Source organism: Platalea leucorodia, assembly GCF_965183815.1.
Source record: "Platalea leucorodia genome assembly, chromosome: 6".
NCBI classification, from domain to species: domain Eukaryota; kingdom Metazoa; phylum Chordata; class Aves; order Pelecaniformes; family Threskiornithidae; genus Platalea; species Platalea leucorodia.
In genome coordinates, this window is record NC_138828.1 from 36,759,992 (window position 1) to 37,048,349 (window position 288,358).

The window sequence follows — 288,358 nt, forward strand, 5'->3', positions numbered from 1 at the left end:
GCTTTCAGCGTGAGCTCGAAACTCTTCTTTTAGGCAGGGTGTATGTGCTCTTGAAGCTAAACTAATAATTACCTTAAAGGCTTAAAGTGCTGGTCTTCTTTCTGCAGATGGGGCCACACGTGTGTACAGAGGCAGTCAGGAGTGTTGGCAGGAACAGAGACCAGAGGCCAGGAGAAGCAGTGGGATCGCTCACAGCAGCAGATCTCTCCCTCAGAAATTTAGATCCAGATCCAGCAATGTCCTCAACTGTGAGTTTAAGCATTTGGGTCAATTAAAGGCAAGCCCATGTCCTAATGAGCTGCAAGACATGATCCAGCAGAGCTTGGAGTGGCATGTCACACTGCTCTCTGCTTTCCAGAGAAAGCAGCATATAGGGCAAGAAAAACCTCAGCATCCCCATTTCTTGGCTTAATTTGGCTGAGGAAATATCAGTAAAGAGGTGAGAAACTGTCGGACGTGGAGTCCAGAGCCTTTGCATGTCCAGCGCTTTCTGACTCTGTGGAGTTCTGCTCCTTCCCCCATCTTCGGTGTGGCTGCTATCATGGCAACTGAGAAAGAAAGCAAGTGCTACTCCTGTCTTCACGAAGATCAAGAAGGAAGATATGGAGAACTACAGGCCAGCCAGCCTCAACTCAACTAGCCCTGGAAATAATTTCCAGACCCATGAAGGACAATAAGATGGGCCTTCCTGCTGTCCTGGGAGACTGTCAAATCCTGCAGTGTGCATGAAGAGTTCAGAGGAAATTTCATCTCTGCTTTGCCTCCCTGACACCTTACTCCTGGGGCTGGGGCACGGCCGCTGCTCTGCCGTGTGCTCTGGCAGATGGCAGCAGGTCATCACGGGAAGAGGGGCAGTGCTTGGGGGTGCTTCCAGCCAGCTGGACATCAGGAGGGCAGCCTGGTAAGCACCTTCTCAGAGGACTTCCAAGATGCCTAACAAACTCATCGGTCAGCTCACAACAGCTGTTTGTCCGCATGTCATGTATGAAACACTAGCCAGCTGCCATATCTCAGTGGTTTTGGTGCTTCTGTTTCAGTCTTCTTTTTTCTTCAAACATCTCTCCATCCAGTGGCTTTCCTGAAAAGATGACAGGTTTTCCAGCACCGAGTGGGGAGAGATAGAGCAAGAAACCGAACCTGGGTTTCCTCTGCCAGCCCATTCCCAGGCTCCATGGGGAACCCGAAACATGCACACAGTGCAGTCTCTGATGCCAGCTTGTCCTCTCCTGTTTGGTGAAAAGGAGGTGAAACAACACACCAGGCTGGGGTTTAGCCTTCTTGCTGGGCACAGAAGAACCACTCCTGCAGGTGGAGGAGTGATTTTCTCTCTGTCCATTTGCATCACTCAAAACCTAGAAGCCTTCCTATTATCCCACATTAAGCAATCATCTTCTGGTTTTGTTTTGGAAGGTCCTTTCTTCTCAGGTACTCTGTCCTTACAGGGCCATTAGCTGGGCACCCTGCACTTTTGCTGATTTACTAGACAACGTTTTGGAGTTGGATTACTGGCTCTGTGCTGCCCTGCCAGCAGCATGGTGGCACCGAGCAGTGCTTGCCTGCAGATGCAAGGGACATGGATGGCACATATTTTTTTTTTTTATTTTTCTGGCTTTCAGTTGCCTGAATCTAGTCAGAACAAGGATGCTGTTACCCGTCCTGAATGCTGCACTGGCAGAGCGAGCTGGCTGCACAGACCTGGTACCTCGCTGCTTCCTCTAGGGAATGTGATCTGGCAGCGGTGGTGCTCACAGAGCACCAGCCACAGAAAAGACGAGAGACGGCTTTTGTAAAACAGCCTGTGACCCACATTGCAGCCTGCTACAGAGATGGAAGGCGTCCAGCATCACCACGGTTAGGATCATGTTTCTGTCTTTTCTTTCATAGACGCACTAGTGCACACACAGAAACTTGTTACACGGGAAACAATGTCCCTGGCGTTTTCAGACCTGCCTCCATCACCAACTGACAACGCACATGACCCCCACACATGATGCCATGCGTGCAATTCCAAAAAAGCCCTGAACATTTTTCAGTGGGAAGAAAATGTTGATGCTTCAGCTGAAATGCCAGAGATATTTCAGACAGAAAAAGGGGCGTTTCAGAGCTGGGTAGAATTATCCCATGGAAAAGTCATCAATTTTGACACCCCCCCCCCCCACCCCCCCCACTTATTTTGACAGTAAAAAAGATAATGCAGGGCATGTTGAACAATGCAGTCAGCTAGTACCACATTTCTCAGCAGACATCATTATTTCCAGTCCTGGGCTTCATTTTGGAGAGCTCAGCCAGGTGAGAGCATGCTGCAACTGACGTCCCTGGATAAAACAAAGAGGTGGCTGTACACCCCAGCGTAGACAGCCACTCCAGAGATTAGTCACCTGAAAAAAGGCAGTGGAAAGGAAGGAGCACTTCTAATGCTGTGTGGTGGATACTCCCTCTGCAAGGAGGCTAGTCTAGCTCAACAGTGGGCATAGAGGTAAAATCTACTGATGCATCCAAAGACAGTGCTGGACTTGGAAACGATCTTCAAGTAAATTGGCCCTGACTTCTTTTAATTTGCTTGTACCCGGAACGGGGACAGCCACTGCAGGTGTAGTCTCCTACGGATTCATGATGTGCAAATCTTTCCACGACTAGCTTCTCAGCTGCATTCAACCAAGCAAAAATAAAGATGCAGAGCTGAGCCAGGAGCCCTTTAAAAATACCTTGTCCCCCTTCAGTTAAAAACCTGTTCCCCCTGGTTGTTGCACACTGCTGAGCATTCACCCATCTCCCTGCTCCAGCACTTATTTGATCTGCGTTGACCAAATTCCGTTCAAAATTTTGAGTTAAATTTGTCTTTTGGTTGGACTTGATGATCTGAAAGGTCTTTTCCAACCTAACCAACTCTATGATTCTATGATTTTGTTTCTCAGCTCCTCCCACCCCCTGACTGCTTTTGAGCTGAACCCTGGTTTTGAGCACGTGTTGTTTGTGAGACAACCCAGCTGTTGTCCAGGTGCCTCAATGAACCGAAATGTCTTAACCAAAATGAAAAACAACTTGTTTATTAAGAAGACATGCCATATTTTAGTTAAGACTTTCATGTAGCACCAAGATTTACTGCTGGAAATCACCAGCCCACCATATCCATCTTCTTTGTCTCATTTCGCATGTGAGGATCTTGAATCTTATCAGGAGAGCAATTTGTGACAAAAATGTCAAGAGAAGGGTGACAGAGCATGTCACTGGAGTCTTACTGAAAAAAAAAAAACCAGCAGGGCTTCATGTTCAGGGGAAACATCATTCTTCTGGCAGTTAATTTTAAAGGTATGATTCAGAGCAAACCATTTTAATTTTTTTTAATTTTTTTTTAATTTTCTGAGTTTTTCTTTTAACTGTCCCTTGCCTTCCTTGCAGGATTTCTTCTGTGCATGTTTCCCTCAAAGGCAGAGATCTGGCAGTGACTGCCAAGGATTGCAATCATGTGCTAACCCAGTTTTGGATTTGCTGAAACTTTTGTGAACCAAAACTATTTCAGATTTCTCAGTGAATATATATTTCTCAAAGAAGCTGAGTAGCCCTCTACATATACCTGAGGTGTCATCAGCACACACAAACACACCCATGCACACAGATAATGCACGGGTACTCATACAGTACTCATTAGAGAGAGCTATTTTCAGATGCACAGAGGTTTATTACGAACAGTGGAAAATAAAATAAACATCTATTAAGAGCAACCAGTAGAGCTCTATTAACTCTGCAGGAAATATTTGTCCTTTCTGACAGAATGATAGGTTTATACAAATGCTCAAGCCAGTCTGCTAATACAATCATTTTGTTTCCACAACTCATTTCCATGATAATTTTAGGGCCAAAGTTTTGCTGCTTAGATTTCATTTTCTGGCACATTCAATCCCATCCTTTGGGGTAGATGTGGGCAGCTCACAGGTTTGTAAATTTGCGGAAGGGTTTAGGTGGGAAGGGAGGTCTAGGGGTCTCTGGGCCCCTCCTCTCCTCCACACCCTCACAGCCAGGTCAGGTCTGATGGTGGATGGTCCCCAAGGATGGAGATGCCACCATGCCTCCGGGCCCTGATCCAGGGCTGCCTTGCTGTTCTGGGGCAGATTTATTTCCTCCTACCCTGTCAGTGTTTGCCGTGCTTCATGTCTTTGCCCTGATCTCAGCTGGCCTCTCAAACATGGGCTGTTCCCTTCTCTCCTAGATCAAACTCTGGCTGGGCTGTCTTTCACCTCCTTTCTCTTGAGTTTGGGGAGAGAAACTATGGGGTTGTGCTAGCACAAGGTAGATTGCAGTCCACATTTATTGGGAAAAGGAGAAGCAAGGAATGGCAGAGAGACCACCACTGAAATCTGGTCAGTAGTGTGAAGATCTGAACCCAAGATGCACTAAATCTTCCACTTGTATCTGGGCATGCTATATTTTCCCATTTGGACAGCTCTGTATATAGCCTGATTTTTCTAATATGTGAATCATCTAGGTACGCTCGTTAAAAATGAGGTCATTTAATTTAAATGCTAAATATGGCCTAGGATTCAATTTCTATTTTTACCATATCTGTGCTTAGGACAAATAAAATTTTTCTCTCCCTTCATGGTGAGCAGAAGGCTGCTCAGGACCTATTGCATAGGAGTTTTCCTATCACTGGACAGAGTGAGCACTGATAGAAAATTCACCACCTCGGTTTTGTGTAAGCTCTCCACTACTACGCTCTGTTTTTTTTAACACTTCAAGCCCAGGTTTCACTTTTGACTGTAAAAGAAACCAAATTGTATTTAAAAAAAACCAGAAGAGCACCTCAAATTGCATACAGCTGTGTGCACTCAGACCTGCCTGTTTGACTGGACAGACCATATCTGGCAAATGGTGACCGAGGAGTATGTGAAACCTGTGTCAGGAAAGGAATTTGGGTGACTGTTTTTATATGACTCCTTTATTGCTCACTCACTGAAAACACAATGTCCTCTTGACGCAGAAAAGCTTCCTTGCCGTCAGAAATGGGTGTGCGTTGCTCACATTGTACGGATGGGCTCTGCTCCCAGGGAGGGGTGGATATCAGCTAGGTCAATGTCAGACACGCGTCTTGGCTGGGTGGGACAGGTGCCTGTTGACTCTCGAGAAAGAACAAACAAGAGGTTGATAAAGGGGACAGACATCTAACCTAGCGCACGAGATGAATGGGGAGAGAAGGGTACCATCAAATTCGACATTTCCAGCCCAGATCCTCAGCGCTTTACTGAGACCTTTGGGATCTCTCTAGATCACTGGCAGGACCAAGACTGTGCCATAGCAGCTGCCAAGCAGGAATTACCAAAATTACCCTCCAGGAAGAGATGGTCAACAGGATCTTGATGTCTCCAGATATAGACAGATTTTTGCATTCAACAGCAGGAGGGTCTTAAATTCAGTGAAGGCCAAACCCAGACAGCTCACCTGGACAATGGTATTAGAGGAATCACAGGCCAAATGTTGAAGAGAGGCTTGCATAAAACTCAGTGTCTGGAGCATGCACGACTTGCTCCCGCAGCTGAATATTCTGAAATCAAACCAAGCTCTGTTACTCAGGTAAAGCCTGAGCATCTCATTTACTTGCTTCTGTGTGTCAGAGTGCAGATGGACAATGGAGGGGGATGGAGAACATGGACTTCTCTCCTGCCTAGGTCTGCAGGGTTGCTTCCCTTTAACCAGGCTAGTTCCCTCTGATCCTCTCAACAGGGATGTCTCAGATAAAGGTAATTAAGAGAAGATGCTAAGTAAAGAAACCGCTTGAATGGGTAAAAAGACCAAAAAACCAAAGTGTTGGAGATGTCTTCCCAGCTTCTAGAAGTGATGCATGGACACCTAAGCTCATCATGATAAACCTGATCTCTTGCGCAGGAGCCATGATGAGCCCTCTTTCTTGGAAAGAAGAGCGACTAAAACTTTGAATCATGATGCATTTCTTCTCATTCTCTTCTGCTCTGTGCATATTTACCCCATATCTATATAGCCTGTATGTAGCTCCTGCTGCTGTGATCACAGGCATCTGCAAATGTGCCGATGCAGATGAACAGCAAATCCAGCCCTGCTGCAGGTAACAGGAATTTCCACCCCAGCAACAGCAACTTTATTAATTCACCGAATCACATTGGCTCAGGATTAATTACACAAACCATGATAGCATGCACGGGCTCTATGAGCTTGTTAATGATTCATGTGCATTTTAGCCTCTGGGAAGAAAAAATCAACAGAAGGCAGGGATGGTGCCTTCGAATCAGAGGGGCAGTTGGCGCAAAATGGCGTAGCTTTCTTCTCTGCCTCCTCACATTAGCAATAGATCTTGCTCCTGGGGACTTTTCCATACGGCTCACATATACACTGCAAGATAAAAAGAAAAGTTTTTTTTTCTTCTTGGCAGTTTTGTTTGTAGTCTTACGTCATTGCTACTTGGAGTTGGAGGGTCATAGGCAGGAAGTCCTGTGTAGGTCTGTGATATTCCCAGGTCAACATCCCATGGCCACACGTTGACATGAGACCAGCACTACTCAGCCTATACATTTTCTCTCTACTAAGAGACAGGAAAAAGATGCCTAGCAAGAAGTAAAAGCATGGGGCTAGCATGTTCTGATACTATCCCAGGGTACTGTCCTGGCCTCCAGGTGTGTGCGACTGAGGGAATTCCTGAAGCAGAGACTCCATCTTTGCAATTAATACCCCTTGATGGATTTTTCTGTCATGAATTTGTCTAACTGCTCTTTGAACTTGTGTGAGCTTTTAGCATGCACAATATCCTGTCGTTCAGTGTGTCATGCTTTAACTACGCACCGTGCAAAGATGTCCTTTCTTTGGAAACTGTCACCTAGTTTCCTTTGCTTCTCCCAGCCCCTGTGCCATCTTGGCTCATCAACATCTGAGCCAAGCAGCACAGGCCTGGGTGCGCTTCCCTCCGTGACTCTCCTCCTGCCTACTCTCCTTTAAGAAGTTAGCCACAAGCACACACAAAAGATGCTCTGCTGGATCTAAGCTTAATTTTTACATGGCAGGGAAAGTCAACATATTTTTAAGACAATTGATCAGTTTTGCCAGCTTGGAGCTGGACATGACTGTGGATGTGATTCAGCCAAGTGCTAAGAGTATGCATAGGTCTAAGTCTAATTTTTTTCCTTTCATGGTCCTACTGTCTAAGTCAGCTTTTGCAACAGCAATCAGCTTCTGGAATGAGCATGTCCAGGATAGGATCACCAGAATATTTATAGATGCTAGAGGAGACAGTCTTTGAGCTGTGAAGGCAATTGAATAGCAATGAAACATTTTATTAGGAACAATCTCTTCTGAAGGAAGCCCAACTCCTGGACCACGTGTCTGGGACCATACAGAGAGTTTTGGTAGGTCATTGCACTTACAACCTCCATAATGATAGCCATAACATCAGTCAGAGTCCTCACATCCATGGTTTGCTGATGGCAGATTGAAAAGGTGCATGGTAGGTGGTTTGAAATCATTGATAAGGATAATGATTGTGGCTTAATCCTCTTTTTGCAGGCTAAGCCTCACACCTTATTGGTGCCATCAGCTACAGGCAATCCCTGGACACTAGCTGCAATGCACTGTGTGGTAGTAATGTGCCAAGTGCAAAGCTGAGCTGTTGCAATACTCTGTCCTGTCTTCATCAGGTTAGGAGTAGGATCAGGCAAAGAGCAAGATCTACCTTAGAAGGAGATTTGTCAACAAGCCTAAATGTCCATCCTCTTTGGAAAGGCGATTTTCTGGTGTAGTTAGAACTATCAGCCTGGCTGAAGGTGGGATTTTTTTTCTGTTTCACAGGTAGCCTTCATTAAATACATTGATGTCCTCCATGTCCCTGGCTTCCTCTCCACCCAGTTTCTCTGTCCTTTCATTATCTTATAAGCTGTTGCATGGTTTTGGAGAAAACTTGTTGTAAGTCCTAATCCATTTGCACAGTTCAGGAGGCTTTACCATGTCACCAAAGGTGATTCATCCATCAAATGAGTTTTTGGGGCTTTCTGGGGGCACCTTCCAGGATCATGCCCAGTTGACCTGCATTTTTTAATTTCTCTTAGTTGTAGAGGAAAGAATGGACCATTACTGCTGAATGTGTCCATAGTAGCTCCCAAGATTAATGTCTTGAAGCGGCAAGAAACTTCTGTGATGTTTTCTAACTGCCTGCATTATGTATGTAGCAGCTGCTCTGCATTTTCTCCACATCCTGCATGGCTGATCTGACCTGCCTGTTAAATGTGATGCACCCAAAGCCCTTCACCAGAGTCTGAGTGAGCTATGCAAGGATAACTGCATTTTGTGGGCTTGGGTTTTAGGGGGTTTAGGTTCTGGTTTTAATGATTCAGTTGTTTTTCCAATGGGTTTGCAAATGCTGTGCTGACTAAGCAGTGTCACAAGTGGGATGAGCTATGCCAGGGAGAACAGGAGAGGTTCAATTTTGGGATTTCCTCTTCCTGTCCCCTGGCCAGGCTGGTGTGCCCACCTCACCCTGAGCTCCTGCCCAACTCCCACAGAAGTTTAAAAGCAGGGTTTTGAAAAGTGTTCTCAGTAAGGACGGGGCAAAGGACAATCCTCATGTGAGAACAACCGTCAGCCTCTGTGCACTTCTTGACGTTGGAGCAGTTACCCTAACTGCACAGATGGGGAAAGTCAGGTAAAGAGTCAGGGTCTGACTTACCTGAAATCAGCCAACAAGCCAGAGTGCTGTCCTCAAACAAGCCAAGACTTCTCATTTCAGCAAGCTCTGGTTATTTATATTGGTGTCTGACCCAAAGCAACATAGGCCAGTGGTAGAGATACCCCAGCTGTAGCCAGGGAAGCTGGTTTAATTGCACTAATAATAAACCTTCAAAGAACACTTGCAGGGAAAGCAAAGTGTTGGTTAATTGGGTGAGTTTTCTACTGGTCTGAAGAATGCTAAATTAGCCATCTCTTCCTGGCTTGTCTTTCCTGGCAGGTCAATGTGGCTTGTAACTTGAGTAACACCTCCAGCCTGGTCCTGTCCACATGCAAACCTCTGTGACTGAAGTGTGGTGGTGCTTAACTGTGATATGCTAAAGCCTCCAGCTAGGCTGTTTTGACACCACAAAGCCACTGTCCCAGCCCAGGGTTCAACCGCCTTATGCTGGTGCGAAGGCCTGTGTGGAAGGTCAAGTCCCAGTAGCTCCTCAGATGCTTAGTAAATTTAGACCTAATCTTGCTAAAGGTCTCACATGAGATGGGTAATACTAAATAGCCAATGTCTCAAAGCAGGACAGCTGAACTGTTGTGGCTGATGCAGAGGAGTAGATATCTACATCAGATGATTCATCGGAACTGTCTTGGGAAGGATGAATCACTGGCTGGCAGTGGCTGGGTCTCTCCCTGTGAGATGAGAGGTGGCAATCACAGCCTGGGCCTACAACGTCCCTCATTTCCACAGATGGTCTCCTGGGACACAGGCTGAACTACCTGTGCTTTGTTGCCCTGGGAGAGAGCAGCAGCCTACAGGTCCCAGCCATGCCTTATTTCTGGGTACTGCCTTGAGGAGATCTCTGCCCATGCTGGGTTCTCCATCGTAGGGTACAGAGAAATAGCACATCCCAGGGTTTGAAGGGGAGGAAAGATAAAATCAGGGAGGAATTGACCCCCAACCAACAGCTCATAGGATTGAGTGGGGTCTCTATCTTGCAGAACCTTTACGAGAGCCTGAACATCTCTAGACATGGCCAGCAGTCTCACCATCACATGCCAAGGACTTCCCTGCTTCACTGGGGGAACAGGAGGGGTCCTGAGTGCTCTGAACAGAGGATGTCCTTCCTAAAGTACTGGTTATTTGCCAGGAATGGGTATTGTCTAGCAACAGTTGACATTTAACATCAAGGCTGAGCCATTGCCTGCCTGGGAAGCACGGAGCTGAGCTCCTGCCAGGTTGTGTTGGCTCTTTCAATTTTATTTTCTTTAATTAAGTGAGCAATAAGTCTCCAGTGTCTTTTTCCTGATGTCTGAATTAATTACCTGCATGTGTGTAAAAAGTGTGTCCTGCCTGAGTTTGATGAGTGGCTGGATGCAAGGGAGCATTTGTAGGAGCCCTGTCCCTTCACTCGTTCAGCTTTGAGTCAATGCCGTGGCAGGGACTGACTCTGCCTGTGCATGGCCCGACTCTGCCTGTGCATGGCCCTAAGATGAATCAGCTGATTCTGTTTTTCTTCATCACCTCCTCTTTCTTCTCTCTTCTTCCATCTTTCTTCTTAGCTTCACAGCTCCTCTGTGAGGAGCCATGCATCCCTGTGTGGCTCCATGCTGCATAAGGAGCTGACAGATGCAATCCTGGTTCTTTTGCCCCATTATCTCGTTACAGGTTTCTTTTATGGTCCTCATCATCCAGCCTAGAGAGAAGCACTCCCATCATCTCAATGAGACAATATTCTAGTGACTGGCATACCAACGCCGTCTGTCATTACTCTTCAATTATTTTCCCTTGGGCAGGAATGGCTGTGGCAGGGAAGACCTCTGAAAGCTCAGTTTCCTCTCTGTGCGTGCATTTCTGTGCACATCTTACCTAGTCATACAGGCGCACCAGAGCCTAGTCTTCTCCATACAGGCCTGGCACTGGCATGTTCAAGAAAGTTGTGAAGGCATGCCTGCAGCCAACGACTCTGGTGGCTTAGACAACTTGTGCTGTGAGGTCTCAGTGCTTGTTGAAGGCCAGGATGAGGCAAAGTCAAAGGAAAATTAAACTTTGATATCATCCAGAGGAGCAGGGAGATGGAGCACGTGGAAAAAGAGGGCATCGTAACGCACTTCGGACTGCAGCCCAGAGCAGTGATAGAAAACAAGCTAAATACTATGGCACTGGGAAAAGGGTGCTTATTTCATATTTTAAGTGACTCTTGAATAACATTACCAACACATCAGTGCAAAGGAAACTAGAAGCCACATCCAAGGACTGGTGATATGTTTGTACCGTCTCATGACAGCAGTGCAGAGCAGAGAGATGCAGCACCCTGTAAACCCAGGTTCCCTCCAACTTTCTCTCGGTTCACCTCCATCTCTCTGCTCCAGTGCCTTGAAGTGGATTGTTTTGAAGGACGATTTGACTCACAGTGTTTTTCTGCATGCGAAAAGCACATCTGTCTCCTTGGGTCAGAACAGCCCCTTGCATGTTGATGGTCAAGGTGTCAAGGTTACAAAGACATCCTGTGTGTCAAGACAGGACAGGGCAGGATGTCTCTGTCTGACTTCAAAATGGGGTTTACTGTGAAGTGGTGGCATGGGACACTTCATCCTTTGGAGGGTGCAGTACAAAAGGACACGGCATTGTGCAGGAGCATGAGTGCCACTTAGTTCCTCTCGATTCTCCCCTATTCCCAGAACCTTTAAGTCGGTTGCACATATCAATTAAGTACAGCTCACACACCCTGTGAGGCAACTAAGTGCTATTTTACTTATTTTATTACGGATGGGGAAACAAGCGTGTAGAAAGGCCTAATGACACGTGGCTTCAAAGCCTCTGGCAGAACACAGAGTTTGTCCATCTCTGCCGCGTCCCCTGGATCGTCCTCCTCCCCTGTTGCTCCTCTGGGTGAGATGGGCTCACTCCAGCACCTTCCCACTGCAAAACTGCCTGTCTCCAGAGAGTGCTCTAGGTCCTTCTTACATGGCCCTGGCTGAGCTAAGGGCAAGCCCCGTGGGGTCTCAGTCACCCACACACAGTCTGCTTTTCTCGGGCAGAAAAGCAGCACCCACTGGCCAAGTAGCCTGTGTTAAGGTCTGTGCCCGACCATGAGGGGGCCTGGTGAGCACCCGTGTTATTGGTAGGGGCAGAATAATTGGTTGTACTGATCAATTCTGGGCCTAGTGGGGGTCGCATCTTAATGATAAACTGGAAATACCAACTAGGCTGCATTCATGCTTCATTGATGCAGCATGATTTAATTAACCCAGGCTTACATTTGAGCATTGCCCATTAGCATCTGGTATTAAAAACTCGCTGAACTGTCAGCTTAGCAGCTACCTTAAGGAAGTCATTTGACATCTATTCAGGAGATTTAATTGTGCCATTATGTGCCTATGTATGGTACTGAGTGCCGTTTAACCATTGCCCTTGCTAGTTGATTAATTACTAGGCCCGAGTGAATAAGTGTGGGAGCTCACTACATGGTTCTCCGTGACTGAAGCAGAGACAATACCCCGTTCAAGACGAACACCAACCTGGTTATGGCATGCAATGGATAAGTTGGGATCTGCAGGCAAAACCTGTTTGTTTTACTGGAGAGGCAGAAAGTATTAGGAACTGGCATGAACCAGAGAGGAGCAGTGCATGAGGTAACCCAAGAAGATTTCCAGCTCCAGGGCTTTTTGGAGAAAGAGGCCAGCACTTAAAATAGCTAATGCAAATTAATTTCAACACCAGCAGACTGTCCCCAGGGAGGGGGAACATTTTAAACGACGTATTCTGGATGCCCGTGAGCCTAGACAGCCAGGATGTCTCTTCCCCCTTTGCTTTCTAGTCTTGGGCTCCCAGGGCAAATGAGATGGGTTCATTCAGTGGCCACTGCTCAGACTGAAGATGCTGTGATGGAGAGCCCACTTGGGGAGTCAGGCGGAGACTCAGCGAGCACAGGCACAGCAGAAGAGCCCTCCAGCCTGCAAGCTGGGTGCTTTCTTGCCGAGGCTGTTATTTCTGCAGGCAGTCCCGCTCTCTGTGTTTCACCCTTAAGCAATGCACCTGTAGGAGTCTGTCGAGGCGGCGGCCTCGGCAGGTCTCCAGGCTTTACCAGCTGACGCCCACCGCGGGGCAGAACCGGCTCCAAAGCATCTCTGCTAAACGTGAGCGGGTCCTGCCCCGGGCACGTGGAGGAGCCCAGGTGGCTGCATGGGCTGTGGGCGACGGGTGGGAGTGGGGTGCAGTGCCTCGGGGCTGGGGCCAGCCGTGGAGGTGCTGGAGGGCGCTGGCAGCCTCCCACTTTGGGGATCTGACCCAGCACCTAATGAAGAAGCACAGGCTGGAGTTAGCATGTGTATGAGAGAGGGCTGAAATTTAGCAGGCTCCTGCAAAAGTGGGTACACACGCACGTGGCTTTGCTGGGCTGGACACCTCCTCCCCATGTTCATTCAACTTTCCTCCTTAGATAACATTAACCCTCTTTTAATTCTGCTGGAAGGAAGCAGATAGCAATTTGGCAGGTCACAAGAGAGCCCAGCATCTCTCAGAGCCTTCAGCAGCCCGTTTCCGGCTGCGGTTTGATCAGGTTTCTATATTCATCACTGCATTTCCTGCGGGGGCATTTCTGATAAGCTTTGCACTTCGCATCCTGTGGTCCCCCCCTCGCCTCTGGCACTCACAGGATGTTCGCTGCACTACGAGCAACTCGGGGCTGCTAAATCGCTTGCCAAAAATGAGTAATTGCTGGGTGTTGCGGGCATTGTCCCAAGGATGGGGTGAGCGGAGTGAGCTGAGACACTGGCAGGCAGGGAGGGCTCCAGGGGCTGGGGGCTGGAGGCTGTGCCAAGGAAGTGCTGGGTATTTAACAACTATGCCCTATGGGCTCAGGAGAGCCCCAGGAGATGGTGAATTCAGCCCAGATTTTGCTCAGTCCCTCTTGGGCATCCCTTTGGCTTGTCACTGTGGAGGCACCCCACTCCTGCTGCAATTGAGGACACACTGAGCTGAGGGTTTAAGCCTGGACTGGTAATGTACAAAGGGAGAGGCAGAGAAGTGCAGGAAGCGGGGAAATAATGCAAAGAGAAGAATTATGACCACATTTTTGGATGAACCCCATTCTCTCCTGGCAGGTCTATATATCAGTGAATACCACTGATTTCCTCTCATTGCAATTCCAGCAGTGATATTTAACAGCGGAGCTAAAAGTCATCTCCAAAGGGAGATTTAGGGAATTGATGTGATTCCTAAATTGAAGACCGGGGAAAAGTGTACTACTTGCTCACTTAATTGACTTTCAGTACAAATTTTTATTCCTCACCAGGGAAAAACCATCATCTTCCTTTGACACCTATTACATTTACGTGGGATTTCCTTGACTACTTTCTTTTTTAATCAAAGCCTGAATTTTGTTTTGCTGTGCCAGTGTAAATCCAAGCCACCTTCATTAATGCTCCCAGACTTGGCTGAGTGCAGCAGCTTGTATGTCAGTGACTCTAGGCATGTCTGCACCTTCCTGCAAATACTCTGCTATGTGCTCTCAGGGTCTGAAATGAGGAGTGGGTTTTATCTTTGCAAGTCACCTGGGAAGGAGTTTCCCAGATGGGGACCTCAGCAAAGGGGCACAGTGTTAGGCTGTGGCTGGGAAAGAAACCCAGTTTTTGGGTGCCCTGCTCTGGAGCGAGAAGGAGCTTAATAAGATGGATGTGACCAGACTCTGCCACAGGCTTCTCTCCGGGGTAGAGGAAAGACATGAAAAGGGCCTGGCACTTTTTGTTTTATGAGGCTACAAGTAGCTGCAGTTCATCGTACGTACTACGATTATGGCCTCATATGAGAAAAGTCATGTCAGAAGTTGTAGTTCCCATTAAAAAAGGAAGAAAATCCTCATTAAACAGCTTCTCATTTGTCAGAGGAGATCATGGGAAGAGTCAAATAAACAACCCCCGATTTCCAAACAAATGCAGTCTCCCACTTTTGCAGGGTGTAACGAATAGCTGTCACACCACCCAAAACCTTGGCGCAGAGAGCCAGGGACTTAGCAAGTGCCAAATATTGTAAGCATTTGTGGAGGAGTGCACCTTGGCCAAGGGAGCCACCTCTTCGGATGGGAGCCAGGGTGCGGCTGACTCCAGCACGGCTGCGGCTGGGAGGGCTTAGCCACAGCTCTGTCTTGATCAGCATGTTTCCAGCCCAGGCAAACTCCTTGCACCCCAAAACTGCCCAAAATCCGGGAGACGGGGCCTGGCATGGCCCTCAGGCTGGCTCTGGGTGGGTTCCTGCTGGGCAGCACGGCCCCGGTACGTGGGGTGGTGGACACGACCGGGCACAGGCAGAGGCTGGGTGGGTCACACACGTGGGGCATGGGCACCTCACCATTCTGCCAGACCCTGCCAGCGCCCCGGGCTGGGTCCCACACGCTGGGCAGGTGTGCCCAGCCTCGCCTCCTGGCTTGCCCGCAGAGCATGGATTAGTGCACGGGCACCGGTAATTAGGGCCATGTGCACTGAAAACATAAACAGGCCGTTTCATCAGCACCCGGCCCCCAGCCCTCACTGTGGTCAGATGCCCGGGAAGCTGTTCACTGAGATGCGTGGCCTCCTTTTCCTACATTTTTACAGCCTGTGGGCAGGAACTGTGTTATTTGTTTGCTGGCTTAACTGCTCACAGGGTTTGCTGGGCACTGCGGAGAGCCGAAAGGAGGTGCCACTTTACGACTGCCCTGCTGCAGGGGGCTGTGAGCATCTTTGGGGTACACAGCGGGCAGTGCATGGACATGGACCATGTACAGCTGTCAGCAGCTGGCTAGGGGAGGTTTTTAAGGCTAACACTAAATGACCTCCATTTAGCATCAGTGGCGCTGGAGTTGGGTCTGGGGTAACCTGGACGTTGCCCTGTGTGGGACAGGTACCGAGCCAAAGTGGACTTTCGCAGCCCTCAATAGTCCTCATACCTTTAGTAGCCAAATAAGCGCAACCTTCTCCTTCGCTGCCCCTCTTCAGTGAGTTTGTCCTGAAAGTCCCGCCATGCCCTGTGGGTAGGCTCGGGCTTTTTTGCTGCCCTGCACCCGAGCCACAAGGGCCATAGCCATTGGCTTGAGGTGTTGAGACGCTCATCTGAATTTGGGATCCTAAGCGAGAGACTGCAACAAAGCATGGTGAGAGGCAAGCAAGCCAGGGACTGGCTGCAGGTGACAGAGGCCAGGCAGGGGCTCTTTCAGGCAGCCACAGAGATACTGCACCAGGAGCCAGAGAGAGAGAGACGGGCATGCAGTTGTAGCTGGGGACAGAGGAACAAGCCCTGCCTTACTGGCCAGCAAAGGGAGGTGAAAGCAAGGCAAGAGCTCATTGCAAGGCAAGTCCCCTGCAACATCCTTCGAGATGTGATGGCTGAGCAAATAAGAAGTACAATGAGTTGGACATGGAAAATACAATTGGGATGGACATTTTACCGCTAGGAATTTCCCTTGGGCGGTGGAAAAAAAATCATGACACCACCATGCACAAAGCGGAGCAAGCGTGTGTCTATTTATACTGCCGCCCAAGGCTGTTCCTGTGCCTGGGATGCCATTTCTGCTTTCTGCCGCTAATCTGTGTTTCTCAGCTAACCATTTCAACTGTGGTTCAAAACAGTGCTCCTCCTGGTTTTGGAAAAGGAGAGGTCCATGCCAGACGTAGCACTGAGGAGGCGAACAGGCACCTGGTGGGTACAGTCATCTGAGCACCTCTGAGAGATGCTTTTCCTTCGGGCTGTGCAAGCGTCCTGACTCGTGACAGTACCTTTCTACAGACAGGAGCAATGCAAATTAGGAGCAGCCTGCTGAAACCCATTAGCAGGCGAGCAGAAAGAGCTGTCCCATCTGCTGTTTATTCTTTTCAGCTTCCCCAGGGGAAAACCTAACCACGGGATAACGGCTTCACAGCCCCGGACCCCCAGGCTCAGCTTGGAGCTGCCGGGGGTCAAACATCCCTGCAGCAGCTGCACAGAGCTCAGCCAAGGCTCCCAGGACCTTCCCACTGGAGCCTGGATGATGGTGGCCTGGACAGTCATCATTTTATGCCTTCAAGGGAAGCCCAGGACTCAAAAGCTTTCCTGCTTCCAGGTTATTTCACACAGGAGAAGCCCAAAGCATCGCAGCTCCATGGCTGTGTGTATGTGCATCCTAGAAACAAAGGCTCTGCAGTCAGCCCTGACAAGCCAAAAGTGGGTCAGGTGGAAATGCGGGAGACCAGTGACTCATCTTGTGGTTGACTGGGCAATTTGGGAGGAGGAAAAAGCGGCTGCCTCTAGGAAATGGAGCACATTTCCAACCCGTTCTTGCCTTTGCCCCTAATCCTAACATCTCTTCCGCCAACAAAATGATAATGCTAGAGAGTCAGCCCTTAACCCCAAAGAGCACTGGCCCTCAGAGGGAGCATCTAAGGGGCCAAATATGCCAGCAATGCTGAATATCTGTTTTGAGTTGAAGGGTCTGGGCCCCCCTCGCCCCACACTTGAGTGAGATGGATATTAAATTGGGCTGGGTGGGTGGGTGTCTGGGCTTAAGCACATGCATCCCCACACCATCACGTGCTGGGGGGATTTGAGAAGCCATGCAGTAGGTATAATAGCTGCTCTGGCCCTCACGTGCTGGGGGGATTTGAGAAGCCATGCAGTAGGTATAATAGCTGCTCTGGCCCAGAGGTTGCAGGGCCAAGGAAAGGGGGAAAGGGGCCACGCTGGCCGGCGCAGCTCTGGAGAGCATCTCTGCTGGTCCCGGGATGCGAGCACACAGGGTGTCAAGGAGGGAGACGCCTGCCCTGACACCCTGACATTGCCTCTGTGTGCGGAGGGGGGGAGGGCGCAAAGCCAGAAGATTACAGCTGCTTGTTAACGATATTTGCTCATTACATCGAGCAAGCAGTGGCCATTCATGAGCCTGGCCAGCCTTCCCTGCTGGGACTTTGTGTCTCATGGCCAGTGGCCACAGCAGCTACCCAACCTCCCTGCCGGCACCTGCAGTCACGCCAGAAAACTTCCTGCTGAGCGATGGACAATGCAGGATGGCATAGCTTCTGGGCAAAAGAGGAACAAAGAGGACGTTTTGCCTGCCAGGGATTTCAAACTAAGGAAGGGATGCTGTGGGAAGGCAGGTCTGCAGCCAGCATTGCTGGGCAGCGAGGAGCCGTCTGTGCTGCTGTGGCGGTTAGATGAGGATGAAGAGGGTGTGCTGCAGACAGGTCTGACCCTTGGCTGTGTGATGGCAGGTTAAAAGCCATGCTTTTAAAAAAAAAAAAGCCATGCTTTTAAAGTCTGACATGCTTTGAGCGGATGCCGTGGTGAAACGGGCCCCCTCTGCTCCCTCCCCTCCGGCCCCGGGGCCCCCTTCACCAGGGACGGCCTTCAGAGAAGGGGATGTGGCCACCACCCACTTCTTCCTTTCCAAGTGGGTAGGAAACAACACTAATGCAAGACAAATTTCTCCCATGTCAGGGAAAAGGAAATGGGCTAATACAAAACCAATCCATGCCGGCTAAGCATGTCTTTGTTCCTCGTGCAACAGGCACTGGCAATGCTTAGGCATGTGTGTGCCCCAAAATACTCAGCACTGAATTGGTAAGACTGTGGCAAAAATTCACGTGTACAATTAAAACCACTGGTTCATCCCAGTCCCTTTCCCCATGAGACTCTGACACCATGGGCACATGTACATCAGTGCTTGCTGTATGCCCTGGTTGCACTTTCCTGGGGAGGAAGGATGCTCTGCCCTCACAGTTTTGGTGTTTCCAGGCTCTTTACAGTCTCTAGTGCTTTGGCATAGCTATTTTTTTCCAACAGGCTCAACCAAGGAAGTTCAGAAGAAAAGAAAGCGTGGTATAAGAAATGGACTCTTTCCCCATTGCCCTTTCCTGATGGACAGGACAGGGTAGGATGAGAGGGGACATCTCAGTGATGTAGGGTGGGTTTCCTCAGCTGTTCAGCAGCAAAGCTGACAGGGACATGTGTAACACAGGGAGGGAAGGGTGAAAATTATCACAACAGATTTGATGAGAATTAGAAATCTCAGCTTTGTCCTGAGACCTTTGCAGTTTTTCCCACAGAAAGACAAAGCGCACAGGAAGAGGGAGGCCAGCCCTTGTGTAAGGAAGCAAAAGCACATCCCTGCCAATTTGCTCTCCAAATACAGGGAGGGAAAGTCAGGCAGGTTTTCCATTGGCCCAGGAGGTCTGCAGGAGAGATACCATTGTGGTCCTCAAAATTTTTCTGCAAAGCAGTTGTGTGGCCACATTTACAGAAATTTTCCTTGCAGATGAAGTGAGCTTTTACAAGGCCAAACAAACGCAATGGACAGCTCTGAAAAACCCTTCTGTTGGAAACTTTCCTTTCCTCTTCTGTCTTATACCACATGCTTAAGCCCAGGAGGAGTTTTGGGTGGAACTGAAACCAGCGCATGGTGCAAGGGGGGTGCAGGGACTGCCATGGGTTGCAATTGCACCTCTGGCTTTGACCTGGGTGGGAGATCCCAGGCCTAATCCTGATTAATGAGGTTCCCTTAATGTGGTGGTAACCCCATTGATGTCCTTGCTTCTGAGTAAATTGTCTTAGTTTCCCTTCTTCAGACAAAGCCTCCTGGTGGCATCACTGATGCTGGCACACGGGCCCATCCCTCCCCCCTGAAAATTCCTGTGAGCCCCTATTTCTGCTGGGATAGTCTCAAGCCTACTTCTGTTAAAAAGTGTCTGGCCATCTTTTTAAGGCAATATTTGAAATCATAGTTCAGATTACCTTCTCTGAGCAGTGCATTCAGACCTGGGTCAGGTCCACCAGTTGGGTATTCCTCTATTCAGGAGAGCTCCAAGGATGCTGAGAAGTTGTAGGATGTTCCAAAGACAGCGGCTGGGGCTGGCTTTCCCAGAAGGGGTGCTGGGTCCCTTTTCTTCAAGAGGAAGCCTAGCAAATATGGGGAAGGAGGTGGCCATCCCCAGGGGACCCCTGTGATTACAGACAACTCCTCTCCCCTTGCAGCAAGGTGCGTGGGATCAGCACCAGGCAGATAGGGTTCAGGTTTGTGGTTCTAGCAAGGGCAGTGACTCCCAAAAAGGCTCCCGGAGGTGGCACAGAAGGGCTGGAGCAGGCAGCTGTGAGGTCCCCAGTCACCAGCTGGCCACGCATTGCTGGATAACGTGCTCTGGGGACTTGGTCTTGCACACCTTCCCCAGGGGGACACCCAACAGAGGGCTGGCAGTTCCCCATTTTCTTTTGCTTCCTCTTTTGCGCACTGTGTCACCATTGCTCTGCCCTTTGGAGAGCCTGCGGGGCCACACTGTCTGCGCCCCTTCCTCCTCCTCGCTGCATTTTCCTATGTCAATCTTTCCTCACGCCCAGCACCATTACTCACCACGCTCTCCCTCAGCCACTGAGTAATGGTCACACCAAGGATACTGAAAGAGAGAGAGAGGAAAATCCTTTATTTTTCAGAAGAAAATGAAAAAAAACCCCAAAAACCAAACCAGGGAAAGTCCACCGAGGGAGAACAACCCTACTGTAGCTTCTCCCAGTAAAATGCAGGGGTGAAAAGAGATGTCGCTGGGGACTTCCCTTGCCCTGGGACCTTGCTGCCTTGCAGCTCAACAGGGATGTGGTGTGAGGCTGGGAGAGCCCAGTGCCGCAGTGCCCACACGTCCCGTGCCTCCAGCCGGGACAGCAGGTGGCCTTCATCTGGCATGGCGGAAATTGCTTTTCTTAGCAAGTTTGGCGGTACACTGGCTCCAAAGGAGGCAGACTATTCATGCCGGCCTCTGCTAGCTGCCAGCTGTCATGGCAAAACAGATGGCCTTGTCACTGGAGCTGTGTATTGTGGACTTACGTCAGTGATGCTGAAAACAGGCAAGAACAACCCCCAGACCTGACATACCTATTTGCGTGCATACATGACTTGTCCCAACCATACATTTTGACTCCTATGCAAAGCTCGCTAGAGACTATCTACTCATTCCTCTTTGCCTTCAGAAGTGCTCGTTTGACCACTTCTCCCTTTGTTATCAGCCACTGCCGAGCGCGTGCTGGCAGCACAGAGCAGCACAAATGCGCGCGGGCTCCCACGCCGTGACAAACTCTGCAAAAACACAACTTCCTCTCTGCTAATCGTGTTACCCTCCATGAGCTCACTGAGCTGGAGCTCGGAGCCCAGAATGACAGGGCTTGAATGACCAGCAACCTGGGGAGCCCTCGCCTCATAGAAAGACTTTCATAAATCTTTTCCATCCCCTGAGAAGAGCATGGTGCTATATGGTGGCATTCTCAGAAGATGATGTCCTGACAAAATTATTTAGCGAGTCTTGATGGTGAAGAGCAGTCTACAGATCCTGAGTAGAAACCTGTCTATGCATTCTTCATGTGACAAAGCAAGCGAGCTGCAAAAAGTTCAATATTTTCCTGAATTAGTTGGGCAGAATTACACTTTCCTCTTATTAGTTAATTCAGGGCAACACTGTTAGGTCCCCAAATAAAGCAGCAAGTAAGATGCCATTTCTTCTGCTCCGATAGCTGGAGGAAGATGGGTTTGAAATGACTGTCTCTTCCAGGACAGAAATGGGAGAAGCAGTGAAACAAGGAGGTGGCAGGTTCAAAGCAAGCCCAAGGAAGTGGCTCTGGCATAATGAAGCAGTGGAACTCTGCGCTGCAGGATGCTGTGGATGCTGAACATTTGCATGCGTTCAAAAAGCACTTGGGCCTATTCATGGAGGAAAAATCTACTGGGGTTATTAGGGGCAGAGATCCCAGCGCTGGCTCAGGAAGGCCCCCGGGCACATTGCATGAGACGGGAAGAGTCGCCTGGGAAGCGCTAGCTTGCTCGCCTGGGTTCATGCTGTTTCCGAGGTGCCTGAAGCAGGTTAGCTGCACTTGCAGCCAGGTCATTGATCTGGCTTTTTACATCTCCATATTATGGCTGGACTACAAACATCCTGCGAGTGCTCCCAGTGTTGCTGGACTGGCTGGGACATCTACTAAACGCATCTATTTAGCATATAGTTTTACTGTTTCTGCTGCTCCTGCTGTTCTGCTGCTTACTGTCTCTACAGGTTTTTTTCCCGATTTCTGTTGAGCCAGCGCTGCCGGTGCTCGACACCACTCCTGGGGTTAAGCCCTCCGGTTTGGGGGTGGCTTCTCAGAGACTCACCAGGTCAGTGATGGGCTCTGGCTGGCCTGGATATCAAGAAGTCTGTGGGAGTGTTTCCTATTCTGCTAGGCGTTTTCTTTTCCCTTCGATGAACTCACTGGGCATAGCAACGTGCAGAAAGAGTGAGCTCCTGGGAGAGATTTTCAAGGGCATAAACTCTTGCCAGCCAGGCTGTGGCATGTGCCTGTCTGTCTGCATGCCAACTGCTGCAGAAGTTGATTTCAGCTGCGAGAGCATCTGTTTGGCAGCGGCCTGAAAGCCTGAGCTCTCTGCTTCTTCCCTCTGTCCCTGCTGGAGCTACCAAGGGCTTTGTCATGACTGCAAAGGCAGCAGGATCAGGGCTTTCTCAGATCAGGTCTTTTTGTTGCGAGAGAGACCGCACGCTGGCACAGGAAATCACTGAGAAGCGAATTGCAGGAGGCTGGGAGGATCGTCCAGCCTGGTTTCGTGGTCCTGCGGAGGCCCAGACCATCGCCGGCAAAGGTCTCTCATCCGTCTCCCCCTCCGAAAGAAGGCCCAGCTTTGAAGTTCAGTGGGGATGTGTGGGGCAAAGTCCATGGAGCCCTTCACAGATACAACTATCTATCATCTGACGCATTTTGGGTGTGAGTCAATGCCTGATGCACCAAGACAGGAGGTGAATCAGTCACAGGGCTCTGCTGGGGGTGTCTCAGAAAACATCACGGCAGCTGCAGTCTCTTCTGACCCCCTGGGCCATCCACACTTGACCCTATGGCTGCTTCATCTCCGGCAGGGGACAGCAGGGCATGACAAGCTAGGGCCATGCGTCCCCGCCGGATTTGTGTGATCAGGCCGCAGCGGGAGCTGAGATCATCCGTGAAGCAGGGAAGGAAGATTAGTCGGAGGCACAAAGGAGCCCCACAGGGATTTCAGACTTTCTCCTCTTGCCACAGCCTCCCGTGGACGGCTGCGATGCTCAGGTGGCCGCCTGGACAGCTGCTGGCACCCGGGCCATGAGAGGGACCCTGGGAGAAGCAGTGATGTGCAATTGCCATGCTGAGACAGTGCTCAAGGCAGAGCCTGGACTGCGAGGCGGTGGAGAAGGAAAAAGCCTGGCTTTAAACTTGAACTTGATTTTGTTCAAACCACTCTGCTCAGCAGCTTTACACCAAGCAGCACCAATATTAGGGACAAATATATGGAAACAGGGCGAGTGTATGCCATAAGGACTCCAGCGACACTTCTAGCTGTGAACATTTCTGGCTCAGCAATCTCCCTGTGTTTAGTAACCCCTGATGAGATTTGCTGCCAGGAGTTATCCTTTTGGCTTTGAATCCCTGTAAACTCTGAGCACACACAGGGCCCTGCAGAGAGGCGTTCCTCTGGTTAACACTGCGTGTGAGCCGCTGCTCCTTATGTTGGTTTGACCTTGCTAGCTGACACTTTCGGTTCCCGTGCCCTGACACCTGGGTGAACACCCAGCGTCTCCATGCCTCATAACAGGGTGCAGTCCTGTTGAAAGAGCCTCCGAGGAGTCCAGCTCCCACCTGGCCCACGGCTTGAGGGACAAGAGCCCAGGAAAGGCAGCAAGTTTCCATTCCCCTGGTGCCTGCCATTTAGGCCTTGGGATCAAGGATGGGGGCAAGGCAGCTGCCTGAACCCAACTGCACCCGCTGTGCCTGTGTAAGACAAAGTGCCAGACACAAGTCGCCCTTCCCTCGGTGTAATTTGGAGTGGAGTCCCAGTTACTGCTTACACAGAACAACATGCATTTCCACTGCTGTTTCAAAACTCAGAGAGGTACCACTGTTATATTCATAGAAATTAGTGGGAGATTTGTCATTCACAGCCTGATTGTATGAGTCTGACACTATGTATAAATAGGTTATAGTCACACTTACATAACACTGTCTTATTTATGATCTTAAGCCCAAGGGAGAAATGTCTCTTCCCCTTCCTAGCAAAAAACATCATTCAGAGCTCAGCTTCAATCCTATCACTGAGGCCGGATGCTTAACCAAACACTGGGAAATTCAAGTGAGGCATTTCTCTTTCAACTTGCAAACAGCGATGTCCCCAAAGAAGGCAGCTGCTAGGATCTGCATGCCTGCGATTACATACTGCACCAGGGCTAAAGAGCTCTCAGGAGTGATCTCTGGCTTCACAGCCATGTGGGATCCAGTGTGTCTTAAAGGCAAAATGACACAGGTTATGTTAAAGGTTAAAATGCTGCATCCCTTACTGGCTTCGATCTAGTTTCCAAAGCTGATCCCTTACACCGAGTCTGTCTTACAGCAAACTGAGAGGAGGGGATCAGCTTGCTTCCACAGATTTACTTCTCTGGCTCTGCTGCATCCCCAAATCCTGCAGCCAAAGATATTAGTCTAATCCCCACGGCACTTGAAATTTTGGGATTAAGGGACCCATGTGCTTGTTTTATCCACCTCGCTTATACATCTGCTTTATAATCCATGGTTGTAATAACACGATCACAGACCATGTGTGTCTCAACACCTGGAATGGGGAAAGCTTTAGGGTTTTTGGGGAAGGCAGGAGACCGAAGGGGATGGGCACAGGGTACTGATGGGGTCTGACAGCCGGCACAGCACCACAGATGTATCAAAAATGACAAAATGTCAAGGACAGCTTGTGCAGATTCTTATGTCAGGAAGCAGCTTACCACTGTGGCTTGCCCCTGTCTGACAAGGCTGTAGAAATGTTGAGCAATGACCCCGCATCCAACCAGCCGCCACTCAAATTGAACCACGGGCTGGAAGATGCTCTGCCCAGGGGACAGCCAGACTGGCTCTGCACCTGCTGGGCCCCGGATCAGGGCTGGCCTCTGGGTCCTGGTGATACTGAGGGGCAAGTCTGCCACATCTGTGGGACAAATGGGCTCCTCAGTCCTTCTCAGTTGGAGGGATGCATCAGATCCGTGGGCCCTTACCAACCATCCAGTCCTCAGGAATGCTGCCAGCAGCTAACCTCCAAACCCTGCAGTTTGTTTCCCCCCACACCTCCCCCCAAAACCAACCGGGTCAAAAAGAAACAGCACGGGGATTTTGGGGAGGGAGCCTCTCTGCTTCCACAGGCAGCACTTAGGCCTGTTGTAGACACACACACACCCCCCAACACCAGCCCTAATTAACCACCTGAGCTAACCATCTAGCAGAAGCCATATATCCTCTTAAAACCCCGCTCCTGTTCACTGACCATCCTGGATCAGACCTCACGTTTCTCACCCAGTGTTGTTGGAGCCACATTGACTTTTACAGGCAGAGATGAGGCAGTGGCAAAAGGTAGGGGGGAGAGAGAAGGAGAGGAAACCAAACCTGCAGCAGAAAATGGCTTGGGCCACTTTGCATCCTGCTAATTTGAGTGGGTCCTGCCCTGATCACATTTGCATGGGCACAAACCAGCTGCAGCTGTTGGGGTACGTGGAGTGCCCCATTGCTGTTCTGAAGAAGGGCTGCTTTGCTTTCAGGAATAAAGGCTGCTTTTTCCATCTCCTAATCGAGATCAGATCAAGGGCCCAGTGATTAGTCTCCTACCTAGTGATTTATAGCTGATTTCCTCATGTCTATAAACCCTCATTCTATCTGCTATTGCGTGGCAAAAGCAACAGATTATTTCTCCTTCTTGAGATGAAATCTGTAGGGCAGTTCACTGGCGTGGGGATTATAAATGGAGGCTTCAGCAGAGAGCGGAGAAAGCAGACCTGGCAAAGCTCCTGGCATTTTTCATATGCTGTCAGAGGCTTTTGGGCTGGCGTGCGAGGCTTTGGGGTTTGAGGCAACAAAGATTGTGGCAGGGTTCAAGCATGTCCTGCAGCTGCTTGCAGCCTGGTGTGAAGGAGCAGGGATGGGAAAGGAGGCACGCTTCAGCCCAGCCTGGGTCAACTCCCCTTCCCTGGCTCCATCACCCCTGCACCAAGCACCGCGCTGCTGAAAAGCCCTGAGATCCTCTGATGAAAACGAGTTGTGGATGAGCTGCTCTGTTGACAGCCCACCAAGAGCTGCATTTTATCCGGATGCCTTGGAGGACAGGGCGATGATCTGGGACATGCTTGCTGAAATCTGCTATTGTGGCCCTGGGTTTAAAATAAAAGCATGTCTGGGGCAATGTGAAGCTTAGCCATGAGAAGGCAGCCCAGGAGGGATGCAGGTGGGTCCAAATAGCTACCTGCACTCAGGTACTCCCTTCACTCCCAGGGTGTCCCATGCTTGCTCGCTCGCTCGGCAAGGCGCTGCCCTGGAGCTCAGGTTGCTCCCATGCTTTTGCAGCTGAGGGGTTGGAAAGCACTGGAAATGAACATTTTCCCCTCCTCCACCTTCTCAGCCAACCTTGCATAATTTTCCCTTTAGCCTCCCTAGACAGGTTCGTTACAATTCCCCTCCATTAATATGCAAATATGCCCTAGAGGAAAAGAGAGCCTGAATTTATTAACATGAATCTATTAACTCTTTCACTGCTGTACTGGCCTTTGCAGATGGGAGGATGCTTTCCCCAGCTTCGAAAGCTGTGAAAAAGAGAGGTGCCGTTGAAAGGAGCACCGAAAGGTGCTGTGTGAGGATAAAACGGAGCAACAACCTCGCAGCACTCCGGGCGGGCTGGGTTTTGTGGGTAAGTGCAGACTTGCAAGTTGTTAAAAGATCTTGATTCTGCCTTTCATTTCTGCCAAAGGCTTCCCGCGCATGCCAGGGCAAATCACTCAACCCTTCGGCTAACTGCGGGGAGCTGCTGGGGGAAGGCGGCAGCATCCTTATGCTGCAGCCCCTGCCACGTGCTGAGAGTAGCGGGGATGCAGCTCTCTGCTTCGTCCATCTGCAGCCGTACAGCTGGCTGACCAGGAGGACGGAGGGAATCAAGCTCTTGGGAAAACTCCAGTGTAACAAAATTCTGGCCCGTGTTCTAGCCCCGGTGACACAGAGGCAGGCACGTCTGCCAGGTAGCCGAGACCTGCAGCGTGACGCAGCACGCCAGGACCCCCGTGTGTGTGCTGGGGCCAGGAGCCGGGGGGAGCAGAGCCAGGAAAGCCTGGAGGAGCCCCGAGGGCTCGCTGAGCTCAGCAGCTTACCAGCTCCCCACAGCAGCCATTGCCCACCCAGGGGGACTCACGCTTCAGCATTCCTCTGGGCAGGAAAAGCTTTTAGATAGCCAAACAAATTGGTGTCTATTGGCTGGCAAATTTACAGCCTGGCTCTAATTTGGTTTTCGCTGCCACAATGAGATGAGGTGTAAAATCCTTTCCCTTAATTCAAGGTACATATTGACATTTAATCATCCAAATATGCGCCTCCTTTGACAATTCATTTCCCTCCAGCCTCCTTCAACAATTGCCTCTTCTGGCCAGGGCCCTATAAAACACGATTCTTTGACTCTGTTGCGAAGGAAATGAATGTTTCTTACTCTCTCTCTCTCTTTTCTTTTGGTTGTTTGTTTTCCAGCAGGATATATTTCAGTTTGCGCCATACGGGTGCTGTTTGACAGGAGTATTAGCTTTCACGTGTCTCCAGGTTTGCAAAGTCAGGACATGAAGCTGTATGGCCTTCTCCCATCCCCGTCCCTCCCCCTTTCCCCAGTCCTTTCTGCACCCCCTGCCCCTCCACCCCAGGTTGCTTCTTTTGCCTTGTGGCTTTTGCCTTGCAAGCATTTCTGGTGGCTCTTGGTTGTCCCACCGTAACACCTCCACGGACAAACTACATTTCCTTTTGAGCTAACTGCAGTGAGGGAGATCCCTCTTTTCCTCCAGAGGTGGACCCTGGCTGGATGGCATTGACTCAGTCTGGTTTGGGCACTCTCATCTTCAGGTTCAATTTCTCCACTGCCAGCTGTCTGTGAGCCACCATCCCCGCCACAGCATCAGCTCCAGACGTGACCAGCCAGGAGCACAGCCGTGAGAATGACTGATGTGGGTGCGCAATGGCATTTCCAGCAGCCTGCCTGGGTGCAGTTTATTTTCCAGAAAGAAAGAGCCAAGAACCTTCCACCTCCGCACAGACAGCAGGAAGGGATGCACAACAGGGAGAGGAGGGTTCAGGTACGTGGAAACACTTGGAAATCTCCATCAGATGCACACGCACACACATCCATCCATGCTCCATCCTGAAATAACGTCCTCCATCAATGCTCATGCAAACATCCAGGGACAGCAGCCCAAATCCCCCCTCCTCTACCCATGCCAATGTTGCCTTCCTCTCCCACCTCAGACCAGTTTGGCCCAGTCATATGCTGGACCAGAAAGGGAAAAATTAGGATGTCAGGCTCTGCCTCCAAGGACATATGCTCTGTGCCCTTGGTCATCCAATTTTAGTGTAAAAGCTGGAGCGAATAGTGCAGAAGGTGTTGAAGACAGCAGGCTAGCTCATCACATGGTAGTGGCCAACATCTCCTGCCCAAGAGCAGCAGAGAAAACAGCATAATTTGGCATCAGCTCTTGAGTAAAACTTCCTAAGCTATTTTTGATGGGCCAACTTGAGTTCAAGTCATACTGCTACGAGAGCATAATTTTTAATTAGTTCGAAATCACATTCTCAGTTTGAGTTTTTTGGTCTCTGACAGCATTCTTTAAAGGAAGAAAGCATGTCTCTGGCATGTCGCTGGCCAGCCAGAGTCTGCTTTACCTCAGTAGAAACAGGTTTCTTCTTTCCTTGTGTCTGATGCAGGTTGGAAGGGGAGAAAATTAACCTTCCACCCCTGTTGTGTTGGGCAACAGGCTCAAATACATTAATGGAGTGGAGTGTATTGCACAAATGGCAGCTCTGTTTCCCACATGGCTACTCTGATTCGGCTTGGCTAGCCAAGGGTTGGCACAGCACGCAACAGCCAGGGGTACAAAGATCAGGCTGACGCAGATGGAGGGGAGAATCCGGCAGCGGTCGGGGAGCAGGGCGTAAGGGAGAGGCAGCAGCGGGACGCAGGGGCGTCACCAGCTGTAGGCCTCCAACGTGCACAGCAGGGTGGATTCCTCCCGGGCGGGCACGCACAGCGAGGTGTCACCCTGCCTTGCCCGGCTAAACAGCTACTGGGCATGCGGGGCAGGGGAAGTCAAGCTGCCTGTCCAAATGCTGCCCTCTGTGGAAAGCAGTGACCGGGGCAGATGGGCTTGGATGAACATTGGGCCCTTAACCTTACACCACGTCCAGGTGCACGCTGGGGTAGCTGAGCGCCTTCAGGTCTCTGAAGCAGGCTCACCTGGGACTGCCCAGCGCCTGCTTGCAGGAAACGACCTGAGCACCGTTGCTGGTGTTGGGGTTTGCCGCATTGCTTTTGTTTGAAAGCAGCCCTCAAGGAGACTCCTGGATGGAACGGCTGCTTGGTGTTCAGGGGGTGGTTACGGGGAGGCCCTCCTGGGGTCACGTCGGGGCTGTGAATTTGCCCCTTTGGCTTTTAGCTGAAGACACGAGTAATCAAGCGGGAGAGCCTCCCGCGGGGCTGCTCCCCAGCCACGGCGCTGCGCCGTCTGTAAGCCTCCGCAGCGAACGAGCTGCCGCCCTCCCGCAGGGAGAAGGCGGCGGTGGCAGAGGCGCGGCCGGAGGGGCCCCGCCGAGCAGCCCCCGGCCGGGCGGGCCCCGGCGGCGCAGGCGGCAGGAGGCGGCAGCCCGCGTGCTCCCCGCGGGGGGCGCGTACGCGGGTGCGCGCGGCGAGCGTGCGTCTACCCGCGCGCGCCTGTGCCCCGCGGTGCGCGCACCCCCACGTGCGCACACAGGTGTGACCCGGGCCGGGGGCGGGGGGGGCGGCGGGGGGACCCCGAGCCCGGGCAGGGCGCCCGAGGGCTGCCCCGCGCCCCGCCGCGGCGGAGCCGCTCTCCCCATGCACAAGCCGGGGCGAAGATGGCCGGCCGGCCGCCGGGCGGGCGGCTTTTCTTTTCTTTCTTTCTTTCTTTTTTTTTTTTTTTTGTTTTTTTTTTTTTTTTTTTGTGAATGGAGGCGGTGACGTCGCCCGCGCCCGCCCGCCGCCTTCCGTCCATTCATGCGGCCCCGGCGCGGGATGAATGGGCGGGGCGGGGCGGGGCGGGGGCGCGCGCGCCGGCCGCCGCCGGGTAGTAAAGGCTCCGCCGGCGCGCGCGGGGGTGCGCGAGCGGCACCGGCACCGGCACCGGCACCGGCACCGGGCCCCGCCGCCATGGTGGCCACCGAGGGGCTGCGGGAGATGGAGGGCAGCGCGCTGCGGCGCCTGGTGTGCCGCGACGAGTCGGGCCCCGGCGGCCCCGGGCGCTGCCTGCTGCTGGACTGCCGCCCCTTCCTGGCGCACAGCGCCGGCCACATCCGCGGGGCGCTCAACGTGCGCTGCAACACCATCGTGCGGCGGCGGGCCAAGGGCGCCGTCAGCCTGGAGCAGATCCTGCCGGCCGAGGGCGAGGTGCGGGCGCGGCTGCGCGCCGGGCTCTACGCCGCCGTGGTGGTGTACGACGAGCGCAGCCCGCGCGCCGAGGCCCTGCGCGAGGACAGCACCGTGGCGCTGGTGGTGCGCGCGCTCCGTCGCGACACGGCGCGCGCCGACATCCGCCTCCTGGCAGGTACCGGCGGGGCGGGGCGGGGAGGGGGGCGTGTGTCCGTGCGTGGTGTGTTTGTGGGTGCCGCGTTTCGGGGAGCGCACCCGGCGAGGCGGCGGGGCCCCGGCGGCGGGGTCCCGGGCCGGGCGGCAGCGGGGTCGGGGTGGCCCGGGCGGAAGGCGGCGGAGCGGGGCCCGAGCCCCCGCCCGGCGCCGGCCCTGGGCTGGGCTGGGCTGGCGGGCAGACCCCGGGGGCGAGGTGCAAGCCCAGTGGCACAAGGCACCGCAGGTGGAAGCGGGGCGAATCCCCCCTCGTTGTTTGGGTGCCCCCCCCCCAGCCCCACGGGGCAGGGAGGGCTTTCGTGCCAGAGCAAATGCCTGGTGTCACGCCGATGTCCCCTTGCGGTGGGCAGAGGCCCCGGGATGCCTCTGTGCTGCTTTTGCGACGACGGCAGCGATCGGGGCTTTCCCCCGCCGTGGTGTCAGCACCGGCGTGTGTGACATGAGATGCTGCGAGCAGTTGGGGCTGCCAGTCCTGAGAATTGTCTGAGATGATTTAGGGGGTGGGGATGCTCAGCTGGGGTTCCTGGATGAGCTCGGTGGGGTTTTTTCTTTTTTTGTTTACAGCCTGAGAGTTAATTTATTCCTTGGTTTACTTACAGCAGGGGTGAGGATGTGTATGCAGGGTAGCAAATCCATTAAGAGGCTTGATAGATGGAGGAGCTAGCACTTCTGTTGTACTAGATACAGTAAAAACAGCAGGAGCTGTTCCAAGGATGCGATACGACGCGCTGCTGTGGGAGCGCCTGCACAGCAGGGGCTCGCTCGGGAACACGCTTTCGGGTCCTTCGCCGTGAGCCGTCGTGGTGCTGGGAGCCAAGCATGTGGCAGGAAATGCTGCTGTGCTTCAAGGGTGGCTTTTGTCAGCTGAGGGCTTCTGGTGCCCCTGTGGCTCTCATGGGAGGTTGTTTGGGGTTTCCAGTCTTTTCTTTTTAAGGAACGGGCTCCTAGAGACTCAGTCTTGGCACTAGAGACCTCTTCCTCACTTATCACAGAGCTACTAAGATCATTGAGCTCACTTTGATTTCACAAGAGCCGTGCTAACCTAGCACTGTGCCTGTCCAAATGCAAAGTTGGTGGGTGCAGGTCACGATGAAGGCCGGGATCTGTTTTGTGCAGATCAGACTGCTGCCAGGTTCCCTGTGAAACAGCCCGGCTGGGTGTTGCTGGGCAATGGGCGCCTGCACCGTGTGGTTCCTGTGCCAGGTAAGAACAGCCAGGATCTGCACGCCGCTGAATGGAGCTGCTGGATGTGGCGCTTGATTGAACAGGCATTAGGTCTGATGAGATACGTTGAAGAGAAACACCTTTGACCGCTTGAAAGGGTCGCTTTGCCTTTCCAAGGAGGAAGCCCATTTCCACACATCACCCCAGGCAGCTTCTCCCCCCGCAGGGTGGTGTGGTGGCTGCCAGAGTGGGATGTGGTAGATCCTGGGATTTTAGGATCGGGCCTCCTGAAGATGTCTAACAGGGGCACTTGATTTTGGGTGCTCCGCCAAATCAAACCAGTAGGACTGCAAAGGGATGTCAGGCCTTGGAAACGCAGCCCCTGCAAACTGTCCTGCTCACGTGGGAGGGACAATGCAAATTTAGCGATGCATATGTGTGTTTCTGCTTTAAGGTACCAGAGCCCTTCCTTGTGTAGGGAGAGGAAACCATAAAGGACACTGGGATGCTTGTGATACTGGTCTCCAGCTGCCTAGGGATTCCTGGGCTGCTTTGCTGGAGGCCCTTGCATCCACCGGTCTCTTGAACATCCAGCCTTGTTCAGGGCAGTCTCAGAGCTAAGGCTGGCTAAGGAGCATAAGTCCTGCTGTGTGTGCTCTGGCAAGCCCAAATCTGCAGGCACAGGTCCTGCAGTTGGGGTGAGTCTTCAGAAGCTATCCTGGGAGTCAGGGCTTGGTCTAGCTAGATTCCTGTGGTGATAGCAAAATACCTGATTTCTGTTGGTTTTAAGGCTCAAGGTCAGACTACAAGGATATCAGGGTTGTTGATTTGATTTGAATGAGAGAAGGAAATGTCACGAGAAGTGTTTATTTGCAGCCAACACTGCAGTTTCCCTGTCCTGGGAAGTCGATGGGGTTTGCTCTTGTTTTGCCTGCCATTAGAAAGATCTGACATCACCTTTGCTTATCCCCCTGGCAGCAGGTCAAAGGAGCAAGCCGCTCTTTCACAGGGCGCTCACCTCCACGTTCAGGTCGCATGCGTGTCCTCGAGAGGCAGTGGAGGTCTCTCTCTGGAGAGTGGCTTTGCTGTTGGGTTAGCTTCACTGTACCTGGCCAGTGCTGGGGCTTCCCTGGCCTCTTGTTTCGGGAGCCCTGAGCTGGAGGGTCAGGCTGGGAAAGCGGGAGACCTCCCTGTGCTTTGTGGCAGGATGATGTTGTCTGGGAAGGCTGGGAACGGAAAAGTCTTTGGCCTGGGAGCAGCTTTTCCCATTAAAGTCAGAGGATGCTGGCAACAAATCCTCTCTCTATCATCTTGGAGAGCAACCTTGGCCTCGGTCTGGGGTTTTGGCTGATGGCATGTAGGGGGCTAAACCCTGGACCAGAGACTCTGGGCAGCCAAGAGTGTTACAGAGCTCTTGGAGCCCTTGCTCTAAGGGAGTGGTGGGGCCTCAGGGATTCTCCCCTTGCTGCCAGGAGCCTGGCTGCTCATCCTGGGGCAGGAGACCACTCTCCATCACTGTAGCATCATCTAGTGGTGAAGGGCACGGTGAGATGCGTCAGCTCTGGCTATGCTGTTCTGCAGTTCCTGGGATAATGCTTCGTGCCTCTCTTCTTGCAGGGGGTTATGAGCGCTTCTCCTCGGAGTACCCCGAGTTCTGTGCAAAAACCAAGTCCCTGAGCAATGTGTCACCCCCCACCAGCGCTGAGCCCCTGGATTTGGGCTGCAGTTCCTGTGGGACCCCCCTTCATGACCAGGTATGTCTAGAAGTCCAGTGCTCAGCTACTTTGACTGCTCCTTCCAGCATTGCAGCCTGGTCCTGCTGGAGTCCCTCTGCTCTCCCTCAGCTGAGGCCTGCAGAGCCAGAGCCCTGCTCCCTTTCCTCTCATGGGAGAGCGTGGTGGTCCTCCTGACTCCAGGGTGTTTGTGCTCCGTGGAGAGCGGACAGGCCCAAATCCCATTAACCACACCTGCTCATTCCTGAATGGGATGAAGAGAGGGAGGGCTGAAATGGGTTTAAGAGCTCAGAAAGGCAGCTTCTGCCCCCTCTTTTGAGGGCCCTGGATCAGGTGCCAGGTTCCTGCACTGCTCGGGGCCTCCAAGCCTTCTGGATGCGTGTCGTGTCCACTGCTGTCCCCTGGTCACCCCCATATCTGTTGTTTTTCTCTGTAACAGGGTGGCCCTGTGGAAATCCTTCCCTTCCTCTACCTTGGCAGCGCCTACCACGCCGCCCGGCGGGACATGCTTGATGCTCTGGGCATCACAGCCCTGCTGAACGTCTCCTCAGACTGCCCCAACCACTTCGAGGGGCACTACCAGTACAAGTGTATCCCTGTGGAGGACAACCACAAAGCTGACATCAGCTCCTGGTTCATGGAGGCAATCGAGTACATCGGTGAGTGCCTGTGCAGAGGAGCTGTGTCCGTGTGTGTTTCACTGGGGATGAGGTTCCTGCCTCAAAGACCCGGAGCCTTTGGCTCAGAGGGGACTGGGGTCCAGCAGAGTCCAGGCCATTTGTCGCGCTGGTGGGAGGGAGGCCAGCCACCACCTGCAGCTTTGGCGCGGGGCTGCGCTTTGTTGGAAGGGCGTTGGTCTCACGTCTCATCCCCTGTTGCCCTCCAGACTCGGTGAAGGAGTGTTGTGGCCGGGTCCTAGTCCACTGCCAGGCTGGTATCTCCCGCTCCGCCACCATCTGCTTGGCTTACCTGATGATGAAGAAGCGTGTCAAACTGGAGGAGGCCTTTGAGTTCGTCAAGCAGCGCCGGAGCATCATCTCCCCCAACTTCAGCTTCATGGGGCAGCTGCTGCAGTTTGAGTCGCAGGTGTTGGCCACCTCGTGCGCAGTGGAAGCTGTCAGCCCCTCGGGGACACTGCGGGAGCGGGGCAAGGCCACCTCCACCCCCACCTCCCAGTTTGTCTTCAGCTTCCCAGTCTCTGTCGGTGTCCATGCCACTCCCAGCAGCCTCCCGTACCTGCACAGCCCCATCACCATGTCGCCCAGCTGTTAGCTCAGGGGCTGAGGCCAGCCAAGCAGATAGTGCCAGGCGTGGAGGGGGCAGGTGGGCATGGAGCCCCGTGATGTTAAGCAATAGTGCCGGACACTGCCGTTCACCCTGGACTCAACGTCTTTTTCGTAGAGAAATTTCTTACCTCATCTTGGTTTTTTTGCTTTTCAATTTTATGTTTTGAAAGCACGAAAGTTGTAAAAGCCACAAACCCTGACACTGTCCAGGCTCTTTGGGGGAGGAAAAAAATAGTATACTGGGTTTCCTCAAGTGCCTGGTCTTCATCTCTTTCTGTCCCTATTTTATTGTCTTGTTTTTTAAAAAAAAGATACACCTCCCTTTCTCCCTGTATTTCTGCCCCTAGCTCATCTGGGTTGAAAAGGGAGCATGCCCTCTTTTTACTGTGCAGCAGCCTTCCCCCCTTGCACAGAGAGACAGGGGTGGGTGCTGCTGACCTGAGCCAGTTCCACTGGGTGACAGGCAGAGCTGCAGGCAGGGCCCTGGGCAAGCGGGAGTGGTGGCACAGGGCTGCCTGCAGCCACCCTCACCCCTGCCAGTGCCTGGGGAGGCGATGGAGGAGCTGGCAGGCAGCTGCCCAGTCACCAGCTGAGCCCATTCCTGGGGGGGGGGAGCAATCTCTGTGGCTGGGACGTGGTTTGGAGGGGGAGATGCAGTCTTAAATGCCTCTTTTCTTGCCTCTGTGGATCTCTGGTTCCTGCAAGACTGAGGTTTAATCTCCTGTGGCTTAGAGAAAGAAGGGGTGGTGGAAGCAGTCTGGGCTGCTTTTGATTACTCTGTTCAGTATCCTCCCCACCCATCCCACCGCTGCCCTTCTTCCACAAGGAGCAGGATGGGACGTGGTTGGGCTGTAATGGAAGAGAGAAGCAGCCAGGTGGAGGAGAGGCTGGCCCAGAGATGTCGTCCATCCAGCAGTTTCAAACTTCCTCCGCCCCGTGACTGGTCCTTCTCCAGCTGAGCTGGGTTTCGCTTACCTGTGCAACACCACCGCAGCTTTTGGTCCAGGCTTAGAAAATGCCTCATCTTCAACCCACCCGGAGCCTTATTTCCCACCCTACCTCTCTTCTTCCCTCCAGCCCAATCCAACACACAAGATGCCTGTGTGGCTGATGTACATATGTATGGTTTTGTTCCTTTTTTTTTTTTTTTTTTTTTTAGAACTTTTTATTTATTGCCTGAGGGAGGGAGAAAACAAATCGTTTGGAGAAAATAAAAATAAAACTGTTTTCAACAGTTGTGGCTGCAGCAGGTTTGTCCTAAGACCAAGACAAAATAGCAGGTTGTGCAAACACTCCGCTTTCACAGAGCAACTGTTAAAAATGTATTTATTGAATTTTAAACTATTACAAGTATTGCAGATCAGACATTAAGCCAAGCACATTTATAGATCAAACTCGGTTGTTACAGAGATGTTACCCAAAGTCCACCATGTAGGTAGGCTGAGAACCTGCCCATCGTTGTCTTTGAGAGAGAGGGTAAAGGAGGAAATAAATAAATGATATCCCAGCTCCAGGTAATTGGCAACCAAGAGAGGAAACATACAGGGCTAGTTATGAAAACAAGTTATACAAAAAAAGGTCTAAAAACTCAGCCCCCAGGTACACTGCCATCTGGGCTGGCAGAGAAAGCAATTAGGAATGAAGATGCACAAGCTCATGGGACTGTGGCACAGAAAAATCCTCAGTTCAATTGCCAAAGCTGAAGCAAGTTCTGCAGATGTTAAAAAGAAAGTGTCAAAATTACCTTGTAATACAGAGACTCTAATCATCTCCATCGGTAATTAACGGAACCAACACTAAAACTTGCCATCAACAAGTTCAGTAAGACAAAAATAGACACATCAAAACCAGTCAGGTAATATGACCTGACAGGCATATGCATTAGTGTAATGGGAAATGCATCTCTTTTTCGCGTTTCCTACTGATTTATGGGCTCTTTCACTTTGCTTCATAAGTTTTAACACGCATATGCTGTCCCCTGACCCTCTAGGTTTCACGTCCATTATGTGTTCAGATAGGTGGGAACGCTGCCCCTCCACTGCTGCGCACGTGTCCTGCCGCTCTCGAAGATCAGGAGAGCCCTGCTCTGGGCTGCCCCAAAGCCACCACCTCTGACCATCAGTGGATTCAAGGCCAAGAGGTTCACAAGCCACTCGCTACCTGAGGCTAGAACTGAATCTGTACTTTCCAATGTCTTCCCCAGCAGGGCTGCAACATAGCTTAAAATGACTGAAGCATGCATTAGATGCATCTCTTAGATTCCTGAGCTAGATTTGCTGTGGCAAAGTAGCAGGGACAGGGAGAAACCTCACTAAAAATAAATTTGCACATTTCCTGACCTTCAGCTTCTGAGAATGGTTAGCAACGTTCAAGCTAATCTGTTTTGTGGCTGGACCCTTCCTTTTACCCATCTTTTGAAAAAATCTGTTCTGGGTAATTTCTGTTAACAGTCCCATGTGGAAATTCTAGGTAGTGTGTGTACTGCGCAGGAGCTCTGACTGCACTGCAGGGATGCAGGAGCCTTTTTTGAGAAGATTTGCTGCTGTCTTAAGTAGTTCCTGCAGGCCACGCAGTGGCACAACACGTTCACATCCCCCAGCGCTTCACACATTCACGGGGAGCGGACATCTCCTCTAACCTACCACAAACAGTAGGATCAGCTGGTTTCCACAGCCAAGGAAGCGCCCTTCTCCAGAAGCCGCTCCATCCCATACACCACATGCCTCTTCCGTGGCTGCGGCCCACCAAAGCCAGCAGTGCAGAACATTTTGCAGGGCTTTCTTTTTGCGTCAGTGTAGAATTTTGTTTTGGGGTACTCCTGTTATCAACAAGCAAAGTGTAACAGTTTGCAGGCAAAATAAATTCCTGCTGCCTAATGCAGTGGGATTCAATTGCATCACACGCAAACGTTTAAAACAGAGGTTAGAGAAACACATTGCTCGTTCCTTGGACTACAGACCAATAGTGACTGCAAAATGGCGGAACTAGTACAAGAGGTTTGTAACAGTCTCTGTGGAGCTGGGATGAAAACAGATTGGCAGATAAAAGTAAGGACAAGAAAATAAGATACACCTTATTAAGGTACTGTACTCTCTGCTTTTAATCCTACCAGAAGTTTTGCTGACAGCATTCAGACTGCAATGTCACTCTACACCAGGTACCTAATGCATCTGTCTCATGGAAACAATTTCAGCAACGGAGAGCAGAACCCTCCCTGCTTTGCTACGTGGTGAAGTTTCTTTCTCTTTTGCCTATTAAGGTCCTGTCACAAACTGCACAGCCGTTTCAAAATGCTGCCTCAGAGGGACACGGACAAAAATCAACAGGCGTGAAAGATAACTGTCCCTTTCCCCAGCAGACGCCACGTTCTGTCCCAGTGGGAATAGCTCTTTCTGGAGCCAGTGAGGGTGCCCAGGCTCCCAAGCCTATGAGCCGGCTTAGCCCCGTGTGTTCCTGCATCCTCGGTTCCTACCGTGCCTCCATTGGTGACCCAATGCTGCAAACGAGCATCCCACTATCAGGGGGCTGCCCTTCTCAGCAAGTCGAAAATCTTCATTTCTCAGAAGGCAGCAGCTGCCTAGTTATGGGGTGTGCTATTTTTAAGGTCCCATTTTCTAGAATTAGGAGGCATCAAGCTAACTCCCTCAGCTAAAGCAGCAGCATCTGTACCATAACGACCTGCCAGCTGCAGCTCTACCACCAAAACTGTGACCAGCTTTTTCATGGGTAACTTCAAAATTGAAGGGAAGATCCTCACTTTGTTTTAAACTGTAAGAGGGGCTACAACAACATACGCCAGGAGAGGAGGATGCTACTCCTGCACAGGTTTCTACGTCACACGGACGCATTATCAGGCCTGGGTATTCCTCTGTGTCTGGCCACAAACGGATAGGAGATCATGTCATTACAAGACAAAAACCACTGCAAAATGATTTCCTCACACAGCACCTTTACTCTGCACAGAACATCAGATACATTAACACTGGCAGTTCAAAGATACTGGACAGTATTTTTATCCTCTAGAAGTTCAAGGCTGCAGAAGAAATCCAGACTAGCCATTAGTTCAATCAGCACACAGGAAACAAGCAGCAAGAACAGAATCCGGTGTGGGCTTGGTGGGGTTTTTGTTTTTAGGTTTGTTCTTGTTTTTGAAAGATGTAAAGCTTTTATCTTCCACCTCCACATTAACCATTTTGCTCACCTAAGCAGCACAACTGTTTTACCATTTAAAACTATGTCTAACTGGGGATGGTGAGCAACACACTCTCACGGCTATCTGAAACCCTAGTGTAGATAGGCACATCCCCCCACTCCATTATTAACTACGTTAAAAACAAACCCCAAACTTAAATGATGAATACAAAGCTTCAAAGCCTAGTGGTGATCTCTGCAATCCTAACACTATTAAACAAGTAGCCAAAATACAAGCACCCAATTTTATCAATGAAATTTGATTAAAAGGACAACTAGGCTAGAGTCTGGCTTGGACTTTGAAGCTACATATTTAATCAGGTCACACAATGAAGCGAGAACCGTATGTCCACTGCCAGCTCAAGAAAAATAAACCCCAAAGTTCAAGATCTGTTGGAGTATTGCTATTTCTAAGGTTTTCTTTAGAGATATTACAAACAGATGATGTGCAGGTAGCCAGATGGCATCAAATGACTGATTTTACAGGGGGTGAAGTTCCTCTGCGAGGATAACTTGCTTCAACATTAATGTCTTAACGTTAAAAATGAAAATTGTGTGTCTTAACACTGAAACTGAAAAGCTCTTCAGGTTTAAGTTTGTTTTATCCAAACACATCAGCAAAATCCCACTTAGGGGGAGCACATATATTTTTGTAAACTAAAAGCACACTATTCTGTCGTTTCCTTGCTTTAAGGGGGATAAAACCTGAATGCGTGACCTGGATCATCAGATGCTAAATAGCGCTGGTTGATAGGGAAGCGTACAGCGTGTTGTGTTCAAGGAACATTTTTTTTTCTCCAGTCGTTACATGCTCAACACTGAAGCATATCTCCTGGTATTGGTTGTTAAGCAAAATATTAACATGGCTCGATTTTCAGCCTTCTCTGAAATTGTAAAAACAACGCAAAAAAGAAATCAGTTTCTACTTTTGTTAAATGCATATCTGCCATGAGGAGGGACTTCTGAAATTGTTTGATGCTGTGCTATGCAATGCTTAAAAACAACTTTCTCCTACCCAGTGAAATAGACCTGGGAACTTGTGGGGAAGGGGATTAGAGCGAATAAATCCTAGCTTTGTTCTGTGGTACACCTACAAACAAATCCACTTGCCAACTGATGCTTTAAAAGTTCGTTCTCATAAAAATGTAAAAATTGGTATTTAAAAAAACCTATTATTTTTGTAAATCCCTTAAGCTCTTCAACTGTGATGTCACACACAAAGATGTGACATGAAACTGCTATAATGCGCTCTCCCTTACCAGTCTGAAACCCATTTACTGGCTCTCATATTACAGAGGGACATGAACCAGATATGCCCTCGTGTATGCAATCTTCTGACTCTTCACCTGCTATCTCCCAGCAAAACCATACGCCACTGTAACTGGAGACCATTTCACAAACTGCATGTACTTAATAGGAGCCTTATAAAACGTTCTTTTAGAGATGCCAGCAGAGGGCATTGACCTGCTTTATGAAGTTCTTCGAAGCACAAGAGCTGGTTTTACCCTTGTGAACACTTCCTAGGGCTTCCGCCAGAAAACTCAGACAAAGCAGTGAACTGACACAATTTGTTTCCACTCTAAAGTTACACTCACTCATATCATCGTTTGCTCAGAGGTGTGCAAAAAAAAACCAACCCTATATTGAAGAACTGGACCTAGCCCCTTCTCAGATGAAATTCATATTGCATTGTTAATGATTTTAGTCAAATCGACTTTGTGCAAAATATCTTTAAGAAGGTTCTGGCTCAACTTCAGAATACAAAAGGAAAATAAATAGTTGACTAGGATCTCTTGAAAACATAAAATGAATGGTGTATGCTGAAAAGAAAATTACGGGCTTAATGCAATTTATCTGCAAATAAAATAACTAGAATAGTAGTGTCTGAAATTTTAACATGTGAGATGGCATTGATAAGATTTCCATTTGCACAATAATGTTCCCAAAGTCTAGATCAAAACAACATTATTTTACACATGGTAACTGCAGAGACTAGGAGCCTGAGATATGTTATTAAAAGGCAGTCCCTTGTAAACTTTCCTCAAAAGGAACAGTAGCAGTTGAGTATGCGAGAGTTACTCATATCGTATTCATCAAGACACCAATGCTTTATAAAAGACATACAGCTTATTTCCAGGTTCTTAAGGATTTTATATGATACTGATTTTCTGAAACATGTATCCATCCAGTCCAAGATTGAAGTCACATCCTTCTTCACTGCTCTGTAGCTACTAGGTCTTTTGCTCTGCTGCTGTTGCTGTCTGTGAGGGAGCTTCTGGTTTCACAATCTGGTATGTAATGAGATATTCTGGGTATGCCTGAAAGTTAAGTCAAGAAAAACAACCAACCAAATAACATTGCTTTATGCAAGGGTATGCTCAGCAAGTTCACATTTTGGATTTCACTAAACAGCAATCAGGAAGGACAGTGCAAGGATCAGCTCTATGTTTGCAGAGTGCAAAAGAAAAAGCAGATTTCAAACCTGGCCAGCACTAAATGGGAACTGCTCAATGTAGTTAATATCTTTGTTAATACGCTACTAAAAAGGAAGATGTTTCTTCCATGCAGACACTGCCAGAAAATGTGTGTGCAACAGGAATTCACAGTTACTCTCCTTGTTAGCTAATCCTACAGATCAGTCAGTGCCTGTAAGCTATGAAAAAATCTCAGATGATCAATGTAGTCTGACCCTGAAATGCTCACTGACTTGCCACGTGACCTGCAAATGCCTTTACTGGCAGTAAAATATTTGGCACACCCAAAGCACGTAACCCAGGTGTCTGTCCAGCGTTTTCTCAAGACAGCTGGTAGGAGGTTCAGTCCTAGAACAAAGCTGAAGTTGCAGGAGGGCAGGGCCCCATTCAGAGGAACCTAGACAGATGAGAGGAGACTGGGCCAACAGAAGCCTCATGAAATCCAGCAAGGGCAGATGCACTTGGGATGTACTAATTTCTTGTAGCATTGCAGGACGGGAAGCAGCTCTGCTGAAAGGTGCTGGGGGCCCTTGGGTGACAGCAAGCTAAAGCAGAATCAACACTGTGTCCTGGCAGTAATAAAGACTATCAGCATCCTGTGGTACATCAACAGCAGTGTAGCCAGTCAACTGAGTGTAGCAATGGTTGCCATTTATTCAGTAGTCACTAGATCACATCTAGACAACTGCATACAACTCTTGGGCTCTCCAATACAAGAAAAATGGCAACAAGCTGGAGCTAAGTTTCACGAAGGACCAATAAGATGGTCAGCGGGAGAGAGCACAGGATAAACAAGAAGAGGCTGAGGGAGATGGGCTTGTTCAGTTCAGAAAAGGGAAGGCTTTGTGGGACCTCATAGCAATCTTCCATCACGTATGGAAGGCTACCGACAAAACAGAGCCAGATTCTTTCCTGAGCTGTGCAGCAGGAGAATGAAATTCATAAAACAGGGGAGGTTCCTATTGGATAGAAAGAACGTATTTTTTGCTCTAAGGATAATTAAACAAAGGAACAAGCTGCTGAGAGAGGCTGTGAAACACCATTCTCCGAGGCCTTCAAGACCTGCCTTGTCAAAGAAAGCCCTCAGCAATCTGCTCTCAATTCAGCATGAAAAAGAGGCTGGTCTACGTGACCTCCCCAAGGTTCCTTCCAACATGAATTTATTATATAATCTTGGAGCCATCCAGAGTAGTAAGCAAACTACTTTTCTAGAGTAAGGGTCTAGCTGAGTTACTCAGATTAAAAATCACCTCCTGAAGATTGTTATGCTACTTCAGCTGCCATTTAAGGGTAGTCTCTGGCAGACAGGGACACTGTCATTGCTGGGAATCTGCAAGTTAAAAGCCCAGAATTCTCATTATCTACAAGAGCCCCAGAAATGCATGTGTTCTTGTTACTGCAGCAATGCCAGTAAAATGCAATGGGAGAACCAGTGCCTCCTGAGAGAAACAACTCTTAACAGACTCTAGCAGTGCTGCACCGGGGGAATCAGGCAATTCTGCATCATGTAAATCAGGGCAGCTCAGTGGAAAGGAGGAGCATTTGGTGGCTTGATACAGTTCACTGTTTATTTCTACATTAAATGAAAAAAATCTAACCAACCAGGCTATCACAGCACACCTGGTATGGAAACCAGTCACATCCCCTCTCCAGCTCCAAGATTTGCCCTTCCATAAACCCAGTCCTTGCTAATCCACATACCTGTTCTCCTCTATAGATAACATATTCAGCGTATGCAAGTCCATTCACGCTTGGCCGGCCAATAACAGAATGGTGCCCTGGAGGGGCATGAGCCATTTTCATTGTGCTGAACTGAAGAAAGGACTTTCCAAGGGTCACTCTACAGAAGAGCATTTGTCTAAAAGCAAAAAAAGAAAAACATAATTTTAAAATATCTTACTAGGAGTTGTATTCTTCCAGAATTATTTCAGACTTTTGAGTTTATTTTGTCACAATTAATTTCTCAAGGCTTTTTGGAGAAACACTTTTAGAAACCAGTTCTAAGGCTGTATAAAACCTGTCACCAAAAAAAAAAAAAAAAAAAAAAAAATCTTTCTTGACACGCAGAAGGGAAAACACACACTTTGTTTAGCCCTCACATGGAGGCCTGTTCTAGTTCATTTTATATAAAGCTGTTGAAAGAAGCTGATCTCTCTCTGTGTTCCTACCAGCAGGGTACGGACAAGTGTCAAAGCGCAAAAATCACATTGATCTACTCCAGTACAAAACAAAGGTGTGATTAAGTCCTGTTCACTACCTCCAAAATTATCTGATCCATAGTACAACACTGTACTGCTGACCACCACTTTGCACTGCAGTTTTGTTCTGAGAGTGCCTGGAGTTTAATTGCTATTTTCCTCTGACTCTTCATTTTCAAACTTGCTGTTTCAAGCCTCTTTCCTGAGCCACAATTCACTTTGATTTATACTCACTGTATGCTTAGATGTAATTTTTGACCTTTCTGTGGGACTCGCTGCATTTATATCCTTTCCTGTTCAGCCTTGACAAATGGAAAACAGCATTTTTCCTGCCATGACCAAGCTCAAGTGCCTATTCTTTCCCTGCAATTCATCCTGTGCCAGGATCGTAAAAACCAGGACAGCCAGAATTACGCATAGGGAACTCTGCTGGACTCATACCTGTGGCAGATGTAACAGGACCTGTCTTTGTGCGTGGGACAGCCTGTTCCTCCCCCTATCCCATACACATATTGGTTGCTTTTTGAGGAGTTCTCGGCAAAGTAAATTCCAGCTCCAAACATTCCTCCAATGTATGCATGCCTTTCATCAAATCCTTTGTGAATGATAGCATTAATAAAAGGAGACCCTAGAACAGAACGACATGAAACGATGTGTTATCATACATACTTGTTAAGCTCTATAGTAATACAGGATTCTATGTCAAGAGGAGCTTGTTTGCCTCAAATAGACCATTAAATACCAGAAAGCGTGCTCAGTCAGCTGGAAGGGGGCGATACCCAGCAGGATGCAGTGATGTGTGGGATTTATCGTTATATACCAAGATCCCACATGTGACTCATATTTCTTACTCATTTCACAGATCTCATTAAATGGCTTTCCCCCCACTCACATTTCAGAGCAATTTATCTTGTCAATGCACACCTTCTCCAGCAGTCAGTACTGGTTAAGATGGGGCAAGATGTCAGGACAATCATACCCCAAACCAATTTCCTACACAGAATCATAGAAGGATCTAGGGCAGGAGGACCCTCAGGCAACTGTCATTTGTAGGCACTTCTGGACGCTTCTAGAGAACATCTTGCTGAAACTCATGGTTGCTTTTGATTCCTTTCCCTGATGGTTGCCTGAAGTGCCAGGGTAAAATGCTTTTACTGTGTGCTGCTCCCCTCTTTTAGAAGATAGTCTGTCTTTCTCACAGAAACGCAACATCCTCCCAGCAGCTTTACTGGAAATGACTAAGATATGGCTTAGCAAAAAACTTTTTTTTTTTCTTTTTTTTTTTTAAATATATTTTTATCTAGTGTAGCTTTTCAGATTGCAGTAACCACACAGACTAACTCCACCACCCCCACACCCCTGCATTTCTAGTGTAGAAATACAATTACTGTACAGGATGGTGACACAGTAACATTAACATTGCCTGGGGTCCTTGTAAGCTTTTTTTTTTTAAAATACCAGTACATACATATATAGATCATTTCCTTACCATGAAACAACATGCGTTCATTGTGATGATTATGATTCTCCTCTGAGACCTCCTTCTGTCTGTGACAGAATCTTTCCCGCAACTTCTTGTTCACGACCTTTTGAATCTGCAGTAGTACAACAGGTCCAACCATACTTCAGTTGGAATTGAAATGGAACACAGTTTCACAGAGTTTGCATAAATTTGACAGGGAAACTAAGAGTAAAACACACGAATGGCACAAAGAAACCCCATGGCTGTTCTGCACGCAAGGCTGAAGCCTTTCAAACAAGTTGGTAGGACACGTTATAGATGGTTAAAACTAGTGTGAAATTGCAGCCTAAATTCTCAGGTTTAAGCAAGACTTTCAGGCTGCTTCCCTCAGAGCCTGTAATACCACCAAGAACTACAAACTGTCTGAAACTCCTTCCTTCTCTGCCTTGACCTCTGTTGAACCATCTGGGCTAGCTTTTGAAGCTTGCTGTCTGGTTTAGGTTGAATTTTTATGAAAAGAAACAACTTCTGAGGAACGAAATTAGGAGATGTGCTGTTCAATCTGTCTTGAGATATCGTTCCAGACACATGCTCTAATACCACTGTGGCTTGTGTAAAGGACTTCACCTTTGGTTGAGAGTAGGTTGGAAGCAAAGTTTGCTTCAGGACGTATGATCTACTGGGCCAAGTTGCAAAGGCTCTGCACAGGCTCACTTTTCAAACAGATTACAGCAGGGGTTTGCTAGAGCTCAGGAACTGAGTTCTGTTCTGATTTCCTTCATTTCCTCCTCCCCCCAAAAAAGGAACCAGAAAGCGTACTTTCCCTCAGAAAGACAACATTCCATTTTCTGATATGCCAGGGCTTGTAAAAGGTGTTTTTCTAGTTGGCAGGGGCAAAGAAGAAGGTGTCAAGATCCAAAGTAGCATAGGGAGATAGACACTTTTAATAAAAAGTCATGCTCATCCTTTCCGCCTCCCCAAAAATCTCCTTTAAAAAGGCAAAGGACTACACTGAGAAAAAAAATCTGTGCTGCAAAGTCAAATACAGAAGTTACAGATCTCTGAAATTAAATCAGGCTGTGAAACATAAGTCAGGCTCTTCACTAATTCTGTCTTCAATATCAGTTCTTCAGACTCCTTTAAGAGTACAAATGGATACTTCTCCCTCATTCCATGTGCAGAGCACACTATCAGTCCAATTTTAGTATATAGCACTTGCTTTAACTTGGCTCCTGAGTATTATTTCAAAAAAGAACTTTAAATATAAAAAAAGTGATCCATTAAACCAATTCTGGCTGCTTGCTTAAGTACCAACTTATTTTACAACACAGAATTAAGAGGTTTTGAAACTTACCCTGATGACATTGTACCTGTTGAAGATTCCGCCAGCATTTCCACCATCCCGATGCTCCCGGATTGTACTTTGCATCTACATACATGAACACAACTGAATGTTCAGCACAGAAAGCTTGCTAGCAAGGCAAGTATTCATGCACTATCTCAGTATATCCCTGCCAACAACAGACAATCTTGATTGAAAGTTAATTAAAAGGTGTAAAAAAAAACCCCAAACCCACAACTCAATTTTAAACTGAGGTACACCCTTATTTCTCAGGCACCCAACGCACTATGCTGTTCCACAATAGAGAAGTTGGATTATGCAATTATCCAATCTTGTAATAAAAATCTACATAGGAAAAGAGAGAATAGCTGTGCTTGCTATCAAAATTATACACAACTAGAAAACCTACTTTAGATTAGAAAAAAAAAATCTTTGAAAATGAATATACAAAAAGATCATTTTCCAAGGAATAACAAATGTTCCTAGTGAGTACAGTTTGTATTTCTTAGTGATAGGAAAATACTTGCACTGTAAATTTTCCTATGTCATTAGCAGCCCCTGAAAATTTCAACAGTTTCATCGTGTCTTTTCCAGAGGTATTTATAGCTACAGCAACAACATTTAATAACAGCTCAAATAAATACCCCGATTTACTACAGCAGACAAGTGACCTTTTCTGTCAGAAAAGTTTATACAAAAGATCTGCACAAACTCCAGTTTACAGTTACTAATCAATAATATTCCAGGCTAAACTGGCAGCAATCCTGAATATCTAGACTTTTAAAAAGACTCCAAATGCTTTTGTCCTACAGTGTAGAAACACTACACAAATAGCAAATGCACAGTAAAATGGAGTTTCTTCCAAAAACAACTCTTCAGAAAGTCTCTTTTCTGTTATGATTTTTCTTTCCAAATGGTATCTGCTTGTAGTTTACTTAAATAAAAGAGCATGTGTGTGTGGGAGGCAAAATTACAGTCAACTATCAATTATCCAAGAGCTGTTTATCTGGGTTACAGATTAACTAAGCCACTGAGACAAGAGAAAACAAGCTGGTTCACATGCAGAAACAGCTTGAGTACAGGGAATGCCTACAGACTTGCAAGGCCTTGATCCCTTGGTCTTCACTCATGGCTTTTGATTTTCACAGGTCCACCTATCTCCAGAAAGCTGTGGAAACCCTTGCTATGAGATGACATCCAAAACACAACAACAAAAAGCAAAAATTGGGATAACACTAAGTGAGCAAACAGACCACTTATTAAAAAAAATTGGCAGGACACAGCAAAATAATTTCCATCATTGCTCTATATAAAAAGACAAATGAAGAGCCCTAAACTTCATGTCAGATCTATGCAATTATTCACCTAAGCATAATTTATCACTTTCAACATGCATTGCTTGCTTTAGCTCTGAGGGATTATAAATGAAAAGAGAAATACACTGCCACTGGAGCATTAAGAAAGGTACTTGCAATACCTCCTCTTCTACAGACTGATACTCCTTATCATCAGGAGCAAGGTCAAGGAGAATGGTCCCCTGACTCACACAGTGGAAAGTCAAATAAGGATTGGTGCCTGCAAAGAGAAGGAAATAAAGGAATGAAAATCAACAGGAGAAAACAATACCAGCTCTATTTGTATCCAGCATCATCATTATTCTTCTTAAATAACCCCAGTACAGCAGGAAATGCAAAATAAACACAAGGCAGAAGCAAAACCTTGAAAAAATGAAGTGCTTTCGTTAGCAGCAGAGGTTTTAAAAGAGAGAAGGAAAATGCATGTGGGACATAACTGCGTTTTATTGTTTCCGCTTTCAAGAGAAGCATCTGAGAAGTGTGGGGCAGCAAAAAACTCCATCAGGTCCACACTTCAGGATACAACTGGCCTGTGGGTAGGTACGTCTGGGTGAAACAGAGTCCCTGGAAAAGGGCACAGCCTCCACAGCTGCCTCAGGGATGTCCATTCTCTGGAAAGGCAAGTGATTACTTGGTCCTGTGTCTTCTCAATATATTCTTTACCTGTCGCAAGCCACCCAGCCACCAGGTCTGCCAGTAAGTGCATTTTCCCGACATCTGGATTCTTTCATGTCCTGGTGACAATGCCTACATTTACAGAAAGTGACTGCTGGGAGCCTGTTGTATGCTACACTTAGACTAAGCAGTAAAAGTGTCATATTTACCTTGCTGCCCTCCTAGAAGTCTCTCCACACCTTTTATTAATTTGTGGCGGTGTCCGTAAGCATTGATCCCAATTTCTTTAAGCTCCTCATGCCCCATGTCTGCCAACACATCCAGGGTTATCTGGAGAGGTGAAAGACCACAAAAATCACTTGCCAAACCTGGCCTGATTCCCAAGGCTGAAGACCCATCAGTTCAGAAAATGGAAAGTATTCATGGTGCAACCAAGAGAGTGTATATATTTTATGTTTTCCGGCACTTCTAATTGCTGCCACCTTCTGGCAAGCCTCTCCCTACCACAGGGCCATATCCAGCTGCTACAGCCTGAAGCTGTGCAAAACTTTTACTTCTCTTACAGCAGTTAACAAGAGGTGGTTCTCACAGGAGGTTGTCAAAAATTTTTATTTATGTAGAAGGAGGATGCATGCAAATGCTGGGACAAATCTGGGAATATTTTTGAAGCAAAGTTTCACATTGTTGTGCAATTCATTATTTTCACTACACAAACAGAAATGAATATTCTATAAGCTTACTAATAAATGTTAAGTGTGCTTCACATCAACATTATTATGGTGCACGCTATTACTGTGTGTATATATCCATGTGTGCACTTGCATGTGTATCAAACCAGTGTGTCAGCTATGCTAAGTCATGCTCAACTATTCCACTATTTTTGGAAATAATTGACATTGGAGGACACATATAACTCATCATTTGGTTGCAATATATGAATACATCTACAATCACTTGATAAGGTTTTTAAATTTCAAGGTCATGGAGATCATTGGTGGAAGCAGAAAGGTAATAAAACATGATGTCAAATAAACATTTTTTTAAAGAACAGGAGATAAAGGCTAAATAAAGGTACATATTTTTATCACTATAAAGCAATTGTACACTGAGGTGATTCTGAGCAAAACAGAAATATTTCATCTGGAAGAGATAATTATATAAAATCTACTTCCAAATTTACATATTAAATTAGAATGGGAAGCTCAGCAAATAATGGGAAATTGTGCAACTTGATTCAAAAGAAGCTGTATTGTTAGCACAACTGGACTTGCAGGTATGAACTCAGTCCACTACAAACTGAATATCATTAATTCAAAAGAAAGCAACTCAAGCAAGGAATTAATAGCTACACTGAACATCTGTCCAATTGAGCAGAAAACAACCCTACTGGGATTGCTGTGGAAAAGCCACTGAAGACATTCATCATGTGCATCAGAACATTAAAAAAAATACAGAAGAAACCCAGATATTAGAAAGCATCAGGAGGAGGCTAGAGTCAAGGTGAGAAAGTGCATATGGAGGCACTGCAGTGCTTGGAAAAAGCAGCTTAAAACAATAAGCTTAAGGAAGATGAGCTTGTTTTTACTAGAAAGAAACTTAAAAGAGGGGCTAAACAGTTTCAAAATAAAAATGAATACAGTGAATCCAATTTACATTATTAAATCTTATTAGCAGGGGAAGATCTTAAAAACAGGTTAGAAGTTAAGGAAGCAAAAGTAAAAAAGAAATGTGAGTAGAATATAGGTTGGTTTGAGGTTGGTTTGCTTCTTAATAGCACTTCCAAATTAAAGAAAAGAGCTTATGCTTCGTACATAAGAAGGGAAAAAAGATTATATGGCATTTTAACTTTGGGGAGATACCTCCTGTAATGTTTCATGGAAACAGTTGGAACTTTTTTGTAAGCAACACATTACATTTCAAACATTTGTTGCCTGACCCTTCATAAAAGATTAGCAGCAGAAGCCTGGGGAAAAAAATAACCATTAAATCCAGCCTCTTGCACTTGTACCTTTCATTTCCACCACTGTGTCCATCTCGCTCATATGAACAAATAATCTATTTAACTGTAACACGTTAAATTTAAGAAACGGTACATAAAAAGAGTCTACAAATGCATTAGAGGTACTTCTGCTCTAAAAAGTAACGTAAGTTTGAGAAACTGTTACATTAGTTATATTCTTTTCATATATTGTGAATTATTGATAAAACCGCAGGGTTTTTTTCCCCATCCCTCAATTCCATTTGAAATTTGCTAGCCCTGCAAAACCCAGTTAATACTATAGTCCTAACCTGTTAGGAAATGCAGTTTCTGCATTCTCTAGTGTGACTACACCCTGGTAAACTGGATTTTTATTTCAGCTTATAGTCAAACTGGAGGGTTTCCTAGGTCTAACCCAAGTGTCACATGCAGCACTACAGGTGGCAAAAGGCTTGTTTGGATATCAAGACTGCTGAAGGACAAGTGCAGGTAGCATTCCAACCTAACTTTGTTATAGCCATCATGTTCAAAGTTCACAAGGTCCAGTGTAACTCTCAGAATACAAGCCAAATTGGCAGTCATCTAGTATGTACAGAAGTGAAAGACACTGGATATCTGAATTAAACAACAAAAGAGATTTTCACAGGTTTCTCAAGTTCACCATAAAGTATCTGGCGACCCATTTGCAGTTTTGTTGGACATACTTGTCTTTCTATAGATGTGAAATTGGGTTTTTTTGTTTCTCTTTTTCAATTAAAGAATGAAAATGTCACTCAAATTTATTAGATTATTAGATTAAACATACAAACAGAGATGAGACTTGCCATTTACCTGTTCTGTCTCAAAGATGTCCCGAAGGTGTTCAAGACCCAAGCTTTTTAGGAACTGGGTAATGTTCATGTCAAGACCAGAAACTATAAAAGAAGAAACAAGTCATTATATGCTATGCAACTGAATTTAAAAAAAAAAATACAAACAACCAAAAAACAAAAACCCAACAAAACCTAAGCAATACCACTGATTCTCTCAAAAATTCAAACTCTGATTATTTTTACAATCAATTTGTCTATGTCTCTAGTAAACAATCCACTTCCACTGTTCCCTCCTCAGAATCAACTATTAAAAAGCATAAACGATCTGTGGCAAATACAGGCTCGTATTGCAAAGAGAAGGAAAGGAAGGGTGGGTGTATTTTTGCTATGTAATCACCTAGATGCTGTTTAAAAAGCCTTAGCAAAATCCCCCGGCCATCACAATCATAATTCCTTCATCAAAATAATTCTCATTGGATTTTCTGTATAAAATCAACAACGAACACCTGGGCACCTAATCAGATCTGCCTTTGTAGTCAGACCTAATTGCTGACAGCAAACATAGATGAACAGCCAACAATGCTCCTAGCAGAGCATAAGAAAAGAGAGCAAGCATCAGAGACTTTAAAACAGATAACAGTTCAAGCTGTACAGTATTTTCTGGCTAGTCAGAAATCCTTTTCAGATAAAGCAAGGCCTATTGTGATACTAAGCTACTGTACTTCTGGCAATGTAAACTTGTCCAGCAGCAAATGCACCTTCTCCTTCCTTCCTTTCAGTTCCTGCTGCTCCATCACCAGCATTTGATGCCCCTCCTACGGCTAGTTCTGCCAGCGGCCCAGTGAGGTTATCTATACTGCTGGCAGCGGAGAGGCAGGACGGCGTAGATGCTGGTGAGATCAGGGAGGCACTAACAACAGTAGCTTGAGGCTTAAAGCATGTAGGCAAAGCTTCTGGAGGCATCGCATCTATCAGCAAAGCTCGGATGTCATCAGCCTGAAAAACAGAAGGAACATTCACCATGAGGTTCTATTATCACAAGTCACCAATCTCTGGAAAGAATTTTTCTTTGAATTTGTTTTAATTGATTGCTCTCTTCCCCCATTAAAAAGAATACTGCCAACTTTTGTAACACGGAATTCATGGTTGCAAGAACATTCTGATTCACTGCTCAGACATAGGTGAATCGGGTTCTCCCCATTTCTAAAGGTATGTAAGAAGGCACATCTAATTTCCTTTCTGGCAGAATGACTTTATAGGTGTTAAAGCCAGGAAGAGCAATGCAGCAACTTTATCTGAAATCCTTCACAACCTAAGCCAGGCAATGTCACCTCGTAATTCCTCTGTCAGGCTCAACTCCTGGTGAAGTATTGTGCTCTGGATCAAGGTTTCAATGGAAAGACTACCACTGCCTTTGCTATAATCACATCTTATAGTGTTATAATAGAAAAAAAAAAAAGACAGGAGCTACAGGAGAAGTATGAACTTAGCTAACAATTGGATTTAGCCTTTGTTGACTAAATTAAGTAGGACTCTCACGTTCAAGAATTTCCTCCTTGCATGTTCTGGTAGAACATCATTAAGACATCCTTATTTTCCCCCAGAGAAATCAAATAGTTTTCATATCCCTCACCAGAAAGCAAGTTTTCTAGAGCTCAGATTATTCTGGAGGATATTTCTTGAACTCTCCATAAATCAATGGCCTTCAAAGATACTCGCACTATAACCAGACACAGCATTCAATTTGGTCGCATTATCTATTCCACCAAGAGTGGTTAACCTGAGACATACATGTTCATGTAACCTTATTAGGTGTTTAACCAGCCGCCACTGCCACCACTAACAAGAAAGTTTCTGGATGCCAGTTATAGAAAAAGTTTGATAGCTACCTGCAAATCTTAGAATGTTGTTTTGGAGTTAGACAAAAAAAAGAACTGAGGTAATATGCAGGCACTGAGCATAATCATCCTCTAAATGATCCCATTCCTCTAAAGGCCCATCTGATTTTCATCCTAGGTTCAAAGAAATCATCACCAACAGTACACAGATTGACCATCATCGGGGACATTTCAGAGAGGTTTATTTCTGGCAATGAGGAGATTGATCCCAGGAGTGAATCCTTAAAAGCAGAAGCAAACCTTAAATCACAAGCCACGTTAAGGTCTCAGACAAAGGAAAAAGCCTGGACCCACGGGTAAAAAGTCACAAACAGGCACCCTGGAGATGCTCATCTACCTCTACCTCAGCACAGCGAAAGCTGAGGACTGCTGATGCCATGAAGCCATAGAAAGCCATTTAATATGCAGAGCGAATCCTCCAGAGCAGCCTCTGGCTGGCACGCTAACATGAACTTACTGTTGCCAGGTCCAGTGGTGTCTGACCCTCTTGATTCTTCATGGTTGGATCTGCTCCATGAGCTAACAGCAGAGCACAGAGCTGTGTCCTTCCTTTTTGTGCAGCTTCGTGCAATGGTGTGAATGCCCATTTATCTGTTGCATTTACGCATGTGTTGTACTTGATCAACAGCGCTGCTATATCCACATGCTGGAAAACACAAGAACATCTTAATCAACATGACACTGGTAAAACACGTTATTTCTTTTTTCGTGCTGGAGGCAACGGTGCTTAGAGGCCCCTGTAATTTCTCTTTCCTTTAACTCACTTCTCTGCTTCCTGTGTCTACGTAGCAGCACACCTCTTCAGGTACCGCTTTACACTGCAGCTCCATGGTCATCTCTATCTGTGCACTACCAGATGATCCACCAGCATATGTATAATTGGCATCAGGCACAGAATTGTGTTTCTGCCAAATCACCCCAAGTACATAGCATGAAGTTTGTGTCAGCTGCAGGAGCAGACATGATACTTGATACAGCATAAAACTGGTAAGAGTTAACTGTCAAAATATTTGTAGAAAAATTTGAACTGGCAACACAAATTTACAGGCTGCAACATTTGTGATATGATACTAGAAGCTCTAAAGATCAATGTCTTGTACTGCTGAGCCACCACTTAAATGTCTGTACACAGAAGTCTTCCCTGCACTTTATTTTTTTTCTTGCCATTTCTTGCAAGACTTTGAACCCATCTGTGGCAGCACAAATTTATTCTTTCTCCAATCATATTTTACGAGAGAACTGTAACTGATAAAATGCATTACGAGTGTCATAAGGGACAACTGTTTTACATGGGCTATAAAAGTAATGATCTTATAAGCCCACGCTTCAATAAATATCCCATCCTCGAAGTCTCCCAAGTTGAAATAAGAAAACTGGCAAACAAAATTTTTGGCTGCCTCTGACCAGCAAAATTACTTGTGCAATACAGCTAAGAAATAAAAAAAGTAGGTAGTCAAAATGAGTAGGTAGGAGCGTGAAACACTGAAATTGTAAGCAGAAGTGCAAAGACTTGCCAATGGATTTCATTTTTCCTCTCAAGGGCAATTAAGTGACTCTCAGTAGCTCTCATAATAGGGCCCTGCTCTCTGAATAAGTGTGGTTTGAAAAGACTGCCGACCTTATTTTTTATCTCTGCCAAACTTTTAAAGCATTTGCTGTTCCTGTGACTTTTCTGCCCCATGAAATCCTACTGAGGGACATGCAGCATGAAATGCTGGGTGGGAGAACTGAAGATACTTTGTGAGGAAAAGGTTGAGCCTGTGAAACCTGCTAGCTATGAACTTGTGAAACCAGTACTCATATCTACCTCCTATCACAGAGATCTGAACAGGCTGATGACAGCTCAGAGATAAGTGCAGCCTGCCACAGGAAAGGTATACGGCAACTCTTAACTAAATAAATTGATGGAAAAGCACCAAATTCTGCCTCATTAACTTCTCCCAGAGAAAGTAAGGCAACCAGACTAGATTGGCATTATAATTTTTAAAAGTGATAACCAGCTTGAACCAATCTCTACCATTTCCCCGTGCCAGTAACGAATATTTTGCCTTCACGTAAAATGTGTGTTTTGGTTTCCCGTGCTTGAAAAGAATGAACACAATCATTGCAACAGAATATATCTCTAGATCTAAGCAATGTCCTGGGAATTTAATACTTATGGCAGATGCTGATGAACAATATTGCTTGGTATTGGGACCCAGTATCATAAAAGAATTCTGCGTTGCATTTCTAAACCTTAAGCAGGATTTGAAGCTTTTTTCTCTTTAGGACACCGGGATCCCAGACTGACATAGAGAACCAACGCAAATGATGCAGGCTGAGTTTCATTGATACACTCTCCTTAAAAACAAGGTGAACATTGTACTTTTTTATTTTATTTGGCTCTCAAATGAAAGCAATTGTGGTTCTATTACGATCATCTCTCCCAGATTTTGCTCTTCTTGTGCCAGGGCCACGTAATAACAGACAAAGCATATCATGAGACCATCAAAAACACTACTTCTTGAGCTACATGTCCTCTGTCTGACCATAAGCTCACTGCCAGGAGCTTCTCAAGCACTGTCTCTGTACAGTTATTTGCAAGAGATTTCTTTCTTACCTCATCCACAATTAACAGCTGCTTATAAGCAATCTATCAGGCATCTGTGCAACTGGCATGCACACAGATGCTTCCTCCTACATGGAGGAAGGAGGGCCTGCCTCATCCAAAATGGTTTGAATCAGCCACTGCAACCTCACTGCAGCAGACAGCTTGCCCAGGAGGACACCCATACTACAAACTAAGTAGCCCTTCAATACTTTAGCTTTAGCAATAGCTCCCCACCAGAGATCACTTGTAACAGACCTCCACTTCCCTGTCATCACCTAGACATGATCCCCTAGTATTTTTCTCTTCTTTCCATCCGAGTCTTTCAGTGACAACTTGAGGTCTTTTCTGTTTCAGTAGTCACCCCAAATTTAACACTGTTCAATGCTGTGCATCTGCTTGCCTACATAAAAGCTATGTTCTAGTGATCTTTCCAAACTGCAGCCTTTAACTGCTACAGCACACCTGAATCTGTGTCTTATTTAGATCTGTAGGACTGCAAAGAGGACTCACAACAGCAACTTAACCCAACAAGTATTTCATGCCATCAAAACCTGAATTATGTTCACAGCAAGACAGCTGCAAAATAACTGGCTTTGGATATGACTTTAAGGAGTTCCTTGTTGGTCTACTCATGGCAAGAATGCTTGCACCTACCCCATAGGATGCTGCATTGTGTAGGGGGATTAATCCTCCTTTGTCCTGGGCATTAACATCAGCACCATGCTCAAGAAGGTATTCAGCTACTTCCAAATTGTTGTAACCAGCTGTAGAAAAGGCATGGAAGAGAAATCAGGTATTAGGAGAGCTAAACTAAAGAAAAATTATTTGACAGAAAAGCTAAAGCAATTTTTTGACTGCAAAAGCTCCTCTTTCCTAGTAACCATATTACCTCCTGAAATACAGCTGCCATAGTTAACAACTCTCTGTACAGGACAATCCTCTGTGAAACTCTTACTATACCAGTCCTGGTTTTGGTGATTAACTGGTGTAGCCCTATCATAAATATACAAGCCTTCAAAACCTGGTGAGTCACCCACCTGCAAGATGTAGCGGTGTTGAATTTCTTCCCTGGGTGTCTCTGCAATTTATATTCTCTTGAGTGCATAGCTTCTGCACTCGTGCCAGGCACCCCTTCTTCGCAGCATCTAGCAAGGCAGCGTCTCCTCGCAGTAAGTCCTGGATATCTGTGTCTCCTTCTTTCACCAAATCTAGAGGAGTGTTCCCATCTCGATTCTTTTTTGTTGGATCAGCTCCATGCTGCAAAGAGCAAAGTGGAATGCTACTGTCATAACCACGAGCAGAGCAGTGCACATAAGTGTGTCACTATTTTGTGGCACAAGATAGGAGGCAGGGGATTTTGCCGACCTGCCATCATGAAGTAACAACTATATAGATTAGTAGGCACATGAGAATAAATCCAGGAGGCCAAGGCCTAAAGCACTAGTCTGCAACACAGCTGTGTCAATCTCAACCCCACAGGCAAGAATGGCAGCCCTCTGCAAGAGCTGCCGCTGCTCTACTTGCAACTGACGTAGGTTCAGGAGCATATCCTGCATATAGCTATACCCTGCTGTCACAGCAGGTGCTAAAGAAAAGCCAACTGCAAATACCTTGCTGGCCAATCCTTCCCTTCTCCTGCAAACCGGCTGGCAGAGGTGTTTCCTCAGCACACCTTTCTGAGCTAGTGAAGCCAGGCCCCAAGTTTCACTAAATGCCACCCTGCTATTGAAAGGCACTTGTTTCAGAAGGGAACTAGAAAAATACTCATTTCTACACTTTCCAATAGATAACAGCACCATCTTAAGCAGTTTACAGGTCCTAGAAAGCAGTGAAGAAAACATTTTGGTGGGAAAGTGGATTTGGATGACTACTGGAATATATCTATGCTGGTAAAGCGCGCAGATCAGCCAGTGATAAGAACACAGTACTGGAGCACGGGACAAGGAGGGGAACATACATCTACATACAGCATATGGCGAGAGTCATGCCCACACACAATTTTGTGGGAGGACAGCTCCTTCCCTGTTCACTCTCAGCAGCAGCAGGAAAACCCAAAGATAGATAAGGCAGAGGCAGCTGCTGGCACCATAGTTCTCTGGCTGGCCCCTTCAGAATAATCAAACACAGTGGTCCCTGCCAGCAAGTCTACCCTGCCATTTCTCACTGGGGATGCCAGCAAAGCTGTGTTAGTGTGAGCCACAGGGAATGAGCTGGGGATGGGGAGAGCAGAAGGAATTAACTGCCTGTATTTGGAAGCCGTACAGCTACGCTCAGGGTGTAAAGGGTAAACAGCAAGGGACAGAAAGGGACAGAGTATTGATTACACAGAACCAGTTCCACATCTGCGGTGCTTTTGGGAAGACAGCATTCTTTGCACAAAGCCTTTTAAACTGTAATGACTTCTTCAAGATACATCCTTAGATCCCTTAATTTAAAACTCATCAAAATCGGAACTATTCAAATACTCCCCAGAATAAATACCTAAATGAAGATGCAGTCTTGAGACTCCTTCAAAGGCACAGAAACAAATGAAGGTGGTAATTTTAAAGAAAGGTGATGAAAAAAGAAAGTCTCTCTAAAATGCCTGTACATTTTTGTTTCCTTCTTCAAGCAGATCAGGACAGAAAGAGCGCAAGTCAGGAGGAGTCAGGCTCAACATCCATGGCTCAGCAGAGCTGACAGCACTGCCAGCTGGCATAAGAGACACAGCAGGAGAAGCCCTGAGCAAAGTGCAGCGTGAGCACATATCCACGGACACCCAGAGCCTTTACAAAACTGTGTCACCTTAAGGGCATACTTAGCTCTTGTGCAAGAGTGATTTCAAAAAGAAAAATTTCAGCACTTTTCTATTTCCTGTTGTACATCCGTTCAGGATCCTTTGAACACAAAAATGGCTACATTCCCAGTGGAATGATCAGAAAACTCCAGAGACCTCCAGTGCCTATAAAGTAATACTATGCTTGAGAGATTATGAGTGCTCCTACAGCTTGAGCTAACATCTGTATTCAGGGGTTACTAGTGGGGCCATCATGCCTACTCCACAGACACCTCTGAATATCTTCTGGTTTCTACTGCAGATGTGTTTCAAACTGATGTGCCACCCCCTCTGAATGCTTTTTTGGTAATCAAGTGAAACAATTAATGAGATAGGAGGGAAATATAGGGGCTTTGCAGCAGCAAATGAAAAGAGAAGTGGACGGGGAAGAGCCTCATCATTTTAAGACTATCCATATTCTGAATTACTCCTGTTTTAAATGTTGTGCTTTAGAGGGACATGAAGCAGGTAAGGCTAAAACAGGAAACAGGACTGGCAAGAAATTCTACTCTAGCACCCTCTTTTACCCTCTCACAGCAGGATATGACCTTATATTAAGAAGTCTCTCAAACTCATGCTTCTCATTGGAAATATGTTGGCATTACCTCATGCTTTTTACAGGTTCTTCCACTAATTGTAATGAATACTCATTCCACAGTGTATCAACATGCATTTCCTCCAGGAGCTTGATAAATTATACACTAACATAACAGTATTAAATTTCTCACATGCCAGACACCATTTAGGACCCACCTTCAGTTATTGCTCTGTAACATACTGTCCTGGTTTCAGCTGGGATGGAGTTAATTTTCTTCTTACTTAGTAGCTGGTATACTGCTGTGTTTTGGATTTACACACTCTTGCATAAGTATTTACAAAGGTTTACTTAACTGCAGTAGCTGTTCCAGAAAGGGATGAACAGGATAAGGTGCGTTTTTTTGTATTTTTACATAAATTCAGCTACTTTTTCCAGTTTGAGAGTCTTGTCCTACTTGGCTAATAGTATTAATACATGTACTGGAAAAAGTAACTGTACTGATGATTCTAAGTGAACTGACAGTACACAAGAAACCATCTGACTGTTGTAAGATGAAAATAGATTCAAAGACACCATAAAGAACTGACTGAATGCCATTAATTTTGCATTAATTAATTAATCTTCAGCAAAAATAAACATATACACATTTAAAGACACATCTGAGAACTCCAGCACATACTTTTAAAAGTAGCTTGCAGATTTCATATTTTCCTTTTGCTGCTGCTTCATGTAGAGGAGTGAATTTCCACAGGTCTGCCACGTTGACAGAAGCACCGTGCCTCACTAAGAGTTCAGCCACTTCGTAGTGTCCATAAGAACAGGCATTGTGCAGGGGTACTAAGCCACTAATCAAAGAGAAAGTATTAATAGCTACAGAAAATAAAATCCAATATGCAATCATACCAAGTTCCAATAGATAAAAGTCCCATTTCCACCAGACATTATTGGTATCTTTCAGTCTTTCCAATTTTCATGGCTTTAGTTCCCTGCTATTAAAACATCAACTAAAACTTCATTATTCTCTTTCAGTTCTCATCCATGAGACTTCTAAATAATTAGTAAGCACCAATGTTACTATTTCCACAAACAAGTAACTTCAATGCCGTTAACAGCAGCAAAAAACTAAATTGCAAGAATCACTGATGTTCTGACTTTGGATATTTGAGTGTAAATTTCAGAAAAGGTATAACACTATACAATGGGTCTGAAGTACAGTTATAAGTAAGTACTGTACACCTGATACATACAGAACGATACCCAAACATTTCTTTCAGGGAGAACCTGAAAACTCAGTATTGGAAATGTTTTAGCATTGGAAATGAATTATCCCCCACCCTCAGCCAATATATTGGAGTGAAAGATCAAACATAATCATGCTATTCTACATGATTGCTTTGCAAATAATGCAAAAACCTGTAAATGGCTCATATCATTTAACTGAATATTAAGTGAATAACTAACTTAATAATACAAGCTAACTAACAGAATTAGAAAAATGACCAGAGATAACCCTGGTATTTTACCCCATGCAATTCAAAACTAATTTTAGATCACCTGAAATAACTTAAAGGCTGCTTTTAAGCACAACAAAGTCTTCAAAATGGGCAAAAGGGGGAAGAAAAGGATCACGTATTACAGTGCCAGATATGTACTTGACAATGGCTTTGCCAGAAAGCAAAGTATGCCTTAATGGTCTATAAATCTCCCTATAGTGATGTCAGGAACAGTGCAGAACAAGAAGAAAGAAAAGAAAAAAATTCTCAAGAGAAAAACATGATGGTTACTGAAATCCGAAGCAAAACGAACAGAGCAGGGTAGAAGTCTCACACTAATAGAAAACAGCAGAGCATATCATGGAATGAAATGTACCCTTTATCTTTGGCATGCACATCTGCCCCATGGTGCAACAGATACTCCACCACTGATACACGGTTATATCCCGCAGCAAAGTGCAGTGGCGTTGAATGACGGCCTTCCAAATCTCTACAATTCACATTCTGAGGGCTGCAAAGTTGCTGCAAAGACAAAAGAAGAAACCAAAATCTAGTACAGAACTAAACAAAACAAATAAAAACCGCCACAAACCAAACAAAAAAACCAGTCAAACAAACAAACAAAACCAAAAGAAAAACCCCAGACTACCACCTCCAAACACCCCAAGAAAAAATTTGATCCATTTATTATTATATACAAATTTTTAGAAGTTAGGTTTCAGGAAATTTCTTTCCACTTAGGCAAAGTTTAAAAAAAAAGCTGCTCTAAATTTATGGCTGAAAGTACTTCTATAAGAAACAAGACTTAAGTGGTGGAAGCAGTATGAAGACATTCCTAATGTATTAGAAAGGGCGAGCCTCTAAATCATCAAGCACCAGGTTCAAGGCCATGTAACTTTCTCCAGGTATGTTACCATTTCCAGCTTATGTTGTCTTCTGAAATCTAGAAATACTGAGCTTGGCAGTCAAAGGAGCTGCTGGTGCACAAAACTGCTGCCGTTTGAATATTAATATGTATCGTGTTGAAGTTCAAGGTGAGAATGCATGCAGAACAGTCTATTCGCAGGCTACTTTGCCCACAAAGATCAAACCTTCCTCCATGGCCTGACCCTTCACCTTCAGGTTAAGGATGGCTTAAAATGTGAAGTCTGCTATCTGTTAACACTTTTGTTTGCTTGCCTTCCTATTGAATCATGCCCCTGAGGCTTGTTTCTACTAAACTGTGAATCTGAAGATCACAGGGTCCACTTCAAAAAATTACAGCTGCATCTGCAACGTTACATCTGAGTCCATTGAAGACATGACTGCACGAAGGACCGGGAATATGAACAACCGAAAACTCAAGAGAAACACCTCAGCACATCTTAATGCACTACTTTCTAGAAAAAAAAATGAAGAGATTTGCCTTCCCATATTTTATGATTTACCATCCACTGCATACTACTTCCACAATTCTTGTAGCAGAGGCTTCCACAAGCCTTGCACAGCAATGCACAGTGGAAAATTAACATGAATTGCTCAAACCTACCTTCACAGTTTCCAAGTCTCCAGCTTTGGATGCTTCTAACAACCGATAATCCACATCAGATGTGCGCACAGGTGTACTTTCTACATGGGGAAAAAGATGTTTTAGGATTACTTAGGATCATTAAGTTATATTAACTTATGCTCAACATATTTTCCAAACTGGGGAGGTGGGGTGTCTGTTGTCATTTGTAAAAAATGCAGCCAGAGTTGTGATGTTCAAGTTCATATTGCCTCAACGGCTGAATAAGGAGCCTTAGTTTCAACGTAAACCAGTCAGATTTAGACGCTAGTGCTGACGTTATTCTGCCAAATGGAATTTCAATGCTTTGCTAATCCTATGTATGGTAAAAATAACCATTTCTGCCTTTAAGTAATCTGTATGCTCACTGGGACAGATTCAAAGTTTTGCTGAAGATCAAAAGCACCTTTCTCAACAATTTCGACAAACTGCATGAGGCGCCAGCGCACAGCCAGGGTTATACGTGCTCAATTCAGCAGCTGAATTACAGCCTTTGCACTTGTGGTATGTCTTGTACTATGAAGCAGTGACAAGGGGATGGGATTTCTAAGATGGCCCTGGCCACATGGCAACTGCTTGCTTTATGATGCTCCAGTTGTGTACTGCACTTCATAGCAACAATGAGATCTCTCCCTTGTTATAAACATGGTGGTCAAAAATAGATTCAGAAGAATTGATGCAGTGATTAAAAGGAGACCTTTAGAGACATACCTTTTTTCCTCTTTAGATCACTCTAAGACAATGACAGGTTTTGGCTTCAAAACTCTTTTTTACCCCACTTCTCATTAGAAATATGGCTGTGAGAAAGCAAGCATGCACCGAGGGAAGAGGAAGAAGTGGCTGGAAAGGAGCAGTGGATTAGCTGTCCCTAGAGCTCTTCAGCGTTGCTCAAAAAGGAGCTGAAAAGGCAATCTTGATCACTTCTTTTTTAAGAGAAATGGCTTTCTATGGTAGAAGCCATTCCTCTTAAGCTCAAGCATTTATGGACCAGAAGTTTTGGCAGCACGTTGCCTGATCAGTGACAGAAATGACTGCCTGGTGCAAAACAAACGGGGCAAGGTGAACTTGGGGTTGCAATCTTCTGTAAGAATGCTGTAAGAAAGTCAGTGTTGTAACAGTGTAAGCTCATTCTAGACGGGCATGCAACTCCAACAAAAATACTTAAGAGACTTCTTTAAATGTAGAAAACTGGTCAGGAGGAAACTGCAGAGACGTTGTGAGAAGGTACTCCTTACAGACTAACACAGTCTCTACAGAATCCAGTCAATTCCTGACCTTGCAATGTAATCTGTGACTATACCACAGGAGTGGAAAATGGGTAGAAAGGGTTATTTGTTTTCTTAACTAGCTATCCTTACAGAACGACATCAACTTATCTATTCACTTTGAGGTAGTATTTCCTATTGCAGCTTGTTTTCTCTTTTTGACCAGTGTTTTGTGGCCTTTTGCTACCTCCTTACCTCCATACTCACTGCAGGAAGAGGAGGAGGAAGTGAGAAGCGACTCCTACAAGCTCAACTGTTAGGTGAAGAAATGCTCTCAGTTGAAGGAAAGGCTGAGAAAGCTCAGGGAAGAGGGATAGTGGCACGTTTAATACGGCCAAAGCTGCCAGCTCCTTTCCTTGAGTCTACCTCGATCCTCTGGAGCAGTTCCACTAGCAAACAGTCGGACTTGATGATCTTAAAGGTCTTTTCCAACCTAAATGATTCTATGATTCCAAGTGATTCAAACACGTTGCAAGAGAAGGATGGCAGCAGGGGTTTGACACAAATGTTAATGACTGTGGGCAGAACATAGCATGCAAACTCCTGTGGCTGGAGCGGGTTAAGATTTCAGCTCACACCTTCATCTGAAGTTATTTGCCTTCCCTTGCTCTCCCTAACAGCACCACCACCTCAGCATCCTGAAGTAGGGAGAGAAAAGGTGAGGCTAAGTCCTATATTGGATCCAAAGCTCTGCTCCTTAGCAATTCTTTCTCTCTTCTCTGGACTCCTGTCCTTGTCTTCACAATACAGCCAAGCCCCTCACTTTGGTGAGGGTAAAAAAGGAAATCAATCAGAAACAGTCTAATTACTGCAGGAAGGAGAGATTTCAATTCCACTAGATTAGAACGTTAATACCAAAAGGCTGCACTGAGCAAAGAAACAAAAGAAATCTTACTCTTCAAAAAAAAGCAAAACTAGCAGCATTTTCTAATAAGCATTTGAAAAAATTAACAAGCTCACTTTACAAGCTTTCTTACATTACATGGTCAGGCTCCTACCAGTTGCAACCAAAAATCACAAGCAGCTAGAGCAAAGTGGTATCCGCTGGCCACTATGCCATCAGAAAGCTGTTTTCATGGCTGTTATCTCACAGTTGGGAAGTAGCCCAGCAATCAAGTGTGAGAAAAAAAAAAAATAAAAATCCAGTACTATATGGAAAATATTTTAAGCTGTGAATCAGAGTCAGGGAACAATCTCTATCAAAACAACTCCAACATTTAAAAAAAAAATTTCTTTAACCCAATCTTACCAAAATGAACACACAGTAATATTTGGTAAATAATTTCAGCATTCATTTACTAGCTTTGAAATACAGAGAACAGAATGTCAACAACCCTACACTACATGCATTTTTTTCAGCTTTTGAATCTTTCAGTCTTGAACACCTTCATGGATGTAAGAGAAAGGCTACTACCTCTCCAATGAAAAGCAGTACAGTATGACATCTGAAATTGGTTTTCCTAGAAAAGGTAAATCAGTGAAAATGAATTTTTAATTAAAAAATCAAATGAGTGTTTACAGAATACTTTTAAGTTTACTATTTTTTTTTAAATCAAACTCCTCTTTAACAGCAGGGGGTATGTTTACTTTCTTCTGATTCATAGCTAACATTTTTCTCTCTCAATACACATACACATGGTCACGTGTATATTTTAAACAGGTAATGCTACCTGTGTAACCAGCTACATCTCAAGAGTGGGTACACTTCAAAACAGCCCTTCCTGCACTGCTGTAAAACACCTCTTTTTTTTTTTTTTTTTTTTTGCCTGTTTTAAGGCAACATTGGGCAGGAGGCCAACTACCTCCTCCCAGAAAAAAAAAAAAAAAGTTGCAGAAATGACGAGCATCAACTTTCAAAAAAACCGAAATGGCGGAGATGGAGAAAATCAGTAACGAAGTGAGGAGGAGGAGATGGAGCTGGATCGGTCATGTCCTGAGGAAAAAACCAACAGAAGACTGCGCTGTGGCCCTTGGGTGACTCCAGAGCACGCAGCCGCAGACCGATCAAAGTGGAAGAACGATGTTCGCGCCTTGTGTGCCTCCTGACACTGAGAGAATTCAGATTCAGATTTAAGGCAACATTGTTGAAAACACTGAAGGAAATAGAGTTTCTAGCTACCATGGGTCTTCTCATCTATCTGGATATCTATCTGTCTTTGACTACACGCATATCCCATTGTAAGGTGAGTTACTTGCTCTGTAGTAGCTCCCGATGCAGTTATTCTACTCCCCACTCGTAAAAATTCAAATGTGACGTGGGTAAGAGGATGCAAACCCTCAAGCACTTACATGAAAAATAGTGGCACCCTCTTCAAACATCTATTCACCTTTTTAATACAAGATATAAACAAATTGTTATCTAAACAGCATCCAGATCACTTTCACAATAAAATCTTTTTCTGCTGGACAAGCAAGAGATTTGAAGTAAAAGTTCAAACGATTTAGCAACTACCAGTATTTTTCTGGCAGTAACATTCTGCTTGTGACTGCTAAAGTATGGAGTACCTAACAGGGTGGCTGATGAGAGGAAAAAGGTTTCTCACATATTCAGCAATATTCCAGTTGCCTTGGAACTTGTTACCAAAAAACCTCAAAACTCCCTATACCTGCCTTCCTGCAATCTCCCTGTACAGCAGCATGCTCTAAATCCACAAGACGTTTATTTTCTTCCCAATTTGCACAAAATCACTGAATTGAGCAGGGCTTTTTCTATTTTGTTGTGGGTTTTTTTCTGAGAAGTATTGCGCAACACAAACTGTAGATGTGTGCACACAATGGCGGAAGGGAGGGATGAGAAAAATACTGCAAGTCTCTTGCATTGAAGAAAGAAATAAGATCCACAGCTGTAAAGGGAGAAGCTGAAGTTCAAACACACAAGCCTTTATTTTTACCCACCACTGAGAATCTGTTGCACTGCTTCATTTCCCATCTGTGCTGCTGTGAAGCCTTGTAAAGAGATGATGGACGGATCAGAGCCGTAATTCAGCAGGAGCCGGCAGGTTTGCAAGTGACCTGCTAACGCAGCCCTGTGCAACGCTGTTTGACCAAGTGTGTCCAGTGCATTCATCTGAAAAATCAGCAGCAATATAAAATAAAACATTATTATAATTAAAAGCCTGCACCTGTCCCTGCCCTTAATAAGAAGAGCGATAACAGGAATTTTCCGGCATACAAATTTATCTATTAATCCCTCTGCATTGCAACTAAACAAAACCGAACAACAAAATAAGTAAACACTCCAATGTAAAGACAATTTACTGCAGATGCTTTCCTGTCTTTTAACAACGCAGGTTATTTGTTTGCATGGCTAACAGACAACACAGGATTCCCAAACCCGTACTTAAAATAGTGATCAAGATTTTGACAAATTTGATGAAGATCAACCTTGTGCAAGAAAAGCAAAACTCTCACAGAAGAGGAGGAGGTAAATAATTAACCAAACAATTCAAAGATCTTCCATCTTTAAGGAAATTACCATCTGTCATCCTCAGAAGGGGAATTAACTCAACATTACTCACTACCAAGAATTAAAGCAAAACAAAGATGTCATTAGGAATTCTATGGAGGGGAGTGGGGGGGGGGGAAGAGGCTGGATACAAACAGTCCGTTTCCTCTTCACTTTTTGTACTTTTACAGAATTGTTAAGTATAACTAGATATAATTCTACTCAATACAAGACCATATAAACAGGCAAAATGGAGTATCACTTTCAAAGAGTATGATATAATGGAAACCTATCTGTCTGTCAAGATCTAACAGAGTATCTAAATAACTAGAAGCATCTCCACAGGTTCACTATCAGAGAAAGGAAGAGAATAATAGAGATTTAAAAAGCAGAAAAAAACCCTCATGAAAATAACCTTCCAAGAAGATACTTTGTACCAAGCAGCAATTCATGACAAATGTAAATGCAAATGTCCAACAGCCTTTTTTACCACTTTATGAAATACAGAACCACTCTATATTCTCTGCAAGCAACTCAGAACCTGTTATCTGTTTCCAAGCCTACGGATTGCAGGCTGTGAACCGCATGCATAATAGACTCTGTTACTGTAAAAACACACCTTTTTACCTTCTCAAAATCTTTGTGGTGGCAGTGAACAAAGGTTTTCCTTGTTATTTCTCACCTAAAATGCAGCCCGAAAATCCTACTACCTTTCCATGAAAACTAGTGAAAAACATTTTGGATAAGACGCATATTCTGTAACTAAACAAAATTTAATTAGGGAGGTAACTATATAGAAAATATCTACTACCAGATAGGGTACAAAAATTAAGTAAAATACCTGCAAAACAACAATATCAAGCTACAGGAAAGAACAAAGAACTACCACATAAATAAAGCAGAGTGTGATTCGATATTGTCCGAAATCCTTCTATACCCCTGAACAATTCTACATGCTGGTAAAGCAGCAATTTCTTAGATCACAAACCTCTCTTGCAGGAAGATGTACAGGAGAACAGTTCTGTTTTCTTCTGACTGTGCTCAGCTCATGCCACTCTAAGGGGATTTGCCTAAAAGTTTTGTTTTAAATAAAAACTTACTGCTATCATAAATATTAACTAGATGCTGAATGTCCCAAATCCATCGTTTTGTTCAGATGATGATCCTCATCTGTTTCAGGACACCGGATACCTTTCACAACTGATAAGGGCACAGAGGAAAGCAGAAGTCTGGGGCTGTACAGGTTTAGTGATGATAAAGGCAGAATGAAATGAGACTTGCGAATTCTGGAAGTAGCTGATAACACTCCGTTCACCCAAGAAAGAGAATCATAATTAACGTCTTCTGTAACACTGAATTCCTGTGTTAAACATTCCTGCACTGAACAAGCTGTTGAAGAACAGCAGAAAGGCATTCACACTGCACAACTCAATACGGACTGCGTACCTGGAAAAAATGTTAATATTCATTTGAAAAGAACACTGGCAGAGTCATCAGATCCATCATCTCACATGTCGTATGCAGGTCTCCTTTCACCTCCAAATAATTATCTTTGCCCACAATCGATTCTTGTGGCAGAAGAATGCCAGCCATTTGAAGAAATGCCTGCTTACTTCTGGGACAAAGAGGGCTGCAGCTGACAGAGGGACGCATGCACCAGATGAAGCTGTTCTTTCCCTCAGGAGCAGAATTAGGCTTTGCATGGCAATTTCATGGGGAATATGTTCACTTTGAGGCAGATCTGCTCTCGCCAATCACGCAGCACTTGTCTAAAACCAACCCAAGAATGTACTGCACTAAGGCTTAAGGCAACAGGATTTATTTCCAAATGAAAATCAATTTGAGCATTACAAATTGAAATACAAACTGAGATTAAACTCTCATAAAAATCAAACCTGGTAAGACATATGCCTGCCCAATACTACGTCTAAAAACGTATGCCCTTTCAAATTCAAAGCTAAAGCTTAAACTGTATTTGACAAAATGTAAAATATCCAAGGTGTACTGCCTTATTTGTGTGCTGAGAAGGCAGATTGTTCCAGCTGCACTAATAAAAAAAAATTAGAAATATTCAACTGCTCCCCTTTATAAGCAGTCTGAAGTTAGAAGGCTGCAGCTCTGAATTACTTTACAGATGAGTTTTCTGCAAGGAGTTAAAAATGACAGATTTGACAGCTTTTATTCCACAGCACGCTGGCTCTGGATCTTGTTTCTTCCCCTTTTAGCATGAAAACAGTCACTCCACTGCTCAAACCGCAACATAAAAGCAGAATGCAGTTATCAAGTGAAAAGTGTTTTTAAGTAAGGCTTTTCATGGAAAGATACCATCCTATACAGTATTTCCCACTGCAGAATTCCTTCTGTTCTTTCCTTTTATCCCTTTCATTTCCTCTTCCCCATCCTGGATATATGCAGTAGAGAAGTAAAAATGGTCATGTATCATCAGACACTGAAGAGATTTTTCCTGCCTGCACTGCTGCTGTCTCAGAGCAATGTACACAGCTACAGCAATATTCCCTTGGCTGCCAGGCACTTGTGGCAGCTCAACAGCTGGGACCTGTTCAAGAAACCTTTTTTGCAAGACATCATATGCATATCACCTTTTTGTTGGTATCAAATGCCCTAAATATCCTACTACTCCTTGACACTACAGCAGCACAAAACGCAACAGCTTCCAAGCACTGCAATTTTCTCTGTGAGATCTTTCTAAAAGATATGCATCCTAAAAATCACACATGAAATTTGTGCTTTGCTAGCTGTTCCAATATCAGGGTATCCTTCCCTGAACAATGCAAGAGTTCTATCTGCTCTCCTGCTACATTTATTCTGAAGACAACTTGCAGTATGTCTTGTGTCTTTGTGCACCACTAACAATAAACAAAATAAGAGTGAAGAGAGGCTGGTGGCAATTTCAAGCTCTGTTAGAAGGAGAGAAAAAAAAAAAAGGTCTAGTTTCACTCTGAAAGCTCTGAAATGATCCAGCCATATGTTCCACAGTTGTCCCTTTGCATATAAGCTTAAGATTAATGTCACTAAGTTTGGATGTCTCAGCAGTGAGAAAAGTTGAATCACGCAATTGCAACAGATCACACAGCTCTTCATGTTGTCAACCATCGTAGTCCAGAACCTACTGCATTTCTGAGAGGATATTTAATTTTTTGATGCTCATTCTTTCCTGAGAAAATCATACCTCTACCTGAGATGTTGGAAGCAAATATATTACACAACAAGGTTATTCAAAACCATTTAAGTCTATAGCGTGGGTCTAAATAGATGGTGACCATTGTCAAATTCATGATCATGAACGGCTGGCAACATGCTACTCCAACGCATAGAAATAATTGTATTATGCAGAGACTCATGAAGCCAGGTCTGCTTCTAGCAGAGCAGAATGAAGCCATTTCTGCTACGATCATGAATAGGGACACTATCTGTCTAACATGACCTTAGAAAGGCTCATTTTCTCTTGCAGAAGAATAGCTTCGAGATTATCCTTTAGAAACATAACACAGTTGAACAAATAGCATTCATAACATCTCCACACTTGCCCAAGATACCAGTGAACTTGCATGCTTGCAGGTCTGTCTTTCCAACAATCATTCCAGTTCAGAAAAGACTTTAATTCTTTTCTTCTGCACTGCTAGAAAGCCAAATGTCTTTCTTAACATATTAAATTTCCCATGTATCTGTAAATTCAGACAAGGAGCTAGTTATAAGAGGTATCCAACTATCTAGCAATACAACAAAACAGGACGAAAGCCACTTTTTCATTAGTTCACCACCTTCAAATGATTTTCTTTTTAAACAAAGGATTTTGACCATCTTCAAAGACACAATCGTGGCACTTGAAGATTTGCTCATGGGTCTAATAAAAAAATAGTCTATGTTTGAGGATCCTTTAAAGATCCTCTGCTTTTATTTTTCATAAGGTACTTTGAGGATATTCAACATCAAATAAGCAGTGGTGTGAAATGCTGTTTCACACTGCAGTTCAGGCAAACAAGTAAAAAAACTGAGTATGGCATTTTAAACCACAGACATTTATAATCAACATTCTTGAAGAAAATTCTAAGAAACCCCAAGGTTTCTCACCTGTGCTTTAGATGTACAGTTGACAGTCAACTTCTGCAAACTCAAGTAACAAGCTAATGAAAATATCTTCACTGACCATGGAATGGGCATTGCTTAGACATACCACGCTGATGTGCAAGTGATGTGCACCAAGGACTTCTTAACAGTTCAAATTACAAATCTAGTCTGTGTCCTCAGGAAGGGCCAGCAAGACACATCAAAATAAGCAATTTGTGGGTATAGGTTGACTCTTGGCAATACTAGTGTTCTTCAAAATATTTCTGTAAAATAAGTCTAGATCAAACACGTTACTCAAGCAGTCCTTCACTTTTTATTATAATCTGACATACTTCAAACAGCAAATTTACACAGTGATAAAATTAAGGAGAATTAAATCCAGTTCCAAGACCATGAACCATCTCTCATTCATCCCAAGCAAATTCCCTAAAGCAGTCTTTACCATGCTTCAGCCCATTTCCCAAAAATACATACTTCACGTTATCTCACTTTTACTGTCTAACACAGATCACAGCTGCTCCTCATGAAAACAGCAGAGCTTCTTCTCTACTGCTAAAACAATCACAAATTATTTTTTAATCTACAAAACTTTACATGACTTTGTCTCCTAAATCCATTACTGGGTATTTTTTTGTGGATCAGCTGTCTGCCTTTTGGCACTGTATTTCAGAAGAAGAAAGTTCCACTTTCTTTGAAGCCCCAGTTACTCATCTTTTTCAAATTGTTACTCTCTCTATAATCAGTAGTGGTTTCCGGAAGGCAGATTAAAGCTGACTTATACAGTACCTTTCCTTTGATGGAAGAAATGGTTGCAAAGTAAAGAAAATACAGTATGTCTCATCCATCCACACTTTAGTAAGCATTTGATATGGGATCACATGGGAATTGAACATATTGAGAGGGGGAGGGCTGCGCAGTGATTGGTTGTGGGATAATTTTGTTTTAATATCTTCATTAATGATCTTGACACAGGCGAATGCTTAAGGGCATGAATATGAAAAATTAGCATGAAAAAAAAATCGAGATTCTCTGTGTACTACAAGACTACAGGAAGGGTCTGAGTACTACTGCGTCATGTCTGTTAAAAAGGCAAACATGATCCCAGTATGCATTAGTCCAGCATTTACATTAGAGATATGGAAGTGCCATCATGTAAGGCAGCGGTGGAATGAATTCCATTCTCGTTGCCTGGGGTCCAAGATTTCCTCTGGTGCTAGTAAAGAGAAGGGTTATAAGGATGATTAGGAAATTGCAATGTTCCCTTATGAGGGAAGACTAAGTGTTTGAGGCTTTTAGCCTACCAAAACAAAGGCTAAGAAGAATCAGTTTGTTCACTGCAAATACCTCAGCAAAGGAAGCATCAAAATGGAAAAGAGGTATTTAAACTGCAGGAGAGTGCTGTTCGAAGAACAAATGGATATTCACTCTGAGGCTGCTATTGCAGGAGGATTGATTCACCAGCTCGTGAGAACCTCTCTTGTAAAAAATTAGTACATCTGACTACATCTTATGAAGTAATTAAAATTCAAGGCACAAAAAGAGCAAACAGGAAGAAAAAACTTCCAGAAACACAACAAAAAACAATGAAAAACCTGTATCATGCTTCAGGGATTAAAGCTGCCATGTCCCAACAATCAGAAACAAAGAAATATCACTGTTAAGATTGTCTGATGAACTGAATGCCTACAGTCAAAGCATGAGCAAGAGGTCAAATGATAATATACAAGCAAGACAAACATTTTAGAGTGATTAAATATTCCTGGTTAACTAATTAATACTCCAGAGCATATACCATCTGGGAAATTCAAAGTGCTTCGTAAGACTTAATGACCTACCTCTGATGAAAAACCATGATTCCATTATGTACCATTTTACAGCTAAGGAACTTTGGACACTGATAAAGAGGGACCTGATCCATTGCAGTATGGAAATATATGCTTAATTTTAACTATGTGTGGTCTCCTGGTCTCTCATACTTTGCTAGATCATAAAATTTGAGCAACCTGTTCTTGTGGAAGGTGTCCTGGCCCATGGCAGGGGAGTTGGAACCAGATGATCTTTAAGGTCCCTTCCAATCCAAACCATTCTATGATTCTATGAAATGAGAATGGCTATCCTCAGAATAACATAGGAAGCATATACCAGGATATGAACGAAGAATCAGTTTTAATGACCACCATGTACCTCTATTTGTGTACTGTTAACTGAAAAAACAATGGAACACACCATTCAGCATGGTTCTGTAGGTAACTGTGGGCCACTCACCACCATCACTCAGTCCTCATCACCTCATCACTCAGATTCATGGATCATGATTTAGGAACCCCTGCTTCAGGACGTAAAAGAATTAGAAGCTATTGTCAGAATGTGCTACTGACAAACAATAAAATTGGGCCATTCCAGTAAGGATGATGTCTTTGAGCTTGCTCCTAACATGACTACACAGAGCTAGATTTTCAAGGGAGCACTAATTTAAATACCTACAGTATAGTAGCACGCTTTCCAGAAACCCTCAGCACACAGAAACTCCTTGTATTTCAAAGCAGGTAGTATTTGGGTATCAGTACGCTTGAAATTCCAGCATGTCCAGTTCAGTGCCTACCGAAGTACCATCAGTACTGAATTCATGTGCAAAACCAGATCCATAAGGCCATGAGGTATCTATTCCTATGGCAAAATGAAATTTTTTCCCTTTCAGTGCATAGGTATGCTACTAAGAGTGAAGCTGGGTAAATGATAACAAATGGTTTTAATGACTATAACCGAGACCTCTGGCCCTGCTTCCCATCCCAAGGAAAATCTTGGTATGTCACCACTGCGTCAGTATTCTCAAATGCGATAAACTCTGTCATGGTATTGTTGTTAAGCTATTTTATGATGCCATTAATGTACTATGGAAGTGAATCAGCTACTGAAATCTGGCAATGAGCTCTCATACAGGCTTATAAATTACAATTCATTGTTTGAAAATAAAAAGATTTAGTATTAACTATGCATACAATTACATTTCTCGCACCTCCTAGCACATCAAGAGTGACACACTAGATTGTTATTACAGGTTTATTTCTTCATTTCTAGCTACCTGAATGAAGATGAAGACTCAAAGAGAGTAATGTGAGCCCCCTTAAAAGCAAAAAGGAGATAATTTATATTTTAACCAATGCAAAGAAAGTACCCATCAAGAAGAGTTTCTGAGAAAATTAAGTAGCTAAGTATACCATTACCTGAATGTCAAGTTGCTGCTAAAACTCAGAGAAAGATCATTCTGAAATACTTCTGAAAGATGCTTAGAAGACATCTTAAATAAAGTTATACTTCCCTCTGCTTTTAACTAATAACTTGCTGAACCATGTGTTTCTAAGCAACCTTCACCATAGGCTCACAAATTAGTTTGGTCATCACATATCAATGCTAAAAGGCATGGCAAAACAATCTGACCAAGAGAATAAGAAGCAAGCAAGGGCTAAGGATACCCAGCATTAGGCTACTAAACTCAGTGTCAAACTCAGGCATTGGATATTTTCAAGCCAATAAGATAAAGCAGCAAGAGGCACCTAGATGACCACATTTATTAGAAATGAGTAGTAAGATTCATTAAAAACGACTAAGTTAGACTCCTAAAGCCTGTATTCAGTTACTTGGAGAGAAGACCTAATTTTCAAGTGGGATTCCTGAACATCCTATATTAAGATAAACACACTTCACGGTTAACACAAGAAGCACAAGGCATACGGAAGAAAAAGCAACAACTATCATAAAAACTAAACACTGTATTTGACCAATATAACACTTCTTGCCTTTTGCCTTAAGTAAAATATATTTAAGTATATTTACCTTTGCTCCATGTTTATGCAGAACTTCCATGACATCATTATGAGCTTTTTCAGCTGCAACATGCAAAGGTGTCATGAAACTAGGAAAAAAAGAAAAAAAAAAGAAGATATAGTTTTACATTCCTAGCATGACAGAGTCCTTTGGAAAAATCAAAAATTTAAGAAACCTACTCTTTGTTTTTCTCATTAACATTTGCTCCTTTCCTAAGCAATAGTTCTGTAACTTGCTTCCGCTTGGGATGCACAGCGGCCACAGCACAGTGCTGCAAAAAAGTAAATATAAATTATATTTCAACTACACAGATGACAAAGAGCTTTAAGATCCATGACTTCATCTCTTAATTATTCTGCTGAACATCAGACTACAAAATTTACATACAGAATCCATCATATTTCTGTCAAAACATATACTGAACAAAATACAAGCTAGTGATCAATGCTACATTATTCTACTCAGAAAAACAATTTTCATTTTAAAGCTATTTGTCACTTACAAAAAAAGCAGTATGTTCCCCACTACATTAACAAGATATCAGGACAAAACCAGCACATAATGCACAAAGGAGGTAAAGACAAAGGGCTTGAAACAGCCTAACTTTCTACAGAGGGACTCCAAAGGGGTCCATTAAGATTCTGCTGCTGTTGTCAGATTAACGTGACTTTTGAATGTTGCTTTGTTTCTTCTTCTATTTCAGTGTGTACTGAACTTGTTAACTTAATGGCAATTCTGTTATGCACCCAGTTACAAATTATGTAGTAAACAAACGGGCTTTTAGAAAAAAGTTCTTTTAGAGTATCTTCCTCTCCGTGCTATGAGAAAAAGACATCTTTCACGCAGTGCTTTTCAACACTCAAGCCTGCCCTTGCGGGAACACCACACAGCCCTTTGCTAGGTGTAACTATTCTCCTGAATGGGGCTGGAGTCTGCTTGTTGGTTAGTCCATGCATTCAGCACCCGGAAGTGAGCGGTTTGTTCCCCCCTTTTTCCTTTGATCGTCTGCAGAGACTAGACTCAATCTGCCCTGACATTTTCAACAGTGGCCCTACCAATGCATTCCTGAGGCCTGAAATTACAAGCGTGGTTCCAGATAAGCTCAAGACTCTGCTTTAAAATCAGTCTAGAAATGCTTGTCTCAAGTTTGGACGTCTCAAGATAGCAGACTATGAGAAGTAGGAGATACTTTTGAATATTTTTGTTTATATGTTTACCCATGTTTTAAACCAGTAACTCGTAAAAAGCAGACAGTCTTGCGGAACATAGTTCTCAAACTTTCCAATAGCAAAACAATAGCGTTTACAAGGAAATAAACCCCAAACAGAATGCTAATAAGTAGCAATATTACTGATAACCATCTTATGCCCAGTTTCAGCCTTCACTATGAAGTAACTGCCACTCAAGCTTCCACACCACTGTTACTCAGCAGAGCATGTCCAAGCTTTGCAAAGGCAAGCTTTGTAAATAAACATTAAGTTTTGCTCTGAAGAGTGGCAGTATTTTTGAGGCTTTGCAGATAATAACCTATCCGTATTTCCTGTCAATATGATAAACCAGCACTAAAAGCAACACAAATGCTGAAACATTGCCAAACCTCAGAGCAATGCTGAAATATAAACCAGTTGCTTGCTTTGGCCTTTGTGGGGTAATAGGGCACAGACTCCAGTGCCCCATGGCAAAAGATACCATGCTTAGCACAGGAATAGCTCAGTTAGATTGCACATAACCTCCTCGGATCCTGGAAGCCAAGTCCTTCCACTTGCATGGGAGACCACTTGGAAATCTTAAGTACGGGAGGCAAAAATTGAGAAATCACAGTCAAACACTTACTGAGCAGTGAACCAAAGACATCAATAGAGCTAAAATATCCCATTTTGCCTAGCTGTCTCTGCAGAATGAGCAGGCGGAGAAGAGCAAAGAACACCACAGGACTACGAAGTGATCATTACACAGCTAAAGAGATGCCACATATCAGCAGCTGATATACTCAGGAAGAAAAGGATAACATCATCCCAAATTTCCTACTGTCTTTGTGTTCAGCCTCTAAATATCTCTTCTCTGCCTCACTTCTAAGTTCAGGCTAGGATGCTAAGTCCTCCAGGGAGAGAACAGAGCATATGGATGCCTGGTACTCAACACACAATGTTCTGATCACATTCACAATGTTTGTAACACTAAATACGCAGCTGTATGCCTGCAGTTGAAACCTACCACTGTGAAGAAAATGTTCCATTGGAATAAAGTATCATAACTATAATAGTTTTAATAATATCATCAGCCCCTCTCAACTTCAATATCTTCTATATATATGACATCCAGGATACTGGCTGTGTTCTTTGCCTCCGCTGCTTCTTCAAACAATGAAATAAGAGCAGCATACTGCCAGGAAAGTCTTAAGATCCCTGTTTCCATAGCTAATGTGGTATTGTCAGTATTATTCCAATCCTGTAAGACCCTGTGATATACACCTAGCATCTATTTTCACCACAATTTTACATACCCTATGAAAAAAAATTGTAATCCAAGTTTGCCCACATGAAACATTAAGGAAGCACTGGGCTGCTGGAACAGAATTTAACCCCAGAAAAAACACAGCAACTGATCAACCAAAAAAAGAGGGTGATAGGAAAAAAAAGCAAAAGAGAAGTGAAAAATGAACAGGTGAGGAGTGGCTGGAGGGCTTCTATAATCTACCAGGAAGAAGAAAAAAGTGATAAAAATATATACAGTGTTTTTTCTATAATGGTGATTTAATTTTAATAGATAAAGTGTTTGATGGCAAATCCTCAATCTCAGATGATGAATTTATTTTCATAGTGTAGAAATAAAACTCCTCAACTAGCACTACCACCACATTTATCATAAAACGAATGGATCGACTATACAATCTCACCAGTGCAGTCTCATGCGACTGTGGCTGCTTAAAATTAATGATCTCCAAAGCAAGTGTCTTTTTCACTTTGGCTAGGTCTGCCTCTCTGGCTGCTTGCAGTAAAGAGTGTCCTTTGAATTCATCTGTTAGAGGAAAAAGATGCATTTAATATTCAGCAACATGTCACATTTATAAATGTTATTGGAGAAAGGTAACTATACTCAATTAAGACGAAATAAGAGTATTTCTGTATGTCTTCAGATAGTAGCTGACCTGGGACACAGAACATGAAACATGATTTACTGAAACCAAAGGGACATTCCAAAGGAGAGGGGAAGTGATTCCTTGAGTAAAATCCTTATAGCTTTTCTCCCTCTTATCCTCCCACCCACTTGATATGAAATGCATGAGTGACTTCTGAATTACCTATGCATGTGTTCAAGTGACCACAATGCTATTACATGCTTTTCAGAAAAAAAGCACTACAGTTGCTTTTCAAAAATCTTATTGTATTTACAACTACAAATAATACAAGGTAAAGCCTGAATAAATACATATAATTTATATAAAATACTATATATATAATTTAAATATAAAATATTAAACTATTGGTCTTAAAGAAAGCTAACTGGCTAAGCATTTGAAGCCAGTCTGCTACAAAGATGAAACAGGTTTTGATAGCAGCTGTATCTTTGCAAGTACGGAGAGAAGTAATTTTGTTATTTTCAGTGTCACATCTTGTTCAGTTCAGCAACTAGTTCATTTTAGTTTTAAATAATTTTGAATTTGAAAAGGACTAAAAGCATTTCTCTTAAAATGTACAAACGAAAAGTAGGTTAGCAAGAATGACATCTGAACCTGGGAACTAGGAAAAAAAAAAAGCTCAACAATCTCAGTAAAAATATCTGTATTTTTCTTTCATAAGCAAGCTTGAAATGCTGAGCTTGTTAAGAGGAGCTTTCTTCTCTCACCCTTGTTTTAACATCCAGTGCATTTGTGGATTTAGAAATAAAAATAAATATAATAACTTTTAAGTTTTCAGTTCAAATAGAATTCAAATTTCTTTGTAAACAAAGCATTACTTAAAGCTCAAGTACAAATAAATCTTGAAATAACAAATAAAAGTAATATTATTCCTAAAGTATAAAACCAAAGAACTCAAAAATACACTAAACATGTTATTTTGGGTATGCAAATACAGGATGTCCCATCAAGATAGTATCAAATTTGGAATTTGGCATAATGCTCACATTTGTGTATATATTTCAGTGGATATTAATGGACATGAAACTTTCCCTACTCCTCTCCAGGAACTATAAATACAGAAATAAAAGAAAGTTTAAATAGATTTTTTCTTCTGCTTGCTAATTTAAACAAATGGTAAATGAACCTGCCTCAAAGCCAGAAGCATCTCTCAAGTTAGCTCAGAATAGAGAGTAGAGAAGTAGCTAAAGGGTATTAACGCCCTCCTCTTTTCTCCTAGAGCAAAGTTTTCTGCTGCACATGATCTCATCACCTTCACATGCAAAGAATAGTGAGAGACAACAATCTGACTAGCTGTGATCATGAGTAGTGCAGGATCACGTTCTCAGTGTGTCGGGGGGGGTGTCCTGCTATACCAGAAAGGGGACGGACAAAACCAAAAGCTTAATTACAAGTAAGTTCAGAATCTACTTCTCAGGAATGAGTTTTCTGTAACTTCATAATACTTTGTTTCCATACTTGTGTCATTTAATTATCTTTTACAGTTTATAACAATGAGAAAACAAATCCCCAAAAGAGGGCAAAGGCAGGCAAATTCAAATTAGAGCTGAAACATTGTTTTGTAAGCAGCATAAGGATTGCAAAGACTACAAAAGAAGGTGCTGGAATTTCCATCTCCAAGTTTGCACACCGAAGCTACCTACCTTCTGGAAGTTACTCTTTAAGTGTGATACAGAGCCTTGGTATAGAGGCTCCTATGCGACTTAACTGGAATTTAAGCATGAAAAAAACCCACGGTCACTTATTCAGCAGCGCCTTAAATATTTTAAACCTAAGAAAACCAGGCAATATCACGAACAGTATATTAGAGGGATCTGCGTACTTCAAAGTGAGAGGCACAGCTGCAGTTACTCTGCTACTTTGCATCTACTTGTGAAGTATGAAGAAGCTGGCTTGAAAGGAGAGCACCCCTTTACACCCACCGACAACTGTTTCCAGTCCGAACACACTTACAGGTCAGTCTCTCCCTTAGCTCAGGCGTTGGAGCCATATCGACCGCACTCTTGCCGTGGCAGTTGACTAACGTGGGATCCGCACCGTGACTCAGCAGGAGGGAGCAGACCTCTACACGGTTCTTGGAAGCAGCCTCATGCAAGGGAGTAAATTGCCAGAGGTCCATAGCATTCACACAGGCGCCATGCTAGCACAGCAAAGAAAGCCTCGTATTAGTAAGAAATCACCTTCAACAACTAAAAGCTTACAGATTTTCATTTCATTATAAAAACTGGTTCCATTCTTTCATCTACGAACACATACACAAAAAAATATAAAAATACCTGTATATACAAAAATATTGTTGAATTCTCAAAAAAATTGGAATTTCTGTATGAGCTAGTTTTTCACTAGAACAGATTTTTCCCCAGAAAAATTCAAATAAATGAAACTCTACTATCTGTCCAAAGAAATTAGGTGGGGAAAAACCCACATATACTGTACCACAGAAATACCTAAAGTTGCAAGCTTCTGAAATGACATACAGGATGTTTGAAACCTGTTACTACAGAAAAAAAAAAAATCCTCCATTTCAACTCTGGTATAAACAGTTCATATCTCACCTAATACATCTAAATCTACAGTAATTACTTTCCATCCTTCTGCTTACCTTAAGCAGCAGCTCTGTAACCTCGTAGTGTCCATATGAACATGCATTATGAAGAGGCACAAGACCACTGTGTGGAAGAAGGCAAATGACAAATTTATTTAAGCAGCATTTTTAAAAAAGGAGGAACAATTTTCTCTCTACTGAGAGATGACCAGAAATCAAATTAAATCTAAAATATTTAAATATTCAAATATTTAAAAATTAAGATTCACAACCTATTGGAAAAATCTAACCCAAATAATATGTTACTTAAGATGGGCATTAAGTTTTTTTTTTTGCCCTAACAGGCCACAGATGTTTAATCTACCACTAAGATTAGCATCAATTGTCTTTGAAAGGATCTTTCTTGAAGCTATTAAGGGGAGGAACAGTCCCATTCCACAGACAGTTTGCTCAAGAGAAGTCAGTGTTCTGTTTCTGCCTAAATATGAACTCCTGTTTATTTAGAATGCTATATAAAAGGTGAAACTTCCCAGGTAATGCTAACGTAACTCCTGGGTATATTATGAAGATATGCACAGAAAGCAGACTGAAATTGCTGCTCCATACTGTGGAATGACCTGATTTTACTCCATTTCTTATAGTACAACCTATTTAACTGTGCAAGATACTTCTAAGAGAGTCCCCGTAATTTCTGTACAGCTATATTACTGGAGGCCATACTTAAAATGACACTAGCAAAGTAAATAACAGAGATCTAGTCATAAGCACAAGACATAATAAAAAAGTCATGCGTTGAAAAGGACATGGAAAGAGGACAATTATTACACAGGACAAAATAAGTTTAATTCAAGCCAAGCAAGACAGGCTAGTTATGGCTTAACAAATCAGGATGCATAATAAACTGAAAACAATAATTAACCCTTCACCATTTATGAAAAATATAGGGGATGATTCCTAGAATTGCAAAATCAACTCAAAGAGCATTAGGACAGCAAGTACTAGACAACAGGGTAAACAATTTTAAGGTAGATGCTCTCAGAAGTAGCACTGCACTTGTCACAGGAGAGGGAAATTTGTTTTGGGGAAATCTTTCAAACTGTTACTTTCCATTGTTACTTTTCTTAATTACAACTTATAAGTGTATGTATGAGACAGAGAGAGAGATTATCCAGTCCACAGAGCATTCAAAAAACCTGCCCTCTTCCAAAATGATGGCAATCTGAGAGGACTGAGGCCTTCAAGGTCTCATCAGCAAAGGCAGCCACCGCAGCACTCCACCTGGCCACTTCTGCAGCATACCCTCCTCTTTTTTTTCCCAGCACATTGGGACTTTGTGCACAATAGCAGTAAGACAACGAAAGGACCAGTGGAAAAAGAGCAGCTTCCTTGGCTGTGGTCCTCTTTGGGAGTAACTAGAAGTGACAACCATTTTGAAGATGTGGCACAGTTCCTCAGGACTCTCTCTGAAGTGACCCCACTGAAGAGAATCTAACAGGTCTATAAAATTAATGCAACCTAATTTAGCTCCATAAATGAAAAATGACATTTATTTATAGCCTATTTACTTATAAATTATGTATAAACAAGAAAGAGCAAGGAAAACCAAAACACCACACTGACTGTAAATGTGTGATGCCACTAAAAAAAATGGGAGCTTACTGGGATGTCAGACATTTCTAAGTATGTTTGGGTTGTTTTTAAGTTTAATACAAAGTGTATAACTTTTCCTTTCTTTCCTTCCTCCTCCAGCCCCCCCGCCCCCCACTCAAGTTCAACTTAATTACTTTTCACACTTTTCATACTTTCCAAGTAGATCATTCAAACCTCATTAAAGCATCTATGCTAGAATTTTCTACCAAGTGATGCTGGAATTTCAGAAAGGTGTGAAATACCTAAAACTTGCTTAACAATGCTGGATCTACCTGAATAGGTATTACACGCAGCTTTGCTGTGGGGGTTTTTTTGACTTACATAATGTGTCATCATGCATTTCACAACAATTCTGATCAAAAAAGCCATTAGGGGTGAATGTACAGACAAAAGTGCTACAATTAGTCAATCTTCAAGAGTTTAAGTATGCTTGGGACTGGTTTTGGAAAGAAAAGAAAAACATTTAAAAGTTAAAGATCTTAATTTAAAATCTCTTTTAGTACTAGGCTGGACTCAGCAGAAAATGAAGATACAGGAAGTGCCTCAAGTTTGCTGATGGAGACAGAACACACACTCATTAATATCTTACCTCTATGGACTCTGAACACAAAACGCATGCCTTTAACCAGGGGCCCAATTTCTACAATGTTAGGACTAAGCCTTCCTATCAGACCACCATGAGAATCATCACCTTAGAGTTCAGAAACGTATGGCTAAAAACAATGTACAACACGTATCATTCCTGATTGCTGACTGCTGCGTACTTTTTGTTGATATCTTACATAACTACCATCCTTACTGCAAAAATAGAATAGTTTAGCTTCTACTATATCTTGATTTTTGGTGGCAACATCCATCAAGATAGATCTCAGAGGACCTCTAGTTGGGAGCACATGAGCATTATTGATATTACCTGGAATTACATTCATATATATGCAACAAGATAATGAGACTATAGATAAATTTTTCAATGCACATTTTCTCACTAAGCCCACGTAGCTTCTCCTAAAATAATGCTATTAGCCCATGATTTCACAGGGTAGTCTGTGCATGGAAGTAAAGAGTAAGGTTTGGAAAAAAAAAATTAAAGGTGTAATAGAAGACTTAAAACAAGTGCAATCACAGCTAATCCGTTATTTGGGCTCTAATAAAAGTTTATTTATGATGAACCACACTCAGATTTTGGAAGCAAATGTCACATTCTCAGCCAACTATTTGAGATTATGCTGCAATGTGAAACAAATAATTCTTCATCTTGATTAATACAAAACCACTGCTGCAAACAGATAACAGATCAATTGATTTTACATACCCTTTGTCCTTTGCGTGCACATCTGCGCCGTGCTGAAGCAGGAGTTGGACTATTCGAACTCTGTTGTAGCCTGCTGCTAGGTGTAAAGGAGTGGACTGCAAAGTAAAACAAAACAAGATGAAGAATGGGAGCCACTTAAATTTGAAGTCCTGCAGTTCCTGCCATTTAAGTACTCTTCATTTCTCTTACACATTGGATCAAGACAAGTTACACTTCCTTTCTGTGATTAGCGAAATTAACCAATACACAGCACATGCATGCCCTTCCTGTTGTCAAACCAAATAAACGTTCCTTAAGGTGGGGAAGAATCCAAGTATGTCCTGAGGCAATAACAAGCTCATCATTTAAAGTTAATTTAAATAATAGCCCAACTTTGTTCTGTTTGGGTTTTTTTTGTTTGGTTTGGGTTTGTTTGTTTTTTTTAAATGCTATAATTAATTTTTAAAATGCTAGATTTTTTTTAAATTCACGAAGAAATTTATGCAGTTCAGGCTGCGTACTCACAGATTACAAAACTGTTTATATGTACACTTGTTGCAATAAGTGCACAAGAGGCAGACTGCAGAACAAGAAATAATGCATTTATGCCGTAACAGGAATGTTTGTCTTCAGCTCTGCACCAAACAAGTAGCCGTATGTGCTCTGTACCGTGCTGTGGTAAGACACAGAGCAAACTGTATGCAGTTTGCAGTCTCCTGCAAAATGCACATCTTCAGCAGTAATGCACCTTGCTGCATAATAATACAGTAATAATAACACCTTTCTCCATAGGTAATTTGTAAGATTTTAAACTGAAAGCTTTTGAAGTTGACAACAGTAATTCCCCCTGAAGTTTATTTTAAAAGCTTTTTATTATGAAACCAATTTTGTGTGCTGTCTCAGTCGGAAGGAACTGATTTCTTACACGAATGGTTGATGCTGTTTCCTCCTTCTGAGAAGCAGAGGATTTTAAAGGGATCTTTGTTGCTATTTATTTTGTGGCATGCAACCAAACAACACAATTTTATTACAGTAAACCCCCATACATAAACCAGCTTAAACACATAGGAAGACTTACATATCTCACAGTATTAAGCCAAGTACAGATTTACTGTCAGCATTAAAACATCATTACACAGTATTACAGGTGAGACATCACATTTCACTATTATCAACATTTGAAAAACAAAAATCAAGACAAATGGTCTCATCTGTGGTAAACAGCAGCAGGTGCTATATATCCCCAAATAGTATGGATTTCCAGGAATTAATACATATTTGTATGACCATAACTTGGAGTAGTCCACATTATATTTTACTATAGTCTCAACACTTTGCTGCTTTGCTCCAGAAAGGGTAACTGCTTTGACACCTACCAAGTGTCCTGTGTACCACAGCGAAGACACAGCTTGTACTGTCAGAAATGACAGCACAAGCTGAAAAAACACCTAGGTAACCCAGTTTATTTGGTGACGCAGTTATGCAAGTTTCTGTAAGACTCATCTTTGGAATTACCTATGTTCAAAATAAGGACTTCTAACATTCCTAACCTGATGATCCCTAAAGTGTCTCCAAAGTACAAAATGCCACCACCAATAAAACGGGTCAAATCTTTTAAGTGTTTGGCTATTCAAATCGTTAGGATCTATTCTCTGTTCCAGAAAGGCTTCTACTACTCAATTAACAATTTGGACTGGTCCAGAACGTATTATATTCTTTTTACATCTGCCCCTATTTTAAAATAGCTGGCTTATGCATATGATAAACACTAATGACAATGTGGATAAAGATTACAACACTATTGACACTAGCAGAATACTTCAGTACTGTTTATTCTGACAATTGCTTTGGTTTGGTTACTAAACCCGGTTTTATTAACAGAATTAATAACTCAGAAAACCTGAAAGGAATTTGAAATGGACTGTGGAAAAGTCAGTCTATTGAAAGGTCTAAACACCAGAAGAAACTGGAGCAAACACTAAACCTTTGGGCCACTGTAGGATTCTTTAACCTCACTACAATTAAACTACATCCATTTTTGTCTGCATGCTACTTCTAAAACAACAATGGCAGACTTCCAAGATGATGCTTTACTCATATTAAGCATTATTAATAGGGATGTTCTCAAAGATACATCAACCCTGGAGTCTTGTTCACTGCTTACAATTAAAAGAAAAACTACTGTGACTCAAGATGGGACTGTGCATTTTGTATTTCTAGGGCTATTAGACCTGCATTTGCCAAGTAACTTCATTAGAGAAGAAACCCAAAACATTTCAAGCTTATAGTTGCAAGACAAATGACGTAAGTGAAGCAAACAGTGACATCCCAAATCTTCAGACAACTTACATCCCTGCCTTTCAGAAAGGTGAGCTACTTTCTTCTCCTCAAGCAAGGCCACGCAGACACCACAGTCCCGTGAACAAACACAGAATACCACATCTTCCCCAACACACCAGGGATTAGTTATTTAGCTGCAGCCAGGTGCCTGGCGTTTGGCGTGCTTGCCTTCTGATCCTCAGCAGCTTCAGCGAAGCTGCGTGCCACGCTGCGGCTGCCTCTGCAAGGAGGAGCTAACTGCGCCCATCCCTGGAGACGGGGCTGAGATCTCCGCCAGTCTTCACGCTTCAACTGTGCGATCACAAACCACGCAACCTGGAGGACAACGCAGTGCTGGAGACACAGGCAGTGAGAGGGCCAGGGACACCACCTGACCGAGGGGCAGGGAGAGCTGAACACCAAGGGCGTGCAGAAGAAGCCACCCTGGAGGGCTGCTCCCCCTGCATCCAGGCCTGAAGTACCACAACCCACAAGCCAGCGTTGCGTGTTGCTCTTTAGGTTGGCTAAAGGCTCTTATAAATGCTGTGCTTATATATGCTTCAGGAAGGAGGAAGCAGGAAGGCCCCACCTCAGTGATTTTTTTAAGGACTTGTTTTGCTTTCTTGTGAGAAGGAATATTCATTAATGCTGCAGATTTAATAGTTAAAAATACTAATCTGGCGTTACAAGCTTGTATGCTAATTACAGAAACTAAGTACCTAAAAGATAATGTCGTGCTACATGAACTACTCATTATATGGGATTATCAGCCCTCCAAAAAAAAAAAATCAGGTGAATGATGGTAGTAAAGAAACCAATGTTTAAAATTAACATGCTGTTTATATAGCACTAGAAAAGCAGAAACTAGCTATCACAAACAGCAGTATTGTATACAGCACCTGCAAGGTATATCAAACTAAGCACTTATTAAGAAAAGAGATTTAATTGAGCTATCCATTAACCCCTCCTCCCATGTCTTGCAATACCTGGCAAGAAACTTACTAACAAGAATCCCTAGAGGGCACTTACCTTCCAAGACTCACATTCACAGTAACCAAACCAATCACACTGTCTTACTTGCTAGTGTAATTAAAAAGAGTACAATTCCACTTTTATTAAGTAGACCCTCATGTGAGATGCTCACGTTATTTTAAAGTTTTATGGCAGCTGTAATTGAGTCAAAGCAGGTACTGTGCATTTCAAGGAAGATCACTGTACACAAGATGGCAATCACTGTCAACCTGTATACCTAGAATTTATACTAAAGTAGGTATTTTTGCCTGCAGTCTTTTTGAAAACATGTTGCCTGGGAATACGAGAAATGCATTTTTTAGATTTAAAAAATGTACATACAGCAGTTTGATACTATTTTCATTGAGCCTTAGGTATTTTCACACTGCTTTGTTACCAACAGCTGATTACCAACAGCTGACCTTTCAAGGTCAGCTGCCTCAGACCTGCTGTCCCCTGTTCACCTGCATCAAAGGAAAGGGGCACGGAGGAATCGCCAGAGCTGCAAGCTGCTGAGCTGCTTCTACTGAAATCAGAAAATTGGTTTCAACAAATCATCCACAGGCAACATGGGAGTGCTGGCCCCAAGCCTATCTTGCTAAAGAGTCTTCAGCAGCTCTTAGATGGTAATGCTGCCACAGTCTCAGAAGAAAAGCTGCATTTTCAGATTCAAACCGTGGATTGCCCATTTTATGGGCAACTTTAAACTGAGGGATGTTATGTAAGGATCTTGTATCATGTGTTATCTGCATGATCAATAACAGCTGCAGGAACTGTTTTAAGAACTAATATTGCCTGTTCTTGCTTTCTGCTACCCAAATCTCTGTTTAATGCTACCTGATAACAATCTTAATCAATGTGTTTCTCTCATTCTCAAGCTGTCATCCTGAAGGCTATTAAAACTAACAAACAACAATCTTCTTATCACATATATGATGTCTCATCATACATCTAATTTACAACACTATAAAGTGATTTAGAATTATCATCATTTAATTTCATTTTCTATGGGAAGGGCATTCTCACAATAAAGAGGCGGCACCCCGATTTTGAGAGCCAGCTCTGGCCTTGACATATTATGGCTACTCTCATGTTCAGAAGGTCCCCACCTGGATACACACTAGTAAGGGTGGCTCTTACACAGACAGACAAACAAGTATGACTTGGTAGAAAATACCTAAAGATACTCGTTATGTTTATTGTTAATTCTTCTACAACACCCTGCTGACAAAGGATGTAAAAAAAAAAAAAAAATTGGAAAAGGAGGGGGGAAGGATTTTAAAATATTCCATGTACATTTTAATATATGTGACTTTTTTACCTTGTCTATAACTATCTTCAGGTTTGGTAGATTTGGAAATTGCAGTTATGCAGTTATGCAGCAAACTGTCATCTAACGTTCGTCAAACAAAAGCTTTATTCTAATCAGACCATACTGCCTGTAGAGAGCAGTAGCAATAAAATAATATCTTAACCTTTTTTAGTCTGTCTTACAAGCTCCCTTCAAAACAGTGTTTCACCTCCGCTGAATTAAGGGAAGAGCAGAGAGGTTTCTAATCACAGAAGGGACCTTCATTTCACAGTTTTGCATAAAACCGTTTTGAAAGATGTCCTGACTCCTGGCAAGATAACTGTTTGAATCTGGCATACTAAGGAAAAACCTCTGAGCAGGCAAACAACTCTCTCTTCAGCGGGTTAGAATTTATGACAGAACCTTTCTTTCCAATCGCAATAGTCTGTGTCTGCTTGATGCGGCTCTCTTACAGACTTCTCTAAAATGAGCTGCATCAATCGTGAGCGTACATCAGGAAGACATTCTGGATGCAAGCGGAATATCTCCTGTCGCCACTTTATCATTCTGATTAATGGGGTAAGAAAACAAGTTGCAACAACATCACAATCTTGAAGAGACACTCCTGAACTCTTCCACTGTGGAAATGATCAGGCTTTTCCTTTGCTGCTCAGATACCAACTTGCATTCCAATCTTAAGCAGTGTGCCCATCTTGAACACCTTAATTTTTAGACTCAGTTGTAAGCTTTCTTTGGAAAATCTCTCATTGACATTTGCTTGTACGGTGCCAAGACTAGACGTATCATCAAATACAAAAAAATTTCCTTCTATACACACATATTTCAAATAACTCAAAATAATTATTTTATATTCATGCTACAAATGATCTTGCACACCAGGTACTATAGAAATGAAGATCCCTAAACTCAGCTAGAGAATGATGCTCGTGATGAGCAGGAAAGGGGCTGTGCCTCTGTTCATCAGCCACATGGCTTGTCAACTTCAGCCACCCAAATCATGCAACTTCCTTGGTCATTTTATAGCAGTACTGAGTTATTTAATTTCATGGTCAATGATTACGCTTTAGGGACAAACTTATGGATGCTGCTCCAGGAAAACAAGTTATGTCAGACTGCTGACTGTAGATGAGCTAGCTGAAACAAGTTTCAACTCTAGAGAGAAATAAGCACAGAGATGAAGAGCTTAAACTACTTTTCTTATGTTAAAAAAAGAAACAAACAAACAACAAAAAACCCCAAACAAACAAAAAAACCCCACCAACCACAAAAAACAATTCCTAAGGACAAGGATTACAAAATGCGTAAGGAAGACATTTCTCACTCCACTGTGTTTCCAGTCGTAATTTAACTGCTTCATCTTCAGAACACAGCTAGTAGTACTTAATTGGATTGTTGAACAGGACAGGCTTAGTATAGTAAAGTTCAGAAAAAGGTCACATCACAAATTTCACATCGTGCTTTCTAACAGCTAACAACAGGGAAAATGAACTGAACAGCTCACGAATTCAGAATCTGCAAGTCACACAGTATCTTAATTTAGAGCTCTGGTATATCAGATGATCTCTTTGAGGAAAAAAAAGATCCACCGTTTTGAGCTGTAAATCAGTGAAGACAAAACCAGATTGATTTCACATACACAGTAGTGCTAGGGCAGAGCATCATCGGGCGAGAATGAGGATTACATGAAGAGTAAGAGGAAAAATGTTTGCATTCCTTTTCATTCTGTCACTTGGCAGAAGGAGAACAAAGAAGTCCGCGTTAAAAAGAAATTCTTCCTTGCAACTGAATACCTTTCAGAAATTTATTCAGGTATCGTACCACCTGGGTTATTGCACAAAGCCCAGAGCAGGTCAGATATCAGGAATGGCATACCTCCTAGAAGTATTTAGAAATGTGTACCAGCTACAAAGCATTGCTTTGTGGATCACAGATTGAAGGAACATTCCTCTCTGTATTCAACTGTGTAGAAACCACAGCTGGAATGTTATTTTCAAATTAGTGTTGGACACCTCCATACGAGGCACATGTTCATAAGCTGGAGGAAAAGATAAGAATGTGTAACAAAGGTGAAATGGAAAGAATTAACAAAATGGTTGGAGAGTTAAAAAGCACAGGAAGAGCAGAATAAAAATACTGCAAACACATTGACAGAATAAACCCTTATTTGGAAAAGGTTTACTTGGATGACAGACCAGGACTCTTCTAATCTCCAGTGAGTACTCAAATCCATTCCTTCTCAGAGGGCTGTAATGTCCAAACAACTGACTACTAAATGTTTCTCTAGTAGATCTCACCTTTGAGAGACAATATGAGTTTCTGACTGTACCTCTGAACCTCAAGACTGTGTGACAAGGTTTGGCATCAGTTCTATACATTAACGCAGTGACCCTGTTGTACTGCAAGTTGGGCTAAGTGTTGACAAATAAGGGGCGGGAGATTTATGAGAGAAGAGCTTTTTCAACCACATAGATGCCTGGGTAGGGAAGGACAGAAAAGATGACAAGCATCATCTTGCACAGGGGCAGACACAGAAATAACCAGAGTGTCTCTGTCTCTTAAAGGTTAAAAGAAGGAAGAACAAGAAATGAGTGCTTTCACTTTTCTGCTCAGGAACTCCTCCTGCTAGCACAGAAACAGTGCCACCACAGAGAAGGTAGGTAAGTGGAGGCAAACAAGATATGCCCAAAAGCAGAAGAGGGCAAAAGGCAAAGATATGTTTCCTGACAGGAGAGAAAACACGCAAGCACTGCAGGACCACGCAACAAAAGAAAGTTTGATCTGCAGAGGCAGGCTTAAGATGAATGTTTGAAGATGACCATGTAAAAGCCTTACTAAATCCCAAAAGAAAAACCTGGTCTCCCTGCCCAGCAGGTTTCTCCAGACAATGACACTTGACTTTCAAAATTATGGAGATTATCATCTTTGACAACAGGAAGGCAAATCCTTAATCCATGTAGACAGCTCTGAAAGCTATTCTCTTAACAGTAGCTATATAAAAAAGAAAATAACTCAAATTGATTACTTCAGAGAAAAAAAAAAAAAGTCAAACCTGAAAGAGCATCGGTATCTGGCAGAAAAAGGGCTAAAAGAAAGGCCAGAAGAAAAAAAAAAAAGATACTGTGAGACAGAAGGCAGCAACCATGTTTGGAATGAATTTTAAAAGCAAAGATCAATCTGATCACAAGAAAAAGCAGGTATGGCAAAGGGATAAAAGGGACCTCAGCTCCCCAAATCTTAATTAGGAAGCTTAGTTCCCCAACAACTCCATAATAAGTTGCTGCCATTACTTTCAGAGACTGACCTAGAAGCGGAGACTAAGAGGGAAATGGTGAAGGGCCAGGAAAGACACTTAAATCTTCACATGGGAACACCACCTTGACCTCTGATCTTAGGATTTCACAAACAGCAGGTCCCATAAATGGGGCACTAGTGATCCTTGACCTCTTCCTAAATAAGAATTAAAATGCAACACCCTTCCCCCCAGCTCCTGAAACTTTTCTGTATTTGCATGTCTCTTAGCCTACCACCCATTTGGTAAAACAGTTCCACAGACGATGTGTCAGAAAAACTGAGCAACATCCCTCACAAACCCGTGGTATTCTCAGAAAACCCTTCCTTATACAGAATCTCTTCCATTTCCACATGCAAATGATAAAGGTTTGGCTGGGGATGAAACTGCAATATGAAAAAGAAATTCTGGAGCTTCTATCATGAAGCAGCATTTGTAGTTTTCCCAGATTCAGAAGCACAGAACTCTGGCAGCACTCAAGGACATGGTGAGATGGACCTTGAGATGGATTATCAGAGAAGCAGAAGAGTAATAAACTGTTTCTTTGGTGATAGATGCTGGCACTTGAGGGGAGCTTCCTGAGCTACATAAAGATGAAATGACAGTAAAGACCCACTCAGTTCTCCTAAGGGAATGCTGCTAATGTTATTTAACACTGAAACAAGCTGTACACTGCCTTGAAAGACATGGCAGAACACTACACAGGAATTACTTACAGTATCATTGTGTCCAGGATGGCCATTTTTGTTGCTTCATCACCTGGAATCTGTCAGAAATGCAAGTCAAAAATGCACAAGTCTGAGATGAGGCACTGAGGCATGACTGGCTCTTGCAGAGGCAAAGGCAAGAAGAAGAAACTGCCCTGTGATGGTATTAACAAAAGTCACCAGAGAGTACTCAAACCTCTAGTAGCCTAAGGAGCAGCTGGTACACCTGCCAGCTAGAGAACAAACTCATCTGGCCTGGTGGACTGAGCACACAGGCATGCAGGATTGTCTCATGTCAACAGCTGCAACTTTTATTTGTTTAACCACATGCTGGAAGCTGTGGTTCAAGTTTAGTGCATGGGGAAGAACAGATGCAACTGCTGCCAGTCTGAGCAAAGTAGCACTGATAGCCAAGTTTCTGTAGAGTTTTTGAAAGCATCTTAGTGCCAGCCAGCACCGTCCGCAGCCCAAGTCTCAACCCGTTAATCTTGTCAAATTGCAAGCTGCAAATGCTTGTCACTCCAGGAGAGCAGGATGAGACAACTTCCTCCCCTCTTCCAGCCCAAATACATACATTTTTATCTGTCCTGTCAGCCAGTGTCAGAAGCTATAGAATCCTGTTCTTTAATTATTTGCTCAGGCTGCTGTTCCCTCTTTTTAATGAAATATTTTGGTGCTGCTCTGGCAGCACAAACACGTGTTAACAAGAGGCTCCTCTCCAAACAGCTACGCCAGATGTCTGGGGAAGGCCTGCATACAACACTAAAACACTCTGAAGAGGACGCACACTGGAACACCGGAGAACCAAAACTCTGCTGGTTTTTGCTGTTTCGGTCTCTTCTTTTTCCACTTGCTATCAAAATCGTTTTCCTACTACAGTCAACTTACAATCTTTTATTCCCTTTTCATGTTTCTTATTATTTTTACCACTTCTCCCACTCCATCTTTATATATTTACTTTCCTTCTCCTCCTTCCCCTTCCAACTAGAAACTTTCCAGGCTTCAGTTAATCAGATTTTCACATTATTAAGAAAGAAGAAAAACTTCTCAGAATATATTAATTTGACTGTTCCCTCTGTTAACATGACATTCAAACCAGCACTTCACTCATTTTATTGAAAGTGGGGTCAGAATGAACTCTGTTAAGAACAATGCCTGCAAATTGATTGCATTTCAGCTCCGGTGCTCAGTGTGAAATAAATATTTATGCCTTATATTTCGGAATGAAATTAAAACACGAGATCTAAAATAATTCACAAAATTAAATATACAAAATCCTCTTTTTGCATTACAGTGATAATTTGCACATTTTAGAACTTAATGCCTTTATAATCCAGTCAAATAGACTTCGCTGTTCCTTTGAAGAAGAGCCTTGCAAAATATAGGAAAAAAGACAGAGAATTTATCTCATACTTCCTTTTAGTATGTTTCAAAATTGAAAAGTTATGGTTATTAGAACATGAATATTCTAAAGAATTTCATCTGTAAGAAATAAGTCTCTTTTATAAGTAGAAGTGTATTATATTACTTAGGAAAGATGGATCAAACAACCTCAATTTTCTTGTTCGTCAATGACACATCCATCATCAATTACAATGCCCTATTTTGGCATTTTCCTCCCCTTTTATTGTTCATCTGCTGCCTGCTCAGTCAACTTACACAACAGTTTTAGAAATGGTTATGTAAATACACCTCTCTTTGCACGTACATATTTGTAGTTCTTTTCATTTAGAATTAAACTGATCACTCTAAATTATCCATACAACCTATGAAGCCAATGATGGGGTTGCATTACCAAGTGATAACTGATGTGCTGAGAGAAATCAGAGAGACAGCAAGGGCAGAAAACAGAAGAGCTTTGGGTGACTGAAATTACTGCCATATAGACTGGGCAAGTATCACGCTGAAACATATGAGAGAGGTTAAATGCTTGGATGCTATCAGGGAGCGTTTCGCAGAGAAGTCGGCTAGGGAGGCCGCAGGAGTAAATGCAACTACTGAGCTGGTACCAAGCAACAAGCAACACCTGGTGCAAAGCCTTGCAGTAGAAGTTGCTCTTTGGCACTGTCTATAACACACTCAGATTCAACTCATTTACAGGGGAAATGCTTGCTAAAATAATCCAGCATGACTACGTTAACCTTCAGAAAAGGGAGCTATGAAAAAATCAGGCAGTTTTTAAACAATAAGCTAAAAGCGGTAGCTAAGAGAATTAAGTCCTTACAGACAGCATGAAGACAATACTGAAAAAGCTATGCTAATGCATACCTTCTGTTAGGAAGGGCTTGATAAATTGAAAGAAGCCAGCGTGACTAACAGCAAACTAAAAGAGATTACTAGAATTAAGAAGGCATCATTCAGAAAGCTGAATTTAGAAGCTGAAGAAAATCACAGGGATCATAAACTCCAGCAGATTAAAGGTAAAAATACAATTAGAGAGGCAACAACAGTTTAAGCAGTGACTAGTGAAAGGAATTGAAACCAGCCATAAATCCTTCTCCCAACCCACCAGGAGCACAAAATCCACCAGACAGTCCCGTGGGGCAAGGTGATGCCAGGGCAAGAAACGGAGCTCTTGCAGGTGAGAAGTCATTGTGGAAGAACTAAAGGAACTCTTTGTATGGTATACATCTTAGAAGAAACAGGTAATTCTCACACCAGGACCCAGGCAAGTGAGCGTGTGCACTTTTGGGAGCATGGTGAAGCTTGGCAAAGGATCTGTCTGAAACTAAATTAAGCATAAAAAAAGGTAATGATACCCATAACCAAAATGAACATCAACAAATTGTCAGGATGGGACTGCATTCACCCAAGAGAGCACTGGAGAATGAAACAGGTGAATTACTAAGTGGTATGTGACCTTCACTTAAGATTATCTTGCTGCATGAAAACCTGAAAGTTGCAAACCAATCATGTTTTGGGGAACTACAGGCCTCTAATCTTGATGTCTGTACCAGGAAAAATGTAATATAATAACAGCTAGAATTAGTGGACACCTGGATAAACATGATCTGCTTGGGAAGAGTCAAACACTGTTAAGGGAAGTTCACCTTTAAAACTCTTGGAGTTTCCTGAAGCAGTCAACAAGCACATGCATAAGGGTAATCCAACTGACAGAGTCTACATGGGCACTCAACAGGTTTTTAACTTAATCCTCACCATTGGTTTCTAAGGAAGATGATGTTAGGCCCTGAGATGGATGCATGATAGCATGCAGATATGGGAAACAGAGGGTACAACTAAACAACACGCCTGACAACAGAGGGAGGCCACAAAGTACTCTAATATCACATTCAAAGGTGAAAAGCAACAAGAAAGCCAAACAGTTTACTGCTCAGTACCTCTCATGCTCACATGCAGCGATTTTGAGAGGAAAGTGACACCAAGGACAGAAATGGCATCTACAGCATTCACTATAGTCAACCATATACAGAAATGAAAACCATACAGTCCATGGATTGAGCTGCCACATTTCAACTCGAACATAACATATTGGAACAGGCTGCCCAGGGAAGTGGTTGAGTCTCTATCCCTGGAGGTATTTAAAAGAAGGGTAGACATGGTGCTCGAGGACATGGTTTAGTGGTGGACTTGGCAGTGATAGGTTAATGGTTGGACTCGATGATCTTAAGGGTCTTTTCCAACCTTAATGATTCTATGATTCTATAACCTCAGCAAGCTCTGTGAAGGAAAGGACTCCACTCGAGGTCACAGTAGAAGAAACATCATCAGTACTCAACTTCTGGATGCTCTGTGAGCTGATGGAGCCAAATCCAGACCACAGCATTTAGTTAACGTGCATAAAATTTTAAATGGCAGCTCTGCCCAAATCTGCCAGTTTGACTTGTGTTCTCTTGACAGTAGATAGATAATAGCATAATACAAGAAGCTGTCCCCTATATGAAGCTAATCATCAAAGGGAAAGAGTTCAGGTATAAAAAAAAAACCCCACACCTTTAACACATTTGAAGGTTTCCTGAAGAACACCTTGATTAAGACCTAACAAATTAGATTTCCTGATTTTTAGAGAATACAGAGATAATTACTACAGAGTAAACAATTTCTTTCCAGTCCTTCAAGTGCACAATTTCTATTTGTGCACGTGATATACTACACTTCAAATAATTTCTGAAGAAAATGAAAACAGGTGAAGGGATACTCACTGAAACTTTTTGGGGAAAATATTTAAGATCTCATAATGGAAACAGAGCAGGTAGATCAGTTTTACATTTTATTCAAAAGATATCATCTTGGGCTATAGAGGGTCTTAAGTGACACCAGGGATAGAAATTAAGCCAAGTCATCTATACTGTACAAAGTCAGGGGAGAGATTCGTGTGTTATCCACTTTGACCAGGCTTGGCTGATGAAATAAGATGGGATCACAGTATAACAAAGGGCATAACTTGTCACTATTTGTGACATGCATGAAGCCTGGGAACTATCTTCTTAAACAAGCAAAATTGTGTTTTAAAGGCAAAGTACAGTTGTGGCCATTTTTAAATGTTCTTTTTATGCGTGTACTGCATTGGGCACTTCTGCCCCAGGCACATCATGAACATCATGGTATTTGCTTTGTAATGTTGGAAATGTCACCTTTTTCACAGTGCTCCATTACCTGAATCCAGGAAGGATCCTTAATTTTGAGTGCAGACTTTGATTTAAAATATTTAACTTAATTATGGAGAAGTATAGCTATAACTGAAAAGAGTACAAAAATATCTGTGTCTGATCTACAGTACTTATTTTCATAACTGAGGCACATATTACTAGGGAAGAGTTGCTTAGAAGGACTACAGTCCATCTTCTTCCCTCCATCAGTCCTCCTAATTATAACATATGCAGGGATAAGCTCTAAGGTTGTGAAGCCCTTCATCCAAATCAAAGTTGGGAATATGGACTATACAAATATATTCCAAGGTATCACAGAATAACGGAGGTTGGAAGTGAGGTCTGGAGATCAACTTGTAGTCCAACCCCCAGCTGCCCTTTTTCACTCAGTTTACTCAGGTTCTGTGAATGACTTCATATCTGAGGTGGGATAAGAGCATATATAGGTCAGTTGCCATGGAGCAGCTGGCATCTGATGACAAGTTCCCCATGACTGTATACGTGCCCATACTCAATGTGGGTCACTGGTGAGGCTGCGGAAGATGCACAAACAATTGTAGCACTTGCAGAACGCAGTGGTCGTCGACCATAGTAAGGGAGGATCTTAAATCCCAAATTTCTAAACCAATAAGCTTTCAGAATAACATTTTTGTTTTAAACAGAAACAGATGTGCTCTCCATCCTCCCTCAAGCCACAGAAAATTAGCTTGCTGAAATAGGGGAGTGCTGGCTCATATCCTCCCCTAGGCAAGCAGACTACCTAGCTGTATCTTTGAGATATACACACATATACACACACACAGCTAGATATATATAACAGTGTATATGAATATATATGTGAGTATATACACTTTTAAAATTTTATATATATATACACACACACTCACACCCCTAGATATACCTTTGATACATATGCGTGTCATGCAACACATCCAAGATGGGTGTCAACAAAGACTACAGTGTGTGAAGCCATCAGCCAGGGCCAACTTTAGCAAACATTAGCTAACAGGGTACATTGTTATCGCTTATTTCGATAGCTGCAGTTCCAAAAAAGCTGTAATCATGCATCATGAAACCTCTGGCTAATCTTTGCAGGATCACAAATGAAGAGCCCAAAACCTGCACATTTTCCACCCACAAAAGCAGTTTTATAGTACATCATCAAAACCAGACTGACATTTTATACTAGTAAGCAGCAAGTGAGCAGATTCAGCAAGGGCTTGTCTACCCAGTTATTCTGGAGTAATTGTTTTGGATTTACTCCATGTGGAACTGTCTTTTTTTTCTGAAATAAAATGACATTTTCTAGTTAAACAATTTTTATGTATTTTTTAAAATTTTTATTTTATTAGACTAATCAAGGAGAAAGCACTTGTTCTGAACCACTAATATACACAGTGAACTGTTAATCTGGTTTCAGTGTATGATTCCTTTGCTCCTCTCCTCCGCACAAGTTACTTTTTGTTATGGATAAGCCTTGAGACTAGAGACTTTTGATACATCTACAAACAACACAAACAAACAATGTATACCAGCAGAAAAAGCTCATAAAATCTTGGGGAAGATGTATATTGTGACACTAAATAATATATTACATGTGACAAAAAAATATACATATGTGTAGAGTACACACAGACATTCAAACATACCCTTGGGTATGACAAAAATGCCTTGCATCAAGTGTCTGCTCACAAGTCTTTTGCTCAAATATGCAGCTTTTGTTTGTAGAAAAGTGTATATTTTCACAACATTTAAACAACTCTGTTTATTACACATGAAATGATTTCTTCCAAAAGATGTTCCATACTCATCTGAATATAATCTGTACGCCATAAATGTATAGGACAAACAGACCTATAGGTTTATGTGGTATTAGTTTTCATTTTTATTACTGTTGCACAAGAAAAATGCACACCATTATAAAGGTTTATAGTGTCACTAGCACACAATTTGTTCACAAGTCTTGCGATGCACGGCATTTTTCTTCAACCCCCAGCTCCTAGAGCCAAGATGATTACAGGAGAATCTCAACCTCTGCTCAAGTCTGTTGGTTTCATAACTGTAAAGAAAAAGCTTGTGAAAACGTGGATTGATCATTCCATACAGACTCAGAAATTAGAAAGCATACCAATTTGCTTTTGAACTGCAGGATTTTTCATGAAAATGGCTGAGAACAACCAGAATTCTGGAACAGGGGGTGGCAAATCCACTTACCAGCAGCAAATTGGAGACTCCCTGGTAAGAGGAGACATAATTCACTTGATCTTGTTAAGAGTTCAGTTTCTAATTATCAGCCCTTTGTTGGCAGGCTGATCAAGCTGGTTGCAGATAGAAAGAAGCAGAGGAGGGAAGAGAAGGAACCTGCAACCCCATCCAACAGAACGTTACTTCATACCAGTGATGTCCCGTAACAGGAGCCAAGGGGCAGTCTGCCCTCTCTACAGAACTCACACGTGCAAGACCTCGTGCAGGGGCTGCTTCAGGCCAAGGATGCTGGTACTCAGCACTGCATTGCAGAGCTTCTCAGAGTTGGATTCCTTATATCTGTACCCTGTATCCCTGAACCTGGACAATGCCGTGCACAAGAAAAATGAATGTCTGTATGGCAGGAAATAATGGGCTGAAGAAACAGCCTCAAACCCAAGAGGCAAGTACGTTTCCTATGATCCACAAAGTTTAATGGAAAGGCCTGCTACTGGTATTCTGGATCCAGGGTTGTCTACATCTAGTTTGGAAAGGCATAACAACAAAGGTGTGGGAGAGGCATAATAAGAAGTATTAAGGACTGGTACTGGGAGCTGTTAAGGACTGAAACCCGGGAACAAACAAAGAAAGGGGCACTAGGAGCCAAAAGACTACAGGGAAATAGAATTAAGTAGGACCATGTATGTGCTAGAAATGGCTTTCTAATAAATAATTGTCTATTATTTTCTTCCATGGGATCACTGCCTCAACCACAGTGCTGGATGGTCCCGCGCTGGGAAAGAACAGAGGTGCACTGTTTGCAAGCTCCCTGGTTCACTTATTGCAGAAATTGCTACGTTTCTAGTTTCTAAGGAGCAAGGGCAGGGAGTGAAGGTGCAGGAAGGAAACCAATGTAGCTGCGGAGGAATTGCATCCTGTGCTGCCTTCTGGTAGTAATTCCTGCCTCATGCTGAACAAATACCTGAGACCAAGCTGTTCACAGGTAACACCATGGTATTCTCCGTTTTTCATATGGTTCATACAAAATGTAAATATAAACTGCAGCTGCAACAGATCAATGGAAACTATACTTTCAAAATATGAAGAATGCATTTTATTTTACAGAAAAATAATTGTTCTGTGCTCCAAAGAGCTCAAAGTTTCAGATATTTGCTTTGCTTCGAAAGAGATGAACCTTGAGAAAAGGAGCAAAACGAACTGTTTGAGTAACTCCTGACCAGAGGAGTTGGGTTCCCTTGCACGAAGAGAAGGTTTTATTCAACCGACACCTGAGTATTTTAGTGCTGGCATGATCTGAGCATGTAGTACAGTACAATGTAGTACAGGAGCAGGATATTATATACCAGCAAAAATCCAGCTTAAGAAAAAAAAATCCAGCCTCCCATTGCCAATAGCTACCGTGTCAGCTGGATGCAGTTCACTTTGGAAAACCATCAAGAAGTGATGTGGGAAGTCTGCCTTGTAGAGGAGGCTTCTCATCTGAATTGCCAAAATCAGTGCTTCCTTATTAGCTCAGATACTTCTTTATTTTAAAAATGGAGGCAACATCAATTTCTTCCTGAAACACCTTTCAAGTGTCCACAACAGCTTTCCAAAGGAAACGAGAGGGCTAAGAGATGGCTTCAACTCAACTTGCAACCATGATACATTCTTTTTTAAGCCTGTATCTTGCCACTAACTACTGGATTAAGTAAGCTGTGACTGTTGTAACAAGTCAGAAATCCAGCTCCCGTAACAAAATAATACAGCGTTAGCTTCCAGTAGCAAATAGGAACCTGTTGTTTTAAAATAGTCAAAAACATTTTTTGACAATTCACCCACAACTGAGTCTTGTAAAAGACACCCCAGAGGAAGAAAAAGTATTTGAGGGAAAATAACAGGGGCTGTAAAACAAGTCTCCGGAACCTACATACCTTTATGTAGACAAACACGTAAATAGGTGGCTTGGCTTTTTAACAGTATGAGAGTTCAGTACCATCTGTTAACTTCAATACTACAGCATGTCTTCTAGAAGTCGTTACTTCTATGGATTACATAAAGACCAAACAGTTTGCCAGAGCTCAGAGGCTGGACACAGTGAAATTTTAGACCCATCAGGAATACGCAAGTGCCATACATTTTGTCTAAGTTCTGCATTGACAGAGCAAATACTTTGTGAAGCAATCTAAACAGAAGTGATGTAACACACAAATTTTATGTTACACACACCACATCCTAACAATTCTGTGATTTTTCAGTCTGCTGTTTAAAAAAAAAATCAAAGCAAGACTAATTGGCATGAAAAAATGACTACTATATTTCAGCTCAGGCATTGCTTTTTAAAAAGCAATCAAATGGGACAGTTTCCAAAAAAACAGCTCTTGTGAAATTTTGCCCTTGCATAATGCTTTCATTTGCATACCATATAGCTCTGCACAGTATAGCTCAGTACTTGTACACTATAATTTGTGCCCTCATATATATTCTACAGGCACATAAGCCAATACTTACTCAAAAATCAACCATTACCTAGCTCAATGAAATAGTCGTTTCTCTGAAATATTATTGTTGATTTTCCTTGGTCACCAAAACAAAACTCCATAAATTACACAGATCCTTGGTATACAGGAATGCTTTAGCTAATGTATAAACTTGCTCTTGAATGCTTTAGCTAATGCATAAACTTGCTCTTTCTTTTGCACACACTCCTTCATTTTTCACTCCAGAAAATAATTGTAAGAGTAGCAACAGAGAATGAATTCCCTCTTTGGGCAGCAGCTGAAGAGCTTCAGCAATGTGAACATTTCTACAGTGCTCATAATCTCTCTAAACCATGACTTGGAGGGGAAGAAGCAAGTTCAGTTTTCACTCCTATTCAGTCTTTGACCTCGATGCTAAATAAACAGATGGAACGATGGTTATCAGCACCACCTGTAACTGTTTTAGCAGCATGGACTCCTGTCCAGTAGGAATCAGACTCTGGCTATCAACACTTTTCAAAAAGGCTGCAAGCAGCACACAGAATGCAGTAAGTCTTTGTTATTTCCAACCCGAGCTGGTTTCAAACCAGCGAGCTACTGTCAGTTTTCCACCCCTTTTATCCCTTCTATGAAGCACAACCTCACAGCAGATGTGGTGTTTGGGAAATCCAGGAACTCCAGATGTTAGTATGCATGGGACACAAGAGATCCCCAGGAGAACAAAAAAAACCCAGGTAAATTGCATATAGCAATGAAATAAGCAATACTGTGATTAATAATATCCTGACTATTCTGCTATTCATTTCTAGTGCAATAGGTGTTAGATGACAACTTCTGGAAAGTCACACCCCAAAGTATGAAAAAAACCACTACCACCACCTGCTATATAGAAAAAAATAATTACCCATTAAGTACCAGGACTCAATTTCCTCACCTACAAAGCTAAACATTTCCCTTATCAGAATAGTGCTGGGCATCTCAAAAACCTGCAAAGCCGAGGAATGCACAAACTGGAGAAGCACGTACACGAGAGTGTGTGGATGTGTCTGTACTGCAGAATAAGTGTGATGCTGAGAATCTCGGGCCACTCCACAGAGCCTGCACTTCCTGGCCCCGACAGCTGCGTTAAGTCTGTGGCCTTACACTGTGATAAGTTTGAGGCTCGAAAACTCAAGGGATCTGCAAAAAATAACTATGAAAAGCATCAAGGAACGCAAAAGCCAACTTCCAAAATGGACAAATTCTCAGCTAGTGTAAATCAGCATCGGTCAACTGGAGGCAGCTACACCAGCAGAGACTTTCATTTACAAGAATGCTGTGCTATAGGCTGAAAAGTTCACTTAATTTGCAGCACAGCTTAGAACAATTAAACTCCGAGTTATCTTGCACTAGCACAGGACCTGAGAGCTTTGCCTTACAAATTAAATACTTAACAGTTATACAGCACACTTCCTACAGAGAATTACTTCACCTTAAACAGTCTGTATATATATGGTGGAGGAAAAAAAATATTTGGTAGACATAATTAAAAAAAGCTAATTAATATCAATGGCAAGCTATCTTAAAAGGAGTTTTAATAATGAATGCATTTACCAACCACCAAACACAGAAACAAATTGAAGTGTCCACATTGATTAGCTTTAACTGCAATATGCTTTCTGAGCTTCGGACATAAATTTTCTAACTAATTCAGAGGCTACAATAATACATAAATATTTTCCACTAGCTTAATATGAATGTTAAAAGCTTTTTTTTTTTTTATTTAAGAGTGATAAATATTCTAGATAATATATCTGCAAGGGCTTATTCCTCTCCATGTTGACAGAAATCACAACTCTGCCTTTGACCTTAAATCAATAGTGATGGGGACTCAATTACTCAGTACTGCACTACTGTACACCACCATGCTTAATTATAACAACACAATGCACTATTAATACCTAAATACAATCTCATTTCAATGGTAAAGTCTTAAAAAAAGGGAAATGAAGAACTATGGGCAATACATGTAATCTTAAAATATGGGGAGTATTTCATCAGTTCCAACAGACCTGAACTAAATAAAGCCCGTGTTCATTTGCCTGTCCTCAGATCATAAAATTAGTTGTTTTAAAAACCTGGAAGATTCATCAACTTTCCATCAGTGATGAACGCAAACAAGCGAAAAACTGGCTGGGTTTTCTTTCACATAGTAGGTATCGTAGGCATTACAACTGAGAAAACATTTTAAAATGTGTATTAAAAATAGGAATGTTTTCACAATGGAGGTAGATTTTTATAATCGGCAACATGTCTTTTAATGAAAAGGCAGAGCAAACTGGCCTATCTCCATTGATTTCAGTGGAACTGGGCTGTTCCACAACAGCTCCAGAATGGGCAGAGGTTTACACTATGCTCCACAAGACTCCACCAAAAATAAAGACAACTATCAAGGAAAACACTCCCATGCTTTTCTCTACAAGAGTGAGATGCACTGTTACGCATGAGAGATGTTTTTAAGAGATGCAGATTAAGAACATTCTGGTACACAGTTAAAAAAAAAAAAAAACCAAACACACAACCAACGTTTGTAAATCCAACAGTCTACACAGACCATCATCTTGATGTCTAAAACACCAAAAATCATAGGATCTACTTCTCACTCCGTATGTTCTTCCCTCCTCCAGTTTCAGCCTAATCCTTAATTTAACTCAAACATCCCTGCCAGAGAAAGTCAAAACAATAATGCTGAATTTAAGAAAATGCAGAAGGTGTTAAGCATACCAATACAGTGCCAGTCTACGTGGCAGGGCATTAGGAGCTAAGCCAAATACCAACCACCTCACCCAGACAATGTTCAAATACAAATAACAACTTTCCTCCCTTAGTAATTTTATTCATCTGCAACAGTACATTTTGTTTTTCTTATAAAAGGTCTTCAGGTTTCACTTTACATGTACGCCAGGGTCTGACATTTAAAAGAAAAGACACACACAAAATCCACGTCCGCTGACTGTTGATCTGTCACAACTGCCAGCATCAAGTACAACAGCATTGAATTTCATGGTGAAAAGACATCACAGGTTTTCCCCCCCGTATACTCTTTTGGTTTATACATCTGTGCTTCCCAGTACGGCTAGGTTGGCCTTTCTTGAATAACAGAAATATAAAGCAGGTATTAACCTACCTTACGCCCATCACTTGCATGGCAGTTCACATTTAAAGGAGTCAATAAAGCCATCAGTTTTTCTTCATTACCACTCCTGTAAATGGAGAGGAGAGGATTACAGAAAGGGGGGAAAAAAAGACAGAGCCCTGCAAAACATTTGCTAAGGAGCTGGATATCAAAGTATAGTGTATTGAAATTTGTACTCTGCCAGGGAGAATATCAGATGGCTAAAGGATCTTCTGAACATTTCAAAACCAAGGGTAAATACAGAAAATAATATTAAATTCACAGATCATGCAAAAACACCTATTAATTTCTCTCCCTAACCTCGTCGTATATTTCCTTTATCTAATTTTGCAGATCCTCTGAAAGCCATTTGCTGAATTAAATGTTCTAAATTAAATACATTTTCATAGCATATGGCCCATAACAGTAGAAACAACTGCATACCAATATCCTGAATTTTTTTAGAAGGGTTAACAGTCTATATAAAACAGTCTTGTGCTGTCAGAAGGAAGGATAAAAGCATCTTTGGAATATATGACTGAACTTTACACCTTTTGTATAGGCTTCCTTATGCTCTGTTCTGAAAAAGCCTATTTTCAAAATATATCCTAAGGTAGCACTAAAAACCAAAAGAAAAGAAAAATTCCAATATTTAATTTGCCCCTAAAAAGAACAGTCACAAAACGATAAAGAGGATTTAAGGAGCTTAAAGCAAAAACTCAATATTAACCTTATAACCACCATAGTGGGGGATTTCAATTACATAAACAGGCTTTTCCATTTGTACCAGACTGCAAAGTCCAAAGAGATTTATGCTAATGAAGTGGTTTGTTTGCATCATTTCATGAAAAGGCAATGACAAAATATTACTGTTTTAAAAATCCCTTTTCCTCTCCTGCTTCCACCCCCAAAATACGCTTTATATTCTAAGCAGCACTCACCTAGCAGCTTCCAGGAGTTCGTCCTTCTTGTATTCACCTAAATGGTTGCAAAATATCATGCTGTTAGCATTTGGCAGAAGACAGATTAAGAAATGCAGTAGGAAGCAAATACAGAATTAAAACAGAGAAGAGGAGAAAAAAGCCCACACCCCGCTGGGTGATGGAGCTGTGACGTTAGCCAGCTTGTGGAGGCAGCATCACCAGTACCTTGGAGACGGGCAGCAAATTGACGCATCTTCTTGTCCAATCCTCAGATGGAAAGGCTTTCTTCGGACGACCAATGACTGCGAAATCTTGTGTCCAGAAACACAGTCCCGCTGATAACAGCATGTCAGCTGAAGACAATGTCCCCACCCCCTGCCCTATTCAGTATGTCACATTATACTTGGGAAGCATAATAAATTCTGAGACAAAAGCGAGGCAGTGCGGCTTTTTAAAAGGTACAAATTACCGATCTCCAAAGCTCCCACCTGCCTATTTGAACGGTAATATTAGACTTCACCAAGTTCTTCAGAAGAGCAGTGATTATTTAAAAAATTCCAAATATTTGGAATTTTATCATCAGCCACTTTCCAAGAAAATATGCATTTGAAATAAAAAGCACAGACAAAAGAGCATGAACTCTCCAAGAGATTTTGTTATGAGACTCTGAGATTAGAAGTAACCACGAGTAATGTTAAAGCAACATTTACATTTGAAATTCTGAGTTACAACAGACAACTCAGGAAGGTTGTTGCATCACAGGATTAAAATTGCACATGAATATCTTAAAAAGAGCATGGAATAACATGACCTGTGGACGTCAGACAGTATTTGACAAAGCTGAATCACGATGACATTGCGCAATACATATTTAAGGGAATTTCAATTCAGAAATTAGAAAAATAGCTTTTAAGCAGCTTCATAAAGTCACAGAGCAGAGAGTATCCTTAAGAGCCAAAAGATGCAGGGCTTGAAAAACACACTATACACCACCTGCCAGAGGTTTAAAGCCTCTAACCACAGCACTATAAGAAAAACAGGAAGATGAATCTGTCCTGCAAGAAAGAAAAAAACCTTTGTGCTGCCTCCTATGCGTATTTGTAATAAGCCTCCAGTGAAACTCTCATTACAGGCGAGGAAAGCTGTCAGGCCATGGGAAATGCCAGCTCGGACTGCAGGTAAACTGGAAGGCTCCTCTGGAAACAATATCCCTCAACGAAGAACTTCTCTAGGCTGCGGGAGGAGGGTTAGCGTCCTCTTCCATCAGAAACAGCTTGGTACTCCCCCCATCACAGCTCCTCCAGTTATCAGCAGAGGGGGACAAGGACCACAACAAACCCAGCCCTCTCCAGGGCCTGAGGGAGCCCTGTTTAGTTCAGCATCCTGCCTTCCCCCAGGGGTAGGGAGGAAGAGGGCGAGTACCCACAGCCACGCGCCTCCCACCCCATCCCCCTGGCTGCAGCTGAGGAATTCTCACACAAAGACATTATCTGCATCTCATCGTACTGGTGAATTTTCCTTCCACAAGTGTGTTTAATTGCTTTCTGAAATATATTCAGCTTTGGGAATTCACAACAACCTGCAGCAAGGAGTTCCACCACGCAACTGCCTCTCGCACGACAGGTCTCTCGGCTGAGTGGTTCTGTGTCGCTGAACCCCAGCGATGGCGCAGATGAGTTCAACGCAAGGTGAAGAACTGAAATTGGCGTTCCAAATATAGGCCATGAAGGTTAATTTAGCTTTTGGAAGAATTTATACGTCTGAATGAAAACTTGATCATGAAACAAGTAAAATGACACAAAAATATGACTGCCTTTGTCTCGCTGCCACTCTCCCACTTCCGAGGGGGTTCCTGCCCACCACAGGCAACTGCCTTTTCAAGCCATGGTGCACGTTCCTCTTTTTTCATTTTAATGAAGATAAAATACTGGGCACAGTTGTGAGTGTTTCAAATCAATGGTGAGTTAAAAGCTCTGGCCAGCATGTTATGAGGAAAAAAGACAGACACTTTATTACTACTGCATTACTTGTGGAGCAATCTCAAGCAGCTGGATCTCCTGCAGGAGAGTTATTGGCCTGTATTGTATCAACACTTCAGGGACCTAATCAGATTAAAAGACCTGTTTGCACATTCTGGTTTGGCAGTGCAGCTAGCAGTCCTAACCAGGCTTTTGAATACTATTAGGTTAGACAAGTGTAATAACGTTTTTCCTTCAGGCTCAGGAAGTTGGTACTTTAAAACACAAAGGCCCTTTCCTCAAATACCTTGATTAGCAAAAGCATTACTGACTAACAGAAATGGAAGGCTGTGGCTCTTGATTTAGAAATGTCCTACTGTATGCCTAAGTTAACCAGTTACTTTTACTAAGTGGTACTTTTTAAAAAAAGGTATTTACAGATACCGTTGAAATTCATACAAGCAATGCTTGAAATTCGTCACAGCTCTCCCACTCTGCGATATGGATTAGGAAAACATTATCTTGTAATTGGCTAACTTTATTACTCTCAAAGAGACGTCACATTTTGCAAAGCAACACCTAAAATTATACAGGCGCTTACAGCACACCATCAGGTTTGCTAAAAAAGGCCAAGTGCGCTCTGCAGGGCTCTGCTCTCCTGGCCAGGAACGGGATGCAGGGGAACCCCTTGACCACTCGAGCAAACAGCTGGTGGGATGCCACTAAGCAGAGACAGGGCTGGCGGATGGCATTTGGGAGAAGTGGGTGGCACTGCCCGCAGGACCAGCTTCTGCTGGCGCAGGCTGTGTTCCCACCAGAGGGCTCTGCCAACACAACTAAAGCCGCTTGGCTACGAAGCATATCAAAGGCCATCCTGCAGCACTTGGCCACAGATACCTAATAAAATATTCATTTGCAAAGCATTTGAAAACAAACCATGCGTGCTTGTGGCACAGATGAATTTCAAGTTCGGAGCTGAAGTACAGGAATACAGACCATCAACCCTACATAATACTTCCGTTCAAAGAATGTTAAACTCTCTGACTTGAACCAAGCTAATAATATCACTTAAAGAGCTCCTTTGGGCAGGTCAGGATTTATGGTTTTGCAAAAGGGCATCTGCAGAACAAAGTGCAGGTAACAGCCTGAATTACTCTTCCAAATCTCTTAGCAGTTGCTAGCTTTGAGAGAAAAACATCCTTCCAATCACAGTGTCAATACAGAGGATTTTTGGCAAGAATATTTTGGATGACACAAAGCTTGTCTGCCAGAGGCGCGAAAGTTAACGTTGTTAGACCTTGCCACAGAAGACCAAAACTGAAATACAAGGTTGCAAACAATTTTCATCTATTTGCTATTCGGCCCTTCCACCATATCTCAGTTCAACCTGTCCTTTCTGCGTTTCATGGCGAGCCCAAACAACACGTGGCCACACCACCAGATGCATCCTGCCACACTAGGTAGGTGAGAACTTGCCAGGCATGCCTCCTTTCTCTGTACAAGAGAGCCCAGAGCGACAGTCCAGAAAGGCTGCCACTTCTTGGCCTGGCAGCCCATGAGGAGAGCACTGGACTTGCTCACCTCCGCATGCTGGGTAGCACAGAGACAGTCAGCCTGAGAATTTCTGAAGGCAAGGACAGAAAGGGTGTGAAATAGGGAGCAGAGAGCTATACCAAAGCAGTGTCCCTATTCCTATCTTATCAGACGAAAGCTGGTAGGTAAGCAGAAACTGCTCAGTGTCTGGGGTTCACTGCGTCTGATGAAGTTCATTGCTTACAGCTCGCTCAGCATCCTTTAAACAGTGAAGTTCTCTACTTGCTCCCCGCTCCAGATCAAATCACTGCTGCTCCATTTATGCTGGAACTAGAAGGTCACCAATGGTAACCACAGATAATCACTGTTTAAAGACACAGCTACCACCAGGCAGCTAACTAGCTCTATCTCTGTCCCCTCCCAGGAGAAAGCCAGTTATCTCCAAGACCTCTGATCAGCTGCTGTGAGCTACAGTGATCATGGCTCCACATGTTATGCATCCATTGCTGTACCTGGCCCTACATGTATTTTGCAGTAGCTGATCAGCAGCAAATGCTTATTAACTATCAGACATCAGTGGCCACTTGCACCCAGCAACTAAGCAGATCAGCAGCTGGAAGCCCAATTGAGATCTCAGTGGAAGACAGAAGACCTTGCCTTGCACCAAGACGACACGCTGATCAGCAGCCACTTTGAATCCAACTGGAGCAGATGAAAGTTACTGAAAGAAGAGTAGAGTATTGAGCTGGAGACATACACAGGAACATTGTATTTGGGAGAATGAAAGACAGGCGTGCACCAATGGTGACAGGCCGAAATCTTTATGAGCTCCTAATGTATTCCTTTCATTTGTGTTTCCAGCTTAATGAGAAAAGCTGCAGCCAGAAAGGCACAACCAGCCTATTGCAGCTAGTCTCCACGAGCCCTCCTCTATCATCAACCTGTTCTTTCTGCTTCCCATCTTCAGGGCGCCATCTTCCTATTTTTGTGGTTATTGGTTCCAGATGATCATGTGGTATTACACTGGGTCACACTGAAAACCTAGGTGCAGCATAAATCAATTCTGTTATTAAAGAGTTACAAGGAATAATCAGTCAATCCACTTCTTGCTTTAATTCACTAGCAACCTTTAAATTTTAAACTTACTAGATGAGTCTGTGAAATGTGACTATCATATACGCATGTGTTCGAGACAAAAGAAAAAAATCCCAAATTCTGGAAAAAACTAACGATCAGTCAATCCATCCTACAGTGTACTTTACAGACAAATAACCCTATTTCACTCTGCCGCCCAAAGTGTTGAAATTTCATCTGAATACTGCAAGCTAAAAAAACCTACCTGAATGCATGGCATAAGCCAACAGTGCTTTTTCAATGCATCTACACTAAGAAACAAGGTGAACTGCTCGCTCTCTCTCTACGTATCAGCTAATACAGAAACCAGCTGGAGCCAAAATGTCAACCTGGACAAAACAGTTTTTGCATTATCGTACTATCAGGTGTCAGTTTTCCACAGCGAGGACAATTCCTTAAATATTAATGTCACACAGATTAAACCAAGTCATTATTATCCAACATAACAGCAGAAAATAATGAGGAAAAAGTGGATGAAAATATTTTCAACCAAACTGAAAAACTAAAGAGGATGAACAAGTTGCACATCATACAGAATCACAGTTACAAATTTAGATCCCCAGAGTATGGATAAACAATGAAAAATATGACACTAGCCAATGGTACCCTGCTTCTGAGATACGTGACAAAAGGCCGTGGGCCCGATGTATGTGCAGCCGTGGCCACAGGCTGAGGAAAGAAGATTCATGAATATCACAGAATCACAGAATGGTTGAGGTTAAAGGGACCTGTGGAGGTCCCCTTATCCAACCCTTCTACTCAAGCAGGGGCACCTAGAGCAGCCTGCCCAGGACTGTGCCCAGGCAGCTTTTGAATATCTCCAAGGATGGAAACTCCACAACCTTCCTGGGCAACCTGTGCCAGTGCTTGGTCCCACAGAGCTCAACTCATTATCTTTCCAGGTGGCGATCTCTTCAGGACCTCCTGTTTCTTTCTTGGCAGCTGCAGGCCTAGCAGCACTGGAAGTCAGGGGTGAATTCTTACTCCATTAGAAAACATGGCAGCTCTACATTTGACTTTGACCATATGCAGAATTTGGCTTGTTATAGGGTGCCTACCCTGAAAACCTGAACTACCACTTTTGAAAATACATGTCCCACACTAAGATTGACAAGGTATTTGTGAACAGCCCAGCAGATTTTTTTTCTAATAAGCATTGACAATTACCCAGCAACACAGGGGACATGGGCTCTCTGGCACAGCAGTAGAGACAGTGGGTATCAGAATCTCTCCTTTTTCCTCATTTAAGTCTTTCTGGTGCCTTTCCAACCAGGTACTCTGCTAGCACAGGAATGCATGGGGCTGCTGGGAAAACAGGATCAGAGTCCTCATGCAGCTGCAGGGCTGAGAACTTGTTTTTCCATCAGATTCACTACTTCATCCAGTCCCTGGCCACCCAAACGGGTCCCTGAGAATGAAAAGCCTGGGCAAGATGATGCAGAGAGGAAGGAGGGGAAATGGAGGCTCTACATTTGAGCTTGGAATTCCTACAGAGAAAGAAATCTATGGACCAGAAACCAAACAGAGTTTAGCAATGAAATAAACATCATAGAAATAAACTAAAATATACCTTTTTTTCTGACCCTCCAGGACTTCACAGATCTACGAGCAAGCAATGAGTACACATCCACATATGCCATCCTTTTTAATCCACTGTGATCTTTGGAATAATATTTAAGGACTTGAATATTCAACTTATAATCAGAGCACAAGGCTTTTAGTGCTTGTGACAGACTACTAGGGTTTTTTTGTGGGGGGGTTGAGTTTTTTTGTTTGTGTTTTTTTTTGTTTGTTTGTTTTGTTTTTGTTTTTGTTTTTTAAACACCATTTTTCTAGCAAACTCAAATTTTATTTTCAATGCGGCTGCTTTTGGAAGGGTCCAATCACTCTACTAAAACACTCATAAATTCCTTCTTCCCCATTTAACTTCTCTTATAAGTAAAACAACAGGTGAGACTAAAATATGGAGTTAAATCAGAGCAAGGTATTTTTACCATCCAAAAAGCACAAGGTTGTAGGAATAACCGCCTTACACAGCAAAAAAAACTTCAACGATAAAAAAAAGAGGTATGTTGATAGACCATCCTTTGGGAAAAGGCATTTATAACTAAGTAGTACAAGAAACACATGAGAAGGAAGAAACAAAAATAATAATTTCAGATTTTATTATTACACTGCTTTACTTCCCAGTTGTTTGTGGTAATTTCTTTATGCTTCTTGCACTTCTCCACTCAGCTGTTTCTTACAAGTAAATGGGCTGATTTTATAAGCTATCTAATAGGCTCAACCAGGAACACAGCAAGACCCTAATTTTAAGCTCGTCACAGATGAAGAGCACCAAAGCAACTCTGCTACATGCAAGAATGACAGAAAAACAACTCAGGCAGTAATGTCTCCAAGAACAAGTTGCAGACAAGGGGGAATATTACCAAGGAGGAACGGTTTCACACCTTGACTCTGCCTCTTCTGTTGAAGATGAGTCAGGAACTGTGCACGCGGATTGAAATTAGCCATTTGTAACAGAAATTTAAAAATTGAAATTGGCTCAGCTAACAGTGAAATGCTTTTAGGGACATGTTTTACAGGGGGGTAGGAATTAAAGAAATAAGCAAACATCATTTGGTTTTGGCCACAACTCCACCAAACCACTGAGCTAGCAGCATCCTACCTGGAATAACTTTCAGTTAGGTAGACAGAGCTCGAATCCAGAGCACTCCTCATTTAGCCCTCTAGAAACAGAAAGCTGGATCTCTTCTAAGGCCTGGCATGAAGAGCACGCCAGGAAATTCACAGCTTTCTATAGCACAGACTGGCAAAACCTCTGCTAGGGTCTTAGTGATGGAAGAGGTTCTTGTCTATCAAGCCATCAATTCAAAGCACATATATTACATAAGCATATATAAGATACAGTGGTTATTAAATATCTAAGTATAAATTGAGTGTACATTCTGGGTTTTAGACACTAAGAAGGATTAGGTGGTATATCAAGACGGGTTTTTGGTGCATGTGCAATTATAGCACCATTAAGTTTACGTTTGGCACATAACATACTTCTGTTTCTCAGAGGAGTTCTTTTCAGTGGTGCTGACCTATTTGTTAAAAACGCTATCAGATTTCCTCCACCATACAGTGGCAGGAAGATGAAAAAAATCCCTTTGTCAGAAGGTTTCAAGTTTCTTAACTCTTAAATCATAAGACACAAAGATGAAGCTAAGTCAATCACAGCAGTCAGAGGAATCTTCCTGAATATGCAGGGAAAGGACAACACATCACACTGCACGACAATAATAATAATAATAGTAATAGTAATAATAATCATCATTATCATCATCCAACAAAAAAAACCCTAAACCCACCCATCATGTGGTAATCCATATAATCATCTTACCTTCAACAATGCTACCATACTCTACAATATAATTTCTTCTGAAATAATAAATCTGACAAATCTTCTAAAACTGATTCTCTTTAGTGTACCTGTACAAGTAGTTTCAATTTCTTCATATTAGTGCATGCTACTCATATAAACACCATGCACACGTCCATTTTTTTACTTGTAGTGTGAAAAACATTATTTTCAATACAACTGCGCTATTTCGGAATGCTGTACTTTTCTTGAAGACACACCAGCACTCTCATCTGTCATGTCTTCGGACCGAAATGGGAAGAGGAAAAAGAATTGTAGAATTTCAAGAGACTGGGAAGAAAATCCTAACCTTCTGCAATTCAAAACACACTGATGAGAGGGAAAACTGAAGGGGTCGAGGATCATCTTTTTACCGAAGTTCAATACTCGTGAGATCTCTTGTGAAATACACATGGAAAAGGAAACTTGATTGTTTTCTTCCAGAGCTGTTGAGCCTTCTCCATCACCCACCCCTTCATGCCTAGTGCAAAGGCAACATTCCCATGGCTCTCCCCCTTCCTTTCATTTCTTGTATTAATTCCAGCTATCAGCAAAACAAGCCTCCACTGTAATTCCCACTACTCCGGCTATGCTCCATATCAATAACTAATAAACTGTGCTATTCCATTTTTCCAGCAACTACTTCTTTCTCATTTCTGTAATATGTCTGCACATGTATTTTCTTTCCAGGATTTCTAGAAAATCTTTCCAAAGCAAGACAAAGGACTAAGAAAGTTTCTTCGTCAAAGACCTGAGTACAGCAGAGGTGGATAGATAGCCAAGTAGTATATCCAGAACTGAGCAGGAGAAATAACCTGCTTTCATGTTAGCGCATCCTTTTCAAAAGCCAGCTCCCTCCCCTGTCCTTCTAAAAAATCTCCTCAAACAATGAAATTATTTCATCCCCCAGAATTTTCTCTAAAGAGAAACCACAGAAATGCGTGTTTATAATTGACAGAAAGCATGGAAGAAAACTATAAAAAAATATATGTACAACCCTCAGGAAAGCCATATTGTATAAAAGCAAGCTCCAAAATTATGCTCCATCACCTAATCTTCTGAAAAGAACTCCGGAGTAAACAGGAACAAACTAAATTTTGCAATCTCTCTGATCTTCCCCTTGTAGATGAAGCATGCTAGCAAGCTGGGGACACTTTGCCTGAAAATCTATAGCTGGGTTCAAAATCGAAGCATTTATTTTAACCAAAAAAATCTATACTCTCTTAGATACAGCAAACATGACATATTTTGTACTAACAATTTGTACAGATTTAAAGAAGTGTTTTAAGAGAAGAGACATAAAATGTACATATGTGCCAAAGTATTTTTTTTTTACCAACTTTAAAAGTTTTTTACCGAACAGTACAATCCTTCCTCTGTACATCTGAAGCTGCCCATGTATCTAAACTTACTCTACAACCTTGAGAAAACAGAGGCTCCATCTCATAAAAATGCACGTGTCTTGCCACACTTGCCCTGCAGCACATACCTTGGAAGGAACTCAAATCCAGTTAAACCACTTCTCTACCTCCTAGACAAAAAACATGAAACATTTCCTATGCCTGCTGGGCCACACAGCAGTGAGCAGAAGGAAGGAGCTCCTTTGAAACTGGAGGAAACACAGGGCAAACCTGTGGAACACAGCAATGAAACCACCTAGCTGTATTTTGGGAGTTAAAGAAAATGCCACAACATTATCTTTATTACCAAGACTAGACATATCATGGGGGGTGGAGGGGGGTGGAGGAAGAGTCAAATTATTTTTATGCAACACTTAAGCAAAGTACAGCAAGTAAATCCTTACCAGAAGAATGTCAAAACAGAGGTAATAGATTTTGTTTTAATGAACAATTCTGTCATGCCAAACAGGAAAATAATTTGTCAACAGTTCAGTTTAAATATTTTGAAAAATATGCATTTCCCCACAACAAAAAGAAGGTAACAAAATAACGTAACTGCTTTTCCACTTATATTAAAGCCATACAACTCAAATAATTTTGCCTCGCTGCTGCCAGCAAATTTTCCCTCCCTGTGGGTTTTTATTTGCAGTTAAGAGTCAAAAGACAGTTGGAAAATAAGGAAAAGCTTGGTATAATTTGGGGGAGAGAAGAGACAGCAGAATAACTGAAAACAGGACATGGATTGATATGAAAGACTCATGCTAGTACCCCAGAGTAAAGAAGATCTGTGTTTAACTTGGATGCATCCTTCCCCTCCCTTATCCTTCCCATCAGATCTTATGATATAGAGAATATATACTTAAAAGCAACAGTTCCCTTTGTGTTGTCTCATTTTTAAAAATTATCTTTAATACCTTTTCTGAACACACATTTGCACTGGCGGTGATCAGTGACCACAGATCAGATCAAGCTTTGCCTGATCCGAGCAGTGGTGTGGTCTCTGGGTACTCACTCAGGCAAAGAGCTGCTCTGTGCCCTACATGTGACTAGGGGTGTGTTGGAAGAGGAAAGAAAGTTAGGATTTACAGAAAACGTTCAGGATCTAAATCTGCAAATTGTTGTCCTCACTAAAAAATATCTATTAGAACACCAGCTGGGGGAAAAATGAATTTGTTATTTACATTCAGGCACTTCTTGCCTGTTGGAATAACATATCACAAGATGGAAATACAGCAATAATAATATCTAATGCCAATATGCAGGAGGTCTAGCTGTGAAGGGTTACATTATTTACCAACAATGAAAGAATAATGAAATACTACATACAACTGAAGTTTTGCAAGTGTTTTCAGTCCCTTATATCAGCCTCATTGTTTTAAATGCTTTGCTAGTTAAATGCCTGATAGAACAGAATAGTTCAGTTGGAAGGGACCTACAACAATCACCCAGTCCAACTGCCTGACCAGCTCAGGGCTGACCAAAAGTTAAAGCATGTTGTTAAGGGCGTTCTCCAAGTGCCTCTTAAGCACTGACAGGCTTGGGGCATCGACCACTTCTCTTGGAAGCCTGTTCCAGTGTTTGATCACCCTCTCTGTAAAGAAGTGCTTCCTAACGTCCAGTCTAAACCTCCCCTGGCACAGCTTTGAGCCATTCCCACGCGTCCTGTCACTGGATACCAGGGAGAAGAGATCAGCACCTCCCTCTCCATTTCCCCTCCTCAGGAGGCTGTAGAGAGCAATGGGGTCACCCCTCAGCCTCCTTTTCTCCAAACTAGACAAACCCAAAGTCCTTAGCCACTCCTCATAAGTAACAGGATTACACATATGATTTCTTCAAAAAAATAACTCATTGCGCTAAATGACAATATGGTTCACTACAAAGACTGGAAACAGAATAGCACCACAGGAAAAAAGAAGGCTGGTAGAAGGAAAGAGATACTAACTCATTAATTAAAGACAAGAGCTTCAGTTCACCAGACTGCTGTCATTACGTTTCACCTCCAAAGGAGAGCATTCATTCTTCAGTTTTTCATTTATGCACAGAAAGTTTCATCTGATGCAATACAGGGCTGCCTGTTCAAGAGATATCCTACACAAGAGGACTCTATGGATACCAATCACCAGTTACGTCCAGCTTGACACTGTTGGTACACCATGTGCACTTTATTTCTATTGCACTGGAAAACTAAGTACTAGGACTTCACTGTCACAGGTATATCCATGAATAAAGCACCTTCCAAACCAGATGTTGCCTCTTCGTTGCAGGCCAGAAAGGAAATACATAAACTGAATGTACCCTCAGCACGACATCTCTGCAGGTTTCTGTGGAGACCTGCAGTGAAAGGTAGTTTAATTACATTCTGCATGAAGTAGGAAAAAACACTGCTTCCCATTCTCAGTTACTTCCAGTAATTCTCACTAGATTTAAAGACTCTGCTTACTTCAAATAATTCAAAATATAATTGGCCAAAAAGTATTACTACATTCCTCATTCATCACAACCATTAATAGCCTTAAATATCCCCAAGAAAATATATTTAAATGATCCTCTTATTAGGTAATAGGATTACCAGCAGCTCCTAAACCAGCCTATTTTGTAATAGCTTTATTTCAAAGTTATTCTGAGGTACGCTTCATTTTTAACTTCCAAAAAAGTGGTATTTTAAACCTCCATTTGACCTAAAATGAAAGAGGACCACGCAGGAGTTAACGGAGGTTTCCTCTACTGTGTCCTAGGTGTATTAGTTCAGCATGAGCTAAGTCATTATTACTACTCCTTCCAGAGAGCCCATACCATCAAGGAGAAATAATACTGTACCTTCCCCACCACCAGCTTAGGGTTCCTGCTTATCCATTTCTGTTAGAGCCCAGTTACTGATGCAGGAGATGGTGAGATCTGTTACTGAGAGATCTTGCTTCCTGACGCCGACTCTCCTTTTTGCCACCCTCTGAGCACACCCCAGCAGAGCAGAGCAAGGACAGGTTATAAGAGAACTGGGTCTGTCTTCGGAGAGGTGGACAACGAAAACTGCAGGGAGGAAGAACAAACTCACAGAGAAACGACAGCTCTCACTGGATCACATTGTGCCATTAAAACAGTTCTAGCATATATGCCTAGCGTAACATCCTTTACTACAATCAAAATGTGTTTGGATTTAGATGAAGGACACAAGGCTGGAAAGGAACAGGGAAGGAACTATTCAAAGGGAAGGAGTACTAGCAGTTTCTGGTTTCCCTTTTTCCATTCAAGAGTCACACCAGCAGTCTTGACCCCTGGCTGTGGGCTATCTCAGAGTCATCGAACAGTGTAAGACATCAGTCTACCTCTGTTTTTTGTCAAGACAGTTTTTACATTTACCATTTTGGCCCAAACAGAAGGCTATGCTTAGATATGAAAGCCTTCATCATTCCTAAACATATAGATGGTGCTTCACAAGAAAATTTCCCTCTTAAGAATCAGAGGTGTCCTCTGGCAACTTGAACCATACTTTGAAGTGTGGTACTTTTAGCTTCCTGGCCAGCAGCTAAGAAGGGTCTCAGCAGTCACCCCCCTCTTTTCCTTCCCCCTTTTCTCACCTTCTCCAAGATGCTGCTCCTAACCTTAGCAAAGAGAGAATATCCTACACGGGAAGGTACAGCCACATATGGTAAGAGCCACAATGCATGTAAGTCAAATTATTTTCCCTCTGACTTGCTAGCTCTCCAGGAGGAGAACACTCATCTGCCATCTTGCAGCAGTGCAGACAGACGAAAGTGGGCGGATTCTTGAGATGGAGCTAAGTTTTCCCTGCCAGTGATCAGGAAGGTTTCCCTGTATAGCTCAACATGACTTCAAGAGAAAAAAAGATCTATGAAAGGCGAGATTTACTGGGTAATTAGACCAACAACTTCTAGAACACTGATGAGAGTTCTCATCTAGCTCCCTGAGGATACCGCATCATTTGAAAAGGAAACACTTAAAATACCTATCTTAGATTTGTGGGGAAAACCACCATGAGTTGCAACGCAAACACAGAAATGTTATTCTCTCCATTCTTAGACAAGTATCAGATTTAATATATAAATATGCTGCTGAATTTTTTTAATGTCTTACTTTGCTCTTTCCATCCCTCTAGTTTTATCACCAAGCATGTGATTTTTTAAATTTTTTTACATATATAAAAAAACAGTTGCCTTTTATTTACTGGAAACTGGAAAAGTTGTTAAAAAAAAGATTTTTTGCTATGACTGCTAAAAATTAAATATAATCTGCACACCTCCCTTCAAAGGAAAGGTTATTTTTCTGTGTTCTGTCAGAGAAAATACATCTTTTACTTCCAGGGCAATGGCTGACAAGAGACTAACCAGCAAAGCCACATATGAAATGTTATTTTCTCAGTGACATACTATTTCTTCACTCAGGTCTGCTTTGCTCCATATTTTTAGAATGCATAAGAACAAATAACTAAGTTTCTCTACAACTGCAAAATGGACACCCAGGTTTTTAGATGGTTCTGCTAACTGGCAGCAGTCTCTCAGCACCAGATTATCTGATCAATTTCAGCACGGAATTGCCTTTAACAGATTATATTTACCCTGCAGGCAAAGGATAGCTGAAATTTTGACTGCCTGCATTCATTTCTGCAATAGCCTGGCCACAGAAGGAAGTCCTTCCTGAAGAACATTAATTCAGACTGACCACACACTGAAGTGAGACTGCTCTTGACTGGGCTGTTTCACAGTGGATGTAAATCAAGATGCCACTGCAGCCTACACCCTGCCTCACTCCAGGGACAGAGTACTAGATACCCTGCCATTCCAGTGAAGTCAGCAGAAGGAGCTCAGGGAGGAGCAGAACACACACCGACCTGCTTATGATTTGGGCAGGTCACTGACTGCAAAAGAAAGTAATATTTAGCTACAGGAGTGATGGTGCTTAACCCTCTAAGCAGACTGTATTAGAGTAGTAATTATTATTATTACTATAATAAAGTAGCAAGAGTAATATGACCATCAAGAAATGGCTTTTATAAAAATATTAGTAAAGGCTTGAATTTGTTAAAAAAAAAAAAACAAACCAACAGATTCAAGTATAGTCAGTTCTCAGCTACTCACACTGGAGGCAGGGGAGGTTCTCAAGACTCTGCCTTCCTTCTCCACTGCTGGTAGGAACACAACTCCCGAAGCAAAGTGCATATTTTACTGAGTCCAGCTCTCTGCACAGATCTACTCAAAAGCTTTTCAGAAATGAATAGCTCAGTTTCCCTGGATTTGATACCATGCCATGTTTGTTTTTTCTTACTTCTGCCCCCGCCCATGTTACCTTCCCACAAGCAAAAGTAGACTGCACATAGAAACTTGGGAGATTCCGCACAGAATCAGTAATTTCTCATGGGAAGCAGCTGCTTGAGGGCTGACAGTGGTAGATGTGAGGATCCAAGAGGTATTAAAAAGTACCAATACTTTTTTCTCTGCTGTCTTCACAACAGTCATACTGACAAGCTCCTCTACCTACAGACATACTAGGCTTATTCCTCAGAACAGCTGGCAGCCTCGTCAGCCACTTACGTCATCTGGTTTGGCTTACATCAGACACATAAGCATAGGAAAAGGTGATGATTTTGTTGAAGATGGCAGTCAGATGAAAGTTGCTAGTAATGCTGCAACTCTGCTACGTAAGGATTGAGCTACTTCCCTGCCCAAATTGAAAGAATAAACTGAATTCTGAATCTATGCCAAAATATTCTTGCCTTCACACAAAATAAAGTTCAAGCAGACAAGAACAACATTGTATTCTTAAAAGGCAAGCAAAAACCAATTTGCAGAGCACAGAAGGAGGTGGACCACGATGCTCTATGGCCAATAAATAATCAAATGAAGTTATGTGCTGAAAATGCTACTGAAACAGCAGAGAATAGAGAAGGTTTCATTTCAAAACACAAGGGAATGTACTCAAAAGAGTAAAGTGCTCACTTCTTCGGTGACCAAGGGAAAATAACAGGACTATAGAAAGGAAACATGCCATTCAAAAATCTGCACCCTACAGAATAGGCAACTATTTCAAATATGGTTCTGATGACCACATTTCAAAATATATACTTGAAAATGCTATAGTGTCAGTCCTCTTATCTCAACGCAGTACAGTGCAGTACTGGACTGTATATAGCTTCTATTCAAAGAATAGATACCTGACAAAAAAGAACAGTATCTGCAAATAACAGTCTCCTGGAGATCTCTCTTGCGTACTTTTTTTTGTTTGTAAATTATTTTAAATGGTCCTTATGTATTGAGGCATTTATATTATGAGTCCCCTTCCCTGCACCCTCCAAAAAGCCTCAAATAATTGCTTGTACTCTTTGCAGAGTGAAATTCCATCCTTGTCTTTCCCCAACACCTGAAAAATGATGCTGTTCTCTCTGGAACATAACACTTTGCTCTTCTGCCAACAAGAAAGCCATCAACCACCAGTCAGTTTTTCAGCTTCCCTTGGCTCATTCACCATCTCTAGACTGGTACCTCGCCATCTTAATTTCGCTCTTGAAAGATGCTTCATCTGTGAAGTACTACAGACATTTCATTGCTACAGACAACTAGCTGCAATTTATGGATAGAAAAGACAAGCTCCTTCATGAAGAAATAATGTGTTTTTAATGTTTTACTCATTCTTGCCTTGAACGCTAGCTAAAGACAGAACATTCTTCTCCACTTGGCAGCATTGGTTTTCTTCACACCAGCTTTGCCTCAGTTTTTAATCAGGATGGCAATATAGAACACACAGACAAAAGAAAAATAGCAGTAAGAACGTAGAAATGGAAACTCCACAATATCACAAAAGGAAAACAGAGTTGAACGTGATCCTGTCTGTGCACCATCCAAGAACACTGAAGGAACCAGCACATCATTTGTATTTAAGTCCTGGTAAGAAATGGTCATAAATTTACCAAGATGGGTGCCATTGCTACTTTAGTGCCTTCTTTTAAGGGGAGATCGATTTGAGAAACTTCAGATCCACATGCTTGACCTCAACAGCAAGTACAGGTGCAAAGCAATTCTCAAGGAAAGATGACAGACACAGTATGTGACAGCATCAGAAAGGTAAATTACCCCAAACAAATCTTCGATGCAATTACTGATGGTTAAAAGGAAAACATAGGATACCTCATCCATGCAGATACATTAGGAATTATTTGTTCAGATGGGGATTAGTACAGGTATTGTAGGAACATTAAAGAACCTGAAGGGAAGACAAGACAAATCAGGTTATCCTTGAAAGCCAAACCACTGGGGTGAAAGTAGCGGGACAGCCTACTCTGTGGCTTGAATTATTTATTCCTAATACCTTCAATTCCATGGGAATACCTTCAATTCATGCAGTGGTCTGGCAGGGTCGATCACTACATTAGCCCACAAGGCTGCCATTAGACTGAATCACAGACTGAATTACAACAGCAAGGTAAAAAAGCCTCATTATGAATCCAACCAAACTCCACAAAACTGTGATATGACAAAGCAGAGACAAGTAATCCAGAACGATCAACATCCATGTTGTCTGTTCCCATGGGAGGAACTGAACCAGGCCAGACAAGGTTAGGGGATTCTGCTCCAGGGGTCACTACTATAACATTCATTTTTCTTCCAACAGTGCAGCCTGCCAAGAAGCCTTTCACATATCACAATTCGCTATTCGTCCTCGCATCTCTTGCGTATTTATACTGAAGGGCCACCTTCTTCCTTACGGGACTTTCATCATTAACTGCTCAACTCGCTGCGATAGCACTATGTCATTAACTATTATCTACCCATGCTTTAAAAAACAAAAACAAAACCAAAAACAAACAAACAAAAAACCACCAAAAAAAACCACACCAAAAAAACCAAGCACCATTCATAATACACTTCTACAAATTTTGCTGAACATTCAAGCTCATATCACAAGGTGAGGCATTTTGTATGCTCCGCTACTTTGACTCAAGGCCATTATCTGTCTTTACTTCACAGCTGCCTTTAAGCCTCCCTCTAAATTGGTGGAGAGAGACAGAGTACAGGATCTTCCAGTCCTCTAAGTGTCATTGCTGGCACTGGAACTAATAACTATAAAATGGCCATGAATACCTTTAAGCTGGAAATTATTAGATTCATAGCTAGCATAGGAACAATTTCTGAACTGGGCTCTCAGTAGATGTTTTGTCCTCACCACTTTTAACACTTGCATGTTAGAGTACAGCCAATTTATTAAGCAGATTATATGTCATGATCATGTCTAACAACACAGGCCTTAGACTTGACGATACAAGAAGTTCCATGGGGTTCAACCTCCTCTGCTTCCATTTTAAAAATTGTCCTCTGTTTCCCTGGTTTTCACAGATCTGATCCTCAAACGTACAAAGACTCGTTTACTCTTCTCTGACAGTGTAAAAGAATCCTGAAGGTCAGATTTGATGATCCTTTAGGCCAAAGTAGTAACAAGGTGACTTTAAACAAATCAATTCTGTAAATCTATATTTACTCACACCTTTTATCTTCAGTCTTTCAAGCTTAATTCAGCTCTTTTCCTTTTCATTTGAACTTTTCAAATTTTATTTATATTTTTCCACTACTGAGAAACTGCAGATTATAAAATGCCTATTCTGAGTCCCAAAAAATAGTATGGTCAGAACACACTGAAGTATGCTTAGCTTTAAGCATGCATGTGAGCAGCCCTACTGACCTTGATATCCTCATGTCTAATGTGCTTTGTTGAACTGCAGCTACTGCAGCTACACATTTCTTTACCACAAAAAGTCCCTTGCGCTTCAGCTCAAACCTGCACTGGAATGAATTCTGGCCTGCTGCCCAGCACTGTGCTGCCATGTTCCACTGCAAGCATATGCCTATTTCAATAAATGTCAGATTATCATTGCTCTCAAGGAAGACAGTACTACCCGCCTATAATATCTCTAGACCTCTTTTTGCATCTCTAGACCTCTTTTTGCATTACTCTGTCGCCTTTTTCAGAATGCGGAAACCAAGCCTGTGCACTACTTCATTAATCTGTTGTTCAATTCATGCCATGTTGCCTTTTCAGCAAGGCTGAGCAAGCAGCACAAACCCCAAGTAAAAGACACCTCTGCAGCCACACAATCAATTGCTCTACCTGGTGCCACTATCACAGCCAACCTCCCTCCCTGAAATGGTTTACACATGCATTATATAATGCTGAGGCAGCACAATAATAATAATAATAGTTATCAGTCTATCTAAAGCACTCAGCACTCTAAAGGAACAACAAGCAACTGTGAGTACTCAGTTATAAAAATCTGGATTATTTCTGCATTGCATGGAGTGCAAAATCTTCTTGAAGTCAGACAAGCTAGGACAAGCACTTCTTTCAACTTCCACATGATACAGACTTGATTCTGTCGGGCACTTTCACTGCAAACCTCTCCTTGTTTGCCAAGCAGGGAGAGGTGTACTTCAACCCTCTAGAGACCACTGGAGGAGGAGGAAAACAAGGAAAAAAAAAAATAAGGACTTGTTTCAGACATAACTTTCTCCAAGTACATAGGTACCCAGAAACATAGAAAGAAGCCGTTCTAGAGAGAAGTATGACAGGCAGGGAAAGGAAACAAAACAGGACAAAGACAGAGCTGGTCCAGGACAAGAGAAAGAAGAGTTACAGACAGGAATTATTTTAATGTTGAGAGAGACATTAAGAATCCTCCAGGTAAATTAAGGTGTACAAATATTTCTTTGTTGTAGCAAACCTCACTGAATACCATCAGCATATATACAAACAAAATAAAATATTAAAAATAGTGATTCGGCATCCAAATCCATTCCAAACACTTAGGCACCCTAGACTGTGCTCATAAAACACTATAGCCACTGGTAAGTGCATTGTTACAGGTAAAGTTCTTCTATCTGCCTTCACCAATAGTAAGATTGTGCTCAAGGCAGTCTTTCCCTCACAAGACTGTACCCGAGAAGCAGGGCTTTTAAACCATATTGTTCTGACAGCTATGATACGTGCAAGCATACACTCATGTGGCGATGACAACATCACAAGCTGAACATACTCAGGATCTGGTGGCATTCTTCAAAATTGTCACCCCTCTAAACAATAGCAAGATTCATAGCACCTGCACACATACTTAGCAAACACTTGCAAAGACTGGAGGAATAAGAGCAATAGCAGTACTGCAACCTGCAGCATACACCTGTGTTTGCTGTCCCATATGGCCAGTGCAAAAGTCTAATGGAGACTAACAGTAGACTATCGTGGCCTGGATGAAGTCACACCACTGCTGAGTACTGCTGTGCCAGACAGTTGAGAGGGATGGCCCATAGACTAAGGGAATGTTATCTGTGTGTATATATCAAAATACAAGAAAGGTGGCGGTTAATGAGGATGTGTTGGATCATGTGGGACCTGAGCATGACATAAATGGTATGGAATAAGGCATGGAGAATGCACTGGTTTTGGCTGGGATAGAGTTAATTTTCTTTATAGTATCCAGTACGGGGCTATGTTTTGGATTTGTTCTGAAAACAGTGTTGATAACACAGGGATGTTTTCGTTACTGCTGAGCAGTGCTTACACAGAGTCAAAGGCCTTTTCTGCTTCTCACCCCACCCCACCAGCGAGTACGCTGGGGGTGCACAAGAAGTTGGGAGGGGACACAGCTGGGACAGCTGACCCCAACTGACCAAAGGGCTATTCCGCACCATATGACATCATGCTCAGCAGATAAATCTGGGGGAAGAAGGAGGAAGGGGGGGACTTTCGGAGTGATGGTGTTTTGTCTTGCCAAGTAACTGTTACACATGATGGAGCTCTGCTTTCCTGGAGATGGCTGAACACCAGCCTGCCGATGGGAAGGAGTGAACGAATTCCTTGTTTTGCTTTACCTATTAAACTGTCTTTATCTCAACTCATGAGTTTTCTCACTTTTACTCTTCTGATTCTCTCCCCCATCCCACTGGGGGTGGGGGGACTGAGCGAGCGGCTGTGTGGTGCTTAGTGGCTGGTTGGGGTTAAACCATGGCAATGCAATATGCAAATGCCAGCAAATTTATACTGATGCCACTCCTCAATTTGTTAAAAAAACCTTTGATTGCTTCAATAACATAGAATAGCATTAAAAATAGCATGGCAGGATCAAAAGAATTAGGGACAATAAATCAGGCATTAACAGAATGAAAAGGAATGTGACTGAAAAAAGCTAATCCTATAAGAAGAAAGTACCTTTGGCCACGCATGGAAACGCCTCTCCTTATTTCTGCCAAAGGAAATGCCAATCCATAAAACTACTGTAAAAGCCTGGGTTAGCTCAATGACCTGGAAGAGTTTACCAGGGGGCTGTAACAAGAGGGGCTGACAAAGATGCCTCTGATACTTCTGAACTCCAGTGTATTTATATAAGCATTTTATTCTAGATCTGGAGAGGGCTTTCAAAGTAATCTTCATCATCCTGACTTACTGCAGTTTCGTGTATATACTGTAGCAGTCCTGGAGTGCACCACATGGATGTCTTTCAGGAAACCCACAAAAGGATGCACCCCAGACCCTCACTTAATGCACTCCAACTGCTAGTGGGTGCTGAGTTCACAGGACTGGACCAGACTAGAGTTACCCTGGCCTAAAAAAAAAAAAAAACAATACACCAAACAAAACCAAAACAGCTTTAAAAAACTATTTAGATTTGTTGACAGGAGAGTCAGCAAAGGCTTCTAAGGCTTTGTACTTCCAAAGCAGGGAACTGAACCTGACTCTTGATAAGTTTATTAGACAACATGTAAATTCAGTATACTAAAAACCTAACTTGAAAAAAGCAAATATAACAGAGGAGGAAATGGAAAGAAGATGAAGAGAGAAGTAACATGAATTAGGCAAAAAAGTATAGAAAATAGGTTCCCCACGTTAATATAAGGAAAAATTACCATCTCTACACAAAGCAAGAGCTGTCATTTGAAACTTTCAGGCAAAACAGCAATGAAACACAGAGCACATTCAGTATTTTATATAATCTCACTCTGTAATAGAAACGGGAAGTACAGAAATAGCCACTTCATTAGGAGAGGAGGCAGAAACTAAATTTCACCAGTATATAGAGGGGAGGGATGCTATTGTCTACTCAAGGCCAGCTCTTCTGACATGCCCAAGAGGGCCAGCAGCAAAGTATGCTAAGGGACTGTTTCAAAGCTCTCTCCCAGTACTAAGAAACTTAACCTTTATCCAAAGGTCTTCCATGGTATACCTCCACTCAGCACATCAGAGTGAGAAGTCTGACAGTATCTAGCTGCCTTTCCCTGCCCATTCTGATACAGTTCAATGTGCTTCCTGGAGCAACAATTGAGAAAAACCTGATTCTTCCAAATGCTGAAATCACCATTTGGAAATGAAATGCCTGTGACAAAGGCAGGAGCCTTGGCATTGCAATAGCTTTTGCCAATACCACATTTACAAAGCCTGGTTACTTAAAAAGAGAGTTGATGCTTGCCACCCACCCTGATCTAGTTGAAAATGTCCCTGCTCATTGCAGCAGGGGTTGGATTAGATGACCTTTAAAGGTCCCTTCCAACCCAAAGCATTCTCTGATAAATAGTTCCCAGAGCAACGAAGTATCCAACTTGCAGCTGTAATCTGATAATAAGTTCTTTGCAGGTTTTCCAAATGAAAATTTTCAGAAACTTAACAATTTAGTCAAACTGAGGTGGACTTCCATAGGGGCAACTAAAGGCACACCTCTGAGCCTAGCATGAGCACCTGCCAAATGTGAAGTTCCTGCTCCAACCATGAATATATCAAAACAATTCAACAGAAATACCTGGTTTCAGACACTGAGAAAACTACTTGTTCTTCTTACTTTGTAGTCATTAAATCTTGTCTACTGGGTTTTTGTTTGTTTGTTTGTTTTTAACTGTAAGGGTGATCAAACACTAGATCAGGCTGCCCAGACAAGTTGTGGAGTCTCCATCTTCATCCAGTCAGGTTTTGAAAAGCTCCATGGTCCTGGGCAGTCTGCTCCAGCTAACCCTGCTTTGAGCAGGTGGGTTGGACTAGACTATCTCCAGAGGTCCCTTCCAACCCGAGAGTTCCCGTGATTCTGTGACACCAAACCACTTTTTACATCTCAGGTCTCCAAACTGTAAAGTACAAAAAAGAAATAAATCCATTAACTTTGATAATAGGCTTAAACCAATTGTTAATAAATGAATCTCAGACATTTTTGGTTCTCAGGCAGTTCAATTTCTCTGTTAAACTCAAAAGTGACAACTAAGAAGGAAGAAATGAGATCAAGCAGAATTGTTGAACTATATCATTTCAGTGCTTCCATTTAAGCAAACTTGTCTGAACAGACCCATAGCAAATTCTCATTGAAACAGCATAGCCTGATGACACTTCCTTGCTTTAGCTATCAACTACGGGAAACCAGGACAAGCATTTATGGGACCAACAACCAGAAAACACAATAAGAACACTGCAGCAACAAGAGAGACAGGCTCCAACAGAGAAGACATTTTTCAGAAGCCTTTCAAAAATATATCTTTGTAGATCACACAGCATGCTGGCATGAATCTGATACAGCAGCCTCATGCCAAATAATGTCTTTTAAATGCCTGTGATGTTCTCAGAAGGATCACCTTGGGCAAGAGCTAGCTGGCCTAAGTCTGATTAAGAAACTGATTCCAATTATCTTGTAGCAAGTATTCAAATTGACTGGTTTGTGCACCTGGCCTGCAGCAAGGCTAAAATATCCACACCAAGATACCTACCCTGTACAAATCTTCTTAGACTTAACACTTTTGAGTATCTTTGAAGCAAGTTTACCAGACTGAATATACGATGCATAGAATACTATTAACACATGGAAAGGAGGAGTGACCTCCTGTTAAAAGTATGCCACTCTGCAGGGAAGCACAAGATAACACTGGCAAAAGGAAAACACAAGCAGTAGCACCACCCTGAGCCCTGGGAGCTGGACTTGGAAAAGAATTCTGTTTCAGCAGTCTTGACGGTACCTGAGGTACTTCAGAGGACAACTTGCTTCTCAGGTCAGGATGAGTTCTGGCACACTGGTAACTATATATTAACTGGTCCCACCTCCACTGCAAATACACTGGTCCCTGTCTGCCACAACTGGGTTCTCTTCTTGCACCAGAAAAAACCACAGGCAGTTCCCCTATACTTCCTGCATCACAGCACATGCACATTATGAATGGCTCTATACAGCCATTGCAAGATGCCTTTCCTACTAATCCGAAAGACCAGAATGGACATGGAAAAGTCACAGTAATAAATAGGAAACTACTTGCTTACTAGGGATCTCCCATAGAGAAAGAGGGAGTAGAGGGACATTTTAGAATCCTACCTGTGAACTTCTAAAAGATTATTCTGGCTGTGATGCCAAAATCCAAAAATTATTAGCTAAAGTACTAGCTCTGAAGCCTTTGGAAAACGTTAGAGACTTATTGGAGCAGGAGGAATGCCAGGAAGTAAAATTTCCGGTAAGTAGTTGCACAGCATGACATTTTCCTTACCCATTAAATGCAATTCTTAATATCCTCAGTTTTATTTATCTTTGCTCTATATGCAGTAGATGTTTTCTTTAAAGTAGAAAGTGTTATACTTCTTTAGCATAAAGTTTTAATGTTGTAGAGGTTCTTGTTTAGATAAATATTAACCACCACCACCACCACTGCTGCAATGCCGAGTGAAATCTAGGTAAATTTTAAAAATGCTCACCTGACTTGTAGCTGGCCCTATAAAGCAAAATGCAATAGAAATGACTGAAATTCACAGAAGTCAACTATACCAAAAATGATAGCTGCTCTTAGTGCACACTAACAAATTACTATTACATTCTGCATTTATGTCATCTTTGAGGAGCTGAAAGATGTAATGGCACAGACTTTCTCTTTAATTATAGCTAAAACTCTCAGGAAAATCTTATGAACTACTGCAGAAGCAAGATATTTAAATTTTTTAGAGTAGTATATATTTCTTCCAAGGGCAGATATGACTTGAGAAAATAGTATCATTACTGACATTCAGAAGTAATTCTTTTGAGGGCAAATATTTAGATAATCTTGCATGCCTAACTTCTGCAGGGGCAAAATATTTTCCAGGACAGGTAACAATGTAAAACAGAAAAACCAATATCCCTGTTTTTAGGATGTTTCCAAAACACTACATGTAAAATGTGAAAAGGTAAGTTGCACAGTTTTGAGCCAGAGGAAGTGTGTCCATTTTTACACTGTCCCCAATTATGATAAGAATTAATATGAAGCTAGCCACTTGCAAATTTAGATTGTTTTACAGTGAGAAAGAGATTAAACTTTTCTTCATATAGACGTGATTTTTGTTTAAAAAAAAAAAAAGATGACAAATATATTGCAGACAAAATTATGTGCTGGATAGAAGCAGAATGACTGGTATATTCATACCATGGACCCAAAGGGCTTTCTGGTATGGGCAAAGTTAAATAACTGAGGTTAAACTCCAGATGGCTGTATTTCAAATTAGCGTGACAGCACTGTATATAAAATACATGGTACACAACAGACATCAGTCATTACAGCAGAGGCTCATTTTGTGAGCTGAAGTTAACACTGCTTTTAACAAACTTCAGTCTCAACATGGCCAAAAGGAGACTTCATCTGTCTAGCTTTTCAAGCTGTACTGGGTGCAGGTGTCAAGGGTTTAGTAGCAGGAGGTGCTGCTGGGGTGGCCTCTCTGAGAAAGGACCAGGGGTTGCCCTGTGCTGGACAAAGCCACTTACAGCCGGCTCAAACAGACCCGCCGCTGGCCAAAGCTGAGTCCCTCTCTAACACCGGTGGCACCTCTGTGGTAACGTATTTAAGAAAGGGTAAAAAATGCTGTGCAGCAGCTGTGAGAGAGGAGCGACAAATGTGAGAGGAACAGCCCTGCAGACACCAAGGTCAGAGAAGGAGGAGGGGGAGGAGGTGCTCCAGGTGCCGAGATTCCCCTGCAGCCCATGGAGGACCATGCCAGAGCAGACATCCACACCGCAGCCCAAGGAGAACCCCACACCGCGGCAGGTGGATGGGCCCTGAAGGAAGCTGCAGCCCATGGAGAGCCCACACAGAAGCAGCTCTTCTGGCAGCTGTGGCCCATGGGGGACCCATGCTGGAGCAGTCTGGTGGGAAGGACCCAGGCTGGAGCAGTTTGTGAAGAACTGCAGCCCGTGGGAAAAGACCCTCATTGGAGAAGTTCATGAAGGACCATAACCTATGGGGAGGGAACCCACACTGGAGCAGTAAACAAGTTATGAAGGAGGTGACTAACAGGTCTTGGTCAATTTTTCAGATGTCCAGGAAACCCTGAAACAGACAAAGAACATCATCCCATGGCTTACACATAAAGTAAGCTGACTATACTGGACCAATTTAAGAATTCTTCTTAAAAAGGAACGTGCCCAGTTCTTTTAGCTTCCTTTTAACTTTAGGATTAATAAACGTCTCAAGAGTTCACTATCTACTACGACTCCATGATTAAACAAACATGAGACTCATTCTTCAAACAACTGGCAATACAAAGCAAAAAAATCTACACATCCACTAGTGCTGTGCAGGTTTTCCTCAGGTCTACATATTTGCATCTGTTTATTCCCAAAAAGACTCTTGGTTCACCATTTTGACAAACAGCAGAGAACATATTAATTCCTGTACTGGTTAATATCATTATTCAAGGCAGTACAGAGTTTTTTGGATTGGCCAAAAGACGACCAGCTTCCTATGCTCAATGGCTCCTTTCTCTATTTTCAGGAGCATGGAGGACAGTGTTTCCTTCTACAAAGAATGGTTACTGGCTTTGTCTAAAATGGTATTTTTCTGAAATTTCAAGACAACAGCACTGTCTAGTGATTCTAATTAAACCCACTGCTGCTTTGCTGTAAGTAATATGCTCATCACAACATGTACTTCATATATCTTAGGCAAGCCCTGTATTGTTATCTTAGATCTTGTCAGGTCTGCCTGCCTTTTCCATGTGTTGGCAAGTAAAATGGTCTGTGGAAGGCAAGAGAGGCACCTAATTTTTGGAGGCATCATGTCCAGAAACAAGGTGCATCAAGTAGAAATGTGAAAAGAGAATAAGGAGAAGGACTGCAGGGAGTAGCCTCAGGGCCCTCCTGCCATTTCTAACAACATTTGCTCTGTGAAAACAATAAAGGCCCTGCAGGAAACTGAGGAAGGTGCAGGGGGAGAGACCTGGTGATGGAACTTTGCTGTCAGTTTGCTGTTTGCATGGAGCCAACCGCTCATGTCTTCCAAGGTCTGTAGCTTCGTAGAAACTTGCTTGAAATAATTCTATGAATGATAATTGACCTGAGGTTTTAATAAGGGAATTCTCAGTTGATTCGTGGAGGTGGACCATTACATCTATGGGTCAATTAAATACCAATGCCATTTTATTTCCACTTCTAAAAGACTTTGCCCAGACTTAACACAGACTTAGTTGCCCTATGTTCTGTAGAGCCTAGGGCATCCCTCCCACACACCCAAGCTGTCCTAGCTCTCTCAGCCACAGCTGTATAAATTGCCGTTTCCAAAGGAATAAGCTTGGGGATATGAAAACAATTTCCCAGTGAAGCGCTAAAAGGAGACAGTTATAAACAGCCTGCTCATCGACACAGTCCTCTTCAACCAGCAATGCATCTATACATGCATAGAAGCAAGGGAAATCGGAAGAGGAAAGAATTGACTCACAGGCTCTCTTCCATGCCCTCAAAAAGAGAGAGAAAGTATTGTGTGCTCCTTTTATCTACTTGATAAACATGAGGGGGTTGATTGGTTTGTTTTTATTTTATAGAACAGTTCTTGTCCACTGAGATAGCTTGTGTTTCTCACTGCTAATTTAGGCCCCAACTCTGCAACTTGCTTTTTGTGATCAACCCTCAAAGATGAAACTTAGCTGACCTAATCGCAGAATTTCTGCTGCGTCAACTCATCTCCCAAGTTGTTTAAAAGGACTAATACATACAACAATGAAAAAGACATGAGTCACATAGGGCCTAATAACTTTTATCACCCAAAGCAGCAGGATCTGTGGAGTCTGGAACAGAGCAGCAGAGAAATAAGCTTATTATCCAAAAAGAGGGAAGCCTCATCTTAAAAAATTTCAGACTAGTAAAATATCAGGACATAGCCTACTTTTGTTATAAAAAGGAAATTATTAGACTGTATGAATCATAACAGAGGATAAATCTTCTTTTGTCCAAGTTTTGGGCCTGTAAGCAGTTCCAAGGGAAAGTAAAGTGACATCAATATCTACATATCGTATCTATAACATATCTACAACAAGTCTCAGCTACACAGTCTCTAAATTGCCACTGAAAACTATTATTCTACTCTGAACAAAAAAATGTAGCTACCTTTGTGGAACAGGAGTAGAAAAAGCATCATGGAAAACAAAAAGTTTTGATACTTACTAACTATTTATGAAAGATAATCAATAGAGTAGAACACATACATTCATACTTTATGGTCTACTGTTTTTTAATTCTGTTTCTCTAAGTATTACAACATAACTGAGTATGATTTATCAATGCATTTCCAAAGCACCAAAATAGTTTTGCTTAATTTATGTTACAGCTTGACAGATGCATGAAAATTTTCCATTAACAATGTGGTAACCAATTCAAAATTTTGGTGTCTTAGTTAATCTATTGTCAGTCTTGCACCATTATGTTAAAATTAGAAACCATTCAACACCACCAAGTGAAGTAATTAATCATATAGTTCTTTTAAGCATAAGAACAGTCCCATTGCACTACAGGGGAAACTTATAAAACATATGATTAAATGCTACTAAATTAGGTAAAAATCACAAAGAAAAACATAATTTCAAAAAAATCTCTAAAGCACACTTGAAACAAACAGGCTTGTGAGACATGGAAGGCTGAATCTTTGTTGCCAGAGTCTCTCTTTCATGTATGAAAGAAGCAATGATATAGAAAGACCACAGCTGATGCATTTTCAAAGGTATAGATGACTTCTTACCTCCCAATGAGGTCATGCTTTTTAAAATTGCCTCCAAAATGATTACATAGAGGTTTAGCAAAATTCTTAATATAAAGTGAATTTCTGCTGTATTATAAACTTTGAACCTTCATAACAGTCTGATAAAGAGCCATGTACAAATGACAAATTCAAGCTCATTTCAGAGAAAACTCCTATGGCCCTGAAAGGGTCTCCACCTAGTACAGTCACAAGAGACCAACAATAGCCCTGATACACAGTAAAATCCTTTTCCTCCCCTACCCTCAGAAAAGCAGTACAAAACAAACAAACAAAACCCAAAAAAGTAGCAATTAGTCTCATCAGCTGGGCTTTGGATGAACAATAAGTATGGGAAGAAAGAATTCACCACCTAGAAGAACCAACACCAGTGATGAGATCAGAAGAAAAAAAGAACCATCAGACTCTAAGACGAAAAAGTAACAATGTTCATTTCTACAAAAGGGGACCAAAGATAGATGCAGGCAGTTAGAAAAGGATATTGTTCTGTGTCTCCCTTGTGCTGCATGCAGTAAAGAGAAATCAACACAGGAAGATTTCCAAGGTTGCTTGTATGCCCTTGAATTATCAGAGGTTCCTGCCAATGCCACCATGGAGAACCACACCCCCAAAGTGGAAGACTGCACTGCAGTGACTGCGGGAGGCTGCGGGAGAAAGCTAAAGAGGAAAGAGATCCCGTGTTCATCCCAGGACTAAAGGCGTTTGAACTGTGAGGCCCCATTTCTACGGAGAGCACCAAGAGAGAGATCTTGTAGCCAGGAAGTGTGCTGGACAGACAGACACAGAGGGCTGACTCACACAGACACAGAAGGCTGGAAGGACAAGTCCTGCCTTTTCATACCTGAACACAACAGTTTCATAAATAGCCATCAGGGATAGCACTCACAAAGTTATGAAAACTCAACCATCACATTAAAGGCACGCTCTCTACAGCTCAGAAATTTTAACTTAAATTTTTAAAGAGAAAAAAAAAAAAACCTCACCTGTGTTCCTTTGTCCAAGAAGACAATAAAAGTAGAAAACGCAAAATAATGGGTCTGCCTGCTTGTTACTCTGACGGGAAATACTGCTTTGACCTGCATTATTCCTTTATACCCACATATTATGCTTCTCCTAAAATAACTGCATGCAGAAAAAAATACTTGCAACAAGTAACTTGCTTTATTTTATAAAATCTGGAACAAGGCTTTGTCTACTCACAAGATGCAGACTACAGCCACTGCCCTCAAGTCACCCAGAGCACCCCAGAGCAGAACAGCAGCCAGTGAGACCTCCATTGGAAAGGCCTCCATCATCACTCCAGAGATGGTGAACACTGCGGCCCCACTTCAGCAAGCAACATTGAAATGTCTGAATAAACCCCAACTTAACTCCAGATCTTTCCTGGATCACAACTAGAGTGCTCAGCATCTGGCAGGATTGAGCCCTAAGGACACATGCAAGGAGAAATTAGCAATTTCAATTTAAATGCTAATACTTATTCTTCCCAGGGAAAACTGAAGTATAACAAGTGATCTCTCATCACACAGAAACAGCCTTGATTGTTACTTAATGATCACAACGAATAGTTAGAAAGCATGAAATGAAGCTAATAAATCTTCTGTTGAGCCTGAAATTTTCAACAAACAAAAGTACTCAAATTTTTCAAAAACAGTTCAGCCTGATTTTCTTAATCTTAAACTAAACTTCCCATGTTCTTCAGTCACAGATCCACATACTGGCACCACACAATTAAACTTAAAAACTGAAATGCCCAACTACTTGAACAAATTTAAGATTTTTTTTTTTTTAGTGCTACCTAAACAATCTAAAAATATTAGAAATACGAAATATTTCTACATGAAATATAGAACCTCTTCTAACTTCTTTGAGAAGAAATTTTAACATCTAGATATTACAGAGTAGAGACTTGAAATGTGACAGAACATCATCCAAAGTTAGAAGAAACGCCTAGTATGGCCAATTTGAAAAATCCAATAATCTAATATTCTATGAAATTCAAGTTTGTGCATCAGCACTATTCACCACAGGATCTGTTTGCCTTCGAGTGATAAATTAAGAAATAAGACAAACACTATGGAAGTAGTTTTCCTCCTTTCTTACTCCAGCCTCCTGGGAGAATATAAATACAGTTTGGTTTGTTTGGTTTTGACATACCTGAGCTATGTTCTGTTTTAACTGAAGGTAAGTTGAGGATGATTTTTGTTTGACAATTAAATAATTTTAACAATTAAATAATTAAACAATTGAATAATTTCTTAAAAAAGTCACCGAGACTGGTTTGTTTTTTTTTTTCCCCCCTGAAAAAGGGAAAGATGAAACAAACACAAGCTCACGAGACTCCAAACCCTGGGACTTCTGAATCTTAGCAGTCAATACTTACATTATTTGTGATAGCTTGAATGTAGTCACTACTGAAATGGCTACTTAGCTTAGTAGAAACATATTAGTTTATTCAGAAACTTATAACAGTAAAATATCCATTCACTGAGAAGCATCCATTTTAGAAGCCTCTTCATGCACCAATGGAAAACAACACTTCTGACAGTAACTTTACATAAAAACGATACTGTCATTACCTAACACATGAGAACTGCCTCATTTTTGTTGATAATATAAACATACACTTGCATGTGTGTACACATGAGAATTAAAACACTCCCCACACACCACACCCCCAGTCTAAAACAACATAAACTTTCTCCAGAATGAAAAAGCATGTGTAAAATACAACAGAAGCAATGCAGTTCTATTTCAATCTTACACGCAGTGTACTCTTTAAGTAGAGATATATGCATCAAGTCTCCACATTCAGACCCCAAACAGTGCTACAGTCAACTGTAGAGAGACATCTGGAATATTTCTGGAAAGAAAACTGAGTTTCTTACAGGCTCAAACTATTCTTTGCAACCTGTCCAATAAAGAAGGGGTTACAGGTATTTGCTTTAGGTTACTTTCCTCCCCTTCCCTTCTCTCCTTAATTTACGGCCCCTTCAACCGAACAAGTCAGGTGGATGGCCTCAGTGTTTGGACACTGGGCTTGTGTCATGGCACAGAAGATGAGGCACATCAGACCTGTGGCCTGTCATGGCACCTGTGTCATGGCACAGAAGATGAGGCACATCAGACTTGGCCTCTCAATGCAGGCCAAAGTGATGGTATGAGTTACGTGATACTAAGTACAAGCTTCTTATATCTCCTCGTTCGCCTTTGGAAAGTTTTGTACAGCACAACAAAGAACTAACCAGTGGCCACATGAAATGTAAACTGCATCTGAGATGGCTGAATCAGATCACCTCATCAAATAAGTCAGGTCAATTCCATTTCCATTACATATTTCTACAATTATAGAAAACCCCTATGCCCTGAAATTCATTTCAAAAGACTTCAAGGTAGGTGGTCTAAGCTCGGAAGCACATGAAAGCAAAACAAGCTGCATCCGAGAAATATGACTCTTTTCAATATACTAATTGTAGACAGAGTTGGTAGCAATTCTGATAGCTGCTAGGAAACAAAGGTTACTTAACAATTATGATGACTAGTTTCCATTGTAATTCTGCCAACTTTGAATCCTTCAGGCTGAAATTTTTCTTGCCTATCTCAATCTAATTTTTAAAATTATACTAAAAGAACTACACCACATGTACAAGACAAAGACTGTTTGTGCTGTGCACAAAACTCATGTATAACACTGTGTATTTGAACGAAATACAGAACCTCTTCTAACTTCTTTGAGAAGAAATTTTAACATCTAGATATTACAGAGTAGAGACTTGAAATGTGACAGAACATCACCCGAAGTTAGAAGAAATGCCTAGCATGGCCAATCTGAAAAATCCAAGCTCATCTGTCTAAACTGTAGGTAGCTGAAGACTGCAGCTTGGATTAGACAGGTCAGGGGAAAAGTCAGAAGACATCCAGGCAAATGAGGGACAGGAGTAAAGGAGAATGATGGGCAAAGTCTGAAAAAGGTGATGCTACAAGGGTCTATTTATATGAAAACACATTCCCCTCCAATATCTGGTTGACTTCCCATGCACACTAAACTCAACTTGCATGTATGTGCATTCCACTATGATCACACTACACTTGCCCTCTCGCAGTATCCCTGACTCACTCTCTGCAAAAAAATGGCCAATATTCAGTATATCAATAAGGATGGCACAACAAACTAAATCTTAACTGCAGGGCACCTGCTTTATTTTCTGCATAAATGGGAAAGCACATAGGAACTGTTAGAAGCAGCAGACGCCAGCAGCAGAGTCCAGCGCACATCCCTGTTCAGTTTATCATTGAGCATCCTTGGGTGAAATGGGATATTCGAGACAAACACGCACACGGTGCTTCAAACCCTGCTACAAGAATGGCAGCATCAGCAGAAGAGCAAGGCAAAACCTGGGGCATGGAAGTTTCAAAGAGCTGCAAATAAACCCACAGAGGACTGTCACAACCTTAAGTATAAATTGTCTGATCTACGGAAGAATTTTCAAACACACTATTAAAAACGTATTTCCTACTAAATGAGAGCAATCACAACCTTAAATCCTAGGTTAATGAAGCCACAGGGACTTGAGAACTATCACAATGGTTTTGAAAGAAATAAAAGTTACACAAACAATAGGTGAAGACATTTTTAAATACATTTGTACAGAAATTCTTTTAGACATTTAATGCCTCATGAGGAAACAAGAGAAGCAAAAAGCAATTTTATTTCTTCTTTCTAAACATTGCCCTAAAAACACTTGATCATTTACATTAGCAAAATGTAACTCAGGAACCCAAGTCCCTTTAAATTTCAGGAGTATTAACTACTCTGAGGTCTTATTCTTGAACTTAAATCACATGTAGCACACGTGTAGTAAAATTGGGGGGGGGGGGAGCTTCTGACCCAGCCAGGTGCCCTGTGCCGTAGAGAACTCGGGACGCACCCCGTGCCCGGCACTTGGCAAGGCAGGAGCTCTTCTCAGCTGGCAAGAACAAGCCTGCTCTCACCAGAGCAAAACTGGTGCAGCAGCTCAGTACAGAGAGTGCCCAACACAGCCACAGCGCTCAGTTGGAATGTGACTGAACCAAGAGCTTTTGTGAGAATTTACTTTCAGCTCTTTTTCACTTTGAAAGAACTGTAAGAAACCTTCCTCTAGGCTGACATATGCCTACCAAAATCAGAACAATTTATGGATTTACTTTTAGCGATATGATTAAATTACATATACACACATAGCAAATCTTCCTTAAATGCATACTTTCAAGTTTGATAAAGCTTCTTACTAGAAGACCTCAGCTGAGTAAGGGCTTGCAAGTAGGGCATCAGAACCATGTTTCTTAGAGATTATTCCAGTATGACCTCTCAAGCCACGTCTACCTGGCTAGGTTAGTTATTTTAGAAGAAACAAATCTTTTAAAATAAAATAATTCCAACGTTTGCATTCTCCTTCAAACTCAGAAACAGCTCCTGTGGAAATGAAGTATGGAAAAATAAAAAGTGACTGGCATAAAAGAGGGAGGTTGGAAAGCTACAACAATTAACAATCTGAAACGTAACACCATCTCTACACGGTATTAAAATCCTTTTGAAATCTGGGCATTAATTTAGCACTCTCAAAGGATTTATTTTGCTAGCTCAAGAAAAGAAGAATGCAAGTCATACCAGACGCTGTCTGGGAATATGTAGGTGAGGGGAGGAAGAGGAGAATGGGATGTAGAGTCAGGAAGCTAGCCAGACAGAGGAGCTGAAGAGATCATGAATTCTGGATGAAGAGTTTAGAAGACAACCAGGATTAGGAGCCAGGGGGAAAAAAAACCCCAAAACTACAGGCCTAGTGAGAAGCAGAGTAAAGGATGGAGATCTCAAGTAAGGAGTGCACATATGCAGGCATGTGAATGTGTTGGCAAGAAGTGGGGACCAAGATAAGAAGCTTAAGAAGGACAGCCCAGGTCCTGGAACTGGGATCAGAATGTTGGATAGCGTTGGACACGAGTAGATAAGACTACTGCGAGAACTGTTTGCATGAGCTGGTATCACCAAGTTCAGAAAGAATGGGGGAAAGAGCCCACTACTTCTTCCATGCACTACCTTTTATGACAGTGCTTCCTTGTCTGGGAGGCGGCATAGGAACACATAAACCACTTCAAACCTAGGTGCTTTGTAGCAGGATGCAATGAATCTTTACCCAGTTGAACAGAAACAAACTAGAACAGCAAAAAACCACTGTTCTTCAGCATGTTAGAACGATGCTCCAGACCATGTGGAAATATTGGTCAGAACCAAGAAAAGTCTGTTTCCAAAGGAAATATTTAGCTGCCTTAACCACATCGGCAACCTTTTTCTTCCCGTCTTGCACCAGTCACTCTTGCTTTCAACTTTTGCTGCAAATGAAGCAGAAGCCATACAGACAACACTGTACTTCACAGTGGAGTCCCGATTCCTCGCCAGCGCACAGCCATCCATCCTGCTGAATGAGGCAGTGGGGAACAGTAAGCAGTCTCGGAAGCAGAGTCTGTGTCCTAATATGTGCACTAAAAGGTAAAATTAAGATTGTCTGCCTCTCCCACTTCTTAGTCAGTATATTTTCCTTACGCAACATTAACATTCTTTCAGATTCATCTGTTCAGCCTGGAAAAAATAGTCTTAAAAAGTTTTGCCCACACATTCACAGACTCCACAGATTTCACAGTTGTGAGTGGCTCATCGCTTTCAAAATTTAAACGTGGCTTCGCTTTCAGAAAAAAACAGTCCAAGTATAAAAGAGTGTTCTTGAAGTTACAGTACAAGAGAAAAACAATGGGAGCTTTTGTTTGCAGGAATTATCCAGCTAGCTAAAAATTTTTTTTTTCAAGAAAGTTCCATGCTTGCTTACAGACTAGATTACAGACTAGAATCAAAGATAATACACAAAAACTACATTAAAATAGTTACAACTGCAGCATGGCTATCCTACTTACAAACAGAACCAAACAAATGAGAAGTTACATCATATAACATTCTCCATCCACTCATTTCTTACCAGTGCACCCTGGCTTACTACCACATGCAGTGTGAAAAGGCCATTTTGGTACAACATTCCAGAAAAGTTATCCATGTACAATGCAAAAATGTAGTAGAGATCAAAGTAGTATTTGGTCTCAGGACTGGCAGAAGTTGTTATTAATAACCAGAAATGTACAACACAAGACTATGCAAAAAAAAAAAAAAAAACACAAAACCCACAAAAACAAAAAAAACACAGACCAACAAGCAAATCCTAAACTTAACAACAAAGTTATCTAATCAACACTTACAGAAGAAGAAAAAATTCCAGTAAAGATTGCTCAGTGCTCAAGGCAAAGAAATAAAAAGAAGACGAGTGCTCTGATGCACTATGGAAATAGAAATGCTTCTTACACATTTCTGCAATTATCTTTCCTAGGGCATGAAAAATACATTTTGGGGTCTTTACTTAGAAGGTTTAGAGATCTTACTTGTTATTCTGTCCATTAGAATAACAACATATCTTATGAAGAAAAGCTTTTTTTGAGTTTGATATTGTTAAATTTCAGTCTGTAGCATAGGCTAAATTTGTGTACATCAGGTTTCTGAAAGCTTTCAAAGCATCCAAAACTCTATACAATAGCAGAGCTAAGAATCAGAGAACTGAAAGACTGCACTTAGGTGCTTTGTGAAAGCTTTGAAAGGATAATTTGTTCCTTTGACAAGTTAAGGGTTTGACTCCATTCAAAGAGCTCTTACTAAATATTCCTAAATGGATATCATGGTAAAAAGGAAAGCTGAAAAGAGTGAAAAACCTGGCAAAAGGGATGCTGTAAATCAAAACCATGCTTTTGATAAAAGCACCAATCCTGAATCCCACAGTGCCCCTTCTTATTTGACCACCTACACAACAGACTAGAGATTTTTAACTCCTTGCCTAAATAGACAATACAGACAGCAAGGAAAAGTTGTCAGATCTAGCCAGCCAGCCACATTCCAAAGAAGCCACTTCAAGACACACAAATAAGTTTAAACAAAAGATGAGGATGAGAGCGCTCGTCTCTAAAATAGGGAGCAGGGGGAAAGAGAGGAGAAGCCTCATTATCCTAAAACTAAGCTCTATGAAACAAGAGCATCCAGAGCTAAAGTTACACTAGGAAGGAATCCAAGCACATTAAGGCATGGAATGGAAGATTTAGGCAGCAGAACATAGATACCGGCTCACATAAATCCTTGCACAAGTCCTTCAGTAAGAGAGAAATTATGTAGTCATGGAATCAGAATCAAAGTACTTTCAAGGATCAGACACTTAAAAGCAGGAGTAACTTGCTTCCTTTATGATAAAACACACTGGAACTTGTGTTAAATGATCTACCACATTGAAGGAAACATTTAAATTATTCAGTTACCAGAGAAAACTGAAGAAATTAGAAAGACGTAAGACAAACTGAGGGAACAGGCAATAAAATGGGTAGACCAAAGCAGTACTGACAAATTAAAACAATAAACACTGCACACATAATATAAATCACCTGAATTATACTGGAATCTAAGTCACAAACTTCAGAATTCCTTTAGAAGCTCCCATAAAACATTTAGCTCTTCTGCAATCACAGAGGTAATAAAAAACAAACTTAACCTGAATAAAACCTGGAATGAAAAAAAAAGCCACAAAAGCTATTAAATCATCGCTACAGAAGTCAACTGGATGTTATACCAGAGCACAGTGCTCAAATCAAGATATGCTACCTTGAAAGAATAATGCAGTGCTGGAAAGTGGAAAGAGAATCAGTGATACTGATAGTGACACTGAAGTGAAACTTCATTTTCACTAAAGTGAAGCTTTGTATGTAGACAGTCTAGAGAAGAAGGACTGCTCTTCTTGAGGAGGAAACGTAACGGAAGTGCACACAAAGTATGGCATGGCGTCTAGAACAAACCAGGACTGTTTCTTCCTCTTTCCTCTTGAAATGAAACTGAAATGTGACTATGTCAGAACTGAGAAGGGAAGGCATTTCCCTCCTGGCCTCCCAAGTAACCAATGCGTTTCCTTCAAAGAGGAAAGTAGGAACTAGACCACACACTGCATGAGATTTTTTTAAAATTATGTATTTACAAATATAACAAGATAGTCACAATTATAATACCCTCTAAAAACAGGAGACAAGATTTACCTATCCATATAGTCAGAGCTCCTAGATGAGGGCCACCCAAGTGGTAGATCTGTTAGGTCTGTGCCACAAGTACATTTTGCCCACAAAGACTGGATGAGCAATGCTCCAGCATTCCCGAAGGAAAGCTGATATTCTTTATAATTCTCCAGAGGGTAGATGTAAAGTATCACCACAGACTCCAAACATAGAAGCATCACATGACACCCATACCAGTTTACCAGAGCAGATGGCTTGTTTCCTCCCGAGAAGGCCTTGGTAAAAATGAGAAGAGTAGACCTGCCTGAATGCTAAACAAATAGCAATCACAAAAACATACATTCAAAGCACAAACAAGTGCTGGAGAAGGCCCTTCTGACCTCTTGCTTCAAGACGTATGCCAACAGCCTATATAAAATAAGGTGACAGTTTCTGCAGCACAAGGATATTCCTCAACTGCTGGGTTTCTTGCACTTTTCTCGAAGGCAGCGGACCCCAGTGTCACCATCAGAAAGGACGATGACCCAGATAAATAGGTGGCCCAAACCATTCTAGCAGCACCTGCCCTCCTTACTGTTAAAACGCTTCTCCTTTTGCACTAACGTTTATTATACTGTTTCTTAAATACAGAAGCTACACCTTGTCCCAACGATCTGATTTCAGAGGACACTATATAAGAATTAGATCAATAAAAGGGAGGGGGGAGGAGGTTGGCACCTCCCATAAGGAAGTGATAGTGTCTATCCAGAATGCTTTCAAAATCCTAAGAGTACCTGAAAGGAAACACCACCAACCTAGACGGAAAGAGTTTAGGATTTGAGATGGTCAAGATGTAAAGGTGCCACGGTAAAAATAAAACTAAACACAAACTAAAATTGTTTCTTCTCTTCCTGCTAATGTTAAAATGGGTGAGTTGTATCTAGGATCCATCTTCCATTCTCTAAAGTTCAGTAAACTTTTTGTAGTGAAATACCAGGTTTTTCCCTTCCTTGCAAGCAAATTATGCATAGATGGCAGTTCACTTTAAAAAAATTTGTGCAAATACATTTCAATACACGGACTGTACTCCCCCACTTAAATGAAAAAGTTGACATGACAAATAGATGAAAACATGAATCCTCATTAACACTTTTGGTAACCTTAGCCCAGCTGTACTTTCACTCATCAAGCTGTCCTTCACATCCAAAAAAACAGAAGTGAGAAATGCTCAATAGGACCTAAGCACTTCGTTTGTAGAAGACATTATTTCCATAGTAAGTAGGAAGATCAGAGTCTTGTTTAACTTTGAAAATCGATTCTATTAACAAACAAGACATTATCTCGTACCCAAGAAATCTTCCTTTAATCTTGAGATGCAGAAGTTTCCAAACTTTTTTCATTTTGACCTGTTTCAAGGGAGTAATCCTTGAAATCAACCAAAACCAACCTTGCAAAACAGTGGCATGGAGCAGTCAAGAACAAATTATCCAACCGAAGTGCCTTCAGCTCCTGCTAACAGCTTTAGAAACCACTCAAAGAATGACCATTCACATAGAGAAAGCATTTCCAAATAACAGATAATACGGGGAAGTGGCAAAAAAAAGCATGACTGTGTGAAAAAACAAAATAAATCATTCACATAAATCATTTACAATATTGTTGGCTCTTCTTATACTGTACAGGAAAGATATAAAGGGATATTAATGTTTAAAGAGGCAATAAGCAGGGTAATAGAATAATGAAGACTAATATGACTTGTAGTGCAAAAGCTCCCAAAGGCCCTGTTCTGGATGTGAGTCCCACAGTGCTATGTACAGCAACAAAGATGAGTCCTCATCTCAGAAATCACACACCCCAAAGACAATTAAACTAAACTAAAATTAACTAGGATATTAATCTCATGTGTGTAACAGCTCTGTTTTTTTAGATATGATATGTTTTTGGAGTCTGTACTACCACTTCAGCCTAGAGAACAAGAAGACTACAATCCTTTTCTGACAACCAGATTCAGGAACAGTAAGGGATGCTAAGGAAGAAAAAAAAAAAATATTCACCCTCTCAATCATGAAGTGCTTGGCTCACACAAATGCTGCTTATCCTGCAGAAGGGGAAAAAAGACTGCTTTCCTGTTTAAGTAGTAAAAAGCAGATTAGATTCCCCAATTATATAACCTTTTTTTACTTTTTTAAGAAGCTGGAACTGGGTGTTTAATTTCTATACAATTCACTTTAATCTGCAAAGAAATTTTCAAAGTCCATTTCCATCAAAATATTAGCCTTTCATTTGCATTATGTATCCTTTATAAAACACACATTTTAAGAGAACATTGCACGAAAATGGCTGGAAGTCATCCCAGAAACTACTGCATCATATTTCCTTTCTGTAGTTCAGGAGAAAAAGATACTATACATTATTCTAGACTGGGAGACAGGCAAGAACAAGTCATTGTGGATTCAGCATTTGCTGCCAGAACACCAGAAATGCTTTTTACACAGCAGGAATGTCCCTTTTAAAACACAGAATTCTTTTTCAAATTGCAAAGATTTAATCAATTACCAACAAGTTTTCTCTTCACTTTTGCTAAGTTGGAGGTCAAAGAGAGACTATAATCACAATTCATTCGCAAAGCAATTAAGATCAGTGCCTGAACTTATGTAAATACTGGGTCAAAAAAGTAGTAAGAGGAAGCTTGTTCTCTAACAATCAATACAGCAGCAATGTGGAACGTCTACTATGGTCATAGACACTGATAGAAAAAGGAACCCCAAAAAATCATCATGAGAACAGCCTTGACATGCATGCTGTTTAAAGATGCAAATACAGTAACAATTACAGATTGAGCTTTCAGAATCACTGCACTTTTAAAAGCTCTAAATATAAGCGTTTCTAAAATCCCACCATTCAACATTAAATACTGAAAATTACGTTAATACACCCTACTCATCCTTAATCCAGTAATACCTTTAAGTCCTGATGCACCTAATTGCAAAGCATTGCTGTAGCTAAAGATTATCCCAAGCCAGATAGATCCTAAGAAATCCCTTAAGCCCCCTTCTTCCAGAGGGAAGAAGCAAGACCTGAAGGTAACAACATATGGAAAAAGCATGAGAAACTAGAAGCCTAACAGAGATACTAAAAAGCAGGGCAGCATCCAGAGAAATTAAGCTCTTAATAGAAAGCTTCCATTTAAATGGCATCCAGTGTCATTTTTTTTCAGTTACTGTGAATCATACAGCAGCTAAAGCCTGAATCAAACCCTGTTTCCACAGCTTGGAGCTAAGGTGCACAGCATAGAGAGGGCCCAGCGTAGCCAAGAGCCACCTTGAGGACAAAGCTGGTAAAACCAAAAGCTGATTTTCTTGCTAGGAAGAATAAACGCATACAAAAATTGCCTCTTTTTATGAACAATAAAACACCTACATAGCAGCAGAAGTGGCTCTGTGTATGTGTGTTTGTATGTCCAACTTGGTGATATCCATTGGTTGCAGAAGCTTGCAGTCACTGGATGCTCGTGTGCGAGGCATTTAGGGGTGAGGCCAGGGACACGGGGCGCTTCCTGCACTCAACTGGACATTCTCAGAGGGCTGCTTCTAATCCATCTCCACTTCTTTGCTATGACACGTTGCCCCCTCCATTGCCTAAAGCACAAGGTGGTGATCTAGCACCCAGAGAACTCAGTGGAGCAGACGTGAAGTCACCGTCGCATACTTTCTTAAGTCTTCTACTATCCTCTGAAGCTGACCTTTGAGCATAGAGCAGCTCGGAGCCCGGAACACCCAAACTGTATGTGTACCAAGTTTCCCACAACTAAATGTCAAATACCCATTAACACCTTTGAGGTATCTTGACTCCCTGGTGGCCTTTCCATCCTCAGCATCTGTACAACTGTACCCATTAACAGCCAGAAGTCAGATTAACCTGCTTAGCACAGCTAACATTAGTGTTAACACTGTAGGAATGTGTTTAAATTTGACACTGAGTAATTAAACTAAATCATATGTATTTAAAGTGCGTTGTTCCAAAGGCACTCTCAAATCACTGCAGAGCTGTAGATAATTATGTATAGCAGTCAGTGCACTGGAAAAAGAAGATGTGGAAATGTTCTTGACAAAGTAAAGGGAGCTGGTGTGCTCTGAACATAATCTGAATAAAGAATACGGGTGTTGCATAGCACATAACCTATAAATTAAGCTGTCAATAAAAAGAGAAAAAGAATAGGGGAATACAGGCGAAAGAAGAAAAATAGCTATTTCTTCAAATGAAGCTCAGCTACTGAATCCCTTTCTATAAATCTAATTGTATATATTTTAAAATCCAAGATTATTTTGTTCTAAACATTATTTCCTAGACGTCAAAAATCAGCACAGAGGACCATGTATTTCTTGATACAGATTTGACAGGCTACTATATTATACTTTTAATGCTTCCTGGTATGCTACAACAGTTAATTTATAAAAAAAAAAACAAAGCTGTGTAAAAACAAAGTTGTGTCTGTAGAATATTTTCATGAAATATATTGTTTGGCAGCTAATAGCCCCTAAAAAGGAAAAAAATTAGTGGGTGAGAAAGTGTTCTACGTACAATGACTGATGAGGAAGAGGAAGGAAAGGGTAACATGTGAATCCGCAGCAAAATATAATGTAACTATTGATCTCTGCAATCGGCAGCAGGTTGTCTTTCAGATCACAGGTACTTTTACAGTTATACAAATGTCCTTGCTTGCTCAATAGTGAAGGTCTTAAAACAATTGACCCGATTTTTTCTTCTTTTTTTTTGCAGGGGTTGGGGGCTCCTATTCAATTTGAATATTGGGCAGCAATTAAAAAGAAAAAAAACCACAGAAACACAGTGAATAATGAATGATGTTATAACAGAAAATTACAGTATTAGCATAGAGCAAGCAAACCTATAGCAGCACAGCAGATTAACGACAGTTACATCAATATGAAATCTGGTAAAAGACAGTTTTAAAATGCTCTTACACAACAGAAAATCCAAAAAGGCAGAAGGCTCTTAGAATGCTGAACTTACACACAAAATGAACTACAGGTAACACTGCTGAGAGATGTATGCATCTTACCTGTGAGTACAGCTTTTGCTGAAGGGTCTGCCAGATCCAGTGCAGATTTCCCATCGGTGTTCCGAATGTTTGGATCAGCTCCGTGCTGCAGCAGCACTGTGCAGGGAAAGCAGAAACAGTATCTTACCTCAGGGATACACAGATTATTTACTGTTAAGTGTCTCCTTGGCATGATGTAGGCATAAGCACACATTGCACAATTTTCTTTATTTTTTCCTTCTGGGTTTTTTTCCCCCTCTATCTCGTTTTTTTGTTTTGTTTTGTTAAGCACTGCAGCAAAGGATCTTCTCGGAGTAAGGCTAAGTTGGCAAGTTAAGATATAGTAAGATCACATGACTTTGCATGATAAACATGAACCCTGAATCTCTTTCAATACTCAGTTTCGGGTCCCTCCTGACAGCTAGCTGGGAAGCTGTGCATTCACTGACTCACACTGGGAAATCTTCTAACTGTGGAACCTGCTCCTGCCTTTACTACCACTACCGCCGCTTGTTACCACTCCTGTTCCTTTTCCTGCCGAATATCCCAAGTCACCCCGCCTCTGTAAATCAGTAACACTCCAGCCTTTCAGCGGCTCGTCACTTGCACACAAAGTCTTAACCGCAGCATACCAGCTTGCCTTCAAGAAGTGTAACAAATAGGGTAAGATGTGTAACCTGGTACCCTGCAGTCGGGATGTTCAGAAGCTATTATTCTTACTGGTATTTCTTTTTCCTACTAAGCCTATTAACACATAAAAATTCAAGAACATAAAAATACTCAGAATGCAATATGCAACCATATGGCTAGGAAGGCATTGATACAGTAAATTACCATCTAGAAAGGCTTGTTAAAAAAAAAAAAAAAAAGGAAAACACTATTTCACCTGTAAACTCTTTTCATCAGAAACAACATAACAACAATGCAACTCAGACCACCCCCTCTCAAGATCAAGGCATTTTCTACAGAACTGGAAAACAAAGCCCACAGCAACATCAGAGGTCTGACAAAAAGGGCCCCAATTCTCCATTTCCCCAAATGTTGTGCAAAATAAGCACAATATATTACAAATTCAGAGCAACTGTTGCACGCTTTGCACAAGCGTGAATAACAGGACAGTGTAGAGAGGTGCAGAGACTCAATGTAAAGGAGACAAATAATAAAAACCAGCAGACATTTATGGTTGCTCACATGACCATGTCTGCTGAGATACAGCTGGACTGAACGAATCAAGACAACAAAACACTTGCAAACACTTTTTGTAACTAAGGGTGCAAAACCACTTCATAGCCAGGATTCTCCAGGAAAAAAAACATAACCCAAGCCAGAACAAAAGTAATTACCATTATATTACATGTGTCACTTTACTCAGCAAAAGGCTTTTCAGAAATAAACTTTTCTCTAAATTAAAATTTTAACTGGTAGTATTGTTTTTATTCAAATGTCTTTTCTTATACAATTCTGACTTTAAATGCTTTTAACATTCCCAAATTTCATATATTTCAGCTTACAGGATGCTATGCTACATGCTTGCCCTAAGGTGAATTTTTGCAGAAGTTTGGTGCTTTAATGAAGTGAATTGACTTATTTTATGCTTTGCCAAGAAGGTGCAATTGTCCCATGTTTTTGAAACAAGATTCAAGAAGGCAGATTGGGCTTTTCCTAGGAGGTTTCTTTGTTTGGTGGTGGGTTTTTTTTCCCTGTGTCAAGACAAAGACACCAAAATGGAAAAAAAAAAAAATTTCAGCTAGCACGTGCTCACAGAAGCTTGTTAAGATCTGGCACCTACGTTCCTGAAGATGCCATCTGTGCCATACATGCTACCACCCCCTTAGAGATCTTACTCAGGGACAGGTTTCACTGAGCCAGCCTCACAAGCCAGTTGAGCACACTTTAGCAGGAGGTGGTGAACAGGACTTTTTGCAGATTTTTTTTTTTTTTTTTAAACACAATAAGCAGTACAGAAAGTAAGTATGGAGAGGCACATTCAGTATGTCCTGTCTCTATTCTCTTGAACCCTGCTAGTGAATCTATATTCCAGAGGAGGGGGAAGCCGTTTGTCCCAAAAGGCATCAGGGTACCCTAAAAGAGGTAACCAGCAACTAAGTGTCTATCAAGAGAAAGCAGGCAGTACAAAATGATGAAACAGCACAGACTGGATGAGAAGAGAGTGAAGGATTCACATGGCAAAAAGTCTGGGACAAAGAGCTAGGGGAGAACACTGAACAAGAAGATGTGATAGGAGAAGAGACAATAGCTGAGATAAAAAGTCCAGGAAGAAAGACCAGGAGGAAGGAATGACTGGGATTTGACCAGAGCTTGGAGGTTTGGACTAGGGTGCAAAGCAAAGCTGAGGCAGGTTAGGGTGCAAGAATGGTGACTTTGAAAAATGACATCTCTACACCTGTTACCTCTCAAAGGGATCTGCAACTGCCTAAGCCCAATGGTAAAACAGAAGCACAGATTTTCAAGTCTCTTAATTCTTCAGTCCTGTGCAAACCAAGCAAGAGAGCTCCCCTGCTACTTCTGCGGGCACACACAGAAGATGACAACACAGTACTGCTTTCAGCTCCTCTCCTGGCTAAAATGACAAAGGATTATGCAGTGCATCTAACCTGTTCAGTCATGCTAATGAACCATGAAGGGTTTTGGCATGGCTTACAACATACAATTTGTGTCAGGTTTTTCGTTTTTTTAAAAGCCTAGGGAAATACATTAAAAATTGACTAATGACGCCTAAGCTGGTTGCCTGCAAAAACCCTGAACTAGTGACTGCCTGTGGAACATGCACTTGAAGTAGCCAAACTAGGTTCAGAAAAAGAACCTGTCAGAACTCAGTTGCTGTAACCATGAGACTTATCCTTCTTGTCTCTGCAATCACTCATCCCGCTCATCATAACCTCTCCAACAGCCAAGGGTATGGTCCTGCAGACAGCTCCCTTATTTAGTCCTACAGACAGATCTACCCTGTGAAATGAATGCAGTAGCATCTTGGGAGAAGAAACCAATCATATAAATAAAGACTGTATTAGAATGCAGATGAATAAAGGAAGCAAATTCAGATCAAGGGCAATCTTATTCTTACATTTCCTCTATTGACTATTTGATTCTATCCTCTCCATAATTTCTTTAGTACATAATCTCACAAAAAGACATCCAAGTGAGCAATGTTGTCATCAACATGAATTAACAAAAGAAATCCAGCATTTGATGTTTATCCTATCGGTGTAACGCAGCTGTACTTTTATACCCAGCAAACCACAGGTAGCTTCTAATTGAATGTTCTCCCGCTTGTTCAAAACCTCGAACACTTTAGCCCAACACAAAGTCTCTTCTAACCACAGGGTATTTGAGATCTAGACACAGCGTGTCTCTCTAAATTTCCTTTTCAATGCACCAGGGATGTGTAAAAACATCAAGATAGCTCTCCTGTTTGAGAAAAACATTCCCTTTAAAATGAAACACAACAGAACAAGCCATTCTAGCTAACTGTAGCTATTTTGGATTTCAAATGCTGCATACTGGTTTTAGAGGATGGTTTCACAGTAGCCTGAAAAGGAAATGTGGCAATAGTTTCTATCAAGAGACTGCTGTTAACAGGGAAGCGTTAAGGATGGCGTGCACACAAATTCACTCCTGGAACCTTGTTAATTAGCATATTTTGATATGCTGGTTTATTTCCTCTGGACAGTGGGGACATTGGGGTGTGTTATTTTTTTGTACTGCAGGCAGAGCCCTTAATAATCTAGCAATACCATTACCTGACTATCCTTGCCTTTCCTACCGACCATACTGTACAGCGTAAAGAAGCTCTTCGTTTAATTGAGTCTTCATATTGTATATGGACAAAGTGCTGTAAGCTTAACTAAAGAACAACCCGGACTGGTACAGAATTTTATTTTCACTCTCACTGCAACTGCTACAATACATAAGTTTCTGATCTTCATATACCATCTGAAATTTTTTATTTAATTACACCGCTGTTATACTGGATCAGTACTAGAGATAAAGGCCACATTCTTCCCACCAAATTAAAAAAAAAAGTTACAGTATGGCTCAGAGCATGAACTACAACCACTAATTACTAAGATAACCACTAATTACACAGATTACTGCCAACTTGCTATAGCAGGATGAATCCTCAAATTAAACACTTGGCCCACAGCCTCCTGGCATAGGTATTTTGAACTGTGAAGCTAACCAACACTAACCTCATTCAACTGCCAAATTATAAGCGCACCAAGAACAAACATTTTTACTTTTAGCAGTTTCAACCTTCACGTTTTCACCAAGGTATGGCAAAAACTTCCCTAGTAGCTATACAGCAACAAGGGAGAAGTTAAATTTGATTAGAATAAAAAAAAAGGGGGGGGGAGTTTGCCTACACAAAAACCATCACCCAAGTACTTAGCCCTTCCTCCTTCATACTGCCTCAGTTAAAAGTGCACCAAAGGAAAACACTTTTTGATTGAAAGACAGAAATACAATGGGAATAGAATGGCAATAAAAATCAATTTGGTTGTTCCAATATTAGGCATGATCAAAGATCAGAATATTTCTGTTATAGTTTGTCTAGGCCCAACATCCACAAGCTTCCCGAGTATACTTACAGGAATGCTGATGGAAAAGTTCACATTTGGTTTCGAATTGGATGCACGTAAGTACAAAAAAAGGATACATCTACGCCTTTGACTGGTGAGTGAAAAAATGCAAAAACAACAGGCAGACCTTCCAGAAATATCTGTACTTAAAGCTGCCTACTGCTTTTAATTACATTTCCAGAGTCTTCAGTTCCTCACAGCTCTACCACTGCCTCTTCTCTCCCCACCAGTTCTTTTACTGCTGTGTCCCACTGCCTTGTGCTCACAGTCCCTCCCAGCTACCCTAGCTTTAGTATATACTCTTTCTTCCCCTTTTTCAACTTCACCTTCTGCAGATGATCTCCAAAGGTCCTTTCCAAAGTATCAAGGTACAGAGAAAACAGCCTAAGAGAAAGCCCTCCTTGTGACTCACAACATACGAACTATCTTCCATCTCTCTAAAGGATACCTTTAAAGCTATCAGTCTCTCACTGACCTTAGGTCCCAGGAACACGCACACCTCAGTACTAGTCCCATGCAGGACATGTTTCCAAGTTATATTTGACAAGAAACATAATGTGCTCATTTACCTCCACATTCTGAAAACATCTAGACAACACACTGGAATCCAAACTATTAATTTTTTTCAGCCAATGCTAAATGCATCTTCTCCCCTAACTATTTCTACATGTAAATCAAACCACTGAGGCTTTGAAGATTTTCTCATGTTATAAGAACAACAATATCTTGCCTAGAAATCACACTTCTGTGATTCAGATCTAATAATCCCATTTTGGCAAGTTACCAGATACTTAAGCCTTTCTGCTAAATGACCCCATATAACAAAAGTTGTAGCACCCTACTCTTAGCTTCATAAAGTTGAATATATGAGATACAGCTAATAACGTTAACCACAACTGTATCACTGATTAACTTCCACCTCTGTGAGCAATCCCAGTCTTGGCTGCATGATTAAGAAAAAGGCTATCTTCATCAGCCATCAGAATTAAAAGGTGAAAACATGAGAGGCAGTACCACTACAGAGGCTGCACAGGTTTGAGTATCACTACTTGACCTGATGACATCCATGGCCTCAAACACCACTGCCAGCTCAGCTAAGAGGAGTTGAAAAAAAGGAGAGGAACAGGTCCTGTGCTCTTGACTGCCCCTCCATAGTGAAGGCCATCAAAGCTGAATGAAGAGAGGATTATGGAGCAGAGAGGCTAAGCACACTGAAGGATTTAGTTCGGAGTCAGGGCAGGGTATAGGTGATAAACAGACATATTTGGGAGCATTGCAAGTGGTTTATTGGTAAGAAGAGATGATAACCAGGTGGTAGTTCAGGGACAGGAGGACAGGAATGCATTTGGTAGAAGAGAGACAGACAAACATGAAAGTGCATGCAGAAGAAGCAAAAAGGAAGAATAAAGGCAGGGTGAGCAATTAAATCCCTATGGGAATTCAGGGAGAAACACAGTAGAAGTCCCCATGGGTGCAGGTAGGACAAGTAAGGAAGAGTTGCAGAAGACGGGATCTCCAGCAACAAAGGTGTCTGCAAACATTTAACTGCTGAAGACTTCAAAGACTTGCATTACTGCAGCTGCTTTGTAGGGTTTTATTGCCCAGATGGCAGACTGGAGTGGACTCTTCCAGGCCGACAGATGCTTCTTCTGAGGCAAAGGCTAAGGACCTCGCTAAGCTGAGAAATTATGTCCAGCTAGTCTCAACACCCCTGGGACAAAGGGGCCATGCAGAACAGTGCTTGAAGGAGAGAAGGGAGGGCCCAAACACCAAGCCCCAGGGGAATCAGGAACATCTCTAGTAGGATGAGAACAGACAACACTTCAAGGCAGCGAGCAGGAGAGCATGCAGCCTTTATCCACCCTCCCAATTACAAAAAAAAAAAAAAAAAATTGTCGAAGGACCACGAAGAATTGTAAAGCTGCCCCCCTACAAAACAGCACCATCACAGGCTGCAGTTTCACCTAGACCAGGCTGACAGAATCGCCATCCCCACCCCTATGCTGCCCACCCAGTTTTGGGCAGCAGAAAACGTTTGGTCAGGCAACAAGGCAGATTAGAAGAGTGATCACTTGCCCAGTCCAGTTCATCATGCAATGTCACGACACGCTCTGGTTGGCACAAGAAAGGACAATACAGGGACACGTGCCAGTGACAGGAGTTGAAAAGGATCGTTTTGTTGTTCTAGTTAAGAGTGTGTCTAACATTACCAACCAAAGTCCTGGTGAGTCAATGTCGGCTCCAAGCACTTCCCATCATTTTGCCTTCCCTACTTCCTTTGTTCAGTGCACCCCAGTTTCCCATTACCCCGACAACAGTTTTATTCCCAATGAACCAGCATGTTGGTTTTGTTCTTTGTTGGGGCCAGACAGAGCAAGAGACAAATATGCTGGCGGCAGTAGTATGAAGTGGATGAACAGAAGCTGACAAAAGCAACACTAGGCCCCACTATGCTGAAACAAAAAAATTGTAAAGGGAACTAGAACAGTCTCTCCAACAGCATAGACAGAAATGAGAGTTTTGACAGCAGGAGAAAGCAGCAGACAAGTAGTGGGGGAAAGTGACAGAGTTTTGAGCAGCAGAAAAAAGCCAGGGACTGCTGATATATTAGGAACCAAGAGGGAAACACCTGTGAAATGCCTCAAAGGAATTAGGGCATGTTCCTCTAAAAATGTGACACAGTTGATGACCCAGCTGAAGTGCCTCTATACGAATGCACACAGCATGGGTAGTAAACAGGAGGAGTTGGAAGCCACTGTGAAGCTAGAAAGCTACAATCTAATCACTATCACTAAAACATGGTGGGAAGGATCACACAACTGGAGTGCTTCAATCGATGGCTAGAAACTGTTCAGAAGGGCGAGCAAGGAAGGAGGAGCAGGCAGTTGCCCTCTATGTAAAAAAAAATTGACTGACTCCACAGAGCTACCTTGGAAAAACAGCAATGAGCAAGTTGAGAGCTTACAGGTAAAAATTAGGGGCCAAGCCAACAAAGGAAGCCTCATGGTTGGTGCTTATTACAGGTGTCCCGACCAAGGAGAGCTTGTTGATGAAGAATTCTTACTTCAGCTACAGGAGGCATCACACTCACAGGCTCTGATCCTGCTAGGGGACTTCAACCACCCTGACATCTGCTGGAAAAGCGGCACAGCAAGCTCTAAGCAGTCCAGGAGACTCTTGGAGTGCATTGAGGATAATTTTTTAATCTGGGTGATAGCGCAACCAGAGAAGCATTACTAGACCTGTTGCCTACCAACACAGATGAACTAATTATGGATGTCAAGACTGGTGGCAGCCTGAGATGCAGTGGTCATGCCCTGGTGGAATTCACAACCTTGAGGGATATGGGCCAGGTGAAGAATAGAGTCAGGACTCTGAATTTCAGGAGAGCAAACTTTCAGTTGTTTAAGGAATTAATAGATGGGACCCCCTGGGAAACTGCCCTCAGGGACAAAGGAGCTGAACAGAGCTGGCAGCTCTTTACGGACATTTTTCTTAAAGCACAAGAGCTCTAGATTCCCACGTGTAAGAAATCAGGCAAGGAAGGCAGGAGACAAACACGGCTAACTAAGGATCTCCTGGTCAAACTAGAGTGTAAGAAGGAAATGCACAGGCAGTGGAACCAGGGACGCATGTTCTGGGAAGAATATAGGGATGCTGCCGCGGGACAAGATCAGGAAAGCCAAGGAACAGTTGGAGCTGAATTTGGCACAGGATGCAAATAATAAGGGTTTCTACAGGAACATTGGCTAGAAAAGGAAGATTAAAGAAAACATACCCCCCTTGATAAATAAGACGTGAAAACTAGTGACAACCGATATGGAGAAGACTGAGGTACTCAACAATTTTTTTGCCTCAGTTTTCAATGGTAATGTCTCTTCTTACATCTCTCAAGCCCCTGAACCTCAAGGCAGGGACTGTGAAGTCCCTCGCATTGTAAGTGAAGATCAAGTTCAAGACCACCTGAGGAACATGAACATAAATAAGTCCATAGGACCCAGTGAGACGTATTCCAAGGTCCTGAGGGAATTGGCTGATGTAGTTGCCAAGCCATTCTCAATCATATTTGAAGAGTCATGGCAGTCAGGCAAATCCCCAGTGACTGGAAAAGGGAAACATCACATCCATTTTTAAAAAGGGCTAAAAGGACCATGCCTGACTAATTTGGTAGCCTTCTACAATGGAGTGATTGCACCAGTCAAAGGAAAAGCTATAGATGTCATCTACCTGAACTTTTGTGAGGCTGGAATAGGTTGCCCAGAGAAGTTGTGGATTCCCATCATTGGAAGCGTTCAAGTTCAGGTTGCAGAGGGCTTTGACCAACCTGATCTAGTGAAACCTATCCATGACCATGGCAGGGGAGTTAGACTACATGATTTTTAAAGGTCCCTTCCAATCCAAACCTTCCTGTGATTGTAATCCTGCAGGCCATCTCCTAGAGATAGAGTTTTAAAATTTATATGGACACATGGCCTTAAATGATTATTTTGAAGCAAAAGAAAGCTACCTCTAGTAAAGAAATGGTACTTTGGCCAAATGTGATGTAATCTAGACAAAATCATAGCACATGCTTGCATGTTTCTATTACCTTGTCATTAGATAACCAATAATAGCAACTGCCGAAGGCATCAATATACACTAGGAGACTATACATGTGGACAGCTTGCAATATGGCTCCTAGGAGAGGTACTTCTTGCTTTACAGCCAAAATGACCATTTAGTCCATCAGGGACAGAGGATAGCCATATCAAACATCTCACTTTCTTGACACAGATCTGCTCTTTGAAAGGCAGGTTCTCACGCATCCATACACTGCAGGAACTGTACCAGTTCCTACAACAACAGGATGCAACTACCGAATTGAGCAGAGGCACAGTAAAACATGAAATGCCAGTGATGCTTAGAGGTCAGACTTTCCTTCAGCGTAGGTGAACAATTCACAGAAACAGGCTTCAAGGCAGCAGTAAGAAATCATCAAATAAGCAGCATGAACAAGGTCTCCCAGTACCAACGTTTTCTTTGCTTGTTTTGAGGGGAGAAGAAGAATCTAGACAAAAAGAATATTACGAAGCATGACTTAAAAAGGATTTTATCCTATTTTCATGCAAGCTCTAATTTTTTAGAAAGACTCTTGTCTCAGCCTTTTCATTGTTTGCCTCTGAAGTACTTTTAGATTTTGATCACTGAAGTTTCAACCTCTTAGCAAGGTAGCCTGACTCCTGGTCTATATATACATACCATAAACGTCACTTCCCAATGCACTACAAAATACTTCAATGTATTCTAGAATTAAGTTTGCACTAGATGTTCCAGAGATCTGATTTATCTAATCAAAGTAAGGTAAGGGAAAAATATCTGAACCAGACAACCAACACCAAAACTACCGGCATCATTGCAAAGGTCAGAGCTCTTCCAGGACAAGAAGATACCTTCACAAAAGGCTCCCTCCTCCCTCAGTGACTCCCCGCAACTGTTTCCCCCATTAGTAGCTGCATCTTAACCATGATTAGTTTTCTGTATGTAGGAAGCACTACAAAATCGCTCCCTAGTATGCCAGTTCTGCCTACCAGTGATTAAATGCATGCAGGGAGAGAGAATAAACAGAAAGTTCCAGAAGCTGTAGGCAGCCCAGCAGGCTGATAATATCCCTCTGCCCTCAGAGAAAGAGCCAGAGGTGGTAGATTGCTCGGCCTACATGAACAGCTATTCAAAGCCTTGATCTTGCCTGGACTTGATGAAGTAAATACTCCCGTTTCCTTTTTTGGATTAAATACTTTTCAAGTTAAAATTTTCCATTTCAGCTAACAGTGAGAAAACAAAAGTATATGCAGGTTATGTAGAATGCAGTCTTCTAGAGAGCAACCTCAAAACCTTAGTGTCACTGCAGTTTTTTGTTTGTTGGGGTTTATTAGCATCATGCAAGAGATGGCTCCATCATTCCAGAACACTCCCCGCAAGAACACAATCTGCACCAAAAGCTGTGTAGTGTAAAGGAAGCTTTGGGGCTTCCACAATGAACCTGCAAAATGTAAGAACTCTAGAAGCTTCACGTAAGTTACAAAAAACCAAATCATCTTTCTTTGAGCTAACAAGCAATAAAAGACAGTACGCTAAGCCTTTATTTAACCCCATTTATTTGCAGCCATGCACATGCACTCCTTTTTCACAGAATCACAGAATGGTTGAGGTTGAATGGACCTCTGTAGATCATCTGGAACAACCTCCCTAGGGCCACCTACAGCCGGTTGCCCAGCACTGTGTCCAGATGGCTTTTCAATATCTTCAAGGTAGGAGACTCCACAACCTCTCTGGGCAACCTGTGCTGGTGATTGGTCACTCTCACAGTAAAAAAGTGTATCCTGATGTTCAGAGGGAACCTCCCATGTTTCAGTTTGTGCCCACTTCACACAGAGGCTTAAGAATCACACCTAAGTGCATTCAAGTAGTCATCTGGAACACATATGTTAGTGTGCAAAATAGAATAGAAGACCCTTTAACCCAAAGAGCTTTAAAAAAAAAAAAAAACATTTAGCCCATTTGTAAATGGTACGGGTTGAGGCCTGACTATACCGCAGCTAAGTCACACCCCTTTTCCTTGCAAGCAACAATTCTGCAGCTACTTAGTTTCTAAGCATTTGGTTTAGTATACTATTTAGCGAACACCTAGAAATCTTAACTGCTGCCCTACTGTCTTAGCAATTTATGTTTTCATCTATATCCCACGCTGAAAGCTGCTTTAAGGATAAGTCTTCATTGCTTGGTCCCAATTTCACTTTTCTCTGAACAAATTCACCTTTCTATTTCAAGTTTTATTCAAATAAATGTCAGCTGTAATCCTGACATCCCACTTGACAGATTAAGAGGCATGCTTTCAGTGTCCTTGAAAAGCAAAAGCAGCCGCTGAGGCAAATCAGGTCAACAAGTAGCATCCTAAAAGGAAAAAGAATTGAGGAGAGTTAAGAGAAACCAAAGACCAATTCCAGTCTCCTTTTCCAGAGGTGAACCTCAGTGCCTACCAGCTTTCAACAGTATATGACTTTGGGATGGTATCTTAGTCACACACCTTATGGAACACACACAGTAACATTTTGATGTGATTAAGAGCTGAAACTCTTAAGATTAAAGAAGCCCCAACATGCCGAGGAACTTTTGCATATTTTGCATAAAACTTGAACCTTTTGCCGATTTTGTAAACGCATCATTAGTCCACAGCACAGTTACCAAATATTTGAGAAATACAAGAAGTACATGAAATCTTGGGGATGCCAAGCTGATCAGTCCGTGAAATTGTGGCTAAAGCTACAGGTTGGCCAGAAGACACGGGTATTCTCAAAAATCCTGTTTCTGAAGAAAACATCAGGAAGCTAAGAATACATTAAGTTCAAGCAGACAGAGAACTCTACCAACAACTCACTAGCTAGCAGTACTACATGTATCAGTCTTGGAAACTTTCCCCAGCCACTATCTTAAATCACATTATTATGTAGAACAGTCACATTGCTTTCTATTCTTGAAGGACAGAGCTATATCCATTTTTCTGCAGTTCCAGAACTGCTCACTGCCATGCCCTGTTGATACAGAGCAGTTCAAGTCTTATCCTATTTAGCATTAGGTCCTTGACAAGCAAATATTCTACACTGCTAAAGTCCCAGTCTGTCAGGTAAGACATCTTTGTTGTGGGTTTCACGCTAGGGAAGGATGCATATCAGATCAGTCTCAGTAGGTTCCTCTCGTGGGTCACACCTGTGTCCTGCGCCATCCTTTTATCACCCCAAACAAGAAAATAAAACCAAATTGTTGCAGCCAGTTCAACCTCTGGGCTCCCTGGTCATGTAAGCTCAGTATCCAATACCACAGCTAGGTCAAGAGCGCAATGCCTAACCAAGGCATTACTCAGTACTGCTTGCTTGGACAAGACAGCGGCAGAACATGAAGACTACACACAGCAGCATGAACAGCAGGACTCACATCAGACACTTCAGCCTTTCCTAGAAAGGAATAGCTTTGTCCAAGAAGCACGGTGCATTTGTATAAACATGGAAAAACAATGAATTACTGGAATATAGGAATCTGTCTTCATCATGAGTCCTAGCTGTATGAAAGACTGAAGCGAGGACCACATAGAACAAGAGGCAAGTGCTCAGTATTTTCGGTAAGCTTCAGTCACCCATAGTTCATTTTGTACACTTGCTTTACATTGCAGAAAGACCAATCATTAAAAAGAGACACCTTTCTTTGTTCACTATATAACAAATATTTAATTGCCTGCACATTTTTACAAGCAAGACCTTTATATCCTGCAGTAATACTTTAATCAATGTTTTCCATTAGAGTAAGAAAACATCTGAGAACTCTGCTAGAATTGGCCCCACTCATTTATGCCTTAACAGCTACACATATATCCAGACATTGTTTTTAAACCACATATAAACTGCATTAAGACCACATGGTTCCTCCAAGAAGCTAAAAGCAGATATTGCTACAGTAATCGGAAGCATAGTCCCATAAGATTAAGTATTTCTGCAATATATTTAGAAAGCCACTGTAAACTGGTATCGGACACCTGAAAGCAGTTTCAGTGTCTGCAAGAGCAGTATCCGTTCCATTAGTCTGTTCTGGATAATATGCAACTTCCTCTTCCCCTCCCTCTCAATTTGCTAATAGTTAACATCAGTACTTTTGAAGACCTTACTTCCCATAAATGCCCTACAGCAAATTTTCCAATAGCATTTTACATATTATCGCACCACCTCCTTTGCTGCAAGTAACCAGATTCTGATTTAATCAACACTTGTAAAGAAACATCATAAAATAAATTACTTCTCTTGTCCTCCACAGATTCTCCTGTGCCAAGCAGCCAAACAAGGCAAAAGGACTAGTTTTCTTGATACCTGAATTTTAGGAAAGAAGAAATAGAACTGGGAGGAAGTCTAAAACCCACAGATAGGTTGTAACATATTAACTGTCAACACAGTTCAAACCTAACAGAAAGACAGACAGCTCCCAAAATGTACACAGTGTATGAAACCCCAGACAAGGCAATCCTTCTCAACTTATTTTCATGAGGTTGAATTTCAATCAACTTTTAGCAATACAAATACCGTAATATAAACAATAGCCTTAAGGACTGTAACCAACACAGTAACGTGACAGGTTTTACAGGCCTTCAGCACAACTAGTTCCAGATATGAAAACAAAAAGTCATTTTGTTGGCATAACCCTGCAGACAAGTCTTCCTCACCTGAAGTTAAGGCTCATTTTCACCCAATTTGTACAAAGCATCATCCTCTCTGCTATCAAGTTTACTGTTGATTTTGTTTCTGAAGAGGGTCTAACCTCAGGATTAATCCAGCTCAATGCTTGGTACTGTCACAAAAATGTTGTGGTAGGGCACTTCCACCTCGCGTCAATGATCCACTCATTTCAAGGCTCCTGGCACTCCGAGACCTTTGCCAGACACACATGGGTGACCGACACTGCTCACAGAGATTTTCTTCATAAAGCATCTATCACAGTTACATGTGCATAGATGCAAAATGCCAGCAGAAAAGATCCCCTGGAGCCTTTACAGCAAACAACCCCATCTCATTTTGGCAGCTTTTTCCACAACAGGAACTCCTGTAGACTGCGCTACATTAGCAGACCTGCCTGCACATCGATGTCCCGTACTGAAGAGGTATCCTTCACGTACAGGAACTGATCAGCGTCCCTCCTGTCCTCCTGCCGAAGTCCACCAGGGAGCACTGCAGGTGTGTATGCCACGGTAGTGTCCCAAACCATTTTCTGTAGTCACTTTTGACAAAAGCCCTGTTGTCTCACACTCCAGTCCATTGTTACTATGACAACAGCATTACAATGCCTCCAAATTACCAATGTATGATTTCAATCATGGGTTCCTCCACCCTCGCCAGCTGACAGAGAAGGCGGCCTTATTCTCAGGTCCCTTTCAATAAGGGAAGTCTGGACTACAGGCTCATACAGCAGGAAATGTACTAAGATTCAGCCCAGGCAGCTCTCATTTCTGTGACGAATATTAATGTTTAGAAGCTGACACAGCTTAAACAAGTGGTTAGAGGACACGAAACTATTTTAAACCATGAACAAGAAGTCCAGTAAGAAAGCAAAAGCATTCTTCCACTCATCCTAAAACACGGAATTTTTGTCCTATGGATGCTATCATGCAAGCTCCATTTGAGAAAGACCCCATGAAGAAACAGTATGAGTAGACTTAAGCATATTAGGTCTTTGAGCCACTGTGTATGCACAGGATTTAAAGCCATTTGCTACTCAAAGAAGCAGGGTTCCACACACATGCTATCACAGAGCAGAAACAGACTAAAAGAATTCATAACCTGAATAGTCTGATGAGTCTGCTTCCACAACAACAAATTTGGCTTTGAACAGGAAGTAATAAATATTATTAAGAATAGCCAGGATTTTTATTTTGCATATCTAGACAGATAATAGATAGATGCTGTTAACCAGGACTGTTTGGAAGCATATCAAATCACAAGGTACCTTTGCTCTGTATGTCAATGTTAATGCAACAAACAGACAGGATAGCTCTCCCACTGTAGAGATTAATTCATGTCATCCTAATGGAAGAAAACTCATTTTTGATACACGAGGACTGTCCTGCAGCTTAAAAAAGTTCAAATACAAGTCACTGTCTTCCCATTGCACACTGAGTAGTCAGTAGCAGTAGTGCTCCAACTCTGTAGTCCAGAAGTCAAAGCAGGAATATTAACAATATTCAAGAATCTTCTGATATAAACATCAGCAATAGTTAAACAGTTTACACAAAGTATTTTGAAGTACTCACTTGATGGCATTTTCCAATGATTTTTCAAGCCTCTGAATATCAGATTCCTGGGATGCCTCTTTGAACCTAAGCTTCCTTCTAGAACACCAGTTCTCCAAGAGTGTTTTTGGGAATTCAGTATCTCTCTCCAACAAACAACATGCATAACCAGCTCCCAATGTACCTCAATTACCAATATCCCCCTCTAATACTTATTAAGAAGCTACTAGTCTTCTTAGAGGCTTCTGTCAATCCAGCAGCTAAATCTACAATCATTGTAATCATTTTTCAGTTAAGATGCTAAAGCTGCTCCCCCTCACCTCACCCCCACCCCACTCCCAACCCCCAAAAAGCACTGCCTACTGCACCATTTTGCTCTTTGATAGCACTTCCTGTGGTTTTTTTTTTTCCCTTCATTTTTCAGGTAGCAAAATCAGACACAGCTGTAACTTTTAGAGCAATATGGTTCCTCTGCTTGGAAGGCAAAATGCTTTGAGCATTCTAAAATCTCAAGGGACAAAAATATCGTAAATTGTAATAATTACACTATTTGTTGTATATGCCTTCTTTGCAAGGTGACCAAACAGACGAGCAGTTCAATGATTGGGCAAATTACCATTTGTACAATTCCTTTAAGGTTTACTGTGCACTAGTTCAACCCATAAACTACCTTTCGTAGATTTTTTTTTTTTTTTTAATCCTGACAGAAGGTTTATCTGCCCTGCAGGAAGGGGTCAAGTCATATTCCCTCCACATATTTCAGCCTGAAGATAGGCAATAGCTAATGAATTTTTCTCCTGCCCCAGTCCTGAGGAAGCACAGCAGGCTGAGCAATGTTTTGACATGTTAACAAAAAGAGACATTTAAATAACAGTGATCCCTATGCTAAGGGCAGGACCTGTATGTTGGAAAAGCTGCTAGCTAAAGCTTTAGTTTGTTTGCTTGCTATATCTTTCAAGTGCAAAAAGGGTAAGGGGGGCGGGGGGAATCAACTTCCACAGAAGTTCTCCGGTGAAAAAGAGAGACAAATGCACCTTGACACTACCATTAGAGATCGCTTCATAGCACTGGGACAGGATCTTTGCAGGAAATTTTATAACTAGCCCAGAAGAAGCCAGTAAAAACATTGGTCTAATGTCATACTAAGTAATTCCTGATGGATCCTTACCATTGCATGGACTAAAAGTAATTTTTAAAAACTTTTACAGTTTTGTACAGTGTTGAAGGGAGCTTTCAGTACCTAGAATTTTTTATTTCCCTAATATTACTGAAGTACCTTGTATGTTCAGATCCATAAATCATGGCATCACCATAGAAGATGCTCACGGCTTGCATATTTGTGAAGGATGCCCTTAAAAACTAGGCAGGTGTATGACACCTGAGATCATTTTTAGGCTACCAGTCCTACAGTTCTCACAACACTTAACTGGAGATCCACCAAAAAAAAAAAATTTCTGCAGGAACAACTACAGCCTCTGCAGAAACAAACACAGTGGAGGGCAAAGCAAGCCCAGACAGACTGCATAAGCACAGCTTCTGTAAGATTATTTTTAGCCTAATTTTTTTTTTTTTTAACAAAAAACCCCTGTGTGTTGCACAAACACACAGTTTTAAAGGAGCTGTTACCACTCAGGAAATACTTTGGAGGTACTCCCGTTCAGTGGTCAGCAACCAGAAAACCAAAACAGAAAGAACATTAAGTTATTCTATAATCTACTACACCCAATTTTGATGTCTGTACCCCTCATACCAACCCCTCACCCTTAAAAAAAACCAAAACAAACAACAACAGAATATTCAACAGGATAACATGACAGAAGACTAAGTTTTTCAGCTTGGAAAAGAGACATTTGAGGGAAGAAAAGATACAGGCCTATAAAATCACAAAGGATATGCAAAGTGCAAATAGAAATTACCGTTCACTATTTCTCACAGAAGTCCTGAATGGCTTGCAATAAAAGTCATCAAGAATAATGTTTTAAAGAAAAGGAAGGGTTGTTCTCTTCCTGCAAGACTATTAAATTGTAAAATTCTCTTGCCACAGAACACCTTCAAAACCAAAAGTATAGCAGCATTTAAGAAGTGATTAGATCTGTCATTCAAGAATTTTGTATACCAATGGCTACGTAACACAGTCCAGATGCAGCCTCTGCTTTATCAAGTTCGTAAATTGCTGATTGCCATGAGAAAGAAGGATACGCTCAAGCCATTCACAATCTCTGAGCATCTGCTACATGTCATTGTCAGAGAAAAGTGAGCTACATGGATCTTTGGTCTGACCGCAGTATAGACTTTCAGATGAAGAAACAGATCATCCTTTCTCCCCAGCCCAACCTGCAGAACAGTCAGTACCCTGACATCGCAGCATTCCTCCAAACACACTTTGCAGAGTTCACCATTCATTCGTTATTCCATGAGCAAATGTGACACTGAGGAACAAAACCACTTTTCATTAGCTCTAGAAGCAGTCCACAGACATTGAAAATGCATCTTCCTGACAGATAAAGCAATCCTAGAAGCCATAAAATACTGGAGGACACTATCTAACAATTGGTTTTAATGCTTCAATACATTTGGTCCAAAAATTGATTACATATAGCAAACATTGCTTTCAAATGGATTCAATTACTTAGCAACTAAACAAATTTGCAGCGACTAAATGTATTATAAGAGATCGTCAGCAAACCAGCTGAGCACTGCTTACCATTCTCCTAGATCTCCTGTATTTCCAGACCCAGCACACAAAAGCAACAGCCACCTAGAAGAGCCACAGTCCGTACTCCTCCCAAACTCAGCACATTTGCGTTCTCTCCCTTTAAGTTCCTACACTGTCCTATGATTGTAATATGCAACCAGTAAAACAGAAGAACAAGAAATCATATCAGTCATTTGCTGTCTTACAGCTTCCTGGAGTAGAAGTTTGTGCATAGCCTGATGAGTTTGCATCAGTTCACGTACACTTCTTACTTCCACACAAGCTTCCCAGTGGCAGCGTTTGTACCTATTAGTCTAAACTCAGCTGTACGGCTGAGCACTCATAGTACTTGTAACATAAATATGCCCACTCCATTCCAAGGCTAGTGCTAGACACAAGAGCACTCTATAGTTGTAGGGCAATCACTACCTAGCTTTTGCTGGTCCTCCCACTTTGCTTCAATGCTTTGAGTTTTCCTCCGAAAAATCATTATTCACAAGTGTGCTGCATCTCCACAGTCCGTTCAATTATCATTTTGCCTCTTTTTGACCTGTGAAGTGGCCAAAAAGAACAGCGTTCTATGCTAGATATGATGCAGACTGGTATGGCACAGAAGAAGGGAAGGAGAGAAGATAAATTGGAAAATTCTCTCCCATTACATCATTTGAAAGAAGATGCCAAGAACAGGTAGCCAAAAATGAGGCTAGATGACTAATTCCGACACAGTCTATTGCTTTTCAGACAGATATCTAAGTTCAGCAGTAAATTCTTGGTTATGCCAAGATTTCCAGACACTGTTCTTCAATTAATGCTTTTTAAAAAGCATGCCTTGCTTGTTTAAAAAGGAACACTCTAAGAATGGGATTTTTTTTTTTTAACACACCAATTTCTTCCATCATTTCTACTGTAACACACTTAAGGTGTAAATAACAGTACTGTACAATATATTCCAGAAAGCTATTCAAGTATTCCTAGTCAGAATTCGTGCCCTAAGCAATCATTGTTCCATTATCCCTGTGTATAATGTGTTCCTTCAAAAGACTTTGAGATAAAAGTCGAAAACCTTAATATAAAAATTATATATAAAACAATTGAAAAGAAACAGGAGCTTGCCAAAGACAGCAAAACATGCTTGCCCACTAGATATAAACTGCAAACAAGCTCACTCTTTGTCTATACTCATGTCCTAGCAGTTTTATGGAATCAACTAAATCCCAAAGAAGCATCATACTACAGTACATATTCAATCTAGTGACTGGTAACATGGCCTTCAGTAATAACTCTTGCATTGACAGACCAAATATCTGACTGAAGTACAACATACATGGATATCTGTAACTAAACTGCGCACAACAGCACCATGCTTGCTTGTTTAAAATAAAATAAAAAAGTCCCAGACTCCAATCTGCCTGCAAGTAGCTTTGTAAGGAGAACTGCATCTAGTCCTGCAGCCCTGCTCAGTGCTTCCAAGGAAGCTGACAATTGCAGCGGGCAGCAGAAGAGCTTTGGGATTTGACCAATATCACGTGCTGAATTAGTCTAGCACCTAACATTTAGAGTCACAGATCTCACCTGTGCATGGAACACAGAATTAAGTTCTGTGTAATAAAAGCCATAAATTTGATTTTGTACTTCCTTTCACTAAGCTCACGACTTCTTGCTGAATTAGAGTATACCCTTAAAGGTATCATCAGTTCTTTGATTATGGAAATTAGATCTAAATAATCTCAAATTACTGTCAGTATTGTACATCAAAATTGATGTACCACATAATCTGCTGCCTTGATCTGACCTGCCCAATCTCCTCCAAAGAGCGCCACAGAGTCTTTAGACAAACCACCCAAAGCTACACTACCCACGCTGCCTCCCCAAATCCTAAAATCCTCTTGCAACCATCTTTAATCCTGTCACCTATGACTACAAAGATGTGTGGCTGCACCCCCCCTGCTTTATAAAAAGGTTTTAGAAGACTGAGCAAGACAAATCTTTTCCAAAGCAAACAAACCCAGTCCTCCTTTACAGATATAAAGGAGCCTCTCTCTTACTGTCAGCCTTCTCCCATTTAATTTGTATTTTCAGTCAGCAGTTCCCAAAGCCAGGCAGACTCCACCACTGAACAGACCAAGGTAATTAATTCCTTTAAGTCACATACGAAACCCCAGTTACTGACTGGAATTAAACTTACTTTCCCATTCACCATTGTCACAACAGACTGTTACTGAGACCTACTATATGAATGGATCTCTTCCCACAGTACTGCTGCGTAATCAACTATACTCAGTAACTTCTGTAGAATATCCTCCATATGTTTTACCTCGCAACAGAGATTAAATGAATGAAGTCCATCATATTCCTTCTAAAGAGAAGAAACAGATTAAAATTTATATTTTGCTGTTTCCTCCAATTTTCTTCCCCTCAATCTTTGGTGTTTTTTTTAAGTAATGACATAAATATTGCAATAAAGCTAATGCAAGAACTTGCCCTGTGAGTTTTGTAGCTTTCTCTGCAGGAATTTTATGTAGTAAGTCTTTAAGCAAATAGACATTAACTGAAATTCTGAAAATTGTGTCTTGTTATCTTGATAACATATAAAACAAATCTCATGTTCATAATCTTAACTGCAGTTCCTAAAAAAAATCAAGCTTTTCTTTCCACATTTGATAAAAAACACAATGTTGAACAGACCATTTTATTCAAGTTAGTAGATGTGAGAAGAACCAGAATTGATAAATGAGTTCAAGGAACTGATCTGAGTGTAAAAAAAAAAATAAAAATAGAAGTTCCCATTTAGAAAAAAAAAAAGTAATACTAAGTACACTGAGAAAACCCATAAAAGTTAAAGACGTCCTGACTGAAAAGCTCTTTATATGTTCTAGATACATTTAAAATGATTGAAGTGTTCAATTTTATTTGAAATTGCTTTGGCTCCAGGCTACAGCACACACACTGAAGATATACAACCACTGTGAACAATGGTGTCCTGTAACTTCTATTTGAAAGCTCCAAAAGACTAATAAGATGTTTCCCCGTTCCCATATAGAATTAAAGGTTAACCATCTTCCTAACCACTAAGATGACAGATAGAGCAGCCCAAAAAGCAAAGACCTAATGAAATTAGTTTTCTTGAGAGCGACCAAGACAAACTTCCATATTCAGATTTTGAATGTTGCAATTTAACAGACGAGGACACTTTACCCAACCTCCCCAGGTTAGTTTTGGCCCTCCAAGTCATGGGGGTTGGGCAGGAGGCCAACTACCTCCTCCCAGAAAAAAATAAAAAGTTGCAGAAACGACAAGCATCAACTCGGAGATGGAGAAAATCAGTAATGAAGCGAGGAGGAGGAGATGGAGCTGGATCGGTCATGTCTTGAGGAAAAAACCAACAGAAGACTGCGCTGTGGCCCTTGGGACTCCAGAGCACGCAGCCGCAGACCGATCGAAGTGGAAGAATGATGTTCGCGCCTTGTGTGCCTCCTGGCACTGAGAGAATTCAGATTCAGATCAGACCAGGTTAGTTTTCCAGATGCAAGTTCAGCAAAGCTTGCATTATACACCATGAAAAAGTTAGTCTTAAGTGACTACCACTATACCTACCTGCTAGTTTAAAAGAAATTAGCTGTTAAGAACAACCAGTATCTTTCATCTCAAATGCAGCACATTACCAATTACAACTGCACAAAACACATATCTGGTAAAGTTTCAATATGAGAAGTGACAGACACTTACCAATACACACATCTATCTTCCCCTTGATAGCAGCTTCATGCAAAGGAGTGTAGTTCCAATTGTCTCTAGCATTTGGGTCTGCCCCTTGACACAGTAACAGACTAACCACTTCAGCATGACCAAAGGAACAGGCGTTGTGAAGCGGTATCAGCCCTCCGTCGTCACGAGCATGAACATTGGCTCCTGTCTGTAGCAAGTGCTCTACAACATCCTTCCTTCCAAAACCTGTAAGAGAACATATTTCTGTTCATTTGTCTGGGAAAACAACATGATTTAATATTTTAAACTGTTCACTCTTAGTCCATGTACAAATGATATTATTCATGTCCCTGTTCCACTTTTTGGTTCATTTCACTGTAAAGTGAGACTATATTCACCTGCTCAAACAACAGCTGGAAGATTCACTTACATTCACGACAGAGTTGAATAGTGGTGTATTATAATCAGCCTGGCTGTCTGCTACTCTATCTCATGAAGAAGTTCTAAAATAGGCTTACCATTCTTTTTCAAGAAATGCTTTTTATTAGTTTTAAAAATTTAGTATACTCTGTATGTACCTAATGCAAGTACCTTACATGCTATCTCCTGATATAGGTCTTCATCTTGGAGACGACCTCATATTAATAAACACTGAAGGAAACTGTCAGTGCTCAAGCAGAACAACCTTATCTCAACCCAAACTACATTCTCACTCTTTTACAAAGGGTCCAGCTGACAAACTGACAGAGAGACTAAGTTACAGATAAGTAGAACTGAGACCTCAGCTGGGAAATAATGCCTCAGGAAGGTCTCAGCCTAGGAACACAGCCTCTGTTATGACCAGGGAAAACATCACCATATAACCAGCCTCATTAAACTAATACACTTCAAAATCCTACATCAGCATGCCAGGCCCTGACACCGTTAGCTTGTTGTCCACAGTGAACCTGGAAAGGTTCTAGTGCCCAAATGTGCTTCTTATTGCTTCAAATGCCTTAGAGCAGCAGTCTCCAAACTTTGATTGTGCACCCCTATCAGTAAAAAGATTTTTGAGCATGCACCCCAATATATGTATATTTATAAACCATATACATGCACTACCATACTATTCGGCACTGGTGAGGCCGCACCTCGAGTACTGTGTTCAGTTTTGGGCCCCTCACTACAAGAGGGACACTCAGGTGCTGGAGCGTGTCCAAAGAAAGGCAAGGAAGCTGGTGAAGGGTCTAGAGCACAAGTCTTACGAGGAGCAGCTGAGGGAGCTGGGGTTGTTTAGCCTGGAGGCTCAGGAGAGACCTTATTGCTCTCTACAACTACCTGAAAGGAGGCTGTAGCGAGGTTGGTCTCTTCTCCCTAGTAACAAGCGACAGGATGAGACGAAACAGCCTCAAGCTGCGCCAGGGGAGGTTTAGGTTGGATATTAGGAAAAACTTCTTCACCGAAAGGGTAGTCAGGCACTGGACCAGGCTGCCCAGGGAAATGGTTGAGTCTCCATCCCTGGAGGTATTTAAAAGATGGGTAGACATGGTGCTTAGGGACATGGTTTAGTGGTGGACTTGGCGGTGATAGGTTAATGGTTGGACTCCGTGATCTTGAGGGTCTTTTCCAACCTTAATGATTCTATGATTCTATTATGTAGATTATAAACATACACAAAAATAGAAGTTTAAAAAGGCTGAGATAAATATAATAGAAATTTTAAAACAGTGTTTATTTCCTCTTTATTAATGATGCAAAATATCTTTTCTTCCTGCACCCCAGTGAAATATCTGGCACACTCCACTTTGCAGACCACTGCCTTAGAGGACAGGAAGAAAAATCAGGTATCAGGCTCAAGAGGGACAGTTTGAACTAAAATACAAGTGTTCATTTTTGTACTAGGTTGCATCTCAAAGGTTGGATTGCATTTCTTGTAAACCTCAGGGCTAAAAGCAATATCACTGGAGATTTTAAAAGACTGTCACTTTAAGAGTTACTGTGTCTTCTGGCAATCATGGATACCAACCAGCTTACGTATGAAGAATCCCATGTATATGAACTATGTTTATGAAACAGCTGAATTAAATGCTGCAGCAAGTGAAATTCCGCAGTGGTGCTAACTGGCAGCTTATAGATTGTATTAACTGCACAGATCATGGATCAAAAACGTAAGACATTATTTCCTTTCTAGAAGGCAAATATAGAGCTCAAGGGAAGCAACAAACAAGCTGTCAGTTCTCCCGCAGGTGACCACATAACTCAGCTGCAGCAAAATGCTGCTCAGTGACAGAAATGACTCTCCAAAGTGAGCACCCTGTGTGGCAGGCAACAACTCATGCACGAAGACTTCTCAGATTAGAACGTTTTACCCCAGAGTTGCAGTCCCTGGGTAGGACCTCCATTTCAATGAGTTAAGTCCCTTTTTTGCCAGAGTAGTGCACTAGTTACAGCTATGCAGACTTACGGTGCAGAATTAACATGCTGTTCCCCCACAGTCCATACGGAGAATCTCTAAGACAGATCTAGCAGCTTTGCAGCCACACTAGCTTATCCAGTTAAGGCTAATGTTATAACTCGACATCCAGCTTTCAGTCAAGCTGCAGGCTAGCCATTCTGCAGGAATTTACAGTCTCCTCAGTGAAGCACAAAGTCCTTAAACACCCTTTCTTGAAGGACAGTAGTTTTCTAGAAGCTGACTAATAGTACGGTTAAGGCAGGCAGGACCAAAACAAAAAGCCCCTTTACCGAGGCTTATCATGGTTTGAGAGTTTTGATGACAGTTCAACAGTATCTTTATTTCTGCCTAAAGAAATATTGTTATATGAGACACAAGCAAGCAGGTAGAAGAACAGTCTGAGGAAACCATCAATGATGCACACACAGATGCTCACATCTAGTACAGACCGTAGCAGTTCACACCTTGGTTAATCCTGTATGGTAACGTTGCTCAAGGGCTCCAGTTAACAAGTACAGCCTGGTTACTTTTGGATAGCTGTAGGGATTTTCCCATCCCCACTGTACAGAGCTCTCAGCTGCTTGCAGCAGTGATGCTGGACCACTACAAATTACAAGTTAGCACACTGAGCAGATACCAAAGTGGGTTTTCTTTAATACATGGGGCTAAACAGCAGTTCAGCAGCTGCTCCTCAAGCTGCTGAGCCATATCAGCTGCAGGGAGGGGCCCACAACCAGATTGCCACCCCACTCAGCAATCCAATTTTAGTCCATCACTGCAGATGAGCCAAGGCTTTCTGGTACGTTATATACTGAAATTACACTACAGAAACAGAAGCGTGCGAATCAAAACTGGTATTATTAAAAGTGATACTTATTTATCACAACAAAACTGCTACCAGAAGACACATTTTTCTTAACTGAACTATCAGCAAGGCCACTGCTACTGTAAATCACTACAGCTTCTAGCATGAAAACTGATTTTTTGTTTGTTTGTTTCTGTTATAAAACAGTCAAGGAACATCACCTGTAAGTCTTCAAACAGAAAATGACAGCTTAAACGGGTACAACAGCAAACAAAGTGTATCTGGTCCCACAGCAAAGCTAACAGGGCTGGGGCATAAATACCAAGAAGCAAGCCCTCAAGGTTCCCATGTTTATATTGTTCATTTGACTGGCGATGGAAAATTGAGCAAGTCAAGAATTAGAAAAGCATGCTTTTAACTAAACAGTAAATCAACAGGTTTTATTAGTCTTTAGGTTTTATAGACTATACTACTAAGAAAAGTGCTGAAACTGCACAAGCATTTGCTTTACATGTACTTCTCGTCTCCCGATGAAAAACAACCTGACACTGCCTGAAAACCCAGATTCCTTTTCAAATTGTTCAGTGCTGTGACTTTCAGGACTACACACATACTTCTTCAAGGTACTGCTGGACATGGGGTCATTGATAAAGGTATCTTTGGAAATGCCAGCAACAAACACTTTACAGTTTTTGATGAATTCTGTTCAGTTCTCAAAAAGCACAGTAAAGGTTACTGTGATTTTATCCCACCAGACCACCCATCTTACACAGAAAAAGTAATCAATTACAGGAACAGCTTCGTCCCCCTCCACTGCCACCACAGGCAAACCTGTAAAAACATGAATTGACAAAGTGCCAGAAAGTCTTTAAAATGATCACATGACGCAATCTGACAATGCAGTTGTAATTACTGAAACTCCTGCAGTGTTGTTTTTGTAAAAAACAACAAACACATGCCAAGCCATTTGTGACAGATGAAGCACATATAATTCGGTTTAAACTGAAGAAACTGATGTGATGTCATTTAAGGTGACTTTAAGAATCCTACTCTTGTATATTTCCAGTGTAACTTTAATTTACAAAGTCTAAGGAAGAGCTGCCAAGAAAGGCCCTGTAATCAAAGATCCCAAAAAACAATCAAATAGAAGGTTCCTACAGAAAACATCCAAAACCAGGGCAGTCCCATTTAAAGGCCCATCATGCAAGCTTGTTTTGATGAGATTCACCTGCCAGCTTTCAAAGCACACTCATGGGCAGGGTACCCTATTAGCTTGGGCTATTTCACACAGGTAAAACACACAAGCTTTGCACTCGTTTTAACTTCTTTACACAATTTAGAAGTTTCAGGCAAGTGGCAGTACCTCAGAAAACACATTGTCCAGGAGAGAAAGGAAGTGGTAATCCCATTATAAAAAGGCAGTAGCAAGAGTACATCTTAAATTTAAGGGTGAAACACTCATCAGTCAAAACAAAAGGCAAAAACTCAGTGTGACTGACAGGCTCTTCATTTCTCCAGTCATCTCATAGAAACAACTGAAGACTAAGGCTTGGTGAAAGCCAGGAGATGGAAGTAGCTATGATAGCCTTACATAAATCAAGAGACAGGCAGACAATGCAGAAAAAACACCACTTAACTAGGTCTTTGCCAATGCTGTATTCTTGCCTTTTTCCAATTTATACCTGTCACTTCCTGCTGAAAGTGAGAAAAAAAGGCTTTAGGTAGTAAACTGGCAGCTTAAAAATTAAGCTAAATAAAACTTTTAAATGCCATCAGACAAGTCCATACACAGAGACACCACCAAATGCTTACTACTGCTGCCCAGAAGACCTGTCCTACTCCCCCTTCACATCCTGCTCCCAGGCCGCAAGCTTGTCCTGTCCCATCTCTTCTTATGGCATTGAACCTAAGTAACAAGAGGCAAGAGGGTGAGCAGGTTGAATGACTGATGAAGGAAGCGATGCAAGGAAAGCAACAGAAGCATCAGTTGACACCCTCTGTTACATGCTCCAGTTAGGGCTTCCATGTTAAACTTGCATTCAGTTAGTCACAAGCTTTCACATGGTAACAGTTTAGATGCTTAATTACTAATATTCCCAGAAGCCACATAACTCATTGCTCAATTTCAAGACTGATATTCAGACAGTTTGGTGAAAAAATCCAACCAAATAAATGTATGTATTTCCCACTAGAATTAGAAGAATGCTTTCCCCAGTCAGTACAATATGTCAAGCAGTCAGTTTGATCGGTTTAAGTACACCTGTCCCGTTTCACTCGCTGCCCAACTAATGTCACTTGATCACAACATAGCATGAATGCCTCCAAATGCCAATTCCAACCTCTGCAAAGCTGCTGTTATGTGCAGAGTTTATCCTATCACATGGAAGACTTCTAACTCCCACTAGACATTTTTCCTCCTCCTTTCACCTGCTTGCTCTTAAGAACACACTGACTCCAAAAGGAGTTAAATTTTACAAAAGTGTATAATCACAGGTTAAGCACACCTGCAGGTATTACTGTGACCATAGGCAAAGCAGGAAAGATGCTTTTATTAAATGTAATCCCACTTGTTAGAGCACTAAACATAGCTCATATGAGAATACAAGCCCTTGAAGTGGAGAGGCACACATCTTACAAGACACACGACCTTTTGAGAATTGTTTTAAACTGTAAGCAAAGGGTGGAAGAAGTTCAAGCTAAGTCATTGTACATCTCTTTCCTTTAGTACTGCACATTCTGGGACCAGATTTTTCCCCAAGACAGCTCTTCCAAAAATCTACCAGCACTTCTCCCACTTCACTAGGCAGAACACAATTAAACTGAGTGATTTAACTAAGTAAACTGAAGAGCCTTCAAGCTGGGAAAAAGGGTACGTGGTTCAGTATTACTGAAGGTCTGAGATTTTGCATTTATATCCTCTTGTAAATTCCTTCAAAGGATTTTAAACAGGAAAGTGATATGATACATTGCACAAAGTATTGCAAGACCATTCAAGAGAACAAGTTACCAGTCACAAAGAAAGCAAGCTGAAACTGCCTAGGAAGTAATACACTTGTGACACTGTAACAGAGTTCATGTACTGCAAATGCTACAAAACACATAAAAAAGAATTCCAAAGTCAAGGCCAGTAATCTATCAATTCATCTTTTTACATGAAAAAGTCTGCATTGTGCAGGCTCGGAGCCTGTAAGGCTGCCAGGATGTTTCCTAATTGACTACACAATCTGCACTCTTCATTCTATGCATATGAATCCAGCTGAAAATTTTATTACCCCTGCTTTAAGTTGCACAAGGCAGAATTAATCAGTGACTCAGCTTTGCAAACAACCGTTTGAGTAAGGTCAGACATCTCTTCTACGGCAAGGATATATCAGACAACTGCAACAAAATGAGGCAGAGTAGTTTAAGAATGGTATCTCAAGGAAAGGTTTTCCAGGACAATTTAAGCTAACTTGTTGTACCTTGCATCACAGGTGGAGCGGTCAATTCACTGTGCACAGAGTGGAAGCATGTAATAAGTTACCGACTACTTCTTGCTGTTTCCTGGCTCTCCCTCAAGGAACACTCAGTAGCTAGTTATATTAGTTCTGCCTCCTCAGTTGCTTATCTCACTTACACATGTTGAAGCAGCTTGCATTTTTATGATTACCAGCTTGCTAGGTGACAAATCAACTTGATGAGCTCTATTCTTAAACTCTGACCACTGACTATTTTCCAACCCAAGTGAGATCCCTTTGCCTTCAGGACTAAAGTTGTGTACTCCAGAAATTTTCCAAAGAATAGTTCTACATGTTAGCCTTCATAAAAAGATTTAACTTCCAACAGTTATTACTAGTGATATGAAAAGCATGCTTACAGAAAACTACTTTCCCCAAACAGCCTTTTGCCATTACTGTAGACCCAAGCAGACAGAAAAAAAGGAATATCACTGATGCTCTAAGAAGTCACCTTAAATCGGGTTTCTTCAGGCCCGAGTTTGGGCTGATACCACCAAGAGCACTTCACCCTGTGATCACAACTCCATACCTTCCAAAAGCCACTCTGGAAATCTCTACCTCTTCCTCAGTACAGAAGTGGGCATTAAGCCACAGTTCAGCGATTAGTACTCTCTATGTTCTTGGGATAAATACTAGAAAGAGAATAACTGTAAAGGTAAAAGAATGCATTGCCCAAGAACTTGAGGGGCCAACTTCATGATAAAAAAAAAAGTTAAACTTCTCATTAAATGGGTGTGGAACTGGACAAGCTCACAACTGTGGCTATATGAAGAAATTAGCTAGGACTCAGCTTATTTCTATCAGGTCCATCCACCTAGTCATTTCTGAAAGAGGTGCTATTACTAGTGATTTACCAGCAAGGACTAGGCCTAAAAACATATGAATCAAGGTGTCAGCAGCAAATACATATATATCCTTTTGTAAGGCTAAATCCTGTTTCAGAAGGGAAGAAGCAAGTCCATTACCAAGCCGGCTCCTACAAATTCTTGCTGGCTCTGGGAGAAAGCTGGGTTTTCAGACAAAATGTCACAGGAGTCCTCCCCATCGAGGCATATTAAAGGTAAAAAAGTCTTGGAAAGCCAACCTTGGTATGCGAGTGCTATAAATGATGACACACAAAAAAAAGAGCCGTGAAAGCATCACTGCCAACCTGCTTCAAACACAATGGACCAATACAGGCACACACACACTCCCCCACAAGCCACATAATGATTCACAGAAGATATGTAGGCTGAGTAAAGTCCCACTCTACCCCACGCAAAGTATACCTAAAATGTGACACATTATCACATAGACTGTGTGAACACAGACAGTCCAATTATTCAGTGGAACTCCTTACCACAGGAACATGTTTCTACTAACATGTAGAAACTGGTTCTTGCTCAAACAGTTGCTGAGCTACAAACTGCAGGAAGAGTACTCAGAGAAGTATCATATATGAAGAGGGCAAGTGTATAACTCTTCCTTAGACATCTGCGTTTGGCCACCAGTACGGATAAAACCTTGAGACAAACATACCTTTGTTCGTGCCTAGCACAGTTGCTTTTGGGTTTTTTTGTTTTGTTTTGTTTGGGTTTTTTGTTTTGTTTTGTTATAAGCAAGCTAGCTTTCATTGAAAAAACTGAATGCAAAAGCTATGAATACATTAATACCTCCACTTAATTTCTTTTTGCATTTTAAAGCCACTCAATCACTTTCAAGTCTTTAGAATCTGTTTCTTACTCTGATTCTTGGGTGCTGCTGGACAATATCCAAAGCCTGCACTAGTACCAGAGACCCAAATATCCCGCAATCCACAGAGCAGTTGAGACACTACTGAGTTTTCCTCTTTCCAAGCATGCGTACCTTCATAGAAGAATCACTCAAATCACTTGCAAAGGAAAAGCTGAACACCACACATGCTGAAAGACATTCAGAATTTCAAGAGAGGCTCTGCTAGAATAACAGTCCAGTCAGAGGATGAAAGGAAAATGATCCTTTGTTCAGCCTCTTCCTCCTTGACAAGAGAGGTCTCTATCACCCTGATATGGCCTCAATATTAATTTCTGCCCTATTAATAGCTAACCAAAGCAGGTCAGATTTATTCAGCACACTAGCTGACATTTCACCACAGAGTTAAAGAACCGATTTCCCTTCATTCAGATCAATTAACAATTCAGATATCCCAGATAAAGAAAACCTGGATAAGACTGTTACTTCAACTTGATGTAGCTGTGCACATTTTATCTGGAAGTGAATAATGGACAGATGAGTCCAACTTCTAGAAACAGATTTAGATATATCCCCAGTTTTTTAAATAATTGATTATAGATATTTCAGTTCTCACCTTATGCCCAGCTTACATAGCTGCTAAGGATGCTGAATGCTCTCAGACAGAAGTCACCCCTTTTATCTTCCTTCTGCCACGAGAAAGGAGATAAAGGTGATTTTGAAACTAGAAACCTCACAAAGCTGAAGGAAACCTGAACTTAGTGCTTTTTACAAGTAACTAGAACCAGGGAAGTTGTCCTTCCCTATTACAGTAAAAGTAACTTAGCTGCCTGGCACTGTTGCCAAAAAGGACATCTGAGAAAACCACACTGAGCTAGGAAGAAGTCAAGTCCCTGGGGACGGGGGGAGAATCCAGCTACCCCCAAAACCGGGAAATGAAGAAAAAATTAGAAGAATAATTCCTCTATCACAAGCCACAAGATCAGAAGTGGAACTCTCTCTCTCTTGTCATTTAAGAGTTTAGCTTCAAGAGGTTTGAAAGAAGCAGTGTAAAACATTGCATATTGCACTCTCCAACTCCCATTCCCCTAGTGAAAGCCATACAACTCACGCCTACGTATGGCTCATAAAACATGAGCTATTATCCATAACACAGCTTCATATACACAGCAGACTCCCATGCTCAGAAGCAAACAAGTTTTATTTCTCCTTTTGCCCACAAAGGAGGAAATAAATCAACACATTGCATCACTGGCAGATATATACTGCCTAAGATCAGCTGCATTCAAATAACGTGCTTACAGGCCTTTCCAAAACGCAGGACCCCAAGATCTCTGTAATAAGAAATCTGCCTAATGCTATTACATGTCATATCCATTTAGACCAGACATACTGCAGTGATTAGAGATAAAATATGTATGGTAGCTAAGGAAAGTCTTTAAATCTAGAAAAACAGATACAGGAATTTGTTCGGCACGAGAACTTCATCTGCTGTTTTCCTCACGCTACAAGGCAGCACCTTCCATTGCTATTACAGTAACATCTTATTGACACTATCAACTTTCAAAGCCTTATCCCCTTAAGTAAGTTTTGTCCATTCCTTCTCTAATCAAAGCAGAAGTTACCACTGCAGCTTCAGCACTGGAGTTTGCACTAGCACCGAAGTTACAACTTGAGATTTCAGAGTTTACAGGGAAGCAGCAAGATCTGATTTTAAGTCTGAATCCAAAACAAGCAGAGCAGACTCAAGATGAACCTTCCAAAACATTAAGAACTTCATGCACACACATGCAGTTGTACCAGCATTATGTTCCAGGGTTCATTAAAATTAAGTCCGTACTCCCGAAGTTCACTGTGTTTTAAACTCCACTTACATAAGATTGTGCTTCACTGGTAGACCTCGGGGATCAGGAAAGAATGAAAAGGAAATGGTTGAGGACCAAAAGTTCCCATATGGGCATCGTGAAATGCCACTTGTACTTTGAAAATGAAAACAAACCCATACAGTCTCAGAGACTATTATCTGACTGATAAACTGAACACCACTATTCAAAGTTCCAGGTAACATTGTGCCGTAAAACGTTTATTTTTACTATTGATTTCAACACAGTGCTTTAGAGCCATATGCCAGCATTTTAATATTGACCACTTAATACAGTCTTGTTAATTATCTTATGTGTACTAGTGCACCACTTAAATCTCAAACAGGATCTATGCCCCTTACTACACAAGGTCCAGTCCCGTAACACTGCGGCACACGTCAGAAAGCCCTCAGCCTGACCACAGCAATTGTGCAAGTTCCAAGGGAGGGATGTTGATTTAAAACATCCTCCTCATTTTACTTTTATTATGAAATTGATGTGCGCTGTGCCCCCAGTGAAGACGATGCCCTGTACAAAACATTCTCTTTATGGACTACACTAAACCTGTAATAGCTATACTTCCCAGAAGGTAATGTTTACTTCCAGTTAATGTAAACTGTTGGACCTCACTGTTAACTGCTTTTATGATATTATTTCTGACACAATGACGTCTCTTCTCTCCACTAAGAGGGACATTCTCTCCTGGACACATGTGTAACTTCTATCAAGTTCAGTTGTTCCACTTCACCTCTTTCCCCAGCCCACTCAGACGATGAGATGCAGAAATCAGTCAGCAGCTATGCCCAAATAAAAGAAAAAAGTTACAAAGTACAGGGAATCAAGACTTGATTCCTATCAAGTCTACATGCATCACAGAGGTCCCTGACTTTCAAGAGCTACTACAATACTCGTGAAACCCTTAACTTCAAGCCAACTCTGTCCTGAATTCCAGTTTCTCACTTCCTAAGCACACGTGCACAAGTTTGCAGCCTATGTGTCAAATACAGGGAAAAACGTCTGTACTTTTAGACCCCACAGCCTCCCTTACACCTCCGGAATCTCCTCTCCCACTCATTTCACCCAAAGGAAGGATCTCCTTCCACTTTATGAGGGGAAAAAAGGAGATTTAACAGTCGTCTCCCCACAATCTGCAGCGAAAGACTCACACTCCTCCTCTCGGCTTACGCCAGGCTTCTCCCGACCCACCGGGACGCTGGAGGTCCGCTCCCCACAGCCAGGGAAGCGACTCCTGGGAAGCCGGGCCGGGAGCTGCACCCTCCCTGTCCCGACGCGCTGGCTGTCACTGCCCTCGCCGGCAACGGGAGGCCGGCCCGGCCCGGCCCCGGCCCCGGCCCCTCCCCGGTCCCGGTACCCACCGGCGGCGAAGTGGAGCGGCGTGGACTTGCGGCCCGCCATGTCCTTGGCGTTGACGTTGCCCGTGTCCACCAGGCGCTTCACGCGCGTCACGTCCCCATTGCGGCAGGCCTCCAGCAGCTCGCGGAAGGCCCCGCTCGCCGCGCCCGGGCCCGCCGCCTCGGGGCTCTCCGCTGCCGGGCTCGACGCGACCGACGACGATGCAGACGAGGAGGAGGACGAGGAGGAACTGCTGGAGCTGCTGCCCGAGCCCGGCGGCGGGCCCGGGGCGGCGGCGCCCGCAGCCTCCGAGCACTCCGGGGCCGGAGGCCGCTCCGCGTCGGGGGGAGCCTCGCCTTCGGGGCCGGCCAGGCTGTGGCGCTGCGCGGCGGGGGCGAGGTCGGCCGGTGCCAGGCTGGGGCTGCGCGGTGGCGAGGCGGCGGCGGGCGGCGAGGCCGGCCCGGGCGGCGGCGGCGGGTGATGGTGGTGGTGGTGCTGGGAGCGACGCGGCGGCGCCGCCATTTTCGCCCCCCTCCCCCGGCCCCCGTCACTGCGGCAACGGCGGCAACCCCCGCCCACACTTCCGCCCGCACCCGGCCAATCCCAATGCGCGGCGCCCGGACGTGACGCCCGCGCTGTGGCGGCGGGGCGGGGCGGGGGCGGGGCCTCAGCGGGACCCGCCCCGCGGCGGGGCAGCGGCTCGCTCCTGCCCCCTGGGGGCCGCCGCGTGCGGCGGGGCGGGGCCTTGGGCGGGGCCCGGGGCGGGGCCGCTGGGGCGGGGCCGCTGGGGCGGGGCCGCTGGGGCGGGGCCGCTGGGGCGGGGCCGGTGGAGCGGGAAGGGGCGGGCGGGCGGGCGGTGGCCCTCAGCGCTGGGGGCGAGGGAGAGAAACCCCGGGGGGTGTCGGGGCCCCGGCAGCCCCGTCAGGCCTCGGCGGAGCGAGCAGGTGTGACCGGCACGGGAGCCGGCAGGGGCCTTCCACCGAGGATTTGGGTTTGGATTTGGCGCTGCGGGCGTACCGGTATCCAGGGAGGATATAAGCACCAATGACAGATAAACTGTTTAAGTCAGAAAGCCCCAGTAACCGTCACCAAGAGATCTCCAGTCCACTTAGCTTTAACCTGTGAGCACAAGGGAGATTCCATTGACAGGAAAAATATCAACAGCAACAATTCCCGAAGAATTCCCAGTACGGCAGGTCCCGGGGCTCCCAGCGCCGGTGAGGCAGCAGCCACAGCTCAGAGAATGAGGAGAGCGACGAGGAATTCCTGTGAGAGGGAGCGAATATGGCCAATGCCAGCCAGCCCCGACCCGGCAAACAGATCTGCTTTAGCTGTTTGGTGGGGAAAGGGCTTTGGGAAGCGTTTGCATCGCACCGTGGGACGTGCTGAAGGAGCGCCGACCAGGTCTGATGCTGGGGGCACAGAAAGTCAGAAAACAGGAATTCGGAAGAAATTAGGACCTGGTCTAGTGCTACTAAGTACCTTTCTGCTAGTGATGAGGACGTAGGCATGAAACCAATCCCCATGACCGGTGGAGCAGTGAACGAAGCTTTGCCTAAATGTGCCCAGCTCAGTTCTTGTTTGCGCCATGACTTTGAAGCCATGGGCCTTGACCAGGCACTGAGAGAGCTCGGCAAGGCTTCCCTGACACCTGAATCTAGACAGCTGCTGCTTCGCAGCCTTCTTTCAATTCAAAACTCCCCAAAGGACTTCACAAGCTAATTACAGCATCCCCTTTGTTAGGCCCAAGCTTTGCAAGACGTTTAAGACGCCAGAGCATCAGTATGCACTTGTTCAGCTCACCGTTGGCTTCCCACAGTCTATATTTCACCAGCCTGTTGCTTTTGTGGCATCAGTGGCAAACAAATCACATTCCTTTACCCCTCTCTGTATTTCCCATAAACTAAGGTTACTGACAGCATCATTTTTATGAAATGTATCGGTACACAAACACTTGTTCTACTTCCTGAAAGATTTTGAAATATACAAGTAATATTTTTTAAGATTTGGGATTCATGGTGGCCTTAAAAATTCATTGTTGGTTGTAGGATTGAGTAAGAAACGCCACACTCTGGGTCAGCCTTTCCTGAAAGCCCTGCGGAGAAAGACTCGGGGGTACTGGTGGATGAAAAGCTGGACATGAGCCGGCAATGTGTGCTCGCAGCCCAGAAAGCCAGCCGTGTCCTGGGCTGCATAAAACAAAGCGAGGCCAGCAGGTCGAGGGAGGTGATTCTGCCCCTGTACTCTGCTCTGGTGAGACCCCACCTGGAGCACTGCAACCAGCTCTGGGGTCCCCAACATAAGACAGACATGGACTTGTTGGAGTGGGTCCAGACAAGGGCCACAAAAATGATCCAAGGGCTGGAACACCTCTCCCATGAAGAAAGGCTGAGAGAATTGGGATTGTTCAGCCTGGAGAAGAGAAGGGAGAAGTTTGGATGCCCCATCATCAGAAGTGTTCAAGGTCAGGTTGGACGAGGCTTTGAGCAACCTGATCTAGTTGAAGATGTTCCTGCCCACAGCAAGGGAGTTGGACTGGATGATCTTTAAAGACCCCTTCCAAGCCAAAGCTTTCTGTGATTCTATGAAAGTTGTGCCTGGGAAGGAACACGTAAAGGGATTAGGATTCACAGTATGAGACCTGACCGTGTGTGATGGATGCACTTGACCCCTCAACCAAACTAGCAGTGGTTTGGTATAGGCTCCAAAGGAGGTAAAGGTCTGAGCTGAAGCAAGGCCAAGAACTCCTCTAGTTTCAATCCATTCTCTAAAAACCCACAAAGGAGTAGAGTGACACAGTGAGCATCAACACATATGAGCTTGGAACACCAATCATGCGATTAACACAGGAATAGCGGGTGGCTTTATCAAGGAACAAAGAAAGTTGTGGGTACAAGGAGTCTCATGCATACCTTACCCATCACACGTAATTTGACTATGAGCCAACCACTTTATTCCATAAATATGACAGCCTAAGTGAGCCTTCTTTGAGCTCTCCCTGCTAGGCAGCGTGGCTGCATGGCGGTGATCTCCCTGTGAGCTGGGACGCCTCTCAAGGTTGCTCCTCGAGGCAGAGAAACCTTTTACCAACGGCAGATCTTTGGTAAGTGACTGATGGCATGCTGAATTCATACTAATGAAACATTACTCATCCATATAGCTATTAAATATTAATTACTGTAAACTTTGTATAGATAATTCCATTAGACATAAACCATTGTCCAAGTCTGAGACTAAGATTGAACCTAGCTGCACGTAAGCTCCATCAGGAGTTTAGAAAGCAAGGGGGTCCACTCTGAACCTCGTGACTCAATGGGAGGGTCTTCTTTACCCTTTTTGTCTCTGGTCTCTGTGTGAATCATTCTAACTCGATTCTAACTCAGCTTTCTTCCATGAAGTAATTAATCTAGTGAACCTTGCCATCAAACTTACTGAACCTTTATAAACCACTGTTAAACTTTGTTAAATTCCATCGAATTTATTGAATCCTGTCAAATTATCATTCTACCTCAATAAAACATATTGCTGCTTCTCTCTTGTGAGACAGGTGTGTTCCACTCTTTCACAACACCATGGGGAAGTGGGGCCTGGCCCTGGGTTTCACAGGGTGTGATGCCAAGCGGTTCTGGGGATGCACCTCCTCTTCAGATCCCCACCTTTGGGTGGGGGTCCCTATCCCATTGCAGCCCCCAGTTTCCCCAAGCCTCCACCTTCCTGCCCCACATGTACAGCAGCACTGCTCCAGGCCGGCAGCGGTGCTGTCCACCCTTTCTCTTTCCCCTGCCCAAAGCATGTCCAGGATCCCTTCAAGTGCTGCCATCACCATTTGTATATGGCTTGGTGTGCCTTGGGGTAGATTCATATCATTCCTGCAGAAACAGTGGGCAAAACAGTGTGGGGAATGCAGTTCTCGGCAAAATTTCCTCATTCCTACAGGATTTCTCCTTAAGGTTGAGTAGGAACATGGGGAGGATCTTTGAAAGCATTCAGTCAACCCATTGCTTGTTCCCTGGCCAGCCACCGAGCCCTTGGGAACGTGGCTTCTTCAATTGCTGCCAAAGCGGGAACCTGGGGTTTTTACCTTCTGGGCTGTCTGGTGGTGTGGAGGGCAAGCACTGTCCCGAGGGGATGCCAGCCTCGCTCAGCGCTGGTGCCAGAGCCCATGAGCTTTGCAGTGGCCCCCAGCGCTCCCAGCATCCGCTTGCCACAGCAGCTTGATGCTTCTGTTGAGCTGATTTAGGTTCACATCCTGTCACAAGTGGCTGATTATATTTGCACCTCTTGTCCCACAAAGCCCAGAGTCAGGCTCTAAAATATATTGATAACTCAGTGTCTTTTACCTGACCCAGGAAGTGGGTACTTTGGATAGATAGAAATCTTATTAATGATGCAGCTGCAGGGCTCAGTAAAGTGGAGGCACCTCAGACTTCGATGAATAATTAAATCCCATCAGTAGGACTTTCCAGGGCCACTATTTAATAACTCCAAATGCAATTCTGGTATATAACAGAATGCATTGAAATGGGATTCATTTCTTTTTCTTTTTTTTTTTTTTTTTTTAAAACAAAATGCTTTATGCCATTGCTGGCAATTTTACAGCCACCTGCCTCTCAACCCCAGCTGATGGCAGCTAGGAGAGGGGCTAGGGGTGGTTTCTGAATATTTTCAAGCTCCAGCAAATAGGAAATGGCTCCAAAACCAGCATCCAGCATGCTAGTGCTCATGTTTAATGGACTTGTAATATGCTGAGAAGTAAATGAAGAGGAAGTCCTGTTTGGAGAAACACGCCTCCTCTGCCTAAGTGGATGGGAAGACAAGGGGTCATCTACATCTGTAGCAAAAGCTACATTTTCTGAGAAACAAAATCTTCCGTTTCCCCAGAAAGTCTCTCACTCACAGCTGGCAGCTTTAACTGTGGTGAATGTGTAGAAGAAGCCAGGAGACACCATCCCTGGCTGTCTGAAGTTACTTACAGATTTGCACGCCCGTGCAGGTATAGTGGGATAAAAAGTAAGGTTCATGGGAAAGCACCAAAGCTTTCCTCCTTGGACAACCTCCAAGCAGCACTGGGGAAGTCTTTGTGCCACCATGCTGTTCATCATGTTTTTTCTGGCTTAGCTTCATTCACCACCTACACGAGCTCACCAAAGTTTAACTAGTGCTGCATGACTTTTCTCCCCCTCTTCATTACCTTGGGAGGCATTCAGCTCCTGCTGCTTTGCCTATTTTGTGATAGGGGCTTTGACAGTCAAAACCTTCCCTGCTTAGGCCAGCTCCTCTCTGGCTGTCCTTGCATGCTGTCAGAAAGACGTGTTTTATACAGGCCATGACCTCTAGTAGCGGGCAAACGGAGATAAGCACTTCTCTCCCTGGTATTTTTCAGCTGGCTGAGTCAAGCAGCTGCTTGAAGCATCCCCAGTGGAGGGGTTTGTCCAGTTTTCCTGTGGGAAGCAAGAGGATAGTGCAGAGTGGCAGCCTTTTGGGTTATACTTGCTGCAGATCATAGGGCAACTGGGAGCCTGCCCTGGCTTCAGAGGATCTGCAGTGCCCATGAGCATCATGCAGTGGGTAGCCCCCAATAACGCTGCTGCTTTCTCTGCCTTTACCTGCACAAGGCACAGGGAGGAAGAAAATTAGCTGCAAATTTGATGCCAGAGTCAATTTTCCCTGCAGAGATCTTTTCTTCCTAGAAACGTCACCTTGCTTTAAAAACGTGATTTTGATGGTGACTGGCTGAGTGGCTTTGCATGTAGAGACTTGGAAATGAAACCATCGACCTGGTATCACGAGCAATTGAGAAAGAGGGTGGGAGAAGAGAATTACTCTTTCCCCAGAAGGAATTGAACGTGCTACTTTTGAAGTGGGGAAGGAGAGTGCTCCTTTCAGCACACAGAGAAGGGCTACTTCCCCAGCGATCTTCAGGAAAAGCAAAGACACAAAAACTGGGTTAGCCCAAATAAAAGATGTACTGACCCAATGCAGGGATGCTCTGAAAATAAACGAAGGAAAGCCTGGAAACTAGCTCTAGATGGGCACAATCTAGCAAGAGGCTGTGAAGTATCTCTGTTTCCCAGGGTCAGGATCTGACACCAGCCAAGCAGGAAGGATGGGAAGAGCTTTATCCCCAGGCTTAGTCCCTCTTAGCAGAGCCTCCCAGATCATGAGTACCCCTGCATACCTGCTCCCCCCGAGCCCGAGCGGTGGCCCTGGAGCCAAACCATGGGCCCAGACCCCAGGACTGCCTCTGCAGGCTTTGGGCAGCTCCTGAACCTTGCTTGGAGCTGCGTCTTACCTTCACACAGCCACGATTTCTCCCAGGCCTGTGGGCTTTCCTCCCCATCCCTTGCATGTTTTGTTTGGCTTTACCAGCCAACACTGCAATTTTTTCCCTACCCAGAGGAGGCCTCATGCTCAGAAAGGCATTTAGCAGAAACCTGGTGAAGGTTTGTTAGGACTCCGAGGGCCTGAAAAGATGATTTTGCCCCTGCTTGTCTGTTACTGATGGGAAAGACGGGAACTGAGCCTGAGCCTTTGCAATCTGTAGTTTTAGTAATCGGTAAATTTAGCAGCGTAGTGCTGTGACTATAGCCCCGCACCGGTCAGTTCTCGCCAAGCGGGAGCACGGTTAGATGCGCAGGGCCATCGAAAAGAGAGGGCGTCTTTCTTGTGAGGGCTGTCCACAACAAAGAAGAGAAGAAAGGCTGTGAAACGGGTTGCCCCCTGGCCCGCTTTTCATTTCAAATGCTTTTCTTTCTCTTCGTGGCCCTGAAGCACCCGCTTACAGCATGCTTTAATGGTGGCTGTTACAACATGAGAAGGTGGGAGCTCGTGACGCCGGAGTATTCAGCGCTGTACAAAGACGGTGACATTGTAAAACCTCCGAGCCGCTGGCCGCAGTGCATCGCTGCCGCTTGCAAGGGTAAGGCCGCGCAGCTGGGGAGCTCCGAGCGTCCCCGGCCTCCCGCAGTCGGCCTCGCAGCCCCGCTGTAAACCGGCGCTGTTCCCCCCCCCGCAGCAGTGGTGGAAATTTCTCGGCATATTTCTCGGAGCCCCGGCGCACAGCTCGGCGGAGGATCCTGGGGGAGGCAGCCTTTAGGACCTGGCCAGATGCGTGCAGCTCGGAAACAAAGCGCGGCAGGAAGGTGGCAGCGTTGCTCTGACGAACCGGCCGGTCACCGCCTTTCGCACCCTCCACCCGGGAAACGCGCTCATTGAATGGGAAGGAAGGTTAACCTCGGCTTCTTGCAGGGCCGGATGAAAAACCAGCCTGTGCCTGGTGCAGGAATGGCGCGGAGCTCAGCAATACGACAGCTTTTGCTGTTCCTCCCCGGGGCGAGCTGTGCTCTGCGAGCCCAGCGGCTCACAAACCTCGCAGCAAGCCCAGGGGCCGGGTGAGGCCCCGGGGCGGCGGCTGCTGTCACACACCGGGGTCCCGGGGATGCGCCGGCGCCGCTGCCCGCACCGCCGCCACCCGGCGCCAGCCGGGCTCCCCCTGCGCCGCTCCCTCGGGCCGTGCCGGCCGGTGCGAGGGGCGGGAGCCGCAGGCCGGGAGGCTCAGGCCGGAGGCAGGGACCCTTCCTCCCGGGGAGGAGCGGCCGGTGCCCGGCGGGGGTTTCCAGGCAGACCGGGGCGGGGTGTCCCGGCGCCGGCTGCCCCCGCCGCAGGGGCCGGCTCTCCCCGCCGCGGGGGCGGTGCGGCGCTGGCGGGGCAGGCTGCCCCCACGGGCGGCGCGGGGCGGGCCGTGCCCGCGTCCCGCCCCCGGCGGGGCGGTGGCAGCGGCGGCGGCGGCCGCTACGTGCGCGGGGCGGCGCGGCGCGGCGCGGCTGGCAGTGCCGGCGCGGAGCCGCGGGGAGCCCCGAGCCCGCCGCGGTGGCGGCGGCGGCGTCGCGCAGCGCGGCCGCGCCTATGGCGAGCAGCAGCGGCGGCGGCGGCGGCAGGTAGGGCGGGGCGGGGCGGGGGGCCCGCTCCCCCGGCCATGGCGCAGACGGAGCCCCCGAAGGCGGTGCGGCTGTGGCGCGACGCCGCCCTGCGCGCACGGAAGCTGCGGGGCGGCCCCGGCGAGCCCGAGCCCGACTCCGAGCCGGAGCCGGACGCGGGGCCGCCGGGGGGGCCGCCGCCGCCCGCCGCCGCCGCCGCGCCTCGCCGCCCGCCCCCGGCGGCGGCCCTGGGGGAGCTGGAGGCGCTGAACCTGAGCGGGCGGGGGCTGGAGGATCTGCCCGAAGAGGTGGGCGCCGCCCTGAGCGGGCTGCGGGTGCTCAGCCTGCGGCGCAACCGGCTGGGCCGCCTGCCCGCCGCCGCCCTGCGCCACCTGGGCCGCCTGGCCGAGCTCGACCTCAGCCACAACCGGCTGCGGGGCCTGGGGGACGGCGGGGCGCTGGCGGGGCTGCGGGGCCTGCGCAAGCTCAGCCTCAGCCACAACGAGCTGGGCGCCGAGGGCCCGGGCCTGCCGCCGCGCCTGGCCGAGCTGGGCCGCCTCGAGGAGCTCGACCTCAGCTTCAACCGCCTGCGCTGCCTGCCCGAGGGCCTGGGCCGCCTGCGGCACCTCCGCGCCCTCGACGTCGACCACAACCTGCTGCCCTCCTTCCCCGCCCCGCTGCTGGAGCTGGCCGCCCTGGAGGAGCTGGACTGCTCTGGCAACCGCCACCTCGGGGCCCTGCCCGAGGGCATCGCCGCCCTCCGCCGCCTGAAGATCCTCTGGCTGAGCGGCACCGGGCTGGCGGCCCTGCCCGAGGGCCTCTGCCAGCTGAGTGCCCTCGAGAGCCTCATGCTGGATGGCAACCGGCTGCGGGCCCTTCCCGCCGGCTTCGGCAGCCTGCAGCGGCTCAAGATGCTGAACCTCTCCTCCAATCTGCTGGGGGAGTTCCCCGCCGCCATCTTGGCGCTGCCCAGTCTGGAGGAGCTCTACCTGAGCCGCAACCAGCTCACCCTGCTGCCCCCTCGTCTCTGCCAGCTCCGCCAGCTCCGCACCCTCTGGCTCGACAACAACCGCATCCGCTACCTGCCTGACTCTATCGTGCTCCTCCACAGCCTGGAGGAGCTGGTCCTCCAAGGCAACCAGATTGCCATCCTGCCCGAGGGCTTTGGGCAGCTCTCCCGCGTCACCCTGTGGAAGATCAAAGACAACCCCCTCATCCAGCCCCCCTACGAGGTATGCATGAAAGGCATCCCCTACATCGCAGCCTACCAGCAGGAGCTGGCCCACTCCCAGCCTGCCCTCAAACCCCGCCTCAAGCTGGTCCTCATGGGCCTAAAGGATGCGGGGAAGACCTTGCTAAGACGATGCCTCATGGAGGAGGATGGGCAGAGGGAGGACGTGGGAAGTCTGGAGGCAGGGAACACCCAGCCCAGAGGGTGCCCTGGGCAGCAGCAGGACATTGGGAGAGTGCCAGCTGGGTGCTGCTCCTTCCCAGAGCCTCAGGATGCTTCCTCAGCACGGGTACCTGCCACGCAGCAGTTGGAACATCTCCCCGTTGAGCGGCAGGACGTCCCTTCTCACGTGCCCTCTCACCGAGTGAAAGGGGAAACGCCGTGCCCTGTACCATCGCCGCTGCCCGATGCCTCCCAAGTACCGTCAGGACTGGGACTGCCAGGAGGCAGCAAGGGCATTGAGGTGATGGACTGGACAGCGGATGCAGAGAGGGGCCTGACGTTCATTGTGTACGAGCTGGCGGGGGACCCAAGCTACGATGTGATCCAGTCTTTCTTCCTCTCTCCCGGAGCCCTGTACGTGCTGGTAGTGAATCTGAGTGCCTACGTCCCTCAGCACTTCTACACCTCTGTGGGCTATTTCTTGCACTGGCTTGGTTCCAAGGTGCCCCATGCTGTGGTGTGCATGGTGGGAACCCATGCTGACCTCTGTGCGGAGCGGGAGTTGGAAGAGAAGTGCCTGGACATCCATCACCAGATCGCTCAACAGGAAAAGAGGGATGCTGAGGGACTCCAGAGCTTGGTCCAGCAGGTGGATGAGGCTCTCGGACAGGACTTTGACCTGCGCTGCTCCAGCCCGCACGCTGCCTTTTATGGGGTCTCAGACAAGAACCTGCGGCGAAAGAAAGCCCAGTTTCAGTACCTTCTCAACCACCGCCCACAGATCCTCTCTCCAGTACTGCCTTTTAGCTGCCGAGACCGTTGCCAGGTGCGTCGCCTGCGGGACAAGCTCCTCTCGGTGGCTGAGCACCGGGATATCTTCCCGAACCTGCACCGGGTGTTGCCCAAATCCTGGCAAGTGCTGGAGGAGCTGCACTTCCAGCCACAAGCTCAGCAGCTGTGGCTTAGCTGGTGGGACTCTGCCCGGTTGGGCTTGCAGGCAGGCCTGACAGAGGATCGGCTCCAGAGCGCCCTGTCCTACCTGCATGAGAGTGGGAAACTGCTCTACTTCGAGGAGCACCTCACCTTGCGGGAGTACGTGTTCCACAACCTGCCGCGGCTCATTGACATCCTCAACGTCTTCTGCCAGCGGGATGCCACCGTGCTGCTCCAGAAGCTGCTCAGTGACACCCACATTGACGAACTGAGGGCCACTCAGCTCCATCATTATGTGGAGGGCTTCTTGCTGCACGGCCTCCTCCCTGCCCACGTTATCCGTCTCCTTCTTAAGCCCCACGTCCAGAGCCGGGAGGATCTGCAGCTCATCCTGGAGCTGCTGGAGAAGATGGGGCTCTGTTACTGTGTCAACAAACCCAAATGCAAGCCCCTAAATGGGGCGGCTGCTTGGTACAAGTTTCCCTGCTACGTGAAAAATGAGGTGCCCCACGCAGAGGCGTGGATCAACGGCGCCAATCTGAGCGGACAGTCCTTCGTGGTCGAGCAGCTGCAGATTGAATATAGCTTTCCATTCATTTTCCCACCCGGCTTGTTTGCACGCTACAGTGTCCAGATTAACAGCCACGTGGTTCAGCGGTCAGATGGCAAATACCAGATCTATGCCTACCGGGGAAAGGTGCCCGTGGTGGTGAGTTACCGGCCTGCCAGGGGAGCTCTGCAGCCAGATACTCTGTCTATCGCTAGTCATGCATCCCTACCAAATATCTGGACAGCTTGGCAAGCTATTACCCCTTTAGTGGAAGAACTGAATGTCCTGCTCCAGGAATGGCCGGGCCTGTACTACACTGTGCACGTCCTCTGTTCAAAGTGCCTTAAAAGAGGGTCACCCAACCCACACACTTTTCCAGGTAAGGCACAGCCCAGCTTGCCTTTCATCCCTTCTGGGGCTTTGCCCCTTCTAGAAGGGGGTTGTACCGTGTCAGTCTTAGCTCTATCTCTTTTTTTTCCTTTTTTCTTTTTTTTTTTTTTTTTTTTCCCCTTTCTCCTCCTCTAACTCCCTTCCCTGGTGACTTGAGTCATGAGAAAAAATATTAGGGTAGCTCCAAGGAGACAGGCTTAAAATAACCCTATTCTGAGATGAGGGGGGTGTTACATCCCCCTTTGTCCTGGCCTTTTCTCTCTGCTTTTTGGGTTTTGGCCCCGAGCATTGGCAGTGCCATTGTTGAAAAGGCCCTGACCTGTCCTGCTCCTTGTTTTGATTTCTTTACATGGCACTGACGGGTTTTTTTTCCTAATTACCTTTACCCTGCAGCTCCCTCTTCCTTGGGGCTATTTGTAAACACAGATAGAGACTCGTCTCCCCCTTCAACCCTCCACCCCCAAAACCTGGCCTGTGCTGCAGCCTCTCTGAATGCAGGAAAGCTCCTGCTGGTAGACAATGGGTGTGTTGGTCTCCATAGCCCCGTGTAAAAAGGGCTTTCTCCTATCCGAGCAGTGTCTCCAGCAGGAAGCATTCCTCCCTGAAGAGAGGGATACTCCATCTTCTTTGTTTAAGTGTCTCACCTAGAAGTGATTCCCAGACTGCGCCTTTTGGAGCTATTCTTATTTTTCTTCCTCTCTCCCCTTTCATCTAATGAAAAAAGCATAATCTCTCTCCTCTGGAATGTGACTAGTGGTGCTTTTTAAAGCTGTCGCCTCTAAAGTCGTGATTTTCAGTGGTGTTTTCCAGCAGCACCTGTTTTACTTTGTATGTACAGAGGTACTGCCTCCTAACCTGTGTCCTTCCTCCGCTGGGTTTGCTCTGGGGCTTGCGGGAGCCATGGGAAAGGTGCTTTGGTTTGTAAATCTGTGTGAAATCAAAACACAGTCTGGACTGTAAGCAGCGCTGTAGAAGTGTGTATTTTTTACACGTACACACACATGTACACCCATGTTGGAAGGATGTTGGAACATTCTTCATTTACAGGTAGCCTGAAATTGTGGGGACACTGGAGTATGATTTGAGTTAAAGCAAGCAGTGGTGCTGAATTCGTTTGTAGGCAAATGTGAATAATAAGGTGTGGTTTGGGGGGTTATTTTGGGGTTTGGGTTTTTGGTTCCCCCCCCCCCCCCACCTCTGGACCCTGAGAATAAGGAGATGCTGTTTGCTCCTCGGCCCGCATCCTGGCTCCGTCGATGGTATCTCCCTCTAACCGTGCTGGCTTATGTAAGAGCCATTGGACTGGGGGGGGTGAGCCCACACTGTGTGAGTTGCTGAGTGATATCTGCATGCTGGGTCTTGCTGCTGGCAATGTGATCTGCTTTCCAAAAAAAAAAACCCACAGAACCCCTAAGAAAAATATATAAAACCAACCAACCAACCAAAAAACCACACCAAAATTAGCCAAGACAGGAAACTGTCTGTGCAGGTGTGGTGGGTGGCTATTGAAGGTTTTTTCTTGTGAATAATTCAGGTCTGCAGTCACATATTTCCTTTTTTTTTTTTTTTTTTTGGGTGAATGTTTTGTGGCTGACCCTCTTTTTTTCCCGGTGAATGGATGATGCTTTAAAAGTGAAATGTGAAGAGAAGCCAGAATGTCTGCAGGCGATTGGCATCTTTGCTGACCAGTGACAGTCAGAGCAGGTCCAGAAGCATAAGGGGGGCATTGGAATTGAAGGACCTTTTCCTTTGGATTTGGCTGTGCCATATATGTTTCCTTAGAGGTAGGAAAGGACCGTTCTCACCTGTGAGCCAGGCGCAGGTAAGCAGTGCATCATTGGGCATGGGAGGAGCAGGGGCTCATGTGCCAGACCTCTGAACGCCACCTGGGTGATGCTGCCTGTGGAAAGGGGGTTGCAGTGTTTCCGAAGCTCTCTGGGGGAGAAGCTGGGCCTTGCTGCCAAGGGCACAGGGCTTAGCATCCCAAGTCACCCTGCCTTGGGGCAGGGGGTGACTGTCTTAACACAAATACTATGCGAGTCTAGCTTGGGAAAGAGCATGTTGAGAAGACAGATGTGCTTCAAAGGCAGGGCTGATCTGTGGAAGTGCTGAAGAGTGATTAAAGGCTGCAATTAATTGAGAGACCTGCTTGTCTTCTTGAATGATGCTTAAATCTAGCCCAGCTATGACCTGGATCATATGAAAAATGTGAACCATCATTTGGCTTGGGGAGGACAGTATGTCCTCATTTAATCTAAAATATTCTTTGCTGTGTATCTGCTCTGCAAATAAAAGACTGTTTAGGAGCCCCTGAATGGCAATCGTGAAGCTGAAGACTTTTTTTTTCTCCTGACTTTGTTGATCAGGAGGTGTGCGTGTTTAAAGTCATGCTGCCAAGCTTGCTCTTGTGCAAGTGGGTCATGGTTGGCATAATTTTTAACAGGGTGTAGGAAAGAGATGGGTCTAATGGTACAAAAATGTGTAGCGAGGGAGATGTCTGTTTCCTTCCAAACTCTTCCAGCAGAAATCCCTGGCAATTACAACGCTGCTAATTCTTAAATAGGGCTGTGGTCTTTTTAGGACTGCACTGAAGAACTGCTTTGCAGCCTGTTGACCTTAATAAGGGAAATATTTCTGTGGAGACACTTGCCAAATTTGTGCTCAAAAATGGAAGTGCAGTCTGGCTGTGTGTCTGGTTGCGCAATCTGTGTCGTCATTCATGAAACCGATGGTGCGTTCTTTGATTATCCAAAATTTTCATTGGAATCCCCTTCAAAGAGAGGACTTGATTGTCCATGAGTTGAGGGTTAATCCTTGGTTTTCCTGTCCTTCCCTTCCTCTTGGTCCTGTGCGCACATACTCTGTAACTTCCATTGATAATACACACAAATTCTCTAAGAACAAGCTAGTGTGCATAGAAATGGTTAATAAGAATTGAGATTCTGGATTCAGTCTTCTGAGGGTTTATTCCAAACAAACAATGAATAAAAGTGATATAAAAATGCCTTGATAGGGTCCTTTTAAGGAAGTTTTCATGTTTGAAACAGTTTTGTAGCTGGGCGAAATAGTAACTGAATTGGCATCTGAGCTGGAATCTGTGTGCTTTTAGGCTGCAGTCATCTGCTTGGCTGATAAGTGGTGTGTTGATTTTTTTTTTTTTTTTTTCCTTTTACATTTGTACTATATATAAATAAAAGTATCCCTGCCAGGCTAAGAAAGGCATATGCCTGCTTGGAGTGACCAAAAAGAATGGTTCACCACCCCAAGATGATGAGACCTCAATTGGGTTGTCACAGGCATTGTGAAATGATTTTTGTATGTGATGTTCTTTTAGCCCCTAGACTGAAGGGCTTTTAGGTCGTTCATGTCCCATAAGCTATTAAGTGACTTGGGATGGGGGGGGGGGAGTGGTTTGCTGTCTGTCTGATAGCAGATGCCTGTGTTTTGGACAAATGTGACTGGATTTTCCAAGCTTGCCTTTGCACCTGCTAACTGCTCTGCTGCTGTCTCCTCTTGCTCTGCACTAGACTGGGTCTGGGCCATCCCAGGCTCTTCCAGGCTGTGGTCTGCACAAGGTATCCTGATGTCCAATGTGTGATCCTTTTGGTATTTAGGGTGGGGGGGATTGCGTTTGACCAGTGTTTTTCCTTTATTCCTGCCTCTGAAATTGCCTGTGTGAACGCAGACATAAGAAAGCCAGGGACTGTGTCCATTGCAGAAAACGCCTAAAATGCTGTCACAAGCAAGACAAGGTGATCTGGGTTTTCACAGATTAAAAATGTGACAACAGACAGAAAGCCATGGGCAAAGGTACCATGTGTGAGCCCAGCAGTCCATCTCCAAAAGGACACTGCAAAGCTATTGGGGACTTTCGAGAGATGCTGGAGGACTGGCAAGAGGTCTCCTGTGGAGAGGAAGTGCACATCTCCTGGCTGCCCCCTTCCTAAGGTATCAGAACAGGGAGGCGATCACGAGCCTCTACTCTGCCCGTCTCCCACATCGAAGGTGAGCAGAAGCAGGGATTATATGCCAGTCACCTTCAGGGGTACAGATGGAGGTATCATAGTGTAGTTCCCCTGTGAGACTCCCTCTCATGGCCAGAGCAGGGCTAATTCTAGGCCACCTTATTCATGTGATTCGAAGTGAACCATGCTCACCATTCTTGTGTTGGAGTCGGAAGCAAGCATGAACCACCTTGATGGCTGGGATGGAGTCAGGAGATGGCGAGGTGGAAGATCCCATGATGTGTCATGCTGTCAAGTCCCATGCAAGGTGAGGAGGGAGCAGGTGGGACTCGTTTTGTCAGAAGGGCTCAGAAGCTGCTCCAAAATCTGAGCTGCCTCTCAGTGAAAGGCATCTAATTGTCAGGTATCTAATTGTTCATAATAATTAAATTGTAAGCACCTGGGGTTTTTTTGCACATGCAATTGCAGTAGAGCAACACCTGCTTGTTATAGAGCCTGATGCTAGCATTTGGTAGCCTTTTATTTTCCCCATTTGAGGGTGGAGTCTTTTTTGCCTGACTCAACATAGATGCTGCAGTTGTTTTGGGGCTGTTGTCACGCTCTCCTGAAGGTTGTGGCTTCAGCAAAGTACTGTGCTGTAATCAGAGACGGTGGGGCAAGACTTCAGCACAGCGTGAGCACTGGACGCAGATGACCCGGGTGGCAGGAGAAAGCTGAACAAGGCACTGTGATTCAGGAGGAGAAGAGAACAGATCAGTTGCTGAACTTGGGGAAGCTAGTGTGATTCTGTAGCTCTATCACAGATTATTTAGTTTACCAACAAGAGCTGATTTCTGTGCTGCTGAAGTGGCAGCCTTCAGTGGTGTGACTTGCTGTACATAATGGTGTAGAAACACAGTCTATTTACCACCAGAGATTTTTAGGGATTTCCTTCATGTTAAGCTGTGTGTTGCATGGTGAGCATTTGAGGTCCTCTTGCTTGGTAGCTGTGGTGAGGCATCCTCTAATTTAAACAACGTATTCAGGAAAGAGACAGCAAGAGTTTCATGATCTTGGAGGAGACAGAGAAATTGCCAGAGGAAGAGTGTGGTGTGCAGCATGGATGGCTGGCGTGGGACCATGCCTGGTGGGGTGTAGGTGTGGGAACCAGTCCTTGGGGAGAACTGGAGTAGCCAGCACAGAGCTGGGCTCATGCCTGATGATCTGGCTTGGGAGGACACAGGGACGGGAGGGACAAACTCAACTGTGGATGCCAGCAGAGAGGCTGAGGGTTTGAATTGCCTTCTTAAAGCTGTTCTGCTGCCTGCAGCGTCTGGTTACCTTGTATGTGTGCATTGCTTTGTGTGTGTTTGGGGGCTTTTTTTTTTTAAGGCTCCTAATATGGAACTTGCTAAAATTACTCGAAATTAGGATGGCAACATGCATATTTAGCACTGTTTGAAGGAATCGTCTTCCTTATGCAAAAAGTTCCTACGCATTTCTGCTAAAGGAAAGGTTTCCTGGTATGTCAGCTCTGGTACAAGAAAACTTCTGGTTTGTTCCTTAACAGCTTGTCTTGCCCTGACCCATTCCCCATGGGAGTCGTCTCTGGACTTTGAGCTGCCATCACTGAACCAGGGAAACACTAGATTTGGTTGAATGGATCTTTTTGGTTTGGTTAGTGAAGCAAAGTGGAGTACTTGGCCTTTAGTGCATTACTTTTTTTTTATTTTGGTTTGTGTTTTTTATTTTTACAGTCGATGAAATTTGTCTTTGCGGGACATGACTTAGATGTTCAGTACCAAATGACTTTTTGTTTCATTGCGTGAGAACTACTTAAAAGCTACTGACTGGTGGGGTGAGATAAAACATTGATGTAGGTTTTCCCCCTCTCCAGAGTCAGTTGATTACATGAGGACGGATTTGTGCTCTGCTTCAGTACGCTGTGGACACAGATGTCATGAAACATGCTTTGCTTCCTGCTGTGTGCACACACTTCTGGTGGTGTGGTGCCTCTTTCTAAAAACACTTAAGTGTGAAAAGTTTTCCCATTTGGTTTGAGATCCCGTTTGGTTGAGATGTATCATGTGCATGATCCCCATGCAGATATATTGCAAGGTCCTACTCCTTTTGCGTCTCAGGAGAGGATGGTGGGAAATCACCAACAGTGCTGAATCTTTGTTGCCTTTTGGTGACGTTGTGAACATGTTACTTGACATTGGGATAGAGCTCTGAAAAAAACAAGTATCAGTTTAAAAGCAAAATATGAGTGCATCTGGTAGGTAATTCTCCTGTATGCTGTGGTGTCTTGTTGCATTTGCAGTATTAACCAGGTAGCTGTGGTAGCCTAGCATGCTCTCCAAGTAGTGATTTGCTAATAATAGTGCAGGCTAGTTGTTTGGCTCTTGAAAGTAATTTGCCACGGGAGAAGGGAGAAAATGTATTTAATGAAAACTTCTGTGTCAGGTTTGAATTCTTGGAAGCCATCAGAGTGCAATTTTCCCCACCCCCCACCCCCCACCCCCTGCCCTGTCCTGAGTAGAGGAGGAATAACCTCTGGAGATGAGCAGAGAAAACTGTGGTCTTGGGGGGTGAATACAAGAGGATCAGTTCCTTCCTTTTATCTCCCTCTCCTTGCTTGTGGTACTTGTGCTTGCCATACAAATGTGGGCGATTGTGAGAGTAAGCAGGCTGGCTGGTGCTGGGTAAGGTCACCTCTTCTCAGGTGAGCTTGTGGGATGCCGATTTAAGGATGCGCTATTTAAGGGCGCGCCTTGTAGAGGTGAGGAGTGGGGAGGGAGTGCTTAAAAGCACCATGTCAATTGTAACAGTCAAACTCCTGCTGCTGCAAACCAAATGTGTCGGTGGTTTTGGCTAGCTAAAACATAGCTGGGTCTGAGAAAGCAATATAGCCTGCCTCCTTGGTCTGCTGTACAGTGATCTCCTTGCCTACAGCAGGAGAGCTGATGGGATTCAGTGTGAAGGATCTGTATCTCATACAGAGGGTGAAGAGGCCTTGGCACTTTCAGAAGCTGTTGAGTGGATGCAGTTTACGTCCTGTAATGGGAAGATCACCTGTGTGGATGTGGCCTTTGTTCCAGCTGAGCAGCTGGGAGAGATTTGTCCTCTAGCGGTTTCTTTGTTGGGAACCAGATGCAAGAACTGGGGTTGAGGGGGTTCAAGACCTGTGAAACAACTAGCTGGTTGTCTTTGGGAGAAGTTTCATTTGGGGTGTTCAACTGGACCATCTTTGAGGGATTATGGTTCTGCCCCAGCAGGCTGCTGGAGGCTGAAGTCGTATTGTACTTGTGGTATTTTCCTGGCTAAAGCTTGGTCCTGAATGCCCTGATCGGGTTGCCAACGTGGTCAGTGGCAGCGTGGTTTAGGACTGATGCACGCTTGTAGGCTCCGTGGTTAGGGGTGACTTGCCTGTGGCCAGTGGGCGGAGGTGGTGATTGGACTGAGCTGTGCCTGCTGGAGTGCTTGCGTGCTTGAGTTGGTTGTGGTTTAAATCGAAACCTTAATTTCAGGTTTGTTTGTTTGGTTTTTTTTTCCAGTGGTCATTTTCAGGAGCTCTGTGCTTCTCCCAGCGGTATACTGAGTACACTTAGTTACTAGTTGTAGCTGTGGCTAGGTTGGACTCCTGGGGACAGGTGTGAGACTGGCCTAGGACCAGACTTCACAAGGTAACATTAATTTTGAATTGACAGTTCAGCATGGCAAGCCCTGCGTGAACCAGACGACAGCTTTGAGGTGAGTTAGGCACTTCTGTGGGGAAGTCCATTAGACTTAGCGCTTTGTGAGGATCAGACTAAACTGAACTGTGGAGGCAAGTAACCTTCAGAGCAAAACAAAGCTGCATCTCAAATCCTGTTCAGATGTGCCCTGTTTTGCCACACGCTGACTCGGAGGTGATGCTTGAATACTCCAGGAAGGAGCTGTATTGTTGTTGATCTGGGATACGCTGAATTGTGCTGGTGAGATGACAGGAGGCTTCTGCTGGGCTTTTGTTAGCAGGGTTTCACAAGCTTGGCTAAGTGCATCTCTGTAAGGCCCTTTATGAAAGCGATACCAGGATATCTTCCCCTTTACCCAGTTTTAGGGTGATGCTTGCCAAGTGTGCAGTTTAGATAAGCATTTTTATTTGTGTTATATGAGAGGGAACCCAGACCTCCCAGACCATTCTGGTAGAGGTCCCTCCTCCTTCACCTGGTACCCATCACTTTCTGTAGAGTTCTCGGGCTTTCCCTGTTACAGCACAACAGGAAGGAAACAAGCAAAGATACAACAATGGCAGGACAGGGATTTGTGGGCCTCATGCTGTGCCTGATGATAAATTAATACTGTAGGTTTTTGTCCTAACAGAATGCAAGATCATGGCACACGTCTCTCAAGACTTGTCTCTTGAATGATCTATACATAGTAACTCTAGTTTCTGTGTGTTAAATTCCTCTTGGAGCATGTTCTTTGCATTTTTAGCAGGTGTTTTCCTCTCCAGCAATAGAGTGAGCAGTGGCCTGTGATAAGGGACAGATCCTGCCCTGTAGCAGGGTAAGGCTGTTGATGAGCTTCCTAAAAAATGAAGTGGCTATGGTTTCCATAACACCAAAATCTGCAGGGCTTGGCTTGAGACAGAGGTGCTTGACCTAATTTGCTTCCCATGTATCTAGGTGCTGTTTCTGCCACATGAAACCACACAGTAGAAAAATATTAAAAGTGAACACAGTGATTGGGACGTGCTTGACTTTGAGACATGTGCAACACATTTGGTGCCTTTGTATCGATGCAAGGCTGGCAGCAGAGGACTGCTAGAGAGGCAGGTTTGTCCCATACCTACCCCAAAACAAGTGTCCTCGCATCTAGTAAGGCTCATTGCTACATGGTCAACAAGTGGAGGGAGAGCTTCAGGCAGCAAAAGAAACATGTATCTCTGTCATGTGGCCTCTGAAACGTGGTGGGCACAGCAGAACTGGAAAATTGTCCTGCAGCACGGACCATGAGTGCTGCAAGGTACAGCAGCACCCTGCTGCATCTCTAGCTGTTGTTGTGGAGCTCTGTTGCTGACGATTTAATACCTTTCTCCACTCATTGTGGCCTCTTTTAGATGCAGCAGTCAGGTATGGACAGCAAGCAATTTTTCTCTGAACAGATAATGTTAGAAAGCAAGGACTTTGTGATGTGCAGAGCTGAAATGCGCAGGCACAGGACGTACAGTGTGGAGGATGGGGAGGCAGGAACCTCTGTCTGAGACTGACTGCCTGACATGGGTCTTTCAGTGTACGTATTCCCATTGCCTGGGTGTGACCAGTTGCATTTTCGTCGCTCTCATTAAAATTCTTAGATAAATCAAGATCAATCAAGAATGAAGGACCCAAAAATGGGGTAATGGCTGGGGATAGTGATCCATTCTGAAAAGCAGTCATCTCATATTGACTATTCTGGTATTTGCTTTTGTATCTTTCCACCCTCCCTCTGTATTTTTACTGTGTATAACTCACTAGTCTGTACCCACATTCTCCTCTACTACATTATGGGGAAAAATAGCATGATTTTCTGTCAAATTGCTAACCATTGCACATTTCAGGATTATATCCTCAATAGATAGTGAGATGCAGCTGTATTTGTTGCAGTGTGTGATAGAGAATGTTTCAAGGTATTTCTGTCCAATTCGTTTGGTTTTTCCTCAAAAAGAGCTGAGCAGCTGGAGCCTTGTCTATACGGGAGCAAAAGGGACTTGGGGCAGCGACATAAATTAGGTGTCCCCTTCCTTTTTTAATTGCTCATCCTCTTCTCTATCTGTGAAGCAGGGAGTAGCTCGCAGGAGCAATGACCTTCCTTAGCAGGGCGATTTAGTCATGATGGGACCCATAGGAGCTGGAGCAGAAGAGATGGTAAGGAGGCAGCTGAGCTGCTCAGCACAGTCAGGAGATTTGTAGTGCGGAAGGCGTCTTGCAAATTGCAGACTTGCCCAGGAGTTGCCCAAGGGCACTGGGAATTGTAAATCCAGACAAACTGGTGTCAGACTGAGCAATAGCTGTGTGGTGCCAAACTTTCACTCAATGATGGGGAGCCATTCCTGGCCCCAAACGGGTTTTAAAGAGCACTGCAGGTTGAGGGTACAGCTGCTGGCTTGGTCTCCACTGCCTTAATGTGGGCTCTGAGCCAGCCATCCCCTGTCCCACCGTTACCCCTTTTGAGGGACTGCATCTTGCACCACCACATCGCTGGGCAGCCTGAGCAGGAGTAAGCAGTGAGAGCTGGGATGATCAATGCTGGCTCAAAGTAGCCCCCCAGTAGTCCTTTGGATGGGTTGGCTTTCCTGGGGAAGCCTCATCTGGGCTGTATCTTTAGGAAGCCAGCATGCTGTACCCAGAGAGGAGCAAGCAGGCAGACCTCTCTCCACGCTGCTGGGGCATCCCAGGCGGGGAGAGAGGCACAGACTTATCCTGTTGATAAGTCTGTGCTGCTGCAAGGAGAAGAAGAGATGGAGAGTGTTGTGTGTGCTTCCTCTCCTGGTCTGCATGGTGCTTCTTACCCCCTTGCTGTGTGTGGCTGTATTTTACAAGATGGAAGTGCTGGATGGGGTCGAATGTGCTTGGTGGCAGGTTTCCAAACCAGGGAGTCAGCAGCCAGCACCAGCCCTACTTACACGCGTTGCGTAACCAGATGAGTTTTTAGCTCCCTCTGCGTTCCTCTAAATCTTCCTTTTGAACAGGCTCTTTCTTTGTCTGAGAGAGGTTTTTGATGCTTTTATTTCAGATGACGATGCACACAGTGGATATGTAAAACTCTCATGTCCAAATGACTCTGGTTTATCAAAGTGGCTAAATTTAGGAAATCTATCAAAAAAGAGCTTCCCCTTCCTGTGATCTGACATAACATTTCTTGGTTGCTGTTATTTTTACTATGGAACAGCTTAAATCTATTTTGGTTGGGCACTAAGTGATGGCTACAGTGCAAAAGAAGAAACTTGCTTCTGTGAAGTAAGGCAGCCGTGCTGCAGCTTCAGGGCTCTGAGGGCAGTCTGCTCGCACTGAGCTTGTGCCAGCGCTGCCTCGGGGCCCCTTGGCAGTCCTGCTCGGCTCTCTCAAGCCCTGTCCGCTTGGCAGAGGGTCTCTGGGCCTGCCCACCTTGCTCTGGGGCTCAGTGCTCTGTTTAAAAAGGTGGCAGTAAGCCCTTTGCTCTGATAGCAGTTAACTTTTGTGCATCATCTTGGAGGTGTAATGAGTGGCAGTGGTGATGAATTTTAACACCACCCCCCACTCTCCATCACCCAGATTCTAGGAGGACAGCGTAGGGAAGATGGTGTTTCACTGTCACCGAAGTAGGGAGACAACTGCATGTGCAATGGGAGTTTGTGCAGGAGCCAGTCACGCCTCTGGTTTCACAGATCTTGTTAATACACAGACTTCCTTTCACTGTACCCTGTTACGGACCATGACTGAGCCATCCCAGGCTTGAAAATGCACTGCTGGAATCATGGCCCGCTGGAGCACCTTGAGTTCTTGGTGTCATGGATATATAATTCAAGCTTTCAAACTTTTTTACTGTTGGATATTTTTTTTTTTTAAAGTCAGCTCCTTTGTTAAAGCTGGCTCTGTGGAGCTTTGAGTTCATATTTTAATATGGCTGACTGCTCTGCTTCAGCTACCTCCTGACTTGTTTCTGAACATCCCACACCTGCTTTCACATTGAAACGGGAGTAAAGGCAGACAACTGGGACACTGGGAAGAGATGCCATTGCTTGCTGGCGGCAATATCCCAGAGGTCTGCTGAGCAAGAATTTATTTCTTACTTTTTTTTTTAAGCTTCTGGTGTACAGTTGTGCAGAAACGTTCAGTGGGTGAAAATGGAGGAGATGCGAGCCTCGCTCAGGACCTTCAGTCATCTCCAGGTACTTTTGCCCAGCTCTGTGACAGTGCTGGAGGGCTGCGCGGGGAATGAAGATCCCACATGCTTTGTCCTCGCTAACAGGTCCAGTCAGATCTGTGCACCTGAACCTGTACTGTCAGGGGTTTTGGGCAGGGTTTCTTGCTCATGCTGGTGAAGCAGAAGCCTGTGATCTAGCATTGGTGACATTTTCATGCCAGCTTTAGGGAGAGGTTTGTAACTTTGCAGAGGAACATGTGTGTACCCAGAGGGAGCCCTACAGACTCCGAGATGTTCATTATTGGATTTTGGCAAAATCTTAACTGATGCTTGCATGGGCAAATAATTCAGCTCAGCAAGTGGCTGCTGTGGTCAGCTTGGAGTCTTCCTAGGATGAGATGCTGAAATAAATGATCAAGATTTGAGTCTTGTGTGCGTCTTTTCCCAAGCAGTGTATTTGTGCCTCAAAGGCTCAGCCAAAATAAAGACTTTTTTGGATGAAAGAAAAGTTTGGGAACCTTCCTTTGGGATCAGAAAAAAAAGTACCTTTCTTTGTCTTCTTTTGTAACAGAAAGGTACCATGAAGCTTTTGAGGCTGCCTGTTATTTTTAACTTGTTCCTTGTCCTTCTTTGAAATAAATCACATCTTTCTTCTACAGCAACGGAGAGCCTAGCACGTTATGTACGTACACACATGCACATTTTTGAGTGCCTGCAGTGAAGCTAAACACAATGTTAAGAAAATGTTGCCAAACAAGGCAAGACTGTGCTCAAGTTAGTGATTCACACAGGGATCTGATTGTAACAAAACAAAACAAAACAAAACCAACAACAACAACAAAAAAAAAAACACAACAAAAAAACCAAACCATTGGGCTGAAGAGGGTGTGATAAGAGGAGATGCTTGATGGGCTGGTTTGGGGAGCTGGCTCTGAATCTGTGACTTGGATTTCTGGCACAGCACTTTACAGGAGCTAAAAGCATGCTTCCCATTAAAAGCCGGCCAGGGGAAGCTGAGCAGCATGGCTGTTCACTTACTGCATGGCTGCTCCTGCCCCTGGGTTAGCAGGGTGGATGCTGGCAGCGTGGCCCTTGTAGGGAGGCTGGGCAGCTCGAGTGCAGTTCTTGCCTGGCCTCCAGTTCATTGCCAATATGGCATGACAAGTTGTCATGTTTTGCGGCACACCCATGGCCAGGCTTTAGGTCAGAGGTTCTGTTGCTCTTGCCTGTGTTTCCTGAAGTATTTAATGGCAGTGTTCCCCTGAAACAGCACCTCTGGTTGAAAGCTATGTTGCAAAACACCCACTGCTCTGCAGCTACTGCGTCATACAAGCCTCGAGCATGATTCTGCTTATCTGGGATACGCCAGGTGTGCCCAGCCCCATCCAAGCTTTGCAGGTGAGTGTTGGGACTGGGAGCTGCCCACAAAGTTGTGGCTCTGCTAGAGACGGCATTTTTGCCACTTGCTCTGTGCTGCTTTATCCCCAGTTGCATAATGCAGCGTGATGCAGATAATCCAGTCATCATTACAAAAGGATTTAAAACTCCTTTTTAATCAGAAGTCATTTTTGATAAAGCTTTGCCTTGCTTGGAGGACTGTTCTCTTGGCTTGTGTGTTTAAGAAAAATGCAGGAGGCTGAGGGGATGGGTGGGAACCAGATCATGGCGAAGGGACATGGGTGCCTCTGGCTCTCAGGCAGCTGCTGGTGAAGTCCAGAGCTGTGGGACATGTTTCCACTAGCACCAAGTATGCAACATCCTTACGTGTGCAAATAGGAGCAGCCAGTAGGTCTGTGCTTTCTCTGAATTTTTCTCTCACAGAGCAAACCTTTGGTGGTGGTGGAGGGAAGGAAAGGCTCTTTCTAGTCCAGACTGGCTCGTGCTCCCCCTTTAAACTCTCTATGTCCAAAACACCAGTGGTCCTCCAGGGCCTCCTGCCTCTTGAAACAAACTGTGATCCTGGATGAAGCGCAGCAGAGGAGGAGATGCTCTTTGCTTCTCTTGTAATGGCCTTTTGTGTGCGATTGACCTTATTTCTTTGGTTATTGTTCTGACATTGTATTGCGGAAAGTGCACTGTCTAAAATAACGCGTGATCTCTGAGCAGCTCTGAAATGTGCTGTCTTCTCCTCCTGTATGACAATATTTTGCCCACTTTTCCGGCAGAAGCTATCTCTTGAGCTGCCATGTCTGCTTCACCTCCCCTCAGAGCAAGCCTGGTTGGGGCCTGAACACCAGTGCTGAACAGCATTTGAGAGCGAGTGTCCTGCTGGTTTCTGCTTTTCCAGTCCCAACTGTCCTCACTCTTGGGGTCTCTTGACCAGGGGCTTAAGATGTCCCCAAGTCTTTCATTTTTGATCAGTACAAGTAAATGCCTGGGATGTTTTAAGGTTATTTCTTCCCAAGACAGATCCCTCTGAGGGGATTGGTGTTGGGCATGTCCAGAGGAGAGCCAGCCAGCTTGCAGTTCACACGAGATGGTGAAACGTCTGAGGGAGAGGGGCCCAGGGCTGTGTTACAGTGACACTGGGGAGTAAGTACCTCAGAGTTACTCACCTGGTGGAAAGCTGCCTGGAGGAAACCTGGAAGTAATACAGGCTGGCAGCACAAATAGTTGAGGGGCCAGGAAAGAGCTCAGCGCTGTCCCAGAGTCCCATGGTGGAGCAGGCAGCTCCTGGGAAGGTGCAGGGGGGTAGAGGAGATGATGGAGTGAAACGTTCTCCTGGCCATGCTGCTGCCTCCCTGGGAGGCTGATGAGTTCCTTATAGCCCCCAGGTCTCCGTCCTGTTTCAGTAGCAAACACGACTGCCGTAGCAGCGATTTTTAAACAGCAAAGACGGATGCTGCAGTTTATATTTTTGGGCACTGAGAACAGCAGACCAGATGGCATTTAGCAGGCAATGAACTCTGCAGGAGCTAAGTAGCAAAGCTATTGTTTCTGAACTTGCATGACTTATCATTTTGGAAAGCATTACAGTGGCAGAATAAAAAGTAGCAAGAATTTGTTTCAGCAGAGGTAGTAAAACAATCTATAATGTTAAGTCCATAAATAAGCACTTTCCCATGGGGAAAAGGTGTTTGTAAGCAAAAGCTAGTTATTGCTTTGGTTTACAACTGTTAGTTGTCACCTGTTTGGATATTAGGGAATGAGAGGGTTCAGAGAAGAACGGTTAAATGATGGGGGATGCTGAGGAATCATTAAAAAAAAAAAAAAATTAGTTCTCATCCCCTCTGGAAAAGGGGACAAGTAGAAAAAGATTTTGTAAAGCTCTTAATAGTAGAAGGACAGACAGAGCTTTGTTCTTGACCATTGAGCAGTGCAAAGCCAGCAGCTCACTCATATTTCAAAGACAGCAATTTTGGTAATAACAAAAATACTTTAAACCAAACGAATGGAGAAGATTTGAAACAAAAATCAGTTGTCCACCTCCGTTGGCACAGGGAAACTCGAGCTTTGAGCTCTGTGGAGTGCTGCTTGGGCACCACCATGTGCACCAGCAGTGCGCTTATAGAAGACCCCAGCCTTACCCATGAGACCAAGAGGAGAGTTGGCCACTGGTCTCAGTGCTCTGCTCCTCTGATTTCAGCCATATAGCTTCACCCAAATCTACATCACGCTCTCTCACAAGGAAGAAACACTTGACCTAAGGATGTATTCATGACACTTAAGTGTAAAGGGAAAAAATATATGCAGAGAAGCAAGATAGATCTGATGCGTTTGTAATTAAGGAAACTTCTGTGATCCTGCAGGTTACTACTCAGCTAAAGCCATACCTGTGGTCAGCATGTAGTGCAGTGTTAGTTACTAATTAGCAAGAAGTGGGTAGCTTTGGAGGAGAAGCACCAAGGAGGCATTTTGCTCCAATTAAGCACAAGCCTAGAATAAATCCTGTGATGTACATGCATAGATCAAATACCACAGTAAAGTGGCTTCAATAGAAAGTCATGTTAATAGATTAAAACAGGGATGAGTTCAAGTTGGTTCAATTAGCAGGTAAAACACTTACTTGATTTAACATTTGAGCCTGAGTGGGACTTATGGTGTTTAGACTTCACCCCTCAGACCAGTCAAGGATGATGAAGAGAAAAAAAAATTAATTTGTTCTTTTGCTTAAGTGGGCTCTGTGGTGGTCCTGCTGAACAGGGAGAGTTTTGGAGTGACCAAAATAGCTTTACAGAGGAGTATTGCACATGGATCTCACCTTAAATGATCTGGAAGAGAATACCTACCATGAAGGTTTGAAAACACGGCTCCCTCCAATTCAGTTTGCTGAACACACTGAAGCCTTGGAATGGCCCTAAGGCAACAGCAACTCATGGAGCCAAGTTACTTTTACCCAGGAAGGAGTTTATTTAATCTCAGGGAAAACTGTTGGGCAGCACATGTACGTGCATGTCTTGCATGTGCGTTTTGGTTTGTTCTTTTTCTTGGTTGGTGAAAGGCAGGTAAATCAAAAAAAAAAAAAAAGGGTTGTTGTGGCAGAATATAAAGGCTACTACAAGGAAAACTGCAGGTCCTTTGCTCCCCAGCTGGACTTTGCTGAACACTTGTTCCAGAAGAGGGGCTGCATAACCAGGATCCTACCTTCAGCTGTGGCATGCGTGGTCATCTGGTGGGGAAGGAGCAAGCCAAGTGGGAAAAAAACTTGTCCCAGGTGTTCTCCCAGCCTTTGTCTATCTTCAGCACAGGAATTTGTCTCTTCAGTAATGCTTAAAGACACTTTGCCAGTTACTGGTCCGGTCTCTTCATGAACCTTGTGAGCTTCTTGAATCTACAGCGTGTTGCAGCAGGGGGTTCTGCAGCCTGGGCCAGGTGCTGGATGGCTTCCTTTGGTTTTCTTTGAGCGCACCTCGCAGTACCTGCCTTGAGACTTCCTAGTTCTTGCGTTGGAGCAGGCAGAAAAACAATCAGCCAGTTCTGGGTGCAATGCCGTAGCCAAACTATTGTGAGGAAAAATGTCTTGCAGGCTTGCCTAATTCTCTAAATTTAGCAGAGGGGCAGGCTGAGACTTGGCCCTGTCTCATCGGTTGCGTAGGGCTGGAAGTCCACGGGGCTGAGCCTTGTAAGCCCCCCTCCAGGGGCTGGCTTTTCACATGGCCAGCTATTAATGTGTTGTGACCCAAACACAGAGAGCCAGAGCTAGCACAATGCTGTACAGTCCTGGTAGCTCCCTGCAGACCTTGGTGAACCCTGCTTATTAACTTTGTTTATCATAGTAATGGCTTTGAGAGCTCTTTTAAATTGTTTTTTTTCCTTTAGTGGGACCTGCAGCATGCTAATCATCTGAGTGGAAGCAGGCTCAGCATCTCCTCTGTGATGCGGGTGTAATAGCTTTAGAATTACTGTTTGGAAAGGTGGGCTGGTGGGAACTGTTGCTGTTTGGACCGGCTGCAGCTGGTGGTGTCTAGCATTCGGGTGGATGCTCTGCGTGCAGTCATGCCTTGCTGTTACTGGGTGAGAGCAGACAGGTTGGGGCTGGCTGCAGCTTTCTCTCCAGCTGGTGCCTTGCCTTGCCAGAATGAGAAAATGCTCATGGCAGATACGGCTGAAGGGGTGGAATTAAAAATAACCAAAAGGTAGATTCTGGACTTGGTTACTCAGTGACAGGCCTGTTTCTATTCTGGGATGAGGATAATTCGCACTGAGCTCATTACACCATGACTCTCCCTTAAAATGCCTTGACAGTCAATTTCGTTCCAGCTAATAAGGTCCTAAAATGTTAATGAAGCAAATCAATTTTTCATGGCTTTGTATTGCAGTGGTCTGAAAGTGCTGTGTTGCAACCTGCCAATTCAAGGAGCTTTTTAGATATTAGAAAGGCAGCAAAATATTCAGCAATTTGGAGGATGCTTTTTTTTCTATTTCAGCTTTTCCCCAGTGCCCCCTCTCATTTTCCTGAGCCTTTATGCTGTGCTGTTTACTTGTCCCCTGTGGTCACTCCCATTCTCTAGCGTCTGCTCTGGTCACTCATGGGCAGAGGTGGCTTGCTCCCACCTTCCCCATTGCACAGGGAGAAGAAGGATGGAGTGCCCAGCAGAACAGGTAGAGATGAAGCTGGACAAGGGAGGCTACTCATGATGAAATACTATTTGAAATAGATGGAGTTTGATGCGACAGACTGGAGAAATGGCATCATGTTCACTCCCCCTTCACGTTTTTGGGGGTGGGGGTGGTGTCAAAAGTCACAGCCTTCTCTCCTCATGGCAAGTCTCTTACTGAGATGACTGTTACCTGGTACAAATGCTCTCTGTGTTCAGTATTTCATGAGTTGCTGAAAGAGGAGGGAGGTGTTGCATGCATTGTGTAGCCACACTGATGGCAGGCCAGTTACCCTCACTGGCTTGGGAATTAGGTAGATGTCAGCTATCCTTTATTTCTCTGAGCTGCTTATTTCATAGTGTCAGAAGGAGACAGCAGGGCTCAAACCTTCATGACTACTCCTGGAGTTATTTTGATGGAGCTGTTTTAATGATTTCCTCCTGCTCTCTCCGTTCTGGTTTGCGAGTATGGAGATAGGAAGTACCGAGTTGTGTGGTTTGGGGAATGTGTGGGGGTTTTTGTTTTGCTCTTAATTGGATTCCAGTTCTAACTATAATTAGCTTCAATGTGCCTAAGAAAAAGATAGTTAACCAATGTTTTGGGACAAACAGAAAGTTTTCCAAGTTTTATACTTGGAAGCCTTGTACTGCCACACTGGTAAGGGATGATCTCAAATAACTCATGTTGGGGAAATTAGTGGATGAGATGTTCATCAGCATTTTGAATAATTACCCTCCTTTAGCTGCTAAGTCGAGCATCCAAAATGCTTTCCACTCAAGTTTTCCACCCAGAGGTACGCTCGGTTCAGTGCCAAAGGCTTCCCCAGAGCTTTTGCAACTGCTGAGGTGTGTCAGCGTCCTCTTCTGCTGTGACAGCGAGGGGTTAAGAGCCAGCTCTTAACTTGGGGCTCTTAACTGCCATGACTTGGGGAAGGAGGAGGGTATTTAGCCCCCTTAAGCCTTCCAGTCTGGAGCTGGTGTTTGTGTGACCTCTCCCCTTCCCCGAGTGGCTAAAATTAGAGGTAGCGATTGCCAGGTAGAGCATCTGTCACCCCGTGTCTCCTGGGCAGGCCTTGCAGAGCACCTTACCCTCTGGCAGGGCTCCTGGCCTCCCGCCAGGGTGATTAGCCTGGTAGCTGCGCGGGTAGGAGGTGAAGTGCAGGGCGATCTTAGCTGCGGCAGGGAAAGCTGCCTGGGCTTGAGCTGAGCAAAGCGCGGCTTCTGCAGCGGGTCTGGGGTTCCCGGCCTGGGGAATGGCGGCTCTAGGTCCTGAAGCTTGACCTAGACCTGTCAGCTCCGAGCTGAAAAGCGCTCCTGCCTGTCTGTCTGTTTCCAGAGATCCACCAGGGAGGTTGTTTCATGTTTCTGTTGTCTGGCATGAATTAAGAGCCTTGGGAAAACATTTTCCCGTGCAGCCAGCTGGGGGAAATATTCAAGGTGAGCTGTGTATGTGTCCACAGCCAGAGCTGTGAGGCCTAGAGATGAGGTGCTGGCTCGAGAGGCAGCTGGTGCTGTGAAGGCAAGGCTGGAAAGCTGTCTGGTGCTTGGGTCAGCCCACAGCCCCGCGGCTGAGCCTGCCCCTCTGGCAGTTGTGGTGCTCTGTAGTGAGGCTGAGCACCCACAGGAGACTACTCTGTGTTCGAGGAAGGTGTCACTGCTGACATTTTTGGTCTTGAACCCTTCAAAGGAGAAATGGCAAATTGCCATCCGTTCCTTTGGCATATTTTGGAAAGCTCTAACCCTCTTCCTTGCTTTCCACATCCTTTTCTCTGTGCTCTCAGCTTCTGTTCCTGGGGACTCATCTCTGCAGGTTGGTCCTTTGCCTTGCTACTGGCCGCGTTTCCCACTCTGCATTTCCAAAGCAAGCTTTGCTTTTTGTTCAAGCCTTCCCTTTCTTTTTTAACTGTATTTGATCCCAGGCTGATTTGTTCCTGAGCACGTGCTGTACCTGATGGATGGCTCTGCTCACCAGCCTGCTGTTGTGATTGGTGCTTACCAACAGAGTTTTCTTCCTTGTTGCTTTCTTCCACAGTGGTCTCTCCCACCAGGGCACTTTCATAGGTTGGGATTTTTGTTGTTGTTTTTATTCGATAGTTTCAAGCTTCTTTAACTGGGACTGCAGCGTGAGGCTCATGAAAATTTCTGTTCGTAACGTGGATTTCACCCTGCTCTTGCTCCCTTTTGTGATATCTCTGCTTCCAGCTTCTTTTTGTTTTGTTTGCAGCCAGGAGATTAGCCTTCAGTGAGAAGAAAATGAAGTCCAAGCTTGGAGGCCTCTGTACAGTCTCCTGCTCCAAGCAGGCCAGGTAGATAAGGTCACTCAAGACTCCAGAAATAAGTCAAGGAAAGTGCAGAGTTATAAATTTCTGGGGAATATTTTTGTGCGTGACATGCAGGCATTGCTGTGAGGAGCATCTTAAAAATTCATACCAATACAGAGCAGTGTTTTCTGTGCGCAGTGCTTGAGAATAAGCTTATGCACAGTGCACAGCAGCATTTGCAGGAAGCAACTCATTCGTTTCATCCAAGCAGAGAGTGGTGAAGACAAGATTTAAATGGTGTGGAGTAGAAGCAGGCTTGGTGTGAGGCACCATCTCCTTCCCCCTCCTTCTGCCAAGACCCCTGGCAGATTTCTCATCTGCTGTAGAGCTGGCTGCAAAGTCCCGGTGTGTGAAGGTGTTGCCTATGCTTACAGCAGAGGGAGAAATCTATGCATGTGGCTATTCAACTCATCCTGCCTCTGCGACAGGTTTGATCTAATTGTGTAAGTGCTCCAGCTGTTGAACCTCAAAACAACTAACAGCCAGGCAGAGAAGCTATAGCTTCTCCAACCCTGACCTCTTTGCAGTTGTATGGATGAAAGGGGGTAGGACTGCAGGCAAAGCAGAGGGGTGTCCTGGGACCAAGGGCTGGCTTGTGAGCCCTGCTTTCTGACTGCTCTTGGAAACCGAGCATGGGACATGTGTTTTTGGCACACAGCAGTGTTGAAGTGTTTTATTCTCTACTTTTCTGAAGGCATGACTGCTGGGTGCTGGGCAGAGAGATGTCACGAGCAAGGATTAGTCAGAGGAGGCTTGACAGAAAAGCAGTTGAGGCTGAGATGTAAAGGCTATCCCTGCCGAGCCCACTTGCACTGGTTGGTGTCTGAAGGCCTTCAGCAAGGAGAAGGAGTGAGAAGGGATTTGGGGTAGGAGAGCAAATGAGCAGTGAGGCTGCAAAAAACAGTGGCTATGTGGTTGGAGCAGCTCTGGGGCATGGGGTGGAGTGAGCAGGACAGTGCTGAGGCAGGGCAGGATGTAGGAACAGCTTGGTTTCGGCTGTCTCATGCCCCTGTCATGAAGCATGGGTGACGTATCTTCAAAGTCCCAAGCAGACTGAAGAGGCAGAAGCAGCACCGCAGGGCCAGGGCCAGGGTCCTGCTCATCCACTGCTTGCTGGTTGCCCCAGTGGAGCCCAGATCCTGACAGCAGGAATGACAGCATGAAGATGAGAAACACCATCGGGCTGATACTGTGCAAATGTGTCCTCCTGGGAGCTCTGAGAGAAAGGAGATGGCATGGCAGGCCGGAGCAGGGTCTCTCACCCCTGCGCCCTGGTTGCAGATTGTTGACATGTGAACAGGGAACCTTGTACCACTTAGCACGGCCGTGGCACTAGGAACTGTGTGAAGGCAAATGGTCCGGGTGGGATTTTCCTCCCTGCGTGCAAAACCCTTCTCTCTGTTAGGCAGCCAAGTAGGCTTACAGCTGGGCTTGTCTGGCTGCCAGCATGGAGTAACTGAACACTCCTGCAAGTACTCGCTTGTCTTGCTGTCGGCCTCCCTCCTAACTCTCTGATTCGTCATGGGTATCTGACATTTCACGGGTATTTCCTAAAGGCCAGTGAAGTGTGCTTTGCAGCACGCATGGGTCTGATCATTGGCATGGGCTCCAAGGGAGGCATCCCTCCCCAAATCACATTATCAAGGACAGAAGGAAAAACGTGCCTAACTCTGTACTTGACCAAAAATTGTACACCTATCCTTTTCTGTGTTCTTGGGTATATATGGCAGTAGAAATGTCTTCCTTGTGCACTGAGTGGCGATACACGGTTGAGCTCTGTCTGGCACATATAATTATCCTCGCAGGCTGCAGACATTGGCCTGGCTTGGGAACCCGGTGCAGGCAGCTCAAAGTTGGCCATGCCAGTGTCTGTTCTGGGATAAAACAGTGGCAGCGAAGAACATCTTGCTGACATAGAAATATCTGCTTCGGGTGAGCTGGCTAATGCCAAGAGGAAACAGGCCCTTGTGGTAGAGTTTGGGCATGGCTGAAGGTTTGTTCCTACCTTTGCCTGTGACCGCCCACGTGTAGCAGGTTTCTTTTAACTGGTGTGGGCAGCATGACTCGCTGCACCCATCTGCCTGGGGGAGTTTATAAACCAGCTTATGCTGCAGCCAAAACTGACCGTGGTAGTTTCATGACAGGGTCTCGGTTTGTGTCTCAGCCTTAGCTTGCCGTACAGCACGTTTTACCCAGTTGTGGAGACCTGTTTCTGTGCCAAAATGCCAGGAGGGTGGCCATGGGACAGATGCAACTCCTCTGCACCATTTGTGCCATTGTAAATGGAGAGGCAGCAAAAGAGCATCTTCTAAAGCATCTCTTTGCAGGTGCTTTTAACCAGGCTTGGTGAACGCCTCTCTGCTATCACCTGAACTGGGACTTAGATGCATCTAAAATCAGGCCTTGGTCAGCAAATACTCAGCATTAAAGTGCCTTTGCAAATAGGGCTCATGGTCGTAAATCAACTGAGTAGTCTTAGTGATGCAGATTTGCCTCCTGGAAGATGGGATTGTTCTTCAAAAACTCAACTGTGTTAGTCTTTAGCCTTAAGACAAGATAGTTGGAGTGTTGGTTAAAAGCTTAGTGGCTTCTGTGGAACTTAACATTAAAACTAAGGCCATGTTGAGACTAGGATAAGCTTCGTGGTTTGTGTGTGTGCTATTGCAGGGCAGCTTTTCAGAGGGGGCAGGCAGAACTGAGGTTTCCAGTAAAATTTGTGACATGCTCATGAAGGAATGTGCAATCAAAATACAGGCTGGGTAGTCTGTACATAGGGGCAGAGCAAGTGCTGCAGACATGGGCTGCTCCAGCCACATTTAAACTTAACAGTTAAACCAAGCAAACACCACCGCATGCCAGGTGTTTAGCTTTTTCTTTTATATCAGTAAACCACTTCGTTTGATCTCACTCTGCCACAGCCCTAAAGACTTTTATTTCTAATCTCCTGAAGTTTGAATGATTTCTGAATAGAAATGTGAGGTTTCTGAAACCTCCAAGAGATTCTGGGCCTGGAGAGTTGCATCCAAGCAGTGTCTCAGTGCTCGTTTGTTACCGCTCTGTAGATTGCATATTGCAATGGGATTTGCACTGGCTTTTATTTAGCAGTGATGTGAAGCGTGATTTAGATAGTTACACCTGGTTTAGTACTGTGATGAGTTTGTGCAGCAAAGATGAGCAGTTTGCAAAGACAAGGGGACGAGAACACTGTGGTGGGAAGGCAGTGGGACATCCCTTAGCTGGGGGGGAGGAATAGGGACAATCCACAGGTTACCTTCTGCCCACTTGGTGCATGATGCATCCCATGGAGTAACTGTGAGAACAGCCTGTCTTCTGGGGAGCAGCGTGTGTGTCAGCAGGAAAGGGGAGCGGGGCTGGAGAAGGCGTGGATGGGGCTGGGGACAGAGTGAGGTGAGCTTTATCCCAGAGGCAACCTAGAGGGGAAGGTAAAGCCATAAAGGATGGTTGACTGAAGAGCTGCGGGAAGGGGTTTGCCAGCAAATCAGGCATTTATTTTACCCTGCAGCAATCTCCTCTGCTTGAGAAATCTTCATCTAAGGATTCCTGAAGTGGGGAGATGGAAGTGGGAATGAAGGCTCAAGCAGACAGAGCAGTCTTACTGCACTCCTCTGGTTTAAGATCTAATGGATATTAGCCTTGTCTTTAAAGTGCGTAATGACACACTGATTTTATGACTCATCTGTTAGAGCTGGTGTTTTCAGTACTATTAGCAATACCGCAGTTTGGAAGTCAACCTGGGGTTGGAAACCTGGGAATCACTGGGACACAGAGCCCTGTGGCGTACGTGCTTGATGGGATGCAGTGCTGCTTTCAATGTGTGACAGCTCACGTAATTGAGGACGCTGCCTTGCAGATTTAACTTTGAATTGCAAATACCATCACGATTCTTCTGTTTTGGGAGACGTGTCTGTGTGGTTTAAAAGCTGCTCTGCCACTTTCAGGTTTGAGTGTGGGTGTGAGATGAGATTCAAACCAGATGTGAATTCAGATTGCGGACCATGGGGGCAAACTGGAACTACTGGCCCCAGAGGTAGGGTATCTTTCAAGAGGAACTGTGTGTGTGCATGTTCCCTGACAAGCCCTCCCCGCCTCTGCTTTCATGATACCAAATGATGTGTTCTTGCTTTGGAAAAAACAAGGGGTTTTAGATCTGCTTTTTCATGAAAGTGAGAAGAGGAACAGTGTGAGGAGGAGAGGAGGGAAGCGGCATTTGGGGAGCTTCAGGCACGATGGGGCTGACTGTTGTGCCATTGCTCCACAGGCTGGGCAGTAATTCTTCAAAGCGTGATTTCTTTTCTGGTTTTCCTGGGGTGGCTGGCAATCACAGCTAGACACAGACATTTTTCTGATGTTCTTTGTTTAACAGCAGAGGAATTTATTGCAAGTACATTTCAAAATAGGGGAGTCCAAGGACCATCTGTCCTGAGTGTTTTAGTGGAAGTGGAGACAGCTCACGGTGGCTGATTGATTGATGGGTACAGAGAGTTTTGCGTGGACCTGTGACTGCAGCCTGCTTACAGCTGGCCTGCCTCTGTAAAGGAAAGTCACTGGTGTAGCTGGCACAAGCCAGTTGTGGCCTGGTGCCTCTGCCTCAGGTAGGGCTGTGCAGCAGCGATGTGGGCATGCTCAGCAGAAGAATTGAGCCCTTGCTGGGCATGGATGCTGCCATCCCGTATTGCCTTTGAGAGCAGACCCTGCCGGCCAGGCTGGTGTCGAGAGGTGCTTCTGGTGCTATTGGGTATCTGAGCTGTGGCTGGACTATGCCAAGGAGATGGCATGTCGATGGCTGGGGAATCTGCCCTGCTGGGGCCAGTCACGTGTGGAGCGGGGCCAGGAAGACACTTGAGTTGCTCTGAGCGCGCTGCTGGGGAAGCGTTCCTCGGAGGTGGGCACATCTCGGCACCTGCCTTTCCCCTCTCGCTGTGCTGACCTGCGTCTTGCCCTGGACTCCATGCTGCAAGGGTGCCAGCGGTGGGGAGCTGCCAACTTGGCACTTGAACAGTGGAGTTGACGCAACGCGTTTAGCAGAGGGATACCATGTGGTGGAGAGCTCCCCGCTGCTACTGACTCACAGAGCTGGTATTGCCTCCATTAGGGAAGAGCTGACTGCTGGGAGCTGGGATCTGCATGCTCAGCAGAGTATGGCGTGGCACAGAACCCTGACAGGACACAGCAGCGGTCCCACGGCAGCTGTGGCAAACACGCCTAGGGAGAGGGGTGTTAGGGAATCCTCTCAAGTATTTTCACCTGTTTCTAAATATTGTTCTGACGGCTGAAAGGGGCACCCTGCAGTTGGCCAGCCATCGCAGAACAGCAGGGTCTGTCCAGCTCCTTGGTAGCTCCAGCTCAGAAATCCCAGTACTGGAGCAATGGCTGGACAGCTGCAATGGGCAGGGTTGCTCAGGGACAGAACAGGAGGTAACATATGGGTTCAGAAAAGGTCAAGCACACTTCTCTGTGGCTGATTTGAGGTCCTCCCTAGAATTTCTTAGAGGAGAAATACTGAAGTGATGCAAAAATCATGTCTGTGGCACTGCTTTCAAACCATCTTCTTTCTGGTTCATACCAAAGAAAGTCTTGGCAGGGTCCTTGTAGCATCCTTCTGCTTGAACTGAAAGACAGCTGCTTTTTGGGTAGCTTTGTGGGTGTGGATGGCTGTAGTATGCAGATGTGAGTAATAAGGCTTGTATCTATAGCTTTCTCTATCTGTCTACCAATTATCCTGCTGATGCTACAGGTCAGCTTCTTCCCTTCCATGGAGATTGAAAGTAAATTTCTGGATCCCATCTGCCCCCAAAGCCTAATTAAAACACCTACTCCTAAAACCTCTGTCTCATTAAGCTCCATCTAGATGCTATGGATCCCTAAGGAGCACTCAAGTCTGTGTGCCGTGATTCAAAGCAGAGACAGGAAAGATGGCAGATGTTACGTTTGTGTGGAGCAACGTGTCTCCAAGCTGTAATCACCAGGACATTCACCATGGTTACACAAATGAGACCTGCTTGGGTTGCAGGACCAGTAAGCCCTCTTACAGTGCTCACTTGCATCAGTCATGGACATTTACTTGGTGAGGGGGAGGGGAAAGGCAAGCTAAAAGCAAAAATTGCAAAAACTGCCTTGCTGATGCTTAAATGTTTTCATTCTTTTCCCTTATTCACAGGAGAACTGCTGAGTCAGCCAAGACCAGAGGGACTGACGGAGATCATCTGTCCCAAGAACGGCAGCGAGCGAGTTAATGTTGCCTTGGTTTACCCCCCAACTCCTACTGTGATCAGCCCTTGTTCCAAGTGAGACCTGAAAGCAGACCCCCATTCCCTTGTCAGAAGACACCAGAAAGCCTACGTAAAACATGCCCTCACTAAGCATTTTTTTCTGGAAGGTAGCAGCCCCACAGCCTGGGGACAGTTCTAATTATTTGTGGATATAGACAGCCCACTCAAAGGATAAGAGGTACAGTAAAATGGGCTAAGGTGTTTCCTGAGCTGTGTTGTGGCAGATGCAAGACACACATAGCGGCCAGGACAGATCAAGAGATAATACAATCATGGTCAGGTTTAGGTAGGACGGGACCTCAGGAGGTCTCTGTCCAGCCCCTGCTCCAAGCAGGGCCACCCTCACAGCTGCATCACGTTGCTTGGCACCTTGGATAGGCAAGGGTTGATGACAGCCAAGAATGGAGGTGCCACCACCTCTCTGGACTCTAGAGTTATGCTGTTCTCCTGGGGCAGAACTTTTTTCCTTCTGTCCCATCTGAGTCTCCCTTGTTACAGCTTGGTTTTCATTGCCACAAAGAGGCACTGCTGGCTTGTGTTCAACATGTTCTCCACCAGATCCCAAGCCAGCTGGACCCCAGGCTATGGTGGTGCACAGGGTTGTCCTGTTCTGGGTGTAGAGCTATGTACTTGTCCTTGTTGAATTTCACAGCACTGTTTTTGGCCCAGTCCTCCAACTTGGTGAGGTCCCTCCAGACAGAACCTGCCCTCCTGTGCATCAATAGCCTACATGCTCTTCACTCCACAGAGTGGAGATGTGCTTGGAAAATAGAGCTGTGTTGCGGTGGTAACAAATGTGGAACAACACTCACAGAAACGGGTAGCGCCTTGGCTTTTCGATGCATAGGTTTTCTTGCATAACAGAAATGCAGCTGTGGCCTGCTCTCCTTGGAGTAGCACAAGGGCGTTTGGCAAGGAGCTTAGAGGAGCAAGCTGAGTGTCTTGCTGGTGGCTGCTGCTGTGATGCATGTGGATGCCTATTCAGTATCTGAAAGTAGCTTTGGATGCTGTTCTCTCTGTTCAGTACCCTCCGACCCCAAAATACGCTCATCCTGCTGGAGAATAGCTTCTGTGATGGGTGGCTGTTGAGCTGTGTCTGAAGGTGAAGTTGAAGTGCCCACCTGGGGCAGGAAACAAAGTAGCTGCCCTGATATTGAGCCACAGGTCGCAACTGTGTATTCATTTGGTCCTCCTGTGTGTGTACTTGGCACAGCAGGTTTCTAACCTGAGGCTGTGATTTTTGTTGTACTGTGCTGTCAGGCTATGCCTGTGCACTTGTCCTCCTGTCCTACAGCCTGCCTTCTGCAGCATCTGACAACTGTGTCCCAGTTTCACAGTCACTCTGCTGGCAGGAAAGTTGTGTTCTCAAAAAGGCCTGTGTTACTTTTAAAGACCTCAACCTCCCTATTTAGAAGCCTAGAGAAAATCGTGTGTCTTAGGTTATTCATCACAAGCACTATGAACCGTGCTGCTCGTGATACATTACTTTTTCTTTATCCTTTCCTCTTCCAGATAAATCGTCAGTGCTGGTGCCAAAGGTTTTCCACCGGGCAGAACATGGCTGATGCTCTGCAGTGCTCCCATCTTTCCGGTTGTGGAGTTGCATGCTGACGGGGATCGATGGGGCTTTGGACTCTGAAACGCTGTGGGGCAGGGGCAGCTCCCTGGTGGGGGCCTTGTGGATGGAGTGGATGCAGTCACCTGGAGGTCGGGGACAACAACGAGGCATGAAGCAAAACGATTGCTGCAAATGGCAGGGCCGCTGGCCAGAGGGGAAGCACTGGGGATAGGATTCTGTGGACCCATTGATCGCGTGTTGAAAACCCATTTGGATCTCATGATGAATGTAAAAATGTTTTTGGTACCATTTAATTCAGACCTGCTTGGAGGAAAATCTCTTGAAATGAGCTGTAGCGGGATTCCCTGGATTTGTTCCTGGACAAGTGAGTTTTGTGGCAGTTAGCCAAGGCTTTGTCGGGGCAGGGGTTGATGCTGTGAAGCCTTTAAAATTGCTCCAGTGCAAAACAGTTGGCTGTGTCCCACACAGCAGGCTTGGGCGGTGGCCGGCAGAGTGGAAGGAGAAGCAGCCTGGGAAGTGTTTCCTGCCTTGTGCATTCACATACACTGTGCTGTGAGGCGGTGAAGATGTGTTGTAATCACGCAGGGATGGAAGAAGGGCAGTCAGTGTGCCCCCGGCACCTGCCATTTCTTCCTTATCAACAACTCATGGTCTGCCACATCTGGATGCTCTGGAGTAGCCATTGCAGTACTTTCCATGCACTGTGGCCACTAGAGCAGCGGAAACCTAGATCTGGGTCCTCCTCCTAGCAAAGCCACCCAGGCATCTTTGTGCGGAGATCTAGTGAAGCAGCCTCTGGCTGTGTTGTACAAACTGGCCCTGATGCCCTTGGGCTGGCCCTGGTGGCCGTGCTTCGTGGGCAGCCATTCTCCCCTGGGCCAGATGTGGGAAAGGGCAGGCTGAGCACTGGCACCACAGTGCTGCTTTCTCTCCTGACTAGATGGTTTTGAGGACTTCTAAGATGTTGCTGTCAGTTTGTGCCCTACAGCTGAGCCCTGATAACTTGACTGTATGAGTCCTGCTCCATGCAAATATTTGATTTAGTGTAAATCAAATAGGAGGCAGGCATTTCCAGAGCTAGGACCCCTTCATCAGATGCTGGCAGAGGTCTGAGAGATGAGGGATTTAAAATGCTTGTGTTAATGTACAGCTCTTAACCCTTCGGGCTGTGATGGCAGGCATGGGGCAGAGGCCCTTTCCCCCAGACCTGGGATGGGTGATACTGGTCGGCAGGCAGTCCCCACACCAGGATGCGGGCTGGCCAGGCCTGCAGCCAGTCCAAGACAGCGACATGCGTCCTGCTGGGACGCGCTGCTGTTGCACAGGTGTCGTTCCCCTGGCTTCTGGTCCTTCAAATACCAGCCTTGTGTGCAGGGCTGCAAATATCCCCTTTGGCAGGAGCTTAACACTGGGAAATGCAGGGCAGAATCCACTCTAGTGGGAGATTGCAGGGGCCAGGTGGAAGAAATCAAGCCATTGTGCCTCACTTCAGGAGGGGAAAGCTGCCAAATAAAAGCTGGCAGCTCAGTCAGCTTCGTGTTTCTTCAGGGTATCATTCCAGCTGGGGAGAGAGCTTGGGCTCAGATTTCATGTGTTGACCTGCCACCTCTGGCAGTGGGCATTTGAACCTTTCTTATGTCAGTGAGAAGCATTAATTGATAGTGCTTCTGTATTGCTGTAAATAAATTGGGAACTGGAAATTGCCTGCCGTGGCTGGAGGGAGTGGAAGGGAGGTGAGACCTTTGGATGGTGTCAGGAATAGTGCTAGGAAAGTCCCTTGTCCCAGGTCTTGCTGCCCGTGAGACATTGAAGGGCCCTGGTATAGTCAGAACTTACGTTAGAACATTCCCTACTGTCACCTCCTGTGCTGGGCAGCCTTCTCCTCCTCTTTGCTGCTACTCACCTCTCTTTTTCCATTCTCCATAGGAAGAAACTAGCGATTTGTTGCTGTGGCGTTGTGTGGAAACCACATTGTAAAGAAACCACAAACTGGAATCCTTTTCCAGCCGGAGGCCTGTTTCCCAGTGCGCCCATCTGGTCTGGGATGCGTGAAGCATTGAAGGAGCGAGAGGACAGAGCAGACATCTTACAGCCTGCTCCTTGGGACCGCAGCCCTCCTGCCGGGCCATGCCACCGCAGCGGGAGCACGGCGTTACCTGGCCTTTGCAGGCACTCAGTCTGCTGTGTGCACTGAAGCCGTAATGCTGGGAGTGTGGCAGTATGGAGATTAGTCTAGTTGGGTCTATTTAATATGAAATGGTGATCGCTCATCCGCCCACTGTTTAGTAACTGGTGTAACTGTGTTTTCATCTATATTTTTTTAATATGCAAAAGCCATTTAATTTTCTATGCAGTTCAAAAACGTCTCCCCTTTGCAACTGCCAGGTGGGAGATCTGTGCAGGAGAACCAAGCCAAGTGGCTGACAGTTCTTTTGATTTTGCTGTCGCTCTCTTTTAAGGATGCATCCTGGAGTCCTCTGCACACAATGTCCCTTTCCTGAGCTCCTGCCTATTAGACCCCACTTAACATCCCTGAACCCCAGGGATGAGGGCCCCGTATTTTTGAAGGATCTGTCATTTTTCATGAGTCAAGCCACAAGGAAAGAGGGTTTGAAGGCAGTGCCCTAAGAGCAGAGGTACCTGAGTTCAGAGCATGTATTATATTCCTGTTCTTGTCCCTGCTTGGAGAGTTACTGAACTGTTGGAAACGACGAAGGCCTCTGTGGAGCACCCTGCAGCCTTTACCAGAAGTGTATGAAGAGGGCAGAAAGGACTGGGGCATCACTTGTCTCCCCATGGAGCTGACGGTGAATTTAACCCCTTTGGAATAGGAGGAGAATCTCCTGGTACTAGATGCCTACTTCACTCGAGAGGATTGCGCTGGTTTTGCTTATTGGTTTGCAGACCGCTTGCCTGTTGACCAGTTGATTTCGTACTGAAACTGGTGCAGACAGGTTTGGAAGCAGAGGTGGCAAGTTGCTTTGCACTGCAGGACTTTTCAGCAACTGGAACGTGTCCTGGAGTACCTTGTGTTATGCTCTGAAGCAAAATCTGGGATTGAAACCTGCATCCGTCCAAATGAAACTCCCAGAATAGCAGCTTTGCCTTCTGCTGGGTCTGTGTGACACGTGAGAAATTGCATGTCCCTAAGCAGCACAGAAATCTGTTGAGGTAGAGTGAGAGGGAGCCCAAAGGGTGATGCTGCACATCTAGCTCATCTTAGGGCTGGCAGGGGTACTAGGAGGCCTCTGGCAACTACAGAGGGTCCTGGGTGATGGGACACCTCTGCTTTAACTGTGCTAAAGGCAAAAAGGTCAGAGAAATAAGATTGTTTCCAACTGCCACAAGGCCAGGGTGCGTTTGACTAGTCTCCTCTCATGGCAATGCTGTTCTTCCTGCATTCTGTCTGTGCTCTGAGCTCGGGGGATTCAGCTTTAAAGTTAAACAGAAATAGAGACCAGATTGGGATTTAACCTGCCTTTTGGTCTCAAATCAGATGGAAGAGACTGGGGGCTGCGGAAGCACGGGTCATCTCCCTCGCAGCATCCCCCACGCTACAGTTCTATGGTGGCTGTGAAAACTCGATAGTGCATTTGGGTGCTGCTTTCCCAGGAACCTAAGATGCGCTTGGCTGTGCTGTAGCACCGGAGCTTACATGGGGTCCCTGTTCCTTTCCCCTTTGTACCTCTGAGGTGGTTAAAATTTGTCAGAGCAGTAGGGGCTCCTCACAGTGAGGAGACAGATACGGTTGTGTTAAAGGGAACTGCAAATGGTATTTAGGAACTCACTAAGTGAGGTGGAAACCCACCGGCTCTCTCCTGCAGAGCCAGATCCCGGAGCTCAGCTCCTCCCACGCCCTTTGGATGGGATCTTGGGCTGGCACCCTTGGAACGGCAGTTGCGGGGAGGTGGAGATGCTGCAGTGCAGTAAGCACAAGAAGAGGCAAGCAAGCGGGCCTCAGTGTAGCACTCATCACACGCTTCATGGCTCAGTTCATGGACTGTAATTGCAGGTATTCATATAATCTACATCACTGGGCAGGACTCTGCGCGCACACACACATGCATGCCCAGGCGTACGCGCACCACACCCACACTCGCCCACACATCCTCGCCAAAACGACTGAAAATAAAAGTGATCTCAATCTCGAGGAAAGGCCTGGCTGTTTGATTTGGTTTTCCTGTTCCGGTGCCTCCTTGGGCTCTGCCTCTGGAAGGGTCTGTGCCTAATTGTAGATCTGGGGTTTTCTGAGCCAGAGCTTTTAGGAGCACTGTTAGCAAATGACTCACAATATCATGAAGAGATTTGGCATTGAATGAAGCCCCTTGTTTGGATTAATGTCTGTGAACCATTGCCCGCTCCGGCAAGGCAGGTGATTTCTGGGGAACAGCCTTTTCCCTGTGGCATTTAGGGTGTTGTGGGTTTGTGAGGCCAGCTCCGCAGTTCTCATTGGTACTGTGGTGTTTGCTTTCTTGTAAAGCTTGGTTCCCTGTGAACCCTGCTCATGTGCCACGTTGTTCAGAGGTGAGAGCAGTGAGACAGATGGCCCTCTGCTTGCCAACATGGGCGTTAGGGGGAGCTCCAGGAGGGTGAATTGAAAGTAGAGAGCGAGCCCCATCACCACCCTCATCTGGAGAAGACAAGACGGACCTCCATGGCATCCCCAGCGAACACAGCAATGCTGCGCAGCAGGTCTAGGGGATGGGATGGCAGAGTCTGCGACAAGATGCTGGCGTGCCAGAGCGAGACTGGAGGCAAGACCGAGGGCGGGTGGCTGGGCCCCAGCCGCAGCAGGGCAGGTGAGGAGATGCCAGGCTCTTCAGGGGCTGGCAGATGTGGAGGTGTCGAGGTGCTTGCATCAGTTAGGTGGGTGCCACCATCGGCCTCCATCGCTGAGGGACAAAAGGGAGGTCTCCGAGGATGTGTGTGGACTGTGCCCCAGGGCTGTGGGAAGCACCAGCAGAAAATTAACTGACCCATGATGGGCAGAGAGGCCTCCTCCCCTTGCCTTCACCTCCTGGCCGAGAAGGCCCAGAGGGCTCACAGGTGCTTGGTGCCATCCCCCCTGCCCCGCTTGTCGGCTGCGGATTCAGGGGTACGGGGGAGAGCACAGAGCAGCTTCCCTGGGCAGGGAGGGTGGGGGCCAGCTGAATCGCTCTGGTGGCTGGGACCTGGCCACCCACCCCCATGCGTGTCCCAGATCCGTGTTTAGGATGCCCTGTGCAAAGTCAGGAGAGGAACGTGGAAGCATAACTAAGGTGTCTGCCCAGTGCGCTTTTCCCATAACGTGGCCAGGGCTTCCAGAAAGCTGCTGTGACCCCAAAACCAGGAGGCTACTCGGCAAAGGCTCAGGAGGCGGATGGCAGGAGCGTGAAGGCGCTGCTGTAGAGGAGCGGGGCCGGGAGCGGGGCCGAGGGCGGGCGGGACCCGGGGCTGCCTTTGAGCCGGCGGGGGCGGGCGGGCGGGGGCAGGCCGGGCGCGCCCGCCACACGCCCACGACAATTTTTTTATCCCGGAGGAGGAAGGTGGGAGCCGGGGCCGAGCAGCTGGTGGGGCCTGACGAAGCACCGAAGCACAGCGCCTGCGGCGGCCCGGCGAAGGGGGAGGTGGCGGCGGCGGCGCCGCCCCACCGCCCGGGGGCGGGCCCCGCGCTCTCCCCGCCCCCCGACGGGCCGCCGTTCCCGCCGCCGCCGCCATGGAGGAGCAGAAGGAGAACCGCCCGCAGGCTGCCCCCAACGAGGCGCCGGCGCCGCCCGCCCCCGCCGCCTGCCCGCCGGTGAGTGCGGCGGGGGGCGCCGGGCGGCCCCGCCGGGCCCGGGCGGGCCGCGATGGCGGCGCCGGGCATGCGCCAGCGCCCCCGGCCCGCCGCTGCCCCCCGCGCATGCGCAGAGGCGGCCCCGCGGCGCCTCCATGGCGGCCCCGCTGCCCGCCCGCCTCAGCCCTCGCTTCGCCCCGGCCCTCGGCGGGGCCCAGCGCGGCCTGCCCGGGCGGGCCGAGTGCCGCCTTACCGAGGGGGCGTCTCCGGTGCCGCGGGCCCTTCCGTCTGCGCCCGAGGCCCGGGAGGCCCCGGCGGCTGTGGCGGCCGCGGCGGGCCTGGGGGAGGCCGGCCCTGCCGTGTGCTCGCCCCCCGAAGGCTGCGAATAGCCGTTTAACGTCAAAGTGCCTTCAGTTTTTCCTCTTAATTTATTGTTTTGTTTATCTTGCACAGTACCGGACATCTGTCTGTCCGTGTGCCTCCGTTAGTATAGATTGTCGTTAATTAAGGTGCCGAGAGCAGTCTTGCTGCCAGTGGAGGTTTTAGCTAACTTTTTCTGTTGAAGCTGGGACACGCCGTCAGGTTTTGCCTCTTAGAGCTCGCCTGTGGCATGGCTTCAGGCGCCTGCGTTAGTATCCCTTCGCTCTCTTGATTTTTACGAAAGTGAGAAGGAAAATGGTGTTCCAGAGCAGGCGTCAGTATCGGTTTCCTTATCCGTCTGGAAGCTAGTTCACTCAGTTTGATCGTGAGTGAAACGGTGTGATGTTTTACTGCGTTTTGGTGTCAAAACGATGTGTGAATTGTAATGCTCTAGCTTCTTGTTTTGACTTTCTTAAATGACCTTTGAATTTCTCTTTCTTCTAGGGTAGGCAGCATTGTAGGATCAGTGATCAAGAAACTAGTGGGAAAAACTCAACTGCCAGTTCAAATGACTTCAGTGATCCAGTTTACAAGGAAATTGCTATAACCAATGGGTATATCAACAGAATGACCAGAGATGAGCTCAGAAGTAAACTTGCAGAGTTCAAGCTTGAAACCAGGTTAGGCTGATTTGTAAACCTTTTGATTTACCTTTGAGAGCAGTAGAGCCTTAATCAGCCTTAAGGGATGATAATTTTAAAGTTTAAAAACACACCACAAAGTGCAAAGCAGACACGCCACCAAACACCAGTTGTTTTACGTGAGGTCTTGATGCAGCTTTTGCTGTAGGATTAGTGCATGTGGTACTGCTTAATGTGTTATCAGAAATGTGCGCTGTCTCAGCTGGTAACGCAAAGAAACAAAAGAATATGTAACTGTAGGTTACTTCTCAACGTGTTTTTGGTCAAGGGGGAAAGATGGGTCTGAAGGACTTGCAAGGGTGCTCAGGTGGTGTTGCAGACCTTCAGTGTGTAGAAGCTTGCTTCAGAAAATATGTATTTTTATTTACTGTACTCAGTAAGGATTTGATATTGGCTAGAGCCTCTGGTGATAGTGCTCGGAATGTAATTGATGCAGAAGACAGGTACCTTTAGATGGAGAGTTTGCTAATCTGAATAGATGAGATAGCACATTCACCTATTCACATTATTCTATAAACTGGATTTGTGCTCATTGAGGAGGAGGGAGAAAGGGCTAGGTATATAAGAAAGTGGTTCCTGCTCTATCAGAAATTACCTTCAAGACCCTTTGATATTGCTGTGGCCAGACAAATTTGAGATGTTGAGAAGACGGTCAACTGGGGAAAAAGAAAGTGTGTTGTTTCTGTTGGCAACAGTTATGAAGAAGTAGTAGTGGTGGTGGTGATGTTGGGGAGTCAGCAAAGTGAGAAGCTACTGCTCTGGAGGAAGGGGGAATTTGAAAGGTGAGATGGAGTCTGAAAGGAGAGGTCTAGCTTTCTAGAGAAGAAAGCGATTGTAGGGGAGAGGATGTTCAGAGAAAAAAAAGTGGAAGGAACAGAGATTCATTTGAAAGGAATAAAAGTTTAAAAAAAAAAAAAAATTTGTGTGGGTGGGAAGTGCAGCCTGCTGCCTCCACCCTGTCTGTCTGCAAATGTTCTGGCTGCATGTTTTTTTTAATTCCTCCTTTGGTTAAATGAATTCGGCTCCTCAGGAGGCAAAAACTTTATCATTACCTGATAAAACTTTTAGTAAAACAGGTTAGATTTGTACAGCTCTTCAGCAGTTATTCTGATTTAAAAATGAAAAGCAGAATTCAAATAGTAAATTACGTGTTTGTGGTTTCCTCCTAGGTTATTAATTTTCTATTTGAGTTTTTTATTCAGTTGTAAATGCAGAAAGTTTTAAACTTTTCTTTTAGCTAAGCTAGACTTCTTTTGTCAATATATTCAGTTAGGTTGGTCGAATATGTCTTACATGTAAACAAATAGCGCATCACCTCCAATGTAGTGAATTGAGCAGATTGCCACACACCATCCTTTCCCTTGGGGTTATTTTGATAGCAGATCATCCCCTCTTTCAACTTCTTTTATAGGTTTGATGAAGAAAAAGGTAATTTTCCCCTCCATCAGCTTTCATCGTGTTTCAACTTTGAATGAACTGGTCATTGAATTAACCTAGATTAATAAACCAGAGTAGAAAAAGAGTTATTTGTGTTTGCAGAAGAGGCTGATGTTCTGAAATGCCGGTTTAGTAGTCTGATTCCGGTTTTTCCTTGTGGATGAGTGGACTGCTTTTCTGATAATACCACTTGCTACAAGGAGCTCTTACAGCTTCTTTGATTTAATTTGCAATGTATAATTTTAAAAATAACTTCCTTCGAAGAGTAAATTATCCTTGTTTATTCAGCGCTGGTTTGGTATGTGGCACCTGCACTTGCATATTATAATGTTTGTATTAAAAAGACGCAGTAAGTTTAATCATTTGCCACTCTGAATTTACGTGTTAGCCACAAACCTCTTGAAAAGCAGGATCTTGACCAGGAAGTTTTTCTGACAACTGAGATCTTGAATACTTTACTTTAATTGAGTTACTCAAGCTCAATTTTAAATTTAAATTGAGACAAATTTAAAATGTGGGCGTTTTAGGTGGATTCTGCATTATCTGTGCAACTGATGCAGAAATACCTCGGGCATCAGTCACTTCAGGCAGAGGACACAGGGAAGTACGGGTGAAGCAATACTGCTTCCAGGGCCAGAGGTTATCTAGGAGCAACCTGCAAAGACTTGGGATTTGCAAATGCTTCAGCTACTGAGTCTTGCTGAACTGGAGGTGACTGCAGAGTGTCTCTGCACTGTGCTTCCCAGTCTGTCCCCAAATACTGGTATCATCTAGATGTTTTAGTTGTCAGGGCAGGGGGGGGAGTATCACAGCCTCTGCATTATCCCAGATAATGGAGCGCTAATTGTATGATAAAGTTGAATTCAGACTTCTTAAGTGCTGGTGTTCAAAATGAGGTTAATAAATTGTGAACTTTCAAATGTTAAATATAGCTTCAGTTCTACAATGGTGAAATAATTAATTGAGAGTGTGATCTTTATCGTTTTCCTTATCTCTTTAGAGGAGTGAAAGATGTGCTAAAAAAGAGACTGAAAAACTATTACAAGAAACAGAAGCTGATGCAGAAGGAACCCATTAATGGAGACAGCTACTATGACTACATTTGTGTTGTTGACTTTGAAGCAACATGTGAAGAAGGAAACCCACCTGAATTCGTACATGAAATAATTGAGTTTCCCATTGTCCTACTAAACACACATACCCTGGAAATAGTAAGTGATCTCATTACTGTGTCAGTATGCTGTTCTTTAATGTAACTTCTTTGCTTCAGAAAGTCTAGATTAGTTTTTAGGTAGATGTTGAACTTCATTAAAAATAGCTTTTTTTTTTTTTTTTTTTTTTTTTTTCATAAAGACCTATCATCTGTGCCTCTTACATACATACAAACAAAACTTTCTTTCTGTTCTTAAAGCGTCTGGAATAGATCATGCTCCTGGTGTTGACTCCCTCTACTGATATAAGGGACTTGGAAGTTTCTCAGTCATCCTCCATGCCACCCCGCACCCCGCTTCTTTCCCTGCTTTAAGACCCACAAAGCTATTTCTAGGACTCAAGGGATTCATCATAAACAAGAATTAGCAAATTCTGTGGTCCTATGTGAGGCAATCTAGAAGAGACTAATGCGGAGGTCTAGAAAGTGGCATTGAGTGAACTCTGCTTCTTGGCAGGCTGTGCTATTTCCACAACGTATCTGACAGATTGACAGATGTGTAACGTGATTTTAAACATACTTAGTAGGCGTTTGGCAGCCTCAAGTGCTCATTTCCAGTACAGCTTTCTTTTACCAAAACCTCCTTGCTGTCTAACTGAAACTGAGTAACTCCGTGAAACGGAGGAAGTGCACGCTCCTCTGACTGATGGTTCATTTTATCACAAGCTTCTAAGAGGAGGAGGATTTCCAGTAATCACTGTGATGCTGCATGAGGGTGTAGCTGCATGTATGACTAACTGCAGAGAGAGGATTGTGCAGATTACAAAGATTGTTCTGTTTCCTTTAGAGTGCTAGGAAACAGTTTTTTTCCTCTGTCCAAAAGGTTTTGTATAGCAACAGGGATTTGGGTCATTTTTTTTTTTCCATGAAACTTGCATGTTGTCTTCACTCTTGTACTGCGTAGTTTCCCAGAGAGAGTCATTGTGTTTGTCTCTGACTGGCTGGCATCCAGAGGTGTATGACTTGCATGCAGCCTCTGAGATGCGCAGCCGGTTGCCTTCCTTGAATTACAGGTGAGCCTTTAGAGATAACACCTAAAAAACATCAGGGCTTTGCTCATGCCTCTGGCTTATTTTTTTTCCTTACCCATGCTCTCCTTTTCCCAAATCCTCCCCTTTATTGCAGTCTGTCCTTCTCCCCTCTTACATCCACATCCTCGCTTTTTGGTGCCTTCTGGCTGAGAGGAAGGACGTGTTCCGGTTGGAAAGCCATCCGTTCGTCCCATTGCGAATCTCATGATGGCCAGTCAGGGCACTCATACTGGCTGGGGAGGTACACACTCGTTTTTGCCTCAAGCAGGGCAAGTAGCCGCTATTGCCTTTCAGCTGTGGGCAAGCCAAAGAAGTTGCTATGTAGTGTGCTGCTGCTGAGTGTTTGATTCTCTTATTACAGGAGGATACCTTTCAGCAATATGTGAAGCCAGAAATTAATCCAAAGCTTTCAAACTTCTGCATCAGTCTGACAGGAATCACCCAGGTAATTTGCACTTTTGTTTCTTCAGGAAAGAAGATGAAAAAAAGAGATGTGGTGTTGATGTTTTCAGACTGGTAGTCTTTCATGGTAATTTTTCTGTAAGGCTTATTCTCTTAATCCTTGTTTTTTTCCCCCTCTCCCAATTATCACAGAACTGATTTCACAAAGTTGGTCATTTAGGTGTTTGTAAGGAGCTGTAGGGAAAAAGCATTCACTTTGTAACCCATGTGTAGAAACTTAATCTGTAGCAGAGGAAAGCACCTTTTGAATTGCATCAGTTCCTCTTCTAAGATTTTTATTCTAAAGGGTTGAGAGTCTTATGATGGCAATGGCTTGTGATCAAGTGACTTGAGCAGGAGCCTGGGAAACAAGCTCCAAGGTTTTAATCCAGGTTCCAACAGCTGACTAACCTTCTTATCTTTGTAGATGCCATTTGGAGGTTGGCTTTTTTAGTGGTGCTTTTGTGGTGCCTTTTTTTCAGTTTTAAAAATCTGTCCAATTGTCTGCTTATTTTAATGTGCAATCTGTTTCTAAAGATTTTTGTGAAGCCACCTTAGTGAGTGATTTAATGAGTGCCTATATACCAATATAATTCTTACACTTCATGCTGGTTTTTTTCTGAAAAAAAAAAAAAAAAAAAGTTCCTCACTTCTGCTTTTTTGGTTCTCTTAGGACATTGTTGATAAAGCTGATACATTTCCTCAAGTTCTGCAGAATGTCATAGAGTGGATGAGACAGCGAGAACTGGGAACAAAGTATAGCTATTCCATGTTGACAGATGGGTATGACCTTATGTAACCTTCAGCACGATCTAAAACTGAAAAACTGTGTTTAATCTTTGTGAATCATTACACTGCCCTTTTGCCATTTCATTATAATTTTAGCTTTCAGGAAAATCAGAAAAGCGGAACTAAACAATTTGAAATGAAGCTTAAATCCATTAGATGGCACTATTTCTTTCCTAGCTTTCTGTATGCAACTAAATGATGTTGAATAGACTTTTTAATCCTTTTTTGTTGTTGTAATTCTCTATTTACATCTAGTTTTCATATAGCACATGATATCTGAAAATAACGTTGTGCAGTTTCAGTTCTAAGCAGTTCCCATGCTCTGCTGAATCCGAGGTTTCAGAGATGTGTGGTGGTTGTATTGCATCCTGCGTGTGTTAGTGTTACTGTTAATACATTCTGCATATTTTGCCAGAAAGCAATAATGGATTATGCTGTTTGTCACGCAAGGAGAAATGGCTAGCACAGAAAGCTCTCTGCTTTGGCTTAGAGGACTGTGGCTCTGGTGGGTCCCAGCTCCGACAGTCCTTGAGCTGCCACCTGAACTTGCGCTCTCACAACGTCTGCGTGGAAAATCAAGTCCCCTAATGACTGCAAAGTGAACAGATCTTGAGATCTAGATATATCTGTGATGCAACATTGTTCTCGTGATCTTAGCTTTGTTATACGATGAAAGATACTCTTTGAGCCTTAATTTATATAGCACTGGCCAGGGAATTTTTCTGTAGGTGATGCTTGCTTTTTAGCTGTGAAAAGTTCCTATTCCGTTAACATGTCTGCTTTCCTCCTCTTGGAATGAGGGCTTTAAGTAGCACAGAGAGTTTTTAACATTAGCCATGTTGAGTTGAATGATGCATTTTCCTGTTGCTGTGCCTGTTGTTTGCCTGAAGTAAGTCTTCTGCTGTGCTGGATTAAAAAGGCAGTCCTGTTCCGCTTTGTTACAGTGACTGTGTCAAACCAGAGGGAGATGAACCCCGAAACAAAATTGGAGTTTATGAAAAAAGAGCATGGGGGATCTTAGCATGACTTCCTAATGCTTCTGTCAAGTAGAACACAGAGAAATATTCTAGTCTATAATATGAATGGTTTGAAAAATAATGTATCATAGGAGATGAGTGGATGCATAACAAAACCTTTTGTAACTAATCCAGTGTACCAAGTGGGAATATTTTTTCGGCCATGAGACTTTTTCCTCAAAATTCCTGAAGATTTGGACAACAACTGTAAATCACAGGTCTTTTCTGGTGAAGAACCCGTATCATTGAAATGTGGTTGTGTCCAGTGTGAACAATGAAGCCATTTAAAAGCTGTCACGCAAGACTTGAGGTGTATGGTTTAGATCCATGTACATCTTAAAAATAAGAAGTTAGAATAGTGTCATTCCAACTTTAATTTAAGGAACTGTGGTAAATACTGCTATTTGACTAATTTTTTACCTATCATTAGGTTTCAATCTTTGGAAGCAACAGTTAATTAGAAAAAGAAAATGCTAAAGCAAAACTGGTGCAAGACTGGTTATGTTACTGGGCCTAGAATGTGTCTGGAATTCCCTTTCAGGGGAATCCCCTCAGTGAAATTCCTCAAGGAAAATAGGTACAGTGAAATCTGTCATACAGGCGAGATTGTGTAGACAGAGGGGAAAAAAAGGCTTTATTTTAGCTTGAAGCTTACAAACTTGTTGGGGTGGTTCCTTTCGGGAAGGCGGGCTAAGAGTGCATAGGGTTGTAATTTGATCTTCTTTCTATGAAGGTCTGGTTCTCCTGATACTAAGTGCAGTCTTTTTTCAGTAACCTATGTTAAGTAGAGAGATGCATGCATACCCAAGTAATCAGGAAAATTTAAGGTGTCACTTGCTTCCCCAAGGGCTGTGTAAGCATCTAGTTTATTGGCAGTTTTTGGAGTAGATGTGGTAGGTGGAGAAGTTGGCGTGCTAGAAGGGTTGGAAGGAGGACCCAGGGAACTACAGGCCTGTCAGCCTACCTCGGTGCCAGGGAAGGTCACGGAGCAGATCATCTTGAGTGCCATTACGCAGCACGTGCGGGACAACTGGGGGATCAGACTCAGCCAGCACGGGTTTATGAAAGGGAGGTCCTGCTTCACTAACCTGGTCTCCTTCTATGACAAGGTGACCCGCTCAGTGGATGAGGGGAAGGCTGTGGATGTTGTCTACTTGGACTTTAGTAAGGCCTTTGACACAGTCTCCCACAGCATTCTGGAGAACCTGGCTGCTCATGGCTTGGATAAGTGTACTCTGCGCTGGGTTAAAAATTGGCTGGACAGCTGAGCCCAGAGAGTGGTGGTGAATGGAGTCAAATCCAGTTGGCGGCTGGTCCCAAGTGCTGTTCCCCAGGGCTCAGTATTGGGGCCGGTCCTGTTCAATATCTTCATTGATGATCTGGATGAGAGAATTGAGTGCACCCTGAGTAAGTTTGCAGACGAGACCAAGTTGGGTGGGAGTGTTGATCTGCTGGAGGGTAGGAAGGCTCTGCAGAGGGATCTGGACAGGGTGGATCGCTGGGCCGAGGCCAGCTGTATGAGGTTCAACAAGGCTCTGTGCCGGGTCCTGCACCTGGGTCACAACAACCCCATGCAGCGCTACAGGCTTGGGGAAGAGTGGCTGGAGAGCTGTCTGGCTGAAAAGGACCTGGGGTGCTGGTTGACAGCTGCCTGAACATGAGCCAGCAGTGTGCCCAGGTGGCCAAGAAGCGCAATGGCATCCTGGCTTGTATCGGGAATAGTGTGGCCAGCAGGACCAGGGAGGTGATAGTGCCCCTGTACTCGGCACTGGTGAGGCCGCACCTCGAGTACTGTGTTCAGTTTTGTGCCCCTCACTACAGGAAGGACATTGAGGTGCTGGAGTGCGTCCAAAGAAGGGCAACGAAGTTGGTGAAGGGTCTAGAGCACAAGTCCTATGAGGAGCGGCTGAGGGAACTGGGGTTGTTTAGTGTGGAGAGAAGGAGGCTCAGGGGAGACCTTATTGCTCTCTACAGCTACCTGAAAGGAGATTGTAGTGAGGTGGGGATCAGTCTCTTCTCCCTAGTAACAAGTGATAGGACAAGAGGAAATGGCCTCAAGTTGCACCAGGGGAGGTTTAGGTTGGATATTAGGAAAAACTTCTTCACCGAAAGGGTACTCAGGCACTGGAACAGGCTGCCCAGGGAAGCGGTTGAGTCTCCATCCCTGGAGGTATTTAAAGGACGGGTAGACGTGGTGCTTGAGCACATGGTTTAGTGGTGGACTTGGCAGTGGTAGGTTAACGGTTGGACTCGATGATCTTAAGGGCCTTTTCCAACCTCAACGATTCTATGATTTTTTTGTTTTGTTTTGTTTTAACCATCCTGGACCTGAAACCATCCTAGTGAAAGTCTTGCTCATGTCATTATTTGTTTTAGCCATGATTAAGAAATCCATACTAAAAAATACTTTACTATGATTATAGCTAAAGAGCTTTTCCTAAACTCTTTTCCTTCTGCTGATCACCATAGACAAGACAGCTGTTTGTGCTACAGCTGTGTGCTATATTTAGAACTCAGGGCATCTGAATTATATATTACTAATGTTTTTCTCTTTTGACTTTTTAAGATCTTGGGATATGAGTAAATTTTTGAACATCCAGTGCCGTATTAGCCGTATCAAATACCCTTCTTTTGCCAAAAAGTGGATCAATATTCGCAAATCATATGGGAACTTTTATAAGGTTTGTACAGCTTGTTGTTTCTCTTGTGGGAAAATTTGTTTTAGAAGTCTAGAATGTCCCGTTGTGCTTGTCATCTTTACTTGTGTAGTATAAAATTATAGTACTTAAACTAGTTGCCTGGGGCCTGATTTTTCAAATGTGCTTCATGCATGGATCTCACTTTACTGACTGAAGATCATATAATCTACTGCATTTTGATATTAATCTTGTTTTTAAAAATCAGGAGATGCTTCATCAAGGATTGTCTAAAAATGTCATACTGCTGCTTTTAGATCAAATATGTCTTGAAGTAGTTCAGCTGGAAAGACTCTGTATTGATTTTTCAATTATTTTTTCCTGTTTTCATGTATTATACTACAAAACTAATTTGCACCGCTACCCTCAAATTATCTCCACTTCTGACAGCGTAATGGGAACAGAGAAAGATTAGCACATATCTACAGCTGGATCAAATTGTCAAGAGAAAAGTAATACCAAGTTCAGTGCTGGAACCTGTTGCTGCTTTCTTTCACTGTCAGATTACCATAAAATGGGTTATTGGAAATTCTAACAAATTCCTAGTCAGTCTACACTAAACCATTTGTTTGAATGTGATTTCAGCCTAGCTGATGATCTTCTCTTGAATGGATTTTTCATACTAAAGGTAACCTCTAGGAAAAAAAAGAGGTTAACATTTAATAAGAGAAGAGCTTTACTTTGTGCTGAGCAAATATTACAGGGTTATTCTATTTCTCCCTCTATTATTGTGCCTTCTCTGCATGACCGTTTCTGTTGGAAACATGCGAGAACACAGAACGGTCTTGTTACTCCTATGAGCTTTAACCTTGATGTGCTTTCTTTTTCCTTCTCTATTGAGCAGTGAGTGCCTTTTTTCATCAAAGGCAATGAAGATTGTAACTTAGAATGCATCAGTTTCTTTTTGGATTTTGTGATTTTTTTTTTTTTTTAAATAAATGCAAACAGTTGTAGCATTTATAGTTGGTCAGTGCTTCTGTAGCTATTCTGTGTTGCTATTGAATCTGTTGTAAAGTAATAGTAATAGATAAAATTAATGACAAGGAATGTATTATAACTTTCCTGTGGAATATCCCACAACCTGCAGGTATGTCTCCAATGCCCAGTTTGTGAGTATTATTGTTGGAGTTGCATATTGCCAGGTTTTGGCAACTGTGTTGTCACCATTCTGCCTAGCTATTAAATCCAGTAGTATGGTGCAATGTCCTGGAACTTGTCATGTCCTGTGTTCCCCCACCCCAACCACCACCACCAAGAGAGCAAACTAAAGTTCTCCTTTGAAGCTATCCTTTTGTTTTTCTTTGACCGTTCCAAAGCAAAAATGTATATTTAGTAGTTAATCAAGAGAGGACTTGGGGCTTTTGCTGGTGTAGCACTTTGCGTGGGTAAGTCAGTTAAGATTCCTTGTCTGTTCATGCTGTTGGTCATCCATGTAAACATGGGCTGCTACAGGTGTCGCTGATCTGTTCCTGTGGTGTTTGGAGGCATTCAGAAGCTTGATGTCAGTGAGAATCAGGAGCCTGGTGCTTCTTTAATTGCTTAGCATTTAAAAGGAAAACCAAAATGTGATTCCCTCTGCAATGCCACTTTGGGTGGTAATTCCTTTTTTATAAAGCATGTTAAACCCAGCTAGGCCATGGCTTCCACCGTTGCCAGCACTGGCACATCTTGAGCTCGTGCTGGAAATGGCGAGAGGCTCTTGAGATTGTCCTCAGTCTAGACAAGCTCCTGTTGACTATGTCTCCTCTGTAAAAATGAAAGTGTCTCAGCAGGGTGCTTTGAAGGTAAATTGTTAGTGATCTGACAAAAGGCAACATGAAAGTAGTATGTGACTTAAGTAGACTTAAAATCTGCATATGTTTCTACTGCACTGTGTTAGATTAAAAAGACTTGGTACGGAACCTAATTCTTGAATGTGGTTCACTTTCTCCATCAGGTTCCTAGGAGCCAGACCAAGCTGACAATCATGCTTGAAAAGCTGGGCATGAATTATGATGGGAGACCTCACAGTGGACTCGATGACTCTAAAAACATTGCAAGGATAGCTATAAGGATGCTGCAGGATGGCTGTGAACTGCGGGTGAATGAGAGAATGCATGCTGGACAGCTTATGACAGTCTCCTCCTCAGCCCCCTTAGAGGGAGCCCCTGCTCCACAGATGCCCCGCTACAGAAACTAGCAGTTTGGGGGTTCTGCCTTAGGAACTGCTCTCAGATACCCACTAAAGACTGTTAAGAGCTTATTAAACAGCCACCTCTGACAACCTGTCTGCAATGCAGAATCTGAAAGCACCTTAGCTAATCATCTCTGTTGAAATAAAGAGGAGTATGGAAACTCGTTGCTCTTTGAAGCCTGTGTTACAGCATATTTTTTTATATTCATGATTTTTTGTTGTTGTTGTTGTTTGCAACTTTTCTAGCAGTAAGGTTGATATGCAGAATCCAGGCAAAGTGTTAAGCTTTTAAGAACATGTAATTTAAACACATGCAAAGATCAATTGAGTCTGCGCGCTGCCATTCCACCCCAGCCTGTGGGTAGTATTTATTCACTATGCCACACTCTAATGATACCTAGCATCTGATTATTCATTGCACACAAATAAGACATTGCTGGAAGAACTGAAATCACGAGTGGTCGGGCTGGCCTTTCCTGATAAGGCACTCTTCTAAGGGTTCCTGCTGGTAATTTTTTTTTTTTCCAAAGTCTAGGAGAAATGGGAGCATGTTCATCAGTTCTAAAGCAGTAGAGAAGTACTGTGTTACTTGTGTTTGGGTTTGTTTTGTTTTGTTTTGTTTTTTTTCTTTAAGGGATATGTTTTTCTGCTTCCACATCAAAGAGCTGTGTATTGGATAAAAATTCCATTAATGCAGTATGATAGTAATTTTTTTAACCTGTATTTAAAAAGAGAAGGTTCTTCAGATTTTCACTTTGAGGATCCTATCTCCTATTCCTCCTACACTCATTTAATATCGCTTTTAGACACTGTCAGCTGTTTGGACTTAAAAATGAGTGAAGTAAAAATAAGTTCAAAACATGCCAGATCATCAAAATTTTGTGCTATGTGGTTGTTACGTAAAACAAAACAAGAAGCTTCTGGTTTATAGTTAGACATGCCCAAGTATTTTTGGTACTTTCCTGTACCTCTGCCACCATGAAGCTATGCCTTTATCTCAAAATCTAACATTGGAAGATTAATATAATTTTAGAAGTAAAGGCCACATGTAATTATTAACAACTTTTGCTTTCTTGCTAGGCCCCAGATAAGATGATACTCAAAAGAGGCCAAAGTGTTTGCTTTGTCTCCATGGGCTGTTACGAAGTACAACATCAGTGTGATCAGCTTTGCATTAGAATGGCTTGTTCTGAAAAGCAGAAGGTTGTATTCTGGTTGCTCTTAGTCAAAAAAAAAGTTAGTTTGGTATCTCTGTATTATAATTCATTCATTCTTTCTGCCACTTACATTCAGGAAACAAAATAACCAATTCATAATAAAGCTTAGTTGCGAACATTCGCTGCTTGGCTAATCAAACTCCTCCCAGCTCCCCTTGCTCTTCTGACTGTTAAAGCGGATCAATGGAACCGTGAAAACTTTTATTTTAAATTCCTGTGAGAGAGAGTAATATTGGATAATTCTCAGTTGCTTCGCATGTAGGAAGGAAGCAGTTTTCTTTCCAGAGTCACGGATTTGGACAGCCACAACAGCTTTAGAATGATGTTCATTTTTTTCTGAAAGTAAATACTTGTTCTACTTGTAGCGTTTTGTTGAACTTCGCAGTTTCCTTTCTTTCTGTAGGAATACTTGATGTATTTTCAGAAGGGTAAAATCCAAATCTCTGATACACTTACTCTGAAAATACCATTTATTTGTCAGCCCATATTTTGTACAAGTTGTTAGTTATATATTTGCTTTTCACTATAGCAACAATAGTATCCTCTTTTTTGAAGAACCATGGTAATTTACTTTTTTTGTCTCTGAGTTACTGTGGTGAATGTTTCTATGATAAAATTCAGTCTAGCTCAGCAGATCTCCCCTTGGGATGCTGGCAATATCATAGACTTTGTCACTGGCCTTTTATTTACAGGTCTGTAACCAGGCTCACAGTCCAATGAAAAACTTTATTTGTTACAGATTATACTACAGGTTTCATAAGTGAAGAGCTGTTGTAATTTTACATCATTTATTTTAAGTACAGAGTTGTTTATTTTTGTTAAATAACTTCAAAAAGATATTTTGAGATAAGGGTTAAATATTAATAATTGTTTTCTGTTTACTGCTTGAGTAGGTTTTTTTATCATTGAGTTGCAGAAATCAGTGGAATCATTCCAGATACTATTTTGTCTAAGTTGGATTAATGTCAAACTAAGTTGTAACTATTTTCACAGAATGTTTGATTCTGTGATTTTGAGATGAAGTGAATTTTATCAATGTTTGTTGGTTTACTTTGAAATGTAAACAAGCTTATTAAAATCAGTTGGTATTTATTGACATGTCAGGTACTGCATTCACTCTGTAAAGCATGAGATGACTTCAGCAGTCTTGGGGGTCTTGGTCTCAGCATGGCCCATGATTCGTCTTCTCTGGTGGACTAGCAACATGGCGACGGCTAGGTGGCTCGAATCTCATGAATGTGAGTGGTCCACAGCGTTTGTAAAGGGATACGTTTTCCTGGATGCTTTCGTACTAAAGGGGAAGGAGGCGTTTGAGGGGAAAAAAAATGTGGTATGGTGATTTTAGTAGTGACTCTTGTGTTCAGCCAAACGATGTTTTTTCAGGTTGATCTCGTTCGTTTGTCCAGAGAAGCTTGCTGAGTGCACCTCTGCTGTAATGAATATTTTTATTTATTCAAGGAGTCATCCCATGCTAGAAAAATTCATTGACAACTATGTAAGAAACAATCTCCTTTTCATGCAGAAAAAAACATGCAGACATTATGCTGCTGATATAGTAAGAGCCCTTGTTTTGTTGTTGTTGTTGTTGTTGTTTTTTCTAATTTCACATGTCAGGAGCTGTACTTGAGCAATTCTACCACTACTGCAGGCAGCCTTTGTAAAACACTAGCGAACTTTAAACAAAGGAGTTGCAGACAAATTTCAACATGAGCACTTTCAAGTAGATGTCTTAATATGTACTTATATGAATGTGAGAGGGATTCACAGAATCTTGGGGTTGTGTTAGAGGGGGAGAAAAGGTTTCTCAGACAGGTTAAAGAGCAATAACCTCTCTGTCTTGATGAGCAAACGTCGCTAGCTGCATGGGGAAGAAAAGGTCACTACAGTTTGTAGCCTCCCATCGACCTCCTAGTGAGGTATGGCTACGGGGGCAAATCTCAGCAGGTCAGTTGTCCATAGAAACTGCTCCTGTCTGCGCTTGTCTCATAATGAGGTAGTTTAATAATTTAGTTTAACAAGATTGTTGTTGTTTCCGTATTTTGTTGGAAATTAACATTGCAATGAGGAGGGGGCTGCTCCCAGCAGTGGAAATAAGCAAAAAACCTCAGCTCAGCTTGAGTTGAGGTTCTCGTGCCCTTGCAGAGCTTTCGGCGCTTCACTGCGGGTCTTCGCTGCTCTTAGGTGACCTCGCGGAAGCAGTGTTTTTTCACCACAGCTTTGCTAAAGGACACCTCATTTCTCTTGCCCTACAGTTCCCAAGGCTGTTTCTAAGTCCTCCCTTTCCTTTTTTCTTCCATTAGTGAACTTTTTGCTTCCCCTGCAAAGAAGTTTGTGCTAGGTAAGATCTTTGTATGCTCTTTTTAATCCGGGGGGAAAAAAAACAGCCCTTTAAAAAGAAACTGGAAGTCATACCCCTGTGGAGGATAGGTGTCAAGAGACCCAGTTACTGACTGGAGGCTTTTGAAATGGGCTACATATATAGATCATCATTCTGTTGTAACCAAGACCATTCTAGCCCCCTCTCAAGGACTTCCTATTCCTATGGGTAACAGTGACAGCTTACCAGAAGGATTCCTCTAATGGCGATACGTGAAGTAGCAAGGTGGTGGTCAGTCCGTGCTTCTGCTCTACCTTGTATTGAGCTGTGGCCTAGCTGAACAGCCGTAACAGGGAGCAGGCTAATACTTCATTTTAGAAGGCCTTCCTGCTCATCCGATGGAGAACAGGGTGCCGATTTGCCAGTAGGAAGCAGACAAGGCTTTGGAGGATGCGAAGTCACTTCTCTCTTGGGTTCCTTCTAGTTCGGTATTTGCGCGTTCACGGCTTCCAACACTGACTGGCTTTTGCCTTCTTAAATCAGAGGACTTTGTGTTGTGGGAGAAAAGCCTGAGGTAGCTTCAGGGATGTGCTCCTTAATTTAAAGGAGTGTGACTGCTTTGCACTAAGTGGCCTCACATGGAGGAAAGGCTTTTTCGAATGAATGACAAGAGCCTTGGACACCTCTTTACGGCAGAGGTGACCTCTGGCTGTGTTGTGATGAGGGACGTGATTGCGTGGCTCAGGCAGCTGTCTCCTCTGTGGCCACTCAGTTCAGGGGTGCCCCATGGGTAGTACCATGCCCTGCTCCTGTGCGCTTAACTCGGCGTGGTCATGACTGCACAGGTTAATTGTAAATCTCGTAGTGGTGTTTGCAGATATATGATGGGGGGCTTTTCCCTGCTTTCCTGGCTAAGTTCTTGTTAATTGTTTTTTTTTGCTATTTGAAGTGAGTGTTAGTAATGATCTTGCATTGGTAAAGTACTTGCAGGTGATTCTGACCTCCTTTGTTTACGTTCCCTGTTTCAGTGATGTTGATTTTTTAAAGAGCGCACGTAGCCAAATGGACCTCTGTGAGCCAGAGATGTCCCAATAGGCAGGAATTGCTTCATCGTGCCTGTGTTCAGCTTTGGGGTGGTGTGCAGGTCCTGGGCTGCAGGCTGGCCGTGAAGCATGACACACCTTCCCAGACAGCTACATGCTCAGCAAAACACCGTGCTTGGGCGTCGCTTATTTTTACTTATGACTGCAGTCAGTGTGATTTGGAGGTCTCCTTGCTGTGTTCCTTTCTTCATTTCATAGTAATGCATAGTTTGAACTGATAAGTAGTTGAATGCTTATGCTCTGAGCAGCATGAAAGCGCTCTATATGTAATTTAGAGGCAGGTGTAGCAGCCAGCAGTGTGAGACTCAAAGTGCCTCCCTTTCTCACTTGACAACACTTGCATGTTTGTCATTAATTTCCATTCAAGCAGATACGGGCTAAGATGATAGAGACCTAAAAAGAAGGGAGAAATGACATGTTATTAGCTGACCTAGGCAGAGTAGGCCAGGTGTGGGATATACCTATCCGCATAGTCTGAGTGTTTAATACAGTTGATGGACTCTGAGGACAGGCTTTTTGGGATGCCTAATGCCATGTACAGAGGGGGTGACCGCTTCTGCCCTAAGCGTGGCTGTATTTAAGCACAATCTGGGGGACAGCATGGCCATATATTGCTGTCTACTACAGAGAGAGAGAAGATGGAGCCAGCCCCGCTACCTTGTGTTAGTGATAGCTCTGCTCCAAATGGCAAGCTGGACAAGAGGCCTCACCACCTCCTTTCCAAACAACGCTCCTCTGGTTCTGTGAAAACCCGTCAAGAGGAAAAACAAGCTTTAGATTATCCAGTAGGTTTAATCTGCTGCTGGGATCACTTAGTTAACTGGGAATTTTCCATGCGTTTTTGGGCACAGACAGGGCCCTCAAGCCAGCTTTACTCTTCAGAGGACTCTGTTTCTCATTACTGATAGAGAGCTGGTCTTTCCTACCAACAGTGTCGTGCCATGTATTAGTTTGGAAAGTTAAGCAATGTCCTGCTGAGAGTAATATCCCCAGAGCAGGCCACCACACTTGGCAGTCTTCAGTAAACAGGCAGCCCTGTAGGTAAGGAGCTCTTATTTGAGCAGAGAAGCCCGGGTGGGGCATGGCCGAAAAAGAATCGGGCATCCTTATCCGGCGTTGGAGGGAATTGCTGTGGTGCCTGCGAATCCCGTCTGTTGGCGTGCTGGAGATCTTTGGGAGCGGTTCCCTTCAGCTATGCTGGTGCTTTCTCCCCCCGTTAATCTGCAGAGGCACACAAGCATGTTTCTTCTTCAGACCCTTCTCAAACACTTCAAATTTCCTGGTTTTGGGACTGGCTTCTCTGGAATTTACTGGCTCACTCCTTGTTCTTGCTTGTTTTGCTTACATGAATTAGTCCTTCCCTGACCCTGCTTGTACTGATTTTCTAACAAGCCATGTCTGGAAGCAGCTGTACTCTATGCTGTAATCTTGTCTGTGCTGCTAGCCTAACTGTTACGAACAGGTCTTACAGAAACCTTATCAGATCCGGGACTGCTGCCTTGTTAGGAGCTTGTGTAGTGTGGTGTTGCGGTTCCTGAATGCTGCAGCCATTTAACAGATACTAACAGTAAGGAGGACAGTATAAGTAAATGGAGAATCTCTCGGCTTCCTTCACAAGTCATGGCAAAAAGCTTGTGCAAATTCTCATGGTTTAATGATGCTTTCATTCATGCTTGCTAGCACATGCACATCTCCTCTGGGGCTGCTGCCACCGTTAGAGACTAAAAATCATGGCAAGGACAGCGTCATCTTGAATGCCAGTTAAGTTAGATGTGTGATGGGTATTTGTTTCTACACTAGAGCTGTGTTGGTAAGTGTAGCATCACGTGGAGGAGGTAGAGTGATGCTCTACTAGATTCAGCGAGTAAGCCTATTCAAATGCCTTTGATTTTTCTGACAGATTGTCATTAGCCTTCAAGCATGGAAAACTTCTGTTTTTGTGTTGGCCTTGAAAGAGGAAAATAATGTTTTTAAACTTATAAAAATATTTTAAAAGTTTGTATTTGAGGGACTGGGGAGATGAAGAGATCTACATATGGTTTCAGGAGGACTGGGAAGTTGGAAGCGCTTTAGAATAAACAGTGGTGCTGAGAAAGTGTTTTTGTGCTGTCGAGTACAGGTGTCTGTAACAAACAGAATGGATTTTGTTCAGAGCAAGGTGTTCTTGTGATAGTTGTGTAGCATTTAGTGTTGTGTAGCTGTTTTAACCCTTTGAAGTGTGGCACCACGAAGCTCTGGAGGACCTTGACCAGCCTTGCTAGCTGGTTTTTGTGGAGCAATCCCAGCAGGGGTGTGTCTTTTAGCACAGAGCAAGATATTATCGGGCTGAAATGGTGGCAGCTCCATAGAGGGAGTCAATCCTATTACAAATACTATGCCTCAGCATATCGGCAGGAAGTTTTCTTCCATAGTTTAGTCTGGGAGATGGTGATGTTCTTCTAAGTGTTGGATCAAGGCTTCCAGAATGTGTTAGCAGGTCATCAAAATTACAGCACACCTACAGCTCCTTAGAATACCTAGATGGGATGAACACGGGGCAGCCTTAACCAAGACAAAACAAACCTGAAATCTTAAGGTGTAAAAATATGCTGGTTGGAGGATAAAAGAATGGGATTGGAGCAATTAGTTGCTGAGATAAGGAGACAAAAGACAGCAAGTATATCCTAATGATTCACAGAGATGGGACAAGATGATCCTACTCCTACAGGTACAGAGAGGGTGTCCAAAACCTGCATATGCTCACCAACCTGAGAGTTCAGGAGGGTGGGGAAAATAGCTGGCATCTTTTTGCTTCCATCTTGTTGCAAGTAATCTTAGCAAGAGCATGAACCCTTGGTGGTTGCATTCTGGACTGACCACATGGAAACATGTCATAGTACTTGTGATTTATATGTATGTGAGTATGCATGAGTGTAATCAGTTTGGGTTTTTTTTAAACAAAATCACTTTCTATAGTCTCACCTTGAGCTTTGCTACCGTTGTTGCCGCAGTGCGGCTGCAAGAGCAGAGATCCATCAGTGCATAGGCAATGCAAAGTGTTCATTCTTGGTCCAATGTCTCTGGAGGAAAGTCACCTTCTCCAGCCGCCTTCTCCAGATGTCTCTTCTCTTTCATTATGGCTTGATTTTTGCTGCTTTAAAAGCAAGCTCTGACACTGCTTTCTGCTCCTTGGTTTCCTGTGACAGGCTGTCTTACTCTTGAAACCTTGCTGGGAACCAGTGGCTGCCTGTGATTTTAGCAGTAGCACTAGAATGTCTCGCCGGGATCCTCTACTGATCCATGTTGTTGGATTTATTTTGGCTTCCTATGAGTGTGAAAGGTGGTCTTGGGAGCATATATGCAGCCAAATCCTTGGGTTGCAAGGTGTCTGTGGACCACGTAGCACAGTGCTAAGGCACCAATGACTTACTGGACTGTTGGGACCCCACGCAAGGTAGAGGGCAGTCTGGATGTGCTTGGAGCCATCCTTCCAGGATCTACCAATATGAGGGCAAATTCAAAGGATGGCAGGGGACTGCAGTGTCCCACTACAAAACAGGTTTGGTGATCCACTCTGAAGACCACAATCTCAAATGACAGGCTTTGAAGTGGAGAAGGAGTCTGTGAGTCCTTCCAGACATAGTCTACAGAACATGTCAAGGAAGCATGATGAAGTGTGCATTTTTGGCAGAGTTTAATGGGCAAATGAAGACCAACTAGGAGGTTGTTTTCTCAAGGAGACAGAAGGATGCCTGTTGATTAGAAATGGTTCCTGCTTGCTGAGGTTGCCGTAGATTTGTAGTTTGCACTCTAGTCCTGTTTCCAATTCCACTTTATTTCTTCCTGTCTCAGAAGAGCTTGACACAAACAGCACATAATTCACCCTATCTTAAGCTCTTTAAGAATTAGACCTGTAGGGCCCGCTAGGGGAAAGATTTACTTACCTAAACATAGCTGTCTGGTGCTCTCTGGTATCTGCGCTGTCTGCACAAAGCTTGCAGATACCATATGGGGCCTGCAGGAGTCCTCCTGTCTTCTGAAGCAGCAGCTGGAGGCCAGGCTGGAGACTTGAGATCTCCAATAGCACTGTTGCTCATACCTGTGTGTGGGCACTGGAATGGTGCCCCTGGAGCAAGCCCATGGCCCAGTCTGCTTAACAGGAAGAGACAGATACCTCCAGAGGATGAATTGTCCCGTTGGTCTTTGCTGCCTCTTAATATGACCTAGCTGCAAGGTAGAAGCTGTGCTGCTGCTGTGCAGCATACAAGCTTCCACAGAGCCTTTGCTAGAGAGATGGGGATTTCAAGCAGCCAGGAGAGGGAATGCTGCTTGAAATAGGCCAAGACATCATCTCCCAAGCACCAAAAGCTTTGGGAAATGAGGACGTGTTTATGGCTCACTTGCTAGCCTTCCCAAAAAGCATGGGAGGAAGACAGCTAGATCTGGATTTAGTTGGGTTTTTTCTGCACTTCAGTGAAAATGAATAGTGACAGCTGCTATAGGATTGTTAAGGTTGGGATCACCTTCAGCTATACTGCCTGTTTGCACAGGCGTGGTGGAGGAGCCGACCTTTGTGGGAATCAATTACTTGCCAGGGTCCTCATTTGCAGGTTGGGATGCTTAGCCTTTGACCTTTAGGAAGTCTTGAACTGATTCAAAGTTGGGAAGAGTCTCTGAAGCACTTGCTGAGGTGAGGAGAGAGTGATGCTTTTTTTTTTTTGGTAGTGGTTTGGTGCAAGTATTTAAGCTGGGATGAAGGGATTTCAGCTCTTCAGTTTCTTAGAGCAAAATGCTGCATTTGGGATGCCTTGTCTTAGTGCTTTCAGGGTTAGGTGTCACTCCCTCTCAGGGCGACTTTTGCCTGCCAAACTGTCTGTGTGGTTGTCTGCACAAACCACAGAGCCTGTTGTCTCCCTTCCACTGGTAGAACATGAAAAGGCACTTCTTACATGAGCAGGACAGAGCTGCTTTCTGTGCAACTGCATGAGAACACATGGAGCAAACTAGAGTGCTAGGCAGTGAACCCAGCCTTGCAAGACACTGCCATAGCTGAGTATCGGTGAAGGCGGTTGGCAAGAGAACTGGCCCTCCTCTGCAGAAAGAAAAATGCCCCAAAAAAAAGAAAGAAAGAAAAAAGGAAATATTCTTTCACTTTATTTTCCATTCATAAGTTTGGAGCAGCCAGCCTTTCTGGGCTGCATTCAGCCCCATCCTTCCTCTTCCCAGAAAGCAGTTTTTCTGTGCTAAAGGCTGTCCCTGGTAATGGAGCTCTGCCTCTGGAAAGGGTAGTGCAACGCTTCAAGGGATGTGCCTGCAACACTGATAGCACAGCACTAGCCTCTTCCACAGGCATGGGAGTGCTTTGTTTGGATTATTTAGCCAGGAGAGCTGGAAATGGCAGGGAGACTGCTGAAGGCAGAAAGGGACAGAGCGCTGGCTGCAAACAGGGACAGCAGTAGAAGTGCCTCTAAGGATGGACTCTCAGCGCTGTCTCCAGTCTGCTCCCCCAGAGAGGCAAAAACCCCCACTGGAGAAAGAGGATCATCTTCCAGAGGAAAACAAGAAAGAGTGGAAACTGAATATGGGCAAATACATGCATAAGCGTCTGCAAAAAAGGAGAAATCTACCCACACACTTCACAGGCAGAATCCTCCTCCTCCCTGGGCTGTATCAGTCTTCTGCCCATGGGTAGGACTTACAGGTACTGCAGGGAACAGGGATACCACTCTGTCATCTGAGACAGGGTACAACTCACGGGCAGGGAGTTGCGGAAGTGCAGGACTGGCAGACAGCTCCTAGGCTGAAATGTGTTTTGCATGAACAGTTCGTACGCTTCTGCATAACAAACATCTGTAAACAGAAAGGCAGTTTGCCCAGTCTGTTAACAGGTAGCAGAGCTAAGGTTTGCCAGAGAGTTTGCTTGCAATGAATAATTCAACCAGTCCTGCTGCCCTTAAATTTAGGTAATAATGCTGTAGTCAAAGGCTTTCTGAGTTTGGCAGCTAATGCTATTGTGGGCTTGTCTCCGTGTTTGGCCTAGGGCTTGCACTATTTCACAGGTGACTTTGACCTTGTGTGACAGCATCACTACAAACTGGTCCCCTTTTACCTGCCAAATCAGGCACAAATTCTTTCGCCAGCTTGCCAATACCAAACTTGTAAAGTAGCCAATGTTATTCTAGAGGAGACTGAAAACAGAGCTGGGGTGGGGGGGATGCTGACTTCAGGTTGCCATCTGAAACACCTTCCCAGAGTTCGGCCTGATGGCACTTTTCCTCCCCCATCACCATCTTACCGTTGGCGGTGGTATTTGTTCACCGTCCACTGAGAGCTTCACTGGCACCCACTTCTCAAACTCTGAATCCTCTCAAGGTTTCTGTAGGTAACATCTTTCCTCTCTTTGCCTTTTCTGATGATTGTAGGACACCCTCTCTCCACAAAGCTATAGGTTTCATTCCAGTTCATCTTGACACCAATGCTGGCAGGCTCAATACGAAAAGGAGTCTTCAGTGAGTGCAAAGGGACTCAGTAAACAAGATTGCACAAGGTTGGAAAGAAAAGGATGTCTGAATAGATAACATGCAAAAGTAATTCTAGCATAAAAACACCCAGATACGTCTGTGCCGGTGACTAAGCGTTTCCTGCAGGCCATGTTCCCAGGGATTCCCTGTCCACAAGAACACCCTCTGTCCCAGCTGCTGCCCTGACTTCTGCAGAGGTTGTCAGCTTTGAGATGTAGCATTCTCCCGTTCAGAATAACCAGACCTCTAAGCACAGTTTGAGGTGGTGCTCATCAGGCTTCACTCCAGTTTTTGGATGAGCCCAAAAGTATCCTTGATATTCTGGAGCTACATGTCTTTGGTCCTCAGAGGTGATAGCTCGCACCCAGGTGACGGGAGCAGGGGAGATAATTGGTTGCTTGGTGTTTGTAGGGTTGTGTCAGAAGCACAGCGTCCAGTTTGAGGGCCTCCAGAAGACAGATGTCAACAAACTGGATGTGAGCCAGGCAGTGATTATATGTAAACAGGCCCCAAAAATAATAAGTTGGCAGAAAACCACACTCCTCATCGGTAAGGCGGGAACAGTCCTTGGACAGGGTGGTTTCTGTTACAAATGGTGTACGTGTGATGGACAGAGACGTGCCTTTCTCCTGACCCATGACTATAGGGCAGAGGCAGGGTGTGGAGAAATAGTGCTGCTCCCATCTTTTACTCAAGGTACTTCTGAGCTCTTGACACCTGGGGAAATGTCACGTCAGGCAGGGAGGGTCTGAATGCACTCAGAGAGAGGCAGGACTGAGGAGAAGGTCAAGGCAAGACGTGGAACTTAACGGTTTTGCTTAGTGCCTGTATCTGGCCCTATTTTTAGGTGTCCAAGGTAACCCCAAGTATATTTCCAAGGTCACCCAACAAGGAATCAGGGGTGAGAAGGACCAATGGCTCCCAAGTCATGGCCACTGCTAGTAGCCAGTTCTTCAGAAAAAGCAGGATGGTGTGTGTAGGCATAAGCATTACTTGAGATGCTCGGGCCAGTTTTAACTTTTAACCTTTCCTGAGGCTCCTAAAATACCACCAGAGTTTTTCCCAAGTTGCTAGTGGTTGGGTTTTTTTTTTCTTTTCAGCCCTAGGTTCTTTTCTAAACTTGCCAATGTTTGATACCACAGGCTCTTGATTTGTCTGCGGGCTACTGAAATAGAGAATTCTTGCTTTATTCATATACAGAAAGTCTTCTGATCTCTAGTAAGGAAAATATAAGAAAGTACCAAATTAGTGTTTACCCCACACGTTATTCCAACTTTCAGGTATTTGCACTACCCTGAGATGTACCAGTTTTGCAGAGGCATTGTGTTCTTGCTTGTTTACTTTATAAGAATCAGCTGAGGATAAATTTCCACATTGTGCATGCTGAAGTGAGTGCACCCTGTTCTTTTCTGTTTGTGTGTATTTTGCAATGACCTTTCTCAAGATGAGACCCTCATCATCCCAGGGACATTTTTAGATGTCCTTTTTTCCAGCTGTAACTGGAGAAAAATGTTGGCCAGGTGAGTTCGGACGATCTTTTGTGGAGGAGAGGCAAACACAACTAGCAGTGGGGGATGAAAAGCACTAATATATCTGATGGCAGTAACCTCCAGAAAATAGGTCCCAATGGATACTTGCACCATTGTAAGCATTTTCACAATGGTTGTCCATAGCTTAAGCCAGCTGCAATAGTTTCTGCTTGCACTGCTGAAAACACTCTGTTTAAGGATTGTGCTTAACAGAAAATAACATCCAAGAAGAAAGTTTTGAGTTTCAGGATTGTTGAGAAATTCCGGGCTAGTCCCTTTTCTGTGTTTGAAGAGAAGACTTCATACTGGACAGAATTTCTTTCCTTGGTGTTGCCACACAAGGCTGTAGGGCTCTAGATATTTTTGAATACTTCTGAGAGCCACCTTCTGCTTGGGAAGTCTTTCCAGTTGCTGGTGAGCTGCTCTCGTTCTGGGTTCTGCTTAACATAACCTGCTCAGAGCCAAGCGTTTGGCTCAAAGGTGGTCTGTACTCTGCTTGTCCTCACAGCAACATAGGAAAAGTATCCGAGTGGGAAAACACAGCGAGGTCACCGTGCTCAACTGCCCAGAGCTGAGAGTGGAGAGCACTTATTCTGCCAGAGGCAAGTCGTTGGTCTTACAGCGCGGACACACCGTCAGCTGCATACGTAGCTCCTTCTCGAGGGTTTCATGTTGTACGATCGTAGTGCCTTATGGTGGACAGAGGCCTGACCGCAGCAGCCCAGCTGTGTCCCACACTGGTATGTTTGAATGTGGTGTTGCTAGCCGGTGTTCACCTACAGTTGCTGTGGGGCTCTGGCACTAGGTCACATCATCTCAGATTTGGCACCAGGACTTCCTCCCCTGCCCTCTTCCTGGAAATGGGCTGGAAACTGCTGCGATGGGCTGTCTGGTTGCCAAGTGGCATGGAGCAACATGAGCATCCTAGATCTCAGTACTTCCAGACTGGCTTTTCTGCTCTCAGGAGCCAGCAGCGACAGGGAATCTCTCACCATCAGTGGCCCTGCACCAAGTCACGTGGAGTGTGAAGTCCTTAGAGGAGGATTCCCACTACTGTTATGTTCAGCCTTGATTTTTGCTTTGGAGGAGAAGCTGCGTGGGTGTTTTCTGCTGCAGCAGACTGAAAGGAGAGCGAAGCACAAGTGAACATGCTGCATGCTTTTCTCTTCTGTTGGCTGGTTGCATGAGTATGAATTCATGGAAGGCAGTGCTTCCGCAGAAGCAGTGACTGTGGGTTTTTTCTTGTGAATTTTGCAAATGCTGGCCCTGTTCCCATGTTAGCGTACTTCTCCCTCTCTCCTCAAGTGCACGTAAGCCAAACATACAGGGACCCAATTAAACGCAGACTGCTGGCTTTTGCTCTTTTACACAGCAAAGACGTTTTTTGAAGGAAATGCAGTATGCTCATTAAAAAAAAAAAAAAAAGCAAAGATGTCAGACTTCAGCTAGCTTGGTACTCGTCTACTTAATGACTTTGGGGGCCAAATAATTAAAAAGTATTTGTCTCCTTTGGCAGGCAGTGGCTGAGAAAGCAACACGTTTGAATGGAGAGGGAGTAATTTTGCAGCCATTTTTACCTCTCCTGAGGTCACTGGTTTTCTGCACTCCAGTTTCACAGTCTTTCAGTGTACACAACTCATGACAACACTGTTTTGGGTAGCAACTGTTCCTATGGTTTTCACTAGGGGAGGCTGAACTCAGAAACATCCTATTTTTAAACAGGATTTAGAAATGCAGGGGAGGAGGGGCAGGGAGTGACACAAGGTTTGATTCCCTATATGGAAGATGGTGAGGTTCTGGCTCCAGCGCGTGTCCATCAGATGACTTCACGGGGAAAATTCCACATCTGGAAACCTTGCCAACAGGCTTAAAACCTGGTAATCATCACCAAAATGTCCGCCATGGCCTTCATCTCTTGTGAGTGCCTTTGCTTCACAGCATTCCTCTGCGGCCACATTCAGGCGTGGACTGGGCTGGGTGCCTGTCACACACCTCTCGCTGCAAGAGCAAAGCCAGAGAAGCGGTGCTTGGGCCTTAGAGCTTTGTAGGACTGATCTTTCCCAGTCACACTGCTTCTCAGTAGTCTTGGGCAGATGTCCAGGCTTCCCTCTTCTCTGTCTGTTTGACCTTCATTCTGTCTGCATTCAGCCATTTGTGCAAAAGGCTGCCTGGAGCTGCACTGGTGGTTTCTGCCTGACCCCTACTGCTGCTTTCATCTCAAAATCCTTTGAGATCCTCCAGGCTGGCTCAAAGAGCAGCCAGTTGCACACCTCTTTTCATGGGGTTTTTGCTGTCTGTAGGAGCGCTGGCTCCTCTGCTCCAAGGCCCAGTGCCGCGTATCCTTTCCCATCTTTGCAGGCTGCCATCTCAACCTCATGAACTCAGTGAAGAGATGCCATTTCTTCCTCGCTTCTTGGGAAACTTCACCTCCCCTGCCTTTCCAGGCTTCTCCCATCTCCAGGTCTCGGCGCTGATCACTGCCTGGTTTGTTTGGATCAGCCCTCACCATGGAAGGGCTGTGAATCAGTGTTGGTTACCTCCATGCAAGACAGTGCATCGCTGATCGGATATTGCTGAAAGCAGGAGAAAGGCAGGATTGCTGCCGCAGGCATCCCGTGTCTGCGATGGGCTCTGTTCATCTTATCTCAGAGGAAGGAACAGCAGGCACGTCTTCTCATTAGCCTGCGCCATGGAGGCAGTGAAAAGGAGGGCTGTCTTCTCTCCATCTCCTCCTGGGAGAAACCAAAGAAATTTGGGATTCACACCGAAGGGGAAGACAGGTATTCTCTGTGTTCGCAGCTGTCTCTGGTGTGAGTGTTAACAGCTGAGGAAAGGAGACTTGCAGCAGCTGGAGAAAATATGACTGGTCTCACCAGAGGAAAGGTTTGGAGCCAACAAGCAGAAATAACCCTGCCCTGGGTGAGGAGGAGTAGGCTCAAGCTCGGCAGAGAGCCTTTCCAGGCAGCAGGACCCAAGTCCCACTGGGATTTTAAGGTCTCCAAGGCCTGGGTCCAACTTTGAAGTCCAACTTGGGATGCTCTGCCAACGCTATGAGTCAAGGAAGCCCCGGACTCCAACGCAGTATCCGCAGAGTCATTTTTTCCATGCTAATCCTTCTTTTTGGTTAAACGCCTCCCTGAAGAACGAACGCAAGGACTAAGTTGAGTGCCTGGGTTTCAGTGGGGAGAAAGCCATAGCTGTCCCTTGTGCAGGCACCGCTCCCTGCAAGCCTTCGGGCCTCTCTCACGGTAAATTCAAACACCCTGTAGGGAGGGGTTTGCTTTTGCCAAGAAAACTACAGAGTTTTCACTCTTTCCTCACCCCAAACCGGGATGGAGGGTCAAAGCAAATGTGAATCAAGGCACAGGGGATACTTTGGTTTGGGTTTCTTCAAATGTTTAATCACACAGTTTTAAAACACTTGACCTTTTAAAATCTTACGGTTTTCCTCTTAACCAAGCCATCACTTGGCCCACCCTTTTCTTATGAAAAGATTGGTCCTAAGCACCTTCACATTATCCTGTGGGGATAATCTTTTGCCTCCACAGTCTAACTGGCTCCAGCAAAATCACAGCTGATTCTGCTACCCTGTGCATAGGTGACCATTCATGGTCATCTAAGGAAGGCCTTCTTAACCTACCCTACAAGCAACTTTGAGAAAAATTTATGTCTCTCTTTTAGGGTGTTTCCCATGGGCCTTCTGACTGGAGTTGCATATGCTTTCCTAAGTTAATTTCATAGCAATGGGGTTTGGCTCAGCTAAGCCACGAGGTGATTTTGCAGTTTTATGAAAGCTGATGTGACTGTGAGCTGCTGGCTGGCTTCTGGTCAGGGTGTAATGCGCTTTTTTCTCCTCCTTTCCTCAGGGGAATCTGTTGGGCAGAGCTGCTTGCTGGGCGGATGAGAAATGTGCATCTTACCTCACCTTGAGGCGTCCTCGTATGTGGTTGCTGCTGTGTCTTGGGCAGGGGAGTGACCTCTCGGTAGTTCCTCACTCTCCTTTACCATGGAGCACTATGGTGGAGTAGGATGGCCGTGGTGAGCCTGGGGGACCCTGCTCTCCTTCCTCAGACCTGTGAGGGCACACGGTGCAAACAGAAGAGGCCTCACACTGCCATTTCTTTCAAGCTGGGAAGTCTCAGTCTCCCATCATTCCCATTTGGTGGTGCTGGGGCATCTCCACCTGCCTTTCTGGCCTTGGGGCTCCTTCTCCAGGTCCCTCCCTCCTCCTCCAGCCCAAAGGCACACCCTCTCACCAACCCACAGCTGTTTTCCTGGTGGTTGTGTATTGGAAGTGATAGGAGGGGAGAGAAAAGCCACGAAGGAGGAATGGGGTGAGGTTTCTCCACCTTTCCCTATCAGCCTTCTCCAGCCTCTCTCCCAGGCTGCCCTTCCTGTCCCTCTGCCCGGCTTCCAGTCCTTCCCAGATCACTGGCCTCTTTCCATCTCCTCTCTATAAAGGGGGAGGTATTTAGTCGAGGTGTCTGCCCTGTGCAGAGCACCTTGTCTCAGCAGGGTGGACACATGGATGGAGTCACCCCCGATGCCATCCCCACTCTTGCTCTAACACCAGGGCTTGGGTCACACGTGTGGCTCGGGTCCTTGCAGACCTCTGCCCCTCGGCTGTGGAGACCTGACAGTCAGGGGAGGGAGTAGTGCTGGAAGCTGTCTTGGAAGATGGTTTCCATGTGGGCAGCTGGGCTTTCCCTGGGGGCTACCCCATGAAAAGTGAGAGGCTGGCCTCAAGAGCCATTCCCCGGGACAGTGGTCTCCAGGAGGCTCTGCAGGCTCTTGAAGGCAGCCTAGCCACCAGCAGATATGCCCCGCTCTTGTTTGGCTGTGTTATGCTCTGCTCTTTAGACGCATGCCAAACACTTCTTCAAGTAGATGAAACTAGAATAGCATCTTCCTCCCGTTCCTGGTCCTACTGAAACCTGGGAAGAAGGCTATTTTGGCAAATACTGTGAAATAATTTCATTTCCTAGTAACACAGTGAAATAAAGAGATCTGCTTTCGCTGCTGTAAAGCAGGAGCCAGTTGTGGTTTGCAGAAGAAAAAATACTGCTGGGAAGGAGCGGGCCATTGTCTCTGCATGGTGCTGGCAGGAGAGGGAGACACTCAGGCTCCGTGGAGGAATGGTTTGTGCTGGGTATAATATCACCAGAGGTCTGTGAGGTGTTGGATAGCAGACTGGATCCCACGGAAAGAGGGCTGTGGTCTGTGTGCAAAAGCGAGGGTTGTGTAAAGGGGAGTTTGAGACGGCACATCTCAATGGCACGTGAGAGCACTCACTTGCAATAACTTTCCAGGCATGAAATAAAAACCCAAGTTGCCCTGGAAAAATTAGGAAGGTGGCCAGAAAACAAGGCAAGGAAATTCTTGAGGTGCTACAAATAAATGCAGTATATTCTGGGGAAAAAGCATATGGATCTACAGTCCTGAGGATGGAGGGACTTCCATGACAGTGAGCAGCTGCAGGGGACAGGCGGGCAGGTCGCTAGCCTAATGCATTGTGTCCACCAGGGCCAAGATCCACATGCCGCAGAGAGAAGCCCAACTTGCTGTCTACTGGATTTGCTGCCCGCTTTGCCCAGCCGCACAACCTCCGAGTGCTCCTTGAGCACACTGTGGGATGAGCTGCCAACGGAGCAGTCGGGGGAGCAATTGCCCAGAGTGAGTCAAAGGCTCTTTTAGTCTCTGTCTCGGTAAATCTAGGTAAGTCTCTGTAAGCTAAGCTAAGTGAGGATTAAGAAGGATGATGCCTGCCCATTGTGGCATCCTCTGCAATGGTAGGGGATGGGCACAGGACTGAGCGAAGGTCATTCATAGAAGGGAGAAACACTCCTGGGGGGTCCTGAGGTGTTTCCCAAGAAGATCACAAAGCACTGGGATATTCAGTGTAAAGGTCGAGTAGCTGCAGGTCCACAGGAGTGAGGGTTACATCTGCCTTCTCAAGAAGGCACGTTGAGTTGCACATACCACATGATGGCCTCACCACAAGGCCCCGTGACACGTGGCCTGCAGGTTACGTCTCGCCTGTTATTAATAGCCCCGTCTTGATGTCTCTCCACGATACTCTTGCAAACAATTTTTTTCTCCTTCTTCTTCAAGCCATTTATTGGGCGAGAAGCCAGGCCCTCGAGCAGCATGGCTGTCACGTTTCTCACGTCACGGCATGGCTCGCTGCGCAGCCTGCATGGGCTCAGGTACCACGTGGCTGCGGACCTTTCAGGAGAAACCTGGGGCATGGCTTGGCCCCTGATAGAAGTGAGGATGAAATGATGGGCTCCTCTATCAGCAGTGGGTTTCCAGAGGGAAACTGAGGCAGGGAGAGGAGACCAGGAGGGGAATGGGACACTTGAAATGGGGGTTTCTATCAATCAGGGAGATTGCCAGGGGAGCACAGGGCAAGGGGGAGACGGGAGCATGAGAGAGTGGCATGGGAGAGGCAGAGATGACCTGAGTTTCTGTCTGGCCAGGAGAGGATTTGTCTTTACCCTGCAAACCAGTCCCTGTCATAGTGTCCTTTAAACATTCCCTTTCTTTTTAGGCATGTGCATTTTCAGTGCCAAACTATATCAAAAGAAAACAGAACCGCCCTCTCTCTCTCTCTCTTTGCCTCCCCTTCAGCTTGTCCCTTTCTAATAGACAGGTAGCAGTGACATTCAGCCCCTGTTCATCTTTTCGTGGAAGGGAGGTAAGCCACACATCATGCATGTCAATTTAAAAGTGTAAATAAGGCTAAGATGGGGGGGGGGGGGATTATAGAACCTAGGCCAGATGAAGGAAATCAAACCTGCCCTTGAAAGTAGGTGATTTTTCCAGCCTCCCAGTGATAAAGTGTTGGGTGGAACTCTGTTAATAATTCACGCTGTAGACATTAAATAGCGGTATCAGGTTACATGAGAAAGTCAGGTGCTGCTGGCTTTTTGTTGCTAAACTAATGGACTTTGGCTCCAGTGCAAACTATGCATTGCCTTGTCAAGTGCCTTGGGACAGAAATGGTTGTGGCTGTCTCTTCTTCCCACCAGCCCGATTTGCTAGAAACCCATGGTCGTCTTGGGAGAGAGAGGCTCTGTCCTTAGCTTCTGCTGGTTAGAAATGTTCTTGTCCTACCGCTTGGGCAGTTCTGTGCTAGAAATTATTCGACAGAGTTGTCAGGCCTGGTTTATTACAGGCTGCTCTAGACAATTTTTAAGACCTACAGGGAAGATGAGGAGTTAGGTACCAAAAGGCCTTTGTAGATTAAAAGTCACCTACATATAAAAGAAAGTCAATGGGGAGACCCGATCCATGCTGCTCAATTTAGAGAACTTCTTCCTGCCATACCTGCAGATGGAGATCTTGATCTTAAATTTTTGGCCGCTAATCAGCATGAGCTGGGTCAGAACCTGTGCTGGGCTCTGAAACTCAAGCTTGTAATTTCTTTTTCACCCCTTGCTTATAATCAAGTTTCTCATCTCCAGCCAGGCCATGTTCTACCAATGATAACCTTTTGGGTAGATACTGTGGTTTGCACGTGCAGACCTGATATAGGTAATTAGAAAATCACCCAGAATAAAACACCTGCTCCCTTTGCTGGACTGGTTCTTCCTGCGTTCAGAGGAGTAACAAGCAATAAACCCATATGAGAGCCACTAACCTCAGCAGATCTGACTTATATCTCACACAGGGAACAAATATAAAGTGTAAGCAAATACAGTTTCACAAAGTCATTTCTCAGAGCAGAGCTTTAACTTTAAACTGCTTTAACTTTAAACCAGCAGAAAAGCAATTTAAGATTAGGGAAGAGAAAGGGAAGGGGAGGCTATGGAATAAAGATAAAATTGCTTCCAATGATTCACATAACTTTGAAGCACAAACAATAAGATAAAATTCATATTGACATTGCAGAAAATAGCAAGATTAACTTGCATTGGGTGGGTCAGAGTTTGTATTGTGGCCTGAAGGAAGAGGCAGACACTCAGTATTATCTAGTTCAGGTTACACGTCAGCGTGAGGTCAGCAAGTCTCCGGTGAGAATGCAGGAAGCCAAAAAGTAGCTCATCACCAAAATGTTTTGTCCTGGGTGAATTTCTGTCCTCAAAGAGAGTGCCACTCAAAGATATGCTTTAATCTCAGTCGGTTTGGCCTTGGGTTCAAAACCAGAGGTACAGATGTGCTTCCTCAGATACCCTCCTTCAGCACACAGGTCAGCCAGGCTTCGGTGTGCGTGTTTGCCTCAGGCTCCGTAATCCCAGGTGGGCTGCTGGCACCTCTGCCCTTGCCTCCCAGCCGCTGTGTGGGTGGCGCAGCAGATGATACAGGAATGGTCTAGGGATGTGGCAAAGACGAACCTGGTGCAGCCCAGAAGGCCTATGCCCACTGCAGAGCCTTGCTTAGTGGTTGTCTCCAACACACCAGAATTTTGGAGGGGAAGCCAGAAGCAGGGAGACCCCTGGGTACCATTTGCAATGTGGAGTGTTGATACGTGAACACCAGGCCTTTGCGACATGGGTCTTTCCCTTGACTCTTCCTCTCCTGTTTTCACTGGGTGGATGCTGAGGCTGTTTTCCAGCACTCCAGGGGATGCGTAATTATTTCCATGTAGGCCACTGTGCCGGGAGTACGTGCTTAGTGCTAGCTTACTGCATCCATCTCTTCTGGGAGTGCTCCAGGCTGGCTGCGCAGAACATGCTAAGAAAGCAATTCCAGGAAAATCAGAGTCATCATCAGAGGAAGATGCTCATGAAACTACATCTTGGCAAGTTAACCAAAGTGGGTAGGGCTGCCTGGCAGGTTAGCCATGCAGTGTTAAGGAGAGAGCTACAGTCTGGCCAACTCTACAGCCCAAGGGACCAGGAGCGGTCAAACAATGGAGCTTTTGCTAACTCTGTGGTGTGGGGCTTGTGGCACCAAGTTGGGGAGAGCTCTGCAAGCCACAATGGAGAAAACAGAAACTGTCCCAAATCTGCTGAATAGGGAAATGCCATCCCAACCATTCAGAAAAGAAAAAAAGAATGAGAAAAGAAATTGGAAGTGCTTTCAAAGTAGCACAATGCCAGAGAAAGCCAGTCCAGAAAGGTCCCAGAGATCTAATTATAGCCTGCAATCAATGCTGCTCTTATCCGTGCTGCTAATGAACATACACGAGGCGAGCAGTTCTGCTCCAGGGCTTCTTGCAGTAGAAATAGCAGCTTAGTAATAACTGGTTGCCTTGCTTGATTAGGGCTCGCTTTGCCTTCACCCAGTTTCCCAGCCTCTGGTGCGTGCCCTCTGGAGATTCGGGAGCTGTAGCTGAGGCTCTTCAGGACAGGGTAACCAGGCCAAAGCGTTGGGGAGGCTCTGGCACATGCACATGTGGCTCCGTTACTGGCATACAGAGAGCTGGACCATGAGGGACAGGCCTCCCAAGAGGTGCAAAATGCCATCTTTCAGGATGTGGAAGAACCCCAAACTCCTAGAAACTAATTGCACACTGGAAGGACCCCTCTCAGGTGCCAGGTTATGTCTGACAGCTTCCTCATTCTTCAGGGAATGAAGCACAGGGAACAGGGGTCAGCACCTCTGTGTTATCAGATCAGCTGTTAAAGTGCAAAGTGTTTTCTGTCATGGGCTGTGCCAGGCAACTGCTTCTCCTTTGCATGCTCAACAGAAAATAGATCCCGCATCTATGGCTCCGGTCCAGACAACACCTGCCAAGCGGAAGGAGAGGCTGCTGCCGCCGTGGAGGAGTTGCCTTCATGCACAGATGGGGGAGGCCAGAGGCAGTTCTCCAGCATCTGTTTTTTTCTAGCATTCATTTTTTTCCAAACAAACAAAGCACGAGCTCTGTCTTGGCCTTGAAGGACTTGCAGCCTTTCAGAAAAGTAGGCACTGGCTGCAGTGAAAATAATGACCAGAGCTGGGAGAGTCCCTGGGACAAGAAGAGGAGGGACTGTTGTGCCGGGGTCTGACCTGAGAATCAGCCTTGAACTCGCTCCAGCTTTGTCAAGCACATTCTTCTCAGAAAGCATCCTAGAAGCATACGGTCTCAATTTTCACATGGTTGGTGACATTTCTTCCCTGCATTGCCTGGAGAAAGCTATTTGGATGATTACTCATCCCCACAGTTCAATAATTGCACCAGTTTGGAGTGGTCTGGTTCCCTGGGGCTGTATTTACAGCTTGGTCTGCTGGGCCGTGGAGCTGCTTCGTACCAAATGGTCGATCCTCTGAGAAGTGATCACTCTTTCTGATCAGTGGAAAAGTTTGAGTTCTGGAGATCTCCCCAGGGTTCAGATTTGCTAGTCTTTTCTCAGGGTCTGTACTGCAGCTGGGAATGCCCCTTGGTTGCTGCTCACCCATTCCTCTTGCGGGGTCATCTGCACCTTAGAAAAATCTGGCTACTGATTCAGGTTCAGATGGGTTTGAGGTTTCGAGTTGTTCTCGGAGCACCCTTGGTGCACGCTTGGTGCAAGATGCTATAAACTGTATCCGCTCTTTTCCTCTAAGACCATATCCAAACTTCTTCACATCGTTAAAGAAACAAAGGCAATACACTGCTGGAATTTGGAAAGGGAGAAGCAGCCAAGCACGAACACAAGCAGCAGGGCTGAAAAGCAACGTCAGAGCTGAAAATACAGCTCCAAGCTAGCTTATGACCTCCTGTGTATTTCAGAAGAAAAGAGCCTTTGCTTTTGTTTGGCTGCAGCTAGAGCTGGGTGGAGCCTTATTTAGAGTAAGTTGTACAGAACTGGCTCACAAGGCTCTCTGCTTGCAGCTGATCCTGGAAGTGTGTTCTCTCAAGTAGGCAGATTAAGTATCAGAAATGCAAATTTCCTGAGGGTGGAGCTGCAGGGTCCTGCCAGATGGGCGCTTTTTCTAGACTGATGCCTAGTTGTGTAACCCAGCACAAGGGACTTGTCCCAGCCCCTGCACTGTGAGACCACATTCTCTGCTCCACAACAGGGGTCAGGGATGGCCTGGCCCTGCCACCTCCCCGGGTCTTGGGCTCCTCTGTCTCCTCAGTAGGAGAGTAGCCCGTCCTATAGCCCTACACAGGGTATTTAGCTTCATTGAGATGGTCTGGAGCCATGGCTTCCCACATCCCACTGTTTTGCTTGGGAGCGGGGGTTACATGGCTATTTGGAGGTTGGTTAATGTAGCCAGAATCTGGCCACCTCCAGCTTGGCACCCACAAGTCAGCCTAGCAAAACGTCTTCATGAGAAGGGCTATTTTGCCAGTTCTGGCTGGACCAGGGGGACCATATGAGAACCACAGCTTGTGCTGAAAGGACCCCACTTGATTCATCGTGCCTTCTGAGACACATCCTACAAAACAGCCACACAGCAGCATGACAGCTTGCAACAAGCACTCAGAAATAGCACTTGATCTAGTAGACTTCCACAGGTGAATAATCCAGGCTGCAGGCAAGTGAAGGGTTGGCTCTACCGAACCGCATGGAGCCAGCCTGGGGAACAGCACAAGACCTACTTCGGAGGATGTGCACGACACGAAGCACACCAACCTGAGAGTAACTTTAGCTCTGCTTTCTGCCTGTTAATGGGTCTGCCTGGCTATTGGGAGCCTGAGCAATGCTCTGCTCCTGGGACAGGGGACATTCTCAGAAAGGAGCAGACAGTGTTGCTCCTGCATTACCTGAGACCTGATGTGGCAGGGAAGGAGACAGGCAAACTTGGGGGACCACTGCTCAGCTGCTGGCAGGTAGCATGGTAGCAAGAGATGTGGATTTAATGTGACCAGCTCGTTCTCCCCACAGCCTTAAAAAAGCATACTGTGTTTTTAATGTAAGCTCGATGATAATTGGTTATTGGTATGACTTTCTGTGCCTTCCCTTTGTGACTTCCGCATGCATAAGCATGGGCTCTGGTGTCCTCAGCAAGGGAGCTGCGGGCAAGTGGTGAGGAATGGGGTATGGGCTGTCCCCTGCCAGGCCACCTCTGTGCCCCATGGCCATGTGGGCCAATAGGTGCTGAAGGAACCAGGGTCCTGTCCCCCGTCCTGAGAAATTACTCCAGGAAGAGGAGAGGAGAGGCAAGGGGCAGAGGTGGCTGGCGTGGCCAGTGTCCTGCTTCCCTATCCAGTCACCTTAAGGCCAAGGGTGGCCTTTTCCCAGCACAGCTGAGTTGCTCCATGTTGCCAGTGTGCCAGAGGAGGACGGCCAATGCAAGCTCCTGGTCCCCTCACCCAGGGAACAGCTGCATCCTACAGGCATTACTGTGGCCAGGACAAGGCCCTCGGAGATCTCCTTTCCTTGCTAGCACATACTGCTCTGATTTCAGAGGGAGATAACTCTACTTTCCTTCCCAGCTTCTCTAAAGTGATCCTGAGTTGCCAGCGGGAGCCATCTCGCATGATGCCCAGCCCCAAAGACAGCCTCGGGTTCTGAGGGTCCTAAGTGACTGCCACGGGTTTCCCAGATCTTAGAGTGGGCCACCAAGTCATGTGTGCAGTGCCTGTATTTGTTGAGGTAAGTGGTTAAACACTAAATCCAATTTCATGCAGATAAGTAATGACAAAAGCTTTTTGTACTGAACTGTTAATAAATACTCATTTTTAGAATAAAACGGGATACATATTAGCAGAAATACCACTCACAAGACAGCTTGCCTGAACAAAAGCCGTGTTTCCTTGCAGTAACACCAAAACTAAAAAAAGAAAAATGACTGAAATGCTCAGTCATCCTGCTATTAACCCCCAGTGAGTGCATCCCTGCCAGCTTTATGGCTCCCTGTTTACCAGCACTGGGCTGTTATTGCAGGGCATTTAGAGGCACTGAAAGATTTGTGTGCAGATTCATTGGTTGTCTAAGAAATCTTGTTGACTACCAACTTAAAAGTTAGTGCATGTCTGCTATAATTGCTTGCATGGCGATAAAGCATTCAAGTGATAATTGTTCTGGTCTCTGAAGTGAAGTTCTTCTCCTGCAGAAGCCACCACGGAGGAGTGGAGGGTTTAATAGATTTATTTATTTTTAGTTTGCCTCCTATTGTGAGTTGTTCTGCTGGGAGACAGCTTCTTGGAGAAAGTAAAGCTGGGCTGTGTCAGTCCTCAGCCCAAGAGGGAGACCTGTTCCCACACCTCCTACCCCAGTGACCACGTGTGCTGTTGAGTGAGGGGTGGAAGGTGCCAATCATGGTCTCTGCCACCGCATCACCTATAGCTACCCTGCACCCTGGCTTGCAATGCCATCAAGGACACATTCAGCTGAGCTCATAGATGAAGAAACACTGCATTTCTGATGGCCACCCAGATGCCAATAAATTACAGCAAGTAGGGAAATGCGGGAGAAGCAACACCTGCCAGGTGTCCAGGGGAACATTGTGCGAAAGGGGAATGGTCGTAAAATCCTGAGTGGGGCTGGAGAGGGCTATTATATTTCTTCCTATAAAAGTGCCTGTCTCCATAGTGCTGGAGTGTCACCACACAAACACTGAGGAATTACACTCCTGCTGATAATGCTCCAGTTTTGTTCTGGCAGGGACCATAAAGATGGAAAGCAGGTGCAGGAGGTCATGAGTTCCCTACTGCTGAATATGGAGTGCTGGGAAGGAAACTGGGGTCTGGTTTGCTCAGATTGGCCTTGATGGGTATCGTTGCAAGGTGGGCTGTAGGTCAATTTAGGTCTTCTGCTCTTGGCAGCAGGGTTTTCCAGCAATTGTATAGGGAATATGGCTCTACCCTTCACTGCAGGATGCCTTGGGCGGTGACAAGTACCTTGCTGTATGCAAATAGCAGCTGCTCCCTTGCCCCAAACTACACATGGGTTGGGACTTGCCAGCCCTGAAATATTGGTGTCCTGTGGCCACTTACCTTGTCCCCTCACATCCCTATGTCCTGAATCTGGCCAGGAGCTGGAACAAACAGGGTGCTTCGGCAAGACTGCAGCATTGCCCAGAGCTCCTTTGATTCCCGAGGACCATGTCTTTTCCCCAGGAGAGCAGTGCAGCCCTGGGACAGGGCGCAGAGATGTGGTGGCATCTCCACCATTGAGGTCATCAGCGTCCACATGGATGAGGCCTTGAGTGACCTCAGCTAGCTGTGAAAGCGGTCCTGCTTGGAGCAGACATCTAGAGATCTCTTCCCACTTGAACCTGTCTAGGGTTCATTAAATATAAAGACATCACCATGGTCTCAAGAAGGCTCCCACACCAGAAATAGCTGGAAGCTATAAAATCAGTTATGGAGATATCCAGAATATTTCACCCTCTTCTTATGCTCTTTTGCGCATACTTCTCCTGGGTTATGAAGTCTGAGCCTTCCCTCCCCCCGAGACTACATACCAGCATTGGAGCAGAGAGATCTGTGACTAATGCATCGGCTGGAAGGGCTTGCCCATATCCCTGTTCCAGGAGCCAAAGTACTTAACTTGGTGACTGCTCTGACTTATCTGTACCAAAGGAACATGCCAGCTGCAATTATTTTTCAACAAAGACACCCTTTTTCTTTTTTTAAGCCTTGTGTAAATGTCAATAACAAGTCTTTAAAGGCAGCTAACTGCCTGGCATGGTACCCCTCCAAGGGGGAGGATAAAGACAGGCTAGGCAGCTTCTCTGGCTGCAGCGTGGCAGAACCTTGCTGGGCCAGAGCAGCTGGTTTGAAGCTTAGCTCCATCAAAAATAGACAAGGACATAAAAATGTTTTATTGCGATAGTTTAGAGCCAGCAGAACTATCCAGTAGGAGCAAGTCTGTGGAAATACCAGGCTTGCTTGGGAGCATCGCAACCCAGCCCCATGCTGTGGGCTTTATGGCAAAGCTCTCTGCTGTTCCCGGGGGTGCAGGGTGCGCTCGGGGCTGCCGAGAGCTGTGTCCTTAGCGCAGCCTCCTCCTGCTGCACACAAGTGCCCTTCCTGCGCCCCGACCACACACGAGCTCGCAGCAGACATTGTGAAACCAAGCTTACGCTCGAGTTTGGTGATGGTTACACTGGCAGCGGTGGAAACGGCGTCATGGTGTGTAAGAGAGAAGTGAAAAGGGCAATGCCCTGCTGTAGAGCACGAGGGAGACACTGCAGAGCAACAGGAAGCCCGGGGGTACGTGTCGAAAAGGAAGCACCGTTTATCCCTTGCCTTGCGGACCAGAGACATGCCCCCAAAGGCCCAGTCTCTGTGAGGCTCATTTGCTGACAGTTTGTGGGGGGGGAAACCAAAGAAGAAATGGTGACTGCTGTTGGGAAATGACGCACTCTGTCTTTCATGCTCCCCTCTTATCAAGGCAAACACATCTTCCACAGGTCACTCGCCACTTTGAGTGCCTGTAAGAGCTACATTTAACACCAAAGAAAAATTTGCTCCAGCAGAGAAGTGCTATCTGGACGCATTGACACTCCCATGGTTTGGCAGAGACATTTTTCCTACCCTCTGCTTCTTACCCCACTGTGGGCAGTTTTTCACCAGAGCATCCCCCATGCTGAGTCTGGCCTAACAAAGATCTAAAGCAAGAATGTGGGGTGCTCATACAGCATCTGTACAGAGACACAGACAGACAGCAGGCTGAACTGTCCTCGCTGGGTTTGACAGCAGTCAGCCTCTCTTGGATTTCCTACATTTTTGCTCATCACCTCCCCACATTCAGGCTCGTGTGTCTTAGCTGTAACTCTGCTCACACCGCTGTCTGGTGCTCAGTTAGCAACAGAGCCTCACTTTCTGATTAAGCAAGGCCACGAGCTAAGCACATGTTGAAACCCAGACTCGAGGACCTTCTTCAATACATGAGCAGCCTCAAAGAGTGAACTTTTTCAGCCCATCACCAGCCCTGCTCTGAAAGCTGGACAAGGCTGGAGACAACCCTGGCAGCCCATATTTCCCAGCAAGCACAGGAATGGGAAGAGAGCAGCCAAGTCTCACCTGTGCTGTTCCTGGGGTGCTTGGATCTACTTTTACCAAACTTCTTAAACAGTTTTGACCCTGTTCTGCCAGGATGCGAGTGCCGAGAGCTCACGCCCTGCCTTTGTCACTGCATCCAGGACTTGCAATCCAGCGTGCTCTAGCTGAGGCTGCCATGGTGGCAGTGGTTCAGCAGAGCTGCTCCCCTGTAGGGCAGCATCCCTGGGCCAGTGGGAGATCGTGCTTGGCAAAGGGAGTTGGATATGGACCAGGGGAACACCTGCCCGCCTCCCCTTTACAGAGCTGTCCGTGGGGCACAGACTTAGGAAACCTGAACCTCCAAACACCTCAGCCGAGACCAACATGACATCCCAGCTTCACTATCTCTGCCAAGAGGTAGCACCGAAAACCCTCAGGATAGAGAGGTTTGGGAACCTCAGAGCAAAGACTGGTGGTGGAATGCCAGGAGCACTCTAAAGAAATCTTTGTATATTAAACAGCAAGTGCACAATCACACCTGCCACCACAGGCTTTATAAATGCAGTAACTGCAAAGTCTCTATCCTCTAGCACGTAATACCTGGGCATTAGGAGAGAAACCCAAGAGCTCTCTTGGCCCTTCTAATGCTTGCAGATGTCCCCAGCCGTCCTGGACGCCAGCAGGCTTAGCTTGGACTTCCTTATCTCTCAAACAGAAACCGCCAGCAGACCGGGTTGTCGGCCGCAGAGCTGTTACAGGAAATGGCTGACTGCAGCTGGCTCGCTCGGCAGCTTGGGCCGGCGGTAGGGCGTGAGAGCAGCCCCGGCCGAGCCACCCCAGCCACCCGGGGATGTGCTGGGGCAGGGGCACAAATAGCTTCCAAAAATATTTATTCCCCCCCCCCCCCCCCCCCCCGAAAAACAATCAGATGGCCTTTTGAGAGATCTGTGTTGAGTGTTTGATTAAAAGAACAGTAGTAAAAAAAAAAAGTAACTGAAGCATTTTTAATGGTGCTTAATAGCAGTTAGTTAGATGTGGAGGTGACAAAGAATTTGGGGAGAAAAGGAAGTGGCAAACATTTGCCAAGAAAGCGAAGCCCTTTGCCTCATGCTACTTCTCATGGCATAACTGCTGTCAGGCCGGGGATTACATGCAGGGTTTCCCTCTTCCCCACCTGCATGTGAAAAGTCCCACCCACATAACTTTCCCCCCCTCAGCCCGTGCTGTCCCCTCTCCCAGAACCCGAGCATTCCTCCTGCGGAGCAGCTCTCAGCTGCCTTTGGGCAGATCGGCCACCCCTGGAGGAATCTCACCACAAAGACAACGCCAGAAGGGCCTCTGGGCCCAAGCAGCAGTGGGTGAGAGCCAGCACAGGCTCCCCCAAGCCACAGGTGCGGGGAAACATCCCAGACCAGCAAAAAACCACCATGCAATACCCTTTTCCCAGGTGCACAGAAATCCCATACTCCCCCGTCAAGAGGAGCAGCTTCACAGACTTGGTGGAAGAGCTTGCACCCCACTGCGTCAGCATGGTTGGTTTTGTGATGCAAAGACTGGGGGAGGAACCAGAGAAACCAAAAGCTTTACCTTACCCAGCTGCTGCAGAAAGCAAAACACCCTGGAAAGACAATTCATCTTCTGAAAGTGAGAGACTCAGAAATAGCCACAGTCAGAAGGTGCTCAGTTTTATTTCTGTATAGAGCAAAGGCGAAGCTCGCTCTCTGCAAGGCTTTGTAGCCAGATGGGAAGTACTGCCTGCACGGCCTCTCAAGCCAGCCCACACCAAGCTCGTCTGTGCTTTTTTCCCCTTCCCCCAGCTTTCCTTCTTACCTTATCTGTAAGTGGCAAAAGCCACCCAACTCAGTAGTCAATTGCTTGAAATGCAACACCTTCAGGGCGTCACTAACACCTGGTCTTTGTGGTCAAAGCCAGGTCAAATCCTGAAACCAGCCCTGGCTGGCATTTACACCAGAGTTGTTCCCTTTCTGCAAAGGGGCACGTTTCCTGCCAGTGCTTTTTATTGCAGTGACAACAGGAACAACTAGTTTGAGGTGAAGAAGGGTCTAACTTTCACTTGATCCCAGTATTAGAAAAGAGCCTGACCCCTGCTACTGCAACACTTCTCCTAGCATCCATAACACCCCAGTACCCAGGCAGAGAGAAAGCATTGATCCCTGATCAAGCCAAGTGGGGGGGAAGGACTGAGACCGACCTGAAATAAATGCAGAAAAACCTGAAAAGGCTGTTCTGGCACTGCAAGCAGGGAAGAGTGGCTCAGGAACACAGTGGTTAGTGGAGAAACTTCAGAGCACAGAGACAAGGGCCTGGCTCCTCTCCTCCTTCCCAGGATTTGTGTTGGCAGGAAGGCAGCAGGACCAGGCAGCTCTTTCCCATTTCAGGCAGCAGCATCCACTGCAGACGTGTGCTCCTCTTTGCCAATGGCCTCTTACAGGAAGCTGGTCCCGTGTCCAAATCGCCTCCCCGGCCCCATGGGTGTTTAAATAAGACAACTGCAAGATACACAGCCAACATTTTGTTCCAACTTTATTTTAACAATCAGATAAAAACAGAACCATAGTTTTAAAAGAGTCATTACATGGCAATTATAAAGTGCATTTTCCACTTGAATGTTGTGTACAAAAATATCTTTTAAAAACAAACATGCAAAACACCCCACAAGGCACTTCCAGGCGTAGAGTGAGGAGAGCAACCCCTCACTTTATGTTCACATTGGCAATGGAAAAAGGGAAAAGGGGAAAGGCCACAAGTAGTATTTTTAAACCATTATTGGTCAATTAGTCAGTTCCCAGCCTAGCTTTTACTTATGGCATTGCTCTTGTAGCTTATCTTCCACATTCCTCCCTAAGCACACCCCATTCACAGCCTGAAAACAAACAGGCCCATAAGGAGATACCACCATCCACAGCACCCCAGACATACATGCCTTGTTTCGGCCCACAAACAGCTCTCCATAGGCATGACAGCATGCCAGGAGAACATGACTTTTCTACAGTCAGTGTCTTACAGCATTTACACCATACACTAAATCAAAAAAAAAAAAAAACAAAACAAAAAAACAGAACAGTGTCACTCAGACTTGCTTTAAGTTTAAAACCAGGTTCAAGCCAAGCTAGGCAACAGTCCCTTCAAGAGAGACCAGATGCAGGTTATAAGGGCTGACTCGGGAAGCTGCTTGAACAGAGGAACCAAGCCTGATGAGCTCTGGGCCAGCAAGTAGATTTACCACCTGGACTAAGTGATCAAGCACAGTGCTGACATGCATTGATGTTGGGTCTTGAAAAAGCAGCAACTGAAGGCTAGCTGTTCTTCCTGCAAGCTCTTCTTGTCCCTTTCAGCATCCAGCAGTGATCATAGTATCCCTTCTAGGTTAGGGTAAAACAGCTTGTAAGTATTTTACACAGTAGTCTCCAGAATTAAAAGCTAGGTTTAAAAAGTTAAGTAGTCTAGCCCATTGCTTCTCTCCAGCCCATCCATAGGCTATTATAGGCACCCAAAATATTATATAAAGCTTATGCACTAGAAAAAGAAAGATTCCCTTGACCTCCATTTCTACAAACTATTCGGCACTCTCCCTTTGAGCTGAGAGATTAAGTTATTCTGCTCAACTAGCAGGCAAGCAGCTTTGTGAGGCTGTTTGGCACTGCGCAAGCTGGCCACCTCCCCTCAGCGCAGGCCCAGGAGACAAGCCACCTCTTTGAAGATGGGGATGGCTCACATCAATGATTTGTTTCACATCCAGGGGTGGTGTCAGGGTAACTCCACCTCTCACGCTCCTCACAGCTAGTTCTTTGCACAGGTGGGGTGAGCTGCTTCTTATGGACACAGAGATGCAAAGTTTGGGCATTTACAGGCTGAAACAGCAGCTACAGCTACAACAGCGAGGGAAGGCCAGCTGCCAAGCAGTCCATGGCACGGAGTAACAAACCGTTGGGAGATCTTTATTTAAAAGCAACGTCATTCCCAAAGCCTGTTTATCCCAAAGCATTGCTGGGACTGCATGTACCACCCCTTTCTCAGTCAAGGCACTTCCACCACAGTAGGTATACAACAGTCACCTTCTTGTAACACAAGACAGCAAAGGGTAGCTGCATGGCCCGCTTGCATTTGGCTCCTGTAACACCTGAGCACAGCCTCCTGCACAGGACTCAGGGCCCCAGCTAGACAAAACCCTGTTTTACAGTCCACAGGAGGAAGAACTGCATTTTCAGGGCCCAGCATGGCCAACAGCTGACTTCAGATGTCCATCAGGGGGAAAAAAGCATCATTGATCACTTGTGATTAAAGAAACAGGAAAGTTTTGAAGAAGGCAGTCAAGCCTTTCAACCCACAGCTGTGTTACAAGCACCACACAGCTACAGCTAATCTCTATTTTTGGTAACACCAAGGGTATAATGAGAGTTTTTCAAGATCAGCTGATAGAACAACTGGTGACTAAGCATATCAGATCCTCTCCCACGGGCACATATGTCTCCTAATATGGCAGGCTGCAGGGCCACATTTCCTGTCATCACAGTTGCATTTTCATTTCCAAAACACCCTTTCTGCCTCCAGTAGGAAGGACCTCACACTACAAGGATGTGTGCAAGGAGAGGACTCCATTCCCCTCAAGCCAACCACTCCATTTCCCGACAGGCACGGGCCAGCTCTGCAAGGAAAACCCTGCAGCTGAAGTACAGCCCACTAAAAATTAATACTAGAACATATTTTGAAAAAGCCTTTTAACACTAGGCAAGCAATACAAACCAGCCACCACTACATAGCTTGGACAGACTATATAAGCACTGTAGTGTTTCCCTGGAGACTAGCAGCTTTATAGAAGAGGAAGGAGTAGCAGCACTGAAGAGACACACGAGCAACAGCTCCTGGTCCTTTGAGCATCCGGAGAGCCAGGTATCTGAGCTGAGGAAGAGGAAGGCAGCCCTTTACACCAGAGATGCTTCCCTGACTATAAGCCCACTGCCAGCAGAGCACATCTGGTTTTGCTGGGAGGCTTATGCAGAGCTACACGGAGCTGTACTTCTTCCACCTTTCCGTACGCCTCGCGTTCAGACCAGCTCCCAGGCCTGCGGACACGCCAGCAACAGTTAGTCAATCAGGACTTTGTCCTTGGGTCAATAGTAAGGCCCTAGCTTCTCGTAGCCCGAATAGCTGGGCCACTCAGGAAAGAGGCCATAAGAGCACCGAGGGCTCCCAAACTGGTCAAAGGCACTGCCGAAGTCAGGGCTCCGTGGGGGGCGGATGGCTTCCTGGGCAGACTTCAGTTCTGACCGTATGATCCTGTAATTTGTGCCCCTGTTGCTGTCCCAGTACACCTTCCCATTGCACTCAAAGGAGATGGCAAACTCTACTCGTTCATGGGATTGAATTCCCTCGGGCAAGCTGATGTCAAAGGAAAACGTGTCCTGATCTGACCCTCCGTACGTATCCTTGACATACTGGCATGGGTGATCTACAAAGTTTTTCCAGGTGTCAAACGTCATCCTGATCTTCACAGTCTTTTCAAAAGCGAGGTTCTTCACCTTCACTGTTCCCACAACAGATCGCTCCTTTAGCGTACAGTTCTCAAGGCAGACACAGTCTGCCTGGAGGCGGTTTCTGAAGTCCAGGTAGTCCACAGAGGGCTGAACAAAATCCAGGACAAAGCTGTCCCTCTCCACTGTTGTCAGGCCCACAATGTTGTCTATCAGCTCGGTGATGTTGAAAGGAATGTCTAGTGGATCATCAAACTCCGAGAACACCTTCACCATCGTCAGAGCGAAGCCTCTGCTATCTGCAAACGACACCCTCTTCTTCACTTTGTTGTGTGCGAAGGAGTTTGCTGCCTCTTCTGGTCCATTCAGCGCAGTCTTGCTACTCAGCTGGATGCAGGGCCGCAATGGCTTGCTTGGCTTCGGAGCGATTTTGCAGGCACACTTCTCTCTCCGCAAGGGTGAAGAGCATAGGTATAGCTGCATTGCTACGTCCACAGCCATTGCTTGTTTGTGAGGAAAATACTCTAATACTCTGGAAGATGAGAAGAAGGGTCAGTTGATGTTAGAAAAGCATTTTACTATGACTTTTGCCAGAGAAATGCCACACCACTTCCCCCCAGCCCTCCCAAAGAAATTTGCTTCCATCAACCCCACAAGTCCCTCAAGCTTAAAGGCAGGTACTTCCATGGTGTGATTTACAGACACAGCGAGAAATGTGCTACAGCAAAGGTGGCAGGACCAGAGCCTGTTGTGCCCTTGAACAAGATCTCTTCCAATTGCTAGAGGGACAGTCACCATCTGAAGACACACGCAGGCACTGCCCTACTAGGCTAGCAATAGCAGGCTCCAGAGCATTTCTGACCCAAAGCAAACCCATGGCTCAGTCCTGCTGATGTCCACAAAATCCAGAGATTATCAAATTCCAATGCTACATAAAGCAGTACTCCTGCACTCTCCTCCCACCCAGGAGAGTCTTTCCACAGGGCATCGGATGCTTTTTTAGGAGCAGGAACTCAGTTTGTCACAAGTTGCTGTACGCAACTGACCTCACCTTTCATAAAACCCCAAATGTCTGGTATTTTTAGAGGCTAAAATGCACTTGTTTGGTTGAGCTACATACTTTGCTCATCACTGTCTCCCACAACAGCTCCATCTGAAAGGCCTGCAAGTGGTATTGTAAGGATAGCAACAGTCTGACACAGCAGCAAGGCAGAGACTTAGCCAACATTGCTCCACCCCTACAGAGGAGCCATTTTCTTCCTCTACTGCACTCCAAAACAGATGTCAGCTCAGATGGCCCAGCAGATTTTACCTCCAGCGCAGAGTTTGCACCTCAAGCCTCCACAGCACTTGCACTGAGCTCCTGGCAGACACCCGTATAGCCGCAGGGCTCTGCCAAACACAACTCACCTACTCAAGGTTGACCAAGCCTCTGGAAACAAGTCCTTCTCCCAGAAGGCACAGGCCATGTGCCCCTCCACCACAGCCTCTCCTCCTCTAGCATCCATCCCTTTCCTCCAGGGATGTAGCACCGTCCCTCTCCATGCACCCGCTCCAGGGCAGCTCCCACCTGGCACCTTGCCAGCTGTAGCCCTGGAGTTGCCTCTGCAGCCAGGCAGCTCCCAGAACATCATACCTATTGCTCCTGCCCTTACACTGAGGTTAGGCTGGATGCTTTTGGCAGACCCTTTTGGCCTGGCTCTGGATAAACTGCTGGACAGATTTGTCGCACGCATCCCCCTTAAGTCAACTGCGTTGCCTCTGACCTTAAACACAGAGCATTCCCTTAATAAAAATCCCCTGTTTGGCTGCAGGCCAGGCTCCAAAACTGCTCCCACCGTGCAGAGCAAGACAAGCCAGCAGCGGTAGCAGCGGCCACATGACGCAGCAGAGCTCCAGCTGCCAAAGCCACACACAGCCAGCTCTAGTACTTGATTGCTGCCCTCATGCCAAGAAAAAGCAAGAGCTATGCTCTCCAATTCAGTGCTTTAACTCCCCACCCTGCAACACCAACAGAGCAGCTCTGAGCAGGCTTTCACAGCATCCATTCAGCAAGCGCATCTGTTTATTCAGAGCAGAGCACATGTGCCAAGGCTTGCTTACCAACACACCCACCAGCTAACTCCTTCTGCCTCGCCTCCTTCAGCCTCCTTTCAGCTCAAGGGCAGCAGTACAAGACAGACAACAGATCCACCTGTCTGCTAGCACCATTCTGCTCATCTCTACCTAGTTTTGCCAAGTTTTTATTCACACACACTTTATATAGGTCATTTCCTCCTTTAAATTAATGCAGCCTCCAATGCTTGCCTCTTACTTGGGCCAGTTTCACCTGCATTGCATCTTTTCCCAGGTAAATTTATTCAGCTGTATTCCCATAACTGCTGAGAAGTCAGGTTTCTTAGTAAGCCTTGGTTATTCACAATTTTTAGAATGAAGAGGCATGAAATATCTAGCCTGATTTGCATTACTTGGAGCTTTTTTCCAAGCCAAGAACTATAATAAGAGCTTTTCATACCTACTACTAGGCTGAGGTCCACAAACTGTCTTTTTCAGTTCATTTGATACCCAGACATCTCCTTCTGCACTTGATGCCCAACTCACAGCCAACAAAGGAAGGTTTCCCTTTTGGGGCTAGTGTTGGCTATCTTAAACTTATGCTTTGAAGGTGGGAGCAGGGAAATCGTTTTGAGAGCCCACACAGGAAAGGGAGCTCTAGGAAGCAAACGGTGCAGGGCAGGCAGCCCTACACAGGTACCGGGGCTGGTTCCCATCCCCCTCCTCTCAAAAAGGGAGGCAGGCTAGATTCTGCCTCTGGACATCTTCCCACAGCTTCACCCTCTCCAGAAGAGGATGTCACAGCTCACTCTTCCCTCCTCTATTTCTAGGAAGGAGAAGCAAGTCAGAGCTAAGGAATTATTTATAATCATTAAGGTTGGAAAAGACCCTTAAGATCATCAAGTCTAACCATTAACCTACCACTGCCAGGTCCACCACTAAACCATGTCCTTAAGCACCACATCTACCCTTCTTTTAAATACCTCCAGGGACGTGGACTCAACCACTTCCCTGGGCAGCCTGGTCCAATGCCTGACTGCCCTTTCGGTGAAGAGGAAATTTACACCTACGTTTATCAAAACCCTTCAACTGCCCGCATTCTGCTTCCAGCGCCGTTAGCGAACAGGTCACCCTCTCGCAGAGGGCTCGATCTGCAGCAGCTGCTCAGCCAGAGGTCTGCAGACGTGAGCCACTGCTGGAGGGAGCAGCGCTCGGGTTTTCTCCCCCTTCCCCTCTCCGATTCAGGAGCGGCCGAGCCGTCCCGAGGGCACAGCCCAGCTCCCGCAGGCACCCACCCCAGCTGCGGGCCATACGCTACCGCTGCTGCAGCCCAGCCCTCCGGCAAACAAACGCAGCGCTGCAAACCCGAGCCAAGACGGGACGCCCGGCCCCACCGGGGCTCCGGGACGCCCCGGCGAGCCCGGGGGAGGCAACAGGACAGAGCCCAGCGGAGGGGCGGCTCACCCGGGGAACGAGAGGAGCCAAGCCTGGAGGATCCCGTCCCCCCGCCCCGCTAGCGGCACCGCGCCGGGGAGCACCCGAGGGGGCTGCGACCCCGCACCGGGGAGCACGGCAGGCACCCGAGGACGCCACACGGCAGCAGGGCAGGACGCGCCCGCCGGCGGAGGAGGAGGAGGAGGAGGAGGAGGAGGAGATGAGGATGAGGACCCTGGCGGGACCCTACCTGGTGCAGTGCATGAGGTCGCCCCCGGCACCCCCGCTCGCCGCCGCCCGGGCAACCCCGGACCCGGCGCCTTAAGGCCGCCCGCCGGCCCCGCCCCGCCCAGCCCGGCCCGCGCCGCAGCCAATGAACGCGCTTCGAACGCGGCGGGGGGCCAATAGGCGGCCGGGCGCCCGGCACGCGAAGGGGCGGGGCCGCAGCGGGGGGAGCCGCCGGCTCGGGCAGCGGCGGCGGAGCTGGCGGGCGGCGCGCGGCGCTTCCCGGGGCCTCCGGGGCGAGGGCGCCCGCTCCGTCGTGGAGGGGTCTCGCTAAGCCGGCCCCTCCGCCTTTCCCCGAGCCGGGCTGGCTCCTTTTGGCCGAAGGTACCCGCTCCGTGTCGGGCCTTGGATGCCCCCAGTCCCTCTCTGTCCTGCGGCGACACACGGCTCCTGTGCCGCCGTGCCGTCCTTGCCCGTCCAGGAGGGCTGAACGGGGCTTTGTCAACAACCACAAACAAGCAGATAAGGGCTAAACCTAGAGGAACTGTGTTCTTGGGGCAGGAAAGCCTTTTTGGGGCACTGACCGTCTCGGCTGGGCTGGCCCAGGGCATCCGGGTGCTCACGGACGGGCGGGGGGGCGGCTTACTCACACATCCACCGCTTGTGGCCGCGGTGTCGCCTGGCACTGGCTAGACATCTCCAGAGGGTACTCCAGAGTCCTCTTGCCAGACAGTATTTATGGTGTGGAGTGGAAAATACGACTTTCTCACAGAGGTGACTTACGGTAGGAAAAAACACCTGCGGGGCCCAGCTGGCACAGAGACCCGTCCCACAGGAGTCGCCATCGGGGCACACGCGCAGAGCTGGGATGGCGTTAATGACACCCTGAAAACATCTGTCGGGCGAGCCGGTGCTCTGGCTTAGACCCCTGCTGCTTCGCGGGGCCGGCTGGGCCAAGGGTCTTCCCGGCTGCCCTCCTGCTGCCGGGTCCCGTCTCTGCTCCCGGGGCTGCTCCTGGGCCCGCTTCGGCACAGAGCCCGGTGTCCCCGCCGATGCCAAGGTGCATGCGGCGCTGGCCGCTCTGGCAGGGAAGTGGCTTTGGGGACAAATGCCGCCTCCGTGGGCGAGCAGCGGAGGCTGTAAAGCCAGCTGCGTGGGGATGGTGCATCTACCTTCTCCCCATGGCAGTGGTGGGGATAATAGTATTTGCCTCTTTTTGTGCCACATCTGGTCTCTAACTGCACAGCTGTGAGCAATGCTGCTTTCTCTCACCTCCCTTACAGAGCATAAAAGCAGGACTGAAGTGTCAACATTTGTTTTCAATTAACTTGTGGAAACAAACACAGCTATTGTTAAAGCCAGACGCTTCCTGCTGGAAGCTGCCATTTCATAAACTTAGTACTCGTGAGGCAAAAGGGTTTTGTTGAGGCAAAAACCCCACATTATTTCTTATTTAAAAAACCCTTTTCAGATAAAGGCAGCAATAAGATTCAAAGTTGGGGAGAGAGAGATGAAAGATGTATTTGCTGCAGGAGTCTTGCAGACTTACAGCAATATTTTATGTGCCGAGGGTATGGTGGGATTTCAGTACATGCTACTTAGTGACAGGGTTTACAGCAGGGATGAGGGGAACCATGTTCAGATTTGCCCGGGAGCAACAGACAGAGGCCCAATAAGGTGGCCACGGCCCATGGGCCCTCTCCACTGCTGCCTCCCCTTCTCCAGGCAGGGCCACCACAGCTGGGCTCAGCATCGCTGATCTTGGGACAGCAGAGAGATTCAGGTGGAAGCGGTGAGTTTAATGGGATGAGCCCAAAACCCAGGAAGCCCCAACCTGACTTACACTTGTTGTTCCGCTCTGCCACAGGTTTCTTCTGCGCGTTGCTGGCTGCTCAGCACCGTGGAGGTGCCGAGGGAGGTGTTGGTTAGCCTCTGAGCTGTATAGGTTTTGGCCAGCCGGCCCCCAGCGCTAGGGAAGGAATGCATGTGTGGTGGCTTAAGGCGTGTTTCTGACCCACGATACAAACCCCGTTTGCCATAAGCAGGGCAGGGTGTTTCACAACTGCTGCTTGGTGTTTGCCCCCAAAGCAAAGGTAGGTGGAAGTCAGGGCAGGGCGTTGTGGCGGGCTGTGGACACAGGCTGTTATCTTTGGGGAGCTGAGATAGTAGCTAAATTTAGCTCTGTGCTAGGCCCTTGCACAGTGGTCTTTGTGATTTCCCCACAGCTTTCCACCCCTCCCACCTTGCTGAGGGATGAGGAAGGGCTTGCTCCCTGCCATGGGGAAGAGGGCTCCAGGGGTGTTTCTCCCTGGGGGAGCGTTGCAGAACTGGTCCCATCCACACTGGACATCTCTGGAAGGAGGGTCCCACTCTCCCATCAGGTCTCACCTGGGGTTTGTTCCTGGTTCGGCTGGAGGATTTACCCCAGGGCCCCCTGGGACAGGACATGGTGGCTCCTGCACCCCTGGGGTGCAGCCTCACTGGCTTGCTGCAGGCGGTGAGGCAGAGCTTCTCTGTCCCCTCTGTGGGGCAGCCTTCCTTTCCCCACCATGGTCCCTCAATAGCCACCTTTACCAGCAGGCTTGAGTAGGTCCTTGGGGACCCTTCCTGGTCCTGCCACCTGCTCTGCTGCCCTGCTAGAGGCACGGGTGGATGGAGCATCTTCTCCTCCCTGTCGGGAACCCACAGGCTGCTGCGATGGCTCTGCCTCCCAGCAGCCGGCTGCCGGGCAGCCCCGGTGGGGAAGGGGAGCGGGACCAGGGGTGTTGTGCAACATGTCCACACTGCAGCAGGCTGCGGGGCCAAGGCTCAAGGGCGAGTGTTGTAAACTGGTGGAGTGGCTGATGTAACAGCACTGCCCAGGGAGCTGCGCCGGGCCTGCTGCCATGGGGCACCCTATCCCACACCTCCTGCCCTCTCCCAAATCAGCAGCCCCCTCCTGCTACCTTGTTCACCCCACCACCCCAGCTGCCATCCCCCATCGCTGCCGATGGGCACGGGGGCTCCAGCCCCCTGCATCTCCACACCCAACTGCGGCCCCAGCCTGGCCAGGAGCGCCTGGCGGTGCGGTTGCGGGGAGGTCTCCATCCCTGGCTGCTGGAAGTCCTCGGGGCGGCAGTGAAGGTGCCACACTCCTTGTGCTCACTGCAGCAGCCCGTGGAGGCAGACGGTGCCTGCCGTGGGGGTGCGGCCGATGCTGTTGCAACATTCGCGCTTGCCAGCAATTTCCAAATCGACAGTGCTGAGAAACCGCTGCTGCCTTTGAGCCAGGCTGCGATGCTTGCACCAAGCAGAAAAGGGTTTTTGTTAAAGTCCACCTGCCTGTGACAAGGCTATGAGGATAACTGTGAAGTAATTTTAATCAGATGTTGCCTCATATCAAAATGCAAAGGGAGAAACTCATTTTGGAGTAATTTTTGTCACAGAGGGCATGTGGTCAGTGAGGAAAGCCTGACTGAAACAGAAGAGGCTATTTTGGGCAGCACTGGGGCACGGCGGGTGAGGCAGCCAGGCCAGTGCAGTGCCCCAGGAGCGGTGGCAGTTGGCAGCATGACGTGCCATCCTCCAGAAAGGATGTATCTGTGGCTGAGCTGGGTGTCTGTCTGGCTGTCAGTCCTCCCTCATCCCTTCTCGATGTACCAGTGGGTTTCAGCCACACTTGACAGGGGGGTGGGAAGCTTACAGACCCCTTTTAAGTTTTGGGAGAATCAACAGCTGGTGGGGAGAGACCCAGTGAGTATCCTTGCTGAGCAAAAGTGGAGTGGGGCTTGGCTGTGGTGGCCCGCTGGCCACTTGGTGTCTGCACCAGCTGGCCAGCCAGCACTGACAGCCCCTTGGCCAGCTATAGCACATGTCATGGGGCTGGTCTTGGGGCGGTGGTGGAGAAAGCTGGGATAATGAAAGAGGGAGAGGGACAGCATGACAGAAATCTGTAGGAAACAAGGCTTCTCTCACTCTATGGTTCACCAGTCAACTTGGTCTTAGCTGCAACCATGTGCTGAGGTCTGACATGTGTCGCTTGGGAGATCCTTGGGGTCCCACGCCCCTGTTCAGCCCCTGTAGGGTCACAGCACACACAGCTCCACCAAAGAAAAGACTTGAGAAGTCCTGTTGGGCAATGGGATTCCCCTCTTTATTTCCATAGGTCTCAAATCCTGTGGCCATCCCAGGAAATTAAGCAAAGAGCATTCAATGTGCCCCAGTATCAAAGGAAATCCCGCTCTCGGTTAAGTCTCTTGACTGCGCTTTGGGGAGCTGTGCTCCAACGCAGTGGCCCCGTTGCTCCTCCTGGCTCTGTCCAGAAATGAGGAGTTACTTCAGTACATTGGCTGCAGGCCCGAGGTAGAATATTTACCTTGGCATGGCTCCCTTTGGATCTCGTATGCACTCATGGTCAAGCACCCCGAGGAACAGGTACTCTGCCCTGCTGAAGACCATGGCACCTTCCCTTCCAGCCCAACGTGCACAGAGAAGATGATAGTGTGGGGCCAGATGCAAAGCCTGGCCTGGTACTGTGTGTTGTAGAAAAAGACTGGGTAGTATAAAACTGTGGTTCTTAATAATAAAAATGCCTAGCAAGAGAGATCATGAAAATCCTTGCAAAAAAGGGAGGTTATGGGGGAGGGAATGAATGCAAATAAGTTACTACAAATGCTTTACGGAAAGCTGCTACTCACAGAGAAAAAGGGAGTGGACTTCCAGCCAAGCAAGGGCCCAAAGGGCAGCACAAGGAGACAAAATGACAGTAGCGCAACCAAATGACAGGCAGGCAGGAACAACAAAGAGGTAAGTCCTTGGCCAGGCATACAACGTGCTTGTCAAAAATGTTATAGTGGTGCTAAGGTGAGGCACTGTGTGTAGGGTACCAGCTTAAAAAACCCTCTTCTCCAGAGATTGGGACCCAAGAGTGGGTGAGCCCCTCCAAGAAGAGCAGGGTACCTCCTGCTTTCTCAGCATCTATGATGTTCTTTTCAGAGAGCTGCTCCAAGACCTTGCCTTCATGCAGTCTACAGATTTCACTCCCATCAGTGAAGTCCTAGAAAAATCATAGCAAAAGAAAGGAGTTTTGTTGCCTGCCCCAATATCGCACAAAGCAGTGCAACAACTGTGTACTTGTCCTTACTTTTTTTTTTTTCTGAAGATCATCCCTTGCCCTAGTGAACATGCACTGTGGAGATGTCTGGCTTGACCTCCCAGAAAATTTTGTTTGTTATGCTTCAGTTGATGCAGAGAAACACAGTGGCTTTCCATCCCTTCTGCTGTTTGCTTGAACCCAGGAGTACCTGGTTGTGCAGATACAATGTGTTAAAAAAAAAAAAATTGTCTGTAAGCAGTACATGCCCTCCTACATGAAGGGAGCAGGGAGCATAAAGTCACAGCCTGGACTAGAACCTCTAATCCTCCAAATTCCCCATGTGCTCTTGCAGGAGAAGGACGGCGAGAGTACTAAAAGGAATTGGGGCGATTTCCATTGATACACGGATGCGATTAGAGACAGAGGGATGCTCAGCTCCTCTCAGGCAGGCTGAATCAGTCCAGCTGCGTTGACAGCTCAGCTTGTTTACACCAAGTGTCTGACTGGCTGGACTTGGATCTGCCCTAGATGCACGAGTCATAGTGAAGCAATGTATATTTTAACTTTGGTGCCCTAAAAAGCCTGCAAACCTTATTTGGTGGGGCAGATATCTTGGGAACTTGCATGTATCCAGGCCTGGGGACTCAGAGGGCTTATCTTTGCGTGAGAGACTGTGCTTTGCCTGAAAGTCACTCGTATGTTGATGAAGGCTGAGAGAGAAAAGGCCAGACTGAGGGGTGCGCGTAGTTCTTGATGATAAATACGATCCTAAGCTCCTTTTAGGGATTCATGCCCTTCAGCTGAGCCTCTGTCAGTATCCAGGCTCTCTCTGCTGCAGCAGAGAATAACCAGTCCTTCCATGAAGCATTTTGTCTCATCCTAAGATGAGTCAATGAAAGATGGGATCTGTTGCTTTCCAGACTTGCCTATCTCTGTGCATTCACTATAGAGGGAATCTGAAAATCTGCAGGAACAAAATGCCTGACTTTTAAATGGTATCTCAAGCAAGTACCAAAGGCAATGTCAATGGTAAAGGCAAGAGCTGAGCAGAGGGTGCTGGGGAAGGAGGTCAGCTGGAGCTACTCCCATCGTCAGCCTTTGCATTCTTTGAAAATGTTTTTCAAGTGTAACCTGGCCTTTTTATTTGGAAGTTTTAATTTAATCCCAGGAAAAAAAAAACAAACTGGTGTATTCAAGGATTTACCCGATTAACCAGAAGCTTGACGCTTCCTTCTTGCAGAAACTGACTGCTAGCAAAAATCATCCCTCTCTGGGGTTCTTGTTCTTCTGAAGTTGCACATTAAATGCAGCTAAGTAGGTCACTTGACATCCCAGGGTTGGTGCATACAAATACCTCCACCATCTGCAGGTAGCTTGGCATTGCCTCCTCTCCTGAGTGCTTAGGATCCTGCAGAGACAGCTCTCTCCCTGCCTGATCTCGCAAGATCTAGCTAATCTCATCTGCACCTAGCAGGAATCGGTTATGCACAGCATCTTTGCACCAGAGCAAGGACTTCTAAACTTGGATTGGATGAGGCAGAATTTAGGAAATGTGGCTGCAGACAAGAGGCACGCCCAGGGCAGGAATAACTCTGACGGGACCTGGAAAGCAGGCTAGTTATTCATAGGAAGCCTGCCGCTGGCTCTGGCCGGGGAGGAGGAAGTCAGGCCATCGGGTGGTACAGTAAGCAGCGTTCCAGTGCTGACAGCTGGGAATAGCGCGTGTCCCAAGCCCATGGAGCCTGCAAGCATTTTTGGCTGCCTCCTTCATCCCTCCTCCTCTAGTCTTTGCTCATCTCCTGTTACTGATTTGCCCAGCTTCCCTCTGCTGCATGGGATGGCATGCAGAAGAGGAGGGTAGTGCCAGCCTTGAGCAGCAGCCGCTGGGATCCTGCAGTGGCTGAAAACCAGCGTAAAGAAAATGCAATCCCCTCCCAAAAAGTAAAGTGAACTGCTTGGTGGCCACCAAGTTTCCCTGGATGCCACTGATTCCTGAGCAGCAGTTAAAGTGCTGGAAGGCAGGTCAGGGTGGTGCAGACACAGCAGGTGGCGAAGGAGAAGGTCTTTGGGATGACCAGCTTATAGTGGTCTGAACCAGGTGGCACCAGCAAAGCTGGAAAAAAGCAGCAGTAGCCAGAGGCTGTAGGAAAATCAGTAAGTTGAAATAAATATGATGGTTCTGAAAGTCATCACAAGTAGGCTGGGAATTTAATTTGCTGACTTATCTGCTCCTGACAGAGGAGAGACAAATCTAGAGGAGGTGCAATAGTGCATAGCAGCTGAACATCCCCCGGCGACTGCTGTATTTCGGGTGGCTGTTTTTTGAGAAAGGAAGTGAATGCAATATTGCTTTTTCATGTCTTGTGCAAGAGGACAGCAATGTGGGCACTGGTGTGACTCTCACGTATACGTAGGCACACGCATACACATGTACTTGCATGGATACACTCTTGCACTAAGGTGTGCCTGGGAAGATGTAAGAGTTCAGTCTTATGCCCTACGCTCAAATAAGCTCAAAGAGCAGAACATCATCTACTGTTGAGCTTTTCAGCTGCAGGGAAAAAAGAAACCTGGTTGTGAAGATTTTGAGCTGTCTTAGATTTTGATTTTTTTTCACCTCCAGAACCGCAATGATAAATCAGGTGTTTTTTCCAAAAGCCAAATGCCACTTGGTGTCTACTGATAGGCCATCTTTCCTAATCTTTCAAAAGTACTTTGACCCCCACTGCATTAGTCCATTTTTGTGCAGTACCACGCCATCAAAACTTGTAGTGCAACGCTGAAAGATTGCAGGCAGTACCAAACTCCCCGCGCTAATTATTTCCATTCGTGTAAGGGTCACTTCAGAACACAAAGTCTCCTGTGATGTTCAGGCTCCCAGTGTGGCGACAGCCTGGAAAAGACCAAATGCTGCGTTTTCTGAAGCTGGTTGCTGTAACCTTATCACGTGAGACTTGCAGAGCGCTTCGGATCTCGTCATCAGCACGTCCCAGAGACAGGAAGGTGCCGTCACGTCCCGGAGAAGAGCTGTGTATCTGGGCTGGCTGCGCCATGGAGGGCTGACCCACCTCAAACCCTACCAACTTTCTCAGCTGTCTGTGATTCCGTGGTCTTGAAATGGCTTCAAGTCCAGTCTTCCCACTTTCCCTCCCTCAAGGTCATTGCTGGTTGGATCCTCCATGGGAGTCCTTACAAGGCCTAATGCAGCTCAGGTCGTTGCTGCCATGAGCTGGGTTTGAGCTGTTTGACAGTTTGGGGACAATCTTCGTAGCCCTCGGTCCCACAGCCACTGGAGTCGTGGTTGTGGTGGGGTTTGCTCAGGTAAGGGATTTGCTTGGGTCCTCCAAAAGGCTGGCAGAGTTAGCTCAATCAAATCAAATAATCAAGTACTATTTGATTGACAGCTTAACGCAAGCTGTTTGTGGCCCCGCTGACAGCCAGGGCCGGATCCAGCCTGTGCAACGGCACAACTGGGGCTTTGTACCATTCTTGTGCAAGGAACTACGTGCCGCGTGTGGAGGACGGAGCTACCCTGGCACCCAAACTGCCTCCGAGCTTTTTAAAGCCTCTGCTTAAATGTGAGCTAAGGCAGCTATAAATAGCAGTCAGTGGCCCCTGGTTAACCCAGGGGCTTTGATCGCAGAGCTGGCTCCGTGTGTCAGTGCTTGGCTGCTCTCAGCCTCCGCTCTCACATCAGCTGGGGGCCAAGTTCAGCACTACTCCTGGCTCATTGCTGCCTTGTAGTCTGGCTAATGGGGAGTGGGCACATGTTTCATTAGACACCTGTAAATATGAAAATACATATTTATCTATTATATGGCAATAAATATGCTTGTACATAACTATAATATACAATTCGTAATAGAAAATGTAAAGCATAAAGTGCAAATTAAAACTTAAGTGCAAAGCAAACCGTAGAGATTTCTAAAGTTAAATAATATATTTAAAATAAATCTCTAAACAAAGGGCTGGAGGCAGCTGCCTTGGGGCTGGGAGGACGCTTGACACCAACGTTGCAAAGCAGGCAACATCCCCATTCAGTACAGATGCTGCGGCGGACAGTCTGTCACGGGCCTGACCGCTGCCTGTCACAGTCCTGCTGGCCCCCAGCATTTCTTATCTGCAGGAGCATGCATCCTATTTATTGAGTGGGCTTCCTTTGTTTTGTGGCCCACTCTCCCTTACGGGTGTGTTATCGCCTTATGATCGGACAGTGCGGTTGTGATGTGTCAAAGGCGTTGCGCCGCACTCCAGCTTTAATTGCCTTTTCCGGGTCACTCCAAAGTTTGAGGCTCTTAAATCATCGTCAGGGCTGTGTTCCCCACCGCCAGGCAGTGCCGAGGCTGTACGTGGAGCGCTGTGCCCAGTCTGGGCCCCTGATATGAGAGAAATGGTGACAAGCTGCAGCCCAGTGGCAGCCACCAGGTTGGTGAAAGCTTGGAGCACATGGCACATAAGGAGAGACCGAGGGAGCTGGGCTGCTTCATCCCAGAGGAGAGGCAGCCGATGGGGCCGTAGATGCATCTTCCACTGCCTGAGAGGTAGACAGAGACTGCAGAGCCAAACCTTCTCAGAGGTGCCCGGTGAAAGGACAAGAGCCAACAGGCACTTCTGCAACACAGGGACCTCTGATGGGATAGGTGGAAACTGCTCTGCTCCAGAAGAATGGGGTAGCAGTACATGTCCCAGAGAGGCGGTGGCATCTCCATCCTTGGGGACCATCAAGGCTCACCTGGATGTGGCCCCAAACACCCTGGCCTGACTGTGTGGCCCTCACACAAGGAGCAGGGAGGGCTCAGACACCTGCGGAGCTCCCTTCCACATAAAGCTGTCCATGATTGTATGATTATAGTCTACCTCCCCATTTTAAACTGTTGCCTCCTGAAAGCATCGATGGCTACTGATCCCCTGATGCGGTCTGTAGGAGACTCATCTCAGGGGACCAAGGCTCTTGCACGAACAGGAGAAAAACCACAGTGCTTAGAATTAAGAGTTTGCGATACAACGACCAAATACAGAATGATGAGAGGCAGATAAGACATGGAGAACTCGTATATCAGTGTGGTATGAAATCCAGCATTATGTGGCTAGGAGAGGAGAAAGAAAGAAAGAAAACAAGGATGACTCTGAAATGGTTTAGTAAAGGTCTCAAAGCTGTTGCAGATATGAAGTCGTAGATGAGCATGAGTTCACTACACTGTCTCAGAGCAAAGCCCTTCCTTTAATTAATTTATTACTAATATAAAATTGTCCTAATCTGTAGGAAGCAATCAAATATGCAAAAGCCAAGTTATCCTAATCTAAGGTAAACACATGCATCTCTTACTGATACAGAGGTATCTTATTCTGCATAAAGCAAATAAGCCTATCTGCAGGCTGTGCGCAAGCGATCCAGCTCACGGACCTTTGCCCACCGCGCGCGGTGTGACTCTCGCACCTCTGAGGATTGCTGCCTGCCTCAGCTCCCGCTGCGGACCAGAAGGGCTCGCGCTGGGTATCGCTGTGGCCCACGACGTGCTCAGCTGCCATCTGCGCTGTTGTCTTAAGTAAGTTTGGCTGGTTTGTTTCACCACTCACTCTGGTCTAAGACTTTCTACGTGAATGAAGGTTATATCAGAGATTCTGTCATCCCATCAGCTGCTAGCATCAGACAGCTCTTATTTTTTTCCATTTGTAAAGGAGGTGTATGTAAAATGTGCAACTCCCTGTCACAGGACCTTGTGGATGCTAAAAACTGATGTGAGTTCAAAAAGGGACCAGACACATCCACAGAAGAAAAAATGCCACTGTTGCACACAAAGACGCTCCCGCCTTTTCAGGAAATCCTTGATCTGCAAATCGAGCTGGCTGGGAAAGTAACCTGGAGAGGAATCACTACAGGCTTGTCCAGCTCTTCTCTTCCTCAGGCGTCTGCCACAGCTCCCTACTAGACAGGGTGCGGGGGAAGATGGACCACTCATGAAAAAGCTTGCTCATTGTCACAGGTGTACTGGAATTTCTCCCTGGAAATCTTCACAGAAGGCAAAATCCTATGGGCAGAGGGACATCTGCAGAGCAAAGAGCAAGGCTGCCCAACTCATTCTCCGTACCCAAGGGCTCCTGTGTAGAAACGCACCTGGGGTTTGCAAACAGCTTGAAATCACCTGCAGGGACAGGTAGTGACGGCTGTCCTGAGATGACGCTTCCCCACCCACATGCTTCAGCTGTAGGAGAACCCAGGCAGCATTGGTAACTCCAGCCACCCTGTACTGGGAGAGCTGGGACCAGCAGCAAGGGCACTGATGAGCATCACTGGTGTAAAACTCAAAGGTGCCTGCCCTGTGGCAGGTGAAATGAATCTCTGCTTGATAATAAACAGGGCCATGAGAAGTGGCATCCTGAGAGTGTGATTTCTGTGATCCTCTGAGCAAAGAACCAGTTTATCATCCATGAGCTGCCCTTTATGTCACCACTGGCACCCCAACTCCGTGCAGTGGCTCGGTGCATGGGCAGGAAGGGGCCCAGATGTGGCCTAGTGGCATTTGAGCTCAAGGGCTCACGTGTCTAGAAGAAGCCTGATAAGAGCCAGGAATTCAAGTGGTCCTGAAATAGTGATAAGGGCAGCTGGGAAATGCCTCATATGGACACATGGGCTGGGGCAGTAAGGCTTGGTATGCAAGGAGGTGACACCTGCCCCATGCACTCAGTGTCGCATATCACTCCCGAGGAGATTCACAGGGGGCGAGTGACATGTGCTGTGTCTCAAAGGCACTGTGGAGACCGTCCTTTGCCTGCCCTACACGGAGCTGCAAGAGGAGAGGGGTCATTCTGCCGGGCAGTCCCTAGAGCTTGAGCTGGCCTCCATGGAAGCCTTGGGTGATGAGGAGTGGCCGTGCCTGCCGAGCCACGCATGCCAGGTTGCTTTGCCCATTCCAGCTGCTTGCCAGCTGTGTTTCTTATTGCTTCCTAGAGTGCCAGGCAGCCCTCCGAATTGTGTGGCATGTGCCCTGTGCTTCAAATGCAAATGCATTGCTGTCAGAATGTCATCCGAGAGGTCACCAAGCTTGGCTACCAAGGTAGGACCCCAGAAGCTGCACAGACCTCCCTGGCCTCCCTCCAGGATGTCCCATGCCCCGTGGTGGGGCACAGCTCTCCCTGCTGCCTTTCCAAGTTCCCTGGCCTCAGCCCTTGCCTCCCTGGGTGAGGTTTTGGAGGCACAGGCAGCCATAGCATTCTCATCATGGGTTGCTACTGTGCTGGCCTGGTTTAGGAAACATCACAGGGAGAGAGGAAAAGACAGTTTTCATAAGTTTCCATGTCTCACAGGACTCTGCAGTGGTGCTTATCATCGTCCTGTCCACAGGCAATCTCCTGGAGTCTGGGCTGAAGCGTCTGACCCAAAGCCAGTGCAGACATTGGCATCGGAGCAAGGTGTAAATTCAGGGGCAGATCAAAGTCAGGTTTCAGCTCCAAAAACTGGAGCAGCAACTGGAGACTCCCTCACAGTTTGCCTTTCCAGTGCTGGATGAGTTTTGCTCTTACCAGAGATTGTGACCCAGTTTCCATTTCAGTGACCAGGTCCCACAGTGACCGAAGGTCATCCAAAAGAGGCCCCTGAGCTTTCCTGAGCTCTTTTACTGGGTCATCTGAGATATCTTGGTCTATGGGCCCCAGCATGAGGTAAAGGATGCTCCTTTCTGGGATAAGCTAAAGACT

General features: G+C 45.1%; 5 protein-coding genes across 10 annotated transcripts; 3 read left to right on the plus strand and 2 right to left on the minus strand.

Moving 5' to 3' along the window:
- Positions 1-29,891: 29,891 nt before the first annotated feature.
- On the plus strand, positions 29,892-34,492 carry DUSP4 (dual specificity phosphatase 4; the record flags this gene model as incomplete). Its single annotated transcript, XM_082315323.1, has 4 exons — positions 29,892-30,285; positions 33,105-33,241; positions 33,660-33,879; positions 34,107-34,492. 4 exons carry the CDS (start codon positions 29,892-29,894, stop codon positions 34,490-34,492), a joined length of 1,137 nt encoding a protein of 378 aa, XP_082171449.1.
- A 1,375-nt stretch (positions 34,493-35,867) lies between these two features.
- Positions 35,868-181,638, minus strand: TNKS (tankyrase). Of its 2 annotated transcripts, none has more exons than XM_082316288.1 (27): positions 181,122-181,638; positions 169,459-169,683; positions 147,657-147,752; positions 105,070-105,106; positions 104,141-104,216; positions 83,084-83,178; positions 80,179-80,245; positions 79,530-79,716; positions 77,334-77,455; positions 74,617-74,708; positions 74,447-74,525; positions 65,974-66,145; positions 61,796-61,875; positions 60,644-60,789; positions 59,454-59,619; positions 56,459-56,678; positions 56,076-56,185; positions 53,289-53,477; positions 51,692-51,929; positions 50,953-51,035; positions 48,353-48,473; positions 47,651-47,748; positions 46,186-46,260; positions 44,859-44,964; positions 43,811-43,997; positions 42,873-43,029; positions 35,868-41,015 (listed from the first exon to the last, which is right to left on the minus strand). In XM_082316288.1, the coding sequence occupies exons 1-27, from the start codon at positions 181,618-181,620 to the stop codon at positions 40,929-40,931; spliced, it is 3,810 nt and encodes a 1,269-aa protein (XP_082172414.1). In that variant the 5' UTR covers positions 181,621-181,638; the 3' UTR covers positions 35,868-40,928. The 2 variants fall into 2 exon arrangements, with proteins under 2 accessions (XP_082172414.1, XP_082172413.1); XM_082316287.1 differs by having other exon boundaries at positions 51,656-51,929.
- Positions 181,639-189,073: 7,435 nt separating this feature from the next.
- On the plus strand, positions 189,074-224,428 carry MFHAS1 (multifunctional ROCO family signaling regulator 1; the record flags this gene model as incomplete). Of its 3 annotated transcripts, none has more annotated exons than XM_082314939.1 (4): positions 189,074-192,269; positions 218,631-218,920; positions 220,255-220,685; positions 222,248-224,428. In XM_082314939.1, the coding sequence occupies 2 exons, from the start codon at positions 189,074-189,076 to the stop codon at positions 218,759-218,761; spliced, it is 3,327 nt and encodes a 1,108-aa protein (XP_082171065.1). In that variant the 3' UTR covers positions 218,762-218,920; positions 220,255-220,685; positions 222,248-224,428. The 3 variants fall into 3 exon arrangements, with proteins under 3 accessions (XP_082171065.1, XP_082171066.1, XP_082171067.1); XM_082314940.1 differs by having other exon boundaries at positions 218,631-218,757; XM_082314941.1 differs by lacking the exon at positions 222,248-224,428 and having other exon boundaries at positions 220,255-220,686.
- Positions 224,429-225,975: 1,547 nt separating this feature from the next.
- Positions 225,976-240,243, plus strand: ERI1 (exoribonuclease 1). Of its 3 annotated transcripts, none has more exons than XM_082315684.1 (7): positions 225,976-226,097; positions 226,941-227,116; positions 229,575-229,785; positions 231,177-231,260; positions 231,930-232,039; positions 235,628-235,742; positions 237,694-240,243. In XM_082315684.1, the coding sequence occupies exons 1-7, from the start codon at positions 226,017-226,019 to the stop codon at positions 237,934-237,936; spliced, it is 1,020 nt and encodes a 339-aa protein (XP_082171810.1). In that variant the 5' UTR covers positions 225,976-226,016; the 3' UTR covers positions 237,937-240,243. The 3 variants fall into 3 exon arrangements, with proteins under 3 accessions (XP_082171810.1, XP_082171812.1, XP_082171811.1); XM_082315686.1 differs by having other exon boundaries at positions 226,946-227,116; XM_082315685.1 differs by lacking the exon at positions 225,976-226,097 and adding an exon at positions 226,347-226,821.
- Positions 240,244-268,963: 28,720 nt separating this feature from the next.
- On the minus strand, positions 268,964-275,658 carry PPP1R3B (protein phosphatase 1 regulatory subunit 3B). The gene is made up of 2 exons (XM_082314782.1): positions 275,615-275,658; positions 268,964-272,407 (listed from the first exon to the last, which is right to left on the minus strand). Exons 1-2 carry the CDS (start codon positions 275,626-275,628, stop codon positions 271,516-271,518), a joined length of 906 nt encoding a protein of 301 aa, XP_082170908.1. The 5' UTR covers positions 275,629-275,658; the 3' UTR covers positions 268,964-271,515.
- Between the last annotated feature and the right edge of the window lie 12,700 nt (positions 275,659-288,358).

What these genes read in the sequence shown, in the direction of transcription:
- TNKS (XM_082316287.1), bottom strand. Translation starts at nt 181,620, where the DNA reads ATGGCGGCGCCGCCGCGTCGCTCCCAGCACCACCACCACCATCACCCG. An exon ending in CACCACTGGACCTGGCAACA is followed by an intron (nt 51,930 to 53,288) that starts GTAAGTTCATGT and finishes TCTGTTTTTCAG; the next exon opens with GCTGATGACATCCGAGCTTT. An exon ending in TGAACGCATGTTGTTTCATG is followed by an intron (nt 43,998 to 44,858) that starts GTAAGGAAATGA and finishes GTTCTGTTCTAG; the next exon opens with GGTCTCCTTTTATTAATGCT.
- ERI1 (XM_082315684.1), top strand. Translation starts at nt 226,017, where the DNA reads ATGGAGGAGCAGAAGGAGAACCGCCCGCAGGCTGCCCCCAACGAGGCG. An exon ending in GAGTTCAAGCTTGAAACCAG is followed by an intron (nt 227,117 to 229,574) that starts GTTAGGCTGATT and finishes TTATCTCTTTAG; the next exon opens with AGGAGTGAAAGATGTGCTAA. An exon ending in ACACACATACCCTGGAAATA is followed by an intron (nt 229,786 to 231,176) that starts GTAAGTGATCTC and finishes CTCTTATTACAG; the next exon opens with GAGGATACCTTTCAGCAATA.